Source organism: Eutrigla gurnardus, assembly GCF_963514095.1.
Source record: "Eutrigla gurnardus genome assembly, chromosome: 11".
Classification (NCBI taxonomy): domain Eukaryota; kingdom Metazoa; phylum Chordata; class Actinopteri; order Perciformes; family Triglidae; genus Eutrigla; species Eutrigla gurnardus.
In genome coordinates, this window is record NC_139925.1 from 23,201,821 (window position 1) to 23,447,634 (window position 245,814).

The window sequence follows — 245,814 nt, forward strand, 5'->3', positions numbered from 1 at the left end:
CCAACATAACAATAATGGTACTGAGTCATAAAAGTAAGTGTTAACAAATCATTCCCAAGTTTAAAGAACATGTGATTGTGCACGTGTGCATGTGCACATTTAATTGATTGTATCAGAGTGAAGCAGGTTTGTTTGCTCTGGTCAATATGTGTGTTTTTATGAAAGGATCATATATGGATATCTTTGTGTGTGTGTAAAATATATGTTGTGTGTGTGTTTGAGTCTGTGTGTCCACTCGCCACTGGACATTAGTGATAACTGTCTGCTTCGTGGAGAGGCTTCACTCATTAACTGTGGATCTTAATGGACCAAACAGAGTAAAAATAGACAGAGACAGAGGGCTGCAGCCTTTTAACACCAAGCACTGTGTGTGTGTGTGTGTGTGTGTGTGTGTGTGTGTGTGTGTGTGTGTGTGTGTGTGTGTGTGTGTGTGTGTGTGTGTGTGTGTGTGTTACTTCGTCATTGATAGACTCAAGTCCTTCAGCTGCAGAAATCTACAGATGTGATAAATCCAGAATCTCATACATCACTAATGTCATGTGTACAATGGAATATAAAAAGTTATTGTTATAGTTGTTAATTATGTTGTTACATATCAAACAAAAAAAATGTTTTAATGATATTCAGGTCATTCGTGGGTGGGTCGGTTAAAATAAAATCTACGGATATTAATCAAATATGACCTATTACCTATAAATATTTTCTAAAACAGAATGACTCTGATCAGGAGAAGGTGCCGTGCTGACCACTGATACCTGCATGACACCAGGACGGACACAGAGTCAGTGCAGGAAAGCAGGTTGGGTACTATTTTGTCTTGTCTATTCATTTTCATGTTTCCAGTCGTGCTCGGGTTGAATGACAACATCGGGCGAGTCCGGGTCACTCATGAAAGGGCCGGCGCATCACTGCTAGCAAGACACAAGTCGGCTGGTTTACCACAGCTGTAGGAACCCCAAATTGTTGTTTTGCTGCAATTTTGTCACAATAAATGGATAAAAAGGATGACATTGTTCAGTTTTGTCTGGACCCCTAAGCAGAGACAAAGGCAGGAGTGTGTGAGTTTCAAAAATACACCAGACATAAGAGCAGGCGAGCAGCGAGGGAATCTGCACTTATCTGCAATAAAAACACTAGTTAGTACAAAAACCACCAGCAAAAACTGGAAACACTGGTGAATCACTAACATCTACATAAAGCACTAGGAAACCGCTACCGAACGAGACAGACTTAACCTGCAGAGTTGTGGAGGGAAGTCCAGGCTGTCATTGTCAGTTTTGATTGTTGTCATTGTCTGCCACACCCCTGCCACGCCCCTGCCACGCCCATCTGCAGGAGGAAAAGAACAGAAAGGGAAAGAAAACAAACACTAAACCAGAAACGCAACAGTATCACAGGTGATTTGTAAAAAGACGACAAGAAAACAACTTAATAAGGGGCGAACTAACTAGTGAGATGACTTCTGTTGTGATTTGACACTATAAATAAAATTGAATAGTGTAACTAGGGGTCGACTCCTCTTGTCGCAAAAACAAGTCTGATTGTATAGAAGTCTATGAGAAAATCTTCCTGCTTCTCACTTGATTTATTATCTCAGTAAACATTGTAAACATGAGTTTATGGTCTCAATCTTTTCAAGTCTTCTACAATCCAGCATGATGTTCATTTAGTACATTATGGTCCATTTAGAGTCCAACAGACCAGAAAGCAGGTAATGCTTTAGGGGGCGGGGCTACATTGTGATTGACAGGTCTCTACCACACTACCAATGCAGTTTGCTACTAAGATGACTTCAACACACCCTGTCAATTATGAAGCTAACTTTGTTAGCAGCTTCACACCAGAATCCAGATAGACCCACATCTAGTAAGCTGCTGGTGTTGATCTGATCCACCTGTCGCTCCTCCACAGTCCAAATATGGTCACTTCCTTCACTGGTTGCAAAAATTCCATGACAGCGAAGGACAAAGTGCCAAACTCGAGGCCACGAAACCGTAGTCCACCAACTGGGTGAGGTCACAATGACACGGTAACCAGAACCCCCCTGGGTCCCCACCAAAGTGTGAAGTAGATCAGATGAGTGATTGTTGAGGACAGGCTTTATAGTTTCTAGAGTCATTGAGTGTTGAAATCTAGTTATAATTCTATTAATACTTCAGTTACAGTAAATAAAGTAATAGTAAAGTAAAAATGTGAAAGCTGCAGGGGCCCCCTACTTAATCGGCCCTGGAGGTTTGACCAGCCAGATTTATTGTTTTTAACTCGTCTGCAAGCAACTGCAGCTGAAAAGTGCAGGTTTCTGTGCTAAACGAACCTAATCTTATGGTTTAAAATTCCTTCAAACCGCTCATAAAGAACATTAAAATGGTTTTTTTGACTGTGGTTTGGTGGGAACACACGAACACACAGCTGGATGAAGGAGAATGTTCACTTTCTGTCATTTTACACCCTGGCAGCCAATAAACTAGCCTGCAGTGCTCCCACCACAGCAGCAGCACTGATCTGGTCCCTAGTGTACTGGAGAACATGGATTTAAGACAACAATCTTTATTAGAAAACGATTGACTCTTCTTCAGAGTCAAAGGGTAAATAACTTCCCCTAATTAGGAACTCATTTGGCAAACAGTTGCACGTAGACAGCAACCACAATAATAAAAAGAGACATACAGTATATATACCTATTTAAGACATTAACATCAGTCAACGTGGCCTTTCATTAAAAAAAAAGTCACCAGCCAGGTTTCCTCTTTCCCTCCGCAGCCTCAGACTGGATTCACTTCCTGCTTCATTTCCCTCCAGTGACAGTTTCGTTTCAGGGCTTTTACAGTTCAACTTTGGTGACATGCAGCCGATTGACACGGGGAAGTCACTGCGCATCAAGATCACCAACCTGAAAAACACAGACAGCTGACACAGTCCGGATGTTGTCCTGTCAAACAACAACCCCCTCCTCCTCTGCCCCTGGGCTGAAATGAGCTATTTGTGAAAAAGTGTGAACTTTAAAAGCAGATTAAAAACTAAGAATAGTGACGGTGGAAAACCAGACATGGATTCCAGAAAACACACCGAATAATGAAATGGAAAAAACCCAATATTTAATTATAGGTGACAGGACATCCTACAAAACACCTGTTTATTAACACACACACTCACTCACACGCGTGTTTGCTGCCGGCTCTAATGACTTTTACAATTAGCAGCAGTCCTGGTGTCTCGGTGCCGCCGCCGATCAATAAATCTGCCAGATAAATGACCCTGAGTCTCTGAGGGAGTGAAAGGCCAAAGCACGGATTAATCAGCGGCTCTGACGTTTTACAAAATAGTCCTTTAGTTCTGTGCTCGTGACATTTCCTTACATGTTACAGCCGCTGCTCTTCTCTTTGTTACATCAACACATGAAAATGGCTTCACATTGGTGTATGTTGTAAGAAAAGCACATTCATGGATTGCTGATAATGATATATTTGACAATTGAAGAAATGATATAAACCCCCTTTATTTGTTGGTAATCATGATGGGGTATTTTTGAGGGCGTAGGTGGAGGCAGAATCATTCTCTAAACATGGAGGTTAATGCTAGCTAGAAAGTTTTGTTGGCTTATTTTTTTATAATGGCTGGAAAAAAAATAAGAGATTGTCTTTATAGCTAGGTATAAATTATTTTACTTACAGCAGCCGGTTATCCAAAACAACAGTACATGTACAGTTAATCAACATATCAATACAAACTAGAGAAATATACACTTTTGCCCATAAAGTTGGAATATTAGACACACTCCTCTGTTTAGTCCTATTTAAATGAACCAAGTGCAATGTTTACATTATGTATCCCAATTACCCAGGTAAAATCCATTCATGCATAACATTTGCTTGGCGTTATAAAAATACCTTTTTCTTACATTTTCTTATTATTCCAACTTCATGAGCAACCCTGTATCTATAGAATTCACGATATAAATTATATTTTAAATGTGAGAGTGAATGGTTGTCTGTCTCTACATGTCAGCCCTGTGATAGACATGTAGAGACAGACAGGTAACCAGTCTATCACAGGGTTGACATGTAGAGACAGACAGGTAACCAGTCTATCACAGGGAGACATGTAGAGACAGACAGGTAACCAGTCTATCACAGGGCTGACATGTAGAGACAGACAGGTAACCGGTCTATCACAGGGCTGACATGTAAGAGACAGACAGGTAACCAGTCTATCACAGGGAGACATGTAGAGACAGACAGGTAACCAGTCTATCACAGGGCTGACATGTAGAGACAGACAGGTAACCAGTCTATCACAGGGAGACATGTAGAGACAGACAGGTAACCAGTCTATCACAGGGCTGACATGTAGAGACAGACAGGTAACCAGTCTATCACAGGGCTGACATGTAGAGACAGACAGGTAACCAGTCTATCACAGGGAGACATGTAGAGACAGACAGGTAACCAGTCTATCACAGGGAGACATGTAGAGACAGACAGGTAACCAGTCTATCACAGGGCTGACATGTAGAGACAGACAGGTAAGCAGTCTATCACAGGGCTGACATGTAGAGACAGACAGGTAACCAGTCTATCACAGGGAGACATGTAGAGACAGACAGGTAACCAGTCTATCACAGGGCAGACATGTAGAGACAGACAGGTAACCAGTCTATCACAGGGCTGACATGTAGAGACAGACAGGTAACCAGTCTATCACAGGGCTGACATGTAGAGACAGACAGGTAACCAGTCTATCACAGGGCTGACATGTAGAGACAGACAGGTAACCAGTCTATCACAGGGCTGACATGTAGAGACAGACAGGTAACCAGTCTATCACAGGGCTGACATGTAGAGACAGACAGGTAACCAGTCTATCACAGGGCTGACATGTAGAGACAGACAGGTAACCAGTCTATCACAGGGCTGACATGTAGAGACAGACAGGTAACCAGTCTATCACAGGGCTGACATGTAGAGACAGACAGGTAACCAGTCTATCACAGGGAGACATGTAGAGACAGACAGGTAACAAGTCTATCACAGGGCCGACATGTAGAGACAGACAGGTAACCAGTCTATCACAGGGCTGACATGTAGAGACAGACAGGTAACCAGTCTATCACAGGGCTGACATGTAGAGACAGACAGGTAACCAGTCTATCAAAGGGCTGACATGTAGAGACAGACAGGTAACCAGTCTATCACAGGGCTGACATGTAGAGACAGACAGGTAACCAGTCTATCACAGGGCTGACATGTAGAGACAGACAGGTAACCAGTCTATCACAGGGAGACATGTAGAGACAGACAGGTAACCAGTCTATCACAGGGCCGACATGTAGAGACAGACAGGTAACCAGTCTATCACAGGGCTGACATGCAGAGACAGACAGGAAACCAGTCTATCACAGGGCTGACATGTAGAGACAGACAGGTAACCAGTCTATCACAGGGCTGACATGTAGAGACAGACAGGTAACCAGTCTATCACAGGGAGACATGTAGAGACAGACAGGTAACCAGTCTATCACAGGGCCGACATGTAGAGACAGACAGGTAACCAGTCTATCACAGGGCCGACATGTAGAGACAGACAGGTAACCAGTCTATCACAGGGCTGACATGTAGAGACAGACAGGTAACCAGTCTATCACAGGGCTGACATGTAGAGACAGACAGGTAACCAGTCTATCACAGGTAGACATGTAGAGACAGACAGGTAACCAGTCTATCACAGGGCTGACATGTAGAGACAGACAGGTAACCAGTCTATCACAGGGCTGACATGTAGAGACAGACAGGTAACCAGTCTATCACAGGGCTGACATGTAGAGACAGACAGGTAACCAGTCTATCACAGGGCTGACAGGTAGAGACAGACAGGTAACCAGTCTATCACAGGGCTGACATGTAGAGACAGACAGGTAACCAGTCTATCACAGGGCTGACATGTAGAGACAGACAGGTAACCAGTCTATCACAGGGCTGACATGTAGAGACAGACAGGTAACCAGTCTATCACAGGGAGACATGTAGAGACAGACAGGTAACCAGTCTATCACAGGGCCGACATGTAGAGACAGACAGGTAACCAGTCTATCACAGGGCCGACATGTAGAGACAGACAGGTAACCAGTCTATCACAGGGCTGACATGTAGAGACAGACAGGTAACCAGTCTATCACAGGGAGACATGTAGAGACAGACAGGTAACCAGTCTATCACAGGGCCGACATGTAGAGACAGACAGGTAACCAGTCTATCACAGGGCCGACATGTAGAGACAGACAGGTAACCAGTCTATCACAGGGCTGACATGTAGAGACAGACAGGTAACCAGTCTATCACAGGGCTGACATGTAGAGACAGACAGGTAACCAGTCTATCACAGGTAGACATGTAGAGACAGACAGGTAACCAGTCTATCACAGGGCTGACATGTAGAGACAGACAGGTAACCAGTCTATCACAGGGCTGACATGTAGAGACAGACAGGTAACCAGTCTATCACAGGGCTGACATGTAGAGACAGACAGGTAACCAGTCTATCACAGGTAGACATGTAGAGACAGACAGGTAACCAGTCTATCACAGGGCCATCATGTAGAGACAGACAGGTAACCAGTCTATCACAGGGCTGACAGGTAGAGACAGACAGGTAACCAGTCTATCACAGGGCTGACATGTAGAGACAGACAGGTAACCAGTCTATCACAGGGCTGACATGTAGAGACAGACAGGTAACCAGTCTATCACAGGGCTGACATGTAGAGACAGACAGGTAACCAGTCTATCACAGGGAGACATGTAGAGACAGACAGGTAACCAGTCTATCACAGGGCCGACATGTAGAGACAGACAGGTAACCAGTCTATCACAGGGCTGACATGTAGAGACAGACAGGTAACCAGTCTATCACAGGGAGACATGTAGAGACAGACAGGTAACCAGTCTATCACAGGGCCGACATGTAGAGACAGACAGGTAACCAGTCTATCACAGGGCCGACATGTAGAGACAGACAGGTAACCAGTCTATCACAGGGCTGACATGTAGAGACAGACAGGTAACCAGTCTATCACAGGGCTGACATGTAGAGACAGACAGGTAACCAGTCTATCACAGGGCTGACATGTAGAGACAGACAGGTAACCAGTCTATCACAGGGCTGACATGTAGAGACAGACAGGTAACCAGTCTATCACAGGTAGACATGTAGAGACAGACAGGTAACCAGTCTATCACAGGGCCATCATGTAGAGACAGACAGGTAACCAGTCTATCACAGGGCTGACAGGTAGAGACAGACAGGTAACCAGTCTATCACAGGGCTGACATGTAGAGACAGACAGGTAACCAGTCTATCACAGGGCTGACATGTAGAGACAGACAGGTAACCAGTCTATCACAGGGCTGACATGTAGAGACAGACAGGTAACCAGTCTATCACAGGGAGACATGTAGAGACAGACAGGTAACCAGTCTATCACAGGGCCGACATGTAGAGACAGACAGGTAACCAGTCTATCACAGGGCTGACATGTAGAGACAGACAGGTAACCAGTCTATCACAGGGAGACATGTAGAGACAGACAGGTAACCAGTCTATCACAGGGCCGACATGTAGAGACAGACAGGTAACCAGTCTATCACAGGGCCGACATGTAGAGACAGACAGGTAACCAGTCTATCACAGGGCTGACATGTAGAGACAGACAGGTAACCAGTCTATCACAGGGCTGACATGTAGAGACAGACAGGTAACCAGTCTATCACAGGGCTGACATGTAGAGACAGACAGGTACCAGTCTATCCTGATCCATTGTGTGCTAACTAACCTTCTGCAGTCACAGGACGTCCGGCTGAACAGAGATGATTTCCCTACAAGAGCTGACACATGAATGAAAGCTGACTGATGTTTATATGCGTCATCAACACAAAACACACACATAAACACACACATACGTGCACACACACACACACACACACACACACACACACACACACACACACACACACACACACACACACACACACACACACAATGGGTCAGCCTGTTAATGTCAGAGGTAACTGTCTAATGTCAGTGATGCTATACGCAGCTTCCTAATTCTCCAAACAAGTAATGAGTGACTCAAGCAAACTTCTCTCTGGGTTATTTTTATCTTCGCAGCGCTGTTTGTCTTCCAGGTCAGATTCTCAGTGACGAAAAAGGATTTCATCATGTCAGAATCAAAGCAAACTGATATCAACCTGCGTAACATGCGGAGACACCGTTTTGTTTTAAAAATCACAAATTGCTGCCACTCACGAAGCAGTAAAACTCATGATAAAGGAAAATAAAAGCACACTGTGAGTGCTTATAAATATATATAATTATTATTATATATTATATGTATAATAATATTACAATAATAGAATGATATATCAACCATATTGTGAACAACCTGTAAGGGTTGAATTGAAGGCCTGACATCCTGCTAAATGTACTGTCAGGTGTTGCAGATATTAGTATCTGAACAGTTGGAGGATTCATAAAAGTAAAAAAGGTGAAGCAGCAGCAGCATTTCAGCAGCGTTCACCAAGTTACATTTAAGACTCAGTGATGAAATAATGAACTGTAAAATGTAATAACTGAAATGGAATGCATTTAACCTGAGAGAAAATATAATAACGTAATAAAATATCCTGACTGATATTGTAACAGTTTCACCCATTATTTAAAACCTTACAGGTGTGTCTCCCCCCATTAAACTGATGATGTAATAATATTGATGGGTAATGTAATGATATTAAAAAAAATCTTCAATAAAAGAAAACAATCAATAATTATGTTTGTGTCATGTGTGTGTGAGTGTGTGTGTGTGTGAGTGTGTGTGTGTTTGTGTGTGTGTGTGTGTGTGAAACTAAAAACACAACCTTTACCACCCTTTGCAGCTATAACAGCTTCAACTCTTCTGGAAGGCTTTCCACAAGGTTTAGGAGTGTGTTTGTGGGACTTTTTGACCATTCTGCCAGAAGTGTATTTGTGAGGTCACACACTGATGCTGGAGGGAAGGCCTGGCTCTCAGTCTCCACTCTAATTCCTCCCAAAAATGTTCTATCGGGTTGAGGTCAGGACTCTGTGCAGGCCAGTCAAGTTCATCCACACCAAACTCTCTCCTCCATGTCTTCATGGACCTTGCTTTGTGCACTGGTGTACAGTCATGTTGGAACAGGAAGGGTTCATCCCCAAACTGTTCCACAAAGTTGGGAGCATGGAATTGTCCAACATCTCTTGGTATGCTGAAGCATTCAGAGTTCCTTTCACTGGAACTAAGGGGCCAAGCCCAGCTCCTGAAAAACACCCCACACCATAATCCCCCTCTACCAAACTTTACACGTGGCACAATGCAGTCAGACAAGTACTGTTGTCCTGGCAACCGCCAAACCCAGACTCGTCCATCAGATGGAGAAGCGTGATTGGTCCCTCCAGAGAACGTCTCCACTGCTCTAGAGTCCAGTGGCGGCGTGCTTTACACCACTGCATCCGACGCTTTGCATTGCACTTGCTGATGTATGGCTTGGATGCAGCTGATCGCCATGGAAACCCATTCCATGAAGCTCTCTACGCTGTTCTTGAGCTAATCTGAAGGCCACATGAAGTTTGGAGGTCTGTAGTGATGACTCTGCAGAAAGTTGGTGACCTCTGTGCACTATGTGCCTCAGCATCCGCTGACCCCGCTCCGTCATTTTACGTGGTCTACCACTTCTTGGCTGAGTTGCTGTCGTTCCCAATCACTTCCACTTTGTTCTAATCCCACTGACAGTTGACTGGAATATTTAGGAGAGAGGACATTTCACAAGTCTATTAGTCAATGTATTTGTATGTAAAATAGAGAACATAATGGAAACGTCTTGGTTTGTTTATTCATCCTTCTATGTATACACAGCTCTGGAAAAATTAAGGGACCGCTCCAATAGTTTCTCATATCAGCATCTCTAGATGTATGGCAGATATTAAATTCCAGTTGAATTCTAACACAGGAACACCTCATTCTAGTTAATGAGGGACTGATTAGGTCATCACCCGAACCAGATCTCATTTTACAAGGAAAAGTATGAAAACATCATGGAGAAGAAGAAGTTTGCACCAGGAGTGGCATAAAGTCACCAGAGAGCAATGTGAGAGACTGGTGGAGAGATGCCAAGATGCATGAAAGCTGTGATTAAAAATCAGGGTTATTCCACCACATATTGATATTTGAACTCTTCACATTAGAATTGTGTTTCAAAATAATTATTTGCTTGTTTTCTTTGCATTATTCGAGGTCTAAAAACACTGGCTGTTTTTTGTTATTTAGACTAGTTATCATTTTCTGAAACTAAATGCTGTAAATGTCTGTTTTTATTTGGATTTTGGAAGATTGTTTGTCAGTAGTTTATAGACTAAAGCAACAATGTTAATTTTACTTGAACACATAAATAAATAGTAAAACCAGAGAAAGTGATACTTTTGCAGTGGTCTCTTCATTTTTCCAGAGCTCTATGTGACGGCAGGCTCAGTCTGAGGCTGAACTGAACACTGTTGTATCTGATGAGGTGGTGAGACACGGACGAGGAGGAAACGATGCTGCCCTCTGCTGAAAGAAATCCAGACATGCACTCTCCAAGAAACGGAAGGTTTGAGACCCATGTTTCCACATACAAGCTCCAAAAACGTTGTGTCCTCTTCATGAAGTAATGCTAATCACAGCTTTGTGCCTAACGAGAATAAAAGAGTGAAAATAAGCTCCTCACTGACGACAGTAAAACAAACCCGTTCATCAACACGGTGCATCAAGTGCCTTTACATCTGAACTCATACCGATATAGTCATAGCTTTCTTTTTACGGTCCTCACCAACACATTTCTCTTCATCAGGAGTGAAAATGTTCAATCACAGGGCTATTTAATCGTAGCGTGAAAAGTAAATTACGTAAGAATAACCAGATCAAGCTGAAGTATGCGACCGTTAAACTTCTCCAGTTGATTACTGACATAAAAGAACAGCCAAACCAAGAGGGCGACGGTCAAAAACCAAAATGTACTACACTTCATTTTATTTTGTAATTTCTGAAAATACACTGCATTTTAAGCTGCAGTGATACATCACTAGACCAGGTACTGTGATAGGATGCCACCTGTGCAACAAGTCCAGTCGTGAAATGTCCTCACTCCTAAATATTCCACAGTCAACTGTCAGTTGGATTAGAACAAAGTGGAAGAGATTGGGAACGACAGCAACTCAGCCAAGAAGTGGTAGACCTCGTAAAATGACGGAGGTCAGCGGATGCGGAGGCACAGAGGTCACCAACTTTCTGCAGAGTCATCACTACAGACCATTCATGGAATGGGTTTCCATGGCGATCAGGTGCATCCAACCCATACATCAGCAAGTGCAATGCAAAGTGTCGGATGCAGTGGTATCTTCATGTACTCACTTTGACCGATATATTTCTTCACTATTTCACTGGTCAAAGTGAAGTTGAGGCTGCAGAATAAACGTCCCGTCAAAGAAACACAGAGACACGGTTTAAGTTTTAGGAAATATCTATTTACAGGAAATACAAATACAGTAAATATAAACATTTAAAGACCATGAGGCTCAACATTTATTCCAAAAAAAGTTATAATACATTTACATCCATTTCATTTTAAAATATAATAAAATAGTACAATTTAAAGCGTATTGGCATCCTCTCTTTTTTTGGCGTTTGTTTGTCGCTCGCAGACGATAACAGTTTTAGCCAGAAGACACTCTCTGCTTGATCGTCCCAGCAGTGTCGGAACAAGTGCTTCAGGAAGCTTAGAGCAGGTTTTTCTCCACGGTGCACGCACAGAAGCTCTCGTAAAAATGTTCGCCGCTGTCAGAGCTTTGGGTGGAGGCTGCCCGTCCAGTTAAAACAGTCGGCCATTTAAAAACTCAGTAGCGCTCCATCACAAGCGCCGGATGCTCCGCTTGCTGCGAGCGCCTGGAATGATCGGTGTGGTCTTGTCGGTGGGGAGGTGGGTTCGGGGGTGCACCACCCTGCAGGGGGTGGAGCCATGGAAGGCCTCTTGGCAGTGGGTGCAGAAGTCGAAGCAACAACTGAGGCGCGTGCACTTGGCCCTGTGAACCTCGGGCGAATGAGTCGCTGGCGAGCCGCAGCGCCTGCACGGCCGCAGAGACTCGTGCTGCTTCAGACGGCTGGCGGCCTGGAAGGAACCAAACAACACAACACACGTTTGTTCAAGTCCAAATGTACGTTAATCCATTTTATGTAGCGCAAATCTGATCTCCTTGCAGTTTCATGTAGAAGCTGCAGTAGCACGATTCAGCGAGTGATGACTTTAATACTCACATTAATAGAAAACATTATTTTTCTAGTATTTAAAAAAAAAAAAAAAAAAAAGTTAAACAAAAACTATTGTCGTTTAATGATATCCTACAGTACAAACAAACTCTACACAGATACAACCACACATGTATATTCAAGATATAACAATGCAAAATATCTTATTGAAAATAGAAAAGAAGTCCATAGTACACTCCCATATAAAATAAACACTGGGTCAAAATTAAATTTGACACTATCATCAAGTCCCTGTGGCCTTTGTGACCTCTATCATGTTGCCTGTAGCTGTCCATTAGTTTCAATGTCACACAAGTGTGCATCCCTCCATAGAAGAAAGGGGAAGAACACAATCAAAAAGGAAATTGGATGCTGGTTGCAGGTTCGGATATGTACCCATGTGTCCTTCGTCTCGTCTTATACACCAACTTGAACATGTTTGCTCAAACGGAACACATTTGTTGACTATTTAAAAATTCTGTCGGCATTTTTTCACTTTTTTCACGCTTTAAAGACCTAATATGTAAATTAGTGATAAAGAGAATAATCAGTTATGCACAAACGCTCACCTGGATGTAGTCATTGAAGCGTGTACATTGGGGGTTGGACTTGTTGCTTTTCTGAGGGAGAGGAGTCCGTCTGGAGGAAGCAGAAGATGATGATGGAGTACTTGAGGTCGCCATGGTCTGCATGCAGGACAACACCACTCTGGACACAGGGTCTCTAGTCAGAAGACAAGCCCCCTGTCTCAGAGAGCTCTTTGACTCCTAAATAAGACAAAAATAAAAAGGAAACATTAGAACATTAATATGAGAAAAGTTGCCTGAATTAATTCTTTTTTTGAACAAAAGGGAAATTTAGATATTAAGGAGTTCAAGAGTTCCTCGTCTTAGAAATTGGAACACAAGTGGAAAGAAAAGCACGAGCCAAATCTGAAGTGAAATTAGGGAACGACTGCAAATGGAGGCATACCACAAATAATTTTATGACACAAATTAGATATATAATATTGGATTCAACAGAATCTTTATTATATATATATATATATATATATATATATATATATAAAATAGGTATATGACCGTGTAGTTGGGTAATCTATAGAAGTTCCGTGACCATGGAGAGGAAAGGTTCGTTTCTCACTGGATTTGTCATCTATGAAGGTTAAATAAAAAAATGAGCCGGGGTGCCCCTCACAAAAATGTGGGGACATTTTGGGAGAGCCCTATATCCAAAATGGCTGCTGTCAGCCAAGCTGGAAATTAACTTTTTAATGGTTTTGCCCACAGTGCTGCATAATACATGGTTTCTGAGACTATTTGGGTCAAGAAATTCATTAATGATGTAGATGTATTGATTTGACCTATTTTTGACCTTCAGATTTAAGATGGCTGCCACTTTTGGCTCTTTAAATGTACATTTTTCAAAATCGTCATAGAGCCTTAATATTAGGCTCAAATGAAAGGTCTGCTCATACGGAGTTCATTTCTGGACAGTAAAATTACAACATACACATACACTAGTGGTTTCAGTTCCACATTTGACATTTTCTATGCTGCATTTCTCACTGATGCCGTGTGTCTTGTAATCGTGTGTAAGTCCTGCAGTGAGGTTGCTGCTCTTTCACATGTTGCTAGCTGACTATCATGACTTGGCTTGTTGTGTCGGTTTACATAAAAGCCATCCACAACAACTGGCAACATCAGGGTCTGGAAGGGTTGTCCCATTTCAACCACTGTTGTAACTGTTCCGGTGGGCACCACAGAGGAAGGGTAGGGGTAGAAATAAGAAATGGGACTGCATGTTGGGTTTTTGTCTGTGAAGATGGAAATCGTTGCATGTTTGACTAGAATCCCAGTGATGGGCAGGGGCACCAATATGCCAATCCCTTACATAACTCAGCTTGTGTTTGTTCACAGTGAGTACACTTGTGCGTTCCTTACCCTGATCGCCTGCTCGGCTCGTTGACATCTGCTCAGAGCGGCTGTATCTTCACTGATGATACTCCTCCATGTCCTGCTCACCTTCTTGCAGCTAAGAAACACGAGGAATGTAGAAGAAAAGAATATTATCATTTCCCTTTAAACCTTTACTTCCATACACATAAAAAAAGGGTACACACAATATGTGAAAATGGTTTAAATCTTGCTTTAATCTGAACTAACAGCTATGTATATCAGCTTTGGGGATTTATTCCCGATGTCCTACTTGTTTTCCCTTGAAGATGTAAGTTAGTTTTATGTGTACAGCAGTTTGCCGTTAGGCTGCTAAAACACAAGTCGCCATCTTTAATACGCTTGAAAACAGGAACAAAGTTGCTGAGCGTTCATGTGAATCTGAAGCCTCCACTTGTAGTTTACCTGATGAGGTCCATGTCTCCCAGCAGGACCAGGATGTTGGTCAGGATAGTTTTCATGTTCCTGCACAGCAGACATGAAAACACGTCGACGTACTCGCAGCCCATCTGGCCTCCAATCACCCGATCCAACAGATGATCCTCTGCCACCTTAGTGACGATGCTCCAGTCGTACCTGAGACACACGTGATTCACTTATTTACTCAACATTTTATAGTCATGCATGACCGAGGTGCCAAATTTCACTATCATGCAGACAGATTGTGTTTTTATCCGAGCTAGACCACAGAATATCGAGTTAAAACAGATCCCCATTGTTTGCTGGAAGTGATGTAATGTAGCTTTTGTGCATTTCATATTTTCTTCAAACGTGTGGATTTAGAAAAGGGATTGATAATAAATAAAATCAGCTGATGAATGTTCAATTTGAGAGATAAATACTTGGTGGATGGTAGAATGAGTGTTTCATTCATTTTCCCTTTTACAATTTTGATATTTGTAAGATGTAGAAAGATGCTACGACACAATTCCTCTAAATGCAGACTGAGAACGGCTCCCTTCTTGTGTGTAACATTGTTGTGTAATGCCTTTGTGGTCAGCTATAAAGCCACAGCATGAGTTTGTATTCGTACCTCTTATTCTTCTGATAACTCTTGGCAAGCTCTTCACACACAGCCCGCTGGAACTTCAGTATCGGCAAGTTGGGGTCGCTGTGACGGTTGGATGGGGTGGATGAGAACGCTGCTGTCCTCCTCTTATGACGATCCACAGGCGTGGAAGATTCCACCAGAGACACCGGACGGTTCGAGTCCGTCCTCGCCGGACATTTGAAGGGGGAATTATTTGGTGATATTTGACGTGGAGCATCGGCAGGAGGCAGCCGTGTGTCGGTGGGTCTTTCCCGGAGGTGCTCGTCCTCTTCATGGTGATCATCATTCTGACTGTTTTGCAGAGACAGATAGCCACTGTCCTCAAACACTTCATCCAGAGTCCTGTCGTGGTCCCTGGCGGTGCTGTTTTCTTTGTTGTGGACTGCTCTGGTGTTGTTGTTGAAGGAGAACAACACTGTGGTCACTCCTGCGGGTGGACACTGAGGTTTGATGGGGGTGGGCTCCTTCACTGGGGAAGCTTTAAGGTGGAACACCCTGGACTCCGCAGAAGCAGAGTTTTTCTCCACTTTGTTGGCCATAGCAGCCTCGTAGCTAGGGCACTTCATGATGACTTTCTGATAGTTAAGCATACACACTGTGCAGTGTGTGGAATCCTGGATAAAAAGGAGACAAGTCAGGAGCTAGTCAGGATTTAAATAGTGGAAGTGGCCGTGAAGCCTGCATGGAGACAGTCACCGATAATGGAAGGTACTAGTACGTTCCCCGACACGACAGGAAGAAATACCACATGACCATAATGCTCATAAACTGTTAACATAAACGTTGCATATTAGTTGGGAGCTCTTCTGACGAATATTTTTCGAATAATTGATTTTTGGCGCGATGTAGCGAAATTTGGCGGAAACGTAGCAGTGACGTGGTGATAGCCAGCCTTCAGCTTGCGGTATTTTAATGCATGCATTAAGTTAGCGGGGTGCTTTATAAAACGACTGGGGTGCGATTATCTGTTTCACATTAAGAGCTAAATGCTCCATGTCAAATAACGTGACAATGCTGACGTGCATTTACGCGCGTACAGTGGGGTACGTGAAGTAGCTTGTACCGAAGAAGCTAGCCAACTCTTACGGAGTTAACTTTATATATAACGTAACTCAAACTATGCGGACTAAATATACTCTGGAATGCAGCCGTATTTGTTGGTGTTGATCAGTTAACAGATATGTTATCCCCCAAGCCTGTTGATCGACTAACTAACCCAGCTGGGTAGTAACGTTCCCCAGCTAGGTTAGCTAACATTGCTGGCAAAACATCGCAGACTAAAATTAGCATTTCTGACTCTAAAGGATATTTAGTGGAAGTGCTTACCTTGTGTTAGTTAAAATCGTTATCCAAAGCAGATTCTGGATTCCCTCCTTTTAGCCGCTGTGCTAACGTTGGGCTGACATCCGCTCTGTCCAAATGAAATGCTCCACAACTGAAACCCAGCCAGTAGCTAAATCTATTTGAAATCCGTGCGCAAAAGGCATAAACCAATCACAACTAAGCGGGGGTTTGTACCTTTAAACCACCGACCAATGGGAGCGGATATGTCAACACGTTTGCTGTAGTGATGTCAGCGCGCAGTTGACGTGGTCCCGCTGGTATTTCCTAACCGACGTGAAAGGCTGTGGAAAATCTACATAAACTTGTCATAGCTACAATACTGCAGTATCTGAAGCTAGCAAACCTCAGCCGAATGAAATAATATGCTTCACTAAAGTATAAGCAGGAATATTGAAGAGGTTTTGGACGGCAAACATTCAAACATCAAAGTAATATGTCTATAGTTTAATATAGCGAAGGCAGTTCATGGCAAATCGACACGATTGCTCTCACGTAATATACACTTGAACAGCGTTTATATACGGAAATACAATATACTTTATGGTACCTTTTAAAATAGTGCAAACTGGTTATTAGTTGAATGTTCTTTACAATTGTATATGTATATATATATATTAATAGTATTATTATTATTATTTATATAAGGACATCAAATTAATGTGATATGTCATTGGAAGGGGTCAATAGTAGTAATGAACCACAGAGAATTTATTAAAATAAAAATTTGAATTTTCAGCTCTCCTGGGCTTTCTTGTTTAACTTATCACTTTTTAAACTTTTGTTAGAGGGGAAAGAGCTGAAAGCTGGGCTTTTCACAGGACAGTTCGGTTCACACCCCTGCATGGAAAGTGTGAAGTGGCCCTTTCAATGAAACCAGACAGGGGGGAAGTTGCAGAATTTGGAGACAGTACTTGCTGTATTTCAACTTGAAGACCTGGAGAGCATCTTGTTTCCGAAGATTAAAAAGGGTCCAATTCCTCACCCAAGTCATAAACAACTTTTATTAGGGTGTTTCAATATATTGATATTCAATACAACCAAGTAAAATAGGGAGATAAGAAAATGTCACATGAATACGTGACCTGGCGTTAACATCTTTGCATCTTCTTCTTCTTCTTCTTCTTCTTCTTCTTCTTCTTCTTCTTCTTCTTCTGGGATTATTGGTGCTTAGCAAACAACGAACAGACGCATTACCGCCACCAATTGGTATGTGGAGTATGGATCAGGATCATTATTTTATAAAACAAATTACATCTAAAGAAAACGGGGTTATGTTTTCTCTATAATAGTAATAAGTCTAAGATATCAAAATAGTATTTGATAACTATTTCTTTCTTTCTTGTTTGAACGAGTCAAATAATGACGGATGGGAACCAGCGGGAGAACTCGTTCGCCTGCTGTAATTTTGTCTGCAGAAGAAGATGCTTATTCACTGCGCATGCGCCTCGCATTCAATATGTCTGCGCCCTTCAGTAAGGTGGGAATGGAACAATATTTTATGAAAAGCGTTGACAATCAGTTGCTAGACAGTCTGCAGACAATGTATGAGTGAAACTGGCTATCGGCACACCGGTGTTAACAGGATACATCTAGGAGAGGCATTCGGCCGTTTGTTGTTTGTTGTTAGATGGCATATTAGCTAACTTAGCTTCAAACCCCAGGGGGAGTTTTTTACTTTATTTTAGTCGACTGTTCCCTTCTGACTAGAGTGAACCATGTACCAAAGCCAAGTCACACCGGCGTCTGTTTATTCTGCCACACAGTCGAGCATTTAAACATATTCTTACACCATGGCTTACAGAAGAGCTGTCAGCCTTCTGCCCAGAGGAAATGAATGTGTCTTTAGTTTGTGGGGGCCTCGTTTTCAAAAATCACCAAATGTCATCAGGCAAGCAGTCACATTTCTTGCCGATACTCACCGTGGCAGAACCACCAGAACTCTTCACACCGGTACACCTTCAATGGTGGCCAAGCTCCTGTCGGTGGATGAGCTGTTTGCCAAGAGCTCTCTGCAGAAACACCTGAAGAAGATGGAGGCCGAGTACAGTGAGTGTTTGAGGGCAGCCAGCGGCAGCGTGACAGAGGAGCAGTGCAGTGAGGACGAACTGAGGGCCAAGAGGACCAAAGTGTCCCTGCTGGCCCCTCTTATCCAGACCATCAGAGAGCTGGAAACCAAAGAAAAAGAGATGGCTGAGACCGAGACGCTCCTGAAAGGTGAGACTTTATCACAAAGACGAGGTGGAGTCTGACTGAGAGTAATTGATGTAATATCTGCAATGCACTTTGGTCGACCATTGGTCGTGTAAAATGTGCTCTATAAATAAAGTTTGAGTTGAGTTGAGTACATATAATATAGATGAGAGATGCTGTTTCCCACGAAACTAAATGATTTCTGACGATAAAGAGATTTGTATCGTCACATCACACAACGGCATTTGTCTCTATGCTTTTTGTTTCTCCTTGCAGATGAAGATGCAGCCCTGCGAGAACTGGCGGAGCTGGAACGTGATGGATGTTTGCAAGATATTCAAGATCTTAGACAAAAGGTGGAACTGTAACTTTTCATTTTGTGCGACTGCACCATAAAGGAACAGAACACAAAGGAGGGTTTAAAATAATATCTTTATTTATATAGCACGTATCAAAACAGCTATTAAGTGTTTCACATAAAAACAAATATAAACACAGCAATAACAAAATAAAATAACTACAAGAACAACAGAGCGGAGTGTGATAAAGGTAAAAACTAATATTTTTAGCTGATAGAAGATCTGTGATATCTTGAGGTGTCAGACCATTAAGTGGCCTGGAAGTAATTAAAACAACTTTTCTTCAACATAATGGAAGTCAGTCTAAAGAGGCTGAAATCAGGCTGATGATGAAAAAAACAACATGTTTGTACAAGCTTATTAATGTGCTGTTGAAAGTCTTACAACAGGCTCGATAGAGTCAGACAGCTATCCAGTAGATGGCAGTATTTGAGTGTCACAATTATTGAATTGCCAATCACATTTTTATTGTTTATCTTTCTGTCTAATCAACCGGCTTCACCAATCAGATCCTGGATCTGTTGCTCCCTGAGGAGGAGGCCGATCTGAGCGACCTGGTCCTGGAGGTGACAGCTGGGGTCGGCGGTCAGGAGGCCATGCTGTTTACCACTGAGGTCTGGAGCGACTTCCTGTTCCTGATAGTCTTTATTTCATATTATATTTTTATAATTATACCTGGAGAAGAGAGTAGCAACATATTATATATCAGGATGTCAGTAGGACCTTCATGAAGAGAATGAATGAATCTTTGTCTGTATTTACATGCTTTCTCATCTGAAAAAGGTGGGTCTGTAAACATGAAGTTTAATGTTCAGTCTGCGTCTGAGCCCCCATAGTTTTTTTATTTTTTTATTTCTAACGTCCTCTTACCAGTCACTTTTATTGTTTTATTGTATGCAACAGTCTGTTTTATTGCCGTTTAGGAATCTTTTATGTCTTTAATTGTGATAAGGCAGATCATAACCCATCTGCCTTATCTGGAAAGCACTCACAGTCAACTCCTGTGTTTTTAAATGTGCAATATAAATAACCTGACTTCACTTGACTTGACGTGTCTGCTCTCCTGTGAAGGTGTTTGACATGTACCAGGGCTACGCTCAGCACAACAGCTGGTCCTTTGACGTCCTGGAGCACATGACCAGCGAAATAGGTCAGTCATTCTGTTTTTAAAAGTACAAATAAATGCATTTTAAAATCATCATAGATCATATCCCCGGTCATATTGTGCACCTATTTAACATTATATGCCGTTTTGTATGGCAGCACAGACGTCACACATGCAAAAAAACCTGTCCAAGTAAAACAAATCATCAAGGTTATTGGCTCCTCCCTCTCATCATTTGTATGACTGATGTTCTCCACTTAAAACCTTACTAAGGACTTTAAATATTCTGTAAATACCATCCTGTATAATGTGTGAATAGTGGCCTTTTTTTAACATTACAGCAAGACATCGAACAATTTAACAGCATTAACAAATACAAACATTAAGACAAGTATTGTATAGTCCACGACAACAGTTTATATTGAAGTGGGAGGTGCTCAGTGTTTCTGACATGTTTCTAACGTGTTTCTGGCGTGTTTCTGGCGTGTTTCTGGCATGTTTCTGACATGTTTCTGGCGTGTTTCTGACGTGTTTCTAACATGTTTCTGACATGTTTCTAACGTGTTTCTGGCGTGTTTCTGACATGTTTCTGGCGTGTTTCTGGCGTGTTTCTGGCATGTTTCTGACATGTTTCTGACATGTTTCTGGCGTGTTTCTGACGTGTTTCTAATGTGTTTCTGATGTATTTCTGGCGTGTTTCTGACATGTTTCTAACGTGTTTCTGACGTGTTTCTGACGTGTTTCTGACATGTTTCTGACATGTTTCTGACGTGTTTCTGAAGTGTTTCTGATGTGTTTCTGGCGTGTTTCTGACATGTTTCTAACGTGTTTCTGACGTGTTTCTGACATGTTTCTGACGTGTTTCTGACGTGTTTCTGGTGTGTTTCTGACGTGTTTCTGACATGTTTCTGACATGTTTCTGGCGTGTTTCTGGCGTGTTTCTGACATGTTTCTGACGTGTTTCTGAAGTGTTTCTGATGTGTTTCTGGCGTGTTTCTGACATGTTTCTAACGTGTTTCTGACGTGTTTCTGACATGTTTCTGACGTGTTTCTGACATGTTTCTGACGTGTTTCTGGTGTGTTTCTGACGTGTTTCTGACATGTTTCTGACATGTTTCTGACATGTTTCTGGCGTGTTTCTGGCGTGTTTCTGGCATGTTTCTGGCATGTTTCTGACATGTTTCTGACATGTTTCTGGCGTGTTTCTGACGTGTTTCTAATGTGTTTCTGATGTGTTTCTGGCGTGTTTCTGACATGTTTCTGACGTGTTTCTGACGTGTTTCTGACATGTTTCTGACGTGTTTCTGACATGTTTCTGACGTGTTTCTGGTGTGTTTCTGACGTGTTTCTGACATGTTTCTGACATGTTTCTGGCGTGTTTCTGGCGTGTTTCTGGCATGTTTCTGGCATGTTTCTGACATGTTTCTGACATGTTTCTGGCGTGTTTCTGACGTGTTTCTGACATGTTTCTGGCGTGTTTCTGACGTGTTTCTGACATGTTTCTGACATGTTTCTGACGTGTTTCTGAAGTGTTTCTGATGTGTTTCTGGCGTGTTTCTGACATGTTTCTAACATGTTTCTAACGTGTTTCTGACGTGTTTCTGACATGTTTCTGACATGTTTCTGACATGTTTCTGACATGTTTCTGACGTGTTTCTGGTGTGTTTCTGACGTGTTTCTGACATGTTTCTGACATGTTTCTGATGTGTTTCTGACATGTTTCTGACGTGTTTCTGACGTGTTTCTGACATGTTTCTGACGTGTTTCTGACGTGTTTCTGACGTGTTTCTGATGTGTTTCTGGTGTGTTTCTGACCGACCAGGTGGACTACGTCACGCCTCGGCCAGCATCAGCGGCCCTCAGAGCTACAAGAGGATGAAGTTTGAGACCGGAGTCCATCGAGTCCAGAGGGTTCCCAGGACTGAGAAACAGGGCAGAATGCACACCAGCACCATGACTGTGGCTGTTCTGGCCCAACCCACTGAGGTACATGAAGGGGGGATGTTCTCCTACAGGAATCATCACATTAATTACAAAAACAAACAACTGCAGGAGCATCTTGTTTCCCAAAAGGAAAACTTCACCCACATAGAGGTTATGATTTTAATATGGGACAGGATTTTTTTGTATTTACTAAAGAGAATATTGTAAGTCTTTGATAGTGTGTTATATGAGAGATGTGTCAATAAATAGTAATTTTAATTACATGGATAAGTAAGTTTAATAACTTCCTAAATAGTGATGATACAAAATGTATTATCATCATCATCATTGCCAATAAAATTAATAATACGTATGGAAAGGAGAAGAGAAATAAAACTAAATTATGTTAAAAATAACCTTGATCAAGTAACATACATAACTGACTAAATCAGTCAATTAATAATAATAAAAAAATAGCTATGTTCTTACCTGTAGAACTTTGATCATAGCACTGTTGTTCTTAAGGTATGTTTGCTGAACAGCTACTACTTCACTCAGACGAGGACCTAACACTTGTTTATATTTTTAGCTCTTACTTTATCGGCAATGATATGTTGTGGTTTCTTTGTTTCTTTCTTTTGACAAATGTACTTATTGTAAGTCGATTTAGACAAAAGCGTCTGCTAAATGACCTAAATGTAAATGTAATAACAGAGAATGAGTGATGAATTGAAGGAAGTGGGGGCCACGTTGAACGATAGCAAAACGATAAATAATGACTCTTTGTGTTTTCCTGTCAGATCTCTTTCACAATAAACTCGAAGGACCTGAAGATAGAAACTAAGAGAGCGAGCGGAGCTGGAGGTCAACATGTCAACACCACAGACAGTGCAGTCAGAATCGTCCATCTGCCGACAGGTAAAATAATATACATGAATAACTGTAAACTCCTTGAGTTGTAATAGATAGAAGATACTGTAAGCTATACGATACCTTTAATGTAGCTTGTTAAACAGTGACACACGAACGGACTGAAAGTGTTGTGTATATACAGTGTAGAGACATCTTTACATGTAAATACTGTACATAATCATGGATATCCATTCCATACACCAGACTTTCATTTATTTTTAATGTTATCCTAACTTTTACTTCTTTGCTTTATGTACTTTTAAGCAGATTGTAAGATGTGCCGAAAAAATGTATTCATATGTATTGTGGATGCAGTTTTGGCCAAATAAGGCTGATTATAACACTTAGCAGAAATCCACACGATAGTCGTTCGTTAAGGTTTTTAATGACATTTATAAATGTAGGAAGTATATACGAGAGGTTTTTTCACATAAACATAAAATGAAGATGGTTGATGTTTCTGTGTGAGATCAATGTTAGCTGAAGTCTGGTTTACTGATGTCTGTCTGCATAAGTCTGTCTTTCCCTCAAATTCTTCTTCTTCATCATGTTAACCACAGACCTTATTTCAGGCATCTAACCAAGAACACATTCAAAAGACACTTTGACTTAGAGACAACAGGAAGTGTAAAAATGCTGAATATGAAGAATAGGATATTTGAATTCTGAGTGTGTGTGTGTGTGTGTGTTCATTAGGTGTAGTTGCAGAGTGCCAGCAGGAACGGTCCCAGATAAAGAACAAGGAAAAAGCCATGAAGGCTCTGAGAGCAAAGCTGTACAGCATGAAGCTGGAGGAGGAGACCAGCAAACGCTACAACCAGCGTAAAATACAGGTGGGACGCAGTGAAATACAGTATATACAGTATAATGTCATCCATGTTATACTGCACAATCTACGGGTGGAGACATTCAAGTATAAACAAACCGCTGGGATACAGTGAGAGACACAGAATAAAGGCATCACATTATATTATATCACGCTCCCTCAATTCATTTAATTTGCACACAGGGCTAATGTATGTAGTATATAGTATATAGTATGTTATCCTATGTTTATATTGTATACTGTAGTTGTAGTTTGGTATATTCCTAGCATAATCTATTATATTATTTATATTGTGTATTCTACAGATAATTTGCCAAATTTGGGATCAATCAATCAATCTATTTATCGAGCTATCTACACATTCAAGCATAATATAAAATACCGGTGTGAAAAGTGATCCAGTCATCCAAGGTTCCAAAAGATTTTTTTGGACATATCCAGGACACTGAATTTCACTGTAAACTCTAAATTAAATTAATTATTAAAAAAGCTCCACACATTTGGATTTTTGCAGGTGATTTTTCATATTGTTAAGTGGAAAGAAAAAAAGAAAAAGGATTGCATGCAAAATAAAAGTAGAATGTACATTTTTAACAACCTTTTTAATGTTTTACATTCCATATTTTAAGACCTAAAAGAAAACCAAGGCCTAAACGTTTCTTCTTCTATCTCCTCCAGATGGGCACCAAAGGCAGATCAGAGAAAATTCGAACCTACAACTTCTCCCAGGACCGTATCACAGACCACCGTATCGGCATGACGCTGCACGACATCAAGAGCTTTCTGCTGGGAGAGGATCTGCTGGACGAGATGAACTCCTCGCTGCAGGAGTTCTCCGACCAGGAGACGCTCACTGAGCTGCTGGGAGAAAGCAACCAGGAGGGCTCATGAGTTTGGATCTGATGGGATGGAAGCGTCATGCTAAACACTGTAAAAGTGGGAATTCCTATTGTGGTTGAAATTCTGCAAGACAAACTGAGGGAAATGACCACGATGGATTATGTGGGTGACCAAGTCTTAATTCTTCTGACATGCAGGAGTGACGAGAACGACTATGGAGTGAATGTAACATATCGTTATTAGCTTACCCACCAATCAGCCAATTGGGCGTTTGCAGTGAGAAAGCTTATAAATAAGGTCATGGATAATATGCATGCTATCACAGCTTCAAGTCCTCGTTCACAGCTGCTCTATCTCGCTGCAAGACGGTCCTCTCTGATGGGGGAACTGCAGAAACAGACAGAACGTTTAACACAGATGTATTTCAAGTCATATGTAAATGTTGATTTTAATAGATAAATATATAAAGACCTCAAAAAATAAATAATTGAGACGCCCTTTAAACATCACATTTCATCTCCCCAATCAGCTGTGAACAGCCTCCACTCCTCTGGGAAGACTTTCCACAAGAACCTGGATCAGGTATTTGCTCCCATGCAGCCTGGAGAGCATTAGTGAGACACGATAACGTGATATTAGCCTACATGAGGATCTGCATTCCAATTCATCCCAAATGTGTTGGATGGGATTGAGTTCAGCTCTGTTCAGGACGGTCAAGTTCTTCGTATGGCTGCAACTAATGACTATTCTTATGATTATTATTGTTGAATCGTTTGTTTGATCTTTACATTTTCAGAAAATGGTTAAAAAAAAAGCCCAAGTTTACTTATTCAAATGTTTTGTTTGCCCAAACAACTGCCTACAACCTAAAGGTATTTCACTTAGACTAATGAGCAAATATTCACAAGTGAAAAGCTGGAACCAGTGAGTTATTACACAATACACATTTAGGGGTTTATTTCACCACTTTGTCCGTTTGTGTCTGTAGGTTTCTCCGATACTCACCAAAGTTACCATTAGAAAGTGCTACATTTGCATATTTAAACAGGCCATTTCAGAAAGCTTGTAATACAAAAAAAAAACGATTGTCTTAAATGTCAGTAATAAACTAGGGAAGTTTCATTCACTCATTTTTTTTAGAAGAGCTCCAAACAATTAAAACAGTCCCAAAACCAAACGTACACTGACGTTTGTCCACGTACTTATATTGCAGTTTCTCCTTTTCCAGGAGGAAAGCTGCTTTAATTGAAGAACTACATCACCCACAATGCTTAGAGCACCAAGCTGGATTAATAGAGTGTAGAAACCTCGTTCCACTCTGCTTGCCCACTCTCACCGTCCAGTCGACTCATATTCAGCCTGCCAGCTCCAGCGCTCCCGTTAGCTAGCTAATAAGAGCCTAGCAAGTCATCCTCACTGAGGAAATTATGCTTTGACACCTCAGCTGTATGTCGTTTTGCTGAATAATTCGTTTGGGAAAATGAATTTGCGATTTTTCCGCGTCAACTCGCCTCCTAGAAGACATAATTCCATCTGCTTTTTCACTTCGACCTCGGTAGCTGAGCGGGTTTAGCAAGTCGATTCCGTTTTGACAAGACTAGCTCATCTGTCCGCCGCTGCTGCTCCGTGAAGACGGGGGAGGAGGGCGGTTTGGACAAAGCCAGTCAGATGTTGGACGGTACAAATAGCATTGGAACTAAAACGTTTTTGGTTTTTTTTACACCTTGTTGTGAAATTGAATCATCAAGCTGATCGTCTGTCGTGAAGGTGCCAGGGATAAGGGGAGGAGTGAGGTCTATTTTTGGAGGGCGAGAGTTCGGATCTCGCTCCCGAGGAAGGAGTAGGGGGTGTGCGGGGGAGGAAGACCCGCAGAGAAGAAGGGACGTAGGGGGGAGAAAAGCCTGATGCCAGTGATGGCAAACGAGCCGATCATCCTAAATGTCTATGATATGGTAAGAAACGTGGGTGTTTTAATTTCTTCTTCGTTACTTTGAGTACTTCGGTTCAATAGTATATTGATTTGACCATGTCAACAATGGGACGCATCGCCAAACTCAATTATGAAAAGGGGCGATTTATATTCTCGCAGTTATTCAAAGATGGTTGTCAAATACATTTCCAAATAGTTATTAACCCACTCTTCAATTCGGCATACATTCACAACACCAAAATATGCTCATTTCGCCTTTGCTCCACCTTTTCCAGCAAAATACACAGTAGGACACCGCATAGAGATGCTGCACAACGTTTCCATGACATGAAGTGCTTTGGGAATGGGTTTTCACTATTTGTGTCATGCTTAAAGCGGTTTAAACCAGAGCTTTGTTGGTGTGTTCAGTGCAGTCCAGGCAGCACCAGGAAGACACCTGGAAAACAGTGCTTTCTAATGGGGCAGCAACTTTAACACAAACCCATCACACTGGTTCACTCATGTCACTTCATATTGGGTTTCAATCATCAGGACTGGAGCAAAACAGTCCTCGTTGGACTTGCTTTGCTGCTGCTGTGATAACAGCATAGCGACATTTACAGTTGCAGTGGAGTCACACTTTGTTTCTATGCATTTATCAGTCTGTGAACAAAACACTCTCACATTTTAGGATTTCACTTCACAAACAGGAAAGCGTGTGACTACAAGCCAAAGTGAAAGTAAACTGACTGAATTTCACCCAAAGTGCATTGCTACGTGTGTGGATCTGTTACAGTATGAACCAGTGGTTAAATAGGAGTCACTATGTTGTCACTGTGTAGTAGTGAGTCATATGGGTCCCTTTTGGTAGACAGATTTCATGTACAATGGGCATTGTCTTGTCTTGGGTAATAAAACTAGCGGAGGCATTGTTTTTGAGATAATAGCTTGGCGTAAATGTCCACCTGACGTTTGTCCTTTTTGTGGACCCGCAGGTGTTTGATCCTTTTAAATCCTTGTATACGTTTTAAAGGTCCAGATGATGTTGGATAGTTACTAAACTGGTCTCCTACAAAAAAATACAACTAAACTGCATTGTGAATTACGTTTCAAGGGAAATGTATTTTGACGTGGATTGCGTTTATTCTTCACAAATATCACAAATGAGTTTAAAATGAGTCTGTGGAAGTCCATGTAGAGAGGAGGTCTGGATGGTGGACAGGTCCAAAAACACAGGACTCTCCTCCTGCTCCTGTTTAACATGTATTTTGAATCTAATTTACTGCTGCTGTGTTGCCTTTTAGCTGATGGTCAATATGTCTTCACAGGCCTGAGGTCTGAAGGTTGAAGGCTGTTTTTAAATGCATTAACACTGAGAGCTACCAAGTGATTACACACTCCTTTGAGGGTCTGTACATAGTTGTTCATTTACAGTCATCATCTACAGTAGCATAACACACCGTGTGGAATCGGGGCTTTTAGAAGTGCACATTTATTCCCATAACTACACTACTTGTTCCATCCTTCCTCAGCCATTGATTCACGCTCTACTTTCCTTACTTCTTTTCTTCCGTCATCTCCCTCCTCCTCCCTAACTGCTCTTTCTTTCACATCCTCGTGTTTTCCACTTGACTTGTTGTCCACGTTAGTTTCTGAAGAGCTTTTATCTCGCTCTCGCTCTCGCTTCCTTCCATGTGAGCGGCTGCAGGGGCTGCGGCGCACTTTCACACGCAAAGCATTACAGAAGCTATTCATATCTAACACGTATGTACCTTGAATTTACAGTAACGGTCCCTCTGCTGCTTTCTGTTCCTTGATTCGTTGGTTTATTGAGGATCTCGGTGTGTGTGTGTGTGTGTGTGTGTGTGTGTGTGTGTGTGTGTGTGTGTGTGTGTGTGTGTGTGTGTGTGTGTGTGTGTGTGTGTTTTTGTGCATGCTACTGTGGGAACAAGATTCTAGTTGAACATAATGAGGCGATGGCATTCATTCATTCCTCTACTTCAACACTCACTCTGTCTAAAAATGGCATTAATCTTCTCTTTTAACTCTTTGTGTATTTCACAAATGGATATATTAGCTGATATTAGATGCATCATATTTGTTATCACTTTAGACTAATAAAATCCATTCAGAAGCTGGAACAAGAGAACATTTTGTATCATTTGTTAAATGCCCAAAAGGTTAATTTCAGTGATATCAGAATTGTTGCTGAATAACTTGTAAATTGACTAAGTGTTCCAGTCTAGTAAACAGACGTATTGTTCCCCAAGGAGGACATTTTCTCCCAGTACTGTACCATCTGATACATACATAGGCACACACAATAGAAAAACTGCACATAACTACTATATTGGCAAAAATAAGCTAACAAGCATTAGCAAGGTGCTACGTGCTACGTGCTACATGCTACAAAGAATGTGCTTTTGAAGCACAGCTGTGTGTTTCTGGATGACGCTGAACTCTCCACAGATTCTTAAGTCATCAGATGCTCCGAACAGGGCAGCTTATTCATCGTCTGACTGTTTGTCTCGGAGGAAGTCAGGAAGCTGCAGAGATGAGATAACAGCAGAGGTCAAGATTGTGGCGACACGCACCACAGAATCCCCACCACCATCTCAGATGTTCACGCCATGTGATGAACTGTGGCAATGTGTCGGGGGGCCGAGGGGCGCAGCATGGCAACCAGAGCATCTGTCATATATCTGACACTGAACATTAGCTCAACAGTCTGGTCACATGGCCAAGGCAGTGCATGTATGTGCACAATCAGTTTTGCTAGTTTTTTCCCCATTTACTGGAGCACTTCTGGCATATGACCATAGACTGTAGGGAGTGGACGTAGTCATGGTGACATCACCCGTTGGTTTGTGGACTACGGTTCGGAAGTCTCGAGTTTGCAACCAGGAAATGGAAGTGACCATATATTTGCAGTAGCACCGTGTCGATCACAAGGTAGACACACTGTAAAGCATACTCCCTTTTATGGTCTATTTGACTCTCAATGGACCCCAATTTACTAAATGAACATCATGGAGGAGAGCCAGAATGGAAGCTAAGCTAACCCAGCTATGACCTAAGGCTACCCCACTACCCAGCATGCTCCTGCCTGTCTGATGTTCAGGAACAGGAAAGTAAGATTGATGAAATAAGACTTTACCTGGCTCATCATTGAGTCATCCCAGATCAAGCTGATAGAGGACAGGACTCCGGTGGGACGAGAGGTGGACTCTGTGTTTACGTCAATGAGGTTTTGGTGCTCAAACAGAGTCAAAGTTGATAGACAATGTTTCCCTGATGTTAAATGCTTTATGTTATGATGTCAGCCAAGTTATGAGCCCTGATCATTGTTTCTGTTGCTGCTGTTTACTTTCCTTCCTGTTGCAAATTTCAAAAAAAGGCACTGAAATGTTGTCCCTAGTGAATGGACTCCAGCTGCATTTCATTGTGCACTCCTATGTAGCATAATGACAATAAATGATCCTGGAAAAAGAGAAATTCCCATTTGTATTTGAGGATCAATAGTCTCACGTGACTTTCGGGAATATCCGTGCAGACGCAAGCACAGACCTTTTCTTCTTCCATTATTCCCACTCTGTCCGGTCCTCCCCGCCGCCCTGCTCCCGTCTCTGCTAAGTGGATTTCCTGTCCAGCTCTGAGTGCTTTAGTACGCCACTCTAATGAGACGGCATTATCTGCACACCACCTGTCTGCCTGCCAGCCACCACCGTGGTCTACTGGCTCTGTGAGTGTGTTTTAGGGCATTAGTTTTAACAGGTTCACGTAGCCAGGTACTCAGGCTGCTGCCCCAAGAGCATCCGTTATGGATCCACTTCTTCTTTTGTGTCGTCTACTTCACAATTGTGTCAAGACGAGAGAAATAAGTTCATGAGTGCACGTTGTAGCAGGATTATTGTTCTCTGTGAACACTGATCCACTGCCAGTGTAGTGTCATGGACTAAAAGCTGGAAGCACTGCATGGCATCTGATGTCAAACACGAAGACAACAAGGAAACGCAGATGTCAAGCAGAAGCTCTCCAGTTGTTGTTGTTTTTTTTTTCTTTCTATTTTTCATTATTCTTGTCTAACATTTAGAGTTTTTTTCCGATACCAGTATCAGAAATGCCTCCGATACTTCCGAAAATGCTGGCATCGGATCGGCGAGTACTGGAGTCCAGGCACCGATCCGATACCACGTAATTGATTAGAAATAGGAATTTATTTACTGGTTAGCTCTATAGCTTTGACACAGTTCTTCTTCGCCTTGTTCTATTTAAAATTGAAATGCCTTTTTATTTTACAATATTTTGGCTGCACTTTTTTTAATAATTATTCCTATATTTATTTAGTTAAGTTGCTGTTGCACTACTGTTTTATACTGTTGTATTTAAAAATGAATGGCTTCCATTTGCTGTATTCATTCATGTTTCACAAAGGGTTTAACCTGAGCCAGGCCTTACCATAATGATAATCATATCACAGTCATACAGGCGTAGTATGATCTTTTTCTTCTTCTTCTTCTTCTCTTTTAAACACACTGGTATCGGTACTCTGTATCGGCCGATTCCCACAGCACGAGTATCGGAATCGGGAGGGAAAAATGGTATCGAACATCTCTGCTAACATTATTACATAGGATCCCATTAGATTTCGCATTCTGTTATTTGTTCTTTCACACAAGTTGTTTCTGTGTGTTTGTAATTCTTGGATGGCAGTAAGAAGAAAAGCCCTGTAGTTCTGAAATTGATCAAAAATATAACTGCTCAGCCTCTTAACCACTTGCCCTCACATGACCTCGCCTTGCAACGTCATTAGAAGACTGTGAGGGGGTTTGCTGCTTCTTCTGGCGAAACAAATTGGTATTTTGCTGTTGGAACGTCGGCTGCTCAATATAAACCCTGGGATCTATGAGTAAATGAGTTGCACAACATTTGAACTTAATCAATTTAACTTTTAGGCAGTCTGTGAAATGACCATTTTCATAAACCTTACACGAACAGACTCAGCTTAGAAATACATTTAATAGAGTAGACTGAACCACACAACCCACAGAAACATAAACATACCTTTCATCATAGCCAGAAACTGTACGAATAGAGCTCATTGTCGCATTTTCAAATTTCCAATGGTCTGTGAACAAGTCCTGTGTGACAAACACTAACTAACCATGCATGGCATTTCATCAAAATCACTGTATTCCATATGTCGAAGATATTCAACTTGTCTTCTTTATGATGTATGTGTTATGGACATGTTTGAATTCTCTGTACTTGCAGCCATGACTGTGCCATTTCCACTTGATAGAAATGTGACCGGAATGAAAATCACTGTGAAACTGTTTGAGGCTCAGAAGGTTAATCGCAGCCCAGCAAACACGTGCCAACATTTGGCTCACTATGTGTTTCTGGTTTGCTAGAGAGTCTCAAAGCAGTGAAGCGCACACTAAAACGAATGGTTGCTAATTACTCTGTCAAAGATTATAATCCCTACATAGCTCGTGGTGCGTGCACTCAGGCTGCCCTGTGCTGTGGCAGAGGCACGCTTTAACAAGCTTTGAAGTAACGAGGGCTCAGATAATAGTCTTTACTGCACCAGCGAGCGGGGGAGTAGCGTACTAAACTAGCAGATTAGCTCACTTAAAATGCCCCCCCCCCCCAAGACAGTGAGCTAGACAGCTCTTTCAAGTCAATGTGATATTTAAGTAAAATTCAACTTGTGTTTTTTATCGCGATCCACAATAAAATCGTCAGATCTCTAGACTTGAAGCAGTGAAGTAAACACCTTTTAAAGCGGCGTGCTATTAGCAGCCAATCGCCCTCACTCTCTGCTGATCAGCTGCTGTGAACGCAGATGAAACAAACAAACTCACTTCTTTCAAAGAGGAGATCAGCTGGTGTGAGGAATCATCTGTGCTGCCAGTGGCAATGTTAGAAATGAAATGTGACATGACTTTCACAGATAGTCCTCTTGAAAGGAACCAAACTCAATCCCCCGAGAGTGGACCAACAGAAAATTAATGTGACACTGTGTTACATTATATAATATTAATGTGAAAATATCTCCTTCAAACAACTGGATTTATTCAAGTTTCTGTCATGAGCACATTCCTCACTGAATCATAATCCAACTCAATGCAACCTTCATTAACGTTAGTTGTTAGCATTAAGCTCCTTTACCAATCAGGACTGCTCCCCACCGGCAGCTCCTGAAGAGTTCAACGTGGGTTTGCAGTTCACAATGTGGGTTGGCGTCTAGAAAGCGTTTCCATATTGCATATCTTTAAAGGGATAGTTCGGAATTTTGGACACCGGCTGAGTTGGACAATAGGTCTTATCCCTTTAATGAGTATCTGCCCATAAGGTCCGGCGGTTGATCAGACGGAGCATGGCTGACGGCAAGGTCTCGAGGCCTAAAATGCAATGAGAGAGAGCGAAGTGATTCTGGAGCGTGTTGTATGAATGAATGAAGTGCAATGTGGACTTGAAGTGAACCACATCAGACCACATCAGGAGATGTCTGATACGGGATGTTTCAGAGTTCTCTTGGAGTGTTTACATATAAACAGAAAAAGCTGACTAACTGTTCTGAATAGGTTTGGAGGGTGTGGAAACACCTTTAGTGAGACATCAGTTTCAATAAAATGATAAGTGGTGCTGATTTGGGATCGATGTTGGACAAAACAGTTTTTAAGTGAAGATGAAAAGGGACTTGCCATTAAAGCCATTCACTGGCTCCTGCAGCAACGTCGAGACATCAGTGACGACAGGAGGCGAGTCATCGTTAATCAAGCTTACATTCTGCCTAGCAACAGTGTGACCAATCACTGCGTAGCTGCAGGATGTCAGATAGACACACCAATGGAAAGATGTCATCAGTTCTGCTGCAGTTATTGATTGGGTGGGCCTTGTATGCGGCCTATTGTTGGTGTATCTCATTACCTCTCCAAATACCAGCGTTGGTGCAATGATGCAGTTGTTTCTACGTAAAGGTTAGGTCATACATGTCAGATTAATTCATGCTAATAGACAAATCATTTTCAGTTCATTGATGTAGTGGTCTGCTTTAGAGCTGAAACAGTCCATGAGTCAATTGAAGGGATTTCAACAGTTTTGTTTTGTTTTTTTGCTTAAAATGAAGCGTTATTTAGCGGTTCATAGGTGTCGGGCAATCAAAAGTCAATTTACCGGAAAGTTACTAGAAAATTGACGGATGAACCTTTTTAGAGGACTTTTTGTGAGGGAACAGTCTGGTATGTGAATATCACACAACCGTGACAAAATATATGCCATATGCATTCACAAAGACAAGAAAATGGCAAAGTTAAAAATCCCAAAAATGTATTATATAATAATATTAAAATGTTAATAACATAAATTGCCAAAGATTTTGCCAGACCTAAAAGCAGCAACAAAAAAAATAATATGCCATTTTTCAGGTCAAGATGGTTATTAGTGATCTTTTCCACTGTTTTTATTAGTCCAATATTAATGGTATAATAATTAGAAAAGCAGTCAATAAATAGTGGGCATCTTTCAATGAAAGCACCAAATATAATTTAGAGAGTTTCTGTTGGTGTTGATGCATTTTCAGAGGAATACTGTATATGTCTTTAAATGCAGCATGATAATAAGACTGTGTCCATTCAGACAGTGTTGAAGATATTGTATTCACTGTGTGTCTCTGACTCTTTCTGTCTTCAGTACTGGATCAATGAGTTCACCAGCACTCTGGGTATCGGAGTCTTTCACTCAGGGATCGAGATCTATGGAAGAGGTAAAGTTACCCAGAAATATGACACCACGTATATCAGTTGACTTCCTGTGGCTGCTTTTACCCTCAGACCTATGGCTGCATGTCTGGCTAAAACACATTTATCAGGCACACTTTTTACACTTTGTACTGATGTTTTTAATGTTGTGTGTGTTTAGAGTTTGCCTATGGCGGACACCCGTACCCATTCTCGGGGATCTTTGAGATTACACCCGGTGATGCAACCGAACTAGGCGACACATTTAAATTCAAGTAAGTATGAGATGTTTGATGTTCGTGTGCACAGTAGTGTTACATATATACTGATTACTACTGTGGTGACATAAGAGACAACATTAGCCTACCAGATGTCACTGCTGTAAAGTATCGGCGTGGTAGTATCAGAGCACCTTTATGACTACGAGTACAAGTACACAGCATCGGGCCGATACACGATGCTGGTATCGGTGTCGGTGCATCCCTAATTATAGGACTTGTAAATGTGTGATATTTCTCTCACATTAATGCTGTGTTGTTATTTTTTGTACTGCAGTTGAATTAAATTCTGTTGTGATGGCGAGACAGCAGAGCATTCAGTCAGTCCAATACGTTTTTGGATTCCCAGAATCCACCCAGAGTCTGTGTTTGTGTGCTGCTTTTTATTACTTCTGCTCTAGTTGATCTGCCCTGTGGCTTCAGACAGCATGCCCTGCACACACACACACACACACACACACAGGCACAGTCACACACACACACACACACACACAGTCACACGCACACACACACACACACACACACACACACACACACACACACACACACACACACACACACACACACAGGCACAGTCACACATGCTGTTGCCGTGCAGGCCACTAGACCACAAGTATGGATCATCTGGGACGAATGCCTACACATCACCCACTGTGGTGTCTCTATGCCAAATGCAAAGAGAGTGCTCCTCTGGTGCAAAACATTACATTAAGATATCCTTTGCTTTGAACTTAAGAGAAAAACCTGGTGACTTTAGGTGAGAAGTTGTGACGGTGAATCTATCTGGTAAATCAATTTGAAAGGAGCATTCCAGCATAATGTGTTTGGCCCATCTAACCCTAACGCATGCCTCCGCTCCGTTTCCCCTCTCGTCCTGTAGAGAAGCCATAGTCTTGGGCAGCACCGACTTCACAGAGGAGGATGTGGAGCGGATCGTGGAGGAGATGGGGAAGGAGTACAAAGGCAACGCCTACCACCTCATGCACAAGAACTGCAATCACTTCTCCTCAGCACTGTCAGAGGTACGTACACAGATGAAATGTTTGGACACTGTTTAACTGGCCTGTGTCCTCCGAGCAATATGTTGATATTCTGTATCATAGCAACCGAAGCTCTCAGGTGAAAAAACGCTGCAGTTTTCAACTGGGACAAAAAAAAACTTTGGACACACAGCTTTCCACAAAACTGTGTGTGATATTGCGATTTCTTGTTCGAATTAAGGTGTGTAAGTGTAGAAGAAAAGATGGTCCTCACTCCCCATGTGAATATACCTGTGTGTGCGTGTGTGTGTGTGTGTGTGTGTGTGTGTGTGTGTGTGTGTGTGTGTGTGTGGATGTACTTTCAATCAGCTTATCCTGGTGTGACTAATGAGCAGGGAGTCTTACAGTTAGCATCTAGCACCGAGATGGGGATTAAGAAACACTGACACAAGCCAAGACATGCAGAGCCAGCTGGCAAACATCCACAATACTACACACACATGTATAAGAGTTAAAACACATACACGGACACACAAAAATAAAACATCTTATCAATATTACACATAAAGTCAGACATTAACAAAAGAATATGAAGCAACAAACAGCTGATTTCATAGGGACAGCGTGATTCTCTTGTTTCCTGCCACCTCATTAATGGGAGTTAAAGGAAGACCGAGGAGAACGTCATTGGACACATTGATTTTTGTTGTCGCTTTGGAGATCAAGCACGGCAAGTAATTCTCCAGAGAGAGCATCCGATGTGACTCTGATGTCTGTCCTCTTTTAAAAGCACATTTTATCTCATTGTGTTGTTCATGTGAGACACAGACAGGGGTCGCCCACTACTCGCAGGTTGGACAATAAACCCCAAACTGCTGTGCACATGTAGAATTTAAGTTCGCCTTGAAAAAATACAAATACATTTCTTCGGAATTCTGAAGGTGTCAAATGTGACGGTAAGTTTACACGACTCTGTGTCTTGTGATCCGACTCTCCTGTCTTCATTTTCAGTCAGTGATTATTATACTACCATCACAAGCTAGCTGATCGACCAGGAACAGCTTGTCCTGTGACTGACCTGAATGCAACGCGACTTCTGCAGTTGCAGTTTATTTATTCTCGTCAGCCAAACATTATGGATTCCCTGTGTCTCTACTAGCAGAGGTACACTTACTCCTCCTAGTTGCGGGTGAGATCATCTGTGAAATTATCTGGAGGGCACGCCTCAGTGATTTGCATTTCAGAGAGCCTTCCTGTCACACTCTGAAGGAGGTGAGGGAGTTTCTGCAGTCTAAACAAATGCTTTCACACAAAACGCTTAATCAACAGACATTTTTGTGGTTCAAAGCAAATCCACGGTCCCCGTCTCCGCACGCATGTTAAAAAACGGCCCATCAGCATTTGACTGGGAATATCTCTTGGAAGCCACTCGTCCATAATGCTGCAAGAGCACTGAGCTAAGTGATGATAATTAGCTCTCACAGTGACAGTGTTGCTGCCTGTTCATGCATGTTAAAGCAACAAGGCGTGGCAGTCTCCAAAGGTCTGCCTAGAACCAGCCTCCTCATGTACCAGCTTGGTTGGTTATATGGAGTAACTGATGCCATAGAGGCACGTGGGACTCTGTGTGGTTGGACACGGGTCATGGCGTCTCTGGAATGTCTGTTTAAGAGGAAATGTGACACAGTTTCCAGGACATTTTTCATTTCGTTTGAATCACCAGAGAATGGCAGGATGCATTTACCAGTTCATTGTTTCATTTATTCCACAGCAGCTCAGCTGTACATGGAAAGACACTAATGCTGTGTTCACACCAAACACGCCTGCCGTCACTTCTGTGAGTTTGACCGCAGGATAATCTGTGTTCAAACACGTCACTCACTTTAGACGCCACTTACAGGAGGGCGGGCCTTACCTCCTTGTAGACGTCATTGTTTCATCAGCCCAGAAATGCCTGGAAACCAGAGCTGTCCTGCCTCGTTCATGCCCATTTCTCAGCGTGAAAAGTTTACTACGCATTTGAACACGGCAACAATCGCAACAAAGTCTTTCTCTTTCCTGTCCACAGATCCTGTGTGGGAGGGAGATCCCCCGCTGGGTCAACCGGCTGGCCTACTTCAGCTCCTGCGTGCCGTTCCTCCAAAGCTGCCTGCCCAAAGAATGGCTGACCCCGGCTGCCTTACAATCCAGCGTCAGCCAGGAGCTCCACGGAGCAGGAGAGCTGGAGGAGGCCGAGGACGCCGCCGCCACGGCCTCCCTGGCGTCCATGTCTCCCTGCTGTCCCTCGTCCTCCTCCAGCCCCTCCTCCCTGCCTCGTCATTCCCGCCACCATCCCCGCCGGTAGAAGCTGCAAGGTCTGCTGGGAGAATTGGGGGACTGGACTTGTGGTTACAGACACCGTCAGGTCACGGGATACCTACAGTCAGCCAGACTGCCCTCGAGCAAGGCACTGCTCGTGGTCCAGAGCAGCTGGGAGAAATAAGGCGGGATCATCTCTTAGCACAGCTTATGGGTTCCAACATCTCATCCAAATAATCTCTTTCATTATTTTACCTGCACTGCATTTACCAGCCGCATCCAGATGTCACCAGCAGTACGTTGGTGGATGGTGCTAATCCCAGTCATGTGGTATTGATAAGTGAGTGATTTGAGCAGATGTTCGGGCGTGTCCAAAACCACCCAACAAGCACATGTGATAGAGGATACTCGCACCTTTTGGGGGGTGATTGGAAGGATAAGAGAGAAATAAATCAAATCATTTAGCTTTTTTATAGAGTATAGAGTGGTAAATAGGGCTGGGCATCGGAGGAAAATGTTCACTACAGATAACACAATGATACTAGCGATGCATTATGTGAATAAAAAAACCTTGTAGCCTTTTCATTTGTAGACCAACTATGTTTCTATAAATGATTACTGCTCGTTTCTCTACTTTATGTAAAAAAGGTTATAATGTAAACTTTCAGTTTTCTTGAAATGACAGTTGATCGTGTAAACAGTCTCATTGTGAAATGCACGAGGTAAATGAATGAAACATTCATTCTACAACCCCACCAAATTCAGTTTTTTATCAGTTGATACTCCAAATATTTATGATCAGTTATGATGAGTTGCATGTTGGTCCTCATCAAGGATGAACATCCGCTATCTGGAGCCTTCCGAACAGAAACAGATTTTAAATACCCACTAGCTAATCGCTGGTTTTAACCCGGATCTGCGACTGGTAAATGTGTACACTGCAGCCACGTCATTGAGATGTATTTGGCTGATAACATTTTGGAGGCAGTTTGGAATCTGCACACTTTGCCTCAACATGCTGTTTGTGCATCAGGACGTCAGCATTTCTCTCACAGCAGGCTGGATGAAACGACAACCAGCTTCATAGACACAGATAAAGTGATCCAACACACCTGATGGATTCACTTCCAGGTGATTTTTTTTTCTTTCTTTGTCCCTTCGTTTTTGGTTGTTTTAAGGTCAAATCTGTATCAACAGTTGTCTGAAGCAGCTCCTGGTCATCATGGGATCATCATTTAAGCCAGGTGCTTGGATTAGAGAAGACTTGTTACCAGAAGGGTTTGAATCCAACAGTAAACCAGAGTGAATTGTTTCTCAGCAGCAACTGCCATGGTGCCTTTGAGCGAGGTACTTAACCCACAAGTGTTCCAGTGACCAACGGGAATAGACTGGTTGTACTGGGCTGCTCCCACTTGTCAGTGTGTTCATCCGTGGTAAAGAGAGTAATTCAAGACTGAAGTTGACATGAAGGCTGGTGATGTCTGCCCGTAACGGTGTCTCATCTATTCATCTATCATTACAGGTGTGTGGAAAGAAAGCGTGACTAAACCTTCTGGCCAACGTGCCTCTGGAACCAGTGTAGCATCCCAAACGCAGCACAGGCATTCTCACGTTTCTGTGGAGTTGAAGTTTAAACCATCAGACTATAACGACGTCTGGTGAATCAGTGTTATTGACTTGTTATTGACTGTGCTTTCCTACACTGTGACAGGAGTGTGTGGATGAAGCATTCATTGTTCAGTTGACTCATGTAAGGGCCGGCTAGTTAGCTGGCTAACCAGCTAGCTTGCCTGCTTACTCCTTGATTTCATACGGTTACTTTGTCACGTAGCTGGACTTCACTGTTCACTTTCACGATGGCCCTTTCAATAAGCTTATGCTAAAGAATTGCTAATGTGAATCGCTAGTGCTAATCACTAGCATGCTGACTATTGTTATGAAAATGTTGAGGTTAGTGCTACTGACCAAATACATTCGCTTCTCAAACGATTTGAGTTGACACGCAACACTGGGATATTTGTATGATAGCGGTTAGCATTAGCGATCCACAGGCTAACTGAAAGGGTCAGGGCTACTCCACACTAATCCACCTCTCTGTGGGGATCCGGCTCCATAGTGAACCAGCAGAGTTTCAGTGCAAGACTTTGCACTTAAATGTCAATAATTGAAACCAAATCAATCAACAACACCACTAAATACACAGATCCATTGTTTTTCGGCTGAAACAAGTGGTTTGAGGGTTTAGTCACTCTACACAATTATCTTTCTGACATCTGTTCCAGGTAGCGATGATGCACATTTGTGTTGATTCTGAACATCACAGAACTGTTTTATTTCAAGCGTTTCTACTTTGATTTTATGTGTGGAAAAACTCATGACGTTCTATCATCTTAAAAAATTATGATTTTACACGAAGAAGCTGCTTTTCCCAAACATTCTGAAAATCTGTATATGTTGTCAACAGCAACATAAATGCTGCATTGTGTGTGTGTGTGTGTGTGTGTGTGTGTGTGTGTGTGTGTGTGTGTGTGTGTGTGTGTGTGTGTGTGTGTGTGTGTGTGTGTGTGTGTGTGTGTGTGTGTGTGTGTGTGTGTGTGACGGCCCAAACAAGAGCAATGGATGTGTTGCGTCTCTCAGTCGATTTGATCTGTTTTGCTGGAAGTCTGGACTACACACACTAGTATTTCTATGATTCATGGACTCTGGCCTTTATGTTTGACAAACTCAGGACTCCAAAAGGCTTTGTAATATAATCCTTTTAACTTTTTTATCCCACGTTTTATGTTTGTGTTGTTGCTTTTTCTAATGCAGTAGTCACTCCGTGGAGCTTTTCAAGAAAAAGCCGCCACTGTGGCGGGGCACTTTTATACTCCTCTTTGATAAAAAAAAAAAACAAACAACAAAAACAAAAGAAGAGCTTTTGTTTACAACCTGGGTGTTTGGATGTTTTCCTGTCTGTGCATGAATGTGTGAGCGTGTGTTGTGTTATAAATGGTCGGTATCTACGATCTGCCAGCTGGGCCAAATGTCCAGACATACACCGATAACTCTGCAGGAGAGATCCACCTTAACAAATGTAGCAGTGTTTACAAGGTCAAACCATTGCTGCATCGTCTTCGTTGGATTTCTTTAAACCAAGTTTTGTCCTTAAGGTAAATTTAAGACATGTTCAGTTACATTACTTTGGTGCAGAGGCAGATAATTGTGCAGATCTCAACTACTGGTTAACAGTTTTAACAGAAGCAGTGTCCAAGCAACAATGCTGCCATTTCTCATGAAACCAGCACATTTGTAATTTGGAAAGGACTTACTTTAGTAAGTCTGAAACTTTACTTTGATGCACAGACACACACTTCCTGCTCACGTTAGCGCCCTCTGCTGGCTGCTATCCGTACTGTTACTTGTCTGTGGTTCTCCACACAGACACTGAAGTTTCCCTTAACCTTCACAGCTCCACACGATTATTTCTGTCCGTCTCATCAAACTAACTGTCCACCAGCTGGAGCAAATAGTTACTTTGTGTTCGTATCTCAAGTTTACCATGACTGAGGCCAAAGACAGCTATGACGTCTCTTTTTCTGTTAACCATTGAATTGTCATCACAGCGTCATGTCATTATATTCACTAAATGCGTGGGCTATGAATCTCGATTGGGAAACTTCAGCTATTCAAATCCCAGAAGAACTGACTTCACAGTGAACATTCACAACGCCTTCAGAGGAGTGGACCCCATTTGTACCTTGTTGTAAAGTTATTAAAGAAAATTATACAATCTGTGACTCTGTGTCATGTCTGTTTGGATAAATACATTCACTGTTGTCCTTTATTTTCCTTCTTCTGCACACTTTAAGCTGCAGTCACTGAAAACCGAAAATGGCGCGCACCCTACAACAGATCCAGACCCGGCCCCAATATTCCCTTTATAGATCACAGTCCAGCTGCCAATGAGAATGGCTGAAAGGAAACGTGACGTGGTGCTACTTTTTGAGTACAGCAAGATGCACTATTTGTGACAAGAAAGTGTCAACACAAGTAACCTCTTCAAACATTTACAGTTTTTCTCAATTGCATGGGCACAATTCTCAAGTGATGCTGAGTATTTAATACCTGGGTGTAAACTTCCAAACCACAGGACACTGATTGACAACAGATTTTAATTTCTCATTCTTTCAAACAAATTGCAAATGTTTAACGTATATATGCAAAAGAGTAAATACACTTATCTACAATTTGCACCCAATTCACAATTGAATATATCTTGCTGATCAAAATTGATTACGTTGATTCAGTAGTGTTCCCTTCAAAACCTATGAATTATTTAATCATGTAAGTCATCACATGCACAATAGTCCATTCAATTGTCGAAATCTGTCAAGAATTATATACCTTGAGTATAATCACCGGGCTCCACTAAATTGGTAAATCGTCTGTCAGGTGAAACTTGAACTTCACAAATGAATGCAGAGTTTCTCTCAACTGACACTAACCAACCACACATTATCTCAAGTTAGCTGACAGGCTATATTCATGAGTACGGCTGTTGCCAAACATATTTATAGAGCGCGACAACAGAATAACCACAATTACTGAACATGGAGGAACCTGGTCATGTAAATAACAGGGGCAACTGCCTGCTGGAGGTTAGGACTCGTGGTGGTGTCCTGTTTATTTCCCTGGTTTTGCAGGTCTGAATTTCCAAAGACACAGAATGTGGGAGGCTTCTGTGCCCCAGCTACACACATGCATACATTCACATTTTCATTGAACTATATTCGGATGGGAGACTAATGACCTGTAGGAAATTGTACCTGTTGCTTTGGAGGATGGTTTAAAGAGCAGAACACTGGATATTTTTAGCTGGGGCTGAGATTTAGAGGTAGACAAATCTTGCAACGCTGATTTTGGACACAGAATGTAATGGACACACTGTACAATAAATAAAGATGAAATGTAAACAATTAAAGGCACTGATGAAGTGGAAAGTGACCAGTGCTGTTCCTGATGGGGGGGGGGGGGGGGGGGGGGGTTGAGCTTCCTTACAACCTGGTGGATGAAGCTGTTTGCCAGTCTGTTAGCAAAGGCTTGGAGGCTCCTGTACCTCCTCCCAGATGGCAGGAGGCTGAAGAGGTTATGTGAGGGGTGGTTGGGGTCACCCACCACCAGCATCTCATGTAAAATGTGTGAGTATCCCCCCCCCCCCAAAAAAAAAAACTCAACAACTGCTCTGAATTGTGATATACATAGAAGAGCCAGCCTCCACAGACAGCAGTCAGAGATGGCCAAAAGGTGTCAAGTTCCTCCCTCTACTGGATGAACGTGGAGTTCAACTTTGCTTCGGTAAGGTTTTTTTTATAATCTGGGAGCACTTTCACTATGATGGAAAAATTCCTGTAATCCACAACTTTTATAAGGCGAAGCTGAACCACACAACAGAATGTTCAACGGATTGACATGGCAAGTCAAGTTGAGATGTATATAGATACACATGTGCACACGTTTTTAAAGTTTAATTGGATTGGTAAAGCCCCTTTCAAATTAGGCTTTTGCTGGCCAAGTCCATTGGCATCTTTTGGTGACTTCAACTATCAAACAGCAAAAGTGCTGACAGCAGGAGCCAGAAGGGCACCTCTTTCAGGATAGAACCATCAGGTGTGAGTGCACAGCAGCAGTTGAGAGACAGATGCACACTAAACACGAGGGTAGCCCCAGATATTTCAAAAGATCCTAGGAATGCACACAACTTTCTATCATGCTCAGGCAGACATTACCCATCTCCCTTTACATAGCAAATAGTTTGATATATTAATGCTCTTATACGTAGTATCGGAAGCCATTTCTGCTCAGGGTTATGAATTAACCCAAAGACAATTTAAAAAAAGATCCTTGATTCAATTTTGAAGTCTTGATGTAACGTGTTTGACTATTTTTAACCCATCTTTTGAGCAAAGCAACTTCCATTTGACTAGACCATTATCCAATCCACAGTAGAACAGTAACATGGCAAAAAGACCAAACTGAAGATTAGAAACAACTTTATTTCTTTTTTTGGAGACGTGTCCAGCCAGGCCAAGTCTGAAGATGAACAGGATCCTGAAAAGAACAAATTCAGAAAAATCTAAATGTTTTACAATAAATTCTCCAGAGTGTGCTAATTTTGTACCTTCAAGATGCTCAAAAGCCACCCTTGGCTGGTGCTTGGACAGATTGTTCAGGTCTGGCTTCTTCCTTGCTGGTAGCGTGAGCGGGATTTGTATGTGTAGACTGTCGGCGAGTTTTTGCCAGCTGTCCTCCCTGAATTTGGCAGATGAAATTGTTGCCTTTTACCTGTATGATATGTTTAACTTCTTCATATTTCTGTAAGGTAGACTAATCCATGTTTGTGATTGGTCAAATTCTGCAAACCTCACCTCTTTTATGTGCACGTGCTCATAGCTCGCAAGGGAAACCCTGGGTTGACTTACCGAGTTGATAACCAGCTTCGTGTGACCGCTTATCTCCGATTGCCTTTGTTAGGGTTACTTAAGCTGGATCTCTGAAAGATACCCTGGGTATGTTGAACTCGCTTCGTAGTACAGGCCCCTGGTCAGTGAACGAGGTGTTTATAAAACCAACAACATGGGGAGAAGTGGACGATGCACTTTTTGTAGTCCATTGTTGTTTCTCCACCGAAGACCCACATCAATCTCCGGTGTCAATCATCACATTCTAATGACCTAGCTAAGTGAATGGCTGCGGTCAAATAGTCTATTTTGCTTAGGAAGGTTCCTAACTGAAGAAGAGATCCAGAAGTAAACAAGTGGCCGCCATGATAAAAGCCGTTCGAATTCTCTAAATGCAAAGGAAAGGAGCTCCAATGCTTCCTTTCAGAGCTCCTTTAGCATAGGATGCAACGGACCTTCCTATACGAAAGGAAAGGAGATCACGTCAACCCACAATTCTTTGCGAGAGCAAAATTTAAAGTTCCGCACACCTCAGCCGTTCATAAAAACAAACAATATTAATAATAATAATAATAATGGATTGGATTTATATGGCGCTTTTCAAGACACTCAAAGCGCTCTGACAGGGTTCTGGGTTCCATTCATTCACACACAGTCATACCGGTGGTGGTAAACTACCATAGCAGCCACAGCTGCCCTGGGGCAGACTGACGGAAGCGTGGCTGCCATTCAGCGCCTACGGCCCCTCCGACCCCAACCTCAAACATACAGCAGTCATACACATTCACACGAGGCAAGCTGGGTGAAGTGTCTTGCCCAGGGACACAACGACCATGACACAGTGACAAGGGCGGGGATCGAACCGCCGACCCTCCGAACATTGGCCAACCCGCTCTACCAACTGAGCCACAGTCGCGCCATACCATGCATATATATATATATATATATATGGTATGGACATTTAAGACACTGAAAAATGCATTTGACACTACACATGCAACCATCTGTATATTCCATTATATTGAAGAATGTCTGGGCAAGTCTTCCCTATATTTTTGTGATAATATGCCACTTTATTGTACAATATTGCTATGCGTGTTGCATAAGGGAAAACTGGTGTCTTTACCTTCCGATATCGGCGGGGAAGGGTGGAAGCCAAGTTGTCAAACTTTTGTTGGTTCCAGCGCATGGCCATGACCGTCAGCATTCCTATGCGTCCTGCAAAAATAAAAAATATGAGATTGTCAACCTTCTTTCCAGTAGCAGTAGGAGAAGAAACTGCCCAGACTAAACTGCAGTCATGTGCCATTTGATTATTGTCCCATGAAAGGGAATAGGTAAATAGCACAGGATAGTGAAGTAGCATGAAACAGTGGTGCAGGACAGTAGGCAAATGGTACTCTGAGTATGGTATGGTACTGTATGCCCAACCAACAACAGTACAGTACATGTTTTTGATCACACTGCCCCTCCTTATTATCCTCACTTCTAATAAAATAGGATGATGTATTGTAATCAATCCATCAATTTGTGTTGAATATTCAGAGCTTTATATTTTCAGAGCCAGCATATATGCATGAGCTCAAAGTGGCTCACCATTGTCATCAGGATCAAAATTGACCTTACCCGCTTTTGACATGTGCTTTGTGGTAACAGCAATCCTCGAGAGGAAGGCGTTACACTGCTCCACCTCTTCCCCAAGAGTTGAACCAGCCCCCTCCTGATACGCTCCACTCCATTTTACCTTTAAAAAACAAAACCTAAGTGGCAACAATCTTATGCAGGTTTTCAGGGAAAGAAAATGTCATGGACAATCATTTTTTCTTACCTCACATTTGAAATTGTGAGCTTTTGCATGAAAAACAGAGAAATGGCCTCATGGTGAGGAGATGCTGAAGCTCAGGGCATTTCTCTGTCACTCTTCGGAGGTATGGCCAGTACTTACATGCCACATCCATAGCGAAAAATGTCACTAGCTTACAGGCCATTTGCTTTTGGAGGTACAGGGGGTAGGCAGAAATCTCACCCCTGAACATATTGAGACACGAAGGAGAACACCATGACGACATACAGCGAGTTCCAGGCCCTCCTCGTCTGTTTGTCCTGAGGATTTCTTAGATGTTTCATTACATTACATTTTTTCAGGGGAAACATAATACATATTGATCATGCATTATGCATCGTGTTAATATTGAGTGTGTTTCCGCAGTGCAGCGTGTGTGTGAAGGCCCTGGGAGATATGCTGACCCCCATGTACTTGCAGTGAAGTTCTCCAGACCGGAGCCTAACTGGGACAAGAAGACCCAACTCTTTTTTGAAACTATTTCTCTACTGAATATTATACATTGTGTATCATCAGGTATTAATGTTATGAAAAGATATTTCTGGTAGTAATTGCCACAGAGGCTTCTATGAAATACACGTGAAATATGTTTATTGTCACATACGGTTTATATGGTTAAACAAACACAAAGGACTGCCCCAGATTTAAAATGTTTTAATCAGCCTTCATTAAAAATGAGCACACACACACACACACACAACAGGACCCGGCTCAGTCAGTAGTGGGGCTACACATCAAACATAAGTCACCTGGAGGCACGTTATTGAAGCATCAACACATAAAAACAGCTTATTTTAAGCAGTAAACCCACAAACATCCAGAAAAATGGATCTGTGTCTTTGTTTCCCCTCCTTAATAGCGGCATTTAAACAAAGCAAACATGCATTATGAGTGAAGTACATGTGTTGTGAGTGAGGAGGAGGCGGAGGCGGCTGGGTGTGAATTATCTTCATCCCTGTGTGTTGTTCATATACAAAACAGCGTTGTGAGACATTTGTCTGTTATTGGACACGTCTAAAGAAATACTGTAGCAGGTGATCCAGGCCTGGAAGCTGCTGTTTCCCAGAGGATGCGTTGACGGTAGTGATGGGCAGATGAGGCTTCGTTACACTTTGAGGCTTTCCAGCCAAGCGGTTCACAAATAGGTTCATTTCTTGAGGCTTCATGTGCACACAAACCCCCCTGCTGGTCAAAAAGTGCTACAGGAGTCATTCATGCCATGAATGAGAATTACATTCACCTGTATGTAATGAATATAAGTATTGATCCAAATAAATACATTTTCTATCTGCATGTGCACTCGTAAATAAGTGTAATATTGTAAATAGTGTTTCAATACCGGTGTGTTATTTTCATTTATGTATGATGAGACAATAACAAACATGACATTGACAGGAGAGTATTTGTCTTGAAGTGCTATTGTGTTTTAACAAGGAAGACTGCTGTACTTATGGATGAAGATGATTTGAAGAGGATTGTGCTCTTGAACATTGGGGAGGGTGGTATATGTGCTTGTGCAACTGATATGGATATTTTTATTGGTTTTTATTCAAGAACAGTATTTGTTCTACTGGATTAAGGCGTTTCCTCTTCTTGGAAATATCTTCTCCTGCTTTGGAGAACACTCTCTCACAGGGAACAGATGAGGCTGGGGTGCACAAGTATCCAATTGCAAGCTTATACAGGTTAGGGTATATGCACTTCTAATGCTGAACCTCCACTGTGGCCTCAGCTGTCACGTCTGGATGCCATTACTGAAGCATCTAGATGACTCCACAGTGTTGTTCCTGAGAAACATAAACAGATAATGTAAGTGAGGGTCATGATGATTAATGTGAAATATATTTTCAAATCAAAAAACCCTGATGAATCCTCTAGTTGAAATAATGACCTGGTTCTCTCTTCATTAGCACTGACGGTACCTGCTGTAGAATGAGTCTTCTGGCTAAGAAAACAGACACTCCTCGATGCCTCACCTTGCGCAGCAAAAGTGAGTGTACACACACACACACATGCAAAATAGAAGACGAATCATAGTCCCTCTCCAGTTACATCAGGTAGGGGGCATTGATATAGGCTACTATGATACAGTTTGTTGTAGGGCTGGGCGATGATGGCAAAAGTCAAAATCACCATTAATTTAACTTTTAACCTTGATTAATGAACGTTAATGAATGTTTCTTTTGTTTTGTATTTTACACTGCCCTCACCCCTGGATATTTTGTGATATTTTCACACATGATTATCTTTTGGGAGTGAAAATAATGATGTTTTAAGGCATGATGCTGTGGTTGATGTCTAGTTAGGTTTAGGCACAAAAGCCACTTGAACTATGAAAAGATCATGGTTTGGGTTAAAATGATCACTGGAGACAAGTTTACAAATTCCTTGAAGATATGCAACCTTTACTGTCATGGCAACAGTAAACACACTGACTAATTGACATGAGCAAGACTATGTCCATTAGAGTTTCTAAATGTCGGTTTAGATTATTTTTCGATTAATTGCTCAACCCTAAATTCTTTGTCTTTGTCTCTGTCTTTGTCTGTCAGAACCTTTACTATGACACTTGAAATGTAGCTCAGGTTGCTTCCATTTATCTTGGTTATCTTTGAGATGTTTCTACACCTTGCTTGGAGTCCAGCTGTGGTAAATTCAATTGATTGGGCATGATTTGGAAAGGCACACACCTGTCTATATAAGGTCTCATAGCTGACAATGCACATCAGAGCAAAAACCAGCCGTGAGGTGGAAGGAACTTCCTGCACAGCTCAGAGACAGGATTGTGTCGAGGCAGAGATCCTGTGTGGAGATGGGAGAAACTTCCAGAAGGTCACCTAGGGCTACACGATATATCGTTTGAACATCGGCATACTGATGTGCACATGCGTGATAGTCACATTGCAGGACATGCGATATTAAGTTCCCCCCCCCTTCAAAGTTAATTTACGGTAAAACAGTTCAACTTTGGAGCGACATTTCACCCCTTTCCCAGTAAGCCAGCATGGGGAATTTGGTATCAACAGATTCATTGAAATCTTGAGCTTGATGAGGCCATGCTTAGTGAGACCTTCTGGATCTGGACCTCTGTCATCACCAGGCCGTCATACAGGTTCTTCAGGTGAGGGTTCTAGCTCGTCACCTCCTCCGATTAATACCAAAATTGGATATATGGTCGGAAAGGCCTTGAGGACAAAAAGTTATCCAAAGATGTTCCAAAGGTTTAGGGGCGTGGCCAGGGCAACGCCATGACTGCACTACTATTTTGAACCTTCACCAAAAGCATCAAAGCTGTTATAACTTCAGCATTTCTTCTCCGATCTGCTCCAAAATATTCAACCTTGAAAAGAGTCGCGTCCTGAACGCGTCTGCACTGCAATATTGACTCACAGTCAGAGCGCCACCTATGGCGACATGAAATGTGACTGATTTTATGCCCTTTCTCTGAGTAACAGCCCCCCAACCCCCCCCCCCCCCCCCCTCTTGGGTGCACATACATAAAATATTTTTTCCTAGATAGACCATGTGGAGATGTATAAAAAAAGCCTCGTGGACCCACCGCCTAAAGTCAACAGGAAGTGTAAAAAAATGATTTTAACCACCTGCTTATTTCACTAATTAGGGCCCAAGCACTGACACAGTCGGGCAGCAAAGGCCTCAGCATTAAAAAAAAACTCATCAAAATTGGTGTGCACATGCGGCCTGGTGAAAAATTTGACAATTTTGAGGTTACGTATTCGGCCACAAAAAAGTGGCTCACTAGCGGAGTCAACAGTAAGTGGGCAAGTTTCTGACCACTCATTCCGACACGTTCTCCTCACTACAGAGGGGACAGACACAGGGATGGGGGCCAAAAGGAGGGGAGCAGCAACCACTAGGGGGAGTCAGAGATCTATCAGTGAGACATGGAGAAGGCTGTCAGCTCTCATACCCCTTTTCCACCAACGCGAACCATAGTTCAAGAGCCGGGCCGGTGCCGTGCTGGTTCGCAGTTGGTTCAACTTGCGAACCGTCCGAGAACCTGTTTGCGTTTCCACCGGCTAGAGAGCCCAGAGAACCACGTCATTACGTCACTGTATACGTCTGAGGTTTCCCCGCAGCGCTAATTTCAAGCATAGCAGACATGTCTCTTCAGAAAAAGTGTTTATTTTGGTAAATAATACAATAACAATAAAATACTAAAATCACAACATTTTTTAAAGTGTAGAACAGTGTGTGATCAATAGATCAGAGTGTTTGATGTTTAGTCATCTGCAGGTTGGACCTCCTTTCAATATCGCCGATGTCCGACAGCTCTACAAACACAAACCAGAGAACAGCGGTTTAATCACAAACGTGTCCACGACGCTGTGAACACAGATGTTATGTTACATTGGTAGTTGGTAACGTTTAGTGAGCCAACGGCAGTCAGAAAGTGGCATGCTAACGTTGTTATTAGCAATATCACGCTAGCTGGCTAGCTAGCCGGTCAGCCTACATTACCCGAGGAAGCATAGCCACTAGTTGCTGCTGTTACGAACGTAATCACTAGCTTGGTAAACTAAACAGAAATGTGTCTTTGGTTTGCAACTAGGTGAAACAATTTAAAAGTGAAACTTACCGGGAACAGTAACGTTAGTAAAACTCCGCAGCGGCGTATTTTCCCCCGTTGCCTCGAGCGTTAACCCCGCCCCCAGCCCCTAACGTAAACCGGGCCCAGTTCCAGCCCAGCAAGGAGTTGGGGCCGCTCGGGAACCAGTTTTCCAGGCCGAGAGCCGGCTCTTTGTCTGTGGAAACAGGAAGAACTGGTTCGCGATTGGGCACCGGCTCCGAACCGGCCCTCAAAATGCCTCGGTGGAAAAGGGGTATCAGGGGAAGGACCCTCTGGTCGAATAGTCCAAAAATAGGGTTCTAACTCCTATTCCTAACTTCTAATCATAACTCCTAATCCTAACTCCTATTCCTAACTCTTATTCCTAACTCCTAATCCTAACTCCTATTCCCAACTCCTAATCCTAACTATTATTACTAACTCCTATTCCTTGACCTCTGGGGAAAAGGTCACAGGGTTAAGGAAAGGCGATAGGAGAACTCAAAAGGATTTAGGAAAAGATGGCCACGGTGTTCAGAGAATCCGACCGGACTTTCACTAAACTACGTCATTATAATGCTGCTGATGATTGACAGCTGATGATCCGGTGTTTGACGTGCGTCTCCGCTTGAGAAACTACAATAATGGACTACAAAAAGCACATCGTCCACTTCTCCCCATGTTGTTGGTTTTATAAACAGCTGGTTCACTGACCAGCTTCAGTCCAGCAGCTCCTCCTTCCTGTTTGACCGTTTGCTGTATTTGCATTTCATTTGTGGGTTTAGTTTAGTTTTTGTCAAGTTATATACCATTCAATTATTATCACTGTCCAAACACATTTAACAACACAACTCCAATTACTATTATCTCTGCATGAGAGTAATTGTTAAATTTGTAAATGAACATATCGTTTGTTTTCATGAACGGCCGAGGTGTGCGTCAAATAAATGTTGCTCTCGCAAAGAATTGTTGGTCGGCGTAATCTCCTTTCCTTTCGTATAGGAAGGTCCGTTGCATCCTATGCTAAAGGAGCTCTGAAAGGAAGCATCGGAGCTCCTTTCCTTTGCATTTAGAGAATTATATGGCACTTATCATGGCGGCCACTTGTTTACTTCCAGTTCACTTCTTCAGTTAGGAAACTTTTGTTGTTATTTTGTTTGATACAAAGTTCTTTATTGTTTCCATTATTTTCTGAATGTATTTTATTTTGAAAGCTGTTGTAATTCAAGTAGAAAAAAGTAACTTTTACCCTCGTCATGTAACAGTAATAATAGTTTTGATATAACAATGATTGGCCTATTTATTTCTCATATAAAAATGTCAGTATAGCAATGATTGGCCTTTTTAATTCTCATTTTCATTTGTAGGAACAAGATACGTTAGATAGGGAAGAGACGTGTTCTAAAAACATGTTAGAATGCACCAGAATGCAGGAAACTGCATCTACTTAATTACATATCAAATGCTGGCATGGCATCAGCTTCCACACAACATTGACATGTTATGGTTTGAACAACTGATTTCACCTCCTGATGTCGTTGGGTATTCTGGGCGTCCCTTGCTGACGCAATCATGCTAATCACAATTAACACTGCTTATAATATCACCCAAGAAGAGCATTCTAAGTTTATTTTTAAAGATGTATTATTTGATGTATTATTTGAGTTGAGATTTGAATTAAGTAAATAAATACATCTTCATTCCTGTATATTAAATGACCAGTGTATATGGGAACTGTAAAGAAAAGGTATAACATGTGTATTATTGCGGTGCCAAAGGGAGCAGCGAAAGTGTTTGCGTGCACCTAAATGAAAATGTTAGTCTGGAGCCCTGATGTACATATTGAATGGGTTGCCTTAATCATTATTAGGAAAATTTAGATAAATTAATTAGAAAGATTTTTTTTAGGAGCCGCCACTGGTCAAGGAGGATCCCGATCCGATGCCTGAACTGATTACCACGATAAACCTGTGGGGAAGTGTAAATGCAACATATTGTGCTTTAACGGGGGTAGTGAGATGTTTAAAAAAATAATCCAATAATTATTAAAAAAACAGATTTATAAAAGAACATCATGATTGGGGGTCAGTTACTAGTGTGTCAGTTCATATATATTAGAGCTTTAGGATGTTTTTGTTAGTTGTGTGTATGTGTGTGTGTGTGCGTGTGTGTGTAGATATTAACACATCCATACAGAATGTTATAATGTAATGTGGACAATTGCACACAGTTGCATACATATGTTCCACTATAATGTGATGTAGGTTTGGGAGCTGTAGGATCCATCCATCCATCCATTGTCTACTGCTTTATCCTGTATTCAGGGTCGCGGGGGGGCTGGAGCCGATCCCAGCTGTCATTGGGCGAAGGCAGGGTTCACCCTGGACAGGGGAGCTGTAGGATGAGTCATAATAATAAGCAGGACACCGCAGGGAGTCGAACCCCATCTCAGTAAACTGAAAGTACCATCACCAGTGTCTTTCGCTTTTTGTGGCCAAATGTGAGAAAAAGAAAAACCTGCATAACATTTTGGTTGTGATCAATGTGTGAGTCTGATTCCAACCACTGCATCATTGTTAAAAGAGCTTAAAAAGTGTATCAGTGGTCCACACCCGCTGCATCTTCTCACGAGTACAGTCATTCAACCAACAACAATATTGTTTTAGAAAATAAAATACAATATTTAATGAAACTTTAGGTAATTGGAAATCACAGTTTTAGAGAGGATCAGAGGCTGTGCGTAGAGGTAAGCCCACCAGATCTAACTGGTAGCGCTCCACCTCCCGCAAAGCTCCGGCTCCTTCCCCCACAGAGAGGTGACGTTCCACTTCCCCAGAGCCCGCTTCTGCTGCCCGGGTCTGGTCCGTCCAGGTCCCCGGCCTCCACTGCCACCCATATGGCAGCGCACCCGACCCCGCAGGTTCCTCCCCAGGTTCCTCCGGGCCGGGTCACTCCTCTTCAGTGGTGGACAGTAACGAGAGTAAATTTACTTAAGTACTGTGCTTAAGTACATATCCAGAGGATTTATACTTTACTTGAGTATTAGATTTCTTTGGTACTTATTAATCTTACTTGAATACATTTCCAAGACAAATACTTTTACTTTTACTCAAGTTAATTTCTAGAAAGGCTGAAAAGTACTCGTTACTTTCAGGTCTGCTCTTTTTTTTTTTTCTTCTTTTTTTTATTAAATACTATTGGACACAAGCTGTGTTTGTCAAAGAAGGAACCCTATCACAGTGCACGCTCTCTACTGGGATCTACGTAAAAGCGAAAATACGTAATCCCTCCCCATAAGGATACCGCCAAAGTAGCCACGCTCTCGACTGTGTTTGTCAACACAAAACCGTGACAACGGCTGAGTCTCAGACTGAGTGTGATAATGATCCGGAGGAACTTTCAGAAAATGTTAGAGCTATATTCGATGCAGCATCGAACATGGCTGTGACAGTGCAGTTTCCTTGGCAATATAACACTGTAAGATACATTATGTTAATCTAGTCATACTAGTTAAAGGTATATGTATTGTATTATATTTTACTTATCTTGTGTGACTGTATAGCGCATAGCAGTGGATGGTATTTACTGGTGGTGAAGGAAGACATGAACCCCCCAAAGACTTTTTTTTACACAAATATTTATTAAGTTGTTAAGCCTAGAACCATTCATTTTATTTGAAATTTACTCTTACTCTTACTTTTACTTAAAGTACATTTAAAAGCATGTACTTTTGGATACTTCAGTTCCTTTAAAAGCAAGTACTTTTTTACTCTTACTCGAGTACCATGTCGACTGAGCTACTTTTACTTGTAACGGAGTAAATTTTGACCAGTAGTATTTGTACTCTTACTCAAGTACTGGGCTCGAGTACTCTGTCCATCTCTGCTCCTCTTCTTCCTTGGGCTTTTGAACCATTCTTAGTCTGGCCCCTCGCCTGAGACCAATTTGCCATGGGAAACCCTAGCAGGAGCACAACGCTCCAGATAACACAGCCCTCAGGGTCATAGGGACACACAAACCTCTCCACCGCGGTAAGGTGATGGTTCCCGGAGAGGGGTTTTTTTTTGTGGGAAACCGGAGCTCCCGGAGGAAAACCCACATGGACAAGGGGGGAATATATCATATACACTCAACAAAAATATAAACGCAACACTTTTGTTTTTGCTCCCATTTTTCATGAGATGGACTTAAAGATCTAAAATTCATTCCAGATACACAATATTACCATTTCTCTCAAACATTGTTCACAAATCAGTCTAAATGTGTGATAGTGAGCACTTCTGCTTTGCTGAGATAATCCATCCCACCTCACAGGTGTGCCACATCAAGATGCTGATCTGACATCATGATTAGTGCACAGGTGTGCCTTAGACTGTCCACAATAAAAGGCCACCCTGAAATGTGCATTTTTTTGCTTTATTGGGGGTCTGGGGACTCAGAACCAGTCAGTATCTGGTGTGACCACCATTTGCCTCATGCAGTGCAACACATCTTCTTCGCATAGAGTTTATCAGATTGTCAATTGTGGCCTGTGGAATGTTGGTCCACTCCTCTTCAATGGCTGTGTGAAGTTGCTGGATATGAGTGGGAACTGGTACACGTTGTCGTATTCGCCGGTCAAGCACATCCCAAACATGCTCAATGGGTGACATGTCCGGTGAGTATGCTGGCCATGCAAGAACTGGGACATTTTCAGCTTCCAAGAATTGTGTACAGATCCTTGCAACATGGGGCCGTGCATTATCTTGCTGAAACATGAGGTGATGTTCATGGATGTATGGCACAACAATGGGCCTCAGGATCTCATCACGGTATCTCTGTGCATTCAAAATGCCATCAATAAAATGCACCTGTGTTCTTCGTCCATAACAGATGCCTGCCCATACCATAACCCCACCACCACCATGGGCCACTCGATCCACAACATTGACATCAGCAAAGCGCTCACCCACACAACGCCACACACGCTGTCTGCCATCTGCCCTGAACAATGTAAACCGAGATTCATCCGTGAAGAGAACACATTTACATTTACATTTAGGTCATTTAGCAGACGCTTTTGTCCAAAGCGACTTACAATAAGTACATTTGTCAAAAGAAGGAAACAAAGAAACCACGACGTATCATTGCCGATGCAGTAAGAGCTAAAAATAGAACAAGAACACCTCTCCAACGTGCCAGACGCCATCGAATGTGAGCATTTGCCCACTCAAGTCTGTTACGGCGACGAGCTGGAGTCAGGTCAAGACCCCGATGAGGACGACGAGCATGCAGTTGAGCTTCCCTGAGACGGTTTCTGACAGTTTGTGCAGAAATTGTTTGGTTATGCAAACCAATTGTTTCAGCAGCTGTCTGAGTGGCTGGTCTCAGACGATCTTGGAGGTGAACCTGCTGGATGTGGAGGTCCTGGGCTGGTGTGGTTACACGTGGTCTGCGGTTGTGAGGCCGGTTGGATGTACTGCCATATGAAACGCCTTTGGAGACGGCTTATGGTGGAGAAATGAACATTCAATGCACGAGCAACAGATCTGGTTGACATTCCTGCTGTCAGCATGCCAATTACACGCTCCCTCAATGCTTGTGGCATCTGTGGCATTTTGCTGTGAGACAAAACTGCACATTTCAGAGTGGCCTTTTATTGTGGGCAGTATAAGGTACACCTGTGCACTAATCATGATGTCAGATCAGCATCTTGATGTGGCACACCTGTGAGGTGGGATGGATTATCTCAGCAAAGCAGAAGTGCTCACTATCACACATTTAGACTGATTTGTGAACAATGTTTGAGAGAAATGGTAATATTGTGTATCTGGAATGAATTTTAGATCTTTAAGTCCATCTCATGAAAAATGGGAGCAAAAACGAAAGTGTTGCGTTTATATTTTTGTTGAGTGTAGATTTAGGGCCAAATTGGTTTGTTGTTGAGTGGTGGGGGGAAACCGGAGCTCCCGGAGGAAAACCCACACGACACAGTGCAATTCGCTGTGCCGCCCTTTTTTTAAATATTAATATATATCTGTAGGAATTATAATACAGCATGCATTATTTTCCAAATTATAAATTTTGGGCCAAATTTTGTGTGTGTGTGTGTGTGTGTGCTTTCATCAGCGTCTATGTCCCGTGAAGAGCTTTTTAAACCATGGCTTCTTCTTCTTCTTCTGGATCTGGCTCAGAGCCTCGTCCAGCTGGGACCTCAAGGAGCTTTCTGTGGTCTTCAACTCCTCTTCTTTTTCTTGGAGAGCCTGTCTGAGGCTCTCAGTGGCCAGAAGGAGAGATGACTTCTCCTCCTGATCACTCTTGAGCTGAGCCTGATAGGAATATTTGTCTTTCAGGTTCTGCTTCTCTAGGGAGGCTCTCTCCTGCCACCATGCCAGGCGGTCACTCTCCAAGTTTTTCTGAAGAGCAGCCACGAAGTTGTTGTGATCTTCGTCCTGCATCTTCAGCTGGGCCACATGGTTTTTCTGGGATTTTTCTAGCTGTTGGAGGAGCAATGACTTCTCCTGAAAGCGCAGACTCTGAGTTTCAAGCAGATCTTTGGATTTTTTCAGATCTGCTGCAATCCTGCTGGTCTTCACTTTCTGCTGCTCCAGCTGGGCTTGAAGGATCTTTGTAGCCTCCTCCTGTTGTGTTTTAAGAGAGGCTACGATCTTCAGCTGGGCGTGTTGTGTTTGAAGAGAGGCTACGATCTTCAGCTGGGCGTGGTGCTTGTCCTGTGCTTGTTTCAGCATTGCAGTGAGGGATGACTTCTCCTCCTGATCACTCTTGTGCTGCTGCTCGGCCTTTGCTATAGCAGCCACAATTGGTTTCTTCCTCTGCTCCTGCTTGTGGAGCTGAGCCTGATAGGAAGCTTTGTGTTTCACGTGTCTCTTCACCAAGGAGGCTCTCTCCTGCCACCATACCAGGCGGTCACTCGCCAACTGTTCTTCAAAGTTTTTGTGAAGGGTTGACTTCTCCTCCTGACACTGCAGCTGCAGCTCTTCTGACTTTTTCAGGGCCGCTGCAATCCTGCTGGTCTCTGCTGCCTGAACATCAATCTGGGCTGTGAGGGAGGATCTCTCCTCGATCGCCTGGAGACGTTCGGTCTTCAGCTCCTGCTCTGCTTTCTGCAGAGCATCCATGAGATTTTTGATGTTCTCCTCTGGGTCGCTGATGATTCCCTGACAGGAGTCTGTGACCAGCTTCGTGTCCTCGTCGGTGCTGGTTGTGTGTGGACTTTGAAGGGAAGCCTGGGGTTTCTCCAGGGCCTTCTTAGTCTCCTCAACCTGCTGTTGGAGAGCTGCCTCCACCTTGCTCAACTCTTGTTGTAACTTCTGGGTTTGAGCCCTCTCAATGGTCAGGAAGCTCTCCAGTTCCAACTCCACATTGGTTTTAGCAACTGCAGGGAGCTGCCGTTCAGCACTGAGCACTGCCTTCATCTTTTGCATCTCAGCATGCTGGGCCTTGTTGATGGAGATCTGCTTCCGCAGATCATTCTGAGCTGTTTCCAACCATGCACATGGAGGGAGGGCCGTTTGAGCCAGAGCTGTATTCAGCTTGGCTTTCAAGTCACTTATCTCCATTTGCATCTGTCTGTCATTGTTGTGATCTTTGTGCAGATCAAGGAAATGCTGCATCAGGTCTTCATCGACTTCAAGAAGAACTCTCCCTTCTATTTTGCTGGAGGTGAGTCTCGCTTTGTCGTCCAAAGATTGAAGGTCTGCCTTCAATGAACTGTGATACCAGTTCATTGGGGTGTCACATTCAATATCTTCCATCAGTGTGTTTTTCTGGTAGTTGCTCTGTGCACTTTCCATCGCTACAACTTTGTCTCTGAAGTACATTGGCTTCTGACTGTAAGTTGTATAAAGAACAACTTTGGGCATTTTTACTTGTAGACTTCCACTGGCTTTGATCTTGATGTCATCAAGACATCAAAGATCAAAGATTCCATGGTCTTTGATCTATGACATCACAAATTCTGTGCCTTTAAACCTTATCCAGGTGACATGTTCTGTGGTTGCTATTGGATACTGATTTGATTTGTTGTTTGTTAAATTACCTTATTTGGAGTGTTGATGCGCCTAAAATGTTAGCCTAGCCTAGCACCCAGCTACAATGTCAGCCTAGCCTAACACCCAGCTACAATGTTAGCCTAGCACCCAGCTACAATGTTAGCCTAGCCTAGCACCCAGCTACAATGTTAGCCTAGCCTTACACCCAGCTACAATGTTAGCCTAGCCTTACACCCAGCTACAATATTAGCCTAGCCTTACACCCAGCTACAATGTTAGCTTAGCCTAGTACCCAGCTACAATGTTAGCCTAGCCTTGCACTAGTCATCGAGGTTTTCAGTGATTTTAAAGGAACCAATAGTCTTAAAATTAATTCTGGGGAGTTTAATACAGATTGGACTGATGTGTGATGTGCTCCCTTCATCCAGAGCAGTCCCGGCGGCATGGGCAGGCATTGGCGGGCCGTGCCCCCTCACAGAGTCAGCCATGCCCGCCCTGGGCTGGAAGCTGTTTAAATTATTTGGGTTTTGTTTTTACCTCGGAGTGGCCAACGCTCTACTATTCCTATCTCGGTTGGTCGATCATACAATTCAACCAATCCAACCAACGAACCAAGGCAACTAGCTGGCCAATTACAGGTGTTGGGGGGGCGGGTCACTCAGTTAACAACAAGTTATTTAGCTGTGGTGTTCGGTATGGATGTCCGTATTTTTCCCCCAAAAATATGCGGACAAGAAGTGAGAACGCGAACGGGAGCGAGCAGGAAGTAGCGATATTTACTTCTACTGGAAACGTCAGCACCGAAGTCAACACTGGAGTAAAAATTCCTGCTAGGAGAGGTAGCTCCCTAGCTGCTGTAGCTACCTCTCCTAGTAGGCTATGAGTTCAGTGTTCAGATTGACATCAGTGCTTCTGTTTCCAGTAGAAGTGAAGCTGTATGGTGCTATCTGCATGCCACAACCCTTGTTGCTGGTCTTCTTGAATAAATGCTCGAGTTGCATAAATGGACACAGCACTACACTATTTTGTTTGTTTTTAAGATTTTGGGATGAACTGCCCCTTTTTAGTAAGAGGAAAATTACTTCTCCACACTGTAGCAGTGGTCACGAAGCCATTATTCTGCCTAAAGCAAATAAAATGTAGGTTAAAAAACTTTGCCCCCCTGAAAAAATGTAATGCCCCCCCTAAATTTTTTTCTGCATGGGTCTGATCCAGAGTGTGTGACGAGTTTTCTGCAGCAACTGTAGATGGCCTGCTGCGTTGTTTAGGTAGATACCTTCATAAGTATATTTGTTTTGTTAAGTACAAACCAACAGTAAATACACAGCAGAATACCCACGTCTATAAGGCTGCAGCTTATAGGAGTGAACCATGACTGTGAGAAAGTCCTGTCATGGTTCATTATTCAGTGACTGGAGGTTATTTTATCACGTTTTTGCTGAGAAAACATTTGTCGTGACTGTTTGTTTGGATTCACAGTTGAGTTGATTTCAAGCTGATTAAAGCAGTTTTTAGCAGGTCAGAGCACCTGTTCTCATTTTAGAAATGAGTTTCAGTAGTTTGTCCGTCTCTCTTCTCTCTGGCCACCGAATAGAGCCTCAACCATCCATCCATCGTCCACCGCTTTATGCTGTATTCAGGGTCACGGGGGGGCTGGAGCCGATCCCAGCTGACACTACAATTTTCAAGTACCTGAGTGGGGAGTTCTGATCAGACAGAATTGGAAAACCAATATTCTATGGCCTGAACACCGGTAGAACAGATTCAACGCAAAATGTAAACAGATAAACCGTTTCAGATCTGAAGGCATGTGATAAATGAAATGCATGATTAGAGTAGTATGACTAACATGTAACCGAAGGTACTAATATGAGTGTGTTATTTAAGCCATTTAGTTAGGCATGTATGCAGCAAAGCAAGGATATTTTCCTACAGAGACCAAACTCAAAATATACATAGGCTACCAAGTTCAAGGCACTTCAGCGTTGGCTTCACTCTTCAGACCTGGATGTTGCTGCCTGCAAACACATCATGAAGCTGCCTTCAAGATCTCGATGACACAGAGGAGGGGAGCGAGTTAACCTTGTTGTAAAGCAACAACTAGACACTGTGACGGAGTTACTGGGCCTTTCCTCCAGAGTAATGGAGAGACGCAGGTTCTGTGATGTCTGCTTGTTTATCTTCTGGACACGCTCTGTAAATATAGAACACCTCACAACTAAAGGGTAATCCAGTGCAACAGAATGACAAACTATTGATCACGGCAGGATGTGATCATTGTTGTGCTGAACACCTTGTATGTTGTACATTTTTAAAGGTTGATTGAGGCTCTAGTCGGCCCTGCGATGGACTGGCGTCCTGTCCAGGGTGAACCCTGCCTTCGCCCAATGTCAGCTGGGATCGGCTCCAGCCCCCTGTGACCCTGAATACAGGATAAGCGGTAGAAAATGTATGGATGGATGGATCCTACAGCTCCCAAACCTACATCACATTATAGTGGAACATATGTATGCAACAACTGTGTGCAATTGTCCACATAACAACATACCATTCTGTATGGATGTGTTAATATCTACACACACACACGCAACTAACAAAAACATCCTAAAACTCTAATATATATGAACTAACACACTAGTAACTGACCCCCAATCATGATGTTCTTTTACAAATCTGGTTTTGAAAGGCACTTTTTTTTTATATGATTATTGGATTGTTTTTTAAACATCTCACTACCCCCGTTAAAGCACAATATTTTGCATTTACACTTCCCCACAGGTTTATCGTGGTAATCAGTTCAGGCATGGATCCTCCTTGACCAGTGGCGGCTCCTATAAAAAAATTCTTTCTAATTAATTTATCTATTTATATATGTTTATTTATTAATTAATCATTACTGCATTAAACGGTGACACAAGTGACTACTTTCCTGACAGCTCTCTGAGGTGGATGTGAAGTTTGGAGCAGATCAGACAATGTATTAGTCAATATGACAGTGCAGACGTGTTCAGGGCGGGAAGTTTCAAGACTGTTGATCTGGTGTAAAGCAGACTGGAACTACATTAAACAGAGACAGAGGCTGCAGTCGAATAGTCTATTTTGCGTAGGAAGGTTCCTAACTGAAGAAGTGACCCGGAAGTTAACAAGTGGCCGCCATGATAAGAGCCGTTCGGATTCTCTAAATGCAAAGAAAAGGAGCTCCAATGCTTCCTTTCAGAGCTCCCTAGCAGAGGATGCAACGGACCTTCCTATGCGAAACCCACAATTCCTTGCGAGAGCAACATTTAAAGCGCCGCAGACCTCGGCTGTTCATAAAAAAACAAACTATACGTGCATTTGCATATTTAACAATTACTCTCATGCAGACGTATAGCAATTGGAGTTGTGTTGATAAATGTGTGTGGACAGTGATAATAATTTAATGGTATTTTTTTTATTTATTTCAATCATGTTACAAATGTTTGGAAAAAATGAAACTAAAACGACAAATGAAATGAAATTTAAATCCAGCAAACGGTCAAACAGGAAGGAGGAGCTGCTGAACCGAAGCCTAGGCCTGTACTACGAAGCCGGATTTGGGCTTTATGTTCGTGCATAAATATTTTTTCTGTTACAAGAAGGGAAAACATTTACAGGGAAACAATATGTGCATCCAGCGCCGTCGTATAGGGGGGAAAAGGTGATGACAATTCTAAGGGCCCACAGCCCGCTAGGGCCCACACACAGCCCCCAGTAGGTGGCAATGAATGGGTAGAGGGGCCCACACCGATATTCTTTCAGGGGGCCCAGAATTCCTAGCAACTGCCCTGTGTGCATCTATTATGTAGAGGTGTAAATGCTGAGATCGTGATACATATTGTGACAGAATGTGTCTCTCATGATTTGGTTTGCACGTGTGACAACAGTCCTCTCATAAACAGAGCAAAGGGTATCATGTATTTTCTTTCATATCACTTTCACTGCTGCTTTCACGCGTTTTTGATTATTGTTTTTAACTAGACACATTAAAAAAACAAATTAATACAAATAAAAAGACAGATAAATAGATTTTACAAAATCAGATAGTAAGCCAAACAGTCAGAGACACTTTGATTTTCATTTTAATTGAATCTGATCCAACATTTTATGTGATGTTTTATTTAATATATTTAAGGAACTTAAATTTTTCAAACATATTTTCACTTTATTATGTTTGATTTGTGTGTTTGTTTTCCAAAAAGTATTAATCTTTTTTTAATTTGATACAATATACAACACCAAGTTAGGGAATAAAGTAGGTTGAAATATCGGTACAAACAGCAAAGTGGAGGAGGAGAAAGACAACACTTTATGTTGAAAAACGAAACAAGCAAGCAACAAAAACAAGCCAACACGCGAGGAGAAAGGGGGACGTTTATGTCAGGCACAACAATTCCTATAGCTCCTGAAAGCACCACCACAGCCCAACCCCCGGCGAGCTGTGATTGGTGGACAGCTGTGTCGTCACAGGGGCGCTCAGAGAAGCAGGAAACGAGACGCGGTGAGGCAGCAGGCAGGCTCGAGACTTTAATTATACCCTCAGAGATCAAAGTTTCTACCTCCAGCATGTGAGTTCACTTCCTGTGCCCGTTAGACACGTGACTGACGGAGAGCCAGCCATAGATATGATCTAGATATGATCTACAGAGCCAACAGCTGATTGATGCTGTCAGTGTGAAGCAACAGGAACTCAGCACGTTCCTGAAAACAGCCGACGAAGAGCATATTAAGGGTCGTGAAGCGTCAGTATCTTCTGTACATTCTGTACTCTTCTGTCATCCTCAGTGCAACAGAATATTTCGGTTGTGTACAGACTAGTCACAAGAGACGTTTAAATCAAAGCTTTCACATTTGATTGGGCCATCAAAAAGTGGGCTGGCCTTTAACACAGCGTCATACGGAGCTACAGAGGACGCCACACACACCTCCATGGCTAAAAGTTACACAATTAAAAGGTCTACACATTTGGTGATGGATGGTCGTTGGTTGGTTGCTTGGATGGGTGGTGGTACTTCTTGATGTAAGCACACGTTTTGTTTTACAAGAAGATATTTGGATTTTTACAAAATACAAAGACATTTTTATGTAAATATGTTTGCATTGTTAAATTGGTGTACACTACGGCTGTGGGCGCGATCTAAAATGGTTGAAAAGGCATTTAATCTATCTCGACTTTAAACTCTTTACTTCCGTAATACTAGTGTCAACAAACTGGATTACAAGTTGCTCTTCAAAGAGTACTATCAGTTTCTGTGGCAACTTTCAGCGTCAAGGCAATTCCAAGTGCTCTACATTTAACATTTGAATACAAAATAGTCATTTAAGAGTCAAGAGAATAGAAAACATTTAGTTAACATTCAAGTTGAAAGTAAACAAATATGAAATAACTAAAGATAATTGGCTGGCTGGTGTGTGCACACAGAGATGGGGGCTCAGGCCTCGTCAGTAGAGGGCGTCCATGTCGTGGTGGTTGGCGGTGGATTCGGAGGCATCGCCGCGGCTCAGCAGCTGAAGTCTCGAGGACTCAACTTCACTCTGATCGACATGAGAGACGCTTTCCATCACAACCCGGCGGCGCTCAGAGCGTCGGTGCAGGCCGGTACAGTCTCACAGCTTTTCCTCTTCTTTTCCAAGTTAATGATTTTAGCGATCATTTTGTATGTATATTTTTTCTCTTTTTTGCGATCAGTTTGTTTTTGTTTTCTTATTATTAATTCTTCTCTTTTTTTAATCAACCTTTAGCTTCTTTTTTTCCGATAATTTAAAAAAATGTGTTTTATATGTTTGTTTTTAGTTTGACTTTTCACTTCGGATTATTTTTATTGAATTTGAATTGTAACTTTCATTTCTAAAATCATGTGTATGTGTGTGTGTGTGTGTGTGTGTCTGTGTCTGTGTGTGTGTGTGTCTGTGTCTGTGTGTGTATATATATATATATATATATATATATATATATATTATTGACCTTTGACCACCCCTTGTTGTCCTACAGGCTTTGCTCAGAGGACCTTCATCCCATACGATGAGACGTTTGGAGACAGTTTTGTTCAGGGACGAGTTGAGAGAGTCGACACCGATGGACAGACGGTCGTCCTGGAGGGAGGGAGGGTGAGGAGGGAGAGTTGGGGCAGGAGAGAGGGGAGGGGGGCAGGAGAGAGGGGGGGTAGAGGGGTGGGGATAATGAAGGGGAGGGGCAGTAGGATGGGGACGATGAAGGGGAGGGACGGTAGGGTGGGGACGATGAAGGGGAGGGGCGGTAGGGTGGGGACGATGAAGGGGAGGGACGGTAGGATGGGGACGATGAAGGGGAGGGGCTGTAGGGTGGAGACGATGAAGGGGAGGGGCGGTAGGGTGGGGACGATGAAGGGGAGGGGCGGTAGGGTGGGGACGATGAAGGGGAGGGGCTGTAGGGTGGAGACGATGAAGGGGAGGGACGGTAGGGTGGGGACGATGAAGGGGAGGGGCAGTAGGGTGGGGACGATGAAGGGGAGGGACAGTAGGGTGGGGACGATGAAGGGGAGGGGCAGTAGGGTGGGGACGATGAAGGGGAGGGGCAGTAGGGTGGGGACGATGAAGGGGAGGGGCAGCAGTGTGGGGACGATGAAGGGGAGGGGCAGTAGGGTGGGGACGATGAAGGGGAGGGGCAGTAGGGTGGGGACGATGAAGGGGAGGGGCAGTAGGGTGGGGACGATGAAGGGGAGGGGCAGTAGGGTGGGGACGATGAAGGGGAGGGACAGTAGGGTGGGGACGTTGAAGGGGAGGGGCAGAGGTAGGGTAGGGGAAGATTATTATGATGATAATAATAATCTGTACATAAACACAAGCAGGAGAAGATTCATTTACATCCAGTTAAGACACAAGTATTTAATACCTAAATGTAACGTAAGCCGTCTATCAAGTGAAACCTACAGTCCACTTGGTCGCTGTGTGCTGCAGGTGATCCAGTACTCCCACCTCATCCTGTGTACTGGGACTGATGGAGCGTTCCCCGGGAAGTTCAACACCGTGGCATCGATTCAGACCGCCATCAGAATGTACGACGACTTCGTCAAGGAGGTACGACGACAGGACGAACACAGAATACTGAGATGTCTGAGCTCGTTACCATCCACACACACTCTCTCTCTCTCTGTCTCTCTCTCTCTCTCTCTCTCTCTCTCTCTCTGTGTGTGTGTGTGTTCAGGTCCAGGCTGCAGCCTCGGTGTTGGTGGTTGGAGGAGGGTCGACAGGTGTGGAGATGGCTGCTGAGATCAAGACCGAGTATCCAGACAAGAAGGTACAGACTGATCCTCCCACAGTAAAAGTACTAATACACACTCTGAAAGTACTCCACGTCGACTACAAAGTCCGAAACCTTACTGAAGTAAACTATATAAATGTAGTTTAAAAGCTTCAAGTAAAAGTATTAATTCTGCAGGACAATATGTATTTAAGTACTGTACTAAAGTACACATTGGAGGTACTTTTACTTTTGTATGTTAATGTTGTCAGATGTAGTACATGTACAAAAGTACATTGCGCATATTGTACGTTTTACTGCACTATTGAAAGGAGGGAAGGGTGAGGTTGGATGGATGGAGGGCGCTGAAGGGAGTGAGATAGAGGACAGATGGAGAGGAGGGAGGATGGAGATGAGGACAGGAAGAAGGTGAGGGAGGGAGGGAGGGAGGGATGGGTGGAGTGGGAAGATGGAGGAGTGGGGGATGAGGATGGAGGAAGAGGAGGGAGGGTGAGGACGGAGAGTTGGTGGGGAAGATGGATGGAGGGAGGGAGGGAAGGAGGGGTGTGGGATCACCAATGTTTTCCTCTGTGATGTAGTGTCGGAGAAGTAGAAAGTACACAAATAGGTACTGCAGTTGAGTATATGTGCTTAGTTATATTCCAGCACTAGAACTACTTCTTCCTGTATGCTACGTCACTATGACCGTACTGCTAAATGTTCTACCGCTACTACTAGTACGGCATGTACTGCTGCCGTTTTATTCTCGTTGTACTTGTACCTTTGCCAACAGTGTGCTCCTGTACTTCCTGTGTGTACTGTTTGTAGTTTTAAAATGTGTCCTGGTGTTCAGGTGGTTCTGATCCACTCCAGGATCGCGTTGGCGGACTCTGAGCTGCTGCCCAGCGTCAGACAGCAGGCCAAGGAGGTTCTGCTGGAGAAAGGAGTGGAGCTGCTGCTGGGTACGAAGGCCTGATGTGGACCTGCAGGTGTTTGGTCCAGAGCAGGTCCTTTAAGTGTGTGTGTGTGTGTGTGTGTGTGTGTGTGTGTCAGGTCAGAAAGTGTCCAACCTGTCCAACCTGCAGCTGAATGTGACCCAGAAGAACACCGTGGTGACCACAGACCGAGGAGACCGTCTCACCACAGACCTGATCATCTGCTGCGCCGGACTGAAGGTCAACTCTGCAGCCTACGCCTCCAGCTTCTGTTAGTACTTATGTACTAATACCACACTGTACAAATACTGTCACAGTAAGGATGCTGATACCACACAGTAAAAATACTCTGCTAAAGTAAATGTACGCCACAGAGTGCAAATACTCTGTCAGAGTCAAAGTACTACTACCACCGCACAGTAAAAGTACTGACACCACACAAAGAAAAAAAGGAATGTTAGTAAAATGTATAGTAATTTGTCTGGGATGCAGTTTGACGTAGAGGTCACTAGAGGTCAGTGTGTGTTTATTGGTCTCAACATGACATCATCTCCTGTGAGGATGTTAATTAAATGTCAACACGTGAAGAGTCTTCAAGCAGCGGTTTGATGATCTGATGTGTCCCTGCTGACAGCCGGCTGTCTGGCTGACAACGGAGCTCTGAAGGTCAACGATCACCTGCAGGTCCAAGGTTTCTCCAACGTCTTCGCTGTTGGCGACTGCGCCGACGTCAAGGAGCCCAAGATGGCGTACCATGCCGGGCTGCACGCTGCCGTTGCCGTTAGCAACATCGCCAACAGTCTGAGTGGGAAGGAGCTGACGTCGTATCGCACAGGTACGCACACACCTGTCTGTGGTTTTAGATGCCTGTTTAGTTTGTGTTGCTGGTTGACTGACAGCGTCCCTGGTTGCCTGTCTGCATTGATGGTTGCTAGGTAACATCACCATGTTGCTGGCAATGGGCCGTGACGATGGCGTGGGTCAGTTTAACGGGCTGAAGTTGCCACGTTGCCTCGTCACTCTGGGGAAGAGTCGAGATCTGCTGCTGTGGAAGAGCTGGAGGGAGATGCAACAGCAGCAACCCTGACACACACACACACACACACACACACACACACCCCTCTGTTTGCTCCTTGTGAGTACCGTCATCAGTTACATAAACTTTAAAATGTTTTCAATAGTTATTAGAATTGTCATATACAGGTGAATACATGAACTCTGACCTCTGCATCCTCATGAACCAGTCGTCACCCTCCAGGTCTTAAACGTGAAGCCTGAAGTGCCTTCGTCCGATTGCTTGGAAGTCTCTCTTGATGTATTATATCAGTAAACGTTGTAAACATGAGTTTATGGTCTCAATCTCTAGTTTCAAGTCTTGTTCAATCCAGCATGATGTTCATTTAGTACATTATGGTCCATTTAGAGAGGCTTCTTGTGGACTTCCATGAGACGACCTTCAAAATAAATATGTACCGTTAACGGCGAGAGACAAAAGTTTGAATTGTACCATGAATTAAATGGTTGTCAATTTAAAATATAATTTAGCACATCAAGAAATTCTAATCGTCATAAAGGAGTGAGAATACGTTATGAGAAATACTTTAAATGTTGCTTCCATTAGAAGTTAGATTTACATGTTTGAATTTAAAGTATTACAAAGATGCCACATTCATTTGTCCTTTGATGTTTCACTGATCGTTTCATTTCAATAACTTGTTTTATACAAAGTTGTGTAGTTTTTAACACCGAACTGATGCAAAGTTACTGAATACTTGCCTTCACACACGTGGAGCCTCATCGAGTTATTGTTCATTAAACATGAATTACCTGCTTGTGCTAAATAAAGTTACAGCATGAAAAACATTGAACACATTTGGAAACAGCTTTATTTTATTTTTTCAAAACAATACAAATATTTTTTAGCTTCAGATCTTCATGTGATCTCATTCGTCAACGGCACAAATATAAAAGTGTTCATACGGAAAAGTATCATCTGTCAGCTTTCATTTGACTTGTTAAATAGTTTCTCCTGCTGAACGTCTACTTTTAAAATTCAAACTTTCACAATCACACAATAATAGTAAACAGTTTTAACTGGTTTGTGAGGAAGGCTTTTCTTAACAGCTTTTACTGTGAAGTAAACTGGTGCAAAATATAAAAATGTACAAAATCATAAATATTCAGCAAGTGATTTACATGATGCGAGTGATAAATACAGTTTAGTGGAAGTGAAACCATGCAAGTGATTTTTCCGGCCACCAATTGGCTGCCATCATACGTCAAATATCCATGAATCCACACCTGAAACAGTTTCCTGTTTACATGTAAACAAAGTGTAAACTGGCAGACGAGCGTTGAAGTCAAATCTCCTCAGGAAGCACCAAGTAGACGAACAACCAAACGGCTTCTCATCTCAAACCCGTGAAGCAGACGAGTAAAAAAGCCAGAGATTCACTGTAAAAGGTTAGGGATCCGTCAGGAGGTTTTAAACGTGACGTTTTATAGAACACCGACTCAAACACCTGCGAAGCGTTTCAGGAATGGAGGTGTGTCGAGGTGAAACCAGTTAAACCAGTAGGAGCAGCAGGGGAGTGGCTGGTTTCAGCTGCCTGCTGGTTGTGACGAAATACTTATTTCCAATAAAACACACTGACTTCTAGTAACTTTGTTAATGTTTATAAAATAAATTAACGTGCGAGGAATGAAAAATGTCAGTTTTTAACAAACTTTTGGTTGAAGAATGGTAAAATACTGAAATCAGGCATCACTTTGTTTCTTAAATCATTTCCTAATTATCAGATTTCCTGGATAAAGAAAAGTGAAAAGCTCAGATTCTTATTAGAGTTACTTTGTAGGTGGTTTTAACTTATAGACGCTAATAAATGTATTATTTTCTCTTTTAAAGATAACGTTTGACGCGTGTTGAATGTCACATTCCTTTGTGCTCTGAATAACGACACGTCTCCGTGTGCAGCTCTTCTGAGACTCTTACGTTTTATCAGTTTAATTTGTGGAACGGTAAAAGAAACTTGTAAAATAAAGTGCGAGTCAATTTGAAACGTGATGATGAAGCAGATCTACAGTTTTCTGCTGATTCTCGATGAGAAAAGCACTGATTTCAGTTTCCACAGCGGTTTTTAAATGTTAGCAGCTTCAGAACGACAAAGTCTCAACAAACTGGTCCAGTCGGTCACATCTCCCATAATGCCCCTGGTTTCTACTCAGCCTTGTTTGTCTTGGCGTCTCGGTGGCAGCGCAGATACGTGTGGTAGAAGAAGTTGGCGAAGAGCAGCAGGTAGCTGAGGTACATGAGTGCGGCCCAGGTGATGTTGTCGAGGCGGGACGGACATCCTCCGTGCGGCATCCAGGAGTACACCAGCCCGCTCACCGTCAGCCCCATCGCCATCTGCCCGATCTGAGCGCTGGTGATGAGCACAGCGAATGGCCGTGGCACACGCAGGCCGGCGGCACGCGCCGCGTAGTAGCTATACATGAGGGCGTGCACGCCGTAGTTCATGGTCATGAACCAGCCTCCGCCGGCCACCATGTCTTTGTAGGAGTACCAGGAGTACAGCAGCACGGTGATGTGGTGGTACCAGTGCAGGAAGAGCAGCTTCTGCTTCCTCAGAACCACGAACGCCGTGTCGCCTAGGAGACAAAAACAATTAATCAGTTTCCCATCACAGTAAACTGAATCTCAGTGACGGTAATATACCAAATAAATATATTTATGCCATCTTCCATAATTTCCAATAATAAAGTTAATAAAGTCCATCTCGAAACGAAGAGACGAATCCATGAGGTGTGGCGCAAAAATATAAATAAATAATAAAAATGGATTATGTGTTTAATGTGAGTTGAGCATCACAACACGAACTGTCACAAGTCCATTTATTAATTTTGTAAAATACACTTACTACCCTCACATTTACTGGCAGCGTATACCGCTCCTTCTGTTCTTACCTTTCACAATAAAAGCCCTAGACATATACACAGCATCACTGCTTATCAGGGGAACTTACATTTAATCTGAATTTAGATAAGAGGCAACGCAACTAAATTGCTTACAATATGCATTCATTACATAAAATTACACATGCATGCACGCAGTAAGTCGGACACAAATCAGAATTTGTGTTCAACTGGGAAAAAGTTTTATCAGCATCACAAATCATTGATAACTGATACAACCGTTGGAAATGAGGAATACTGACCGAGCTCTGGAGCTTTGCTCAGGACGAAGGCGTAGGCCCAGAACTTGGTGACTGGTCCGTTGTAGAAGCTCTGGTCACAGATGGACTGTCTGAAGCCGCTGCTGCTCAGGATGAAGAACATGTAGGAACCAGTACGGATCGCACCAATGATGCTGAGGGGCGAGGAGGAGGAGGCAGACGAATGAGGGATGAAGATGCATCAACCAAAGGACGGGGGGGTGAGGAGACATGGAGGATGAGAAGAGGATAGATTTTGATTTCATTTTTCAACCTGGTGGAACGACACTATCTACATTGACATCTTGTGATGCCTGACGTGTCCGTATCATCCTCCGAGATGGTCACATTTTTAATTTTAATTTATTGACTCTACTCTGTCCCCATGGTAACGAGTCAAAAAAAAAAAAAAAAAAATGTTGACAATATGTTATAGAAGATATTGGCGACACGAGGGAGGTCACAAAGTATTTTTGGTCCACCAGAAATATTGATTACATTTGTAACTCATCCAAACACTGAAGATCCTGATCGAAAACTACAAATTATTGATCCAATAAATGATAGCTTAACTCCTGAAACTGACTGGAGATCACTGAAAGATAATGTTAGAACTACACACGCACGATTAATCACTTACACTTTAAAAGTTACATTTTGAGAGTCTGAATAAAATGCTGCTGCCAATAAAGTCAGTTTGGTGTGTTTAAGGTGTGTTACCTGAAGAGAGCTAGGCTGAGCGACCAGAGAACGAGCGGCCTCCGCAGGTTCATTCTGGGCCGAGGCTTCATGTAGTGCTGACCTCCGAACACCAGGGCGGCGTACAGCGCACTGAACACAAAAGACTTACTCCTGCAGGATCAAAAAACAAACATTTAAAAGGTTATTAAAATGCAATGTTAAAAAAAACACAAAAAAAGGACACATTCAGGTCAGAATAGCAGGACTTTTAATGTTAAGTTATTGGTACGATTACTAAAAACCAACATCACCAACAACAAGCTAATCTTTAAGAGCAGTGAGCGTTTAACCGGATCATGTTTCCACACCTTGCTAATATGAAACTGCTAATGGTAAAAAGCTCATTTTAAAAGGCTAAGGTTAACAGATGAAGATAACGTGCCACATTTTAAATAATAATGCCAACATTTAATTGCTAATATCTTTAGGTTTAGACATTTTATTAATCTAAAATTGCATTAAAACAATTCATACATTTCAGAGACAACATTAAATCAAGGATATGATGTGTGGATTAATAAGTACAAAAAATAAAATTCTTAAACTTCATGCATATTTATTTTATGTTTTTATTTGACCTGATTTTTTTAGTCCCTATTCACTCTATTCCCAGTTACTGTCATGTTTTCAGTGACTTCTGTAGCAGGTGTACCTGCAGACATTCACGAGGCCTCCCCTGCTGTACCTGATCCCCATCAGCTGTTACATCTCATCCTCTCACTGATTTCTGTCTGATTTTAAACACATTTGATTTGAGTTTTGTTCTACATTTTTTACAACTATACAGAATACACAAAATATAATGTCTCTATAAACTAATTAGGAGTTATGGGAATTTTCCAGGTTTATTAAAGTAAAAAGAAAGTTTCCACTAGCCCACATATTTTAATATTTAGTCACCTGGGACGCTTTCAATAATAACCGGAATAACCGGATGTAAAAGGAGCACAGCAACATACCATATGGATTGTTACATCTGTGCCTCAGCTAGCTACTACAATAAACACTAGATTTCACGTTCGCAGTGAAGCTTCTTTGAGTATCGAGTAAACCGGTTCAGGTGAACGTATGTACCGAAACGGGTGCTGTATGGACGGCTGGGCGTCAGCCGAAACAAAGACAGGACCCGGATCATCCCGAAACCGCTTTCATACACATCTTCGACAGGATGTGCTTTTAACGACAGGAGACTCATTTAAAAAGTGGTGGTTATTCAAACGGAATTCGGAACGTAGCTTCTCCATCGCAGGGAGACCACAGTCCATCGGGATATTTCTACCGTTCATGACTGTTTGCGGGCGTTCAAACCCTCAGGGGAAGCAGCTGAGTCAGACAAAATGTCATTAAATCAAAGTTCAGAGTTAAATAGAAAAGGTTTGTTAGCTTACCAGTTAGCTTGCATCCACTCTATTGCTCCTCTCTCGTCAAACCGCCGCTCGAAGCTGTACTCTGACAGCGAGAGGCGAAAATCTGTCCCATTCATCTGCAACATCTTTATTATTTACTATTAGCTGAGATTTAATAGAATATCTAAACTCGAGCCCGTCGGCGTTCCCTCTATCTGTCCTCCTGAAGTCTGCCCTCTCACCTGTCTCACCTTCCTAATTAAAGCTTATTAGCAGGGGGCGGGGCTTCGAGGACACGCCTGCTTTTTATCTCTTTTTAGTAAGTAGGTAGGGAACATAATGTATACTGAATACTGAGTACTTGAGTAGTTCTGTAACTTCTACTCCACTACATATCAGGTATAAATATTTTATTTTTAAACTTTGTTTCATGTGATTTCTAACATTGTGACATAGACAGGAAAAAGTGAACATAATAGTAATAACTTACAATAATAATAATAATTATAACAGACAAAATACCATCCATCGTCGTTTACCGCTTATCCTGTATTCAGGGTCGTGGGGGGGAGAAGGCAGGGTACACCCTGGGACCCTCTCACTGTGAGGCGATACCCGCTACACCACCGTGCAGCCCCAGACAAAATACATTTAAAAATAAAAAGACAAGACATCAATATATATATATGTTAGTATAATAATACCACACTGTGGTTATGGAGTAAAGGTGTTGGGGCATCATTTGACATATTTTCTAAAATGTTCATATATTTTGTGTGTAAACAATCATAGTAAGGTAGAAAGTAAAGTACCGGTACTATTTAGTAAATGAGTACTTTTATTCAGTATTTGACAGTGCAGTATCTCAGCTCCGTGCTTGCCCCTGGGTGATGTTGGAAAATAAATGAACTCTGAAAATCATGAGTGTGTTCTAGTCCTCAATGTGTAAAATGTATTGAGATAACTTCTGTTGTGATATGACACGATGAATAAAATTTGAATTGAATTGAATTTGAACTGGTTTCCCCTTCCGGGTGGAGCTCAGCATCTCCTGAATGTCTGAGTGTTTCTGACTAAAGATGAAACCACGTTTCATGTCAATCTCTTTGTGTTCATCTTCATCCAAAGAAGAGGCTCTGATAACAATCATTGCGTTTAAATGAATCACCATCCACCTCCTCCATATTACAGGCTCTGCTCCCTCTTCAATGGCTTCATGTATTATAAAAGCGGAGCTGAGAAAAGTACTCAAATATTTTACTTCAGAAAAAGTACTAATAGCACAGTGCATTGAATATGTTACTTAACTAAAAGTACAAACGCATTGTAAAAGTACGTATTATGCAGACTTATATATATACTCATTATTGATGTATTGATCACTTTAATGTTTCAGCTGTAACGGTGGAGCTCATTTGAATGGCTTTATATACGTGCTGGGTAGTTATACTCTATAAAAATACATCATTTATTATTTGATTATACTTTGTTTTGATAATCTGAATCTGTAAAGTAACTGACTTTATTAAATAAATGTAGTAAAATAGTATATAAGTTGCAGGAAGTGGAAATATAAAATAAATAGTTATTACAAGTATGTCAACTACTTCCATTACTATTCATAGGTTTAAAGCAGTTTTATGTGTTATCTTTCTGAAATTGAATATTTTTGAGGCTTGAAAAGGTAAAAAAAATATTTCTCAATAAAAAATCAATAATTTTGTGTATAAGGATGCTTTTACATTTCTTATATCCTACCTGGAGGTCACCTCACCACCATGAGTCAGCTTGTAGACGTTCATGTTCATGCTAATAATTTGTTACACTGTGGTATTACTACTACTAATTCAGTACGTGGTCTGTCAGATAATGATGTTGTTGCCATCTGTTGGAGATCATATGAAATTGCATATACAGGTTTTGACATCTTCATTGAAGAGTTAGAAAAACTAAACATGAAATGCTCATTTGGGATCATTATTTAAGGGTCCAGTATGGAAGGTCATTGCATCAAAAATAATAAATAAGTTAAAATTATTTTGCTTGCAAGCAACTATTTCTCATAAATTTGACTGAAAATGTGTCACTCTTTTCGCCAGTATCTTATAAGCTATTATTGATTAATTCAAAGGTCAAATAGGCTATAAGTGTTTCTACCTTTCTGAGAATAGGTAATAGTGGAAAATAAAGTCCAATTATTTTGAGAAATCAATTATATATTTGTGAGAATGAAGATGTAATATAGAGAAACAAGTCATAAAACTGTGGAATGGTCATACATTTACAAGAAGAAATTGTAATATTATGAGATAAAGTTTATTTTACTGGAGCTGTCAAGAAGGATATGAATGTTTTTTTGGCCAAAATTCATTTCAAGATAATTTTATGAGAAAAATATAACGAGTTATTTTTTTTATTTAAAGGGCAGAAACCAATTATGATATAATCAATAATTTTATGACAAAAACATCAAAATGTGTCAAGATGCAATCGTAATTTGAGAACAGTACAATAGTCAAGAAGGAGTTGTTATATTTCGAGAATTCATTTATGAATAAATTAGGTAAGTAAGATTCTACTTTCTATTTGTATTTCATTAAAATTATTTGATTAAAATTAATCTATTAATCAATTCGTCAATTAACAAATAAGTGGACTGACAGAAAATACACGTTGATGATTGAAGTTACTTTTCTTGTAAAACTGGTGTTTTTTACTGTGTTGTATTCGTACTTTTGCTTTCACAGAGTATCTTAACACTGTGGTATGTGTACTTTTACTGTAACAGAATATTCTTGCTCTGTGGTTTTAGTACTTTCACTATATCTTACTGAGCGCAGTGAAATATGACGATTTCATTGTTGATTTTTCTCTTCTCGTTGGTCCGGTCTGACGTCGCCTTACGTCGACGCTACGTCACCTCAACGATGCGGAAGTTGAAGTCACCGTGGAGAACGTAAACTAATGTCAACCAACCGAAGCAGCCGCCTAAAAAACACAGAAAAAAGCACCAGAAGAAGAGAAAGAAGAATAAAAAAACTGAACCCTGAACACGGCGGACACTTCACCTCCTGCTGCACTTTCCCTTTTAGCGGCATGTCACGTTAACGTAACTTAGCTAGCCGTTACTCTCGGGTCAGTTAACCGTAACATCTGCCTTCTGTGTGACCGTCGGTTGGCTCGTAACCGACCCCGTTACCGTTAAATGGATCCACCGGGTGATTCAGAGTCCACGGCGGTGCTGCTGTGCTGTTGCACGGGTCGCTAGAAAGCTGCGAGCCCCGCTACATCACGTTCCCTCTTGAAGGTAAGTGCTAATCTCCTTTGAAAAATATGTAATTTTGGAACTTATTTTGATATTAACTCAATTATACAAATGCATCAATACAACTTAATGTGTTTACTGATTAGGTAGTATCTCCCCGTCATTTCGGCATACATATTGTACCAGCAAACAGCAGTTTATTTTCGTAAAATGTCCACTTTTACAACCATTCCTCTGTTTAACAATTACGGTCCATCCTGCTGAGCGCTGGCCAGCAGCAACGCGAGTCTCTTGGTAAAGTCGACATTTCAGAGAAGTCGGTGCTAGTTGGTCTATTATATACATGCCGTACTGTAAAGTATCTCCTTGTGATTTATAAAAGGCGTTGGCTTACATGTTATGTGGTGTTTACTTTGGATAATAACCAGGAGAGCGTTAAAGTGACACGTTTTTGAAAGGAGTTCAGGCTTGCTGTTCCCCAGAGCAGCCGCTGTTGGAGCTCGTTAAAGCAGCAGAACGGGGTCTTTTTGTCCAACGTACCCGCCCAATTACTCTTAGATAAAGTACCTATGAACACGGTTTATGTTTGCATTTCTCTTTCGTGCTTCAAACTGCTAAGATAATTCATGAAATTGTCTGAAGTGAACCGAGTCCTCTGTGTTCATCAGTCAGGATGAGGATCAGGCATGTGGAAGGTCGAGGTCCTCTAAAGTGACGAGCATCAAAATCGTTGTTGATTATTGACAATAAGCACTTGGAAAATAAATACAGAGATTAAGGCATTTTGGTTTAATGTGCTTGTATTCATGTCTTTTGTTCTATTGATAACAGGTAATGGCTGCAGTCAATTGTAACAGAAGGAAGGGTTGCAAGAACTAACACTTATTTTCAATATCAATAGATCTATTAATTCAGCTAAATATTTTATCAGTTGGCCTTTAACACAAAAATAATGACAAATGACCATCTTAGATTATTGGGGCAAAGTGATGTCCTCGAATTACTAATTTCTTTTCATATATTGTCTTATTTTAATTGATTTCATTGCATTTGGATGACCAGTTATACATTTAAGTAATTGTTTCCGCTTCTACAGTGTCAGAATTTGCATTTTTTTCTGTTTTGTAAATATTTTGTCATCTAACATCTTGTTGGCCCCAACAGATGGAGAGAGAAACTGTGATGAATATTTTCCACTTCCTTCTGATATTTTAGAGCCAAAAACCAAATAGATTATTCCAGAAAATAATTGAAAATTAAATTGATTGCTTTTTGAAACCTAATTTTAATACCTTATGAAAAATGAATATTGTAGAATATTGTTCACATATTTGACGAGTTTTAGAGAAAATATTTTCTGGCCATTTTTCACAATACTTTTTTAAATATATTTTTCTTTGTGAAAGATATTATTATTAATTCACTGTGTGTGTGTGTGTGTGTGTGTGTGTGTGTGGGTGTGGGGTGGGGGGCAACAACAATGGAGTTCTTTAGCACAGAGGAGGAAGATATACAGGATATACTGACACATTAAATCTGTCTCAAGAATGTGAATTTGAGGAAAATTAGTGGGGAAAATGTGAAGTATAATTTGCGTAAAAGTATACGCAACGTGACTGAGTGCACAATAGAAACTATAAATATGTGTTGAAACTGTCCTTTATGTCTTGTTTTATGACAAACATTGTTTAACAAAGTTCCAGATTTAAATTAGATTAGAAGCTTTAATTGAACCCGTCGTATGTTACTCTTTCTAAAGCATGGAACAGGAGGAGCGAAATTAATTATTGTGATGATCTGAATCAATTCTACGGTGTTTTTACTGACATGATACATCCCGTTCTCGTGGGACATGATGTGTGTTATAATCAGTCGATGAGGATGTGATTAAAATGACTCATCATTCATTCAGTATTGATTGTTGGTTTGGGTCTTAACATATTGTTGAATATTATTGTTATTATCATTATTAAGAGTAGAAGAAGAAGTAAAATGACATTGCAGAGTTCCTGTTGCTTTAAGTCGATCTGATCTTCTTCTCTCCTCTCAGACGTCGTCAGTCCTCGGCCTACGTGACTCCGCCTCCTGTAACAGAGGTACTGCAACACACACACACACACACCTTCTGCTTGCAGACTGATTGACATTTATTGCACAGCTGTAAATATTCCTGCAGAGCCGTGGTCTGTACACTGCATTTAATCTTGGGGATTATTTTATGGGTGCAGTTTGTCCTGCTGGTTAAATTGTTGTCATGAAACGAGAGAGAATGAGTAGAAACGATGTGTTCATGGTCCGTCTACAGTGCATTAAAGGCCTCAGCCTGCTTTAAAGGAACGGACCATTCAGAATTTGCTTTTGTGCATAACAGTAAAGATGGTAAGAGGAAAAAGTCAAGACTTACAAGAAGAAATACATTTATATGTATAATATATCTGTTTAAAGTTGAAAAGAGCTGCAGAGTGTTTAAAACAAAAAGGATCAAATGTGCAAATGTTCACAGTATCAAGAATATGTGCAATGTGCAAAAATAACAATCTAAAGAAGTTCATTATGAATGTGAAGCCATGATTGTTTGTTATGATTCCACGCCAACTCCCCTAAATTTCAGGAACCTCCCCAGGACACCTCCTCAGATTTTGCTGGAAAAATTCTTGAATGTAGATCTATATGTTTGTACCCACCATACAAAACATTAGCTTTCAATTCCTCATAGTTTCAGAAATACAGACCTTTGAATTTTGGCTCGACATTTTTTTTTTCTTTTCATAATTGATTGATCTAGGAAGCTAATAATTCAGATATTGACTAAATGGCATCCAAATACTACAATTATGGCATCAGTTAGCCTCTGGGATGCTTATTTATCACTCTATACGAAGCTGAAAATGGCTTTTTGGCCAAACCGAGCTAAAATAAGGTGAAACTATAGTCATCCTTTGGAACAGCAGAATGTTTTCCTCATAACATAGAAATGATAGGGTCATTATCTGTTCACATGTATATCTCTGCCAGGGTTACACAGTTAGGTGATGAAATATAAAATATTTAACATAAACCCTTTCCTCCGAGGGCTCTAAAATGGGCCATATTTGTCCCATGATTTGACCATGTGGCTAGGGGTTTGTCTCATGTCTAAAATACATCTACAGACCAAATTATTTTAACGAATGACCATGGCTTCATATTTAAATATTTGTTTAATGTACAAGAACATTTTTAAAAATATTCTTTTTTGTTATTCAGGGGCTTATTAATCTGAAATGGAACTAGCAAAGTGATATTGCAGATATGTGTCAACTGGCATATACAAATTCAGATTCTGATATGAGAATGCCTGAATGTTTTTCTGTCTGTAGGCAGCTTGGCCTAACCCCTTAAAGTTATGGTCTACATTCTGAAAATGGGAGCCTTCCGGATGCAATGGCTCCCACTGGTCAATTTCTATGCAGGCCTACGGCTGATAGACTGAATGGATTTTTTAAATTCCAAATTGTAGACCATAGCTTTAAGTGGTTATGTGACATTTTCTATTCATAAATGGTACATTGGGAACATTGTCACAAGACATGATGATGAAGATTATGTGTTTGTGCACAAGTTTAACAAGATAAACTGATACTGGTGAGAACTCGGGGGGGGGGGGTACACAGTAGAGTGTGGGTTAACTAACCACACACTCTACTGACCCACCGTTATCACAGACACCTGAACTAACCACACAGTCTGCTGTCTCGCTGTTATTACAGACACCTGAACTAACTACAGACAGACAGGTGCATGAGACCTACAATTGTATTCATGCATTATGACATTGCAGTTGGGGGTGGAGTCAACAGACCATTCTGTTTATTGTTTAATTAGTCATTGTCCTGTAAAGATGCTCCTCTTGATACTGTAGCCCCGACCACACACACACACACACACACACACACACACACACACACACACACACACACACACACACACACACACACACACACACACACACACACACACACACACGATAATAAGCTGTGCCATCTGTCAAAGCTGCTAATCATTGGCTGAAGGAAGAAGGTCTGCAGTCAACAGAGGATGTGATTGGCTGGCAGGCTGCCTCGAAGACCGCTCGGCTACATCAGCTGATTGATGGAGATGGGAAGTGGAGGAGGAGGAAGAGGAGGGGTGAGGAGGAAGAGGAGGAGTCGTCGTCCGGGGAGGAGGAGGAGGAGAAGCTGAGTCGAGTCAGTAAATCCACGATGAGCCGGCTATGCTGCAGACAACAAGTGTTCAGAGCGAGAGAGGAGGGCGAAGGAGGATAAAACCAGGTTACTCTGTAACAGAGAGAGAGAGTGACGGGGCGAGAGAGAGAGCCGCAAAAGGAGGTTACCACAGCAACTCAGAGGACATCGCTGCAGCAGCAGTGGTGGCGAGGACAGCAGGACACACAGGTAAGGTTACAGCTGACTGTGTGTGCGTGTGTGTGTGAAGACACATGTGTCTGCCTACGTGTGCTCTATAAGTGTGTGTGTGTTGGCGGATTGAGCAGTGCATGCTAGGAGGGGGAGGGGGGAGGGGGCAGGGGGGTGGAGGAGGAATCCTATTAGCAGAGTCCAGGAAAAGTAGGGCTAACTGTGTGCTTATCAGTCTAACACACACCCACACACACATACACACACACACACACACACACACACACACACACACACACACACACACACACACATACAGACACACTACCAGCAGAGTGACAGTAACTCAGGAATAATTCTCATCCTTCATCATATTTTCGTCCATCTTAGGATCTAAATAAAGTTTTGCTGAAAGTTGAAGTCAGTATGTCTTCAGGTGTGAGCCTCTGTTGGTTATAGTTCACTTACGTGGCTGTAAACTGTAAACAGTTCAGAGGTCAACGTCAGTAAAAGTAAAAGGCAGCCGACATCTTTGAGGTTGTAAAAGTCATGACATTTTTGCTGATTGATTTATTTGTAGAGCACAACTCCAACCACAGTTTCTCCAACATGAGGCTTTGGTGTTGTAGTTTATTTATTTGTGGGAATAGTACGACACAAAAAAAAAAAAAAATGAAAAGAAGTGAACAGTTGCATACCTCTGCAAAACATCACTCAGAAAGAAGATATACATTTCTAAATTGGGAACTTCTGATGGACATTTCTTCACTATTCTCTTATATTTTAAAGGTCTAAATACTGACTTAAATTAATAGTGATGAATTAAAAAGTAAACGGATGAATTTGTCATGAAAATAGTTGTTCCTTCCAGCTCTAGACTAAAGAGAGTTTTGTAAAGACACTCGCAGATTAAAATCACTGGATTTGTGAATGGAGTCTGGTGTTCGACAATGCAACACTACGTGAAGTGAATATTGTCTAACTAACTGTTTAAAGAAAGCAGCATGGCACAAATGGTTGTAACAGTTTAACCAAACGATAATCTACCTTTAATTTGTTTTATTTGGAGTTCCGAAGATGTTAAATACTTAATGATTCACAAGACAAAGTATGAAAAGTATTTGTGTACTGCTTTCTTCTAATCACCTTACGACCCCTCTGATCATTTGATTACGTCTTGTAGCCAGGTTGGAAACCACTGGTCGAATCAAAGTCATGCAAAACGAAAGTAAAATAAATGACAAAAAATGAGACAAGGAACAGTCCTGTGTAGAACACGGGCCATAAATCATCTGAAATTGGAAAAAACAAATAAATACAAATGAAGTTATATTTATTTACAGTGTAGCATATTTATTAACAAACCAATCATATTTATTAATAAAATAAGTTTTGATTATTAAACAAAGAAATTATATATATATATTTACAAAATACATAGTATTTATTTACAAAATAAGTTATATTTATGAACAAAATAAATGGTAATTACTAACAAAATAAATCGCATATATTGTCATAGAACCAGACCTCATACTTGTGGAGTTTGGTTCTACACTAAATGCATCATTCTCAATTCAGTGCATTCTGCGTGAACCAGACCGTGATGTTTCACAAACGGTTACAGCCCTATTAAAAGTACAGTATGTGTGGATGTCCTGATGTCCCGGCTGGATTGGACACGTAACCTCAACCTGCCTGATGATTCCTGTCAGCTGTTAATCAGCGCGTGGCGTTGGTACTCGTTGTTGTAAATAGATTGAAATACAAACCTGAGGTTGTCTTACAGCTGCTGGTTTTGAGTTTCCGAGCAGCAACTCTGTTCACTGTTCAACACGTTAGCACTTTATACCGATGAAAGAGTTTTGGTCTTAATATTGAATCATATTTATAATAAAACATGCTATTATATAACCCTTTTATCAAGTGCTTTACAAGACAATGAAACAAAAGCAACACATCAATACTGGTCAAATTAGACCATCATTTGAAGAAGAAGAAGAAGAAGAAGAAGAAGACTTAAATAAACATGCATCTCAAACCTGATGATGTCATACACTGTTTGCTCATGTAGTGACATCCCAGTGTTTCTCTAGTAATGGAAATTATTATTTCATGACACATCAAATGTAAATTAATAATATTACTGACGAATAATGCAATAATACAAAGTTACATAACGTTTGAAAATGGTGATTTCATGATCAGCTGTTATCGAGCTGCTGGTCATGTGACTTTAACACAGTTCAGCACACACGCGCACACACCGGATTACGGTAGACCAGGTTTGTTATTGTCCAGACAGAGAGCAGTTGGGGGTTCAGTGTATCGCCAAAGGGCACTTCAGCACATGTGGGGATCAAACCTGTGATCTTTTACTCTCTATTTCTCCAGCTGGAGAAGTTCTGCAGCTGTTTTGTTTCATCGATGAATCATCACAGTGATTCACTGACAGTTTATTTATGTAACACAATCAATGTGGCAGATAAAAATCCAACAAGGGTCATTTTTAAAATATATAAATGGATACTGTCTCTTATGCGAAAAACTGCAGGTGTAAAATCATCATAAAATGTAATTTTTTTGCGTATGAGATTGTATGAGAGTTCCAGTTTGAGTTTAAGCACTCGCTGGACGTTAAGTCATTAAATAGACTGTTCCAAAATAAATGAAGAGAACACTTAATCATCACAGTGTAACACCAAGTTAGTCAAACTTCAGTGAGCTCAATCCATCCATTTAAGAAGTGATTGTGAATCAGTTTCAGCTGCTTTGGTGTAAATGAAAGTGACAACAGGAGCAATGGAGGCAAAAGTAGGACAACCCCCAAAAGGGAACGTTCTGATGTGGAGTCCACAGACAGTTGCTCTCTCCTTCCTGACTGGTTCTTCTCTAGTTCTGGGTTCTGGTAATGTCCTTGTCACTACTCGTAGCATGAGGCGGGACCTGCAGCCCAATCAGGTTCACAGGTAGTCCAGCTCCTCCAGGACCCACATCCATATGTGAGGTCACAAGAAGGTTTGCTGCGTCTCCCAGCACAGTCTCGCTGTGGTGAAGGATATGCTGCCTGTAATATCATCCAGCACGACCGGTTTGGTGATAGGTCACTGATGGTCTGAGGAGGCTTATCCTTGGAGTGTCACACAGACCTTCATGTCATAGCCGACGTTCCCAGACTGCTGTTAGGTAGACCTTACACTGGTGCATTGGGTCCTGGGTTCCTCCTGGTGCAGGACCATGCACAAACTCATGTGGGCAGAGTGTGTGGGCAGTTCCTGGAAGACAAAGGCATTGATGCCATTGACTGGCCCTCACTTTCCCCTGACCTAAATCCAATTCAGCTCCTATGGGGATTTATGTATCGGTGCATCCGACGCTGCCAAGTACGTTCAATTCAATTCAAGGAAATCCCCCAGGAGATCATCTGCTGACTCGTCAGGAGCGGCCCAGGTGTTGTAGGGAGCTCATACATGCTGTACAAGATGTGATGTCTGATGAAAGTGTTCCTTTAATTTTGTTTTTAGCAGTGTAGTTTGAAGTCAAAGGAACTGAAGTGTCAGTTAAAGAGTAACTAACCCCCAGAGTTTTGGCTGAAGTGCCTTTATCTGGAAAATTCCAAAAATATGTGCAGGACACTCAGTCGCATCTATAGTCAGCTTGTTTCCATAAGAAATGTATTATTACAATAATACAATATTGATTAATTATCTGTTGATAGGAATGTGTTTTCCTACATTGACAAGAGTGTGTGTGAATGAAGCATTAAGTTGTATAATTATACAAATTTAGGGGCTGGTTAACTAGTTTAATGAGCTTGCTAATTACATGCTAGAGTTACAGAACATAAAAATCACCACATGAACTACTGGACTGTGTTTACATCACTTAGAGTAGAGTAGACTAGAGTAGAGGGATTTTATTTCAAACATGTCAAAATGAATACAGAAAGTGTCATACAGAAAACAAAATATTACACAACTGGAAGGCATCAAGATATATGAAAATATCTTTATATTTTATTTTGACATGTCCGAAAAGGAGTGCGAAACAGTATACACTTATTTAATCCCACCCATTCTCCATGATTCAAATCCTCAGTCATATGTATATTTTATTATTATTATTATTATTAAAAAACATGATAAGTAATATACCTGAGTGGAAAAAACAAACAGGAAATGAATAGAATAAATAACAATCAAAATAAGTAAACAACAATAAACACACTGACAGTTAGACCCCTTCCTGTACCCTGTGAGAATAATTTTCTTATTTTTCTTTTTTAACTGTAACTTGGCACTTTTAACATATAGCTGGTAGTTTTAACTTGCCTTTCCTGATGGCGTGCCAGTGGTTTTGCTAATCATGAGTGTTAAAAGAATTTTTCCGTAAACGAATAAATTCACCCAAGGAGGAGATCTGAGACATAAGTAAAGTAAGACGTCGACTTTACTTATGTCTCCGGAAATTCTTTTAACAATGAGCATGCTGCTTTTGTTATGATTTTGGATGGATAAGTGCTTGAAACATCTGTTATAGTGACAATATACAGTTCAAAATAAAGATGTGTCAATTTTAGTTAAATGCAAGGCTGGGATATGTGTATGATTGAGATGAGCATTAGTGCAAGCTATGTTTACACTAGTGGTTAGCCTTAGTGCTAGTTATGTGTATGCTAGTGAAGTAGAATTAGTTCATGTTATGTGTATGCTAGTGAAGTAGAATTAGTTCATGTTATGTGTATGCTAGTGAAGTAGAATTAGTTCATGTTATGTGTATGCTAGTGATCAGTTTAGTTTCAGTACTAGTTTCAGACTCCTCATGATCTAAACCACTGACGTCCATCAACAAACAATACAGAAACTAATTTCTACTCCTGGTTGACACATACAACATACAGCAAATACTAATAGAACCACAACCAGAATATAAAATCAAGAACATATTTTGGTGTAGTTTTATTGGGTCTCATCAAAGGAATATTCACAAACACAACAGAAAAAAATAAATAAAACTAATTAAATGAGGATTTTTGCTGAGTTCAGGTCACAGATGTATCCACTAATGCTGCCCCATTGTTCGTGAACCTTTTCAGCATCTTTTCACATGCAACTGTTTTCACTGTAGGTTTTTGTTGGTACAACCTTCAGTGAGATGGCTCACACCTGAACGCCCTCCAAGCTGCTGTACCTCATCTATTAATAGACAAATCAAACTTGCATGTGCCACTTGGTGCCTTCTGGCCCACATGTTCCTGCCTCCATGTTGAAGGACGGACAAAGATGTGGATGGACACATAATTACCACAACGTTTGACTTGATGGATAAAGACACAAGTGGAAGAACACAAGAACACCAGAATCTTCACATATGGGGTGGGATTCAGTTTGAATTCTCCAACCTTGCAGAACTCCGCTTGAGGGACGAATTGCATTCTTTCAAAATATATCTAAATATGTCATTTAGTGCTTTGAAGAATGCTGTTGAACACGTTACTTCCTCTGGCATTCAACCATTAAGGCCTCTAAAATCGCCTTAAAGATCACTAGAACCTCTTTAAAGGCCACCAGAACCTCCTAAAGGGCTCTAGATCTCCCTCAATGATAAATAAAAAAAAACTATTGAATGTTAATTTAGAACATCCTAAAAAAAAACTAGAAAATACTTGGTTACTATTAGAACATCTTAAAAAGTAAGAGTAATAAGTATCAAGCCCAGCAGTTCACGTGGTGCTTTTTGTTTTGTTATTGTAGAATGTTATAAAGGACTCCTAGAACCATCTCAGGCCTCGTACACACGAAGCAAAACAAACTTTTTTCTCCGTTTTGCCTTGGCATCGTTTCAAGAAAATCCGCGTCCAGACGAATCCACTGAAAACGACTCAAACGTAGTACATATTCCAGGCCTATATGTGGCGCTGTTTCTGCTACAAAAATGCAGAAGAAGAGACGGAGCGTGACCGGATGTTTGCCGTTGCTGTGGCTACGGCTAAATATCCATCCGACCACCCGATCAATAAACACCCATAAGATGACAATTTGGCCCGTATAAATGAAACAATTAGCATCAACAGCCGTCACCCTAAGGACCTTGACGAGGCGTTGTCACACGTTGGGATGGATTAATTAGACAAATAAATGCCTACATTCATGGGAAGTTAGCTAGCGGTTGTTTGTTAGCATCGTAATAAAGTAGCTTTTTCCCCGGAATATCACCCCCCTCTCTCGGCTCCGTTTTTTTTTCATACAGTGGCCCTGATACGCCGTCGTACAGACGAGCAGAATATCTGCTACGAGCACGGAGGCCGCCGTTATTGTTGTTGTTACCAGACGTCGCGGGGGAAGAAGTCAGGCTCGAGGGTCGAGGAGCGGGGCGATGACGTCAGCGTATTCGTTTTAAAAACGATCACGAAACGGAGGGGTGCCATTTTTTTCTTTTCCACCCCGAGAGCTGGTTTAAAAAAAGTGCGTTTTCAGGCCGCGAAAACGCCAGATCCATATGGACGGAAGGGCGAAACGCACAAGACTTGAAAATGTTTTCGTGTGGACAGGCCCTCAGTGATTCCCTACATCCTATAAAAGGACTCCAGAACACCTTTAACAACTCTTACAACACAACATCTTACAAGACCCTTAGAACCTCTTAAGTGACTACGAGAACATCTTAAATGGCTTCAATTTCCTAAAAGACCACTACGACACCTTAAAGGACTTACTTAACTTTAACTTCCCTAAAATTAACGGATTTCCCGATGTCTACCACACTTAAGTACTATTCATATGGCTGACAGTAGTGTTTTCTGCCTGTGATGAATAAAATATGAGGTAACATACGAAGACAATGATAACATTTGTTGGAACTTTGCAAGAGATAAGTCTACATTGTATTATCAATATACTGATTACACCAATAAGTAATCTGTATTGGTGATACCTTGAACAGTTTTAGCAGGAGGACTACAGCAAAAAATGGGCTGTTTAAACTCTATTTTAGAGCCATTTACTTTTAATCAGTAACTTATGAGCAACAGCAGTTTGCATGCAAAGCCCAGCACACCATGAACTGGTATGTGTTATTGGTATATAATATCCTACTGAGGGACCTTAGGAATTCGGAGGGGGTGGATTTGGGTAGGAAGAAAAAGAAAACTATTTTGTAATCCCACTTTACTTTGTCTTCTACTTTTTGTTTTGTATTCTTCCTGATGAAATGGGAAGGCTGTGTGTCATTAAAAGGTTGTTGTGAGGTCTTGAAGAGAGTTAAGTCAAAAGATATTATCTGCTGTCCAGTTGTTTATAAATGTGTGTGTGTGTGTGTGTGTGTGTGTGTGTGTGTGTGTGTGTGTGTGTGTGTGTGTGTGTGTGTGTGTGTGTGTGTGTGTGTGTGTGTGTGTGTGTGTGTGTGTGTGTGTATATATATATTTACCTATCTGTAATATTAACTTTGTCTCTACCTCTGCTTCTTGTTGCAGGTTAAAGAGAAGATGAGCAGATGGAGGACGAACCTGGTAGTCCAGTTCCACCTCTGACCCTCATAAAACAATTTGGCACTTTACTGGGTACCAGAAATCCGAGATACCCTTTGGACAAATAGTGAAGATCCAAGGAAAAAGGAGGATTTAGGTGGCTCAGGTGCTAACATGTCCCAGGCAGGTAAAGTTCTCCACCTCTACGTTGAGGTGAGGTCTGTTGCTGATGAGGAAGGGAAGGTGCCAGGGAGAAGAGATGATGGGACTGCTCACCCAATGCTTCTGTGCCCAGATGTCCTCCCTCACTCACAGAGAAGTTGCAGCCCCAACCACAGTCAGGATCATTCCCCAGTCTCTCAGCACCAAATTGCGGTTGGAAGCCATAGCTTATCCCCCTTAAAGTCTTCGTCCAGGCAATCCGTCAGCTTCCAACTTCAAAACCCAGATGCTACAGGGTCTCCCACAAAGTTCCAACGGCAGGATGTGTTGCATGACAGTTTAAGTCAATTCCTCCAAGTTCTTGCACCTGGAACAACTGGTCCAGACCAGCATGGCTCATTGGGACACACCCGTTCCTCTGACATGGATCATTACAGGGGAAGTGTCCTTATCTCTCCGTCTTCTACATCGTCTGGGACCATGACTGTACCCTCCACACCTACCAGCAACCCCAGGTCCTATGAGGTCCCAGGGCTGGGGGGTGAGGAGGGGAAAACATCTGTTGTGACTTTTGGCTACATAGAGAAAGCCAACGTTAACAGCATGGGGGGCCGCCGTACCTCTGTGTGCCAAAGTGAGTTGAGCAATCCTCTTAACAGAATTGAGGGGCAGCTGCTCCCTGGCCACCTCCAGAAGAGGCTGAGTGACCCAATGTGGTACAATGGGCAGCCAGGGCATAGTGACCCTTACACCAATCACACTTACACATCTCGGATTCAGTCCCCACAGTGTTCGCCTTACCTGCAGAGGGCTATCCCAGATGCAGTTGCCAGAGATGCCACCTACAGGGCCTTGGAGGAGTATGGATCCCCAGAACTACGGCGCAAATTTGATGGTCGCAGCCCCCAGCATTGCAGCCCAACCCTGCCACGGCACTTCCAGTCCCCACGCTGCCGGTCCTTGGGTGGGTCACCTGTCATGCCCCGAAGCACCCACACCCTGCCATTGAAGGCCCAGCTCCTGGAGCTGGACAGGGGGGTCTGCCGTAGTTCAGTGAATGGACTACCCAGAAGTCCTGCATCCGACCACCTGTGTGCCCATGCTGGGTACTGCTCTCACTCAGTGGTTCCAAACTCAACTTTTCGCTCTTATGACCCCCAGAGCCAGCAGAGGCCATGGGCTGGGGATGGGAGCCCCAGGTTGGACAGCAAATTTCATCCGCCGTTACCTGCTGGTAGACCCACAGACATCCAACATGAGATCCCAACTAGAATATTCCACACCAGCAATCATTCCAGGACTGGCTACCAAGCTAGTGGGAACATCCAACACAGTGTTAATAGTAGCTATAGTACAAATATCACCAAAACCAGTCAAAATGCCACAGACAGTACACACTCCAATAATAACTTATCCAGCAAGACTAACTACAAATCGTCACATTGCAGTAGCAGAACCAGTAACTCACTCAGTCCTACTAATGGCAGGAGAAGTATCTCTCCATCTTTAAATGCTGAAGTAGCTTGTAAGTTAGCTATGGAGGCTACCAAACTGTCCACCCTTTTTGCTGAAAGGCGGACTCCTTCTCCAGCGTCTTCTCAAGCTGAGTCACCGAGGTCAGAGAGTCCAAAGATAGGAGGGTCATTCCTGAGAGAATCCCAACCGTACGCCACTCTTCATGGGCGATGCTCCCCTGAGCCTCTTCAGGGCGACAACCAAAACCAAAGATGGAAAACAGACAAAGCAGTACCTCAAACCACACTTGGAGACATCTCACCTCTCTTATCCCAGAAAGGCCTGTCTTCGCCAGCATCTTCAGCCTCGCCTGCTAGGTTACACAGAGCAGCCACCTCTCAGTCACCAGTCTTGGACCCACGGCACCAACGGGGTTCATCACCCACTAAGGACGAATCTCCCCTGCATCGCTACCAGCTGCCCCAGTACACTGGAGACCACAAATTGCCTAGCATGGAGAGGAAGCAGTATGATCACCTCTTTAACAGATCACTTGAGGAGAGCCCTGAACTCTCTAGGAGACTTCACAACTGCCAAAACACAGAACCATCGCCTGTGAGCTGGACCTCCATGCACCAGCAGTGGTCAGAGGCTGGAACAGTCCAGAATGAGGAAGAACTCTGTGAAGACAAATACAGACAGTTAACCGCTAGAATTTACACTGCAAGCAAAGAGGAGTATCATAGGAAGGTCGGAAGAGACAAAGGAAGAAAGACGTCAATGCAGGAGTATCAGACGCCAGTTATAAGTGTGTCCAAAGACGAGAGGGGGGAGTTTCAGGAAAACAGCGGGGCTACTGGGATATCCTCTCAAAGTTCGAGTGGGGTAACAGGCAGCATGGGAGACTCCCAGATGGACAGAAACGACAGCCTGTCTCCCGAAACCTCGAGCCAGTCCAGCCACGATACGGCAGACACCGGCTCAGGGATACAGGTTGGCTGGGTGGGAGGGGGGTGAGGGTTTGGTTATTGTGTGACAACGTAATCATATAGATTATGTGTATATTTTGGATCTGTGTGGAGGGTGATGTTGTCTGTCTAGGCGTCTTCCAATCACGTCATTACTCATTGTCACATTTACCTCATTCACAATAAATATACAACAGAATATTCTTCCCCAACAGTGAATTAGTTTCTGTTGTCAGTGTATTATGGAGGGTTTCTTTCATCAGCCTCTTCTTGCAACAAACATAACAATCTTGTTAGCATTCAGCAACAGTGATTCTTGCTGTTCTGGGTTTATAACCTCACAGTTGAATGAACTTATTGGAAGTTGCTTTGGATAAAAGCCTCAGCGTAATGAAATGTATTATAATGTAATGTAACTACATCTGCCAAGAGGCGTTGGCTGTTCTGAGTCTGAGGCTAATGGCATAAAGTGTTGCACAGTATACTGGTACTAGAAAAGTATCGCAATACCCTGCCATTAAAATCGGTTAGATACCCTGTTTTATTTGTAGCGGTACTTTAAATATGACAGTGTTTGAGAGCCGTTCCTATGAGTTGCACGGATGTATGACAGCGAGGCAGTGATGTGCATGATCTGCAAGAGGACGGTTTTAACTTTGTAGCAGTTAACACAAACTCCAGGTACAGGATTTAGTTAGCATAGCTAACTGGAAGGATGGAGTCAACAAATTAAGTTAAAAGAATATTAAAGCAGGACAAACCACTCACCGGCTGCATAGTCCAGCACTGAGCTGGTGACTGTATCTGCAGAAAACAAGGAAAATCACAACATAGCTCTAATTACCGACAAATTTACTGATAAAATTGGACTTCCAATCTTTTCTGTATCTGTCCAAGCATCTCCTGTAATTCTATGAGATCAGTTCAGTCTCATTAATAATGACTGCACAGAGAAGGATTCACAAATTTATTTTGTGATTCATATATAAATTACTCTCACTCAATACACACACAAATGGATATTGGTATGTAAAAATGAAAAATAAATCCATAAACAAAAATAAGGTTCACAAACACATTTCTGATCCACACACAAATGTGTCTTGTTTTAAATAAATGTAATATAAATCCATAAATATATAAATTAAAAAAAGAATTGCAATTTTCATCAAAAATGTATTTGGATGTTGTTACATTTATATACAAACTGTTAAACTTGAATTTACAAGACACTTTTCATTTGTGAACTTGTTTGCATTTGTTAGTCCATTTTTTACTATACATGTGATATCTGGTTGCAAATATATGAAGTTAACTATAAAATAAATCACATACAATGAATTATAGGGGACATCAGATTACTGCACACATGTACATTTTTTAATTAAAAATTGTAACATTTGATATTTTAAATTAATAGAGAAAAAAACTTAAAGTTCCATGTTCTGTTATCAATTATTCATTACTTTTCGTGATATTTTTTTTTTTTGCGGTGGTATCGTTTCAGTATCAGGATCGAGGCATTTGAACAGGTTATCGTGTAGAAGTGACGATTTGATATTGTGACAACACTAATGGCATATATATTTTTATGCTAATAAACATTTGTTTCATTGGTTCCTCAGCTTTTTTTCCAATTTAAAATTGTAATCATAACATCACTGGTGCAAGTGACTTAACATAGTTTTTGACACTGTTTTGAAGTCTTTTTGAACGCTGTTTTGTACACCGTTGTCACTCTTCATTCCTATTGTCCTCTGGACCTGGAAGAGTTGAAAAGTTAAATCTCATGATGTTTTAATTCTTCTTACAAGTGAAGGTTCCATATACATAAAAACTACAACCAATACTACTGATACTGATCATTTGGTTTAGTTTGTTATAATTCAAACACAAAAAACAAGTGTGCACTTATAATTTGTATTTATAGCCTATTATCTGTGACAAACGCATCATTTCATCACACTACTGTCTTTCCTCCTCATACAGTCGGACAGCGGCTTGACGGCGACTCCATCCTCGCGATCACAGAAGATCGCCCAAGCCAAGTGGGAGTTCCTATTTGGAGGTCAGACAGAGGAGAGTTGCTGTAGTAAAGGTACCATTTTAATTTCTATTATCTGTTTATTGATGTTTACAAAATAAGATATAAAGTGAGTTTTATTTGTTTGCTTGTTGTTGCTGCTGCAGTGGTGTTGGTGCTGTTGTATCTTAGTAGGTTTATGAGGCTGTGTGATTATTGATTGTTCCATCTTTGTTTTTTCATACTTGAACATGCCATCAAGAGAGCCAACAGCGTTAATGCGTTAAAACAATTAAGCTGCTAATTCGACAAATTAATCATCCCGTTTTAACGCATTCATTTTGACAGCCCTAGTAGAGACGTAACATTTTAGAAACTTAAATCTCCTTTCAACCTCTCAGAATAATAAATGTCGCTATTACACGTTTAACCATAACTAGGTCAAAAGAGAATGAAGATAATCTGAAACGATTGCATTGCAATATGTCCCACAAACCCGATAGTTGTCGGACCCTGGTCAGAGTTTGCTGATGCTATGCGATGATTGGCCAGTCTGCGCTCAAAGGGCAGGACTAAGCGAAAGGAGCAGTTATTAATATTGGTACACTTCCATCCTGTTCCAACTGAAACTGATTTCAAACATCCTTGTACAGAGAAATTAAATTTAACAAAATCTATCAGTGTTTTATTTGCGGAACAGTTTAATTCCGTTTCACTGGGGATACAGCCGTATCAGCAGTACTCACAAAGTTCTCATCCGTGGTAAAAGGTTAAAAGGTCATTCTGTTTTTTCTTGTATTGTTTCTCCACTCAGGGAAGTAAACAAGCAGATTCAGGAGCTTCCAGTCTTCATCTAAGCCAATTAGCTGAAGCTTAACATCAGCTAGAACAGGTCTTACAGTATGCAACTCTACTCAAGTATTACTACACTACTACCAGTTCCTGCTCTTTATTTAGCATCTTTTCTCAGACTGATTAACTGAAGTCATTGATGTCTGCTGGCTGTGGAAATGTTTGGTTTTATCGTGTCCTAATATCTATGCCTTGATTCATTCTAGTACTGTATATTTAAGCTACATCTACTACATTTAATAGTTTTAATTGCTACATTTATAAATACAATCAACTGCATCATCTGCGTAGAAACGTGAGCCCACAAGACTGGAAGGGGTGTAACGGTACGCAAAATTCTCAGTTGGGTACGTACCTCGGTTTTTGGGTCACGGTTCAGTACGTTACAAGAGGGAAAATTCTAAATACCCATTTTTGTTCATTTATTTAGAACACTATAAACATTCAACAGTTGCTCATTGGTCATACTTTATTCTTATTCATACTGGCATATTGTCAATAAAAAATAAATACCTAAAATAAATCAGAGAAATGTGTGTAATGTGAATGTTACCCATCATTAGACCTGTTGATAATTCCTGAACTGAGTTTTAGCTTCTGCTTGTTTATACAGGACAGGATGCATAATGACCTCACACTTAAAACTTTGATCTATGCTTTAATTCTTTATTGTCTATGATCGCGTGGTCACGTATATGCAGCGATAAACACAATTAAATGGTAAATGGCCTCATTTATATAGCGCTTTTATCCAAAGCGCTTTACAGGAATGACTGACATTCACCCATTCATACACACATTCACACACCGACGGCGGAGTCAACCACGCAGGGCGACCGCCAGCACGTCAGGAGTGATTAGGGCTCGTCTTGCTCAGGGACACCAGGCACTCAGCTAGGAGGTGCCGGGGATCGAACTGGAAATCTTGCGGTTGCCAGTCAACCCGCTCTACCTCCTGAGCTAATCCCCCCCCAATTAAGCATTGTTCGTAACTTTGGTGTGAATGTGCAGTGGGAGGAGCCTGAACGCTGTGGGGAGAAGGACTCGCTGTCCAGTCTGATTTTGTTTGGTTCTGCTAATCGACACATTCAGGTGATGCTGTCGGAAACTAAATGTCTGAAGTGTACTCCGATGAACCTGATTTCAGTTTAACAGTGTCCATAGAGTTTATCCCAAATCATGATCCATTGAGATTTATTAACCCAGCTTAACTGCCTAACATGCTACAGCTGACAACAACTGTGCCCTGCAAACAATTTCCAGAAAAAACTTGCTCTCCAGCATTTGTTTCCGTGTGTGCGAGTAGTAAAAACAGACAGAGTACCGTTATAACCCTAGAGGCTAGATTTTGTTTGTAAAAATGTAAAACGGAACAAGTCTTACCGAGTGTAGAAACTTATGGTCCATCTTTTCAGGACTTCGGGTGTAAAATCAAGCAATCAGCAGGCTTCTTTTGTCGTACAGGTGCTCCGTCCACGACGCCTCCTGCCAGCGGCTCGCCAAGTCCTACATCTCCCTCCTCCCTCCATCTGAAACCAGCCAATCAGAGGAGGGGGCGGGGCAGCGAAGGTCCAAGGTTGTCGCAACACGAGGTGCGGCAAATTGAGGTGGAACTGTTGACACCTTACCTCCGAGGTTCAACCCCTAAGACAGGTATCATCCGCCAAACAATTAAATACTCCGAGACGGATCTGGACGCTGTGCCGCTGCGGTGCTACAGGGAGACAGACCTGGACGAGGTGAGCTGATTTCATCTGATCTGGTTCTTCCCTTCTAGTCTTAAAGTTCTTGTTCGATAAATATTGACCATTATTGTGTAGGTGATGCGGGCAGAGGCAGATGCAGCTGAAGAGGCGGACTCTGCCTTTGGGAGTAACCGCAGCGTTCTGGGAAACTCCAGCTTCAGCCCCGCCGATTCCTCCCCAAAACCCTGGACAGGTGGTGTGAAGGAGGAGGGTGAAGAGGAGGAGGAGGAGGAGGAGGAGGAGGAAGAGGAGGAAGGAGTGGTGAGCTGGGCCAGTGTCCGGATGCTGGGAGACCGACAGAGACAAAGAGCCACCAAGGAGGAGGATGAGGTGTTCAGTCTGCTGCTGAAGGGGTGAGAGGTCCAACTGTTACATTAAAGCCCAATCGAGACAACTGTACCCTCCAATTATAATGATGCTCTAATGGTGTGTTCACACCAAAAGCGAAAACAAAATGTTATCTGGCAAAATTGATACAAAATAAATGTAAACACGTCCTGAAGTTGCTGAATCAGACATGCAGGAAGCAAACAGTATCCTGTGTCTGTGGTCCCCCAGAGGTCTATGATAGTAGCTCATATTAGTCCAGAGACCAGACCAGACTATGTGGAGAAACCAGAGACTGTCAATAGTACAAACAACAAGGTCGCTGCTATATTTGTCTAGATGACCTTATTTGGAGTGTTGCTGGAGCAGCTACAATCTTAGCATCCTTTTTATCTGTTTATTGCAATTTAATCACAGCTAAATATTGGGTTCATCCAGCTGTAGTAAACCAGCTGACGTGTGTCTTGCTTGAATATAGCTTGGTGAAATCCACCGAGCACCTCTGGGTGATGCTATGAACAGGATGGGGTTTGTTTTCCCAGTGTATCTGGTACTTCACAACAATGTACAAAGCAGCAATAATGGTTATTTCAGTCATGATTGATGAAACGTTGTTGGTGTGTACATGGAGGTAAGCCCCACCCCCTGTCTCTTGCATAGCGTGCGAGTGATGCAAATAAACACAAATCATCCCACGGTCAAACTTTTGGTGTGAACACAGCTTTTGGTTTGGAACTGCATTTCTAAGAGATGTAAACAGGAAGTGTAGTGCTACCATGGAATTCTGTGAGTTCCGCTGTGACCTACTTTGTGTTTTACCAATATTTGTATGTAGGTTTGCAGTGTTCTCATGGATGTACAGACAACTATCACTGGCAGACAACTAATGAAACTGAGTTGTGAATCACGTTTGGGGGGGAAACATACGACCAAATATAACTTGACATAGCACAAAGTAGTTTCAAAGGTGTCTGTGGGAGTCCATGTAGGGAGGAGGTCTGAGTGGTGGACGGGTCAAAGGACACAGGGCTTTCCAGGTTAGAGTCCTGTCCAAGTAGTTTTGTTGCATTTGGTTGTAATTTTTGTCCAAACAGGGAAAAAAATGATTGTGGTACAGAAGAAAGATACAGATACGGGGAAGTTCTGCAGCATCTATTTCCTTTGATTTCTTACTGGCTTTATGGATGTTTCCTCTGGATATAATTATATTCCCAGAAAGAGTAAGTGTGTTCACATTTTACTGTGTTTATGATTTTTGATGTGGGGGGGTCAGATTTTAAGTGCCGATATTTTATCGATACACGGAAGGCAAGTATAAAACTTAAGTAACACAAACATATACTAATACTAATATGGAAATGGAATCAGCAGCTGTAAAATCACCAGCTGTTGCATTATAAAGGTGTAGCTTAGTGAAAGTGCAGTCAGATACTCGTCCTTTCACAACTCCTGATGAGTTCTCCTTCTCATCTTTCCTTGACCTCATGGCGTTTTTCCCCCGAGGTCAAGGAAAAGTGACTAGAAAGATTTTAAGTGTTTTTACTTTATCTACCACAGCCACTGACTCATTCACTCCTTCCTACTCACTATCCGTGGAGTTCTACGTAGAGGAGTATTTAGTGGACTTTATCGTAAGCTCATCGGTAAAATGAGAGGAAACACTACTCAGGACATTTTCTCTGTTTCGTTAATTACGTCACTACTGTCGCACAATTAAAATGTGTCAGAACAACAGTGGCTCGTTGACCATCCATGAAAAATATGATGACATAATGACATGGCATCTTCAACTGCTTATTCGGTGTCGGGTCACGGGGACATAATGCTTTTTAATGAATACATATTGTTAGTTCATTTGTTGTACTTAAACTTCCCCTGATAAGCAGTGATGCAGTCTCTAGGGCTTTTATTGTGAATGCGTTGTCAATTAATAAATACATTCAAAGTACTTTGTACAATACTTTTCAAGATGAATTGTGGGATGCTTTGAGTCCACTATATAGGGTATAATTATTCTCACTCTACATTGAGACAGCACCACAACATGGACACACTGCCTGTCGATCACACTGACTTTACTCATGACCACCAGGAAAAACTCAGCACCATCTACTGGACTGATGAATGTCATTTTATAAACCAAAAGGTTTAACTTGTATTTGCAATATTAATCATTTAGAATAAAATATCGATAGAAATTGTATCTTGTTTAGACACTTGAAGTAAGAAATATTTCATGTCCATAATCTGCTACCTCTGGATTTTAGAGCCCGCAAAAAAGACCTCCCTTTCATGATCCAAGTCTGTATCTTTAACAGTGCTGACCCACTTTAGTTTGTAGCACTTCCTATAGAGCTGCTGACCAGATTCAGTCCAGTCGTTCAGGACAAACCCTCTTTCAGGATTCTGGAGGACATGCTGGAAAAGGACATGGCGTACACGTGAGCCTGGTGGTTTTAAAGTTTGCCATTTGCTTTCTCTTTAGGCCGTTGACGGCGTCCGACTCACAAGGCGGCCTCAAGTCCCCGATCTCCATTGGCAGCCCCCGCCGACCCTCCGAGGGCAACCTTGACTCCTTCAGCCGCCACTTTGAAAGCATCATGGAGTCTCACCGGGCCAAAGGCACATCATACAGCAGCCTGGACAGCGTGGACCTTCTGACCTCTGGATCCACGTCTGTGTTCACCTTCGACCTGCCCACCCTCACCCCGGAGATCCAGGTAGGAGCTGAGAGCCGAAAACAATCACGTCTACGTTGAGTTTGACTGCAGGAGGTAATGGCAATGTGTTCGTGTGTTCAGAGTCAGATCTGCGAGAGCGCCAAGCAGATCATCGAGCTGAGCTTCGCCCCGCTGGCCCGTCCGGACCCATCCGCCCCCTCGGAGACATCTCGCTCCGAAATCACTCTCAGTGCCTCAGGGGCGGGGCTTCGTGGCGGCTCCAAAGACGACCACAGCCCTCCGGTTCGATCCAAGTCGGAAAAAGAGTCGTGGCGTCGCTCCATCCTCAAAGATGGCTTCCGCAAGGCGAGCTCAGCCCCCTCGCTCCACAGCAGCTCCCGGTGAGTCACAGCTGATGGTGCAGTTCCACACTGAGAACAGGAAGTCTCTGTTGTTTGTGTTTCTCTGGGAATCATTCATTACAACACACTCTTTATCTTTTCACATAATCAACTGACAGCAGGTTATTGTCCTGCTGTAGGAATATCTTTTAGTTTCTTTATTCAAATTCTAATTTCAATTCTACATACAGTGGTTTGAAGGATAAATGTGCTCTTGACTCCAGTTGAAACTTTCTTCTGTTGCTGTTGTCTTCATTGTTGTCATGGAATCAGGATGAAAAAGGAGAGATCATTCTGTTTTATTACAATACTCACATGTCACAGGAACATGGAACCACTTCGTGGTTGGTTGCTTGATCCGTAGTCATTGCCTGTCGTTATGAATCCCACTGCTTAGCTAGCATAGGCCACGCGTCTAAACACGACAAAAACTTAACTTAACGAGATTTTCTCAGGTCCTGTCTCCTGACTAATGACTAAAGGTCAATGTCTAACCCAAACCAATCACCAACCAGCTACACTTACCTTATCCCTCCTGTTCTTACTGGCTGTGAATTGATCCCATTCTGATTAGCTGCAGTACATATCTGCAAGCCGATGACTGTATGTGAAAATCAAGACTTTATTCAAAATATAATCTAGATAAAAAAAATTAAATAAAAAAACCCCAATGAAGCAGAAATTAAACCTGCTGTAGTAACACTGATCAGCCACACGGTGACACCAAAGACACATGAAGTGTCATTTAGTGTGTTTTAAGGATTGGATGACTCTTTGTTTGGTCCTTTCTTTAAGTTTTTGAGGTTTAGAAGAGATTTTGTCAAAATATTATTTTTTGGAAATCTGTTTATTAATTTTACAGCATAACAAAATCTAAATGTGTGACAGTTAAAACTGAGGAATGCATTATGAAGGTCCTCACAAGTATTGAAACACAGTGTGTGTGTGTGTGTGTGTGTGTGTGTGTGTGTGTGTGTGTGTGTGTGTGTGTGTGTGTGTGTGTGTGTGTGTGTGTGTGTGTGTGTGTGTGTGTGTGTGTGTGTGTGTGTGTGTGTGTGTGTGTGAGTGTGAGAGAGTGTGTGTGTGTTTATGTGTGTGTGTGTTTATGCGTGTGTGTGTTTATGTGGATTTGACTGGACCGTATGCGAGGCGGTGAGACAACACATGTGTTTAATTATAGAGTGTCTGACGTGTAGCTGAGCTGAAAATACACACACACTGTGTAGTTGGGTAAAGAGGGCGACACTGAGCAGTCTTGCTTTTTGTATTTATTCAAGCCATTTCTGAGGAGAACAAACCAAAGCTCTGTTTTTCAGGCTTCTAGCAGACAGAGTTTCGTGAAAACAACCTGTTTTCTTTATGAACATTATGACAGTTTCAAACTGAAAACAAAACATTGTGTTACTCATGAAGCTTAAGTGAGAAGGTTTTAGGTTTAATTTTGTGGAGGGCATCAGAGAAACATGAGGATGTGTTGAGTTTGTTTATTAAAGCAGGTAAAAACAAACGCCCTCTAACAAGATCCGTTAAAAATATAAATACCTGCTTCTCTCTGCTTCTCTCTGAAAACATTTTATTGATGATGATTAATGATCGGTTTTAAAGATTCAACTACCAGAATGAAGAAAACATTAAATAAGATGACATGTTGTTCAGCCTACACATGTTCCTGCAGTCAGACTCTTCGTCCGGTCTTTGTTGTGGTGTTGTCAGACCTGGTCCTTCCTGTCCTGCCACGGCCAAGCTGTGCAGCTAATTGAACAATGGACTCATTGATTAATAGACTCATTGGTTAATGTACTCATCGATTCATGGATTCATTGATAAATGGGATTATTGGATCAGGGACTGATTGATTAATCGACTGTTTTCAGCTGTACTTGTTACTGTTGGGTGTTAAATTTATTAGTAACTAAAAATATTGTACATTTATAATCTCAAATGTACCTCACATTCGTACTTGAGCCCTCCCAGACTTTCCTCTGTGGTCAGTATCATTTTGTCTGAGATGTTTTGGTGATCCGTTCTGGTTCCACATCTTCTCTGCTTCCAGCTCCACATGATCTACTTTCACTTTGAACCAAACCACAGCGGTCACATGACATGACTGACTCTGCACCAACACTAAATGGCTCTCAGATCAGCGACAGTTAGTTAATTTGAAACTGTGATGGAGGGTTTGCTTGAGCTGAACTCTGCTATTACAGAGTCTGTGTTTAACAATTAGTCAGCATCTTATTATTCCCTCCACGTCTTTCTGTCCGTTCACCTCAGGAAACCTTTGAAATGTCCCAGTAGTTTGAGCCTCAAGCGTTCAGAGAGAGGACGTTGAAGTCTGTGAATTATTTCAGTCAGATGTCTCTCGTGTTTGCATCGTGTTGGTGAAAGGAATTTGAATCAGTCTGTGTTTTAGCAGTAGCAGAAAATGAAAATACTAAAAATAGTAAAATTCAGTACTTGGCTAAATGTACCTTACTCATCTTAGTTATTATTCATGTTAGGTTAAAGGTTGGTAATTCTATTCAGAAACACTTTCTGTTATATTCCTTGAAATCCTCATAACATACATACCGATAGCCATCAATAAATGAAATGCTCTGACATAAAAACATAAAAAAATAAATAAAGCTGTGGCCATGGCAGGACTGTTAAAATCCCATCCAATCAAAAAAGTCCGGCAGGAGAAAATAATTGGCCTGTCTGTCAATACTTACTTCCTGACTGAACACAAAATAAATTTTTTATATGATTATTCCATTTACTCGAGGTGATGAATTATTCCAAACCTATATCAGCCATGTGAAAAAGTAATTGTCCCCCTAAACCTAATATCTGGTTGTGAACCCTTGACGGCCACAACTGCAATCAAATGTTTGCAATAACTGGCAATGAGCCTTTAACATCGCAGTGGAGGAATGTTGGCCCATTCTTCTTTGTAGAATTGTTTTGATTCAGCCACATTAGACAGTACTGCCCGTTTAAGGTCATGCCACAGCAGCGAGGTGGACTTGCTTGTGTGCTTTCAATCATTATTCTGCTGCATCACCCAACTGCACTTGAGCTTCAGGTCAGGAACTGATGGGCGGACATTTTCCTTCTGGTAGAGAGCAGAATTCATGGTTCCATCAATAATCAGTTGTCTGGGTCCTGAAGTAGAAAAGTAGCCCCAGACCATCACATTAAAACCACCATGTTTGACTGTTGGTGTGATGCTCTTATTGTGGAAGGGTAGCCCCTTTTAGACAAACGATTCAAAATATGCCACGAACCAGAGCGTTTAGATAGAACTTTGTTCACGGAGTAACGCAACGGTTTCTGCGTTTAGATAGGTGTTGCAAAACGAGTGAGACGTCCCACAGGGCGACCACTGTCTCGTCTGTGGACTTGTCGGCCGTGTGACGTATTCAATGAGTGTTGGAAATCGGATCAGCTCGATGCATCAAAACAACTATGAAAGGTGAACTTTTGCTCGTCTCGCATAGATTCTGTTCAACCGCAAGTGAAGCTGCTGTGCATCATAAACATGTCAATGCGTATAGCGGTGGCCTCGTACGAGCAACTACCGGCAGCCTCGTACGAGCAACTACCGGCATTTTATCTTCTTATCTACGCTTTGAACTCGTTAAATCCGCCGGCAGCTTGTCACCCTGTAACGTGTCTTCACTACGCCACATCTTTGCCACCTCGGGTGCTCGGAGCGTTTAGATTAACGACGTATCACCTTGTCTCGCCTCTGATGCGGCTCTGTGACGACCTCCGTTGCCGCCCCAGAGGCGCAATATTCTGTTACACCTTTCCGCCTTGGCGAGGGTTTAGACTGACGACGGGGCGCAGTAATGGTGGAATACTCCTGCTACGAGAAGGCAGTCTAAAAGGGGCTTGTGTTGGATTTCCACCAGATGTAACGGGACCCGTCTTCCAAAAAGTCCTACCTTTGACTCATCAGTCCATAGAATCTGATCCCAAAGGTCTTGGGGGTCAAGAGGTATTGTCGGTGTGTCCTTCTTACTGTGGAATCATGAACACTGAGCTTAACTGAAGCAAGTGAGACCTACCTCCTTTTAGATGTTATTCTGGGCTCTTTTGGGACCTCCTGGATGAGTTGTCGATGTGATCTTGGTGGAGTTTTGGTGGCCAGTCGGTCACCACTGTTCCATGTCCTCTTCATTCGTTAATAATCTCACTGTGGTTCACTGGACTCCCAGAGCCTTAGACATGGCTGTGTAACCCTTTCCAGACTGATAAATGGCAATTATTTTTTCCTCATATGTACTTTTGATCGCAGCATCATGTGCTACTTTTTGAGACCTTTTAGCTTCACATTGCCCGGCAGGTTCCATTGTGTTCCAAGTGTTCTTGTACAGCAACTGTTCTGGTAAGGGAAGTGTTCAGGTATGGCAACTGTTCTGGTACAGGAACTATTCTGTTATGGGAACTGTACCAGACTGTGATGCAGCCTGTCATGAGGATGCTGGCGTTCATGCCAAACTACCCCAGTCTTCTCAGGAAATGAAGTCGCTGGCGACCTTTTCTGTCACTAGGTCTGTGTGACGTGACCAGTAGAGGTCCTCTGTGATGTGACCCAAGCAGCTTGAAGCTGCTGACCTTTGATCTGCTTTCCACCAATATGGATAGAAAGTCCACCTTCCAGCTCTGCTTTTCAACCAAAACTCATGAACACATGCAGATATTTGAGGAATGAAGTGAAAACAGTGGATGTGCTGCTGGGTGGTTTCAGTGTTTCAGTCTGGAGGAGTTCAATGTTTTCCTTTGGCCTCCTTCCACTGGGTGTGGACACACACACAATTCAGATTCCATCATAAAATGTATTCATTTTCAAATCGAAGTGCATAAATGTTTCTGCTTCTTCTTCTTGTTCTTCTTTTTGTTCTTATTCTTATTCTTTTCATTCAGTGTAAAGAGTCTCCTCCCAACACCACAGACACACACACACACACACACACACACACACACACACACACACACACACACACAGACAGACACAGACACAGACACAGACACAGACACAGACACACACACACACACACAGTTTTATCAGCCTATAGAGGGAAATTCCAGATGGATTCATTCAGCCAGCGTTTCAGAGATGGGTTGGAGAGAAGGACCTCCCACTCCTCAGAAAACTGGTGACACTCCCTGAACACAAACTCTCCTCCTCCTCCTCCATCTCTTTGTGTGGATCTTTTTCATCTGCTGTCTGGGTGCTGTGACCTCTGACCTCTGACCTTATTATGCTTGGCTGCTTGTGATACTGGTTCAGGAATTGAAGCATGTCTGAATCCTTTTATTAATAAAACCACTACTATTAATGATAGAAGGAAACTATCAGGTTAAGTATAGGTACATTGGTAAGGCCTTTATTGAAAATTCAAGTTTAGTTGTAAACAGTCATTTTTTATTAAATAAGATTAAGTTTGATTTTAAATAGTTTCTGTATTATCATTCGTTTCCTTTTATTGTATAAAAATATTTGTGTAGTGATCATAAAAAAGCCAATTAACTCTCTCTTTTCCCTGCACATCAACAACACCTAAACATTTTAACTAAATTTATTTGAATAAAAATAATAGTAATAGACAGTATGTGTGGGGTATTTTATACCAAATGATGCAATGAAGTGTGCTTAATAAGAAAATGTACATGTATGTAAAATACAAGAAGAAACATTAAAAACAAAGCATTAAGAACAGGTTTGTTATTTAAAAAGACAAAGAAAGAAATTTAAAAATGAGATCAAGTTGTAAAGCCGGTTTGGAGCTTAACTTTGAATCCATTGTTTTGTAGTTTTTATTCATAAAATTAATTTGTGTTTTCATTGCAGTTATTTTTGCTTCTAAAACCGACGTTGTAGTTGTTGAATCAAAGTAAATGTTTGTAACGGGAGAACTGAGGCTTTTTGAGCTGCTAGAAAAGTGTTGGATACAAACTCCCAGGAAGGTCGATGGAGTGAAAGGAAGGTAAGAGGAGACAAAGAGAGGAAGAGGCGAAGGAGAGGAGGAGCAGGAGGAGGAGGAGGGGCGTCCCGGGTCAAACGGGGGAGGAAACGCATACCTCCTCCCCCCTTCAGTGGAGCAAAATAACCCAGCTGATGGACGAGAGTGGAGGGAGGAGAGGAGCCGACCGGGACGAGAAAGAAAGTTGTTGAGAGAAAAAGGCTGCGTTTTCAAAGAGATTTTCAAAGTGTAAGAAACTGAGAGGAGGAGGAAGGAGCTGACGGAGCCTCGAGGAGGAAAACTGAAGCAGACGGGGGAGGAGGAGGAGGACTAAAAACAGACGGATTATAGAGGAGCCGCTGCAGCTGGAGGAAAACACTCTGAATGAGACGGACTAAGAGCAGGAAACACACGGTCTCTCGCTTTATTATGACGTCATCAGATGGATGACGTCACTCCGTTTCTCGTCGATGTTGTGGATGTCGGTTGATTGGCAGGTGCTCTCTCTCTGTGTGACATCACAGGGTGACAGTGTGAGAGTGGGTGGGGGCACACCGATATGGCCAGCTACCTGCTGTGCTGGGGGGGCGGGGCTCTGGAGGACAGGTACCTGTACGCCCCGCCTTACCCGGCCGTGTACAGGTGAGTCTGCTGCTCAGGATCCCCAAGGACGCTACGGATGTGAGAGTTCCCATCTGTGCCTGCAACAAAAATGTTATTTTAATTTAATTTAGTGTAAATCTGCGTTTGTCTGAACACAAATTTGCAAAATTGGGTAAAAGATTTGGCCTAAAAGTAATTTTTTGTCATCATACTATATGTTGTCTTCAGGCAAAAGATTTGAATTATTTATATCATATTACATTATATGTGGGGGAAAAACAGTACTCCCATCATGTGCTCAAAGACTATATATGGCATGGTAAGAAATTGTGTAGGCTATATCAGAAGAAAAATGTGCATGCATTTGCTATGCATGAGAATGTGAGAGACACAGCAGATTTATGTTCCTCTTGTTGTTTTAGAGTATCTATCTATTTTCTAGTGGAATGGGATAGGAGGCGGTACATAAGGTTGGGATGAATTTTATTTGATAGTTGAAAAGATTAGCTCATGACCCTTTTCTAGCTCTGTGCACTAAAAGTTGCAGATTGCTTGATGCATGGATGCTGATGGGTCTTATTTTGTTTTCTCGGAAGAAAAAAATATTGGATTTTGATATAAAAATACTTAAAGAAATAGATTTTGGGCATATATAAATAGGTGAATAATGTGCCTCGGGATTTTAAACTTTATTTTGCATGCGAGCGATTAGCTTTAGCAATTAGCATTAGTGCTAGCAATTAGCATTCGCTAACATAAAGGGCCATCGTGAGCAGTAAGTTAAAAACAGTGGCCTCCAGCTCCATCGTGAAGTGATGTAGACCAAGCCCAGCAGTTCATGTGGTGTCCATCGGAGAAGAAGTAATTATATCTGGTTATTGTCTGGAATTATGACGTTTGCTGCAGTTTTCCCTGAGGAAGAAATCCTCTGATTTTCTTTGATTTCTGCTGCATGTTTCAGTCACTTTCCTTCAGTCGGACTTCAACAGAGGGAAACAAACAGCAGATTTTGTTGTAGTGATGCAACTCGGTGAAATGTGTTGAAGGATTTTATTTTGTGAATTATTTGCTTGTTCTTCTATCAGAGAGCGGAGACGGACTCGAAGGTGCTTTATCAGTACAAACAAGCTGATTGATTCAAAGAGGTTGGATGTGAGTCATCTGCCTCCACATTGTGTAAACCTGCTGAAGCACTCACTTCATCAGCTTATTTTATACACTTTAAATAATAATAAAATATATTACAACAGCATATTTATATTCAGAATTTATGATCAGAATATAAACATTTAAAACATGTTCTATAACACAATAATGAAGTTGTAAGTCTGATGTATTTGTCAACTCTCATAACTTCAATATATTATAATTTATTCTATGTTCAAGCAGCAGCCGCCACATTACGTTAATCAACTGCTACTACATATATAACTACTATTACTACATTATAGTGTGTTATCAACCGTTTATTACATTATGTACAGCTCATAAACGTTAAATCCTGAGTGTGCCCACCAGATCTGATCTTTACTGAAAGTCCATTAATATATGGACCTCACGTGACCCTCAGGTCTGGATCCTCCTGGTAGATCAGCTCCTGGTATCTTTGTGGTTTCGGTTCAGTTTCAGTGCTAAACAGCCTGAACTGGGCGATCTGACTCAGCAGTAACTGCTCTGCTTAGAGGCTCCACTTCAAACAGAATCCATTATGAACCTTCCTGTGTTCTTCACTGAGTCCAGACCTTTCTGATGAATTAAAGTCCCTGCAGGCGGAGGATCTGCTCTGGAGTTTTAGAGGAGGTTTGCTGTTTTAAGTTTTTCTACTAAGCATCTATTATAAATCAAGCACTCGTTCCACAGTGAAGCCTGAATTTAACAAGTTAGAGCTGAACTCTGTTTAACACCTTCTACTTTCTGACAAAACACACAGCACATATCAGAGAGGAGCATCGAAGTGAGATTTGGATATAGTTTCACTAGAGTTGAATGATAACTGGTAGATGGACAGATGGATGGATGGAAACTGCTGCTCACAATGCTTTTGAATGGGTCTTAAAAATAAAGCCAACATAGAAGTGGCAACATCTGCAGTTCATCCATTGGCCACTTGAGACTCTAAACGCAAGTCAATCCCCATAGACCTCCATGTTAAAATGTTACAGCAGAAATAAACATTTACAGCCAGGTAAAAGAAACGCTTTTGGTCATTGTTATTGCTAATATCCTTGTTCATGGCAGTCATGACAGCTAATTAATGACTGCTAAATTCATGACAGCTTGTTATATATATAAATCTATCCATCATCTACCGCTTATCCTGTATTCAGGGTCGCGGAGGGCTAGAGCCAATACTAGCTGTCATTGGAAGAAGGCAGGGTACACCCTGGACAGGTCGCCAGTCTATCACAGGGCCAACATGTAGAGACAGACAACCATTCACACTCACATTCACTTCTACGGACAATTTAGAGTCACCAATTAACCTATCCCCATCCTGCATGTCTTTGGACTGTGTGTGCCGGAGAACCCGGAGAGAACCCCTTATACGGGGAGAACTCCACACAGAAGGAACCCCCTACACCACCGTCGTCCCTGTTGTATAACTCCCCAGTTTAAATTATATAAGGACTTTAAGTTATGCATAAGGGCGGGGCTACTTTGAGTTTGCTCCCGCGGCGTTCATCTTTTCCAGTAGGCACATTTTGTTTTTAACATGTTTTTCCCTAGCCAAAGTTAGCATCCCAATAAATATCACAAAACATGAATTACGGATGGACCTTGCTAACCAAGCACTAGCATTAGCTGGCAACTTAGTGTTAGTTCTGGTAACTAAGTGTTTGTTATGCTAATGATGCCTGGCTCCGCCGGACCTTGTTCCTCTCCATATCTAGCCTACCATTCACATATGGTCAGTACTGGTTCCGAAACAAAAAAGATGGCAATGGTCCAAATCATAGAATCCTGGATGTTTGATTGATAAACTGCACAGAGAAGCTCTTTTAAGAAATTCATGATGAAACTATGTTTGTGTTTCTAAAGGTCTTCAGTAGGGCCACAGAAATTCAGACATTGTGTTGGTGTTTTGGGTGTTGTGGTTTCAGACTGGATGAATGAAAGCTGACTGACACACCCTGGAAAATAACAGTCTGTCTCATACTCTTTCCTCAGCGTTTCTCTATATTTGTTCCTAGTTGTTTTCTATATCCTGTTTTTCTCCTTTTATCTCTGACTCAGATTCTGCCTTTTCTCTTCTGTTTTCTCCCTGCCGGTCCATGACTCATTGTTTTAAGCCTTTTTTTTCTCCGTCGAGACAGCTGGTGGATCAAACCAATCTCAGCTCAGAGACGAGGACCTTCAGGGTGCTTTATTTTGTTGCTAGATGTTGTTTTGTTGCTTTAACTGAATTAGATAAGTTTGGAGAATCGGGTAGAGCCTCTGGTTTGTATTAAACATGAAATATTAAATTAGGCTTAATGAATATGTGACATCACTCGTAAAGAAGTCCAATATGATAAAACCATTTTCTGAGAAGAGCAATATATTTCCGCACATATTCAATGAGCCTTATTCTAAATTATGATATAGTATAAAGTTGTTTTTACTTGCAACATTAATGTGACAAGTGATAACTGAAATAGGCTACAAGTTTTTTTTCATTGTCCAGGAAGCGCTGGCTGACATGAGCTATGATAGCTCTAACTAGCCAACTTTAGCTGATGATAGTTGACGTTCGCAAAATTACCCGGATGTTGTTGTTTTTTCGTTTAAGTTATTTTTTGTCTTTATTCAGAGAGGATAGTGTGAGAGTGAAAGGGGGGAGAGAGAGGGGGATGACTTGCAGGAAGAGCCGCTTGTCGGATTCAAACCTGGGGATAGCTGATGTTAGTTAACGATAGCTGATGTTAGTTAACGTTTCCTATGATAGCTGATGTTAGTTAACGTTAACTATGATAGCTGATGTTAGTTAATGTTAACTATGATAGCTGATGTTAGTTAACGTTAACTATGATAGCTGATGTTAGTTAACGTTAACTATGATAGCTGATGTTAGTTAACGTTAACTATGATAGCTGATGTTAGTCAACATTACCTATGATAACGCTGATGTTAGTTAACGTTAACTATACTGGGCCGATTAATCGCATCGGTCAATGTCTGCAGACACATCTGTAGGCAGCCTTGCAGAGCTGTTGCGCAACACTCCGCTCGCCGCTGTTGCACAACACTCCGCTCTGCTCGGCGACGGCCCCGCTGAAGTGAGTCTGAAGTGAGGACCTACCCCAGTGGTGCCGGCAGCTCGCAGGGCCGGCGGCTCGTGGGTATATCGCAGATAGCTAACGTTAGCTATGAAAGCTGATGTTAGCTAACATTTGTCAACATTAGTTATGAAAGCTGGTATTAACTAATGTTATTTGTGATACTTCTGTATCTACAGTTTGCATGATTGCCTCTATAATAAGCTCCAACAGGAAATCACCCAACAATGATGATCTCCCAACTGTTCATTCAATGTCTGAAAACCGTCTGTCAAATACAATAATTAGCCAGCTTGAAGATCATTTCCCACTTCATTAATATTAATGATTGATCATTTATTTAATAAACTCTAAAATCTTGCAGTTTAGGTTCAACATTTATATTTCTCATAATACGTTTGTATATGAATTTGGCAGATGTTTAAACTTATCAACTAAATTCTAAAAATGGGAAACAATATTTTTCCTCAATGTTTTTTTAAATTGAGAAAAAGAAATAGATGCTTTTTGTTTGTTAATCTAATCTTTAATCTACTGTCCACCCAGAAGGCTATCATCTGTTAATTTATGCATTTTTTCTGAACCTGGTCTCAGCTGTTGATACAATTGGAAAGTGGATCAGAGATGGACCGGCCCCCGGTGGCTGCTGGGTAAAACTAGAGTTTCCTGGCATCCTGTTGAGTGACGAGGTTATTTCTGTCCTGGATGAATGGGTTGTGTTGGTGGAGGAAGGACTCGCCGACAGAAACATCCGGACTCATACACTCACATTCACACATGAGGAAATACTGCAGACACAGGCAATACGGACAAAATTGTTGTTATGGACAGTCAATTCCATGCTGTGAAGCCCCCTTAAAGACAATTGGACTGTTCTTTTAAAGTCAACATTGAATGAAAAATGTATTTTTAACCCTTTTAGATCATATCAGTCATATTCAACAAAAAATGCTAAATGTTTATCTTTTCACTCATCTTTTCAAGATGCTGTAACGTCCAGTTCACTCTGACGTCAAAGATACATTTTTGACATTTGTATAATGTACAACGGTGTATCTGGACCATGGTAGGGTAAAATGTATAATTTATGGAGCCAGGGGACAGAGATAATATTACAAGAAAATAGAAATGACAGGGAAATAAAAAGACAAATAAATAGATAATGAAAATAGTCATTAGTTGAGATTTCAGTTATTTCCTTCTCCTAAGACACAGAAGATGCAATAAACCAGTTTTAACAGGAAAACGAACCATGACAAGTAAAACCAAGAAGAACTCTTCGTTCATCCCTTATCTGTAACCAGCGGTGGAAAGTAACTAAGTACATTTACTCAAGTACTCTACTGCAGCACAATTTTTAGCTACTACATTATACTACTAATATATACTGTTAAAATAATGTGTCCATAAACGAATAAATTCACCCAAAGAGGAGATCAGAGACCGAAGTAAAGTCGACGTCTGTCTTTAATCTTGTACAAGAGGAGCAGTTACAATGCAACAACGTGTGAGGATGCTACAGAGAAAGTGCTCAAATCATTGTTGTGACTTGAGTCTTTTAAAGGCACAGGAGATAACGCGTCACTGACAGCTAATCTTCATGCAGAACAAGACATCATGACTACCAGGCCTCTGATAACATTTAGGTCAGCCATGGGGAGACTAAAGTAATAAACAGTTCAACACATAAAGCTGTAACCTGAACAAAGAAAAGTTTAAGACATGAGGTTATACAAAATTCTTATAACATATACTTCTCCTCCATTACATCTCAGAGTAAATATTGTACTTTTCACTGCGTTACATTTGTGTGACAGCTTTAGTTACTTTACAGAATGATACGATTAAACAAAATATAATCAACTAATACATGACGTATAGATGAGTATACCAGCAGTATATAAAGTAATTAAAATGAGCTCCACCTCCACCAGCTTCAACATATATGTGATCAAAACATTAATTCAATAGTATGATGAATATTTTTCTGCAGAATGAGTACTTTAACTTTTGTTACTTTAAGTATTGATGGTGATACTTTCCTAAGATTTTGAATGCAGGACCTTAGAGTATTTCTACATCATAGTATTAGTACTTTACCACTGTTAAGGATCTGAGGAGTTCTTCCAGCACGTATCTGTATTTGCTGTTTACCTGAAACACCTGACCGGGCTCATCCACTTAGAGGAAGTTGGCGTCCATAAAGGGAAGTAGACGTAGAGACAACGTCGTGGTTCAACCACTTCCCACTTTCATTCACAACTCTGACTTTGTTTCTTCCTGATGGTCGACTGTGAAGTCAGTTTGTTTGAAGCGATGCTGCGATGAAGAGCTGATGGAGAACGGTTCAACAACAGATGATAGGTGCGTTTTAATGAACGGTAATTGTCTCTGGCTCGGGTGAAGTGAGAGTAAATGAAAGGGTATTGATCTCTGAGGGGAGGCTGGTCGATGCCGCAGTTATAGATAGACTGGGGCTGTTCGAGAACCAACCACACTGTTGTAACATGTTGAATGAATGAAAAATATTGAATGTGTCCAGTTGGAATGATGAAACTGAAGTTGAGCGCTGTTTGACATGTTATTTGGATGGATATGATCATTTTCTCGGATTATTATTAGTTTATGAATATATCTTAGAGTGACTGAAGGTCGTGTTGTTGATAGGTTAGCAAGTCTCAGTATAAGTTTTCTGTCAGCTGAGTAACAGGAAATGTCATGCTGCTAACTTAAACACGGAGCTTCTTTGAGCTAAATGCTAACATGTTGAGTTCCCATCATGCATTGGGTGAAGGGTTAAGGGCTTGTACCAGATGTCTTTGTTTTTATTCAGAATTCTTGATCTTTTTACATGTATATTTTATTTTTCTATATCTGTATCATCAGAAAACATCATGCTGCATTTAGCCTCTAGCAGTTTCTGTTTGCACTGTAATCATGGAAACAGACGTGAGTTACCATGGAGACAGATGACAATCAGTGGATTACTGCTGACACTGAAGACTAAACTTGACATTTATGAGATTTGAAGTTTAAATGGAGGTCAGTTTGGTCATGTAGTGCCCAAAATGTCTTTCACATATACCCTTATTTCACATATAAGATAATATGTAGAGACATAAACTTGAAACGGACAAATGAGCAGCTTTAGCTTCTCTGTGACATAAAGTTCTTATTAAAAAGTTGTTAAATGATGAATAATAACTTAAAAACTAGCTGTATTCATCTGCTGTAGTTTAAAGGAGGAACTCTGAGAACAGGAACCAGAACTCTTCTTACTTCGGCTCTTCGGCAGAACAAAAAGGGACCTGAAAGTCCCGAAATAATGTGTATTTACGTGTGTTTGTGTGTGTGTGTGTTGTCAGGGAGCGTCCGGTGAACCGTCCCCCCGAGATACTGTACCCACAGGCCGACGTAGCGGAGCGTCTGGCGCTCGGGGGCAGCGATGAGGCATTGGCGAACGGCACGAAGGCCGACCTGCAGGCGGCCAAACGTCTCGCCAAGCGCCTCTACAACCTGGAAGGCTTCAGGAAGTCTGACGTGGCTCGACATCTGGGCAAGAAGTCAGTGTGTGTTTCTGTCCTCATTACATATTCAGTATGTTGACCATAAATGTATTAAACAATGATTGGTTATATTTTCCGTCCGCAGCAATGAGTTCAGTCAGATGGTCGCAGAGGAATATCTCAGTAACTTTGACTTCACAGGTCTCACCATCGATCAGGCTCTCAGGTCAGTTCTGATTTTTATTGATTAACTGAAGATGACTTGTATCTTCAGAAATGCACACAGACGTGGTACACATCATCTCAAAGCTTGGAACATTATACCATTTATTAAACAGATTTTGTGCTCAGTTTAACTATTTTTCAGCACTCTGGAATTGCCAAAAAATTCAAAACGTTTGGCATTTGGAGATTTCTTTGGGTGATTGGATAGTGAGCACTTCTGTTCTGGAAACTGTTCACAAACCATCTTATTGTTAATAAACCTATGAAAGCCAAGTCCTCTGAATGCACTAGACCTCTAGCTTGTGATCGTAAAGTTTCATGAGGCTGTGATTATCCTAGAGGTCACAAGGGCTCATTGTATACAGTGAAATGGTAACTATGGACACTAACATCATCACAATATAATACAGTCTATAAATAATAATAATATAATATCTACTAGGACTTACTTGATCCACAAGAGTCTCAGCTTTCCAGTCGTACTCATATTATGCAATTCAAGACTGTTTAGGTACCCCAGTATGCAGAAATATCCAAATACAATTTAGTAGGAGAAAATAATGATTTATACTGCATGAAAATGCGTTCAACCATAACACCCAGGGTGCTTTTCACTTCCAACCAGCCGATCACAGAGCTTCTTGTTGTTTCATTGATGCATTTTTTGTGTGTGCAGGACGTTTCTGACTCGGTTTGCTCTGATGGGAGAAACTCAGGAGAGAGAGAGAGTCCTGGCTCAGTTCTCCAGGAGATACAGACAGTGTAACCCTGAGAGTGTCTCCACTGAAGGTACCCATCTGTCTCACCGTCTTCTGTCTGTCCTCTGTCTAACTATCTCTCTAACCTGTCTCTCTGTCCCATGCCTCTAACCACTCTGTGTGTGTGTGTGTGTGTGTGTGTGTCTCTCTCTCTCTCTACTGCCCTCTCCTGTCTCGCTAACGTGTCTCTCTCTCTCGTCCCTCAGACAGCGTCCACACTCTGACCTGTGCTGTCATGTTGTTGAACACAGACCTTCATGGAAATGTGAGTCTGATTTAATATCAATACTTGGTTGAATGAAGCAGCTCCACTCTGTCCTCTTTATTATGGTTATTTTCATATTATATCAATAATAATCACATTCTACTCACCAGGTTTCAGAGTAATCAATAGCAGCTGATCAGCAGAACCAATAGGAGTAATTGTATGATGAGCACAGAGTAAATGACTTGTGCAATTTCTAACAATTTGTAATAAGTATAAAAAGGAGTTAATGAAATAAACATTTTATAGCAGTAATCAACTAAAACTAAGTTTTAGCCATTTCATGCTTCATTTGGGCCAAAACGATTTGAAATGTTTAATTCCCACAAATATTTGGTGTCTCTCTTATTGAAATATAACAATTTGACTCCAAGTTTTTGAACAGCAGTGTAAATACAAAACAACTGTTACACTGCATAAAACTGTTATGATGCATGAATATGAAAAAAAAGAAGAAAAGATTTAAATGAAAAATCTAAGACCAATCACATTGACCAAGTGTGCTATTTTTCGAACCTTTAAATGGACCTAAGAAGTGCCCCAAAGTACCCTGACAACTTCAAGTCCTTCTGCACATTAGTCCAGGAAGAAGAGGCTGCGTATGAAAAACAACCAACATCTGTGGAATACTGAGAAAGTCCAGGCCTTATTGATTTTGATTTTTACACATGTATGTACACCGATAATAAACAGCAGACATAGTAATCTAATAACGGTTTAAAAAAAACAAAATGTTTCTGGAATCAAATGTTTCCTTTGGTGGCGGGAGAAACAGTATGTGGATCAATAATAAGACCTAAACACTAATATGTTGTGACCATTTGAACTCCTTGAGCAGTTGAGAACTTAGGAGAACATACATTTGTATTGTTCTGAATTTAACACCAAGTTAGGTTGAATGAAATGGGACTCAACCACATCAAAGGCGGACTGCAGGAACTCAAGGGTTTGTGCTACTGTCGCGGTGTACAATAGATAACTCTATCATGTGCAGCAATTGATAAATGAGCACAGACATAATTGACATATATGGGGAACAGCAGTGGTCCCAATTTGGAGCTCTGGGGTACACCTTTTGATACAGGAAGAGGATGAGCGAGAAAGAGATGCTTTGTGATTCAGTAGTGTTGGTTCTGATTTTGATAGTTATTGATATCGGATATCCAGGGAACAGAAATGTATTCAATGCAAAAGGTTCACCAATAACATAAAAATATATGCAACATTCAAATATATTTATTTAATTGTGTAGGACTTCTACAGATGTCAGTCATAAAAGTCCAATTTTTCTAATACTAAAAATTAAAATTGTCTAAGTTTTTCAAGAGCTCTCTACAACATATCATGGGCTCTCTCAGCAGATGGCGTTTGCTCGGTTGTCATGGAGATCAGCTCAGTTTTTGGTGATAATTAGTCACAGTGTGAATTGTACACACAGAGTCACCGAGGTGATGATAACGTCTGCCAAATTGTTTAAGGAAGTGAGGACGGTTGCCGTGGCATCAAGCTGTCCAATCACATGCTGAGCAACAGTTCTGAGTCACAGCTGACTGTTTTCATATAATGAGAACTCTATTCAGCAGTTTGCATTGAATAATAAGCGTCTACTAATAAGTAAAAGTCCTGCATTAAAATTGTTGTTAAAATAAATGTGTTGATGGTGCAGTAATATGTTCCCAGTCGGTGTTCAACTACTATATATATGATGTATCTTGCATGAAGCTTGTTTGTTCGTGATGTTTAAAAAGCAGAAAATTAAGTAATTGTTATAGTTATTATATTAGCCTTGTAGTAGATATCAGTTTAAAAATTCAACTTTTGTCCTGACAACATAAGAGACAACATCACTTTTTTAAATAAGGCAGTGATGTATTGCACCTCACCTCCAGGCAACTTCCCAATCACTCACAGGAGGCAAGGAATTGAATATTTGCCACCTCTGCTGCTTTGATTTTGACCGTTCTGCTTTTATTCTGTCTCTGGTTCTTCCCCCAGTTTTATAGAAATACAATAATAAAACACAGTTGATTAATTATGTTTGTGTGCATGTGTAGAATGTGGGGAAGAGGATGTCCTGCAGTCAGTTCATCACCAACCTGGAGGGTCTCAACGATGGAAAAGACTTCCCCAAAGATCTGCTAAAGGTAGAATTCACACACACACACACACACACACACACACACACACACACACACACACACACACACACACGGATCTTTGGCTTGTGATTGCCAGAGAGCAGGAAAATATAAACGGAAGGTGTGTGTGTGTGTGTGTGTGTGTGTGTGTGTGTGTGTGTGTGTGTGTGTGTGTGTGTGTGTGTGTGTGTGTGTGTGTGTGTGTGTGTGTGTGTGTGTGTGTGTGTGTGTGTGTGTGTGTGTGTGTGCACGTGCGCGTGTCTCACTCTCTCTTTCTCCCACTCTTTTGTTTCCAACTCGGGTTCAGAGTAATCAACATGAATCTGCGTCACCTCTTCACCTCCTCCATCATCATCATCATCATCATCATCATTTCTAACTCTACTCTGTTAGTGTGTGTGTGTGTGCGTGTGTGTGTGTGTGTGCGTGTGTGTGCGTGCGTGTGTGAGATCGTGGTGTGTGGGCAGCAGCTCTGGCTCTGACTGAGAGAGAAAAACAGTAAATGCAGAATATTTATTCTTTATATATACTGGAAACATGAATTATTCTCAGTGAGAGTAAACAGTCTTTATATGTTCAGGGTTTCATTTAAAAAAAAAAAACAATCTTCTTCTTCTGTGAAAGAGATCCAGGAGATTTTGACCGAACAAGCAGCATTGTCATTAATAAATCACAGTATTATTTAGTGGAGGAACACAGGAGTCCGGGTTCAGTATAGTCAAGAAACAAATCCATTTCATTCCGTTTTCATTCATTATGAACAGACAGTAGTTCAAGTGTCAGAGACTAAATCCTCCTGCTGGGGGGGGGGGATTTAATCCACTGGCACTTTTGAGAAACTATTTACATTTAAACATTTCAAACACTTGCCATGTTCACACCATACGCAAAGTGAATTTTCATCTTGTTTATTCGCACCAGAGATGATGCGGGGCTTACCTCCATGTAGAAACGGAGAATGTTTCCTCCATCATGGCTGAAATAACCACTATTGCTGCTTTGTGCATGTTGAAGTCCCAGGTATGCCGGGAAACCAAGCGCTGTCCTGAGTTCATGACATGATCCAGAGGTGCTCTGGGGGCATTGAGGAGCCGGGCCCGCCCACTGAGATACCTGTGGCCCCCCTCACACCCTTAACAAGCACATTGAATTTTGCCCCTGAAGTCAAACTAGTTGAATGTAATCGATTATGGTTATTTTGGGATAATGTTGTTAAAAGGGTTTCAGAGAGTGGGTGACATTTTTTTAAGGGACGGAGCATCTATATCCAGCTCCAATTTCGGTGCTGTACCGATCACACCACGAGTTTGAAGCATGCCCGAGTCTGACCCACAATTGTGTCTTGTACAGTCATTTTGAGTAAAAAATTGATAATGAATAAATGAGCTGATTTGACTGGCCATACTTGAAGCCTTGATGACACGCACTTTTAATTATTCCTCTGCAGCCTTGCTGCGCTGGTAATAAAAAAAACAACCGCAGAAGGGTTTTGCTTATCAAAATGAATAAATCTTTTTTAATGAGATATTTGCTAACCACAAAACAATTCTGGAAGAAATTTGAATGACATGAATAAGTCTTGGTAGTGAAAGATCCTTCAACAAGTGGAAACCAACCTTGTTGTTTGGACACAGACAGTCTCTGGTTTCTCCACATAGTCTGGTCTGCTCTCTGGATTAATGTGAGCTACTATCTAGACCTCTGGGGGACCACAAACACAGGAGACAGCATTTCTTTCCTCCATTTCTGATTCAGGATAACAGGAGGAAAATCTCAACGCTGATAGGCTTTTGCAACACAGTGTGGCCCATGAATAGTACACCAAGTTAATATAATACAATCATTTTGTTTATCACTGTTTTTTTTTGGGGGGGGGGGGGGGGGGGCTTTTTTTCAGTCATCATTTCATGCTGTGGTAATATTACCGATCAGATCAACTGCTCCAGACGTCAAATGAGTGTGAGTGTGAAAGGGTGAGAGGGTGAGTGTAAAGTTCCCTTAGGGAGGCGGTCGGGCTGGATGGACTTAGATGTTGGGAAACCACGCCATTGTGCACGGTGTCGGTCAGAAAAGAGATGATGATGTTTTGGGAACGTTTGATGATGATGACATGATTATTTAAAGATCGTTTAGTGGCTAACTTTATGTGAGATTCAGAGGAGGACACAACACTATTGTGTTAAAGTCAAAGAAAAACTGGTGGCAAGATAATGGGGAACGTAGTCTGATTTCAGGTGAGAAACCTCCAGAGTAACCATCCATCCATCCATCCATCCATCCATCCATCCATCCATCCATTGTCTACCGCTTATCCTGTATTCAGGGTCGCGGGGGGGCTGGAGCTGATCCCAGCTGTCATTGGGCGAAGGCAGGGTACACCCTGGACAGGTCGCCAGGGTTGCAAAATTCTGGGAATTTTCAAAAGTGGAAACTTTCCATGGGAATTTATGGGAATAAACAGGAATAAACTGGGGATTTTTAAAATTGATGGTTGGCTCTTCAAAGGGGACTTAAATAAAGCTGAGGAAAGTTATTTTGTAGCATAATCTTGACTAAAACAAACAGATGCCATTCAAATACACTTGACAGGTAACCAGTCTATCACAGAGCCGACATGTAGAGACAGACAGGTAACCAGTCTATCACAGAGCCGACATGTAGAGACAGACAGGTAACCAGTCTATCACAGAGCCGACATGTAGAGACAGACAGGTAACCAGTCTATCACAGAGCCGACATGTAGAGACAGACAGGTAACCAGTCTGTCACAGGGCCGACATGTAGAGACAGACAGGTAACCAGTCTATCACAGGGCCGACATGTAGAGACAGACAGGTAACCAGTCTATCACAGGGCTGACATGTAGAGACAGACAGGTAACCAGTCTATCACAGGGCTGACATGTAGAGACAGACAGGTAACCAGTCTATCACAGGGCCGACATGTAGAGACAGACAGGTAACCAGTCTATCACAGGGAGACATGTAGAGACAGACAGGTAACCAGTCTGTCACAGGGCTGACATGTAGAGACAGACAGGTAACCAGTCTATCACAGGGCTGACATGTAGAGACAGACAGGTAACCAGTCTATCACAGGGCTGACATGTAGAGACAGACAGGTAACCAGTCTATAACAGGGCTGACATGTAGAGACAGACAGGTAACCAGTCTATCACAGGGCTGACATGTAGAGACAGACAGGTAACCAGTCTATCACAGAGCCGACATGTAGAGACAGACAGGTAACCAGTCTATCACAGAGCCGACATGTAGAGACAGACAGGTAACCAGTCTATCACAGAGCCGACATGTAGAGACAGACAGGTAACCAGTCTGTCACAGGGCTGACATGTAGAGACAGACAGGTAACCAGTCTATCACAGGGCTGACATGTAGAGACAGACAGGTAACCAGTCTATCACAGGGCTGACATGTAGAGACAGACAGGTAACCAGTCTATCACAGGGCTGACATGTAGAGACAGACAGGTAACCAGTCTATCACAGGGCTGACATGTAGAGACAGACAGGTAACCAGTCTATCACAGGGCCGACATGTAGAGACAGACAGGTAACCAGTCTATCACAGGGAGACATGTAGAGACAGACAGGTAACCAGTCTGTCACAGGGCTGACATGTAGAGACAGACAGGTAACCAGTCTATCACAGGGCTGACATGTAGAGACAGACAGGTAACCAGTCTATCACAGGGCTGACATGTAGAGACAGACAGGTAACCAGTCTATCACAGGGAGACATGTAGAGACAGACAGGTAACCAGTCTGTCACAGGGCTGACATGTAGAGACAGACAGGTAACCAGTCTATCACAGGGCTGACATGTAGAGACAGACAGGTAACCAGTCTATCACAGGGAGACATGTAGAGACAGACAGGTAACCAGTCTATCACAGGGAGACATGTAGAGACAGACAGGTAACCAGTCTATCACAGGGAGACATGTAGAGACAGACAGGTAACCAGTCTATCACAGGGAGACATGTAGAGACAGACAGGTAACCAGTCTATCACAGGGCTGACATGTAGAGACAGACAGGTAACCAGCCTATCACTGGGCTGACATGTAGAGACAGACAGGTAACCAGTCTATCACAGGTAGACATGTAGAGACAGACAGGTAACCAGTCTATCACAGGGAGACATGTAGAGACAGACAGGTCCATCCTGCATGTCTTTGGACTGTGGGAGGAAGCCGGAGAACCCGGAGAGAACCCACGCTTACACAGGAAGAACATGCAAACTCCACACAGAAGGAACCCGGGGCCGACCCGGGAATCGAACCCGGGAGACGACAGTGCTACCCACTACACCACCCTGCAGCCCATCCAGAGTAACCATACATTCAAATAAAATACAAATAAAACAGATATTAATTCATAATGAAGTATATAAACTAATTATATCATGTTAAAATATGTAAAATAGAAGTACACTTATTAAATGGAAAAAATCAAGTGTAAACTATGAAAAATGTCAAATGTCTATGTCTTTTCTTTTTAATCTCAAAATATCTAAATGATCTGGTGAAATAAAGCTGCATTAGTATATGTAATTATTCATTTACCTTTAATATATTATAATTCGGATATCACAGTCAGGTTTAGTAGCTGATTTTCCGTCTTTTTCTGCTGAACGCATCTTCGCTGCATTCATTTCAGCTCTTTGAAGCCTCTATGATTGACAGCTCCGAGGAGAGCAGGGAGGGAGGGCGGGCTGTAGCTCCCATCCCTGCACTCTCATTGGCTGCTGCTGCAGAGAGAAAATGCGCATTGAGAGAGTGAGGGGAAAAAGAGAGCGAGAGAGAGAGGAGGAGGAGGAGGGAGTGCGAGCGAGCAACACTCCTCAACAGTTCAGAGTCTCAGCAGAGAGAGGAGGAGGAGATGGTTTAGACAAAGAGGAGGAGGAGAGAGCTCACCTGACGGAGGGATTCTCCTGCAAGACGAAGACGACAACAAGAACAGGAGGAGAAGAAGAACTGTGAAGTTGGAGTACGAAGAGAAGATCTGTGGAGGAGGAGGAGGAGCGAGGAGGGATTCTCGCACCTTTTTTTGTCTTTCTTTCCCAGAGTGCAACAGGAGAACTTCTTTCTTTCAGCTCATCTGTATTTTTTCTCCACCTCCATCATTCCTCCATCATCAGTCGGTTGTTGAGTCTCAGGAGGAGGCTGACGTCAGTTTTGGGGGAGCTCTCTCTCTCTCTCTCTCTCTCTCTGTCTGCATGTGTGGGTGTGCTCGGTCGCCCCTTCCTTCCCGTTTTTCTGGTCTTCCTGGTGAATGTTATGGATGTGAGAGCGAGCTGCCGGTGCTGCTGCTGATGTGTTTCCTCCGTCACGCAGCTTTATTTGCAGTCCAGGGATTCTCCTCCGCCGCCGCCGTTTGCTGTTGATCAAGACGCTGCGTTCAACAACCAGTTTGAAAACTCACATTTTTGTCAACCTGCAGGAGAAGGAGTGGATCCCACTCGTGGTTTGGATGTTTTTTGATTGAATGTTTGGGCTGTTTTTTCCTGCAGTGTGAGCCGATGAATTACGCATCACTGTTTCTAAATGGTGACAGAGGGATTAAACACACACACACACACACAAACACACACACACACACAGTTGTGTGTTTGTGCTGATGTGATGCTTGTTTAATGAGACGTGAACAAAAAGTCGGACCTGACCTGACTCCAACAACAAATTTAATTTAGTTAAGTGTTTATTCAATATATCCAACATTCATTTCTTTTAATCATAACATGAATTGAATTTTGGATGTATTAACTTCAGACCTTGTATCTGAGTAATAATAACTCAAAATTATCATTTGCAGAATTATTTTAGATAAAATGCACTCATTTTCTCAACAAAATTATACATAAAGTTGTGTGAACACAAATTTGTCAACATAAACAGCACTTTGAAGCATCTTTATCGATAAATGTTGCAGCAGGTCGAGTCTCGGTTCTCGGTAAACGTTTGTTGGCAGTGTCTCCGTGTTTTTCTCATTTTGCCTCCAAACACCTGAGCGAGCCACCGGCTGTCGGCCAGCAGGATTATGAGCCGGATGAAACGCTGCTGTGTTTTTATGCATAATGAATAGAGCTGGATCCTTAATGCAGCAGGCTGAGCTCCCCTGAGCACACAATCAATTCAGGTTGAAACAGCCCAAGTTAGTCCGCTCGGAACCAGTTTCTATTTTGACATTATCGTCTGGTTTTGTGTCCAGTTTGGGAAAAATCTAAAATCCAAGTTGTCAAAGTGGAGCTGATGTAAACGGATCACATGAACATCAAGTTGGCACCTGGTCCAAGAGGGTTGTTAAATACCTGGTTTTCCTTTGTTTTGTTTTTTATTATTTGGAGGTCATCTAAAGGTCACCGTCTCTTCTACAAGCCATATCTGTATGGGTTTGACACATTTTTGAAATTTCTTTTCTCTTAAGACAAAAAAGGTTTGGCTCTTTTTGCTTTTTAAACCATCTTCTTCTTAGCCACAAAGACTCTTTTCAGTCAGTTCAGTCGGACTCAAATCAAATGCTCCTCCTCTGAACTCTAAAGTCACCACGATGATCGGCGTCAACAGTATCCACTCGTCAGGCCGCATGCGGTCGCGCTCGCTCTGCTCGGTCCGGAGTGGGAGGGACTCAAGGGACACCGACCCGTTCAGATATCCCAGAACCCCCCGCTCTCGCTCCCTCAAACCGCTGGCCTTCCCCGACCTGCTTGGGAAAACCCAGGATGGACAGCAGCATCGGCAGAGCCGCAAGAAGAAGGTAGAGCCTGGAAACACACACAGGAAGTCATACTGTATGCCTTCATTTTTATTTACATTTCACTTATGGGCCACTAGAGGGGGCAACAGATCATGATATAAATATTAAAAGAAGTTGTCAAAAGGCAACTCGGGTAAACTGAATTTGTATGAAAGTTTACAAGTGACTGTATATTTTAAAATTTCAAATGAAATTTCAGTATAAAGTTACGTCATGTCAACTTCAGGTGTTGATTTACATTAAAGGTCCATATTATGAAAAACCTGTTTTCTCTGGTCTCTACACCTATAAACTGGTCCTCCCTGAGCCTACCAACTCCCAGAATGAGGAAAACAAGCCACTCCTGCATGGTCTCTGCAGCCCCCCTACTGGTACAACAGCGCTCCTACAGGCTGTTCAGATACAGCTCCCGTCGTTATGTAACAAAGGGAGTCATTTGCATAGGCCAAACTCCTCTGATGATAGGAGATATCCGAGAGGGGGCGTTCATCACCGAGGTGAAGTTTGGTGTGTCCTGCAGTGAGACAGCAGTGAGATAGCGGTGTTTCACAATGTCGTCACTCAGAGCTAGACACGCAGATTGCTCTGTTGTTAGTTGTACAAATCAACATAAGTGCTTATATTCTGTCCCAGCTACAGAAGAACAGAAGAGACAGTGGTTGCGTTTAATTTTTATTTACAATGTACCGGCTACGGTTCGTGTTAGCTTGTATGTGTGTGCTTACCACTTCACATCGGACTGCTTCAGTAGCGAGGGTCAGTACAAAGGTGGCTTTGCCTCGACACTGACCCTCGTAAAAGGATCTGTCCCCACCATACAGGACCCAGCAACTTCACCTGAGACACATAGGTGAGCCATAGCGATACATCCACTGTAAACATTGGCGCATGCTGTCGCTAGCGTAAGCGGCATCCTGTCTCTCTCCGAGAAGGCGATGACAGACGGAGCTCATTAGCATTTAAAGGTGCAGACACAGAAACAGCCTGTTCTCAGCAGAGCTCACATGAGCAACTTTTAGACAGCTGAAATTCAGGACCACAGATGGGTTTGGGGCAATGCATATCGAATACAGGTTTGTTGGACCTCTGAAAGCTGTGTGAAACTGATGAAAATCAGTATAATAGGGGACCTTTAAAAACCCATGGACAAGTTAAATAATGACTAAATCAGTGAGTCAGAATTTATTTTGCTGAGTCCAACTTATTTCTTTCATTCTCTGCTGCTGGTTTTATCCAATTACTCCGAATTTTGTATTTCAATTTTACTTTTATTTTATTGTTTAATTGTAGTACATCTTTTGGTGTCTTTGATTGTGTATACCTGTATTGAGCCAGATCCTAACCCACTTTGGGTCTACGCCTGTTGTTTTTAAATGTGCTATATAACTAAACTGGCTGAAATGATAACAGTGGGTCCCATTGTGCTGTGAGAAGCCATATAATTAAAGCCCCAGTCGGCAACTCCAGCGGATCGAGGGCACTCAGATTTTGAATGTTTACAACTCTCACGCTCCTCCACCACGACCACTGAGCTCCTCCCCCACGACCACCGAGCTCCTTCCCCTTGACTTCGTGCCCTTTGAAATCCCTTAGATCACACCACCTTTGAAACGTGGGTCCGATGTTGACTCTGGTTTTATCACGGGCACCGTCGCAACCTTTCTTTTTTCCTTCTTTTCCATCGGTGTTTTCTTTTCCTTGGTTGTTTTGGACCTCCTCGTTTTGCTTTTTAACCGAGGTATTGGAGGATTGTTGCTACTTCCCTCTGCCTCCCCCCTGTGATAGTGGTACGACCCGAGGGGGAGTGGCTCTGTGTATGCATGAACACCGTCCTGCGTGCTGATTTGACAGGATGATCCGGGTGCTGTCGATTTTTTGCAAAACAAACAACAGGCTCTACGCGCACGGAGAGGTGCGCTTTTTTTTCCTAAAACCGGATGATTTTTGTTGTTCTATCGGAGTGTAGTGTCGGCTTCAGTGAATATGATCAAACAAATGTTGCCGACTGGGACTTTAAGTCAATAATGACCAAATGAAGGTACTTCTACAGAAAGTGAATGCCAAATGATCTGCCATATTTATTAGCATCAGTTGTGGATATAAAATAACAGAAAAAACGATGCATGATGATCAATCTCTTAACTATTGATGGCATGCTTAAATCAATGTGAATCAAATGCATTTTAAAAGACCATAACGCTTTGTTAATGAAGAAAATAATTATTAAATATTGTAAATGATAAAAGCAGTATTGTCCTTTAAATCCCATATAAAACAACTGAATAAATGCGATAGCCATTATTAATTATTCTTACATGAATGAGAAACCAGGTTTGAAGAATACATGTCTCCTTGAGAACGATGGTTGAAAGAGGCCCAGTGATCTTTTATGATTCTGACTGATGACAACGTTGTGTGTTTAAAGGAAAGTACATCTGACTGTGTGTGTTGTGTCTCTGCAGACTCTCTACAGCTCCATCAAGAACGAGAAGCTTCAATGGACCATGTAAGTTTGAACCGTCAACTGGTTTCTACTGGTTCATAATAGCAACATCTGAAGTGTGTGTCTGTGTGTGCGTGCATGTGTGTGTCCCTGCTGCCCCAACTCTTATTTAAGCCGTTGCTGCCATGGCAACCATTCTTTCCTCACTGTAATTACAGGTCAGCATCCCAACGCCCATGCTCCACTGTATATATATATATATATATATATATATATATATATATATATATATATATGTAAAAACTCTGGGTTCCTCTTATGCACCTATTTGATAAAGATTTGTTTTTATAGAAATATGTTCATGTTACAGTATAATTACAATGGTAGGAAGCATCAACAGTTCCATCTGTTTTTATTAGATGTTGTACTCTAAACATAAGGATACATCAAATGACACACATCAGTAATCTTTACTTTTCCATCTATTACATCATGCTGCTCTGATTAATTAAAATCACATGTAACATGATCGATCAGTAGATGACCTGCTGAGCTGACTCAGATCCTGATCCATCAGTTTCTAGATGACGGTTTAAAACGCCTCCTCATTATATGTTGCTTTTGCTTGTGTTAATAACCAAAATATTACAGAGAATTGATTATTTTGACAATAGCAAGGTGTTTGATTAAATTATTAAATTAATAAATAAAGTAATATACATTTGGGGAATGTAACGAAGACCATTTACTGAAATACTATACTTAATTACAATCTTAGGTACTTTGCACTTTACTTTACTTTTCTACTTCGCTGTATTTAACTGAGCTTTAGTTTGTTAATAAATTAATATTTTTTCACACAAAAACATATGAAGAGTTTATAAAATCAGATGTTTAGCTATAAATTAAATGGTAAAAAAGTACAGCTGAAACCATTAGTCAATTTAATCAATGAGTACATTAATCAGAAAATTAACAGAATGAAGGAATTTTACTGTAAGTTTATTTACAGTGTGGTTTTAATACAGTTACCGTAATAGAGTATTTTTATGTGGTATCAGTTCTTTTACTGCAATCATTCATCATTAATAATAACTGAATAATTAACAGTTTAATTAAACTCCTTACGTCTTCTGAAGAGATGAGGAGGAGTTGAGGAAGTCCATGTCGGAGCTGGCTGACGTCCGAACAGACTCCGCCTCTCACACCATGAAGCGACTGGGGAGCGGAGGCAATCCGCTGGTGTGCGTCGCCCAGCAGGCCGACGGCGAGCTCTACAAGAGTGGCTTCCTGGTTCGCAAAGTCCACGCCGACCCCGACGGAAAGAGAAGTACGTTTTCTTCTTCTCCTCCTTTTTCTTTGTCATCTTCTTCTGTTTATTCAGTCTCTAGTGTTTTTTGAGACTTAATGCAATCCTCTCTTGGAGGAGAATTCTTCATTAGATAAAAACACGTGAATTTTGTCTTTTTTTTGTAAGATTTTGAGTTTTGGTCTTAACAAAGCTCTGAAGTTATTGGAAATATTTGGTTCTCACGTCTTAGAAACAATCCTACTAATCGTTTAATAGTTATATTTATGTAGCCTGAATGTGTTTAAATGGCACTGTCTGGAAATACCTGCTTTAAACACAATGAATAGATTTGCAAATATGTTTTAATTGATTATTAAAAAGGTTTTAAACCACGAATAATGTTATTTGCAGAGCAGGTACAGGAGATACCAAAACACAAAGACAGGATGTGAGCAGTTTTTAAGATGGAGATTCAAGTTGCAACAATGAACAAACTGTTATAAATATCCAATAACAGAAATCCAAATCAGTTTATTTGGGATTTTAGATGATTAAGTCATATCTGCATGAGCTATTTGTCTCTTTTGGTAAATATACATCTGAGTGCACCAACATGATGTGTGGAGTTCCCCAAGGCTCAATCCTTGGTCCTCTTCTATGCTTCCACATTATGAAAAATAATAATATTAACTATAATTATACAGACCACACCCAAATTTACCTTGCTCTGTCACCAAACGACTATAGTCATATACATTATATTATAGCTGATTATCATCAATCATCGTCAAGTCATCAATTATGATGCTGGGGAAATGACATATTTTTGTTTATAGGATTTAATTGTGATTAGTCTCTATTTTATAGTATGGGTTGGATGAAATTGTGTGTTTTGTTGTCTCTTGTCTGCACTTGTGATGTATCTTATCCCATGATGCCTTTTTTCCCCAGCTCCACGGGGTAAGAGGGGGTGGAAGTCTTTCTACGCCATGCTGAAGGGTCTGGTGCTCTACCTGCAGAAGGTAAACATATGGACTACATTTCCCAGCAGCCCTGCTTTTCATACGTGCCTGTTATTTTTAACTCTGTGTGTTCCAGATTGAATATATATGAGAACAGGACAAACATTTGGGTCAAACAGAAATGATCTGTTTTCCTATTTTTAACCTCTTTTTTTGTGAAGTAATTTCCTTGTATTAAAATCTGACACCATTTCTGTTGTTGTAACCTTGTTTTTATACTTCAGACCAAACATGAGAATATACCATTTTAAGGGTTTAAATGAGTTTTAATGCAGTAAAGTTTAAGTAAGGTAAATATTACTTAATTGTTGTTATTACTCAAAATCCATAATGTATGTTACAAGAAGTTTGTTTGTTTGTTTGTGTATGAACTCTAAACAAATTATCTTTGCCTTATCTAATTTAAGAACCAAGCTTCTCTTGTTAAATCGACATTAGTTAGTATGTTACTATTACAAAAAGAGAATGATTTGTAGAAACGCAAAGACAAATATATACATATATACATTTATCATCAAAGATCATTGTCCTGAATGCTTTCTGGGACCTGTAGTTGATGTTGTGAATGTTAACCATGATTGGCTGACTGATGTCACACTGCTTTGCGATTGGCTGACAGGATGAGTACCGTGCAGAGCGAGAGCTGACGGAGGAAGACGTGAAGAATGCCGTGTCCATCCATCACTCTCTGGCCATGAGAGCAGCTGATTACAGCAAGAGACCCAACGTCTTCTACCTGAGGACAGCTGACTGGAGAGTCTTCCTGCTGCAGGCTCCGTAAGCACCTGTCCATCTGTCTGTCTGACTGTCTCTTTGTCTGTCTGCTTGTCTGTCTGTCTGCCTGCATGCCTGTCTGTTTGTCTGTCCATCTGTCTTATTGTCTGTGTGTCTGTCTGTCCTTCTGGCTGTTTGTCTGTCTGTCTTTCAGTCTGCCCCTGTCTCTCTCTCAGTCTGGGTGTCTTTCAGTCCTTCTAATCTGTCTGACTGTCTGTCTGACTGTCTGTCTTGCTGTCTCTTTCTCTATCTGACTCTCAGTCTCTTTGTCTGTCTATCCATCTGTCCTTATTTTTGTTGAACAGTTTGACTAGCCTTCATCCGTGTGACTTGATTCTGTGCTGATTCTCCAAAATCAGAAGAAGCAGCAGCCAGGTTGAGTGTTATGGTCTCTTCCTGTTTCCTGCAGCAATGCAGAACAGATGCAGTCGTGGATCACACGCATCAACGTCGTGGCTGCCATGTTCTCTGCTCCACCGTTCCCGGCGGCGATCGGTTCCCAGAAGAGATTCAGCCGTCCTCTTCTCCCAGGATCCAACACCAAACTGTCCCAGGTACAAACCTCAGCCCAGGTTTATTAGAGTGTTATTTAATATTCAGACATCCCAGTCCAGTTTTGAGTTTTAAATTCTGTGCTTGACAGGAAGAGCAGGTCAAATGTCATGAGAACCGGTTCAGGGCAGTTTCCTCTGAGCTGGCTGACCTCACGGCCTCCACACCGGACCGGAAGGTGAAAGGTCGCGAGTTGGAGGAGCAGAAACTCCGACAGGAGTACCTGGAGTTTGAGGTGTGTTTCACAAAAAATATACAGTACATGACACAAAAATGCTTCTACAGCTTAATTTAGACAGGACTGAGCTCCTCTTTAAGTAACTCATCGTTCATTGTAACCATTGTGACGTTACAGGATATAATGGTCTATATAAGAACTGTAACTATATCAGAAGTTTACATAGTCACCATGATGTCAACAATTGGTTTGTGGACTACAGTTTTAAAGCCACAAGACTGAGGTTTGGCTGTCGTAATTGTTATTTATTTGACCGTCAGCATCTTAGTTGTTGGCCACTGCCATCTTGTTTCTTGGACGTCGGCATTTGGGTTTTTGGCCGCTATCATCTTAGTTTTTGATTGTCACCATCCAGAAGTGACACGAGAGGGTGGAGCTAAGTTCAATTGTACACTGAATAAGACATTTTTAAGGAACAAAATGTTCAAATTAACTTGGACCAGCATAAAGCACCTGTAATTTGAGCTGTTATGTAAATTCCAGCTTTTATTTGAGAATGTCTGGTGTTTTCATTCATGATATACGTTTGCTTGTAGGAGTACTGTAATACCTGGCTTCCACCTTTCAAGGACAGTTATGTCTTGTAGTGTGGTTGTATATGGACTACTTCCCCTCTCAGAGGAGTTGCTTGTCTACTGCTGCCTCCATCGGTTAGTTTGCTTTTTGTTATTTGATATAGTGAGACTTTAAAGTGTTTGTTCAAATTCACTGAAGTCACACAAACAAACTAACCGATGGTGGCAGCGTGGACCAGCAACTCCTGCATTCTGAGAGGGAAAATCAATGTTTTTGTCAATGGAGTCTTGTGTCTGTGGCTTCAGCTCCCTGTCAGAAAGGGTTAGATGCAAACATTTCAATCATACATGCATTTAATTATGTTTTATATTCAGTGGCTGATCCTTTGGGTTGTTTCTTGAAGTTAAATGTGCAGTAAAAAGGTCTGAGTAGACCTGACAGTGTCTCTGCAGCTCCTTCTGTCTCCTTTCTGCTCGTCTTCATCGCAAACTGTCAGTGAATCCGTCAGTCTGGTGTCAACACAAACACACTGTCAGGAACATGGAGATCAGTCTTCCTGTTCCTGCTCATCACTTTAATCCCCCACCTGTTTTACATGAAGTTCATTTCTCTGCATAGTTAACTTTTATTTTAAACTTTCTTTTCATTTAATTCCTGTTCGTTTTTTCCGCCAGAAATATCAGTGGGTCTCATTCATGAAACGTTAGTAAATCTGTGAGTAGATTTGCACATAAATCACCTCTGTACTAAAAACCTCTGTTAGTAGCGGTGTGATTGATGATTGAAATATATTATTCTTATTCAACATGTAGCAGTTAAACACACTCACACATGCTCACGCTTCATGAATGAGAGCCAGTGAGTTCAGATTCTGTTATTTTCATTGCTTTAAGAGGTGAATATTATTTACAGTACTTTTCAAAACAAAAGATACAAAGTACTTCACAGTAAAAGCATTCAAAATATCAGGTACAGGAGCTACAGCTACAAAACCCAAGATCAAACCCAATACAAGAATATCGTTTGTTTGGATTTTCTTTTCATTTAAAGAATCTTAGGTTGTCTTAACTTGAAACGGCAGTAAAAGTGAGTTAGAAGGACAGGATCATCTCAAAGGTGTTTCAGTTGAATCAGTGACCGTGTTAACTGGTGAATTTCAGCTCGTAGTAACTTCAGAATGGTTGGCATGGATAAAAATCACAGAAGTATTTAACATAAATTGAAGGCTTTTGCCAGGACACCTACATGTTCTGTTGGTGTTTTCAATAGCTGCCGTCACTACGGGCAACCACTGAGGCATTCAGCTGAGGGTCACCTGGTAACACGGTCAATGGTTGAACCCAAACACCGGCGGTGGCGTCTATGAACATGTTGGCCACTACTAAGTTCTGAGTCTCCTGGTGTTTGACGTTCTATTCCATCATCTAGTGACTCTTAATGTCTCGCTGGTGTAACTTTACACAACAAATACATGTATTTATGTGGACACTAAATGATTCTACCCACTCAATATTAGAAAGTCTGTTTGTTTAGGTTGATTCACCATCTTTGGTGGTTAATGTTCTGACACATCGAGACGACATTTTTGTTTTCTTTTGGTTGACATGCCAACAAAACACAAAACCATAGATAAAAATGATTCTGATCTGAATGAGCTTTGTTGCATCGATGAGTTCAGTTTGCAATCCCTCTTCTGTTGTGTTTAAGTAGGAATAGTTGATAACGTTTTCACAGAGAGAAACTTTATGTTTAAACGTCTCGTCTCTGTCCTCTACAGAAAACCCGCTACGGTACGTACGCCATGCTGCTTCGGGCTAAACTGTCGAGCGGAGACGAAGACCTCTCTGCCTTTGAAGCGCGGCTGTTTGACGACGGCGGCCTGCAGAGGGCGCACTCCAGCCCTACGCTGCCTCTGGACACCGGCAACAAGGAGAAGACCCGCGGAGCCAAGACGTCAAAAAGTCTAAAGATCACGTCCTCTTCATCCTCCAAGACCAGCGGCGCCGCCAAAGAGGCAAGCAAGAAGAAGAACGGTGGTGGCGGTGGCGGTGGCGGTGGCGGTGGGACCAACCAGCAGCCGGAGCTGCAGAAACAGGAAGAAGCGCCGTAAGCCGGCGAAGATCAGGTTCACACAAAGTGTGTGGCTGGAGATGGACATGAAGCATCATGGGTAGTAGGCTGACATCCTCCTTTAAACCTTTTCTGTTAAACCTCAGTCACATTCTGATTGGCTGAGGTGATTTTCCTCCAGAGCCAAGCCGAGACGGAGGCCTGCGGGAGAGGAGACCTTCGTCAGGAAGGAGGACGAAGAACGGACGAGTGGAGAGCTGTTGTTGTTTTTTTTTTTGTGAACGAGTCAAAACATTCAGGAAACACAAATTTTTCATCCAAACATCATAGTTTCAAAAGGAAAAGCTTCATTTCCTGCCAAGTCATTTCAAAGACCTTCTGGAAGTAGTTTTTTTGTTAAATAACGGAGAAAAAAGCTCAACGAAACTTCTTTTTCTGTTTCACTCCAGGAGCCACAAACATTTTCTAGGTACTTCTTGTTTAGTTTTTTTTCCTCCCAGAGAGACAAACTGACCTCCTGCTGCTTCACCCAGCAACACATGGGGAGCCTGTTGCTATGGCGACCAGACATGACGGACAGAACGCGTGGGACTGTTGCCCTGGTGACTGATCAAAAGGGAGGATGGGGACTCTGGAGTCGGGACTCCCCCGGCCAAACAAACAAACAAACAAACAAACAGACTGAGGCTGAGATGATGCGTCACAGAACACAATACATCCTCCTCCGCTGTGTTTGTGTGTGTTAGTGTGTGTGTGTGTGTGTGTGCGTGTGTGTATGCGTGTGTGTTCGTTCACCAGAGGAAGAGCAGTATTGTGAGTACACACAGTAATATTGTGTTGTTGTGTACTTTCAGGAGGCTGATCAGTTTGTTTTATTTATGTAGTTTTTTTCTGCTGGAACAAACAGGAAGTTTATTAGTGACTACAAACTGCTGACTGAGCAACAATTACTAATAATCAATCTGTAGGCTGAGCGGACGGCTGGATATAATCTCATAATTATTGATGAATAGAGACATCACATTTCTGTGAATCAATATTGTTTACAAGTATTGTTATTATTATATGATTGTTACTTTAATTGTAGTAATGATCATCATTTGTTTTTGTTTTTTTAAACACCAGAGGAGGTACACTATAATAGAAACATTTACAATACACTCATATTGCTCTACATCCGATGTCCGCTATAACAGATACTAAAATGATCAATTATAATAATCTATCAATCATCTATAATCAGTGTATAATTTCTAGATAATGTGAAACCTTTTTTGTTGGTCTTTGTTTGTCATTTAAAAGATAAACGCAGAGACATTTCTTCAAGCCGCTGTTAATATAGAATGTTGTGTCGGAAACAAGTGTAGACGTCAACGTCACACAAAACCAGAAATCATGCTTAAAGGTCACAATACAAATAAAATATACATGTTAAGGATAAATATGAATCAAATTTAAAGGAACTTTTTGTTTCTTCGTCTCCAAGATTAAAAGAGACTGAAATAAAGGCAGTGATTTTAGCACTTTGTCACCAACATATGAATATAATAATTGTTGTGTTGTAAATGAAGGAAATATGAAGGTAATTAACTGTCAGACCTGCAGGTTCAAGCTCAGTAGTTTGCTCCTTAATGAACTTCCTCTCTTCGCTGAAAACGATGCTGGAAGCTGAATAATATCTGAATCCATCCTTTATCTTCACATTCCTCCTGTTTTCTTCTTCACTTAAACGTGTGTATCGTGTTCAAATGATCTCAGATCGTTTGTTGGATTGGAGACTTTAAATCGTATGGTTCAAGTAAAGTGGAGTGAAGTCCTCCACATGCAGATTCCTCTCGCTGCCACTAGGGGTCCCCAGAAAGTCATGCATTAGACTTTGTTTCCTGTTCTCGGCAACCACATTTATTTAAAGGACCAAAAGTAAAAGCGCTATAAAATAAATGATATTGTTGAATTATATATTTTTTTATCTTATCTGAATTTGAATAATCTGAATTTGTAAATTAACTTAAGTTATTAAATGCATGTAGTGCAGTAAAAAGTACAGTATCTGCATCGGAAATTCAAAATTGTAGACAATTGATGGACGATTCATAATTTACAAAATTCATATTGAATTCATAAAAATGAAGAAGGTAAAATTTGATCCGTTCTCACCACCTCAGTGTCAATAAATCTGCACCTTTGTCTTTGGTTTGCTACTTTGGTTTTTCAACAGAAAACAAATGTGCTGACAGAAAACGGTCACCAGGTGGCAGCAGAGAAGAAGTTTGTTGGTTGTTGCTTTTCTAGCTGACTTGTTACAGAAGTTGTAAATGTTTACTTCTGGAAATAACACCATGCTTTTCCTTCACCAATCATAAGATTACTGAAACATCTGTTTCTTTGCTGACAATTTTGCATAATAAAAAAAAAACCTGTTCAGGTTTGTGATCAGGACACAAACAATAATCTGTGTGTCCAGGAAACCTGAAGAAAACTTGAAGATTTCAGGCAGAAACGCAGAACGTTTTTTTTTTTAATTTTTGATTGTTTCCAGTCGACAATGAGAAGTCTTTCAGGGATCAGTGGAAACCTTCAAACACTGATGATCCTCCAGGAATTAGTCTGTACGGCTGGAAACACTCAGTTCTCAGAGAAAAGTGGATCATCATGTCTGACTAAAGATTCTTAAGGACTTCAGAAACCCAACATTTCAAAGGTACTGAGAGAATCAAGACTACGGAGCATCAACGGAGCATTTCAACTTTTTTATTTCATGTGATTTTGTTCTTGTTTTCTTGTGACTTCAATGAGAAATCCATTTCCTTGGAGCTCATTTTAATGTCCACCAAAGAGGACTGTGTTGTCTTGCTTGTGGTGTGAATCCCCAGTTACAGAACAGAGTCAGTTGAGGTGATTCAGACTCCATATCCCATCAGGCCTTGCAAATGCTTCAAGAGCCCCCAGAACAACGGACTACGAGGACGAGTGTCTGTCATCCCTTCCTTGATTTTTCACATCTTAATAAGACTTTTGTCTGTCTTGTCTTAAAGGTCTCATTTATATGCTCAGCTGTGATTGGACGGTTGGACTGTTGCATCGTCATGGCAGCTCGTTTGTAGAGAAAAGTAGAGTGACGATCAGCGTGTTCCTCCATTTAGTTTGAAGGTCTTCAATTTCGTCAGAGAACGAGAGGATGTTTGCATGAGTTTGAACCTTCCTCAACGTCTCCACGTTAGAGGCCGAGTCCCGCCCCCTCCTTTGGGTCCCATGGGATCTTATGTTGTTAAAAAAAATATTTACGGTTTTCAACGGAGAGAGACAAATTATGTTTTGATGCCATCAATTTCACATATGATGTTTGTCAATTTACAAGCTGATTTCTTGAGTCAGAGAAACAAGAGGATAATTTTTCAAGTCGAGAAAATTCAAATGGGATCAAAACAATTATTTGTCTCTGGCTGTAAAAGTAACATTATTTCTAAAATGAGGTCCATGGTGGACCACCTGAAGGACTGGGATTTAGTTATCAGGTTAAGTCAGTTATGACTGACTCTAATTAATACTTTGTCTCCATTGAGGTCTAGTGACTCAACCAGGTGTGACTGTCCTCTCTGATTGGACAGGTCTGAATGTCTTCTTGTCTCTGATGGGGACCAGGTCTGACTGTCCTCCTGTCTCTGATTGGGACCAGATCTGACTGTCCTCTCTGATTGGGACCAGGTCTGACTGTCCTCTTGTCTCTGATGGGGACCAGGTCTGACTGTCCTCCTGCCTCTGATTGGGACCAGGTCTGACTGTCCTCTTGTCTCTGATGGGGACCAGGTCTGACTATCCTCCTGTCTATGATTGGGACCAGGTCTGACTGTCCTCTTGTCTCTGATGGGGACCAGGTCTGACTGTCCCCCTGTCTCTGATTGGGACCAGGTCTGACTGTCCTCTTCTCTCTGATGGGGACCAGGTCTGACTGTCCTCCTGTCTCTGATTGGGACCAGGTCTTACTGTCCTCATGTCTCTGATGGGGACCAGGTCTGACTGTCCTCCCGTCTCTCTGATTGGGACCAGGTCTGACTGTCCTCTTGTCTCTGATTGGGACCAGGTCTGACTGTCCTCTCTGATTGGGACCAGGTCTGACTGTCCTCTTGTCTCTGATGGGGACCAGGTCTGACTGTCCTCCTGTCTCTGATGGGGACCAGGTCTGACTGTCCTCTTGTCTCTGATGGGGACCAGGTCTGACTGACCTCCTGTCTCTGATTGGGACCAGGTCTTACTGTCCTCATGTCTCTGATGGGGACCAGGTCTGACTGTCCTACCGTCTCTCTGATTGGGACCAGGTCTGACTGTCCTCTTCTCTCTGATTGGGACCAGGTCTGACTGTCCTCTTGTCTCTGATTGGGACCAGGTCTGACTGTCCTCTTGTCTCTAATTGGGACGAGGACAGTCAGACCTAGTCCCAATTAGACCTTGTCCCACTTTCATTGGTTGTTTATTTCTTAAACGTCCTTGAGTACCTTTGAAATCAGAACCAGACCTTCACACATGAAGTATTCGTTCCAAGAGGATGTCTGAAAAAGCTGTCCTTCTTTTCTTCGTCCTCCTTAGGACGTGGGACTCTCCTGGTCCAGGTTCATGGCTCCTATTTACTCCCTCAGATATAACACTTGTGTAATCCGGGTGTATTTGTCGCACTGTGCAATGTAAAGCAGCATAGGATGAATCTGTTTAAAAGTCATGGCCGCTTCCAGCTCTTCGTCTTTGTCCCAACCTTGTAAATAAATGTTGACATTGAGAAGCCATATTGTAGTTGGGCTGAACGTCTAGCTAGTGCTCGCCGCGTCTTCAGTTTAGATGGTTTGAGTGAAAGCAGATCGGTCCACCACTTTATTTATTCTACAAACTTTAGTTTCTGTGGACGTTTTTGTTTTTGTTTTTGTTTTTGTTTTTGCGGCTTCGCTGCGGTGTGAATGTTCGCCGCCGGCTCGCCGATGAATCGCTGTACATACTGTCCACTTCCTGTGAGGTTTTGGTCGTAGTGAAACACAAACACTGTGTTTGTATCATTTTGAAGGCTTAGAGGCTAAAATAAACACATTTTGAAAACAAACGGTGCAAGAGTCATTTTTATTCAAAGCTTCAGAAACTTTGTATTTAGAAGAGAAATCCCATGAATCAGCAGTGTTGTTTTATTAATAGTAAAAACAGATGACCTCTACTGGATTCTACTGACAATATCTGAGGAAAGAAGACAATTACTCCTTGTTCATGAAACATATTCATTGTTTCTGTGAGAACTTAAAACCACATTTATTTTTTCACATTTTTACATTAAAGAAACTTAAACTTAAATAAAAACGCACAAGGTAACTGACCTACTATCATTTTCAAACATAATATATTATAGTAATTGTTTGTTCGTTATTGACTTGACTTGAAAAAGAATTAACTGTCTTATCGCATAATATTGAAAATGTCATAATTTAGAATTTTTTAAGGTTAACATTTTTTATAATTTTGACCTGAAAGTTTTAAATAAGAATTTTCAATAATATTTAATATTTCAGATTTAGTTTTTCAAGAAAGACATTTAAGAACTGCAGAACTCAATACTCAAAATTGATTAGAAATAAAAACGCTTACAGAAAATGGTACAAAAGGTAGAAAACATGTTTAAAATATTGTCATTTGAATGTAATTTAATATTCTATTGAAAATGTCTCAAAATTATTATTTTTAATGTTTTACAATTTTATTTGACCATTTTGACCTTATCGCATAACTTTCACTTATAAATGTATACTCAAGCAATAACAACATAAATATAGTTTATGATTGCAGATTTTAATTCAATTATGATTTCACTGCCTTATTAATTCATTTTGGAAATGTCAAAAAAATATATATATATTTTTACCTTGTCTTAAATAAGAATTATAACAATATCAATTTGATTATTTCACAATTTTATCCATTCATTGTTGGATTTTTTTTTTTTTTTTAATTTGTCATTATAACTTGACAAAATTTCAATATTTACCCAATCATTTCATCTGAAATATTTTGTATTTGTCAATATGAGGAAGTACCTTATCATTAATTTAGTTAAAATTGTTTTAATAATCTTGACTTCTTATCATTTCAATGTAACTGACTTACTATCTCATAACTTGGACTCATATTGTTACTATTATTTCATAAATTTGAGAAGTAGGATATTAATGCTGTAAGATATTTACATAATGAATGTTGATGTCTATATTTTCTTAATTTGGACTGAAATATCTTTGTTTGTCACAATATGACTGAACACGTTTTGATTTTTGTCATTCATAACTTTTAAAATGTTTTTGTTCTTTGAATGAATGAGATCCAAGAGAACCGGGGAGACGTGCTGCGTTCCAGTCCGGACACAGAAATTGAAAATTCCTCGACTTTCCTACGAGATGAAGCAGATCGGCTCGAGGTAACAAACACAACACACGACACACACATTGTAGACACGTTCATCTCTCTTTCTATTCATTTCTTTAATCCACAATAAGATGTTCAACAGGTCATTGACCATCATAAGAAGAATTACCTGCAGCTGGCTAAAGTATTTAAAGACTTTCAAGGTAACATTCAAGGATTCCAAATTGTTCGTCAGACATCACATGACCCACAGAAATACTCGATTTAATAAAACAAAATGAGACGAAAATACTAAATATAAATACATTTCAAAAGAAAAAGAAAAAGGATAAAACATGATAAACACTTCATTTAAAACCTGCTGTTTGTTTCTGGTTCTTCTTGAAAGTGGCAACAGACGCGTAGTTTACTTTAGCTCATTCTGAAGTAAACCATAATACAATATAACGGCTGTAGAATAATGACACCATCAGCGTTTCATTTGGTTTCCACTCTGCTCGTCTGTCCGCCGGCTGGTTCCATTTCCTGGAAGAGGAAGGTCGTCTGTTGCCACTTTAAAAACATGAACTTATATCATTTTCAAACTCTTAAAGGCTTTAAAACATGAATGGCGGTTCGGTTCTATGACATTACATGTTGTGAATTTACAATCTTTGTGTCCGTTGGAACGCAGCCCTCGTCTCCTCTGCAGGTTAACAAACAGAGTCAACAGAAGCATCAGAGTCTCCGCTGTCAGTCCAATTAAAGTCCAGTCCCGCAGAGTCCTGGTCCCTGCAGAGTCCTGGTCCCTGCAGAGTCCTGGTCCCTGCAGGATGAGATGACTGCTGTGCTCAAGATGGGATTTTATTTCCTGTTCATCACTGATTGGCCACAGGCGGATCCTCTTCTTCCATTGGCTGGCTGCCGAAGCCGCTATCAACCGTGGCGTCTGATTGGACAGAAAAACATGAATGATGTGAGCTTGGCTGCAGTCTGAATCAGAACCTCTGGAGGATATCTGTCAATCATAACTTTATTTACAATAGTAGAACTTGATTTATTGTGACATAACTATAGAATAGCATCATTTTGTAGTAACATAACTTTATTCATGGTAACACAAGATGTATTTGTAGTAGTAAACCTTTTTTATAGTAACTTAACTTTATTAAAAAACATCACATTTATTAACACAACAAACTGAGAAAGTGCTGAGTTTTTACACAGGATTTCATTTATGAACATAGAAAGACATGAACATTTTTTGTAAAATACTGTGCCATACTCTTCAGCTTTGACTTGCATATTTCTTATCTCCTTCTTTGTCTATTTTTATCATTTATAAAGTGTGTGTGTGTGTGTGTGTGTGTGTGTGTGTGTGTGTGTGTGTGTGTGTGTGTGTGTGTGTGTGTGTGTGTGTGTGAGTGTGAGTGTACCTTTCGGAGATGCACAGCATACCTTGTTGTATATTGTGCAATGACAACAAAGGCCTTCTATTCTATTCTATTTATAATTAGTAAATGGACTTAATAAGATGTCAGACTTACAGCTGAGTGTGTGCTGAAATAAAAATGTGTGTGTGTGGAGTAAAGACATGAATGCAGAGAGAGAGAGCTGTGCTACCTGTGCTGTGTTTGTCGTCTTGTAGCTCGGTGTTTCTCAGCAGTCGGACTCCTTCTGTCAAACCCAGAGACTGAAGAGCTTCAACCAGACCTTCGACCGGACCTCCACCCAGCTGGACACACCAGAGACAGGTAAGGGACACTGTACCGTATTGAAAATGGACAGCTTTGGAGCTGCAGGTGCGGGTGGATGTGTTACCTGGTAGTGCTGAAGCAGGTGGTGGCAGGGCGTCGGACTGTCCAGGTACAGGGGAGTCAGCGTCATCATCCCCAGCTTCTCTGCCAGTTTCCTCCAGGGAACGTCTCCAACACTCAGCACCTCCACCAGCCGGGACAGCGTGTCCTCGTCCAGCCCCGACGCCTCCACCTCTGCAACGCCAACACAGGTATGTTTCAGCATCATAAAGGTCAACAGACGAGTTTGATTTGACTGCTTTACATTTTTCTAAATAACGAACCTTCACTGCTGCTCGGTTTCATCTTCTTACTGCTGTGACGACTCAACTTCGGACTCTGTCCACAGTTTAACAGGTTCCTCACCTGAGGACGGGAGGAGAGGGGGAGAAGAGGAGAAGATGGAACAGAGGACATGAGGAGACAAGTAGAGGAGGTGAGGAGAGGAGATGAGGAGGTGAGAAGACGAGAGGAGACGAGCCAAGGAGAGGAGGTGAGTATCATCTTTGTCTTTGGATTGTTTCTACATTATCGTTGTGTCCTGTGCTTTTAATTTGAAGGGATAGCTACCTTTTGGCACTTGGCGAGGTCCACAGGGGTGTGCCCTCCTGCAGGTCTCTTGCGAGGGTTGATTGGCTGTGAGGCGGCCTCCCCCTCTCTGACTGGCTCATCTTCATCCTGCTCTTCATCTGAAGAAGAGCTGAAGAAGAGCGGCTCATCGTTCTCCACGTTTTTATCAGCGCCTGAAGAAACAGACCTTCATTTAACCTCTCAGGTACATTTCTATCTTTATCCTTCCATCCGGATATAATAGTGTTAACGTATCAGTAATCAATGTTTGCTTGTTGAGGTTTGAACTTAAAGTGTGTTTCACCTGCAGCGATGAGCATTGAGCAGAGAGTCGGTGAGCCCAGACTGGCTGCCAGATGGAGCGGTGTGTTTCCTCCAAACGTGCTCGCGTTGACGTCCGCCTTCAACTGTAAACAGACAGCGTGAATAACACTGTGATTTCACTGATAGGTGTGCAGGTGTGTGTGTATGTGAGTGTGTGTGTCGTACCTCTGTGATGAGAGTACAGGCCACCTTGAAGAGGTTTTCCCTCACGGCCAGATGGAGCGCTGTTTTTCCACTCTTCTGCTCAGCTGCGTTGATTTTGGCTCCGCCCTCCACCAGGAGGCGGAGGCAACGCTCGCCATCCCTTCTCACGGCCAGGTGTAGAGGATGGAGACCTGAGACGGAGACAAATACATTTGTCCTTTATAGCGTCAAAACATACCATACAAAATATGAAAGAAATACTTCATAGATTTTATTATTGCTTTATTCACCATCAAAAGCTTGTCAATATCTTATTTCCTTTTCTAAATACTGACCAATGATCTTCAAAGCCACAGCACAGCTCATTCATTGATTCATGATAATTAATCATCATGAAACTTGCAGGATATGTCCACACGAGTGTCTCAAACATACTCAGAAAATCAAATCGACCACTAGAGGGTGCTATAGATGCTAAAAATGTGTATTGCATGACACAAATCAGTCTATAAATCAGAAATCGTTTGTCCAATAAATACAAAAATTGCAGGATATGCTTCATGACAGTTTTGAGCTTGCAGCTTTGATTTTAAGAAAAAGAGCTGGAATCATTACAAAAGGTATTGCAGTGATTGGTAAAAAGTTTGCATGGTAAATTGAAGCGTCGAGGTGACCGTTTTCCTACCGTGGTAGTCAGCGGTGTTGACCAGGTGGGCGTGGCGTTCTCCCAGGTGAGCCAGCAGGGGGCGGAGTGTGGTGGTGTCTCCGGCCAGCGATGCCAGGTGGAGGGGACTGCGGCCATCTTTGTCCAGCAAGCTGGGGTCAGCCCCCGCCCTCAGCAGCACCTCTACCACCTTCACCTGCCGGGTGATCACCGCCAGATGGAGAGGAGTCTGCAGAGACGGCAGCAGATAAAGGAGTTAGATGGTCGGTTTTATTAGGTTACTGGGATTTACAGTAGATACCTGTGTCAAGTGAACTAGGTGTTAGCTGCCTGTTAAAGGTAGCTTGACGTACTGAGGTTGGTATATCATTTGGATTAATAATTAAGGTAGTCAGAGGTTTGTGAACAGGCAAGGCAGGCAACTGCTTGGGGCCCCCGAGACTCGGCCCGAGGGCTGTTTTATGAATGTTTAAAAAATCAATTTGATGTTTAGTCAGAAGGGCCCCACTGAAAATTTTGCTTGGGGCCCCAACAGACTCTAGAATCGCCTCTGGGTAGATTACTATGTTGAGTTACTTGTTGGCTGGGAGTAAAACACCTGTCAATGCTGGTTAGATGTGTTGGGTCAAATGTAGTAAGCATTGTTGAGTGAGTTAGCAACAAGTTAGCAACCTGTCGGTGGTGAGTAGCTGTGTTAAGATGAGTTGGCAAGTAATGAGCCATCGATCAAACGTAGTTTACAATGTAGCGTGAGTTCCCAACAACTTAGCTAATTTATGGTGGTGTTTAGCTGTGTTAACGGTACGTGAGTGAGGAAGTAGTTAGCCATCTATTAAATGTAGTTTGATACAGTCATACTTTTCCATCACCTCTATTTTTAGCAATTACATTTTTGTTACTTTAAGCTACTTTAAGTTAGTTAGTAAGTTAGTTAAGGGTTAGCTACCTGTCGTAGGTAGTTATTTGTTGAAGTGTGTTGATAAGGAGTTAGCTATACCTGCCCCAAGTAACGTGAATTAGCAAGGAGTCAGATACGTCAGTTAAGATTCCTGTTAGAGTAGGTAGATTATCGTGTGGAGAGAGAAATTAGCCAAGTGCTAACTACCTCCAACAGATAATAGAAATGATAATTGTGTTGAAGTGAGATGACACAGAATTAACTACCTATCTGAAGTGGTTGCAGAGGAAGTTAGGCACCTGTTGTGGTTAGTTGTTCGTAGTTTGTTCACTAACTACCTGTCAGATATATTTGGCTTCATCTTGGTGTCATAGTTAAATTATTTAAGGTATTGAGTTACTAACTTGTTAAGGTACTTAGCTGCATTATGATAAATTAGCTGCAGTGATTGTGGTAGATTATTAAGATGAGACATGAGGTCGCTAGGATATATCTACCTGTGCCTGTTGGAGGCGATTACTTTGATTGAGATTAATGTATTGAATGAGTTAAAGTAGAGAGATGAAGTGGTTAGTTGTTGTGAAGATAAGATACCTGTCGGAGGTGGTTGGCTGTATTGAGGATGCTTTGCTGCTGGCTGCTGAGCAGTGTGTGGATCAGTTGCTGGATCACACCTGTCTGCTGATGGATGATGGCCAGGTGCAAAGGACTGTGGGAAAACAGAAACATAAAACCTTTAAGCAAATCTTTAAATGACAAAACTTGGAATCTAATTCAAAGATGTGTTTCTTTTTGATGTTGATCCTTCAGCTTGTGGTATCATCTTAGCCAGCTTGTAGGACAAAACGTTATGAGTTGAAGTAAAAAAACTCACGTGTCTCCGTTGCCGTCCTGGACGCCACAGAGGTGTCTCTGGATTGCCAGAAGGACCCGGACATCCCCGGTGCTGCAGTACTGTAGCAGGGCAGCAGCTGTTTGTCTGGCACTCTGAGAGGCTCTGCTGTGGAGGGCTGTGGCTGGAAACAAACAGAACAGGACTTTTTAAAAGAGAGTAGATCAAATATTAAATTGACACTGACAGAGATGAGCAGCATCACATCATCAGCAAAGACTCAGAACAGGACATCGTATCTTACCGAGGTGAAAAAGCTGCTGTTGTAGTGGTGAACTAGTCCGTCCTCCAGTCTGTCCTACTGGTTGTCCTCCCATCTCTCCGCCTGTTTGTTGCTGGGCAACCCCTGTCTGAGGGGTGGAGCCTGACATCTGAGTCCCTCCACCGAAGCCTGTGAAGCCTTCAGTGAAGAAAACGCCCCCACCTCCTGCTCCTCCTCCTGCTCCTCCTCCTGCTCCATTTATCTGCTGGTTGAACTGGAATCCTGCAGAAGGAACAAAGTCCACAATGAAGTTCTTCCAGTCTGGTTATGAAATGCGTGACAGAGCAGGATCCCAAGCAGCTAAAGTGTGATGCCAAGCAACTAAAGTGTGATGCCAAGCAGCTAAACAGAGATCCCAATCAGATAAAGGAAAATCATAAATGGCTAAGGAAAGATCCCAAACAGCTCGGGAAATGTTTTTAATTCCCTATTTTGAAGATTATTGTATTTAGTGTAAATTAAAATATTTGGAATTAAATCCCAACCTCCTCCTCCTCCTCCTCCTCCAAATCCCCCAGCTCCTCCACCTCTTCCTCCTCCTCTCCAGGGTTCATAGTGAGGCAGTGGCTTCTGCTTCTTCCTCAGCACCTCCTCTTTGTCTGAAAGACAGGACACGTGATTAGAAGAAAGGGAAGACTGAAAACTTTATTTTTTGTCATGAATCTCCTGCATAATGAACACGTGAGGACTGAATCCAGATAAGTGGGTGGGTGGTTGGATGGATGGATGGTTTATGGTCATAAACCATCCATCCATCCAACCACCCACCCACTTATCTGGGGCCGGGTCGCGGGTGCAGCAGGCTTAGCAGGTTAATCCAGACATCCCTCTCCCAGCAACTCTTCCCAGTGCCTCCTGAGGGACACCAAGGTGTTCCCAGGATAGATGATACATATAATCCCTCCAGCATAGTCTACCCATTGGCCTCTTCCCACTTGGACGAGCCTGGAAAACTTCTAAAGGGAGCTATCCAGATCAGCTCAGATACCCGAACCACCTCAACTGGCACCTTATGATGTGAAGGAGCAAGGCCGGTTCCCTCCAGACATCTGAGCTCCTTCCCCTATCTCTAAGGCTGAGCCCAGCCACTCTACGAAGGAAACTAATTATTTCGGTCACTCCACAAAGCTCATGATAAGAGGTGAGAGTTGGAATGTAGATGGACTGGTAAATAGAGAGGTTTACCTTCCGACTCAGCTCCCTCTTCACATCAACGGTCTGGTACAACGCATCCCTGCTGAGGGTGCACCAAACCACCTGTCCATCTATATCTCCACTTTATCCGAAGATGACACTGACGTATTTGAACTCCCTTGCTTGGGGCAGTGACTCAATCCAAACCCAGAGGGTCCAACCTAAGCTACATTTTTTGGGAAGAGAACTACACTTTTAAACTTGGTGGCACTGACTCCAATCCCCCAGTTTGGGCTGGTGACCATAAACCCCAAAATCTCACCACATAGAGCAAGTGCCTCTGTTACATCTGATATTTATGGCTGACCTTGGACCTGTGGTATGTAGGTGAACTGTTTGGGGTCGCTGCTGTCGCCTGCCTTTTTCCTCTTCAGCTGCAGGAAGACGGTGACAGGCCTCTCGATCTCTGCGCTGTGATAGGGCGGCGTTTTGAACACAATGGCATACTGAGGAGAGAGAGGATAAACACCTTGTTTGTCTGGATGAGATTTAACAACATTCTGTCTGAGGGTAGCATTAACTTAATAAGTCGGACCAGATAAGGCTCCCATGAATATCTAATTGATTTCTGAAGGTTATTGACGGTTTATTTTATTTCCATCTTTTAAATGTTTTCCTGTCCAGTATTTATCCTCTGGATGTGCAGGGTGTGAAAACCTTTTAGCATTCATTTTAACCTGGATCAAAGTAACATTCTGCTGCACAAACGTCTAGTTTTTTAAAAGTGATTGGTGTCTTCTAATTTCTCATTCCACAAAAGAACACAAAAATGCAGTTTTCCAATATTATTGTGTGTATGAGACTCTACCTGTTTGTGAACGTCGGTAGGCGAGAAGTCACCAAACGCCTCCCAGCCTCCCTCGTCATCCTCCTCGTAAAAACGGATCTCTATGTCATCTATAACACAATTAAATACAGCAAACAACTGTCATAATAAGTCTTCATCCACTACCAGCTTGGTTTTATACCAACAATAATTCTTTCATTGTCCTGACGTTTCAGGATGAAAACATTGTCCGTCTCCATCAGCAGAGAAACAAACAAGCCTTACAACGAGAAACAAAGTTGTCTGATTTATGTCAGTTCAAATCAAATGTTTTCACCTTTCTGGACTTTGTCACAGAGCAGAAAGATCTCATCTCCTCCGAGCACCGAGCCACACGTCTTATCCATCCGAGAGATTTTCAGGTTGGAGGCGTTCGGTGACTCTGCAGATAAAACATGGCTCATTATTGGAGTGTTGGACTGCCTCATTTACTTGTTTTTTGGTAGGGAGCTAAGTAGTCAGTCTTTAGTAAACATACTAATAGAAACACTCTCTTACAAGTAAAAGTGCAGCATTCAAACTTGAAGTAAAGTTGATTTCTGCTCATCATCTTCCATATGGTGACGTATAGCAGAGTAAAACAGGATAGAGAGGCGGGACATAACGTTGGGAGGAAGTTGATTTGATGGTTGCAACAATCAGCTCACAGCCTTCAGCTCTGTGCTACTAAAAGTACAGATGAATTGGTTGGTACTAGCTGATGTAAGCACACGTGATGTTTGTTTTCCAGGAAGAAAAAACTTTTGAGTTAAAAGTACAGATAAATTGACTTTTTGTAAAAAAAAATATATATATATATATTGTTAAAGAGTTGCAAAATATGGCAGGGTCTATTTCAGCTTAACATAAAAGCACAAAAGTATTTGCATCAAAATATACAGTACATTAGGAGCAAAAGTAGTACTCATCATGCAGAATAATATACATTATATTATTGTATAATTATTGATGCATTAATATGTTCACTTATCGATAACAATAATTATTATTTTTTTGAAAGGCGCCTTTGTAAACTCAAGGACACTTTACAGTTAAAACAAGCAAATACAAATATACATTAATGTTTGTAGTTTTTAAAGGAGTTCATTTTAATCAATAATAATTAACATTATCATCATTAAAACCTCACCCTGTATTTAATACTGAACTTAACTTCTTGTAGCCAACTTAAATAGTTTTTTATTATTTATTCATCTGCTGTTTATTATTTATTAATTGTCACTAAAAGTGTCTCAAAGCGACAGGGTGCATCTCCTCATGAGTCAAAAGTCAGATTCTGGGATGTTTGGACTCACTGCTGTCGTAGATGGGGTTGGAGACGACGGGTTTCAGCCCTCTGGTGAACCCTCCGTTGCTGTCCTGCAGGTAGGCAGTGAACTTTAACCTGACGATGTTCAGGTCCATCACCTTGCCCAGCTCTTTGGCCTCCTTCAGGATGGAGTTTTCCTCTGACTCTGAAGAAACACCGACTGCAGAGCGTCAGAAACCTCCTCATGCATCTCAAACAGTCCAGGGAGATACGTTTCTCATCTTTTATTGTATTGCCAGTGTCATTTTTAGGAGGGTTGAGGTGACATGTTTTGTTTCGGGTGTGTCTACCTTTGAGGTGATAGTGAGTCTACCTGTGAGGTGATAGTGAGTCTACCTGTGAGGTGATAGTGAGTCTACCAGTGAGGTGATAGTGAGACTACCTGTGAGGTGATAGTGAGACTACCTTTGAGGTGATAGTGAGTCTACCTGTGAGGTGATAGTGAGACTACCAGTAAGGTGATAGTGAGTCTACCTGTGAGGTGATAGTGAGATAGTGAGACTACCTGTGAGGTGATAGTGAGACTACCTGTGAGGTGATAGTGAGTCTACCTGTGAGATGATAGTGAGTCTACCAGTGAGGTGATAGTGAGACTACCTGTGAGGTGATAGTGAGACTACCTTTGAGGTGATAGTGAGTCTACCTGTGAGGTGATAGTGAGTCTACCTGTGAGGTGATAGTGAGTCTACCAGTGAGGTGATAGTGAGACTACCTGTGAGGTGATAGTGAGACTACCTTTGAGGTGAAGCTGAGTCTACCTGTGAGGTGATAGTGAGACTACCAGTGAGGTGATAGTGAGTCTACCTATGAGGTGAAGCTGAGTCTACCTGTGAGGTGATAGTGAGTCTACCAGTGAGGTGATAGTGAGACTACCTGTGAGGTGATAGTGAGACTACCTTTGAGGTGATAGTGAGTCTACCTGTAAGGGGATAGTGAGTCTACCTGTGAGGTGATAGTGAGACTACCAGTGAGGTGATAGTGAGTCTACCTGTGAGGTGATAGTGAGATAGTGAGATAGTGAGACTACCTGTGAGGTGATAGTGAGATAGTGAGATAGTGAGACTACCTGTGAGGTGATAGTGAGATAGTGAGACTACCTGTGAGGTGATAGTGAGACTACCTGTGAGGTGATAGTGAGTCTACCTGTGAGGTGATAGTGAGTCTACCAGTGAGGTGATAGTGAGACTACCAGTGAGGTGATAGTGAGTCTACCTGTGAAGTGATAGTGAGATAGTGAGACTACTTGTGAGGTGATAGTGAGACTACCTGTGAGGTGATAGTGAGTCTACCTGTGAGGTGATAGTGAGTCTACCTGTGAGGTGATAGTGAGACTACCAACGAGGTGATAGTGAGTCTACCTATGAGGTGATAGTGAGATAGTAAGACTACTTGTGAGGTGATAGTGAGACTACCTGTGAGGTGATAGTGAGTCTACCTGTGAGGTGATAGTGAATCTACCAGTGAGGTGATAGTGAGACTACCTTTGAGGTGATAGTGAGTCTACCTGTGAGGTGATAGTGAGTCTACCTGTGAGGTGATAGCTAGACTACCAGTGAGGTGATAGTGAGTCTACCTGTGAGGTGATAGTGAGATAGTGAGTCTACCTGTGAGGTGATAGTGAGTCTACCTGTGAGGTGATAGTGAGACTACCTGTGAGGTGATAGTGAGTCTACCTGTGAGGTTATAGTGAGACTACCTGTGAGGTGATAGTGAGTCTACCAGTGAGGTGATAGTGAGACTACCTGTGAGGTGATAGTGAGTCTACCTGTGAGGTGATAGTGAGTCTACCTGTGATGTGAGGTGATAGTGAGATAGTGAGACTACCTGTTGAGGTGATAGTGAGTCTACCTGTGAGGTGATAGTGAGTCTACCTGTGAGGTGATAGTGAGATAGTGAGTCTACCTGTGAGGTGATAGTGAGCTCCGTTCTGTCTCTTCCTCTCATCCCTCAGCCTCCGGCTCAGAACCTCCCCCACACCTTTCTTGGTCACATGGAGGATCCCCAGGTTACTGAATCTACAGAAAATTGCATCACAAGCCCACATCAGAAAATTTAACTTTTTTACATTTTAAATTCACAACATAAATATTTCATACATACTTTATGATATATTTCCTAGTATAATACGATGAAAGAGGTCATGTTGTTGTATGCCATACAAATGTGAAAAGGTCATAGAATAGCTAAGCTATCGCATCATAAATCATAAGTCTGGATGAGAAGTGATTGGCTACTGACGAGGCGGTGAGGTCGTTGGGGCCGACGTCGAGCGTACAGGTGCCGTTCTCGGTGCAGTGACGGCCCACCAGACTGTGAGCGTGGACACGAGGAGGATCCGTGTGGGACACCAGCTGGACCTCCACCCGGGCATGACCCACGTAGTTATTAATCTGAGACCCAGAACAGATACTTGAGACAGTACTCAGACACACGGTGGAAATACTCTATTACAAATAATAGTACTAGCACACACTGTAAAATGGCGCTGTTACAACTAAAAGTAGTAAAATAGGTGTACTAATACACAGCATAAAATACTTTGTTACAAGTAAAATTACTAATTAACACTGCACTATGTTACAATTAAAAGTAATAATACCACACTGTAAAAAAATACTCTTACAAGAAAAAATACTAATAGCAGGGAGTAAATAATAATATATATACCATATAGTAAAAATTCAGATAGAGGTAGAGTAAGAATACAAGTACCTCACATTGTACTTGTGGAAATGTATGTAGTTAAATTCCACCACTGTTCAAGTCATAAAGAAATGGACAGTTTTTGTTAACTTGGTTTCTAATACATAATAATTCCCATTTAATAAAAACTGGTTTGATTACAGAGCTGCTTTATGATTATTGTATCCTGGATGTCAATGTGAATTCCCACATTACTTAAACGCAGCATAAGAGTCATGAAGCAGCTCATGAAATATTTTAACACCTTTAACACCTAAATAATATGTGTTGTTGAAATGTTGTCAAAGCATTGTCAGAGTGTTACCAACCACGGTGTACCATTAATGCGGGACTTAAATAATTAATAACCACAACATCATATTGAAAACGACAATCCTGCAGGAACAACCGGCTTTAGTTTCAGGCAGTTATTGATCCATTTACACTCAGACAAGTTCAAAAGAAAAGTTGAAAACAGTTAGTTTATTATAAAAATGTTCCATAAAGTCACATTTACGATACAGACTACTAATGTTGATGTTTAAGACAGTGAGACATTTTTTACCCACTCATGTAAAAATACAAGATAATTAATCAAAACTACAAAGGACCATGTCAAAAATTTTACTAAATAAGTCAAAATTATGAGACTTCTAAGTCAATAACATGATATCAAGGTCAGGTTTTTTAGGTCAGTTTGAGATAATAAGTTATGAGATATAAAGTAGAGTAGAGGTTGCAGATATGTTGTGAGAGCGCTGTCAGAGTGTTACCCACCTTCACAGTCGGGTAGGTTCTCCGGTTCTTCTCGCTGGAGGCCCCCGGGAGCCCGCCGTGGGACGGACCCTCACACTCATAACGGAAACGAAAGCCTCTCTGGGGAACATTTGGGCAGTTTTACTTTGCAGCTCAGTCTTGACTTTTCTGTTGCGTTTACAGACATTGCTCAACCCTAAAACAGACAATTCTGAAGTTTTACACTATCTTGTCTGTTACGGTCATAGACACTTCTGTAAATCCTAAAACTTAAATTCCATAGATTTACAGTATACTGTCTGTAGCATTCAGGGACTGATTAAAACGGTAGATTTTTCTAAGAGTGTAGATTCTGGTTATTATATCACTTATCTGTTTTAGATTTGAATTATATGACTTTAAAAGTGCTTTAGAAATAGTGCATTATTCTAATTGTTGTTATTGTTATTACTTTTCGTCGCATGTTATTGGGATTTTTTTTTTTTTATCTATTTGAAATGTTTGTTTTGATAATTGCTGTATAAATGCATATTGTTGTTTTTATCTTCTATTATTTGGGTGTATTTTATTTTAATATAGAGCAAACAATGAAAATGGAAAGGAAAGGACGGGGACATTTGTGGAAATACAGCCTTTTATTAGCAAACCCATTAGACTGAGTCGCTGTAACAATCACACAGAACGGACTGATTTGAATACGACTCAGTGCCTCTGCAGTCACATGACATTTATCTGCAGAAATTCCCTGACTTCCTACAGCCTGTTTATCCTCATCTGCTCACATGGCACTGTATGACTGTTGGGAAAACCCTGGATGGTGACTTACAGTAACATGTGGAACCACCTGACAGTATGTGTGTGTGGTAATGTAGCAAATGTACCTAATTCCTAAAACAGTAACACCTGCAGACACTTGCAACACCTTGTCCCCAATTATATACCACATATTGATTCATACATTTACATTGCATTATACTACTTATATTACTGTATCACAGGACTGTTTTAATAATAATATTATACTTAATTTAATCTCGCATTTGTATGTATTTTAAAGCACACTTTAAAAATATGATTTATCAATTATATATACTTAATTGTATACTATTGTGTTTAAATTACTGCACATATATTATAAATTAGTTAGGTATATCAGTTTGTATACTTGTACTTTTTGGTATTATACTGTATAGTTGACATGTAAATATTTGAACAATTCATTTATATTGTCCGAAGTTTTGTAATGTGAATATTATATATTTGTTAATGTTGCCTCTTCATGTTTTCAATTTTATTTTCAAATTATTTGATTCAAACGATTGAATGATTTATGTATAACATGAATATCCTCTCAGGGATCAATAAAGTTTTATCTTTTACCTTGTGAAGTGCAGAAGAGTTTTTAAAAGTTTAGATCCAATTTGATCAAATAAAAAGGTTCTGGAGGTTAGTGGTGTAGAGTTGAAGAATGCATGTTGTAAATAGCAGGGGGCATAATTGATCCCTGTGGGACAATTTTATGAGAAAAAAATGTATAATGTTCTGACTTTTAACCTGAGTTTAACTCTGTTTCAATTAGTTGGTTACTACTGACTGGAATTAAAACGTAAGTCTCACCTGTTTGGGCTCCTCGATGATTTGAATATAAGGACCATGAGCTGAAACACAAATAAAAGTATATTAATGACTTACACAGAAACCTTAGGGATTACAATGACTGACTGTTTTGGAACTTCATCATCCACTTTCACTATTTAATCAACTACAGGCCCTAAAAGTAAAAGATGATGGTGCTTTCCCTATTATTACATTCTAGAAAGTCTAGTTTACAGATTTGTTTCTACTAACAAGAGAATATCAGAGAGCTCAGGCTTCCCAAGTGTGATGGGTACTGTTGTTTTTCAGTCTGAAATGTCTTGTTACTCATTTCTAGGTATGAATAAGGTAATAAGATTACGAGGTTGTCAGGTATTGTGTTTCCCCCATAGCTTGGGAGACGTCAACAACCAAGAACTGTCCCTGGTTTGAGTCTCTCTTTGTTAATACGCTCAAGAAATACCTGCCAAAGAGTTAGAGAGAGAAGGCAAAACAGGTTCCTGAAAGACCTGAGGGCTGGACAAAGGGTTCTGAGACATCTAAAACAGGTTCTAGAAAGACTCTGGAGCTTGAAAAAGGGTTCTGAGACATCTAAAACAGGTTCTAGAAAGTGAGAACAGGTTGTAGGTACTGATTAGGAGGTCTTATGTTTCAACATCTTAAACAGGAGGTTCTAGAATGTGTGGTGAAAGATTATGAAAAACGGAATTCCATAAAAAGGTACTTTTCAGTTAGCCTACTCACTTGGCTTCCTACAATATTTTTTCATGTACTTGTTAGGCTCCACATACTAACAGGAAGTTCTTGAAAGACTACAATTCTACAAAAACAGGTTTGAAAAGACTTACGGAAAAGCTTTTGCAAGAACTCATCCATTAAGAGATTCTGGAAATTGTGGTCCAAAATTTGATTTACTTAGTAGAGCATTAAATAAAGGTAGACGGGAAATTCCCATTCAAATCCATGTAGCAGGAAGGTCGGATGCCGTAGTGGGCCACTTCTGTATGAAGTAAACTAACTTACGTCAAGTGGTGGATTCACTGAGGTTTTACACTAACGATTACCAGTGGAGTAGTAACATTAAAAAGCATAGAGAGACAGACTACATGAGTCAAATTTAACAACATGCTTCATCCACACTCTAATCACACCGTAGGAAACAACATTGATTGCTTTAATACAAGTGTATTAAAGCAGTGGACTTAGTAAGCTAGCTTGCTAATTCTGTCTTCTGGCTGGTGAACAGTGCTTGGTCTAACGGTCAACGTTTTTAAAGGAAACTTTGCTAATGGTGATGATAAAATATAGAGGAGATTATTTGTTTTATCTAAATTATTCTGAAAACATTTTGGGGAGTTACTTTGGCAGTTTGGAGCCGTCATAAATTTGAGAAAATATTTGTATTGTTCACCTGTCTGCGTACCTGTCTCAGGTATGTAGGGTTCAGTCTTTATGTCCACTGGAGGGATGTAGTCGTACTGCATCAAATTCATCTGCAGCTGAAGAAGAGAAGAATATTTTAAACATCTTAAACTCCAACAGAACATTTGTCAGTTTGTAAACGCACCTTACAATAAATCCATCAATGAATCAACAAATCGATATCTACAGTATCTTTAGAGACAGATAGATGATATAGATAGATGCTTTATTCCTTCCCTTATAGGCTGTCCAGCAGACTCCAGCATGAAAGAGGACACTCGCCACCACCCATTGATAAAATGTGCAATATTTCACTGCATTCATCAAAGACCCTGAGCCTCCGGAGGAAAAAGAGGTGGCTCTTTACGGTAGAAAGCATCTTGATTTGTGGAGCAGTCCAGCCTGTTATCCAGGTGCACACCTAGTTATATACAGGACGGTCTAAATCGTAGACGGGGTGCCTCTCCAGTCACTGAAGGCCTTCATTAGGTCCCTGTTCTCCCCTTCCTGTCCATTTCCTAACACACACCACGATAGCCGTGTTATCAGAGTATTTCTGAATGTGGCATGACTCCAAGTTGTATCTGAAGTCAGAGGTGAACTGAACTGGAACGGACCCAGGACTGTACCCTGTGGAGCCTCAGTGCCGCTCACCACCCTCTCAGAGACACATTTCCCCAGGTTGCCGTATTGCAGTGATCCAGGAAGGGATGGAGGGATCCACCACCATCACCCTAAGAGCATGATCATCACATTCAAGAGAGTAGACACGGTGGAGCATGTAAAAGCAGCATCCTCCACTCCCACATACGGTTTCTATGGAAACCTTGAGGTTCATAGGTACGAAAGCGAAAATGTTGAAAATGCCAAAAATGTCGTCATTCAAGAGTTTGGGGGCTCAACATTTGTCGTGTGGTGAATTACTATCAATCATCGGGTATCAAAATGATTATCTGATTGATCAGTTTATTGAAAATGTTCATTATTTCTTTAGATTATTTTTCCTTTAAAAAAGATCTGTCGTGGATGTGACATTTTAATGAACTGAATCTCTTTTGGGCTTTGGTTCAAATTAAATGAACAATCTGAACACAGAAGTTAATAATTAAACTGAAAATGAAAATAAAACAACGCTAGTCACACGTCAACTTTGTTCTTTAATTAGCATTTGATTTTACATCTTTCGACATGACTGTATTCTTCTGTACGAATAATTGAAATAAACACATTTAAATATAAATGAAATACGTTTGAACAGAGGAATGATTTGCCTTCTAAGTATTGTTTTGTTTTTGTTCAGTTTTGTTTTATCTGCTGCCTGATTTTGTCTGTTTTTTTATGCTGCCAGGTCTCCTTTAAAAGAGAGAGCAGCGTTACAAACCTCTGACCTGCTTGAATCAAACAGAAATAAACATTTCATGTCTGTGATTGTCTGTCTGCCTTTGTTTTCAAACTCAATAACAGTTTGTGGTTGTGGAGAAAAGTCAGCAGTGATGTCACAGAAAGACAAAACACTTTTAAGTTCAGATTCAAAGCAGGAAACTCAAAGCTCCCACCCTGTTCTTGACATTGAAGTTACACGTGCAAATCAGTTTTACTCTGCATCATTGAAACATCGATTCCTGATTTTTTTTTAAACTGAAACTAAATTGAGCAATCATAAAATTTTGTGATACTCGTTCCCGTAACGGTCGACGTCATCGTTCAGTAAATGTCAGCGGATCACTCAGACAAGTTGTTAGTACACTTAAGTACTACAAAATACTGTTAGTTCAAATGACACCAACGAGTGAATGGATCAAGATAACAGCTTCCCAAATACGTCATCAACAACACATGTTCATGTGTAGTTTCAGTGTCACAAGCCGCTGTGGGAACTTAGAGTTTCATGAACACAAATCACAAAAGTATTTCTGTTTTCTCAGAGTTATTTATAGGTTTATAGGTTTTGCGTACTTTTAAGTATTGCACTTACTGTAAATACAGTTTCAACGTACTTCACTACTTATCTACTTCTTCTCCACATCTCAGAGGTAAATATTGTACTTTTTACTTTAATAAAATCAACTGATATACTACAAAGTTTTATTAAGTATATGATTAAGTACATCGTCATTAAAATGAGCTCCACCTTTACTTACATTAATGTGATGATATCAATAATAACATTACAATAATATCATTATCATATATAATATGATAATATAAACACCAACAAACAGCTGAAATAAATAAAGATTATTAAACAAATTAAGCCAAATTACATGTTGAACTAACTTCTTCTCACAAATGCTGATAAACAACCAAAATTGTTTTATATCAATAAAAAAAATACAACAACAACACAGTTGCCAGGCAACACAAACATTATTTATGGTGGACAAAGCCTGAAATGTTTGAACCCGTCATCCGTTTCATCCATCTCACTATGTATCAATACTTTCTCAGTGCTACAACATGAAGCCCATAAGCAGGACTTAACTACAATCAATGCACTGATCGACTGGAACAAATATTAATACAATCAAATGTCAGACCATAGTATGTTTAGTCCAACCAACAAAAGTACAAAGACTTTCTCTCACATGACAGAAAACAAGCCTGAATTCATTATCAACTATTGGATTTTTTAATCAATCATTTGAGCTCTATCATAAATATGAGGTCAGAAAATAGAAAATGCAGCATAAAGTGAGTGTGTTACACAAGTAACACAAAGAAATAGGAGGAAAAGAATTGCGAAATCAAATCAAAGAAATGTGACGAAATGTGCAGCGTGTCTCAAACCAGGATGAAAACACAAAGCTGGACCAAAAAACACGGAATAAAATAGACAAGAACAAAGATCTCTAATCACTAAGGTCCCTATTAGAACATTAGGTTTTCCACATAATGTGTGAATGTTTGAATGGAAAAGGACTCACATCGTTGTCGTAGACGTTGAACTGAGCTTCAGATATCCTGCAGCACAAACAAACAAACAGTTAGAGGCTTTAACTGTGAAGGAGTTGAAACAGGAAACAGGAAGCACTTTTTATATCCACTTGTCTGTCTCGTCTGAAGAATAAAAGTCCCGACGCCATAGACACGGTAAACAACAAACAAGCTGAACGTCTAGAGAAGAAAATCTGCAACACTTTCAGTTTCTCTCTCTTCTTCTTCTTCTACACTGCTTTTCTTTCACCCTCCCTCTTCTTCTTCTTCTCTGTCGGTCATCTCACCACACTTCCTCCCCCTCCCCTCCCCTCGGCCTGTTTTCAGTCACTTCCTGGAAGTGGCTGTGCTGAGGAAAACCCCCAGAATTCCAGATCTGAGGGGGGGGAGGCGGGGCTACTAGTGATGATGTCACTGCTGTTGTTGCTGCTGGTGATTATACAAGAAAAAAAGAAGAAAAGAAAGGTAGAAAAAGACGACAAACAAGAAGAAGAAAAAGTCAAAGAAGAAAAAGTCAAAAAAGAAAAAGAGGAAGGAGGGAACCAGGAATCTGTTGGGTTTTTTTTACATTGTATTTTGTACTCCTTTAGTATAATCACGCCATTGTGTCTTTTTATTTATTAATATATATTATTTTATATTTTTTATTTGTTAACTTCTTTTATTGACTAGTATTGGACAGGTGATCAAAGCACGGACAGAAATCATGAATTCTTTCGTAAAACATTAGGGTCAGATTGTTAAAATAGCTTTTCTATTTTTCTATTTCTAGTTATTTGGTTTGAACACCGGAGCAGGAAAACTAAAGCAGTGTTCCGTGTTTAGTAAAACATTTCCCCTGAAGCCGTTATAGGAGCCTCATCTGGAACAGTTTGTTCTGCCGGCCGGAATCGTCATGAAATGTGCTTCATTTCTACACATGAAGAATATTCCCCAGAGCCGAAACATCTGTACGACTATAAAACACACAAAAGTGCATGAAGCAGTTGTTCTGGTCATGTGACCACATCCAGACGTTTCGTAAAGAGGGAGGCCGTCTTGGTTTTAGCTGTTAAACAAACTCTTTTTTTCGTCTTTTGTTTACTTTGATGAAACTTGCATCTGTTCTTGAATTTTCTGTTTTGTATATATTTATATTTTGAATGTTTTTTTCCCTGTTATAACAAAGCATGACTTCATAACTTTATTTGACCCTTTATTGCAATTAAATTGTTTATTTTGGGTTGGAAGGTGGCGTGAGGTGAAAATTTGCTTGACATTTGGTGTGAAACGGACATCTCGGATTATTTCTGACATTTTATAGATTAAATGACAAAACAAATTAATTTGATGTAATAAAGGAAGGAGTTGAAGAATTACAGGACCGACAAACGTAGACCTGATGTCTCAAGTCCAGCGTCTCTTTACTTCCTCTCAGCTCGTCTCTGGCGGTTTTTAGTTCAACACTATGACTTCCTGTCAGCTCTGCAGCATCAGAGAAAAACAGCGGATTCTGACTCAAATATGATCTGAATTGTGTCGTTCCCTCCATATTAAGCAGGTGGGACGCCCCCCTGAGGATGGTGGCCAATCAGGTGGCAGCGCATCATTAACATAAACACACGGCAGGTAGAGTCCTAGGAGAGAAAACCCTAAAGGGGAAATTTATGTTCGGGGTATTTCTGTGGGACCTTTGACCTCTGCAGGAATCCACGGAGGTGATTTTCCTTTTCTCTGAAACAGCTCTGCCTCATGTTTCTAGCAACCTGATAAATCTGTGGGCGCATCCGACATTTAGATTTCCTTTGGTGAAGACATTTTCTAAATCATTGGCTGAAAAATGTGTTTTTTCGTATTATATACATCTAGGCTTTTGGTATGTGGGATGACTGTATTTTCTATAGATTTCATCCTATTTACATTTATATTTTATTTGAGGAATGTGACCAAAAACTAAAAACATAGTATGAAAGAGAAAACTATCAGAAACTTCAAGGAGCACAGTCAAGTGTTTGGTATCCGCAATGATCCTGCCTTTGGGTATTGATAAAAGTAGAATTTTTCATGTAATCTAAACATTCCCAAATTCCACCGTATTATTGTCTATTGTCCAGATTATTATTGTTACATCATCTTATTAAACGTAGTCTTTGGCCTCAAACTCCTCTGAACACCTGAGTGAAGGACCCGATGTTATGAGAGTAACTAAACTCAGGTTAGGCTGATAAGATGTCTGTAGAAGTTTTTAAATTACTGTTCATGATGACCCTTACATTACCTTGAGATAACTGTAATACGCTAATCGCTGATGCTAGTCACTAGCATGCTGGCTATTATTATGATTATGGTTAGTGATATAAAACTGCATCATAGTGACAAAATACAGTTTATACTTGTGGAAAACACTTGGAAATGTGAGGTTACATGCAAGACTGGGATATGTGTACCTTAGCGATTAGCATTAGCAGTTAGCATAATCTTTCCACTGAAAGGGTCAGGGGTCGTCTACTAAAGATATAAAGATATGTTGGTTTTCAGCTGGAAAAAGGTTCGGGTGGTTAATTAAAAGTATCTAAGTATTATCAGGACAATGAACTTTAAGTGTTTAAAGCAAAGGAAAAAAATGTCTCTTACAATGTCTCTTACGTTTTACTGCTGTAGTGGCTCACAATAAAAACAAATTATAAACTTATAAATGATCAATAATATTTATCAACTGTTGGGTGGTGAATCCTGACATTTAATGTTGATGTTTCAGTTCTACTGATGACTGTCAGCGCTGGATTGTAAGTAAGTACATTTAATAATAATACAAATAATAATAATAATAACAATAGTAATAATAATAATTATTATTCATTTGATTTATCGCCGCCTTTCTAAACACTCAAGGTCACCGTACAAAAGCAAAACATAATGAAACATTGTACAAGGAGTAATTTAATTAAATGGAGTAGGCTTGTCTGAAATGTACTCACGTATTGTACTAAAGCACAATTACGAGGTACTTGTACTTTACTTGAGTATGTATATTTCTACTCCTTTTACTGACGGACAGATGTAGTTACTTTAGAAACTGCACAGATCAGCCTGAATATCGAAGCATCTCTCCGAGTCTGCTGGTTTTTATGCAGTTTGGAGTCGCTGTCATGGAAACAGGAAGCACAACAACACTGTGTTCGTTTTCCCTCCAATCACACCAAGAGGCTTAAACCCAGGAGAGCTACTCACAGTGAAGTTAGTTGGAGGGGGAAACAACATTTATGTATGTTGCTTATGTATTAGTTTTAGTCTGAAATGTGTTTCCATTTTGATGAGGTTTTCTTTTACGGTTGCCTACTCTGTCGGTTATTACGTTAAATGTCTTATTTGTTAAATTAAAGCATATTTAGTTTACATTTCCAGACTAAAAAACACAGAACAGTGATTGATCCCCTGATAAGCATATTATTTACTTTTTGTTATTATTATTAATTTATTGACATTTCCGTCTGTTATTGAACATTAACTTTCTAATGATGAAATCAGTGAATATGTGCAGTGTGTAAAAACAGAAGAAAGCAAAGAAAGTCCAATGAGAGCGTGATGTCATGATGTTGTGACATGGAAAGTTTTCACATAAATATCTGAAAGAACTTTGACTAGCAAATCAAATATGATATCACACATGAACCGAAATTTTTTTTGTTTTCCCTGAATAATCTTTGAACACATGAAACGTACCTTAGTGCTCCCGCCATGACTCAGCGGAAACTCTGATGAAGGTGATGATGAAGACTCCCTGCAGGAGGACGAGGAAGCTGCTCTGTTCTTCCTTATTCCGAGGTTTTCCCTGCAGATGCCAAATGAGGAGAGTTAAATCACCACTCAGTGTGTGTGTGTGTGTGTGTGTGTGTTTAAGTGTGAGATGGAGTCATAACTAAATACATCAGTGGGAATTTCCACTCCTCCTCCTCCTCCTCCTCTGTGATAACTTGGGGACAATCCTGACTTCCAGACTGAACAAACAACAACTATTACTGTGCCAGCGTCTGCTGTGTGTTCACTGTGAACTGATAAGAAATTAGCATTATTATTCTATTTTCTTTAATCATTCAGGCATACTTTCTTTTGTTATCTTTTACATTTAATTCTGTGATTTATTTACTTTATGTCCCTTCTTAATAATTGCACATCGAAATTTATGTTGATATAATAAATAAGTCCAGTTTATATGTTCAGTGTGAAAAAAAGAAGAAATGGGGGACAAATATACAAGTAAATAAAATAGAAAATGATGATTTTGTCTATAAATAAACAAAATAAACCCGATCACTGTTTTCCTACAACTACATTCAGCGACGTATTCAGACCATCAGGGAACCAGCAAGAAACATATAGAAAAATATACAATATTAAACCTCCGAGCTGCTCAGTCATCGGTCACCAGCACCAGGCTTCATGCAAAAGAATGCAGGTAGATGCCACCGATATGCAAATAAACATATGACGTCATCAGGCGACAGCATTTCTTTTAGTCTTTTTTGTGAGATTCTGTCAGGATTCTGTAGCATCTTTCACATATGACTGCACCAATTTCAAGTGGGCGGGCTTTAAATGTAGCATGATAGGGAGCTACAGAGGACTGTGGCTCCACACACACACACCTCCGTATCGCTATAAGTCTCAGATTGATGTTTGGACATCATGATGTCATTGGTTGACACTAGCATAGGCTGACATCATATTTTGTTTTACCGTAAGAAAAGATGCGTTTACAGCAACATATTCACGCAACATATTTATTTTAAGTTGGGTTCACTTCAACTCCGTCCAAGTTAACAGGATCATGTTAGCCTGATAACAACACTGAAACCTGTCTTCACTTCGAGACATGACTTACAAATACGAAATAAAACAATGATTTTCTCCAACAAGGTTAAACATTTTGTTATTTGATATTTTAATACCAATATTAAACAATATAACTTAAATAATCAATTAATACTTAACTGAAATAAAAAGGTGGTAAATTAAGAAATCTTGCAGACAGCAGTCACTTCAGTAATGCCTGAGTTACATAATCTGATTCAACTGCATCCGTTTTGTTTTCACTCACCTTACTTATCTTATAAATACATTACAATAGTCTGCTGTTCTTCTATATTCAGAAACAACACTGATCATGTTTTAAACATCCCGACGATCAGCTGATCACACTTTAATACAAATGGAGCTCGGACGTTTTAATGCCTTGGTTTGATTTTAAAGGACAAACGCGTTAAAATGACCATAAAATCGCAGTTTAAACCAGTACATCGCGACAGTGAGATGAAACTGGACGCGACGTTTAGTGGCATTGACAGATTTCGGTTTGACGTTAATACAAAGTCATTAGGACGTAAGAATCTGCAGCTGGTCAAGTAATCGATCAGTTCGTGTTGCAATAAAGAGAAATAAAGAGATTAGAGGTGTTTTACCTTCAGCTGCTCCGTCTGTTTCCTAGAAAAACACTGAACTCCCAACAACTGGAGTCAAAGTCAAAACAGCAGCAACACATCGCAGACCACTTCCTGCTTCTGCTTTTCAAAATAAGCTGAGTTTGAACAACGTATTTATATGAATCACTTTTAGTCTGGTATTTGTAGATTTGTGCAGGTTTCTTTTTATTGTTGCTTTGAAGGGTCCGTTATTGCTTACAGATATTTCATACCATTAGCATTTTAATGCTATAGTCAGTATTTCTGACCAAGTATTCTTTTCTTCTTTTAGTCATCCATTTTTACTGATTTATTTACTTTTTTTGTTTTTAATATTTTTCTTTTTAATTATGGTACATGTAACTGTAAATTAGTACAAATCATATATGTAGTATGTAAAGTAGAAGAGGGGGAAACGCAGGGAAACAAATACACAAAGGCAGATTAGAGAGAGAGATTGAAGAAAATGTTGTAGAAAATTATTATTTTGTCTCGAAACAACCTTTCAAAGTGTTCCGCTGTGTTAGTTCACCAGTCGTTCAGTCAATTAACCGTTTTAAATTGAAAGTGCAGCTCTCTCTTACCGGAAGCTCCTCTGCGGTGTTGTCAGTCAGAGTGGAAAGCCCCGAAGTTCGAGGGGAATTCCTGTGCCACGTGGCAAATACAGCGCGCTGATTGGTAGAGAAGGAGCAGGGCCCCGCCTATCTTTAAATACATGAGTTATTATTTAATGTTATATTAGTATTCATCATTACGGATATTTATTCAATTTTGAGTACAATAAGATTATTATCAGCAACTGATGGTAAAATAATAATTAAAAAACATGACACATTGATACATTATTAATAATTGTGAAACTTTCAATCGTGAATTAATTATAAACACAAAACACCATCAGTATCTGAGTTACTTTGTGGTGAAATTGCTGCAGTTATTAGTTCAAAATGTTGTCCCACTTTCCATTAAGGTCAGTTAAAGTCAATTAAATAATCAGGATAAGTATGGAAGTTCAGTCATGCCAGGAAAAAAATATTTAAAGGGCGAAATTTTGGAGGACAAACAAATATTCATGATTAATATTATGAGACACTATGCCAAAATGTATTATGTCATCATTTTTAATTAGTACCTGAAATATTAACTTCATGAGAATCTTTGGGAAAAAAAAAAATCTGACTAAGTCATAGAATAATCCAATACTTTCGACTCAAACTTGTGACTTGTCACAATACTTGTGAATTTATTTTTTCAACAAACTGTTCCAGACCCAAGTAAAAGTAAATTAAAGGCAGGATTCAATAGGATTTAGATCTTAGTTTCTTCCAGCTCTGGTCAAAGGCGAAAAAACGAAAACAAGAAGCACTTTAACCGCACTGAAGAGGTTGATGCTAAACTGAGGATTCTCAACATCTGTAAGAAAACTGAAAACAAAAACACTCAACATGGGACTTTTTTGTGCTTGATTTATCCAATATCCAAAGGGTCCTTTAATCAGAGATGCCAAAGTAGGCTACAGACAATGGCTGTGATTGAATGAGGTAATAAAACTCAAGAGGATTTAGGAAAAGACGACCGCGGTGTTCAGAGAATCCGACCGGACTTTCACTAAGCTACGTCATTATAATGCTGCTGATGATTAACAGCTGATGGTCAACAGCGGTGATTGACGTGCGTCTGCGCTGGAGAAACTACAATAATGGACAACAAAAAGTGCATCGTCCACTTCTCCCCATGTTGGTTTTATAAACAGCTGGTTCACTGACCGGCTTTGAGCAGCTCCTCCTTCCTGTTTCACCGTTTGCTGTATTTACATTTCATTTGTGGTTTTAGTTATCATTCGTAAAATTGTTAAAATAAACTTGCGATGACTAGAAATGTGCGCACAGCAGAGTGTAACCAGGCCGGTATTTTTATAATAAAAATGCCGCCATGTGCATTCACTGCCCTCTCCCTCAGTTCCACTCGGATGGCTGTAATTAAGCCCACTATGCAGCACATGCACTTTTTACTGCAACTGCCATTTGACTAGACCATTATCCAATCCACAGTAGAACAGTAACATGGCAAAAAGACCAAACTGAAGATAAACAACTTTATTTTTTGGAAATGTGTGCAGCCAGGCCAAGTCCGAGATGAATAGGATCCTGAAAACAACAAATTTAGAAAAATCAAGTGTTACACAAAAAAAAAAAAATCTCCAGAGTGTGCTAATTTTGTACCTTCAAGATGCTCAAAAGCCACCCTTGGCTGGTGCGTTGACAGATTGTTCAGGTCTGCTCACAGCAACGGGTTGCAACTGGACCTCCCCGGGACTATAGCGGGTTTGGTAGAACTGGCTTCTTCCTTGCTGGTAGCGCGAGCGGGATTTGTATGTGTAGACTGGCTCCAGGTCAGACAGATCACTGAGGACAGGCTCAGGGCTTTCCTCCACAGCACCTTCATTATAAAACTGAGCACTACCACCACCACCACCACCATCTGTGGACCCAGAGTTGGTGTAATAGAGTCCAGCACCATCACCTGCATTACTATAGCCACCATACCATCTAGCATCATTTCCAGTGGATGATGGACTAGCATAGCCACCTGTTGGGGAATAGTATGCACCAAAGGGAACAGCAGCATTGGACACCCCGCCTTCAGAGGCTGTCACTTGGCCACCAGAGAAGCTACCACCCAATCCTACAGAGCCCAGGCCGTTGCCTACACCTGGGTTACCATATCCACTGTTGCCATACCCCACAGATGCTAGGCTACCATAAGCACCTGTTGGGGCATTGTACCCACCAACATTGGACACACCAACTTTAGTAGAGCCTGTCGTTTGGGAACCAGAGAAGCTACCACCCAAGCCTACAGAGCCCAGGTTAATGCCTGCACCTGTGTAACCATATCCACTGTTGCCATACCCAGTGGATGCTAGGCTGCTAGAGACACCGGTTGGGGAATAGTACCCACCAGCATTGGACATGCCAGCATTGTTATTAGATCCTGTAACTTGGGGACCAGAGAAGCTACCGCCCAATCCTACAGAGCCTGGCTTGTTGTTGGAGTTCTGAGCAGCAGGGAACTGCAACAGACTACCAGAGGTACTGGAAAGAGATGCACCACCGTCCAGCCTGTCAGCATTTGGGTAGCTAGAGCCAGAAGTCGACAGCCAGCCGACAAAGCCACCTGGTGCAGGATTGCTAATGCCTGGTGATCCATGGTCTAGGGAGATAGAACGTGTGTCAATTTCCATTTTGAATGTTAATTATGAGATAGTAAAATTTGATATAGCTACACTATTTGGACTACCAACATTACCTTTTGGTGCAGGGAGACAGGTTACACTGCTGATCAACAGGATTGAAATCCATGACACCCTACAATCACAATCAGAGTTTAGTTCAGCCAACTTAGATAGACAAGTCACAACAATGAAGCAGAAATATTTGATACCTTACCTCAACAACCCACAAAGCACAGCCATTGTGTTGACAGTCGACTCAGTGCTTCTGTGCTGTCTGAGCACTCCTTATATAGGATCCACCCAACCCTGCTAATTGATTACTGATTGGGAGCAGCTGCTGGTGAGGAAGGATGAGCCAATGCAGGTCCAACAAGACTAGGGAATTGAGCTTTATGCTATTTTAATGGCAATACAATGGACTGAGCAACTTGAAAACCAAAAGGTGTTGATTTGTAGTGACTATGTTTCAGCCATCACTAGTATTGGGGTGGGGACAGCGAAGAGCCGTCAGGACCTTATATATGAGATCCTGATGGCAATTAGAAGTGTGGTTATGAGAGGAGTGGTGAGTTCTCTGATGTGGGTCCCAGCTCATACAGGAGTCTCAAGAAATGAGAAAGTTGATAATTTAGCAAAAGCAGCTGTAAAGAAGGAAAATGTGGGGGTAAAATTAAATCTGTCTAAGGCTGAGGTGAAATGTCTTGTGTGGAGGGGGATCATGACTCAGTGGCAACAATTATGGGAGAGAGAGAGACAAAGGGGAGGCATTTATTCTCATTGAATAAAAGAGTGTCTGAGTCAGCTAAACCTTGTGGAAGGATGAGAAGGAAGGAAGAAGTCACTATTGCTAGAATTGGTCACACCTTATTGAACAGTACTCTTTTCATCATTGGGAAACATCAAAATGGACTATGTGATGAATGTCAAGAACCCGAGACAGTGCCTCACGCTCTTATCTATTGTAGGAAATACAGCATTGACAGGAAGGAATTAGCCTACTGGAGAAAATGAGAGTTGGGACTGGAAGATATGTTAGTTAAAGGCATATTAAACTTGGGATCAAGTGGGAGGGGAAAGTGTTATTTGTTAAAATATCTATCAGACACTGGTCTGAAGAAAATAATTTGAAAATATGATGGAATTAACCAGAAGGTGGCAACAATGCAACGAATTGGATGCCGGCTGCCATAAAAATCCACAAAAAAAGAAGAAGAGGAAGACAAAAGGGCTGCGTTTCAAAAACAGTTTAGCTGCGTTTCAATAACGGTTTGAGTCACCCTCGCTCACTTGCCCTCAGCCCTTGCTATGACATCACACGGAGGCCACTTGGAGGGCGGAGGAGTGAAAGAGGTAAATGGAACACACCTGCCCTCGTTCACTAACAGCCCAGACAATCATGGATCAACCACACGTTGTTGGAGTAGCGCTATACTGCCTATTCCAAATTACACAAAATATGCAGAGACTCATTTCATTGAGACAAGGACATATTCTGCGCTTGATGGCAATACTTCGGCTTATATACTTACACTTGTAAACGTTGGGCTCTGCCATAACTCTGCAACAGACAGTCTAATTGCACAATTTAAGAAAATGACTTAAATTTAATTCATTTTCTTCTTTCTACTTTCTTCTTCTTCCTTGGTGGTGAATAGACAGCAGACAATAGGCTTGTTCAGGATGGTCTTGGCTTAGCTTGCCTTGACTTACCACGCCGACGAGAGCTGCAGGTGTCTGAGGGGGCGGGCTCTAAAAGAGACCGTAGCCAACGCCGTCAAGTCGGACAACAATTGTATTATCATTCTATGTTTGTATTAACCAGACCTCACATATAATAGGCCTACTCACAACACAATGCACGGAACTTAAGATCAAGCCATGAGATCAATGCGACCAAAATAAAAAGTATCATTTCACCACAAGGTGGCCGCCGAGTGCGGACCTGAACACACGTCATTGAACTTTTAACCAATGAGAACCATTCCGCTGTAGCGGAGGTGTGGACAAGCCGGTTGCAGCCACCGTGGACCGCGCTGCCAAGCGATGCAAGAAGTGCCTCTTAAAAACTTGTTCCCGCGATGTTTTGGGTCACGTGATATGGTCGCGACCATGTGACGTCTTTGCAGTCGGCTGCTAAGTCGGACACAATTCATCGTTGTTCACTCGATCACTCAGCCCTCAAGGGTCGATCTCACGGAGTTCACTTCCGCTGTTCAGGGAAATGGAACAGCCCTTATGATGGCGGCGGGGATTCCCCCGAGGGCAAGTGCTTAGGGCAAGTGAGCGAGGGCGACTCAAACTGTTATTGAAACGCAGCTCTAGCCATCATGCATCGCTTTCAACCCACAATACAAAACGTTAGGTAGCACGCTGCAGGCGGCTACATCAAGTCGAATTCGCCTAGTGATGTTTGAGGTTCGTTATCGCCACCGCATGGACATATTTTTCGTGCACCACTGCAATGCATTGTGGGTGATATACAGCTCTAAAGTGACCATCGTTGTTCACTCGATCACTCAGCCCTCAAGGGTCGATCTCACGGAGTTCACTTCAGCTGTTCAGAGAAATGGAACAGCCCTTAAGATGGCGGCGGGGATTCCCCCGAGGGCAAGTGCTTAGGGCAAGTGAGCGAGGGCGACTCAAACCGTTATTGAAACGCAGCTAACCTGTTTTTGAAACGCAGCCTAGGGCTCCAGACTGTCTGTTGCAGAGTTATGGCAGAGCCTACCGTTTACAAGTGTAAGTATATAAGCCGAAGTATTGCCATCAAGCGCAGAATACGTCTTCGTCTCAATGAAATGAGTCTCCGCATATTTTGTGTAATTTGGAATAGGCAGTATAGCGCTAATCCAACAACGTGTGGTTGATCCATGATTGTCTGGGCTGGTAGTGAACGAGGGCAGGTGTGTTCCATTTACCTCTTTCACTCCTCCTCCGTCCACTTTCCCTCCGCCCTCCAAGTGGCCTCCGTGTGACGTCATAGCAAGGGCTGAGGGCAAGTGAGCGAGGGTGACTTAACTGTTTTTGAAACGCAGCCCAGGGGTGCAGTCGAATCCCCCTATTGACGTGCGTCTGCGCTGGAGAAACTACAATAATGGATGACAAAAAATGCATCGTCCACTTCTTCCCATGTTGTTAGTTTTATAAACAGCTGGTTCACTGACCGGCTTTGAGCAGCTCCTCCTTCCTGTTTGACCATTTGCTGTATTTGCATTTCATTTGTGGTTTTAGTTTCGTTTTTTGTTGAATTAGTAACATGATTTAAATAAATAAAAATATCATTAAATTATTATCACTGGCCACACACATTTATCAACACAATATCAATTACTATAAGTCTGCATGAAAGTAATTGTTAAATATGCAAATGCATTATCATTTGTTTTCATGAACGGCCGAGGTGTGCTGCACTTTAAATGTTGCTCTCGCAAGGAATTGTGGGTCGGCGTGATCTCCTTTCCTTTCGTATAGGAAGGTCCGTTACATCCTACGCTAGAGGAGCTCTGAAAGGAAGCATTGGAGCTCCTTTCCTTTGCATTTAGAGAATTAAATGGCACTTATCATGGCGGCCACTTGTTTACGTCCGGGTCACTTCTTCGGTTAGGAACCTTCCTAAGAGAAATAGACTATTCCACCGCAGCCATTCACTACTCAAGTAGAAGTACAGATACTTGTGTTCAAAGTGACTGATTCAACTACTTTACTCAAGTACAGGCTCTAAAATGTACTCAAAGTATATGGTAAAAAGTATCACTTTGAAAAACATTTCTACCATTAATTTTCATGTATATAGCCAATTTTATCCATCTTATTGTTTTGAGCAGCATTTTATATTATGAGAGGTTATTGTAGCACAGAGGACTCAGGTGATAGCTTTTGGGTCGCCACCTGTTTATTGTCCAAAACAATCATTAATAATAATAATCCTTTTTTTTTTTAAGTATATTTATGATTGGCCTTGTGGGTCGTATCAATCGGTCTCGCAGGCTGTGTTCGCCTGCTCTGGCATAGATCAACATCAACATAAGCAGCAAAGGTTTTTGTCTTCAATCATGTCACGACAGACGAGCAGCGAGCTAAACATGTCCGCTAGTAGAGGAATCTAACAGTTAAAGGTTCAGTTCAGATGTTTTTTGTTTTAACTCAGTGGTATTGCATCCTTTCTAAACTAGAGAAGATAATTACTCTGTAAGAACCATATCTAGAATAAAAATATATTATTTTTCCTTCAACTTTCTTACTAAAAAGGGAAGAAACTAAACGGTAGAGTTAAAATGATGTAAGTATGACCTGTTTGTCTGTTGATCCATTCAGATGCTCTGTGATTGTCATATTATTATGAGGTGATTCTCATAGTTAAACTGACACTTTTCTCTCATCATGCACAGTAGACTCACGTCTCTCTGCAGTAAAAAGGAAGAAAACACAAAAACTTCAGAATGAGCCTTTAATAAAGTAACTGTCATATTAAAGCCCTGAGACAAGTAAACGGCTTCATACAAAAACAAGATTAAATGTACATAAGAGGGACATGGAGATTCACTATGGGGCCAAAAGGATGTGGTTGCCTGACGACTCTACTGGTTTCATGATCGTTTCAATAAAGTTTCAACATTTAAGAAGTTAGAAGTTACAAAATCTAAGAACACACTGGATGAGTTAAACAGAAAAAACATCTATTTTGATCATCGACTAATTGTTATAAATTGAACGTTTTTGTAAATTGGACAGAAAACAAGACACTGTAAGTTGCAGCCGCTGTTAATTTTTTTTTTCCAGAATTCAAAGTGATGTCTTCAAATGTCCAAAACCCAAAGAGATTCAGTTTACGGTCATAAAAAAGGAAGTATGTATAGCTGGAAACATCTTCTTTCCCATTTTGCATTAAAAATGACTTAAAACAATTAGTAGATTATCATAATACTAGTAGATACATTTTCTGTCACCAGTCTCATCCAGTTATCCTGTATTAGTATTTCTGTTGGAATAAATAAAAAGCCTAAAATGATCCTATGACTCACAGATAAAATGTAAAGATTACTGTAAAAAAAAAGACCAGCAGCAGAAACACCATTTGTTTGTTTCCTGCCTTCCTTTATTATCTCCTCCGGTTGAATTAACCAACTAATCGTTTCAGGCTTTGATATGTTTATAAATTCTCTACATATTTGGATTGATATGTGTTTAAAAGCAGCATGGTGACGTTAAAGCTTTGATCCGGAAGACTTTGTGGTTTCATTTAATTTCTGGTAAGCAGATGTGATGACGAAGGAATGAACAACAAAACACTGCTGCTGTGCAAAAAACTGTAAACGCTGGACTCTGATTGTGTTGAAGAAAATCCTGCATATGTGATGGAAGAGAGACAGTGGGGTAACAGACCGGTAACAGACAGACAGGTAACAGTCAGACCGGTAACAGACAGATGGGTAACAGACAGATGGGTAACAGTCAGACGGGTATCAGACAGATGAGTAACAGACAGACGGGTATCAGACAGATGAGTAACAGACAGGTGTCTGGGGGTGACTCTATGTGAAGATGAGGCCGGCCTCGTTGTAAACCTGGAAGACCTTCTCGATGGCGTTGACGTAAGCCGCCGTCCGCAGATCCAGACCAAGATTGTACTTGTTGGCTGTTCGCATGATTTGCTGCGTGTGAGGAAGGAAGGAGGAAGAGAAAGAGACAAGGAAGGAAGAGAGAGGAGGTATAAGGAGGGAGGAGGAATAAGGAGAGGGGGGAGAGAGGAGGAAGGATGTACAGGAGTCAGGGAGGGACAAAAGAAACATTCATATTTGTTGTTTCTGTCTTTCATGTGACTTTTTGTCTCCAGACTTGACTTAATTTGACATTAATGTCTCTTTAATTCAGATTGTGTCTCTGCTGCCCCCAAGTGGACAAAAACATCACATAGTTTTATTTCGTTTTTTCTGTACGTATCCCTGCACTGTTGTATAATGGAGCTCTCCTCAGATTTGATGCGACATGAGAAGAATCCCTCATTGTTTCAGTGTTTAATCTGGTAAACAACAAGTTTAACAACAAGTTTAATTGGTGTCTGTGTATTAAAACTATTACATTTAGAAAGGGGGTCTGAGTACACAAATGTTTCAGAGTCAACGTTTGACTTTTAATGATGATTCATGTGACACGATCAACATTGTGTGTGTGTGTGTGTGTGTGTGTGTTACCCTGGCAGAGCGCTCCATGGTGTAGGCTAGACCTGAGTGAACAATGTCCTTCTCAGACGCTCCCTGCAACCAGAACACACGTTTAGAACACCACAGAAGAAGTAGTAGTAGTAGTGGTTAATGTGGTAGAAGTAGTAGTGGTCAATGTGGTGGTAGTAGTAGTGGTCAATGTGGTGGTAGTAGTAGTAGTAGTGGTTAATGTGGTAGTAGTAGTAGTGGTTAATGTGGTAGTAGTAGTAGTAGTAGTGGTTAATGTGGTAGTAGTAGTAGTGATTAATGTGGTAGTAGTAGTAGTGGTTAATGTGGTAGTAGTAGTAGTGATTAATGTGGTAGTAGTAGTAGTGATTAATGTGGTAGTAGTAGTAGTGATTAATGTGGTAGTAGTAGTAGTGGTTAATGTGGTAGTAGTAGTAGTGGTTAATGTGGTAGTAGTAGTAGTGATTAATGTGGTAGTAGTAGTAGTGATTAATGTGGTAGTAGTAGTAGTGATTAATGTGGTAGTAGTAGTAGTGGTTAATGTGGTAGTAGTAGTAGTGATTAATGTGGTAGTAGTAGTAGTGATTAATGTGGTAGTAGTAGTAGTGATTAATGTGGTAGTAGTAGTAGTGGTTAATGTGGTAGTAGTAGTAGTGATTAATGTGGTAGTAGTAGTAGTGGTTAATGTGGTAGTAGTAGTAGTGATTAATGTGGTAGTAGTAGTAGTGATTAATGTGGTGGTAGAAGTAGTGGTCAATGTGGTAGTAGTAGTAGCAGCAGTAGTAGTTAATGTGGTAGTAGTAGTAGTAGTAGTAGTAGTAGTAGTACTGCTTGTGCACTCACAGAGATCCTGTCCTGAAACTCAGAGGTGGGGATGACAGGAATGGCACCACCATGTTTGCCGAACTTCCTCTCTAAACTCTCCTGGACCGACACTGAGGAGAGAAAGTGAGGATGAGGAGGAGGAAGATGGAGGATGGGTCATGTCCTCAGTTCTGACGTCCACTGAACAACAGCAAGACTAACAAAGCTCCAGCAACAATTGGCTGACCGATTGATCGCAAGATGAAGGAAGTGAATGTCTGACGTACTGAGCAGGTGGTAGTTTGAGTCCCGCTCATATTTGAAGGTCAGTCGACCGTAACTGACGTGATTCAGATTCTTCAACCACTCAAAGTACGAAACGGTCACACCGCCGGCGTTCAGGTACATGTCCTGACAGAGTGGACAAGAGACGACAGGGAGAGGAGGCAAGGAGACAAGGAGAGAGGATACGAGAGGAAGAAACAAGGAGAAATAAAAGGAGAATTAAAGAAAAACGTTATTACAAATTAAACCTGAATAATGCAGAAGTCCCATTGACATTTTATCTCTTTTATGAACAGACAGAATCCACTGACCGGGATCACCATGACGTTTCTCTCCAGGAAGATGCGGTCGGCTTCAGGTGTGGTCGGACCGTTGGCTCCCTCAGCGATGATCTGAAAGTACGAGAGACACCAGGTCAGTTGACTGAGGCATGATGGGAAAACAGGACAGCCGACACAGTCAATGTGTTGACAGTTACCAGGTTATAGTCAGAAATCCATGAAAATGGAGCAAGATGATTTCTGAAAAGGCTGTTTTCAATGTGAATATCACCTGTATTTACAACATTTAGTGTTCTTCTTTAAAAATCTAATTATTTGGGAGAATTACAAATGAAGACCATTGCCATAATAGAATCATCTATTAATTATTGTATCAGTTAGTTTTGTGTCAAAAATAAATAAAAAATCCAAACTGATTCTTCAAACCGTATTTTTTATCTGGCTAACCCATTAACATACAAAACGATTCAGTTTCTAATCAGATTAAGCTGGAGAAATGACATGACTAATTGATTATAGATGGTGTGTGTATTACCTTGGCCTTAATCCTGTGTGCGTTGCTCTTGGTCAGTTGCTTCTCGCTGGCGGCGGGGATCAGGATGTCACAGTCGGCCTCCAGGATGCTTCCTTCATATGGTGTCGCGTTTGGGAAGCCCACAATGGTCCCGTTGTCCTGGAGACAGAAAATGTTGCTCGTTAGTTGGAACGATAGATTGATAGATTTATTTATTTAATAATGCCGTTACAGCATTTACCTCATATAAATCCGAAAAACAAGGTACTGTGTGTTGATGTTTGATTTAGAACAGCAATATTTCTTACTTACCAGTTTATAGTCTTATTTGTTACTTTATCATCAGTCCTCACCAGTTTATAGTCTTATTTGTTACTTTATCTCCAGTCCTCACCAGTTTGTAGTCTTATTTGTTACTTTATCATCAGTCCTCACCAGTTTATAGTCTTATTTGTTACTTTATCATCAGTCCTCACCAGTTTATAGTCTTATTTGTTACTTTATCATCAGTCCTCACCAGTTTATAGTCTTATTTGTTACTTTATCATCAGTCCTCACCAGTTTATAGTCTTATTTGTTACTTTATCATCAGTCCTCACCAGTTTATAGTCTTATTTGTTACTTTATCATCAGTCCTCACCAGTTTATAGTCTTATTTGTTACATTATCATCAGTCCTCACCAGTTTATAGTCTTATTTGTTACATTATCATCAGTCCTCACCAGTTTATAGTCTTATTTGTTACATTATCATCAGTCCTCACCAGTTTATAGTCTTATTTGTTACTTTATCATCAGTCCTCACCAGTTTGTAGTCTTATTTGTTACTTTATCATCAGTCCTCACCAGTTTATAGTCTTATTTGTTACATTATCATCAGTCCTCACCAGTTTATAGTCTTATTTGTTACATTATCATCAGTCCTCACCAGTTTATAGTCTTATTTGTTACTTTATCATCAGTCCTCACCAGTTTGTAGTCTTATTTGTTACTTTATCATCAGTCCTCACCAGTTTATAGTCTTATTTGTTACATTATCATCAGTCCTCACCAGTTTATAGTCTTATTTGTTACTTTATCATCAGTCCTCACCAGTTTGTAGTCTTATTTGTTACTTTATCATCAGTCCTCACCAGTTTGTAGTCTTATTTGTTACATTATCATCAGTCCTCACCAGTTTATAGTCTTATTTGTTACATTATCATCAGTCCTCACCAGTTTATAGTCTTATTTGTTACATTATCATCAGTCCTCACCAGTTTATAGTCTTATTTGTTACATTATCATCAGTCCTCACCAGTTTATAGTCTTATTTGTTACATTATCATCAGTCCTCACCAGTTTATAGTCTTATTTGTTACATTATCATCAGTCCTCACCAGTTTATAGTCTTATTTGTTACTTTATCATCAGTCCTCACCAGTTTGTAGTCTTATTTGTTACTTTATCATCAGTCCTCACCAGTTTGTAGTCTTATTTGTTACATTATCATCAGTCCTCACCAGTTTATAGTCTTATTTGTTACTTTATCATCAGTCCTCACCAGTTTGTAGTCCTATTTGTTACTTTATCATCAGTCCTCACCAGTTTATAGTCTTATTTGTTACTTTATCATCAGTCCTCACCAGTTTATAGTCTTATTTGTTACTTTATCATCAGTCCTCACCAGTTTGTAGTCCTATTTGTTACTTTATCATCAGTCCTCACCAGTTTATAGTCTTATTTGTTACTTTATCATCAGTCCTCACCAGTTTGTAGTCCTATTTGTTACTTTATATCATCAGTCCTCACCAGTTTATAGTCCTATTTGTTACTTTATCATCAGTCCTCACCAGTTTATAGTCTTATTTGTTACTTTATCATCAGTCCTCACCAGTTTATAGTCTTATTTGTTACTTTATCATCAGTCCTCACCAGTTTATAGTCTTATTTGTTACTTTATCATCAGTCCTCACCAGTTTATAGTCTTATTTGTTACTTTATCATCAGTCCTCACCAGTTTATAGTCTTATTTGTTACTTTATCATCAGTCCTCACCAGTTTGTAGTCCTATTTGTTACTTTATATCATCAGTCCTCACCAGTTTATAGTCCTATTTGTTACTTTATCATCAGTCCTCACCAGTTTATAGTCTTATTTGTTACTTTATCATCAGTCCTCACCAGTTTGTAGTCCTATTTGTTACTTTATCATCAGTCCTCACCAGTTTGTAGTCCTATTTGTTACTTTATCATCAGTCCTCACCAGGAAATAGTCTTATTTGTTACTTTATCATCAGTCCTCACCAGTTTATAGTCCTATTTGTTACTTTATCATCAGTCCTCACCAGTTTGTAGTCCTATTTGTTACTTTATCATCAGTCCTCACCAGTTTGTAGTCCTATTTGTTACTTTATCATCAGTCCTCACCAGTTTGTAGTCCTATTTGTTACTTTATCATCAGTCCTCACCAGTTTATAGTCCTATTTGTTACTTTATCATCAGTCCTCACCAGTTTGTAGTCCTATTTGTTACTTTATCATCAGTCCTCACCAGTTTATAGTCCTATTTGTTACTTTATCATCAGTCCTCACCAGTTTGTAGTCCTATTTGTTACTTTATCATCAGTCCTCACCAGTTTATAGTCCTATTTGTTACTTTATCATCAGTCCTCACCAGTTTGTAGTCCTATTTGTTACTTTATCATCTGTCCTCACCAGTTTGTAGTCCTATTTGTTACTTTATCATCAGTCCTCACCAGGAAATAGTCTTATTTGTTACTTTATCATCAGTCCTCACCAGTTTATAGTCCTATTTGTTACTTTATCATCAGTCCTCACCAGTTTGTAGTCCTATTTGTTACTTTATCATCAGTCCTCACCAGTTTATAGTCCTATTTGTTACTTTATCATCAGTCCTCACCAGTTTGTAGTCCTATTTGTTACTTTATCATCAGTCCTCACCAGTTTATAGTCCTATTTGTTACTTTATCATCAGTCCTCACCAGTTTGTAGTCCTATTTGTTACTTTATCATCAGTCCTCACCAGCTTGTAGTCCTCCAGCTCTTTGGGGTCGATGCCGTTGGGGTTCCAGATGTTTCCATCCATTTCTCCAATGCCGACGCACTTTGCCCCAAAACGATGAAGGTAACGCATTGTATGCAGACCCACGTTACCAAAACCCTGCAGACACATTAGAGGACACATTAATATCTCTGACATTTTTGTTGGACGGATTGTGATGAAATGTGGTTCAGACATTCATCAGGATGAATTGTAATAACGTCACCATCAATCCTACCCAACAAATGATTGTAGCGATTCACTTTCTGTTGATTTACTTGGTTGCAGGTCTGTTTATGACCAAATACTTGCAAAACTAACGACATTCTCAGCAGCCTCAGCTGTGTTTTGCATTTACTGCTAATTATCAAATGCTAGCATGCTAACACGCCAACACAGTTAAAATAGTCAACATCAGCATGTTAGCATGCCGGTGATAGCATTTAGCTTGAAGCCCTACTGTGCCAAAATACAGCCTCTGCTAGTGTAACTTTAAACACGCCCTGGAAGTTAAATCACTCCTACTTACCATGTCATGTTTCTGTCTGTGAATTGTTGGACTTTACAGTTCATGTTGCTCAAGAGCACTTTGTTAGAAGACACACAAGTGGAGTACTCCCATTTTCAAAACTCATACATGTTATTCCTATGGTCTAAGACAGTCCAAAAGCATGAATAAATGAATATGTGAAGTCGTCCGTAGACAGTATTGCTGTTATTTGTGGTACCAACGCTCTGGAAAAATACAAATTATGTTGCTTCTTTGCTATATAATAATATTCACATTCATGACAAGAACAACAAAACGCGGTCTTTCGACTGTCAACCAGAAAACCAATTGCCTTAAAGACATAATTCAAACCCTGATGTCTCTGTGTTGTGGACCACACTGGCTTTAATTTAACTGGAGGGAAGTTGCGGCCTCAGATGTCTCACTTAAGAGTCATTACTGAGGATTTTATTATGGGATCACATGAGGATTGCAGGCTAGAAAGAGTGGGGAGGAAGAACAGAGGGTTTTCTTCCAACTAGCTTCTTCCAACTAACTTCTTCCGACTAACACCCAGAATGAATGAGGAATAGCTCCTCAACCATCGGCTTATACACATTTGAACAAGCTAAGAAATATGAATCAATTGTGAGTAAACTTATAGCTGTAACCATCCAAAAGAACTGGAGGGGCAGTAAAGGAATAAATCCGATTTTTATCCTCGTCGTGTAAAAAAAGAATAATCAAAAAAACAATGTATGGATAATGATGCAACTGTATATCTTCCACTCCTGTTCATTAGGAGTCTTACTTCAAAAAGATGTTAAAAGACATATTATTAATATATCAAAATAGCAATGAACACAATATATATCGATCGATATTCATAAATGACTGAAGAGCTCCAAGACAACTGAACGGAAGAAGCCTTGGATGAGAGGCGAAACGCCTGCTAAGGTCTAAAAAGTCCAGTTTCCTAGGATAAAGCTTTCAATGAAGACAATATAAGATAAATAAATGGAGAATGCAAAGATTCTGTAGGTCTGCAAGACGAGAAGCCTACAACTTTGAAATGCTTGTTTTCTGAACAGTTCAGATTGAATTGTGCTAGGCTATGCTAACAGTGTAACACGTGGCGTTGCGCTGACTTTGTTAGCAATCGCGCAATGAGGAAAATAAAAAAATGCTGTGAACACAGACATTAGATGACTGGATGTTCTTTTTCCAATGGGTCATGTTGCTTAATGGACTTAATTATGAATTAATAATGAAAATAACTGTAGGTGCAGCCCTATCATACAGCATTTGCTACTTCAATAGCAGCCGAACATAAACGGTAGCAGGTTTGATACCTGGATGACGAAGGTCTTGTCCTGGAAGCCGGGACACATCCCCAGCTGGCTCATGTAGGCCGCCTCGTTGACGAAGTTCTCGATGCCATGGAAAACTCCTCGGCCAGTGGCGGAGATCCGACCGTGGATTCCTCCCTGGCTGATGGGCTTCCCGGTGACGCAGGCGTAAGCGTTAATGTCCTGAAGAGAACGGGGGAATACAAACAATTAAAAGCATGTTAGAAACGCTGTCACCAGCCTGCAAATCCACAATCCCAAACACACAAAAGCTGGGCCGCATTTCACGCTCAACCTCTTTCAAAGTCACAATATTAAGACAGAAAACACCAAGAACTACTCGCATGTAAAAAAGTTGATTGTTTCAGCTTCTCAGGTATTAATATTTTCTGACTTTTCTTCATCTTCTATGATATTTAACACAATATCTTTGGGTTTTCAAATTTTAGTTGGACAATTTTTCACCATTTTCTGATATTTTATGAACCAAACCAATGGATCAATCAATAAAATATGTCTAATAATTAATAAGAGAAATATGATGTGACTTGAACTCATGAAGTCATCTTCACTCTGATCTAAGCCACACTTCAATAAGACGTGATGAAGAAATTAACTAATCACAATTCGGTTCCATTCTTCCTGACGGACACAGATGCTGGAAATCAAAGTCTCTGTAGGTTAGCCAGGATCCAACCCAATCACTCAAAAACACCAATATTGGACAATAAAATACAGATTTTGGGTAATTGAAAAAAAAACCTTTAAATTCAGACACAGGACAATAAAAACGCTCATACGTTTGTGAGATGAAAAAAATAATTGGATATTCGACTATTAAATAAAAACCTCTGTAGAGCTTCTGATCGCACCTTTGATCGCACCTTTCCAAGGAGGCAGCGCCTGAATTAGGTCTACGTCCCAGGTACCAGTAGAGACCAAGGGAAGCCCGACTAACAGGGATTCCCCACAGATAAACCCAGGGAGTCAGAACCCAAACTACAGATCCCAGCAGGTTCAAGACAAGGCCGTTTACCTTGGACACTGGTCCACGAGACATTAAGATGAGGGGGTCTGACTGCCGACATCATCATCATCATCAACAGCAGCAGCGATTGAAGTGTGAAGCAAAAAGTCCAAAACACTTTCTTTCCTTTCTTTCATGAGTTCAGGAACCATGCTAAAGGGTTACTTCCTCATAAATCGCTTCACTGCCTGAGTTTGGTTTCCAATACAACAGCATCACATACTGGAAGAAAACTGCATCACAGCTGTTAAACTCAACTAAAATACTGTACATCAACTTTCTGGACTCATTAATGAGTTGTATAAAGATCAACCTCAGACAACCCCAGACTCAAGCTGAACCCTCACCTACTAGATCTCAGTGTTTTTAATAGTGAACCAGTGGACACCCTGGTTACCGTTTCAGTCCTTTGTTTCATTTCAACTATAGACTTTCTGTCTATCTATATAATAACAAACAAAATATATACATTAACCACATTGGCATAATCATTACAAGACTCTTTAAAAGCACGTCCAATGTAGAAAGAAATACAATGCTAATTAGTAAATATTGACGGTTAGAAAAGATAAAATAAAACCCATCGACATTGGACGATATCAATGTTGACATTGTACGATAAAACATTAACATTGTACGATAAACAGCCCTTGATTTTGGATGATAAATATGTTGATATTTGACAATTAAGAACCTTGACCTTGCACAATAACTCGTTGCCGGATAGTTCCGTTTCATTATATTATGGAAATCCAGATGTATTGGAGGTCATCCAAGATCCAGTCCTATCGCTTACAAAACATTGACGTTGGACAATAAAAAAAACATTGATATTGGACATTATAAAAGTACATTTGGAAAATACATGTTTTTGACATTGGGCAACGAAAATCACTATTTTCCTATCACTACAGACTCTCTTGTCTGGAGGTTTACTACCACTGATTACTTCCTGCATCTTTGTTGCATTTGTTTTCCACATTGTTGACTGAAAGATGTTTTTTTTACTTGTAACACTGGCAACCAAACAGGAAATGAAAGGGCAGAGGCGGACGATATAAACACCTGCACCCCTTCCTCCACTACCACAGCAACCACTCAGCTTAGCATACGTCTGAAGTTTGTTTACGCAGCAGAGATTTCAAGAGGTAGCGCCCAAATTACTGCAAAGTTTCACGTGTGAAACAGTTGTTTAAACCTCCGTCTGCTGGAAGCACCTTCAAATTAAGATACATTTGAACAAATGAGCTGCAGATGAGATGAGTTGCAGCTTTTTGTTTAACATTCTTTGCATGTTGTTTGATGACACATTCCTCGTCCTCATTCATGTGGGTTTAAACCCCGATCAACAGTGAGAGACTTACATAGTGTCCCATGGTGGTGGCGAAGGTGTCGGCAATCCATGACATCTCCCTCTCCCCTGTGCTCATGTCGGGAGCAGGAACATCGATACCAGGTCCTGCAGAACCACAACAAGTTCTTCAAAAACATCAACAACACATCTAACCGATTAGACACGTAAAACTTTTAAAAGGTCTAGAAATCTGAGTTTGTTTTTTTTGCACATATGACGAATAAAAACAGGGTGGAAAAATACTAATAACAATTAAACATCTGTAAAAAAAACAAAAAAACAAAAAACAGCCGACTTCAAAACAAGTTTGAAAGAAGTACATTTCAAAAGTAGCATTGCAGATATTTATAGGCAGTTGGTACATTTAATGGTGTAGTGTTAGACGGAGACAGTCAGCTTATTACAGATATGCCAAATCACTCAAACTGGCAATAAAATCTTAGATGGTAAAATAGGTGTAATGTGCTCTATTTCACTGCACTTTTTTTCAGATTCACCAAGTATTGGTCTCTTAATATATAAATTATTAGTTAACCCTTTTGGTAAGAATTGCTTCTTCAGTCCACATAGTTGTTTTGGCACGGCCATGGCCAAGAAGTTAAACATTATTGATGTGAGTTGAACTTATTGGAAATCATATTGTAGACATGTTGACAAACTGCATCATTTTGCAGTAGAAAAAATATATTATATATCACAGAAAATATGTTATTGCAATACTCAGCATATGTTTAAATTCACAAGAAAATCCTATTGTGCTTAAGTATGGTGATAATATCGTACCGTGGGGCCGCTGGTGATTCACACCCCTATCTGCCATCTTACTTTCCCTGAGATGTTACGTTACGTTGTCGGGGAGAGATTGCATGTTGACTCACCGATGAATCCTTTCTTGGCGAGCTCGATGGTGAACCTCCTGGTGATTTTCTCCAGCTCATTGTCCTAAAAACAAACACTTACTTCAATGGCATGTTCAAATGTTTCCTAACAACACATAATGTGTCCACATTAAATCATTTGTATAAAACAGATACAGCTTTAGAGTTATTTTAGAGTTAGCTTTAGGCTGTTCCCCCTGCTTCCATACTTTATACTAAGCAAAGCTAACCACGTCCTCCAGCTCTGTATTTAACACACGGACAGGAACATTTCACTATAAGGAAGAAAAAATAGATATTATGAAGCAAAACATATTTAGCATAGAATGTAATTTAACAGCCGTTTCATGATCATCTGGGTCAAAAAGAACAAGAAACCAGTATGGACAAAAAATAAAAATAATTATTTATCAAACACATTCATTTAAATCATATTTGCATCAGTAATCCCCAGCTGCATACAACAATAATTTCTAGCACTATATTGGACTCTGAGTGGGGCCACGTGGCATTAGGAGTCCCTTTACTTTTGATGCTTTAAGTAGATTTTGATGCCGATTCTTCTCTACTTTTATTTGACTGCTGTGTTGACACCAAACATGAAGCATATTATGACTCGGACCCGGAGAAAAGGAGGGCCTTACCTCCAATGTTTGGTAAACTACAGCAGTGTGAACCAAAACCATCAGATATAACTGTTATTTCATTAGAATTAATGGATAAAAAGGAGAGGATTAGTAAAACGCCTGAAGTCATGCTTTGTTAGGTCTGTCTGCAAGAAGACAAACAAACTACTTTTAAAATGCCTGTTTTCTGAATTGAGTCTGGATTGATGGGTGCTAGGCTATGCTAACATTGTAGCTGCCCTTGTTGTTTGTACTGTAGACGGTCTCTGGACTACTACTATCGTAGAGTTCTGGGGGACCACAGACACCGGAGACAACATTTGTTTCCTTCTGACTCAGCAAGGTCAGAGCATTTCAACACTGACAGGCTTTCATGAAACGGCAACAAGCATATTTTCACTGCAGTCGAATTTGCTTCATTCATGTCACCTAATTTGCATCTATTTGCGTCTTTGTATGAAGTTGGATTGGAGTGCTTTCTGCTTGGTATAAACACACCTTGAACATAGAAATGTTACTTGTAATATAGTATTTTCAAACTGTGGTATTCCTGCTTTTATTTGAGTAAAAGAGTTCAATACTTCTTTCAACTGTGCTGCGATAACACACAAACATTTTATAACTAATGTCACTCTCTGCATGACAAGAGGCACCAGGAAACTGGCTTTAAAGATTTAGAAACCCTGAACAACCGATGGAAACACAGCTAAACACAAAGAAATACAATTGATGTGACACCTGCCGTCCCTTTAAAATGAACGTGGAATTCCTTCACATTAAAGTTCAGAGGTCAGCAGCCTCAGAGGCTGAAGAGTGGTGTGTTGTTGTACAAACTCTTAACAGAAAAACAGCAGGGAGCAATCAGCATTGCCAAAGACCCCACTCACCCCTCAGATAGACTCTCTTTCTGCTACCATCTGGAAAAAGGTACTGCAGCAGAGAGGCCCTCACATCCAGACTGTGCAACAGCTTCTTCCACCAAGCCATCAGACTCCTCAACCATAACACAACTCACACACACAAAATGCACTCTCTCACTCACGCCCATAACAACAGTATGCTCTCAATAGTCAACAAAACGGTTGATGTAGGACAGGTGTGTCAAACTGATCCAGTAAAGGGCCGCTGTGGCTGCAGGTTTTCATTCCAACCAAGCAAGAACACACCTGATCCAACCAATCAAGGTGTGAAGGCAAATCAGGTAGGTGAATAAGTCGAGTCAGGTGTGTTCTTGGTTGGTTGGAATGAAAACCTGCAGCCACAGCGGCCCTTTACTGGATCACTGATTCACTGGACAACCACAGAGCACACACTGTTCCTGTACCTGTGTTAATATTATATAGATAGGTATTTCCCAGTGTGTAACCTGAGGCTGTGGTTGAACCAGGAAACACTGGCAATGTCTCATATATACTGGTGCTAGCAGGTCTGAACAAAGCCAGTATGAGAACTTGTTTATAGAGTTTGTCAGTGATCCCTCACAGAGTAGAGACTTTACTTCAGAGTCTTAGCCTGAAGTAAAGTCAGAGTAAGAGTAACTAAGCAGCTGGATTCAGACATTTAATGTGGGATAATTACTGGGGAAATCATCACAGTGGTTTTCAGGAAGCTGAAAAACAGCCTGCATCTTCCTTTTAATGTCATGTAAATAAAGGATTTACACAACAAACACAAAGCTCCACCTGAACAACACAAAATGCTTCATATTTTGGACTTACATTACATAATCAATTCAATTCCATTTTATTTAGTGTCACATCACAACAGGAGTAATCTCAGGACACCTAACACATTGACCAGGACTAGAACACACTCGTGATTTTCAGAGTTAATACAATTTCAATGTCTCAACATCACCCAGGAGAAAGCGTTACAGCGACAGTTTTAATTCTTCTTCTTTCCTGTAAAAAGTCTGCCCATCTTCTACTTTACATGTTGTTTTGCTTCCTGCATCATCACGTCACTAAACTGCCCTCTTTAAGATTTATCGTACTGGAGTGAAATGAGTGAATGCATGTCAGAGACGTTTAAACTTACTGAATACTTTCTCGGGTTGATCTTCACTCCAGCTTTGGCTCCACCAAACGGCACATCTGGAACAAATCACTATTACATTCATTAAAAGACCACAGGCACATTCCATATTCTTTTTTTACGTTGTTGTTGTGCACCAAAAGACAAATTCATTGTATGTGAAAATCTGGTAATAAACCTGATTCTGACTTGAAATACAGCATGTGTGTTTGTGGGCTTGTATTACCATCCTTGGGAGGACCAGTAACGTATATATCTTTGTAGTGAGGACATTTTGGTCAGCACTACGTCAAAGGACTGCTTGAAGGTTCAGACTTGATTTTTAAAAGTTCACGCACGTGTGTGTGTGCGCATGCGTGTGTGTGTGTGTGTGTGTGTGTGTGTGTGTGTGTGTGTGTGTGTGTGTGTGTGTGTGTGTGTGTACACGCTCACCGACTACAGCACATTTGTAGGTCATCAGGGAGGCCAGAGCTTTCACCTCGTCTACAGACACATCTGTACTGTAACGGATACCTGGAACACACAAACAGTAACACATCAATCATTTTGACATAAAGAAGGACTGGCTACACACCGGGTTGCTGTAGTACTCTGTCATCAGTGTTTCCCCTAGAATTTTTTTCAGGCCCGGTGGTACCCACCGAAAAAACCCTAAACAGACGAGACGTGTGGGATGGTGTATTGGTGCAGTTGGATAAAGTCAGGTGGCACAGCAAGCAGTCTGCAATTCTGCAATTATTATATTTGCATTCAACATTTTTGTTCAACCAGAGTGTATTCAAGATCACAAGGGGAGAGTGACTTATTAAGGTGCTGGTTGATGGAAATGATCAGGGTCCAGAAAAATATGGCTGGAAAATGATGAGCATCACATTAATAGCTACAGATACTGTAAAACACTACAACGACATATGAGTGCATATATTGTCTTATTTTATCAAGTAAAATATAAGTTATAGGTTTACTCAACAGCAGTTAACTCAAAGTTCCACATCTTATCAAAAACAGGGGGGGGCAAACGGGCTTTGGCCGGTTGTACATACGTCATCACGTCCTAATACTACACACACATGGCGTGATGTTGTTTTTAAGGAGCGCCGTCTCTGCTTATATTTCTCGACAACACTCGACCTGCATCAGCGCATGTGCGCACGAGCGGATCTGTGCGAGCAGGCAGCGCGAGGAAAGCGGATTTTGGACGGAGACACACAGCGGCATTTTTATTATGTAAAAATAAATAATAATGTAATGTAATAAAATAAATATTATGGACCCTATGGACCGGTTCCGCTCACACCACGAGTCTAAAGAGTGCAACAGCTTATCAAAATACAGTGTCAATGTTCCGTGTTTTCAAAGTGTAAAGCGACATCGTGGTGGTTTAACGAGGCGGAACGGCATCAGAACAACATCAAGCGCGTAAAGTACACGGAAGAAGAACGTAGCGGGAGCGCGCGGCGAGGATTGTTGCGGCCGCGCGTCTTGCGGAGCAAGTCTGCTGTGCTGCGCGGAGGCGCTCCTAATGTAAATGATTATTGATTTATGAATTAATTGATAGGTGGCTTATTTTTGGTATATTGATTTTTTTTTTTGGCCTGGCGGCAGGTCTCCTTGGCCTGGCGGGCCGCCAGGCCTGTACAATGGTAGGGGAAACACTGCTGTCATGATTATCTCTCAAGGAAACATCAAAGAGGCAGGGCTTCCATTTCACAAATCCACCTCACAATCATCCTTTCACTAACAAAGACCAAAATTGTTCTCCATCTGCGCTCCGATTGGTCAGAATGACGGCTGTGATGTTATGGCAAAAAAAAAATCAAACATGCTGGACTTTCTGTCTGATGTGGCGTCCGGTACCGTCTACTATGACAACCTACACAATATACAATTATCAACAGTGATTAAAACCACCGGGCTGCACAGTGTAGTGGGTAGCACTGTCACCTCACAGCAAGAGGGTCCCGGGTTCGATTCCCGGGTCGGCCAGGGTTCCTTCTGTGTGGAGTTTGCATGTTCTCCCCGTGTGAGCGTGGGTTCTCTCCGGGTCTATCGGGTTGAGGTCAGGACTCTGTGCAGGCCAGTCAAGTTCATCCACACCAAACTCTCTCATCCATGTCTTTATGGAGCTTGCTTTGTGCACTGGTGTACAGTCATGTTGGAACAGGAAGGAGCCCTCCCCAAACTGTTCCACAAAGTTGGGAGCATGGAATTGTCCAACATCTCTTGGTTTGCTGAAGCATTCAGAGTTCCTTTCACTGGAACTAAGGGGCCAAGCCCAGCTCCTGAAGAACAACCATAATCCCCCTCCACCAAACTTTACACGTGGCACAATGCAGTCAGACAAGTACCGTTGTCCTGGCAACCGCCAAACCAAGACTTGTCCATCAGATATCCAGATGAAGAAGCGTGATTGGTCCCTCCAGAGAACGTCTCCACTGCTCTAGAGTCCAGTGGCGGCGTGCTTTACACCACTGCATCCGACGCTTTGCATTGCACTTGCTGATGTATGGCTTGGATGCAGCTGATCACCATGGAAACCCATTCCATGAAGCTCTCTACGCTGTTCTTGAGCTAATCTGAAGGCCACATGAAGTTTGGAGGTCTGTAGCTACAGAAAGTTGGAGACCTCTGTGCACTAGACTCTTCTCTGTTCTGGTCCTCAGTGGTGGAACAAACTCCCGACCAATGTCAGGACAGCAGAGTCATTTGCCATCTTCCAAAAAAGGCTCAAGACTCAACTGTTCAGACTTCACCTCAACTCTGCATAGCATGACCCACTAACAACCCCCCCCCCCCCCCCAAAAAAAAAGCACTATGTTCTTACCTGTAGCACTTTGATCATAGCACGGTTGTTCTTAAGGTATGTTTGCTGAACAGCAACTACTTTACTCAGACGAGGACCTAACACTTGTTTATATTTTTTCGCTCTTACTTTATCAGCAATGATTTGTTTCTTTCTTTTGACAAATGTACTTATTGTAAGTCGCTTTGGACAAACGCGTCTGCTAAATGCCCTAAATGTAAATGTAAGCTCCTGAGAGCGACCCATTCTTTCACAAATGTTTGTAGAAACAGTCTGCATGCCGAGGTGCTTGCTTTTAAACACATGTGGCCATGGAAGTGATTGGAACACCTGATTTCAATTATTTGGATGGGTGAGTGAATACAGCTGAAGGTGTTATAATTTACCCAATACTCATTGGTATAGTAGAACTTGAATGTCCATGCTGTTGGCAGATGAGTACTGTGATTCAATAATTGACGACAACCGAATAACAATAAAATATGTTTCTAATTACATGTTTTATTGTTGTCCCAAGATTTATTGCCACCGGAGATGATAGGATTTTAATCAATGTGGCGTCTATGAGCAGCGGGAGATGTAGCAGTATAAACTCTCTCAGCCTGAAAAACATAATGGAGCACATCCTCCCTCCATCCATCCATCCCTCCATCCATCCATCCATCCATCCATCCATCCATCCCTCCATCCATCCATCCCTCCATCCATCCATCCATCCATCCATCCATCCATCCATCCATCCATCCATCCATCCATCCATCCGATGTGGGTCTTCGTTGGCTAAACTACAATGACTTCAAACAGCACATCTGTTGATGTCACATCAACCATTTCTCTCACGGTTATTACATTATCTTCTCTTTAATGTGGACAGCCAGCTCACTATTAACTTTCAATTTCCCAGTTTGGAATTTACATTAAAAAAAATAGTTTAATTTAATGATAAATTTAATTTAATGATAAATTAAACTATTCATTGTTTGCGTTATGGAGAAGGGGTTGGATCTATTTCACTCCTTTTTGGAGATTTAATATTTATTTATGTTGATTATGAATGTTGTTTATAAGAATAAATTTGCTGTATTACATTTCATTTCATTTGTTAGTATTAGTTTAGTTTTTTATATTTGTAACATGATTGAAATAAATAAATACAAATTAAATTAAATTTTACAACTATGATCAGATCAGAAGAGGAGGTTACGGAGGTTTTCTGGTCTCAACCTGCTGCCACCAACACTAAACTAAAACACTACAACAACAGCTGCAGAGTTCAGCAGGATCGACTACCTGCTGGACAATCACCTCCAGAGGTGAAGTGAAAAAAGAACAAACACAGTTAGCCATTACTGCTGCTGCTTTAAGCCTCAACCACACAGGAAGAATCCCAACATACCAGCTCATCCCTGCACACTGTGGTCCGTTCACATTTTTACATCGTTTTGCTGCTGCGCCATCACCACGGTAGCTGTTAGCTAGCAAGACAACAACAACTTGGGTCTGCACAATAAAGAGCTGCCCCTCAAGTCTACATGTGGCAGTGTCCTTGGCCAAGATACTGAACCCCGAATTGCCCCCGAAGGCTGTGCCATCAGCATGTGAATGTGTTAATTAGATCCCGATGCGCAGGTGGCAGCTTGTGTGAATGTGTGTGTGAATGGCTGAATGTTCACATGTAATTTAAAACAATTTTCATAAAAATAAGACCGGTCCTTATTTATGGTTCATCTCCTAAAAGCAAAATAAAACTGTGCCAAAATGTTTAACCACAAATTAAATTAACAGAGCGCTGCTTTCTCGGGTCACATTCCTGCTAACAAATGCAACCTGTTGATGCATTGTTTCACAATAGTATTCATTTTCAAGGTACAGTATAGGGCTGCACATTATTGGAACTTACATTCTAATATTTTTTTCAGCAATATAAAGAAATACAAAAAAAATGTTTTTAATACACATTTAGAGCTAAATTAAGAGGCTACTTGTAAATGTTGTGTAAAAAATGAATGGGGGGGGGGGGGGGGGGGGGGGGGGGTCAGGCCCCTCCCACTCTGGACAGTCTGCCCAGGTAGGTTGAGTTTCAGTTTCACTTTAAAAGTAGCAGTGAGTCATGTGGTCCATCTTTATATACATTACATGGGTCAGAGAGTTTGTGATTTCAATATGCATTTCTCCAGTTTTAAACTCTATTTAATGTAGAAATGTGTATCTAGACGACACATTTGACAAAGAACTTGGAGAAACAAGTTTTAAAAGTAAAGAAACAACTACCTTACTACTAACGTATTACTAGCAGACTGGTGTGCAATCTGTCTTCAAACAGGAGAAAGAGATGAGAACTGAGCAAATAAACCTGTTTCAGGACAAGCAGCGGAGCTTACCGTCAGCATTCCTGCTGGGGGAGGAGACCTCAGCACTGCAAAACACATCGCCTCAATCAACATGTACAGAGCTGCATTATTACACAACCCTGCACACGTTACATACCAACACTAGCATGCTGCTTTTATCCTCACACACATCCTCTGACTAGAACCACACCTGGACAAACCAATCATGTAACACTAAATACACTAAATTTAAAATTGCCTCACTTTCAATGAACAATGTCATGTTTTAATCTGATGCATTACCTTTACGGTTCCTCATCAATAGATTTTGATGATTATTAATGTCATTTGTAGGCAATAATGTCAAAACATGTTAAGTTTCAGCTTCTCAAATGTGGCAATTCTCTGCTTTTCCATGTCAGAACGTTTGGATTGTCCTCTGTTTTGAACAAAACGAGTCGAAAACTTGCTTGTCAAGAAGAAGGGACGGGTTGCCGTTAACGCCCATGCACCACAAATTACATCAAAGGAATTGTGGATACAAAAGGATGACTGTTGTCGTCTTGGCCAAAAATATGCACTTGAACACACCACAAAGACTACAGCCAAGATCCAACTGGCATATTCTGTGCCCATGTGAGAGGAAATAACGCTCTATAATAGCAGGCGGTGCTACTCTGTATTCGTCATTCAACAAAGAAAGCCGGAACACCTCAGACTGCAGATATAAAAGGTCATTAAGGCTTAGTCCCGCCCCTTCCTTTGGACCACCATGGGACCTCATTATCGAAAAAGTTTATGTAAGTCAACAGCAAGACAAATAATTTTTATCCCATTTAAATTGTGGCATACTGTATATATGATGTTTGTCAAGAAACTCTAATGTTTTTATACAACTGTATCAGAATTAAATACGTCATTTTAAAGACTTTCTACCAACAGTGTGGAAAGTGACGTCTCTTTGAAGCTAGGATGCCTGTGTGTTCAGGAACAGGATGTAACATTACTCACACTAACAGGTCTCACTCCTTTCTCTTCCCGGTTGATAAAAATAGTAAGGTAAACATTTAATTTTTGATGGAACGTAGCTCACTTAGCCAGCTGGCTAGCAAGACAAGACAACAGACGTGTTGGTGACGTACGTTGTGTGAGACGAGAGATGTAGTTTAGTCAGCGGTTTCACACTAAACTAAAACATTTAATTAAATTGACAAATATCATATATGTACGGTAATTCAAACAGGATAGAAAAAGGTCTCATGAGAAACACAGGAAGAGGCGGGACTTCACCTTGCTTGCCTTCCTCACTTCCGTTTCTCTACTCATGCACTGATTCGCTAAAGCCAAGCAGCCAATCAGAGTGATTTCATTCACAGGCTATGTTGCCAATTCAACATGCTGAATTGGCCATAAAGCCACAGAGGGCCAATGCTGCAGGACACAACACAAAACTTACAGACACTCATTGACAGCCCGAAACTGCCGTGTCCGAGCCTTTGAGGTCGAGATTAAATGAAAAAGATCATTTCACCCATCTAGATCATATCCGCTGTCACATTGTGCACCCATTATCAAGATATGCAAAGCAAATTACAAAAATTATGTTTGTATTTTTACATTAAAATTCACTCATACTTCTTTCTGTAAAACGAAATATGAAGAGTGCTTACAAGAGTTGGTACCAACCAGTACAGAAGATACACTGTATCTCTGCTCTCTTCAAAGACAAGACTCCATTGACAAAAACAGGCATTTTACCTCAGAACACATTAGATTTTGGTCGACTGCTGCTACCATTGGTTAGTCTGTCTGTGTGACTGTGTGACTTTGGGTGAATCAAACCCTTTAAAGACACCAAAGTCACTCAATAACACAAACTTGTTGACGGAGCAGCGGTGGACCAGCAACCCCCGTCCAGATGTTCTGAGAGGTTAAATTACTGTTTTTGCCAAAGTAGTCTGGTGGCCTTGAAGAGAGCATGCAAGTCTACTAACTATGGAGAAGTGCCTCACACATCCACACTACAAAACATCACAACTGTCCCTTCGAGATACAAAAACTCCTTTGCAAAGACACTAAATGTGGTAAATTTGACAATTTTTGGCGTTAAAAAATACTTAAAATACATTTTCAACAATTAAAATTGTTATTAATTGAGATCCACCAATTGATTAATCCTTAAGCTTCAACACTATACAATACACAACTTTTATATTGTACAGATAATTTGGGGGATATGGGTTCCGGGTGTGGGTCTCACCTCCCTTGCAGGGCGTCCGGTGCTGGCTGTGCTGAGCCCGGTAGCCCTCTATCACCTCCCACTCTCCGTTGTCTTTCTTCATAGGGAAGCTGACGCTCAGGACGTGGTTACACGGCTTGATGATTCTCAGGATCCCGCGGACCCGCTTCTTCTTCTGCTCGGGGCTCTCCCGGGTCTTCAGGCTCTCCACCAGCTTGTCCTCCACAATAGCGGCACCCCGGTCGAAGAAGCCCTCCACCATGGTGAAGAAGTTGGGGTCGTCGTCCGGGTCTACGGCCTGGCTGTAGCCTCGGAACCGCAGCAGGGACGCGGACGCCGGGAGAGCCGAGTCAGCAGCAGCAGCAGCAGCGGTGGAGCCACCCGAGGCCAGGACGCTGCCCGCTCCCCGGGTGAGTAGCTCTCCGAAATATCGGTACATTTTCAGGTTGTGAAGAAGTTTACCGACGCGTGAGCCGGAATTCAGTCGGAGAGTGTCGGGGAAAAGCGAGGAAGTGGAGTGGAGAATACTAAAACTTGTAGCGCAGGAGCTGCCCCTCCTTCATGCCGCCCCTTCCTGCTGCGTGACAGCGGGCGTGCACGTGCAGCTGTGTGCATTTAAACTGAGGAATTTCAAACGACACGAGAGACCAATTTCAACTGTAATAACCTCCCGGAAAAGTATCGTATGTTAGCCGAATCCAAACCGCTTAAACGCGTTCATACACGACTGAAAGACACAGAAAGTGAAGCGACTTGGACACTAATAGGAAGAAAGTGGATTTTACATCTCCGACATGCTGTTTTTTAACTTATTTGACATGTTTTAGCAATGGTATGGTTGTTTAAGCTAGCGTGAAGCTAGCTGGAATGGGTATAGATTAAAACTTCCTGTTGTAACATTCAAAATAAAAGCATATATTATATCTATCTATCTAAATGTTCAAAGTCTGGAGAGTTGTTATAGTGAGCCTCTTGGGGAGTTTACATACAATTACATACAATTTCTGTTATTTAGTTATTATCATATGCACAATAATCACAGAGAAGTGTTGTTGGTGTTTAGTGTGTAGGGTGTGTGTGCGTGAGGTATTAAATGTCTTATTTTCTAAACTTAGAGTCGGTCATTTAAAGAAACAGTTTGTCTGATACTCAGTGGCTCACACTATGTGTCTACTCACTGTTATAGACATAAAAGCAAATTCAGATACATACAGAAGCCTGTTTGTGCCAAAATATATCAGTCATATATCTGAAAAATATATGAAAGCCTTAAAGACTCAATTATATTGTGGCTCATAAGTAGAATATCAGTAAAATGTACAAAACATATCAGGGAAATTATCTGGGAAATATCCAAACAAATATTTATATAGTCCCCCAAATGATCTGTGAATTACACAAGAAATATCTGATGAAAAGAATGAATAATCAATAATCAAATATAAACCAGTCAGACAGTAAGTCAAAATTCAGATTTAAAATTCAATTTCATAAGATACTGATTCATAACTCTTTACTATATGTCAGTGGTGGAAAGTAACTAAATACATTAACTCAAGTACTGTACTTAAGTACAATCTGGAGGTACCATTTCCTGCTACTTACTTCACTACATCTCAGAGTAAATATGTAACCTTAACTGCAATATATTTATTTAAAAACATACTTACCTTACGTTACTTTGGAGATTTTAAATAATAAAATATAACCAACTAATAATTGATGATGTGTTATTATAGCTTAAACACCAGCAGTATATAATCATTAAAATGAGCTCCATCTTTACCAAGGGATCAACACATTAATGCATCAATAAATATCATATTATTCTGCATTATGAGTACTTTTACTTTTGTAACTTTATGTATAAGTTAATGCTGACACTTTTATACTTTTTGTTAAAGTTGAGTTGAAACATAATTTACAGAGTGTCTCTCTTTCTGTATTAAGTATTTGTAGTAAAACCGAATAGGAGGACATAATACTGGGAGGAATCTGATTTGATTGTTCAAACGATGAGCTCATGACCTTCTGATTGATTGATTGATGTCATAATATTATTGGTCAAAACAGACGGCGCTGATGGTGGAAGGGGATGAGAAAATAAAAATGATTTATACCAAAAGTCTACATCAAGTGAGTCAGACTAACAAGATCTCGGTGGCATCTTAACAGGAATTCACTCTGTTAGCTCTGAGCTTCCTGTTCATTTCTAACATGTTGAAAGTTACAAATATCTGAAAATGATGTTGAACGCAGTGTTTAGGTTGTGTTGCACTGAGAGTCAGTTGGATGGTAAACTGGAGTGTGTCTAGGTGGGGGGGCCTAGCGTCCAGTCACGTCCCACTCAGTCCTGCTGACTGATGGCAGCAGCTGGAGGACGTCAGCCACTGAAACTGTAGCTGAGCAGAAACACATGACAGCAGAGAGGTATACACAGATGTGACACATAGCAGGAGAACAAAGGTGTTGCACAGGGCAGGTTGGTGATCAGAGGTCAGAGGTCACAACCAGATGCAAGTAGAAAAATGCTCCACTGATTGGTGGATAAAAGCTGTAAATGCACGCTACTTTTAAGGACATGCACGTCAGTGTTTTAGTTCGTCTGTAGCCGCTTCTACACTGCCTTTTTTCCACCCCGCCGTCATTGTAAAAGATGACAGAGGCATCTGATTACGGTGGAATCGTCAGCTATATTGTTTTGTCATTAATAACATCATCCTGAGCTTCGGCCATTTAAAATGCAGCTAAACGCCAGAATTTTGCCTGAAGTTCTTCCTGGAATTTAAAAAATTGCCTTTTCAAGTAAAAAAAAAAGTCACGCATTCACATCTATCATGGGCTCATATTCCATCACCAGTGTATCATCACAATCACATCACAGACATTTTCTCTCTTTTCTTTGGACTTGAAATGAAACCATCAGAATATCATAGATTCTATTGAATCAGTGTTATTGATTGATTATCTGCTGATAGGAATGGGCTTTCCTGTGACGAGTGTGTGGATGAAGAGTGAAGTTGTTCAGTTTGACTCATTATTAGCTGGACACTGAAGTAACTGTGGTCATGTATCAGATTGACTGCAGGGACATGAGGTCACCGTTTACCTAGTTTGTCCACAGGGTGGTGCCAGAGCAAAGACCATGGAGTCGTTCAAATTAAAGGGTTCAAAACTTTAATCTTTGTTACTTTAATTAACATCATAAATGACTGTCATCTTTGATAATGTAGTTGTCTGGTTTGAAATGATCTATTTGTTAAAATGTTTATGTAACAAAAGAAGCATACGTATCATATATATACATACATACATACATACATACATACATACATACATACATACATACATACATACATACATATACATAGATAGATAGATATATCCCGCTCCAAAACCAGTTTGACCCCTGCGTGAATGTGTTCAGGATTTAACCTGTGTTGGTCACCCGCCCTCAGCATCCTGTCATCTGATTGGTGGAGCCGAGTTCAGTCAGCGCTCTGCCTGGTTATTGTTCCCAGCTGTGACCGTGAAACAAACACATGTTGGATGTTCTGCCTCCTCTCTGGGGCCGTTCCTGCTGAGTCATGGTTGTGTTTGTGTGATAAAATATCCAACAATGCAAGAGACCATCCAAACACCCGGATGTTTCTATGTAAATATCTAAAATCACCACTTTTACCTGTGGAGTCAGGTTGGAGTCTGGCTGCAGTCTGTCTGATCCAGGCTTCTTTCTGGTGGAAGCTTTGTGTCAATTTGTTGTCAGTTAGTCAATTGAGAGAAAATGGTGATGGTTGAAAAATATGGCAGTGTGGTATTAGTACTTTTGCCATAACAGAGTATTTTTACTGTGTAGTATTAGTACTTTTACTATAACATGACTGAAAATAAGTAGATGCCAAAAACATTGATGGAAAAAATATAAAAACAACAAATTAGAACAAGAATAAACTTATTTACATATAATCTGACCGTCTTTTTTGTGGTCAGTTCGTAATTTGACAAGTTGATTATAGTCAAAATGGAGTGTTACAGTGTTATTTATTATTCAGTGGATTATTTCAGTTCACATTAATAAAGATTGCTGTTAGTCCTGAACAGATGTTACATGTGAGTCTAAAAAACAGAATATAACAGAACAAAAAGACTTAAAGGAATACAAACAACCCTGCATCATCTCAAGTTTCAACCCAAATCCTTTTGTCCTGATTAAACTTCTGCTCCTCAGCAGACATGTGTGAGCGGCCGAAGGTCCACGTCTTCCTGGGGGCTCCCCCTCCCTCCTCTGGCCCAGTCTCGGTGTCTGGAGCTGGGCTGGAGGGGGAGGAGCGTCCCCCTGCCGACTGGAGACATCTGGAGCTCACCTGGCAGGATGGACACCTGAGGCCTGCAGCAGATGAGGCATTCAGGGACCCAACAGGAAGGACAGAGACAGTTAGTGAGTTTATCATATTAGTACATTTATGCATTTTCTTATGGTCTTTTGTGTATTTCAAGTCTTTTGTTGTAACTTATCTCAGAAATATACACTCAACAAAAATATAAACGCAACACTTTTGTTTTTGCTCCCATTTTTCATGAGATGGACTTAAAGATCTAAAATTCATTCCAGATACACAATATTACCATTTCTCTCAAACATTGTTCACAAATCAGTCTAAATGTGTGATAGTGAGCACTTCTGCTTTGCTGAGATAATCCATCCCACCTCACAGGTGTGCCACATCAAGATGCTGATCTGACATCATGATTAGTGCACAGGTGTGCCTTAGACTGTCCACAATAAAAGGCCACCCTGAAATGTGCATTTTTTTGCTTTATTGGGGGTCTGGGGACTCAGAACCAGTCAGTATCTGGTGTGACCACCATTTGCCTCATTTATCAGATTGTCAATTGTGGCCTGTGGAATGTTGGTCCACTCCTCTTCAATGGCTGTGCAAAGTTGCTGGATATTAGTGGGAACTGGTACACGCTGTCGTATACGCCGGTCAAGCACATCCCAAACATGCTCAATGGGTGACATGTCCGGTGAGTATGCTGGCCATGCAAGAACTGGGACATTTTCAGCTTCCAAGAATTGTGTACAGATCCTTGCAACATGGGGCCGTGCATTATCTTGCTGAAACATGAGGTGATGTTCATGGATGTATGGCACAACAATGGGCCTCAGGATCTCATCATGGTATCTCTGTGCATTCAAAATGCCATCAATAAAATGCACCTGTGTTCTTCGTACATAACAGATGCCTGCCCATACCATAACCCCACCACCACCATGGGCCACTCGATCCACAACATTGACATCAGCAAAGCGCTCACCCACACCACGCCACACACGCTGTCTGCCATCTGCCCTGAACAATGTAAACCGAGATTCATCCGTGAAGAGAACACCTCTCCAACGTGCCAGACGCCATCGAATGTGAGCATTTGCCCACTCAAGTCTGTTACGGCGACGAGCTGGAGTCAGGTCAAGACCCCGATGAGGACGACGAGCATGCAGTTGAGCTTCCCTGAGACGGTTTCTGACAGTTTGTGCAGAAATTGTTTGGTTATGCAAACCAATTGTTTCAGCAGCTGTCTGAGTGGCTGGTCTCAGACGATCTTGGAGGTGAACCTGCTGGATGTGGAGGTCCTGGGCTGGTGTGGTTACACGTGGTCTGCGGTTGTGAGGCCGGTTGGATGTACTGCCATATTCTCTGAAACGCCTTTGGAGACGGCTTATGGTGGAAAAATGAACATTCAATGCACGAGCAACAGATCTGGTTGACATTCCTGCTGTCAGCATGCCAATTGCACGCTCCCTCAATGCTTGTGGCATCTGTGGCATTTTGCTGTGAGACAAAACTGCACATTTCAGAGTGGCCTTTTATTGTGGGCAGTATAAGGCACACCTGTGCACTAATCATGATGTCAGATCAGCATCTTGATGTGGCACACCTGTGAGGTGGGATGGATTATCTCAGCAAAGCAGAAGTGCTCACTATCACACATTTAGACAGATTTGTGAACAATGTTTGAGAGAAATGGTAATATTGTGTATCTGGAATGAATTTTAGATCTTTAAGTCCATCTCATGAAAAATGGGAGCAAAAACAAAAGTGTTGCGTTTATATTTTTGTTGAGTGTATATCCACCTGAAAACACTCCTGTCCATTGCTGTTAGTTGTACATTTTTTGATATTATTTTTTTGCAAAAATTATTATTTATTCACACCTAATGAATTTGTCTTTTAGCTATCAAAAGTAATATTTGTTAAATTGTTAAAATACCATACAGTTATCTTTTCATTGATTCTGTATAAAAACCACAAAGTTGAACAAAAAAGTATACTGAACATCTTTGGGTTTTGGTCTGATGGTCAGAGAAAACAAGACATCTTAAGAGGAATAGTTTATACGTTATATTAATTTTCTCAGAAACAAACTAGATATAACGTGTGTATTTTCTTAAATGTAATAGAAAAAAGATTCTTATTTTGCTAATTTTTCAGAAGTGGCTGGAAATCCTCCGGTGGAGGAACGAGCTGGCCAAGAGCACATGAAAGCTGATTGTTCCACTGGGAGTTTACGAATCCAGGACTATGAACCAAACACTTTGGATGTCTCATCCTCAAAAGCTGATAGGACCACAGAAGCCTCACAAGGACAGGAAGTGACGAGATCTGGCGGCAGATTTACCCCTGATCAGGAAGATCACAGACCTGCAGACCCGAGGCGAGATGAAGACTTAAATCCCGGACAGGAAGATCAGTGTTTGGCTTCAGTTCATGAGTATCTGGACAGCTGTTTCCCTGCAGCTCAACCAGAACCTGAACATTCGTCGCCAGCCGTCCCTCTGTCCGCCCAGACTCAGTACCTCACTACCTGGACTATGAGCCAGGCATTAATCCTGAGAGGCCAGCGTGGAGTCCAATTAGCAGCCAGCCCGGAGAAAACCCTTCCTCTTCAAACCCCACCTAAACACACTCAAACGCCTCCATCCGTCTCCTCCAGCACCCCAGAGCTTTTTAGCCCCGTCCCGCCGTCACCTGGAGCCTCTGCCGAGCTCTTCAGCCAACCCTGCCTGACCCCAAGGGCCGAGGAAGGGGGCGTCGTGGTCGAGGCCACCATAGATGGGGTACTCTGCTCCCAGGAGGCTGAGCAACAGGAGTCCACGACCCCCCAAGACTCCTCTTCTAAACCCCCTGATTTCAAGAAAGCTCGAATCTCAGAAAACCTTAAGATTGAAGCATCTGTGGCACTGGCGGGTAGCAACATATCCCCTGCCACCACGGCCACCACGGCCACCGGTGGGCTCAGAGGTCACACCACACTTCTGATCCGGTGTGATAAACCGGGGGTTCTGCACTCGATTCTGGTGGCGGTGGTTCACCCCTGTCACCTGAAGGAGGTCAAGGTGTGTTCAGATAAAAACATTGTTTTATTATGTGAGAAGAAAACAAACTTTTTACAGTGTCATTTTGCTCAGAAAGATCATCCGCATTATTTTTGTTTTTGCTGATAAACACTCACCATCCATCCAATAGTTGTTGACATGTTCCACTCAAATCAACAAATATTAACCTGCTTGCAGTGCTACAGGTAAAGTAAGGTGATCACCAAAGTCGTAATGATTCATCCTCTGGGGAACATGAATGTCTTATTGAGTTATTACGGCCTGGCCCAAAGTGGAAGAACGAATGCAGCTAATGTGGCTGAAGATTTTAATAAAAATTGAAAAGTAAAAGGTGTACAAGAAGTGCACGCTTCATTTAATGTATAGAACTAACGTAAAGTGTCTGATTTGTTTGGTTGAAGGTGAAGTCCGGGCGGGCGGCAGGAACCTCCGTTCCTCTGGCGTCCATCGTGGTAACGGACCAATCAGCTGTTGAGATGAAGGTGGTGCTGTGGCGGCGGGCAGCGTTCTGGGCTTTGACCGTCAATCCTGGAGACGTTCTGCTCATCACAGGTACAGAAATACAGCTTTGTGGCTGATGATTTTGGAACTGTGGCGATTTCTGTTACTTTCTGTAAACCAACACTTCATGCTGTGATTGGTCAGCTGAGTGGAGCTGGCTTAAACTTCTCTTTTTTCATTCTGTCCACCTTTCTGTGACTTTTCTTGTGAACAACACTATGAATGTCTTGCTGTCTCTGTGTGGTTTTTGATAAACTATCTGTTACATGAACCCTCCTCTCTGGATCAGATTTCATAGTTTCGTAACCTGAAACAACACGAACCAAGCACTTTGCATTGTTTAAAGTAAAAGCTTTTTGTCTGAACTTGAACTTATTCCAAGCAGGCGGTAGAGATGGAGTCATTGTATTTGAGAAGCACTGTTTTTATCAGCATATTGTCACTGCATCACCAAGCCAAGTGAATGTTACTGTGCTTTATTGTGAGACATGGCGGTGGCCTTACTCCTACTCCTCGTGTCGGATCAGGACTGCAGGTAAATGAAGACAAGTGGAGAGGCGAGACGGTGCTGCAGTCAACCTTCAGCAGCAAACTGCTCAACCTGGGGCAGATCACTGCCTCCAGCTCACCGCCAGGTACGACTACACCCAACCGGCAGCCAATCAGCCTCCTTCCTCCTGGTCTCTGGTGCACTCATCTCTCTCTCTCTCTCTCTCTCTCTCTCTCTCTCTCTCTCTCCAGCTCCTCAGCATGTTAACCGTCGCTCTCTCAGCTCTCTGTGTGACTTTCTTCGGGAGCGCCGCCCCCTGCTGGTGTCTTTGAACTTCCGCCCGCCTCAGGACCTGAACCGCCTCCCCTACGCCACCCTGCGATCACTGAGGGTCAACACTCTGGTCCACGCTCTACTGCGTGTCACTCACACACACATCAGCAGAGGTGAGTAGGTCACAGGTCCTGAAACTCACATTTCTTTATGAATTCAGACCAACAGTGGTCTTAGGATGGGTCCCTGTGGCTCACCATGGGTTTTATGCATATTGGGATTTGGGCAATTGTGAAGGTGATATTTATGTAATGGATGGTTGTTAGCATGGCGGAGTGAGGCGGAGTCTCGCTGCAGGTCGGCTGTTCAGCTGCAGGCCATTCTGACTGTGGAGCAGCCAGATGGCCGACAGGGGACGCTGCTGCTGTGGGGAGCAGCTGTGGACTGGCTGCCTCGCTTCAACAGAGACAACAGAGGTAACCAGAGACACACAACAGTTGTTATATATGTGTGACGACACCAGCTCACCCAAATAAAAAACATAATCAATACTACATCTCCTTCAGCAGCTGTCTGGGACTTTCACATCCTTCTGGTGAGGGAAGGTTTGACCTTTTTTGACCTCCCAGAGCTGCACTCCACCCCCTGGAGCTCTGTCCGGCCAGTTGACCCTGCCAGCCGCCGGGCTCAGGACTTCCTTCAACGACGACCCGTCCGAACAGGAAACAGCAGCAGCGTGGAGCTGGACATCGACACGCTGCTGTCTCAGAAATACAGTGGTGAGTCTGAGAGCATCCTTGAGTGCAGATTAACTTCAACATTAACTAAAACAGCCAGAAATATCATATGATGCAATTTCCCAGAGCTGCAATCAACCCTAGTACTCCAGTTGTTCTAACGGATGGTCTGGTTAGACTGTTTAGTCTGCACCAAATTTAATTTCACTCGTATAATAACTTTTTTACATTTCATTCTCTGGGCACTATGAATAAATCCTGAGAAACACAACAAGTAAATTAAGGCTGAATATGTAAAAATGTTCCAAACATGACAACGAGAAGGATTTTGCTGTCTCCTCCACCAGGTGACGTGGAGCTCAGAGTCCAGGTCACCTCCTTCCACTTTCAGGACACCCCACTTTCCCAATCTGCACCTCATCCAGTCCTGGACGACTCCACACCGCTGGATGGGATCCTGGCGGCGCTGAGCGGTGACATCACCTACACCGGCTGCGGTCGCTGCTCCGCCGAACTGGATACTGACGCCAACGGCATCTACTGCCCCTGTTACCCCTGCCTGCCCCATACTGCCGTACGCTGCTACTACAGGTACTACTGACATCATCATGGTATTTCCTTGTTATGTACACTTTTACAAATATATAATACAGTCAAATAGTAATTGAATTAATATATAAATATACATTTTATGACTTTGCATGCAGTCCATTAATGGTCCTTTTATGTTAAAGTTTATTGTGTTGTGAATAACTACTGTATTTATTTGTATGAGAAGAACTTTGTACTAATAATGAATAATAAATACAATGTGAATAAAATAACTTAAACGACGATGCTTATTTTGATATTGACATTTTAGGAATTCCAGATCAGAAAAACATGAATGACTTAGATTTAATGTTTTCTTGTTTTAATCACTGTATTAGATTTGTTTGAGCGACAGAAGCATCCAATCATGTGCTTTGATCTTTGCTGGGGGCGGGGCTACACCTGGGTTTACCTTTCAATAAGAGCTTTAATTGGAGAGATTAATGTGTGTGTGTGCGGATGTATGTGTGTGTGTGTGTGTGTGTGTGTGTGTGTGTATATGTGTGTGTTCGTTCCAGGCCTAGTGTGTTGACAGTGGGTGGGCGGGGCAGCCGTCGGGTCCGTGTCAATGTCCCCGCTGTGGTGCTGCAGAAGATTCTCGAGGCTCCACCTGATAAACTCCACAGGAGCTCAGGTGAGACACAACGTGACTTCCTGTCAATCGTAATTCAAGTGTTCAGTGAAGCTTTATTGGCTCAGGGGGTTGAGACATCGTAGAATTCACAAACTTTGTTTTATCCATCAGCTCCGGGCTCAGTGGTGAAGTACATCCAGGTAGCAGCAGAGAGGATCCAAAACATCCTGTCCCTTCCAAGGAAAACCTACGTCATCACTGTCCGGAGCCACTTCCTGTGCGACGAAAACAGCATCCCTATAAGTCAGGACTTCACACTGCTGGACCTACAGTTGCCCAGCTGACGGACTGCGGATGACAATGTGACTACGGAGCACCATATCATAGGAAAACAAAGGTTTTGCGGGCAACACATTTCTAGCAGTGTGTCTTGGTGTGATCGGCCCCTCGGGGTCCAGAGTGGGGGAGCTGTTCAGCAGGATCAGGAACAGCGTCTTCATCTGCTCTAATGTGAGCTGTTAACGTTAGTATGCCTGGCTAACTAGCTTCTATCTATAGATGGGCAACGTCCAACTACAAGGGGGGTTTGATTGGCTAACTATTAGTTTGATCAGCTAGCTAACCCGGGTTCAGGCCACAGCCCTGACGTCTTCCAGTTACTGTAGTTACCATCACAGGCCACACGAGGATGGTCTAAACAAACAAGTATATGGAGCCTTGCGTAGATAAAGATAAGATATTCAACTTTTTTTGCAAGGAAATAAAAATACAACAAAATGGCTTGCTTTCAAAATAAAATTAAAGAAATATTGAATGATCTATGAATAATGGTGTACAATAAAGGTTGTATAATATTTGATATTATGTCTATCAGTGTTACAGCTCTGTGTTTTCCATAACCAGATATTTGCTTCTATCTGACGTTTTATGTCAATCACCCCATATTTATGGATGTAAGCAGTAGAATAATAAAATGTTAACCAAAGGTTCCATAATCATCCATCACCCACCTGTAGAGACAGACAGGTAACCAGTCTATCACAGGGCTGACATGTAGAGACAGACAGGTAACCAGTCTATCACAGGGCTGACATGTAGAGACAGACAGGTAACCAGTCTATCACAGGGAGACATGTAGAGACAGACAGGTAACCAGTCTATCACAGGGAGACATGTAGAGACAGACAGGTAACCAGTCTATCACAGGGCTGACATGTAGACAGACAGGTAACCAGTCTATCACAGGGCTGACATGTAGAGACAGACAGGTAACCAGTCTATAACAGGGCTGACATGTAGAGACAGACAGGTAACCAGTCTATCACAGGGCTGACATGTAGAGACAGACAGGTAACCAGTCTATCACAGGGCTGACATGTAGAGACAGACAGGTAACCAGTCTATCACAGGGCTGACATGTAGAGACAGACAGGTAACCAGTCTATCACAGGGCTGACATGTAGAGACAGACAGGTAACCAGTCTATCACAGGGAGACATGTAGAGACAGACAGGTAACCAGTCTATAACAGGGCTGACATGTAGAGACAGACAGGTAACCAGTCTATCACAGGTAGACATGTAGAGACAGACAGGTAACCAGTCTATCACAGGGCCGACATGTAGAGACAGACGGGTAACCAGTCTATCACAGGGAGACATGTAGAGACAGACAGGTAACCAGTCTATCACAGGGCCGACATGTAGAGACAGACGGGTAACCAGTCTATCACAGGGAGACATGTAGAGACAGACAGGTAACCAGTCTATCACAGGGCCGACATGTAGAGACAGACAGGTAACCAGTCTATCACAGGGAGACATGTAGAGACAGACAGGTAACCAGTCTATCACAGGGCTGACATGTAGAGACAGACAGGTAACCAGTCTATCACAGGGCTGACATGTAGAGACAGACAGGTAACCAGTCTATCACAGGGCCGACATGTAGAGACAGACAGGTAACCAGTCTATCACAGGACTGACATGTAGAGACAGACAGGTAACCAGTCTATCACAGGGAGACATGTAGAGACAGACAGGTAACCAGTCTATCACAGGGAGACATGTAGAGACAGACGGGTAACCAGTCTATCACAGGGAGACATGTAGAGACAGACAGGTAACCAGTCTATCACAGGGCTGACATGTAGAGACAGACAGGTAACCAGTCTATCACAGGGCTGACATGTAGAGACAGACAGGTAACCAGTCTATCACAGGGAGACATGTAGAGACAGACAGGTAACCAGTCTATCACAGGGCTGACATGTAGAGACAGACAGGTAACCAGTCTATCACAGGGCCGACATGTAGAGACAGACAGGTAACCAGTCTATCACAGGACTGACATGTAGAGACAGACAGGTAACCAGTCTATCACAGGGAGACATGTAGAGACAGACAGGTAACCAGTCTATCACAGGGAGACATGTAGAGACAGACGGGTAACCAGTCTATCACAGGGAGACATGTAGAGACAGACAGGTAACCAGTCTATCACAGGGCTGACATGTAGAGACAGACAGGTAACCAGTCTATCACAGGGCTGACATGTAGAGACAGACAGGTAACCAGTCTATCACAGGGAGACATGTAGAGACAGACGGGTAACCAGTCTATCACAGGGAGACATGTAGAGACAGACAGGTAAACTCCGTGTGGAGAGTAAATTGGTTGAAATGCAATCTAGGAACCCACAAGCTGCCGTCTGATGATGATTTAGCGTTTTAGTAGCTTTTTCAGTTATTTATCTGCACTGAAACACGGAACAAATAGATGTCGTCTCTCTCCTCCAACCCACGTCTTGCGTCTCAAAATCCTAATCGGGCTGTAACCAATGACCGACACACTGAACAGGAAGTCTTGGCCCAGATATTCGTTATCTAGATGTCCGCTGTACAGAAGAAGAAACCATTGATCCCAGAGGCTAAGTCGGTGTCAGACCACTAGGGGGTCAGAGATTGAGATTATCCTGTTTTAAATCCAGCAGTTATTAAGACAGACATCAGATTTAGATCCACAAACAAATGTAATATATTTTAACAGAAGATATTTTGCACTGCATACAGAATGAATGGACTTCCATAGTAAGCCAGCTGAGAGATAACAGGACTACATTCTCTATTTCACTGCATCCTCTGACTTAGTGAAGCAAATATACATTCCCATACAACTAAACGACACTCTCAATTATTATTTTTTTCCAGCCCAAATGGCAGCAGTTTTAAACAGTTTAAAACACATGCAATAATGTGAGGAAAATATTGATTTCTTTTCAGTCTTTGGATAAATATTTTCAGCAGAACCAGATTTTTCTTCTCTCCGAGGTCAGGATGTCGTTTTATTTCCCTTTAGATGTTTCTGCGGCCACATCCATCAGATCATCGAACAAATCTGAAAGCAAACACAAAACAATCATTACCGGTGTCTCACTGCAGTTTCTGAAACTAAATGCCGTCTACTGTCCATATTTTCACGTGTTGCTCAGCATGAAAACAAGGTCAATGTGAAGTTAATTAGGATCCTTTTTTGTGGTCAAAATGTAAACGCATCCATGTGACTGTGCAACATCCAGAGCTAGTGAAGTTGTATTAAATACAACAACACAGGACTTTAGCAGAATATCATCCTGAATGACAGGAACAAAGACAGTGGAGGCACGAATTTAACTTTTAATTTAATTCCATTCATTTGAAAGTTTTGCTGACTAACGAGGAAAATAATTGGAAAATTTGAGTCCATAGATTTCAATTTGGTGACTATTTCACGAACGGCCATGACAATATGTGTATGTGTGTGTGTGTGTGTGTGTGTGTGTGTGTGTGTGTGTGTGTGTGTGTGTGTGTGTACTAATATTCACATAAAAAGTCTTCAGTCAGGTTTTATTTTCACCATTTTCTGGAATTGTGTTTGCATTAGATTTGTATTGACTAGTTGGTGCACTTGGTTTTATTTTGATAACTGACTAATCAGGTCGCTGTGAACATTACGTACCTCCATCATTTACTGCTACAGTTTGTCCTTTAATTCCTCCCCCTTCTTGCCCTCCTCCCACACTTCCTTCCTCGCTTCCTCCAGCAGCATTGACTCCCTCCAGTTCACTGAAGAGACCTGAAAACCCAGATTTCTTCTCTTTCTTCTTATCGTCGTCGTCGTCGTCGTTGTCTCTGTCAAAGATCTTGGAGAAGAAGCCTTCCTTGTCATTGTCCTTCTCCCTCTCCCTCAGTTTCTTCATCTTGGCCTCGTCGTTGTCTCTGTCAAAGATCTTGGAGAAGATTCCTCCACCCTTGTCGTCCTTGTCCTCGTCTTTGTCCTCCATGCCGAGAGCGTTCCTCACTGCGTCCTCCACCATGTCTCCTGCAGAACGGACATCATCAGCTTCAGCAAAATGACGCATGTTTGATTTAAGCTACCTGGAGCACCAGAGGGGTGGGGTTTATCTCAGAGGGCAAAGATGAGAAAATATTTGAAAGTCAATTTAAGTTGTTTGCCTGAAGTTCCAGCTGATAAAAATGATGTGGATTATTTGCTCATAATTACTTTGAATGGCAGCTGGAGCCAGGGCTGGTAACATCAGTGGAGGTAAACTGTGATCAGATGGACCGTGGTGGAACCTGATCCAGACTGCACCGATGCTGTGGTCTTGTTTGACTCTTACCCCCAGGGCGGCTGACTATTGATTAAAGTAATTGACTAAAATCGGCATCTCTTACTAACTTACTAGTCTGGCTATGCTTTCTGGTCCAGCAGAGTCCGCTGAGATCCTGACCGATGCAGACTGCTAACTGGCCTGATGCTGGAAACTACTCCTGCTTTCTGGTCTACGTGGTTGGGATGGATCCATCTCGGCGTGGCTGTGCCTGCTGCCATGGACTACTACTGTTGATACTATTGCTTCTGTTAATACTACTACCACTGTTAATGCTACTACTATACTACTACCAACACCAAATGCAGTTGGAACCCAAGGGCAAGGCAGCTTTATTTGTATAGCACCTTTCAACAACAGGGCAATTCAAAGTGTTTTACATAAAACATTAAAAGCATTGGAGAGAAAAAAGGCCTGGCCTGGTCTGCACGAGATTTCTGCCTAAAGGCCCATTAAGGCAGTTTTTTCTCACACATAGCACACATGTGTGACCATTAGACTGTACCAAGGACATCACTGAGTGCTCTCTCATGCCTTCAGTCACTACATCCAATTATGTTATTAAAAGTAATGCTGAAGAAGATTCCAGAATTAATAAATCTATTTTATTTAATCAAAATAAAACAACATAAAACATATCGGCAGGCCTAAAAAAAATAATCAACCAACTGTGTCCTCGTACAGAAAACAAAAGGGTCAGAGCAGGTCTGTTTAGAAAAACAAAACAAACTATCAATCAATGGCACCTCTCTGGGAACCACAAATGTAATTATGTTATCGTAGTTTTCCTCCTCTTTGTTCCTCTTCTCTCTGTTTCTCTACATTTGTCACTTCATTCTCTGTTCCTCCTCTCTTCTTTTCTCCACTGTCTGGTGGACACTTTCTTTATTTCCTCTTACTATCCTCTCTCTTTCTGCTCCCTCTCTTTAACCTCCTGTCCCTCCTCTCTCACCCCTGCCTGTCTGACCACTGCCTGTCTGACCACTGCCTGTCTCACAACTGCCTGTCTGACCACTGCCTGTAAAATACATGTACAATGAGTTGTATTGGAGAATCCCCTTGTAAACTTCCTGCCAGAGTGCTTGTTCTTTATTCCCTACGAAGTGATGACATGCACAGACATCATCCTCATCTTGGGGACTTTATACCCGAGATTGCGTTGGAAGAGAAAAATAATAAATTAAGATTTTTCCTCAAGCTGTTTGAAACTAGTCACTGTCACAGTAAATGACCTGAGCTGGAAGGATTAACTGTAGTAATACCACAGTGGAAGTAAACTTCATTAATCAAGATATCCTTAAAGTAAAAGTTCAAACAACACCACAGTGTAAAATGTTACTTAAGTAAAAGTAAGATAGTATCAGCATTAACTGCTAGTTAAATCTATAAAATAACATATATTCATCATCACGTATTAGATTATGTTTTATATTATTGTTATTATCTGTAATCTGTAAAGTAATTATTAAATGAGTGCAGTAAAAAGTACAATATTTACTCTGAGGTGTGGTGGAGAAGTAGAAACGAACAGAACAGAAAAACCTCAAAGTATCAAGTAAGTACCTCTAAATTGTACTTAAGTGCAGCAGTACATATACTTAGTTACTTTAACAATTAAAATCTTTTTATACATCTGTATAACCAGATAGAACCAAAGCAGAAATGTGTAAAAATGTGTTTTATATCTCATATCTTTGGTTGTTTAGTGAACTGATTCTTATGAAGATAACTTTAAATAGAGCCTTTTCCCAGTTGAGTCTGGTGTGTATAATATTTACTCTCAGATGTAGTTAAGGGGAAAGTAGCAGAAAATAGAGATACTCAAGTAAAGTTCAAGTACCTCTGATTTGTAAGGTACAAGTACCTCTGGTTTGTACTTCAGCTGATTAGATCTATATTACCATAACAAGAATATCTTTATTTCAAGATGTGTGTGGATGTCCTCCCCTCTCAGTCTCATTATTCTGTAACAAGCTAAATTGTTTATATAGTAATTATAATGATATACTTTTACAAGCAGGAAGCCGACATCATGACCAAGATTTAAAAAAAAAAGAAGTGACCTGAACACCGGAAGACTTTTCACTAAAAGATGGAACTGAAACACAACAAACAAATGGAAGGACAGTTAAACCGTAAAGTCACTTTCAACGTCTCTAAATGAAAATATATTTTTATCCAGAGGATTTGTTTATTTGTTATCTTAGTTTGGACATTTTAGAGACACTGGGTTTCCACCTGACAACAGCCACGCAAATGAGAACCATGCAAACACGTCTTTGTCCTCCCCCCTTTTCTCTACTCACCCATTTTCTCTGCGATCCATGAAGAAGCCATGTCTGTCTGTCTCTCTGCCTGTCTCTCTGTCTGTCTCTCCGTCTGTCTCTCTGTCTGTCTGTGGTATCACAGTCTTCAGTGTGTCCCCTGGCAGGTGCATGTGAGATTGAAGCCTCGTCTCTTTTGGTTGACGTCCCTCTCAGGTGTCCCTCCCTGTTGGTGCGTCGGACAGGAACAACCGGTTCCACCTGCTCTGCTTTCACACACACACACACACACACACGCACACACACACACACACACGCACGCGCACACACACGCACACGCACGCACACACGCACACACACACACACACACACACACACACACACACACACACACACACACACACACACTGTGTATATATACACACACGCTAAAATCAGGCCCATCCTGTCTCAAAAAGATGCAGAAAAACTAGTCCATGCATTTGTTACCTCAACGTTCATTATCATTATATATCATATATATATTATATATCATTTAAATCCTTCTCAGGCACCATCTTGAAGAGCTCATTGTCCTACCAGAGCACTACACTCTCAGAATAAAGGGTTATTTGTCTCTAAAGTAGAATGGGTGCCATAGCTTTCACCCATCATGCTCCTCTTCTCTGGAACCATCTTCTGGTTCTGGTTCAGGAGGCAGACACCGTTCCCACATTTAAGAGTAGGCTTAAAAGGTTCCTGTTTGACAACACGTATAGTTAGGGCTGACTCAGGTTGGCCCTGGACCGGTTTTTAGTTATGCTGCTAAAGGCCTTTATAATCACACTCTCACTCTCTCTCTCTCCCCCTCCCTTTCTCTTTATGTGTTCGCCAGAGTCCTTGTGTTATCTCGTCTCACAGGTTTCCCATCTTCAAATTTTTACAACACAATCTGCAGAATTAAAATACTTTGCACTTAAATGTCAAGATGTGTACCTGAAACCATCGACAACACTGTTAAATACCCAGATGCACTTGTTTTAAAGAGTATCTCTACACTGTGGTATTAGTACTTTCTCTCTGAGCTGCAGGGCAGGTTGGTCGTGTTTCATGAGACAAAGAGAAAAATGTTCATCTCATGATCTGTACACCCCTTTCAGTAAAACAAAGTATGACTCATCAGTTATGAAATGTAACCTACTGTGCATACGTGTATATTCAAAGTACTTAACTTCATTCCATTTATCTGACAGCTTCAGTATCTTTACAAATTACACATTCACACACAAAACACATGACATGACATGCATCTGGTGTTTGTCTGGAACATTTTAAACAAAAACGCCATTTTACAAAAGTTTGTATTGTTTTAAATCACGTGTTTGCTTTGCAAGAGATGAAAGATATTTAGTATTTTGTATGCTTTTGGTTTTTGAGTTTGTCAAAGCACAATGTCTGTTGACAGCAAAGTGTATTATTCTTTAAATGTACACTTTATAACCTCTTAATTTATCAAACCAAGTGTTGATCAGATAATTTACTGAATTAAAAGTGCAAATAACGCACTGTAGAAATACTCTGCTTCAGTAAAAGTACTAATACCATACAGTAAACATACACTGGTACAGTAAAGTACTAATACCACATTAAAAAACTACCACAATAAAAGTACTGTTACATTTAGTGAAAGAAGATCAAATACGACAAAAACATGATAAATTGTTAGCTTGATTAGCATTATTCATCATCACACCAACAGGATAGGCCTACATGTTATTTTAATACATTAAATTCATAATAACTGTTTCATTAAATGAATTACACAAAATACTGGTTGTCCAAGAGATTTATTTATTTTAACATATAATTACCCACTTTATTCATGTTTTCATATCGTCTACAAGGCTTAACAGATTTCCTCAGTACAGCTCATCTTCATTATATTCTCATGGTATAAAACCAGTAAAGAAAACAAAAACATGAGCATTAACAACTGGTGGAACCGTCCTTCACCCGGCAGAAGACACGCATACACTGAGCTTTTTCAAACTTTTCCTCAATCCAAGTCAGGATGGGACAGGTGGTGTCAGGTTTTCTGTGAATGCAACAATGTAAAACTCACGAAAAACAAATCATTTGTAAATATTGAAACCATTAGTTTTCCACCAGTTGGGCTGGAGTCGCTTCAGGTGGAGGTTTGATGACTGAAACTAAATGTTTCAGGGTGTGGTCTGCAGGGTGTCTACTAAAATAAGTTTGTGAGGGCACCCATCACATCCGGCCCTGCGAGAAAAGACACACAAGAGAATATTAACAATGGACTGGACAAAAAACAAGATGCCGACTGTAAAAATACTGTTCATTAACATACATTCTGTTAAGTTTTTTTCCCACCATGTTGGATTCTCCAGCTCTCTGTCTCCTCAAAGATCAGCGTGTCTTGTGATTTGCAGATTAACCATTCCACTGCATTTTAAAATGCTGGTGTGACCAGAATTTAAAGGTGCAGCATGTAGGATCTGCTGACATCTAGTTTTGAGACTATAACCAACTGGATCTATTCATGACGTCAGCGTATAGGAGAACTACCATGGCCGATGCTAAAAAAATCTAAATCTATATTAATTAATTAATTCTATAGCACTGTCTGAACCCTGTATTGATCTTGGCAGTCCCAGTGAACAAAAGAGTGCCAGAGTCCCTTTCCTCGCATTTTACTGCAGTGGGGTCTGACTAAATCATAATGTCTTCCTTTCACAAGTAAAGGATAAATATAGATTACATTTATAATTGTTATTTGTTGCATGATAATTCCTGGATTTTTAAAGCCCAGCTCTATTTTTCACTTCTCTACCCTGATAGACCCTCGACATCTTTTCAAGTCACTATTGACAAAATTCACGATTCGCAGGCGTTCCCACATAAAGATCCTATTTTGTCGCATCCCTATTCATGAACAGTAAAAGGTTTTTCACAGTAACTTCAGTAAGTAATTCCATCCATTCTGCCAATATATCCCCCTAAATGTTCCACATTATACTTTTAAGTCAGTTTGAAGGACTCACCTTTATCGTCATCTTTCTTTCCTCCAACCATTGAGAGGGCATCTCCAATACCAAATCCTTTATCTTCATCTTTCTTTCCTCCAACCATTGAGAGGGCATCTCCAATACCAAATCCTTTATCTTCATCTTTCTTTCCACCATCTCCTCCTTTCTCCTCATCCTTATCTCCTCCCCCCATCGCCTGACTGATCATGCTCTTGACGCCTTCCTCTGCAGAACAAACAAAGGTTAAGTATGTCAGCACTCATTTTAAAAACCTCCTGCTCCCGTCATTGACTTTAATTTCTATGTCAGTTTTGTCCTTCAGCTGCATTTGATCAGCTCAGTGTTACATGTGAAAATTGAGCTCCATAGCTGCATCCAAAGGTGGACTGGCCATCTGGCGTACGACCACTATCCCCAGTCAGCAGGTGAATTTTTACTTTAGTTTCTTGGTTTAATCCTTTTTCTTGATGGGCTGTTTTTGTGACTGCTCGCGTTCCCAACTCGATTCCAGAAATAGACTCTGTTGTGTAGTGGTTTGAGACAATACTAGTGTGCATGATTGAGGAGGCCACACAGCTTGCGGATGGTTTCCAACCGAATGGACGAGAGCCGGTTTGACAAAAATGCCAGGGCTGATTTTTTTATGCCGGTCCACCCCTGGGTGCGTCCGCTCCCTTCCAGGTGAGCAACGACAACACTTTACTCGCCCTCCTACGTGTTGGCATCATAACAACGAACAACACCGTCATTTTCTTTTGTAGTAGTTAAGCCCCAACTGACAACAGTTCAATGTCTATTCTTCTCCTATTTCTATGATCCAAACTGTTAGCTGTTAGTAAACACACCTTCCAAAACTAAAAGCAGTGTGTGTACAGGTAGCTCTGTTGGGTCAAAACATCCGTTCTGTTACTCCACAAATCATTATGACTGAGATGTGCTCTGCTGTGTTTTCACTAGCAGCCCCAATTGGACATGTAAGCCAAAGGGAGGTGCTGCTATTCTCTTTGGCTACTGGCTGTCTCTCGTTATATTTAAAAGTATTTCCAATAAAACCAGCGGTTGCATGATATTCAAGCTGCCTGCAGGACCAGATGAGTGTAGGGTTGCAAATATTTGCAGTTGAATTAATAAAGTAAAATCACCTGAAGCTCTAATCACCTCCCTGAAAACACACGCAGTGTTTTATTTAATACTGTGTCGGTCTGAAATCATTGACAAGAAATATTTTTCTTTACATGTGAAACATTAGTAGTCTTTTTAAGTTTGGATGGAGACGGATTTATACGGAATTTAAACATCAAGATAGAGTTATTCCATGTCAACAATCACCAAACGTAACTTATCACCCAACAGCAGCTAAGCTCATTATAAACACTGGAGTTCACATTAGAAACAAACAAATACCTTTTTAAATCATTTGAAATTAGAAAACTAGAGACTAAGACTGAAACTAATATTGTTTATGAGCCTGTTCCCTTGCTTTAAGATATGTGATATTTACAGAGGGAAGTATTCTGCACAGAAGAATTCAGCACATACTTTATACTGAATGAGTGCTTTCTGTTTCAAGCCTGTTGCCGTCCAGTCATGATTAAACAAAGTCAAACCGCGTCCATCATTAAAACATGATCGAATCTCAGAAATATTTATTTATTCTAAATGACACTCACCCACTTTTTGCCCGACCATTTTAGAGACCATATCCTCCATGAGTTCTGTCAATTTACGCTGCCTGCGTAGGAAAGTTGGCTTTTACTGCGTGCGTGATGAGTGTGTTTATGGATGGAGGAGGGTTGGTCTTATAGACAGGTGTCCAGGGATCCCTGCAGGTGACGTCTCTGGTCTCGCCCTGTTGAGGAATCAGGTGTGGCTGCACGGTCGACCTGTCTCACAGGTCTGAGACGTCAGATATTTATAGTCTACATGTGAACACAGGCAGTGTACAGGTAAAGCACCGACTGCAGGTAAAAACACATCATTAGAATAAGGGCAGGTGTGTTTGTATTTAATAGGGCGATTCATTCATGTGTCCTTTAGAAACAAGAACTACCAGTATTCCTCCACCAACCGGTCATGTTTACATCCGTATCTGTCCGAAATGTCTTCATTTTATCCATATTATCAACTATGGTTGAAAATGTCATTATTAGCATATGAGTTATGGCCAAACTGTAAACTGTATGAAAGAAGTATCATCTTGAAGTTTTTGCAACCAGTGAACAGAAGTGACCATATGGATGTGTGGAGGAGTGACGGGTGGCTCTGATGAACACCTGAAGAGGTAACATAGTTAAAGTGACAGCTAAGTGTTAGAGTCATCTTAGTAGCTAACTGCATTGGTAGCTTGGTAGCAACACCGTGGTAGCTACCTGTCAATCACAAGGTAACCCCGCCCTAAAGGATACCTTGCTTTATGGTCTATTTGACACTAAATGGACCATAATTTACTAAATGAACATCATGCTGTGTTGAAGAAGGCTTGGTACTAAAGATTGAGACCATAGAGTTACATACAACCAGACTTGTTTTTGCAACAAGTGAAGTCGCCCCTTGATGGCCAGTAGCGACAATGCAAGTTTAAGGCAGCATTTTTTTAATCAGCTCCTAATGACCTTTGACTTTTGACCGCCAAAATCAAATTAGTTCATCCTTGATTTCAAATGTATGCTTGTGCCAAATTACCAAGTATAAAGTTTGAATAGATTTCAGTTTATTAAAGGAGTCATCACCTGGAAATCGCAATTTCTCTTGTTAAAACATGCATATCTGTGTTTGACCTCAGTTGAAACTTGCCTGAAAGGCTGGAGTTTGAAAGTGGCGCCGTTTTTTCGCTTCTGCTCTTTTTCCGAACAGGAATAGCACACAAGGGTGTGCATTCCTAAAGCACGAGATTTTGATTCTGCGCCTTCGGTGACGTCACCGTGGCGGCTACTTGCATAAGCCCACCCCTCTTTCACCACCCAACCCCGCCCCGTCCGCTACCTGAAATCGCCGAAGCGCCGCCATTATGTTTTGGAGTCTGCATGCAGGCAAGCCCCCCCGGCTCTGTCCTTCCTGCGGCGAATCAACGCGCGCCTCATTACATATTATACAATGCACATCCGGACCAGTCAAAACCTCGCGCGTAATCTCGCGTGATAAAATCGCGGTACGAAAAAGGGTCAGAACAAGCTCAATGTTTGATTAAAATTTTTTTTTTTTTTTCTAATAAGTTTTACGAATTGATCCAAAGCGATCCAAGGGGGGCTGGATACGTATAAAACCAGGTGATGACTCCTTTAACTAATGACAGGTAAACATTTAATGCGGACATTCGCATTTAATTTAATACATTTCAGCCAATCTTTTCATGAACTTGTATGTTTCCTTGTTTTGTTCCTCCAGGTTACTGAGACTTCTCAGCCTTTTGTTTTCCTTTATTCAAGTTATTTCTGATCGTCATCTAAAGGTCATGTTGCTTGTCATTGATGTGGTTGGAGTTGTATCTGTTTTGGAGGAGAATCAGGTTTCTTGCTGCAGGGCAGGTGTCACACCCAGCAGAAACCCATGTTCAAGTTGTTTTTCTCCATGCCAACGCTCTTTGTCCTGACATGACACATGGCACGCAGACTGGTGATTGAAGTGCAAACACCTGGGAGATGTTTAATTAAAAAAAAAGAAAAGTTGATAGCTGTAGCTGTTCTGAAGCTTTTACCCATACCACATGTTCTTCCTCAGCAGGCAGAGTTTACCAAGGGAAACTTGACTTTCATACCACAGTTTAAAAGGTTTTGAGCAGTTAATGAACAAAACAAAACAAAAAACACTCCAAAACGACATAGTTAGGTTTAGTAAAAAAAAACAAAAAAACATCATGATTTAGCTTCAAATGACTAGGAAATTAAAGCCATATTTACACATAGCTCTACAATGTACACACCAGATCGTTTACATGAACCCGGATAAACAGGCCATTGAGTGCCATCATAACCATGCCAAAACTATAGGCGCCAGTGTAACGAGAAGGACAAAGCCATGCAGGCCAATCAGAATCCACAGAATCAACAACAACACGGAATGACATGAGTGACTTCCTGTTCCTTTCAAAGGGGTAAACATGGCACGAGGTTCATTTGTGTGGAATGGCTCCCCCAGTAACTCCAATATTTTTGTTCTAAGAGTTTACAAATGGGTTCTGTGTACAACCGAGGTAGCACCAAGGTTAGTTCTATTCAAGGCCTTTTGAAGTTTGTATCTACTTGAAAAGTGTTTTTGTTTCGCCTATTTGTTGAACAGCAGTACTGGAGAAGCAGCTTACTTGCACTACTTTTGTCAATTTAGTTATTCCTCTTGACGTTTTCTTGAAAGATGCTTTATTTATTGATTGACAATTTGCACTACAGAGGCAGCTTATTTGCACTACCATGCTTGTCCTGCCTTAGTGAGAAACAGGCAATTTGTTTGTTTAGCATCAGATCTGTTCAGAAGTAAATTGTCTGCAAAATGAAGATGTGTGTCTGTGATTAATCAAAAGTGTTTTTAGGTCTGTGATGAACATAAAGGCATTTTATTGTGAACTATGACAATGTGAACCAAACAGAACAAAGACACCTTTTGTGGATAGACTCGTTTGAAACAACACAGTCTCACCGCAGTTTGAGGAAACAGTCCACCATTTAGTCAGGGAAAACATCATGGTTTGGCCTTAAATAACTACGTGCAGTTAGGTTGAGGGGACAAACCAACGTTAGGTTTAGGAAACGAGGCAGCTTTTTGAAAAGTTGCAGTGAAAGTTGCGATGTTTTGGGGCTTTATTTATTCAATAGAATTGTAGGAGAAAGTGAATTGCCAAAAATAGTGAACAAGGATGTAAACAAGCAATGGCATCTGTAGCCAGTATTTTCAGAAACGTTTATTGTTTGTGATGCCTTAACTACATGTTAGTTTCCTACACATTAGCTAACAACGCATTAGCTAACTACACATTCACTGGGGGATTGACTTCCTGGAACTAGGATGTAAACTAGCAATGGCATCTGAAGCCAGTATTTGACTCTCAGAAAAGTTGATTGTTTGTGATGCCTTAACTACATGTTAGTTTCCTTCATGTTAGCTAACTACGCCTTTGCTAACTACATGTTAGCCAACCACATGTAGCTAAGGGATTGACCTCCCGGTACAAGAATCTAAACAAGCAATGGCGACTGAAGTCGTGTGTTTGATCGTAAAAGACAGAAAAGTCAACTGTGATCTTTCCTGTTCCACGGCTGTATAACAGCAACAAAGGGGATAACGCAACAGTAGGCATCAGTAAAATAAAAAAGAGAACAAGTCTAATTAATGAAGTAAATAGTAAATATACTAATAATAATATTAATGTTGCTTTGAAAAGTGATAAAAACGAATTAGCTTTAATTAAACCTTAATTATACTGGCTGACTCGAAACACAATGTTCAGCGTTACTAATGACCACACATCTGTCACTCACTTCGTTACTTGGAAACACCCATCTGTTTTCCCACGCAGCTGAACAAAAAAAAAAAAATACTTCAGCTACACTCGGAGAAACAGGTTTGTATTTTGTTGTGTGGCAGGTTTTCTTCAGCCACTACTCGTGGAAGAACTCGTCTGTCCTGGAGATCCCACAGTGTGTAAATGATGATTACTGTCATTTCTACAAAAATCTTACAAAATGATGGACATATTAGCAGCCAAAATAACAAAAAATAACTGTGATATTATTGTTAACAACATAACGCATCATACTTGTATTGTAAACTACTTTACAAACCAAACAATCAATCGATTAATGGAGAAAATGATTAAGAGCGTTAAAAGTTCAAAATGAGCTCCAGTTCAACAATTTGCTTTTATATTAATGCTGAGTCATAATAATAATCTGATCAAATTATTCTATCAATCAGATAAAATAATATAATCCTTTATTAGTCCTACATTGAAATTTACAATACAACAGTCACAGTTTAATACTTTTGGGACACAGAGGTATATTAGTACTTTTACTGCAGTAAAGGATCTGCATACTTTTGTGTTAACTATTTAGTCTAGTGCGCCACCTACTGGCTGCATGACTTGCATCAGAAAACTGTGGCTAAGCAGTTTTTAGGATCAAATCTCATACTGGTCTTCTTTCTTCAAGTCAAAAGTTCTGTATGTTGTAAACAATACAAATACTGTAAATAAAAATAAATACTGAATGTAAACATAGACTGGATGATTACTGTATATGCACATGTAAAGATGACTATAAACATACAAACAAATATAAACAACTCATTCTAATGCCTTGATATACTGCTGGTATTGTATTTAAATCTGTTATAATACATCCTCATGTAGGCTATTAGTTGGTTGTATTTTGTTTTGATTATCAGATAAATCATGTGTAGGAACATTTTTAAATTCATTATTAGGTTTTTTTCCCTCTAATGATTCCCTAACCCTAAACCATTTTAGGCCGCTCTGCAGGGCTTTGTCCCTTTCACTGTGAGGAGAAAGAAAAAGTGCATGTGGCAATTCCGAGAGACTTGGCCGCTCATTCATGATAGATAGTGTGTTACCACTGTCAAAGGAGACCTTGTGTAATGCTCACATATTGGTTTGGGGTATAAATCCTTACTTAGTCAATAAATACCCCTCTATCATTAAGTCGTTGTCCGTGTATATGTCTTCTGAGCAGAATATGCAGAGATCCCTATTTCAAGGATTTACGGTTCATTGATCTGTCTGACGTTTTTTCCATGATTGGATCGGCGCACATTTCGGACACATATTTCACAGAGTTTGGGAAAGTAGGCCCTGCACACTGTAAAATAAGAGAACAAATGTCAATTGATTGGGAAAAAAATTAAAGGATACTCATTTGGCCTGCTAAAGCCCTCCATTAGCACCAGGTGAAATTAAGGATGGATTTTCGCACAGAAGACAGATTTGATTACTATTTGATACATTCTATTCTATTCTATTCTATTCTATTCTATAACTTCAAGTGTCTGTTTCTTAATTAACTTAACCCACTCTTTGGTTAGACTATCATCTCTACGAGTCCATCACATCCAAACAGGCCAAAGTATATGTGTTTCAGAAGGAACTGTGTGTCCAATTTCTGTGGCACAGATATGACAAAGTAGCCAACATTACGCATGTATTGCAAAGAGTACGACCAAAGCTCGGCTGTGAACGCTGCCTTTGCTGTCGGAGCATAGTTATTCCGAATCAAAAGGTAAAAAAACACAAGAAATGCAACGTGTACGGTGACAGGTGCGTGGTCGTCCCTGCAGTCCCCCTGCCTGCAGTGCCAGGCAGCCACAAACCGAAGCAGGTAGGACTCAGAAATGATGATAAAAAAATAACTATTATCACCAAAGAATAACAGTTTAAGTTTATTTTTACTTTATTAAGGTTGTTGTGATTTCTTTTTTGTGTTGAGATTTATTTTTGATTATAGTCATTTACATAATGGGCCCTAGTTTCGTAGACCAGGCGCAGTCAGCTGTCAGCGCAGCTGCGCCGCGCCGCGCCGACGGGGTGTGTCCGCCTGGACTTTGCAAGTTTCCTGCACCGCGCAGGCTCGCGCAGGCACACCTCCCGTCTCGCCCACCGGCGCAAGTGGGAAAGAGGGAGGAGAAGAAGGCGTGAGTGGGAGACGAGGAGGAGACGAGGCGTGGACTGGGATTAATACAGCCGATTCAGATCTTCACCAATCAAATGAGCTCCTCTCCTCTCCTTTAATGCGTTAGGGGAGGTTCAGTGCAAGTTCCGTCACTTGACAACCCGATGACAGAAGCAGCGCCGCTGCTCCCACCACGCGCATCACGCGCTGTGCGCGCGTATCATAATAATAACAATGCCGATATTATAAAAAACAGGGGAGAGAGAGGGAGATGTTTTGGTCCGAGAGGCTGAGTTTCCGTTACGCGTGCCATCCGCCTTTGATCTGACGTCAGATGTGACGGGACAATCTATATAGATATAAATTCACGTGTTGATTCAATCAGTTGCATTAAATAGTGTTTGTTGTGATTATTTATTGCATTTAAATGTGCCTGGAACTGTGGAAACCTGCCTGTGAGGTCTCGGTGACGTGTGCGCACTGCGCGCCGGTCCGCCAAACTTCCGATCCGCCAGCTGTGATTCGCATTGAATGAATGGACTTCATTTACGCCTTGCGCCGAAAGTAGACCAGGTCGGAGCTGGCGAGCTTTCAGCGCAGTCTCGGCGAGGCTTTTTGCCACGAAACTTCCGCTACGCCAAGCTGAATCTGTGACGCCTCCCCCTGCTGCGCCGCCACACCCATCTTGGCGCAGGTGATCCACCAAACTGCCAAACTGACGGTGCGCAAGGCTGCGCGGGTCGAAACTTGCACTGCGCCACCCTACGCCGCCCTGCGCTGGTCTACGAAACTAGGGCCCAATGTGTTAAGAAATGACAAGGGTATATGGAAACTGTAAAGAAATGTATCCATGGTCTATTGGGTGAACCTTAATAATGTGCTGGTGCACCTAAATGAAAATGTTAGGCACACCAGTGCAATCAATGTAAAATGTTAGTCTGGAGCGGTCCTGCCATTTACTCGGTTTCATCAAGTCTTAGGCTATATAGGCTATATCTTGATGGACTGGCACTAGGATCGTTGGAGATGAGCCAGACCTGCGCAGAATCGATCTCCAGCGATCGCTGCACAGTGCATGCCGGGGAGTTTTGTGTCCGACTTGAGCCCGACTTGCTCTGTCGCCATGAACACGTAGGCAACGATAGTCTCACGAGATCAAGGCGGCTGCATTTTTTAGAGCCAGGCGCCGCAGTTGCTAGGCTCGTTAGAATCAAGATGAACTGTGCTCGCCTGGAAAGTAGAATAAAAAAAAGTAAAAAGTATAAAATAATGCCAAATATAAGTAATGTATGAACATAATGTATGTATATAAAACACTACATGGTATATTAGTGTATCTGCTGTTGAGGTAGTATCAAAGAATCTAGTGCACATAAGTAAAGATTGACATTTACTGTAATAAATGTGTATCTGAGTTTTTTTCCTGCCTCTTAAAACACTTTCTGATAAGGGCTATATAAATAACCTCTTTTCTTGTTGTTATTATGATTATTATGAATATTATTAACCACATGAGATTCGTTTGATAACAGCCCACGATCTAGCGTTGAATATGAGACTCACACAGGAAATAAGCATTTATACTAAATGTGCTGTTTGTTGTCAAAACTAAGAGCCAATCAGCTCTTAGATGAGGCGAGAGCCAGGCATTTCCCATCATGCCCGGGGTCTTGCAGTTTGTTAAGAGCAACTGCGGCGCCTGGCTCTAAAAACTGCGGCAGCCTTGATCTCGTGAGATTACCATTGTCCAGGTCGGACACAAAACTAACCTGCATGCATTGTGCAGTGATCACTGGCGATCGATTCTGCGTAGGCCTGGGGCCTGTACTACGAAGCAGGATTTGGGCTTAGCGAGGTAACGTCGGCGTTAACCCTGGGTTTTCCGTCCTACGACGCTGGTCCACTACTTACCGGGGTAGATCACCATGGTAACTTACGCTGCAGAGCTAACCTGCTCCAGAGCACGTTATGTTCCTGATAAGAGATCAATGTGGAGAAAAACACCGCCTACTTACCAATCAGCTCTCTTGGTGCGCGGATAAGAAAGAAAAAAAGAAGCTTGGTGATTCTTGAGAGGGTCTCGTAGGAGAACTATAGAGTGTACAGAGACCGGCAAAACCCTTTAGTCTGTCCCTGACAATGTTTTATATGAGAGATAGAGATTCTCATCAGAGGGAATGAATTATATGTGTCAGCGTACAGCCTACTTACCACTTTGAATTATGTTTTTATATTTATTTGATTTGCTCCCAAGTCCGTTTTACACCGCCGGGATTGCAGCTGAAACAATTAGGCTGATATTGTCATAAACCACGTTATAAGAATACATCTAAGCAACACATTCATTAGTTTAAAGTTATATGTTTGGCCTTTTATTGCGGGAGGACATCGTGAGAGTTAAAGGGACGAGAGAGAGCAACAACATGATTTAAAAGACTGCCGCAGGGTGGATTCGAACCGGGACCGCTGCAAGAGCCTCAATACATGGGGGAGTAACTCTACCACTGAGCTATCAGCACAGTTTCCATGTTACTTTAATCAGTCAGATCTACTAGTGTCCTTATGATGGGGCAGTCATATTATACTACTACTAATACTATTAATACGACTTACGCATTGACACAGTCGGCGAGTTTTTGCCGGCTGTCCTTCCTGCATTTGGCAGATGAAACTGTTGCCTTTTACCTGTATTATATGTTTAACTTCGTATTTCTGTAAGTTTTCTGTAAGATTATGGTTTGCTCCTCGTACGTGAAATATGCCGCTCCGCTGCCGTAGACTGATCCATGTTTGTGATTGGTCAAATGCTGCAAACGCCGCCTCTTTTATGTGCACGCGCTCATAGCTCAACAGGGAAACCCTGGGTTGACTAAACGGGTTGATAACCAGCTTCGTGTGACCGCTTATCTCCGATTGCCTTTGTTAGGGTTACTTAAGCTGGATATCTGAAAGACACCATGCTGCATAGTACAGGCCCCTGACTGATCTCGAATGAGCCTAGTTGGTCATCCCTCCTCCCCAGCAGCTGCTCCCAATCAGTAATCAATTAGCAGGGTTGGGAGGATCCTATATAAGGAGTGCTCAGACAGCACAGAAGCAAAGCACTGAGTTGACTGTAAACACAATGGCTGTGCTTTGTGGATTGTTGCGGTAAGGTATCAAATATTTCCGCTTCATTGTTGTGACTTGTCTATCCCAATTGGCTGAACTAAACTCTGATTGTGATTGTAGGGTGTCATGGATTTCATTCCTGTTGATCAGCAGTGTAACCTGTCTCCCTGCACCAAAAGGTACTGTTAGTAGTCCAAATAGTGGAGCTATATCAAATTTACTATCCCATGATTAACATTCAAAATGGAAATTGACCCATGTTCCATCTCCCCAGACCATGGCTCACCAGGCATTAGCAATCCTGCACCAGGTGGCTTTGGGGGCTGGCTGTTGACTTCTGGCTCTAGCTACCCAAATGCAGACAAGCTGGACGGTGGTGCATCTCTTTCCAGTACCTCTGGTAGTCTGTTGCAGTTCCCTGCTGCTCAGAACTCCAACAACAAGCCAGGCTCTGTAGGATTGGGTGGTAGCCTCTCTGGTCTCCAAGCTACTGGCTCTATTAACAAGGGTGATGTGTCTGATGCTGGTGGGTCCCAAGGAGAGTACTATGCCCCAACAGCTGCTTATGGCAGCCTAGCATCTGCTGGCTATGGCAACAGTGGCTATAGTAACACAGGTGTAGGCAGTGGACTGGGCTCTGTAGGCTTGGGTGGTAGCTTCTCTGGTCCCCAAGGGACAGGCTCTATTAACAAAGGTGGCATGCCCAATGCTGGCACGTCCAGTGCTGGTGTGTCCAATGCTGGTGGGTACTATGCCCCAACAGGTGCTTATGGCAGCCTAGCATCCACTGGGTATGGCAACAGCGGATATGGTAGCACAGGTGTAGGCACTGGACTGGGCTCTGTAGGCTTGGGCGGTAGCTTCTCTGGTCCCCAAGTTACAGGATCTAACAATGCTGGTGGGTCCAAAGGAGGGCACAATGCCCCAACAGGTGCATATGGCAGCTTGGCATCCACTGGGTATGGCAACAGTGGATATGGTAGCACAGGTGTAGGCACTGGACTGGGCTCTGTAGGCTTGGGTGGTAGCTTCTCTGGTCCCCAAACAGGCTCTACTAAAGGCGGCGTGTCGAATGCTGGCACGTCCAGTGCTGGTGTGTCCAATGCTGGTGGGTACTATGCCCCAACAGGTGCTTATGGCAGCCTAGCATCTGTGGGGTATGGCAACAGTGGATATGGTAACCCAGGTGTAGGCAACGGCCTGGGCTCTGTAGGATTGGGTGGTAGCTTCTCTGGTGGCCAAGTGACAGGCTCTGAAGGTGGGGTGTCCAATGCTGCTGTTCCCTTTGGTGCATACTATTCCCCAACAGGTGGCCATGCCAGTCTGGCATCCACTGGGAATGATGCTAGATGGTACGGTGGCTATAGTAATGCAGGTGACGGTGCTGGACTCTATTACACCAACTCTGGCTCCACAGATGGTGATGGTGGCAGTACTCAGTTTTATCATGAAGGTGCTGTGGAGGAAAGCCCTGAGCCTGTCCTCAGTGATCTGTCTGACCTGGAGCCAGTCTACACGTACAAATCCCGCTCGCGCTACCAGCAAGGAAGAAGCCAGTTCTACCAAACCCGCTATAGTCCCGGGGAGGTCCAGTTGCAACCCGTTCCAGTTGCTGTGAGCAGACCTGAACAATCTGTCAAAGCACCAGCCAAGGGTGGCTTTTGAGCATCTTGAAGGTACAAAATTAGCACATTATGGAGCATTTTGTTGTAATGCATCTTTGATTTTTCTGAATTTGTTCTTTTAAGGATCCTGTTCATCTTCAGACTTGGCCTGGCTGGACACATCTCCAAAAAAAGAAATAAAGTTGTTTCTTATCTTCAGTTTGGTCTTTTTTTGCCATGTTACTGTTCTACTGTGGATTGGATAATGGTCTTGTCAAATTGGCAGTGGCTTTGTTCAAAATGTAGTCAAATGGGTTTCCTCAAGACTTCAAAATTGATTCAAGGATTTTTAATTTTTTTTTTAATAAATTGTCTTTAGGTTAATTCATAACCCTGAGCTGAACTGGCTTGCGATACTCAAAGGTGTATTGTGTATATTGGCTGTTAAGGTAGATGGGTAATGTCCGCCTGAGCATGAAATAAAGTTGTTCTGCATAATCCTAGGTTGTTTTGAAATATCTGGGGCTACCCTCAAGTTTAGTGTGCCTCTGTCTAGTGCTTAACCGCCAATGTGCACTCACTGGTGCTATCCTGAAAGAGGTGCCTTTCTGGTTCCCGCTGTTGGCACTTTTGCTGTTGACGTCGACAAACGATGCCAATGGACTTGGTCAGCAAAAGCCTAATTTGAAAGGGGCTTTGCCAACCCTTCAAACTGACTTGATGATTGGTACAAGTGCTTGTAAAATGTAACAGCTAACCATATAAACATTTCCTGATCTGCCTACTTCACTGTAATTGTGTTTCCCACCACCAAAACGGATTTTTTTTCTTTTAAACTGTGTTGCACTGCTGATAAGGCATCCAGGGTGCAACAGTCCCAAAATCAATACTTTCAATGGTCCCACCAACCAGTGGGTCATGTCATGGTGACTACTATTACAACCATGTTCTTATCTGTGTAACCCTGTTTCCACCCATCCATGCACTATTCCCAGTATGTTTGTCTGTGCATTTAATGCAAATAGGAGTATGCCCCGACGAGTACATTGGTGGGTCGAACTGCCTGCAACTGCCGATTGGTGTCTGCCTGATGATGGGCCGTCCTTAGGACAGAGGATAGAGGCGACCTGGGCGATGGAGTGAACCTTCCAAATTCTCCAACTGACACCAGCGTGCATATCAAGCAAAGGGTGACATCTAGTAACATTAAGCTGTGTTCTACTGCAGGAGGAAGTAGGGGTGGGCTGCCAGTTCTTTTTGTATACTCCTGTGTTGGTTTTAGGGAGGGAAGTTGCTGTATTTTTGGTATCTGAAAGGCAAGGCTTATTTATTTTTGGGGTTTCTTAGTGAAGTTATGTTTGTTTGGTTGGCCTTGGCCCATGCTGAACAATTACCATAAAATTGACCAGTTGTATGACCATCACAAATTGTGTCAAATAATATTAATTGTATCCACGGAGAGTCTGTCCGTGGCTGCTTGGGGATTTAGGAAGGGCTGAGACTTCATGTCATGCCCCCACTAGACAGGGTGTAAAATGAACCGACCCAAGGTGGCCAGCGCAGACCGACCACCAGCGGCCAGCAGATTTTGGACAGAGAGCAGAGCGGCATTTATATCTGCTGTGCCGGAAGTGGGGTACCATCACTGATCTGTAATAGGTCTGTAGCGTCAGTGGGTCCCACCCCGTATAAGCGGGTTAAAACATGAAAAACTAGTGTTGTAGTCTCACCCCCTCTAACCAAAGCAGCCTCCGATGATGCAAAATGACATTTGCATCATCGGAGGCTCTTTTTCAGAATAGAAATCCGGAGATCTCCCATCTCTGGGGAAAATGAGGAAATGATGCACGACCATTCAAAATTACTACAGGGTTTCTAACAAGGCTTAATGCAAATGGGTGACGTATTCCTTTAAATTGCCTGATGGCGCGCAGAAGGTGGAATTGCGGCATGTGTTGTGTGAAGGGTTGGTGGAAAGGGGTATATTACCTGCATCAGCTCTGCCTACAGGTGACACGGAGGTTACGGACGCACTATCGCTTTTATTGTGTTTCATTGCAATTGCTGTGTATTAAAGTGATATGAGGGAGAAGGTATTAAACCCTAGGTTTCAGCAGGCCTCAAGGCTCGGAAAATCTAAACAAGGAAATGTGTCATATCAACAGAAGAATGCTTGCTCATATGCTTAACTAGCTTTTTCCTGAATGTCTGTCACAACAAGAGTGAGAAGAGAAAGAACTGCAGGCCTGTAAGTCATACTGACAGCAGGCACTATCAATGGTGTCAGTATGTCAGGAGATGAGGACCACGAGACGTGGACACGTCAGGTCACTCCCGCCATCAGAAGAAGCCACACCTGCTGCTTGATATTCAGGTAGTACTTTTGTGGAGGCTGGGCAGTTAACTCCCCTGTTGGTCTGTCGAGTTGAAGCGAGTGTGCTCTGCTTTGCAAAGTATATTTGGACTTGTATATTTTCGCTATCCAGTTCTTAATAAATACTTTATTTTATAGCTATCAGAAATTGGCTATTTTGTTGACAGAGATCCTTCTCTTATAAGTGGGCATCTAGAACCCGACAGTATCAAGGAGCTGGAGACCCACAATAAAGAGCTCGAGTTACAGACTATGCATCTCTGTGTGAGAGCCCTTGAGCTAGAAAGAGCATCCCCTGCCACTTCCACACTGGTATCTCACCAAAACATTGCCTCTTTTTCCACTGGGTTATATAAGAGTAAACACATAGTAGTCATTTTGTAAATCTGAGGTAGATTCTTATCTTGGCGCTTTTGAACGCATAGAAGTTGCCCTTAATTGGCCCAAGGAGTTCTGGTCTTGCAATGCAAACTGGTACGGAAAGCTCAAGAAGTGTGTGCCAGTCTGTCGATAGAGCAGAGCTTGGACTATGTGACCATTAAAAAAACAATTCTCCAGGCATATGAGTTGGCCCCCGAGGCATATAGACAGGTGCCATCCAGATGTACATTGAGTTTGCGTGAGAAAAGACTAATTTGTTTGATAAGTGGTGTCAAGCCTGTGAGATAAAAACCGGGTTTATTAGAGGAGTTTAAAAGATGTCTTCTGGACTGCATAGTTGTGTACTTGAACAACAAAAAGTATTGTTGTTAAGTTAGGCAGCTGTTCTGGCTGATGAGATTATTTGAACTCATAAAAATTTATTTTCTGAGCCAAAATCTCGGGCCAATTTAGTGATTGATTGGAGAATAAAAATCCCTGCGTAAAAACGCTCTATCAGCGACCAGTGAGAGCCGCGCGTGTTTTGAATTTCATGAATCGGGCCATTTAATATAAATATTTAAAATGCGCACATATTCTAAAAGAAAATACGTTTCCCTGGAAGCAAGGATGCAGTATAGCTATATGAGAATGTGATTTTGTAGGAGATAGTGTGATAAATCTGACATCAGATAGGGCAATATTATCACACAAACAGTGCTGCCTGGGGGCCTGTACTACGAAGCAGGATTTGGGCTTAGCGAGGTAACGTCGGCGTTAACCCTGGGTTTTCCGTCCTACGACGCTGGTCCACTACTTACCGGGGTAGATCACCATGGTAACTTACGCTGCAGAGCTAACCTGCTCCGGAGCACGTTATGTTCCTGATAAGAGATCAATGTGGAGAAAAACACAGCCTACTTACCAATCAGCTCTCTTGGTGCGCGGCTAAGAAAGAAAAAAAGAAGCTTGGTGATTCTTGAGAGGGTCTCGTAGGAGAACTATAGAGTGTACAGAGACCGGCAAAACCCTTTAGTCTGTCCCTGACAATGTTTTATATGAGAGATAGAGATTCTCATCAGAGGGAATGAATTATATGTGTCAGCGTACAGCCTACTTACCACTTTGAATTATGTTTTTATATTTATTTGATTTGCTCCCAAGTCCGTTTTACACCGTCGGGATTGCAGCTGAAAGAATGAGGCTGATATTGTCATAAACCACGTTATAAGAATACATCTAAGCAACACATTCATTATTTTAAAGTTATATGTTTGGCCTTTTATTGCGGGAGGACATCGTGAGAGTTAAAGGGACGAGAGAGAGCAACAACATGATTTAAAAGACTGCCGCAGGGTGGATTCGAACCGGGACCGCTGCAAGAGCCTCAGTACATGGGGGAGTAACTCTACCACTGAGCTATCAGCACAGTTTCCATGTTACTTTAATCAGTCAGATCTACTAGTGTCCTTATGATGGGGCAGTCATATTATACTACTACTAATACTATTAATACGACTTACGCATTCACACAGTCGGCGAGTTTTTGCCGGCTGTCCTTCCTGCATTTGGCAGATGAAACTGTTGCCTTTTACCTGTATTATATGTTTAACTTCGTATTTCTGTAAGTTTTCTGTAAGATTATGGTTTGCTCCTCGTACGTGAAATATGCCGCTCCGCTGCTGTAGACTGATCCATGTTTGTGATTGGTCAAATGCTGCAAACGTCGCCTCTTTTATGTGCACGCGCTCATAGCTCAACAGGGAAACCCTGGGTTGACTAAACGGGTTGATAACCAGCTTCGTGTGACCGCTTATCTCCGATTGCCTTTGTTAGGGTTACTTAAGCTGGATCTCTGAAAGATACCATGGGTATGTTGAACTCGCTGCATAGTACAGGCCCCTGACTGATCTTGAATGAGCCTAGTTGGTCATCCCTCCTCCCCAGCAGCTGCTCCCAATCAGTAATCAATTAGCAGGGTTGGGAGGATCCTATATAAGGAGTGCTCAGACAGCACAGAAGCAAAGCACTGAGTTGACTGTAAACACAATGGCTGTGCTGTGTGGGTTGTTGAGGTAAGGTATCAAATATTTCTGCTTCATTGTTGTGACTTGTCTATCCCAATTGGCTGAACTAAACTCTGATTGTGATTGTAGGGTGTCATGGATTTCATTCCTGTTGATCAGCAGTGTAACCTGTCTCCCTGCACCAAAAGGTAATGTTAGTAGTCCAAATAGTCTAGCTATATCAAATTTACTATCCCATGATTAAGATTCAAAATGGGAATTGACACATGTTCCATCTCCCCAGACCATGGCTCACCAGGCATTAGCAATCCTGCACCAGGTGGCTTTGGGGGCTGGCTGTTGACTTCTGGCTCTAGCTACCCAAATGCAGACAAGCTGGACGGTGGTGCATCTCTTTCCAGTACCTCTGGTAGTCTGTTGCAGTTCCCTGCTGCTCAGAACTCCAACAACAAGCCAGGCTCTGTAGGATTGGGTGGTAGCCTCTCTGGTCTCCAAGCTACTGGCTCTATTAACAAGGGTGATGTGTCTGATGCTGGTGGGTCCCAAGGAGAGTACTATGCCCCAACAGCTGCTTATGGCAGCCTAGCATCTGCTGGATATGGCAACAGTGGCTATAGTAACACAGGTGTAGGCAGTGGACTGGGCTCTGTAGGCTTGGGTGGTAGCTTCTCTGGTCCCCAAGGGACAGGCTCTATTAACAAAGGTGGCGTGTCCAATGCTGGCACGTCCAGTGCTGGTGGGTACTATGCCCCAACAGGTGCTTATGGCAGCCTAGCATCCACTGGGTATGGCAACAGCGGATATGGTAACACAGGTGTAGGCACTGGTCTGGGCTCTGTAGGATTGGGCGGTAGCTTCTCTGGTCCCCAAGTTACAGGATCTAACAATGCTGGTGGGTCCAAAGGAGGGCACAATGCCCCAACAGGTGCATATGGCAGCCTGGCATCCACTGGGTATGGCAACAGTGAATATGGTAGCACAGGTGTAGGCACTGGACTGGGCTCTGTAGGCTTGGGTGGTAGCTTCTCTGGTCCCCAAGGGACAGGCTCTATTAACAAAGGTGGCGTGTCCAATGCTGGCACGTCCAGTGCTGGTGGGTACTATGCCCCAACAGGTGCTTATGGCAGCCTAGCATCCACTGGGTATGGCAACAGCGGATATGGTAACACAGGTGTAGGCACTGGTCTGGGCTCTGTAGGATTGGGCGGTAGCTTCTCTGGTCCCCAAGTTACAGGATCTAACAATGCTGGTGGGTCCAAAGGAGGGCACAATGCCCCAACAGGTGCATATGGCAGCCTGGCATCCACTGGGTATGGCAACAGTGGATATGGTAGCACAGGTGTAGGCACTGGACTGGGCTCTGTAGGCTTGGGTGGTAGCTTCTCTGGTCCCCAAACAGGCTCTACTAAAGGCGGCGTGTCGAATGCTGGCACGTCCAGTGCTGGTGTGTCCAATGCTGGTGGGTACTATGCCCCAACAGGTGCTTATGGCAGCCTAGCATCTGTGGGGTATGGCAACAGTGGATATGGTAACCCAGGTGTAGGCAACGGCCTGGGCTCTGTAGGATTGGGTGGTAGCTTCTCTGGTGGCCAAGTGACAGGCTCTGAAGGTGGGGTGTCCAATGCTGCTGTTCCCTTTGGTGCATACTATTCCCCAACAGGTGGCCATGCCAGTCTGGCATCCACTGGGAATGATGCTAGATGGTATGGTGGCTATAGTAATGCAGGTGACGGTGCTGGACTCTATTACACCAACTCTGGCTCCACAGATGGTGATGGTGGCAGTACTCAGTTTTATCATGAAGGTGCTGTGGAGGAAAGCCCTGAGCCTGTCCTCAGTGATCTGTCTGACCTGGAGCCAGTCTACACGTACAAATCCCGCTCGCGCTACCAGCAAGGAAGAAGCCAGTTCTACCAAACCCGCTATAGTCCCGGGGAGGTCCAGTTGCAACCCGTTCCAGTTGCTGTGAGCAGACCTGAACAATCTGTCAAAGCACCAGCCAAGGGTGGCTTTTGAGCATCTTGAAGGTACAAAATTAGCACATTATGGAGCATTTTGTTGTAATGCATCTTTGATTTTTCTGAATTTGTTCTTTTAAGGATCCTGTTCATCTTCAGACTTGGCCTGGCTGGACACATCTCCAAAAAAAGAAATAAAGTTGTTTCTTATCTTCAGTTTGGTCTTTTTTTGCCATGTTACTGTTCTACTGTGGATTGGATAATGGTCTTGTCAAATTGGCAGTGGCTTTGTTCAAAATGTAGTCAAATGGGTTTCCTCAAGACTTCAAAATTGATTCAAGGATTTTTAATTTTTTTTTTTATAAATTGTCTTTTAGGTTAATTCATAACCCTGAGCTGAACTGGCTTGCGATACTCAAAGGTGTATTGTGTATATTGGCTGTTAAGGTAGATGGGTAATGTCCGCCTGAGCATGAAATAAAGTTGTTCTGCATAATCCTAGGTTGTTTTGAAATATCTGGGGCTACCCTCAAGTTTAGTGTGCCTCTGTCTAGTGCTTAACCGCCACTGTGCACTCACTGGTGCTATCCTGAAAGAGGTGCCTTTCTGGTTCCCGCTGTTGGCACTTTTGCTGTTGACGTCGACAAACGATGCCAATGGACTTGGTCAGCAAAAGCCTAATTTGAAAGGGGCTTTGCCAACCCTTCAAACTGACTTGATGATTGGTACAAGTGCTTGTAAAATGTAACAGCTAACCATATAAACATTTCCTGATCTGCCTACTTCACTGTAATTGTGTTTCCCACCACCAAAACGGATTTTTTTTCTTTTAAACTGTGTTGCACTGCTGATAAGGCATCCAGGGTGCAACAGTCCCAAAATCAATACTTTCAATGGTCCCACCAACCAGTGGGTCATGTCATGGTGACTACTATTACAACCATGTTCTTATCTGTGTAACCCTGTTTCCACCCATCCATGCACTATTCCCAGTATGTTTGTCTGTGCATTTAATGCAAATAGGAGTATGCCCCGACGAGTACATTGGTGGGTCGAACTGCCTGCAACTGCCGATTGGTGTCTGCCTGATGATGGGCCGTCCTTAGGACAGAGGATAGAGGCGACCTGGGCGATGGAGTGAACCTTCCAAATTCTCCAACTGACACCAGCGTGCATATCAAGCAAAGGGTGACATCTAGTAACATTAAGCTGTGTTCTACTGCAGGAGGAAGTAGGGGTGGGCTGCCAGTTCTTTTTGTATACTCCTGTGTTGGTTTTAGGGAGGGAAGTTGCTGTATTTTTGGTATCTGAAAGGCAAGGCTTATTTATTTTTGGGGTTTCTTAGTGAAGTTATGTTTGTTTGGTTGGCCTTGGCCCATGCTGAACAATTACCATAAAATTGACCAGTTGTATGACCATCACAAATTGTGTCAAATAATATTAATTGTATCCACGGAGAGTCTGTCCGTGGCTGCTTGGGGATTTAGGAAGGGCTGAGACTTCATGTCATGCCCCCACTAGACAGGGTGTAAAATGAACCGACCCAAGGTGGCCAGCGCAGACCGACCACCAGCGGCCAGCAGATTTTGGACAGAGAGCAGAGCGGCATTTATATCTGCTGTGCCGGAAGTGGGGTACCATCACTGATCTGTAATAGGTCTGTAGCGTCAGTGGGTCCCACCCCGTATAAGCGGGTTAAAACATGAAAAACTAGTGTTGTAGTCTCACCCCCTCTAACCAAAGCAGCCTCCGATGATGCAAAATGACATTTGCATCATCGGAGGCTCTTTTTCAGAATAGAAATCCGGAGATCTCCCATCTCTGGGGAAAATGAGGAAATGATGCACGACCATTCAAAATTACTACAGGGTTTCTAACAAGGCTTAATGCAAATGGGTGACGTATTCCTTTAAATTGCCTGATGGCGCGCAGAAGGTGGAATTGCGGCATGTGTTGTGTGAAGGGTTGGTGGAAAGGGGTATATTACCTGCATCAGCTCTGCCTACAGGTGACACGGAGGTTACGGACGCACTATCGCTTTTATTGTGTTTCATTGCAATTGCTGTGTATTAAAGTGATATGAGGGAGAAGGTATTAAACCCTAGGTTTCAGCAGGCCTCAAGGCTCGGAAAATCTAAACAAGGAAATGTGTCATATCAACAGAAGAATGCTTGCTCATATGCTTAACTAGCTTTTTCCTGAATGTCTGTCACAACAAGAGTGAGAAGAGAAAGAACTGCAGGCCTGTAAGTCATACTGACAGCAGGCACTATCAATGGTGTCAGTATGTCAGGAGATGAGGACCACGAGACGTGGACACGTCAGGTCACTCCCGCCATCAGAAGAAGCCACACCTGCTGCTTGATATTCAGGTAGTACTTTTGTGGAGGCTGGGCAGTTAACTCCCCTGTTGGTCTGTCGAGTTGAAGCGAGTGTGCTCTGCTTTGCAAAGTATATTTGGACTTGTATATTTTCGCTATCCAGTTCTTAATAAATACTTTATTTTATAGCTATCAGAAATTGGCTATTTTGTTGACAGAGATCCTTCTCTTATAAGTGGGCATCTAGAACCCGACAGTATCAAGGAGCTGGAGACCCACAATAAAGAGCTCGAGTTACAGACTATGCATCTCTGTGTGAGAGCCCTTGAGCTAGAAAGAGCATCCCCTGCCACTTCCACACTGGTATCTCACCAAAACATTGCCTCTTTTTCCACTGGGTTATATAAGAGTAAACACATAGTAGTCATTTTGTAAATCTGAGGTAGATTCTTATCTTGGCGCTTTTGAACGCATAGAAGTTGCCCTTAATTGGCCCAAGGAGTTCTGGTCTTGCAATGCAAACTGGTACGGAAAGCTCAAGAAGTGTGTGCCAGTCTGTCGATAGAGCAGAGCTTGGACTATGTGACCATTAAAAAAACAATTCTCCAGGCATATGAGTTGGCCCCCGAGGCATATAGACAGGTGCCATCCAGATGTACATTGAGTTTGCGTGAGAAAAGACTAATTTGTTTGATAAGTGGTGTCAAGCCTGTGAGATAAAAACCGGGTTTATTAGAGGAGTTTAAAAGATGTCTTCTGGACTGCATAGTTGTGTACTTGAACAACAAAAAGTATTGTTGTTAAGTTAGGCAGCTGTTCTGGCTGATGAGATTATTTGAACTCATAAAAATTTATTTTCTGAGCCAAAATCTCGGGCCAATTTAGTGATTGATTGGAGAATAAAAATCCCTGCGTAAAAACGCTCTATCAGCGACCAGTGAGAGCCGCGCGTGTTTTGAATTTCATGAATCGGGCCATTTAATATAAATATTTAAAATGCGCACATATTCTAAAAGAAAATACGTTTCCCTGGAAGCAAGGATGCAGTATAGCTATATGAGAATGTGATTTTGTAGGAGATAGTGTGATAAATCTGACATCAGATAGGGCAATATTATCACACAAACAGTGCTGCCTGGGGGCCTGTACTACGAAGCAGGATTTGGGCTTAGCGAGGTAACGTCGGCGTTAACCCTGGGTTTTCCGTCCTACGACGCTGGTCCACTACTTACCGGGGTAGATCACCATGGTAACTTACGCTGCAGAGCTAACCTGCTCCGGAGCACGTTATGTTCCTGATAAGAGATCAATGTGGAGAAAAACACAGCCTACTTACCAATCAGCTCTCTTGGTGCGCGGCTAAGAAAGAAAAAAAGAAGCTTGGTGATTCTTGAGAGGGTCTCGTAGGAGAACTATAGAGTGTACAGAGACCGGCAAAACCCTTTAGTCTGTCCCTGACAATGTTTTATATGAGAGATAGAGATTCTCATCAGAGGGAATGAATTATATGTGTCAGCGTACAGCCTACTTACCACTTTGAATTATGTTTTTATATTTATTTGATTTGCTCCCAAGTCCGTTTTACACCGTCGGGATTGCAGCTGAAAGAATGAGGCTGATATTGTCATAAACCACGTTATAAGAATACATCTAAGCAACACATTCATTATTTTAAAGTTATATGTTTGGCCTTTTATTGCGGGAGGACATCGTGAGAGTTAAAGGGACGAGAGAGAGCAACAACATGATTTAAAAGACTGCCGCAGGGTGGATTCGAACCGGGACCGCTGCAAGAGCCTCAGTACATGGGGGAGTAACTCTACCACTGAGCTATCAGCACAGTTTCCATGTTACTTTAATCAGTCAGATCTACTAGTGTCCTTATGATGGGGCAGTCATATTATACTACTACTAATACTATTAATACGACTTACGCATTCACACAGTCGGCGAGTTTTTGCCGGCTGTCCTTCCTGCATTTGGCAGATGAAACTGTTGCCTTTTACCTGTATTATATGTTTAACTTCGTATTTCTGTAAGTTTTCTGTAAGATTATGGTTTGCTCCTCGTACGTGAAATATGCCGCTCCGCTGCCGTAGACTGATCCATGTTTGTGATTGGTCAAATGCTGCAAACGCCGCCTCTTTTATGTGCACGCGCTCATAGCTCAACAGGGAAACCCTGGGTTGACTAAACGGGTTGATAACCAGCTTCGTGTGACCGCTTATCTCCGATTGCCTTTGTTAGGGTTACTTAAGCTGGATATCTGAAAGACACCATGCTGCATAGTACAGGCCCCTGACTGATCTCGAATGAGCCTAGTTGGTCATCCCTCCTCCCCAGCAGCTGCTCCCAATCAGTAATCAATTAGCAGGGTTGGGAGGATCCTATATAAGGAGTGCTCAGACAGCACAGAAGCAAAGCACTGAGTTGACTGTAAACACAATGGCTGTGCTTTGTGGATTGTTGCGGTAAGGTATCAAATATTTCCGCTTCATTGTTGTGACTTGTCTATCCCAATTGGCTGAACTAAACTCTGATTGTGATTGTAGGGTGTCATGGATTTCATTCCTGTTGATCAGCAGTGTAACCTGTCTCCCTGCACCAAAAGGTACTGTTAGTAGTCCAAATAGTGGAGCTATATCAAATTTACTATCCCATGATTAACATTCAAAATGGAAATTGACCCATGTTCCATCTCCCCAGACCATGGCTCACCAGGCATTAGCAATCCTGCACCAGGTGGCTTTGGGGGCTGGCTGTTGACTTCTGGCTCTAGCTACCCAAATGCAGACAAGCTGGACGGTGGTGCATCTCTTTCCAGTACCTCTGGTAGTCTGTTGCAGTTCCCTGCTGCTCAGAACTCCAACAACAAGCCAGGCTCTGTAGGATTGGGTGGTAGCCTCTCTGGTCTCCAAGCTACTGGCTCTATTAACAAGGGTGATGTGTCTGATGCTGGTGGGTCCCAAGGAGAGTACTATGCCCCAACAGCTGCTTATGGCAGCCTAGCATCTGCTGGCTATGGCAACAGTGGCTATAGTAACACAGGTGTAGGCAGTGGACTGGGCTCTGTAGGCTTGGGTGGTAGCTTCTCTGGTCCCCAAGGGACAGGCTCTATTAACAAAGGTGGCATGCCCAATGCTGGCACGTCCAGTGCTGGTGTGTCCAATGCTGGTGGGTACTATGCCCCAACAGGTGCTTATGGCAGCCTAGCATCCACTGGGTATGGCAACAGCGGATATGGTAGCACAGGTGTAGGCACTGGACTGGGCTCTGTAGGCTTGGGCGGTAGCTTCTCTGGTCCCCAAGTTACAGGATCTAACAATGCTGGTGGGTCCAAAGGAGGGCACAATGCCCCAACAGGTGCATATGGCAGCTTGGCATCCACTGGGTATGGCAACAGTGGATATGGTAGCACAGGTGTAGGCACTGGACTGGGCTCTGTAGGCTTGGGTGGTAGCTTCTCTGGTCCCCAAACAGGCTCTACTAAAGGCGGCGTGTCGAATGCTGGCACGTCCAGTGCTGGTGTGTCCAATGCTGGTGGGTACTATGCCCCAACAGGTGCTTATGGCAGCCTAGCATCTGTGGGGTATGGCAACAGTGGATATGGTAACCCAGGTGTAGGCAACGGCCTGGGCTCTGTAGGATTGGGTGGTAGCTTCTCTGGTGGCCAAGTGACAGGCTCTGAAGGTGGGGTGTCCAATGCTGCTGTTCCCTTTGGTGCATACTATTCCCCAACAGGTGGCCATGCCAGTCTGGCATCCACTGGGAATGATGCTAGATGGTACGGTGGCTATAGTAATGCAGGTGACGGTGCTGGACTCTATTACACCAACTCTGGCTCCACAGATGGTGATGGTGGCAGTACTCAGTTTTATCATGAAGGTGCTGTGGAGGAAAGCCCTGAGCCTGTCCTCAGTGATCTGTCTGACCTGGAGCCAGTCTACACGTACAAATCCCGCTCGCGCTACCAGCAAGGAAGAAGCCAGTTCTACCAAACCCGCTATAGTCCCGGGGAGGTCCAGTTGCAACCCGTTCCAGTTGCTGTGAGCAGACCTGAACAATCTGTCAAAGCACCAGCCAAGGGTGGCTTTTGAGCATCTTGAAGGTACAAAATTAGCACATTATGGAGCATTTTGTTGTAATGCATCTTTGATTTTTCTGAATTTGTTCTTTTAAGGATCCTGTTCATCTTCAGACTTGGCCTGGCTGGACACATCTCCAAAAAAAGAAATAAAGTTGTTTCTTATCTTCAGTTTGGTCTTTTTTTGCCATGTTACTGTTCTACTGTGGATTGGATAATGGTCTTGTCAAATTGGCAGTGGCTTTGTTCAAAATGTAGTCAAATGGGTTTCCTCAAGACTTCAAAATTGATTCAAGGATTTTTAATTTTTTTTTTTATAAATTGTCTTTAGGTTAATTCATAACCCTGAGCTGAACTGGCTTGCGATACTCAAAGGTGTATTGTGTATATTGGCTGTTAAGGTAGATGGGTAATGTCCGCCTGAGCATGAAATAAAGTTGTTCTGCATAATCCTAGGTTGTTTTGAAATATCTGGGGCTACCCTCAAGTTTAGTGTGCCTCTGTCTAGTGCTTAACCGCCACTGTGCACTCACTGGTGCTATCCTGAAAGAGGTGCCTTTCTGGTTCCCGCTGTTGGCACTTTTGCTGTTGACGTCGACAAACGATGCCAATGGACTTGGTCAGCAAAAGCCTAATTTGAAAGGGGCTTTGCCAACCCTTCAAACTGACTTGATGATTGGTACAAGTGCTTGTAAAATGTAACAGCTAACCATATAAACATTTCCTGATCTGCCTACTTCACTGTAATTGTGTTTCCCACCACCAAAACGGATTTTTTTTCTTTTAAACTGTGTTGCACTGCTGATAAGGCATCCAGGGTGCAACAGTCCCAAAATCAATACTTTCAATGGTCCCACCAACCAGTGGGTCATGTCATGGTGACTACTATTACAACCATGTTCTTATCTGTGTAACCCTGTTTCCACCCATCCATGCACTATTCCCAGTATGTTTGTCTGTGCATTTAATGCAAATAGGAGTATGCCCCGACGAGTACATTGGTGGGTCGAACTGCCTGCAACTGCCGATTGGTGTCTGCCTGATGATGGGCCGTCCTTAGGACAGAGGATAGAGGCGACCTGGGCGATGGAGTGAACCTTCCAAATTCTCCAACTGACACCAGCGTGCATATCAAGCAAAGGGTGACATCTAGTAACATTAAGCTGTGTTCTACTGCAGGAGGAAGTAGGGGTGGGCTGCCAGTTCTTTTTGTATACTCCTGTGTTGGTTTTAGGGAGGGAAGTTGCTGTATTTTTGGTATCTGAAAGGCAAGGCTTATTTATTTTTGGGGTTTCTTAGTGAAGTTATGTTTGTTTGGTTGGCCTTGGCCCATGCTGAACAATTACCATAAAATTGACCAGTTGTATGACCATCACAAATTGTGTCAAATAATATTAATTGTATCCACGGAGAGTCTGTCCGTGGCTGCTTGGGGATTTAGGAAGGGCTGAGACTTCATGTCATGCCCCCACTAGACAGGGTGTAAAATGAACCGACCCAAGGTGGCCAGCGCAGACCGACCACCAGCGGCCAGCAGATTTTGGACAGAGAGCAGAGCGGCATTTATATCTGCTGTGCCGGAAGTGGGGTACCATCACTGATCTGTAATAGGTCTGTAGCGTCAGTGGGTCCCACCCCGTATAAGCGGGTTAAAACATGAAAAACTAGTGTTGTAGTCTCACCCCCTCTAACCAAAGCAGCCTCCGATGATGCAAAATGACATTTGCATCATCGGAGGCTCTTTTTCAGAATAGAAATCCGGAGATCTCCCATCTCTGGGGAAAATGAGGAAATGATGCACGACCATTCAAAATTACTACAGGGTTTCTAACAAGGCTTAATGCAAATGGGTGACGTATTCCTTTAAATTGCCTGATGGCGCGCAGAAGGTGGAATTGCGGCATGTGTTGTGTGAAGGGTTGGTGGAAAGGGGTATATTACCTGCATCAGCTCTGCCTACAGGTGACACGGAGGTTACGGACGCACTATCGCTTTTATTGTGTTTCATTGCAATTGCTGTGTATTAAAGTGATATGAGGGAGAAGGTATTAAACCCTAGGTTTCAGCAGGCCTCAAGGCTCGGAAAATCTAAACAAGGAAATGTGTCATATCAACAGAAGAATGCTTGCTCATATGCTTAACTAGCTTTTTCCTGAATGTCTGTCACAACAAGAGTGAGAAGAGAAAGAACTGCAGGCCTGTAAGTCATACTGACAGCAGGCACTATCAATGGTGTCAGTATGTCAGGAGATGAGGACCACGAGACGTGGACACGTCAGGTCACTCCCGCCATCAGAAGAAGCCACACCTGCTGCTTGATATTCAGGTAGTACTTTTGTGGAGGCTGGGCAGTTAACTCCCCTGTTGGTCTGTCGAGTTGAAGCGAGTGTGCTCTGCTTTGCAAAGTATATTTGGACTTGTATATTTTCGCTATCCAGTTCTTAATAAATACTTTATTTTATAGCTATCAGAAATTGGCTATTTTGTTGACAGAGATCCTTCTCTTATAAGTGGGCATCTAGAACCCGACAGTATCAAGGAGCTGGAGACCCACAATAAAGAGCTCGAGTTACAGACTATGCATCTCTGTGTGAGAGCCCTTGAGCTAGAAAGAGCATCCCCTGCCACTTCCACACTGGTATCTCACCAAAACATTGCCTCTTTTTCCACTGGGTTATATAAGAGTAAACACATAGTAGTCATTTTGTAAATCTGAGGTAGATTCTTATCTTGGCGCTTTTGAACGCATAGAAGTTGCCCTTAATTGGCCCAAGGAGTTCTGGTCTTGCAATGCAAACTGGTACGGAAAGCTCAAGAAGTGTGTGCCAGTCTGTCGATAGAGCAGAGCTTGGACTATGTGACCATTAAAAAAACAATTCTCCAGGCATATGAGTTGGCCCCCGAGGCATATAGACAGGTGCCATCCAGATGTACATTGAGTTTGCGTGAGAAAAGACTAATTTGTTTGATAAGTGGTGTCAAGCCTGTGAGATAAAAACCGGGTTTATTAGAGGAGTTTAAAAGATGTCTTCTGGACTGCATAGTTGTGTACTTGAACAACAAAAAGTATTGTTGTTAAGTTAGGCAGCTGTTCTGGCTGATGAGATTATTTGAACTCATAAAAATTTATTTTCTGAGCCAAAATCTCGGGCCAATTTAGTGATTGATTGGAGAATAAAAATCCCTGCGTAAAAACGCTCTATCAGCGACCAGTGAGAGCCGCGCGTGTTTTGAATTTCATGAATCGGGCCATTTAATATAAATATTTAAAATGCGCACATATTCTAAAAGAAAATACGTTTCCCTGGAAGCAAGGATGCAGTATAGCTATATGAGAATGTGATTTTGTAGGAGATAGTGTGATAAATCTGACATCAGATAGGGCAATATTATCACACAAACAGTGCTGCCTGGGGGCCTGTACTACGAAGCAGGATTTGGGCTTAGCGAGGTAACGTCGGCGTTAACCCTGGGTTTTCCGTCCTACGACGCTGGTCCACTACTTACCGGGGTAGATCACCATGGTAACTTACGCTGCAGAGCTAACCTGCTCCGGAGCACGTTATGTTCCTGATAAGAGATCAATGTGGAGAAAAACACAGCCTACTTACCAATCAGCTCTCTTGGTGCGCGGCTAAGAAAGAAAAAAAGAAGCTTGGTGATTCTTGAGAGGGTCTCGTAGGAGAACTATAGAGTGTACAGAGACCGGCAAAACCCTTTAGTCTGTCCCTGACAATGTTTTATATGAGAGATAGAGATTCTCATCAGAGGGAATGAATTATATGTGTCAGCGTACAGCCTACTTACCACTTTGAATTATGTTTTTATATTTATTTGATTTGCTCCCAAGTCCGTTTTACACCGTCGGGATTGCAGCTGAAAGAATGAGGCTGATATTGTCATAAACCACGTTATAAGAATACATCTAAGCAACACATTCATTATTTTAAAGTTATATGTTTGGCCTTTTATTGCGGGAGGACATCGTGAGAGTTAAAGGGACGAGAGAGAGCAACAACATGATTTAAAAGACTGCCGCAGGGTGGATTCGAACCGGGACCGCTGCAAGAGCCTCAGTACATGGGGGAGTAACTCTACCACTGAGCTATCAGCACAGTTTCCATGTTACTTTAATCAGTCAGATCTACTAGTGTCCTTATGATGGGGCAGTCATATTATACTACTACTAATACTATTAATACGACTTACGCATTCACACAGTCGGCGAGTTTTTGCCGGCTGTCCTTCCTGCATTTGGCAGATGAAACTGTTGCCTTTTACCTGTATTATATGTTTAACTTCGTATTTCTGTAAGTTTTCTGTAAGATTATGGTTTGCTCCTCGTACGTGAAATATGCCGCTCCGCTGCTGTAGACTGATCCATGTTTGTGATTGGTCAAATGCTGCAAACGTCGCCTCTTTTATGTGCACGCGCTCATAGCTCAACAGGGAAACCCTGGGTTGACTAAACGGGTTGATAACCAGCTTCGTGTGACCGCTTATCTCCGATTGCCTTTGTTAGGGTTACTTAAGCTGGATCTCTGAAAGATACCATGGGTATGTTGAACTCGCTGCATAGTACAGGCCCCTGACTGATCTTGAATGAGCCTAGTTGGTCATCCCTCCTCCCCAGCAGCTGCTCCCAATCAGTAATCAATTAGCAGGGTTGGGAGGATCCTATATAAGGAGTGCTCAGACAGCACAGAAGCAAAGCACTGAGTTGACTGTAAACACAATGGCTGTGCTGTGTGGGTTGTTGAGGTAAGGTATCAAATATTTCTGCTTCATTGTTGTGACTTGTCTATCCCAATTGGCTGAACTAAACTCTGATTGTGATTGTAGGGTGTCATGGATTTCATTCCTGTTGATCAGCAGTGTAACCTGTCTCCCTGCACCAAAAGGTAATGTTAGTAGTCCAAATAGTCTAGCTATATCAAATTTACTATCCCATGATTAAGATTCAAAATGGGAATTGACACATGTTCCATCTCCCCAGACCATGGCTCACCAGGCATTAGCAATCCTGCACCAGGTGGCTTTGGGGGCTGGCTGTTGACTTCTGGCTCTAGCTACCCAAATGCAGACAAGCTGGACGGTGGTGCATCTCTTTCCAGTACCTCTGGTAGTCTGTTGCAGTTCCCTGCTGCTCAGAACTCCAACAACAAGCCAGGCTCTGTAGGATTGGGTGGTAGCCTCTCTGGTCTCCAAGCTACTGGCTCTATTAACAAGGGTGATGTGTCTGATGCTGGTGGGTCCCAAGGAGAGTACTATGCCCCAACAGCTGCTTATGGCAGCCTAGCATCTGCTGGATATGGCAACAGTGGCTATAGTAACACAGGTGTAGGCAGTGGACTGGGCTCTGTAGGCTTGGGTGGTAGCTTCTCTGGTCCCCAAGGGACAGGCTCTATTAACAAAGGTGGCGTGTCCAATGCTGGCACGTCCAGTGCTGGTGGGTACTATGCCCCAACAGGTGCTTATGGCAGCCTAGCATCCACTGGGTATGGCAACAGCGGATATGGTAACACAGGTGTAGGCACTGGTCTGGGCTCTGTAGGATTGGGCGGTAGCTTCTCTGGTCCCCAAGTTACAGGATCTAACAATGCTGGTGGGTCCAAAGGAGGGCACAATGCCCCAACAGGTGCATATGGCAGCCTGGCATCCACTGGGTATGGCAACAGTGAATATGGTAGCACAGGTGTAGGCACTGGACTGGGCTCTGTAGGCTTGGGTGGTAGCTTCTCTGGTCCCCAAGGGACAGGCTCTATTAACAAAGGTGGCGTGTCCAATGCTGGCACGTCCAGTGCTGGTGGGTACTATGCCCCAACAGGTGCTTATGGCAGCCTAGCATCCACTGGGTATGGCAACAGCGGATATGGTAACACAGGTGTAGGCACTGGTCTGGGCTCTGTAGGATTGGGCGGTAGCTTCTCTGGTCCCCAAGTTACAGGATCTAACAATGCTGGTGGGTCCAAAGGAGGGCACAATGCCCCAACAGGTGCATATGGCAGCCTGGCATCCACTGGGTATGGCAACAGTGGATATGGTAGCACAGGTGTAGGCACTGGACTGGGCTCTGTAGGCTTGGGTGGTAGCTTCTCTGGTCCCCAAACAGGCTCTACTAAAGGCGGCGTGTCGAATGCTGGCACGTCCAGTGCTGGTGTGTCCAATGCTGGTGGGTACTATGCCCCAACAGGTGCTTATGGCAGCCTAGCATCTGTGGGGTATGGCAACAGTGGATATGGTAACCCAGGTGTAGGCAACGGCCTGGGCTCTGTAGGATTGGGTGGTAGCTTCTCTGGTGGCCAAGTGACAGGCTCTGAAGGTGGGGTGTCCAATGCTGCTGTTCCCTTTGGTGCATACTATTCCCCAACAGGTGGCCATGCCAGTCTGGCATCCACTGGGAATGATGCTAGATGGTATGGTGGCTATAGTAATGCAGGTGACGGTGCTGGACTCTATTACACCAACTCTGGCTCCACAGATGGTGATGGTGGCAGTACTCAGTTTTATCATGAAGGTGCTGTGGAGGAAAGCCCTGAGCCTGTCCTCAGTGATCTGTCTGACCTGGAGCCAGTCTACACGTACAAATCCCGCTCGCGCTACCAGCAAAGAAGAAGCCAGTTCTACCAAACCCGCTATAGTCCCGGGGAGGTCCAGTTGCAACCCGTTCCAGTTGCTGTGAGCAGACCTGAACAATCTGTCAAAGCACCAGCCAAGGGTGGCTTTTGAGCATCTTGAAGGTACAAAGTTAGCACATTATGGAGCATTTTGTTGTAACGCATCTTTGATTTTTCTGAATTTGTTCTTTTAAGGATCCTGTTCATCTTCAGACTTGGCCTGGCTGGACACATCTCCAAAAAAAGAAATAAAGTTGTTTCTTATCTTCAGTTTGGTCTTTTTTTGCCATGTTACTGTTCTACTGTGGATTGGATAATGGTCTTGTCAAATTGGCAGTGGCTTTGTTCAAAATGTAGTCAAATGGGTTTCCTCAAGACTTCAAAATTGATTCAAGGATTTTAAATTTTTTTTTTTATAAATTGTCTTTAGGTTAATTCATAACCCTGAGCTGAACTGGCTTGCGATACTCAAAGGTGTATTGTGTATATTGGCTGTTAAGGTAGATGGGTAATGTCCGCCTGAGCATGAAATAAAGTTGTTCTGCATAATCCTAGGTTGTTTTGAAATATCTGGGGCTACCCTCAAGTTTAGTGTGCCTCTGTCTAGTGCTCAACCGCCACTGTGCACTCACTGGTGCTATCCTGAAAGAGGTGCCTTTCTGGTTCCCGCTGTCGGCACTTTTCCTGATCTGCCTACTTCACTGTAATTGTGTTTCCCACCACCAAAACAGATTTTTTTTCTTTTAAACTGTGTTGCACTGCTGATAAGGCATCCAAGGTGCAACAGTCCCAAAATCAATACTTTCAATGGTCCCACCAACCAGTGGGTGATGTCATGGTGACTACTATTACAACCTTGTTCTTATCTGTGTAATCCTGTTTCCACCCATCCATGCACTATTCCCAGTATGTTTGTCTGTGCATTTAATGCAAATAGGAGTATGCCCCGACGAGTACATTGGTGGGTCGAACTGCCTGCAACTGCAGATTGGTGTCTGCCTGATGATGGGCCGTCCTTAGGACAGAGGATAGAGGCGACCTGGGCGATGGAGTGAACCTTCCAAATTCTCCAACTGACACCAGCGTGCATATCAAGCAAAGGGTGACATCTAGTAACATTAAGCTGTATTCTACTGCAGGAGGAAGTAGGGGTGGGCTGCCAGTTCTTTTTGTATACTCCCGTGTGGTTTTAGGGAGGGAAGTTGCTGTATTTCTGGTATCTGAAAGGCAA

General features: G+C 41.8%; 10 protein-coding genes and 1 long non-coding RNA gene across 24 annotated transcripts; 5 read left to right on the forward strand and 6 right to left on the reverse strand.

Annotated features, from left to right (window-relative positions):
* Positions 1-11,546: 11,546 nt before the first annotated feature.
* Positions 11,547-16,775, reverse strand: fbxo5 (F-box protein 5). The gene is made up of 6 exons (XM_084020950.1): positions 16,673-16,775; positions 15,329-15,960; positions 14,701-14,871; positions 14,284-14,374; positions 12,910-13,107; positions 11,547-12,203 (listed from the first exon to the last, which is right to left on the reverse strand). Exons 2-6 carry the CDS (start codon positions 15,934-15,936, stop codon positions 11,946-11,948), a joined length of 1,326 nt encoding a protein of 441 aa, XP_083877076.1. The 5' UTR covers positions 15,937-15,960; positions 16,673-16,775; the 3' UTR covers positions 11,547-11,945.
* A 1,388-nt stretch (positions 16,776-18,163) lies between these two features.
* mtrf1l (mitochondrial translational release factor 1-like) lies at positions 18,164-25,953 on the forward strand. The gene is made up of 8 exons (XM_084021032.1): positions 18,164-18,904; positions 19,157-19,236; positions 19,749-19,853; positions 20,311-20,389; positions 22,167-22,330; positions 23,068-23,185; positions 23,876-24,012; positions 24,684-25,953. Exons 1-8 carry the CDS (start codon positions 18,481-18,483, stop codon positions 24,894-24,896), a joined length of 1,320 nt encoding a protein of 439 aa, XP_083877158.1. The 5' UTR covers positions 18,164-18,480; the 3' UTR covers positions 24,897-25,953.
* A 227-nt stretch (positions 25,954-26,180) lies between these two features.
* On the forward strand, positions 26,181-41,814 carry desi2 (desumoylating isopeptidase 2). Its single transcript, XM_084021721.1, has 5 exons — positions 26,181-26,797; positions 34,453-34,525; positions 34,681-34,774; positions 35,658-35,799; positions 37,826-41,814. The coding sequence occupies exons 1-5, from the start codon at positions 26,750-26,752 to the stop codon at positions 38,099-38,101; spliced, it is 633 nt and encodes a 210-aa protein (XP_083877847.1). The 5' UTR covers positions 26,181-26,749; the 3' UTR covers positions 38,102-41,814.
* Positions 41,815-63,379: 21,565 nt separating this feature from the next.
* Positions 63,380-68,939, forward strand: aifm2 (AIF family member 2). 4 transcript variants are annotated; one of them, XM_084021175.1, is made up of 10 exons: positions 63,380-63,485; positions 64,340-64,516; positions 64,910-65,025; positions 65,854-65,973; positions 66,101-66,193; positions 66,990-67,098; positions 67,190-67,342; positions 67,706-67,906; positions 68,007-68,206; positions 68,330-68,939. In XM_084021175.1, the coding sequence occupies exons 2-9, from the start codon at positions 64,342-64,344 to the stop codon at positions 68,156-68,158; spliced, it is 1,119 nt and encodes a 372-aa protein (XP_083877301.1). In that variant the 5' UTR covers positions 63,380-63,485; positions 64,340-64,341; the 3' UTR covers positions 68,159-68,206; positions 68,330-68,939. The 4 variants fall into 4 exon arrangements, with proteins under 4 accessions (XP_083877301.1, XP_083877300.1, XP_083877298.1 ...); XM_084021174.1 differs by having other exon boundaries at positions 68,007-68,205; positions 68,308-68,939; XM_084021172.1 differs by having other exon boundaries at positions 68,007-68,939.
* On the reverse strand, positions 68,940-73,587 carry LOC311020912 (very long chain fatty acid elongase 6-like). Its single transcript, XM_084021179.1, has 4 exons — positions 73,412-73,587; positions 72,003-72,134; positions 71,286-71,437; positions 68,940-70,719 (listed from the first exon to the last, which is right to left on the reverse strand). The coding sequence occupies exons 1-4, from the start codon at positions 73,513-73,515 to the stop codon at positions 70,289-70,291; spliced, it is 819 nt and encodes a 272-aa protein (XP_083877305.1). The 5' UTR covers positions 73,516-73,587; the 3' UTR covers positions 68,940-70,288.
* Positions 73,588-80,942: 7,355 nt separating this feature from the next.
* On the forward strand, positions 80,943-136,874 carry psda (pleckstrin and Sec7 domain containing a). 7 transcript variants are annotated; one of them, XR_014598002.1, is made up of 21 exons: positions 80,943-81,067; positions 88,500-91,103; positions 93,068-93,176; positions 95,418-95,692; positions 95,774-96,051; positions 98,511-98,745; positions 98,827-99,086; positions 113,265-113,462; positions 113,551-113,631; positions 114,307-114,419; positions 114,595-114,653; positions 116,708-116,797; positions 126,031-126,074; positions 127,151-127,341; positions 128,254-128,324; positions 128,944-129,101; positions 129,508-129,652; positions 129,742-129,885; positions 132,182-136,055; positions 136,556-136,720; positions 136,825-136,874. XR_014598002.1 is itself a non-coding variant. In XM_084021849.1 (19 exons), exons 2-19 carry the CDS (start codon positions 88,668-88,670, stop codon positions 132,512-132,514), a joined length of 5,220 nt encoding a protein of 1,739 aa, XP_083877975.1. In that variant the 5' UTR covers positions 80,943-81,067; positions 88,500-88,667; the 3' UTR covers positions 132,515-136,144. The 7 variants fall into 7 exon arrangements, 1 of the variants encoding a protein (XP_083877975.1); XR_014598003.1 differs by having other exon boundaries at positions 136,791-136,872; XR_014598004.1 differs by having other exon boundaries at positions 136,556-136,652; positions 136,791-136,857.
* A 1,754-nt stretch (positions 136,875-138,628) lies between these two features.
* On the reverse strand, positions 138,629-162,632 carry nfkb2 (nuclear factor of kappa light polypeptide gene enhancer in B-cells 2 (p49/p100)). 2 transcript variants are annotated; one of them, XM_084020621.1, is made up of 24 exons: positions 162,551-162,632; positions 160,815-160,923; positions 157,103-157,139; positions 154,168-154,255; positions 152,778-152,818; positions 151,182-151,280; positions 149,961-150,112; positions 149,625-149,737; positions 147,709-147,882; positions 146,691-146,795; positions 146,396-146,484; positions 145,895-146,033; positions 144,883-144,992; positions 144,376-144,613; positions 144,114-144,255; positions 143,834-143,948; positions 142,363-142,570; positions 141,699-141,868; positions 141,514-141,616; positions 141,210-141,382; positions 140,924-141,005; positions 140,665-140,834; positions 140,467-140,578; positions 138,629-139,792 (listed from the first exon to the last, which is right to left on the reverse strand). In XM_084020621.1, exons 2-24 carry the CDS (start codon positions 160,829-160,831, stop codon positions 139,722-139,724), a joined length of 2,748 nt encoding a protein of 915 aa, XP_083876747.1. In that variant the 5' UTR covers positions 160,832-160,923; positions 162,551-162,632; the 3' UTR covers positions 138,629-139,721. The 2 variants fall into 2 exon arrangements, with proteins under 2 accessions (XP_083876747.1, XP_083876748.1); XM_084020622.1 differs by having other exon boundaries at positions 138,633-139,792; positions 144,880-144,992; positions 147,709-147,867; positions 154,180-154,255.
* Positions 162,633-170,218: 7,586 nt separating this feature from the next.
* LOC311021358 (glutamate dehydrogenase, mitochondrial-like) lies at positions 170,219-192,547 on the reverse strand. Its single transcript, XM_084021856.1, has 13 exons — positions 192,028-192,547; positions 185,067-185,147; positions 184,638-184,693; positions 181,975-182,038; positions 181,107-181,201; positions 178,719-178,898; positions 176,859-176,996; positions 173,858-173,995; positions 173,353-173,433; positions 173,044-173,167; positions 172,796-172,887; positions 171,977-172,039; positions 170,219-171,436 (listed from the first exon to the last, which is right to left on the reverse strand). Exons 1-13 carry the CDS (start codon positions 192,443-192,445, stop codon positions 171,317-171,319), a joined length of 1,650 nt encoding a protein of 549 aa, XP_083877982.1. The 5' UTR covers positions 192,446-192,547; the 3' UTR covers positions 170,219-171,316.
* shld2 (shieldin complex subunit 2) lies at positions 192,283-203,430 on the forward strand. Of its 4 annotated transcripts, none has more exons than XM_084021851.1 (11): positions 192,283-192,416; positions 196,238-196,444; positions 198,501-199,405; positions 199,807-199,957; positions 200,434-200,541; positions 200,648-200,842; positions 200,996-201,145; positions 201,236-201,448; positions 201,754-201,997; positions 202,516-202,631; positions 202,743-203,430. In XM_084021851.1, the coding sequence occupies exons 2-11, from the start codon at positions 196,240-196,242 to the stop codon at positions 202,913-202,915; spliced, it is 2,460 nt and encodes an 819-aa protein (XP_083877977.1). In that variant the 5' UTR covers positions 192,283-192,416; positions 196,238-196,239; the 3' UTR covers positions 202,916-203,430. The 4 variants fall into 4 exon arrangements, with proteins under 4 accessions (XP_083877977.1, XP_083877976.1, XP_083877978.1 ...); XM_084021850.1 differs by having other exon boundaries at positions 192,292-192,416; positions 196,235-196,444; XM_084021852.1 differs by having other exon boundaries at positions 192,292-192,416; positions 196,235-196,444; positions 201,239-201,448.
* Positions 203,431-205,582: 2,152 nt separating this feature from the next.
* Positions 205,583-209,811, reverse strand: LOC311021359 (uncharacterized protein). Its single transcript, XM_084021857.1, has 3 exons — positions 209,528-209,811; positions 206,567-206,929; positions 205,583-205,966 (listed from the first exon to the last, which is right to left on the reverse strand). The coding sequence occupies exons 1-3, from the start codon at positions 209,556-209,558 to the stop codon at positions 205,914-205,916; spliced, it is 447 nt and encodes a 148-aa protein (XP_083877983.1). The 5' UTR covers positions 209,559-209,811; the 3' UTR covers positions 205,583-205,913.
* Positions 209,812-211,295: 1,484 nt separating this feature from the next.
* On the reverse strand, positions 211,296-214,339 carry LOC311021360. The gene is made up of 3 exons (XR_014598009.1): positions 214,185-214,339; positions 212,530-212,739; positions 211,296-211,747 (listed from the first exon to the last, which is right to left on the reverse strand). It is a non-coding gene; the product is annotated as an uncharacterized lncRNA (long non-coding RNA).
* Between the last annotated feature and the right edge of the window lie 31,475 nt (positions 214,340-245,814).

Coding starts and splice junctions, on each gene's coding strand:
- psda (XM_084021849.1), top strand. CDS start 88,668: ATGTCCCAGGCAGGTAAAGTTCTCCACCTCTACGTTGAGGTGAGGTCT. Junction 98,746..98,826: donor CCCTCACCCCGGAGATCCAG/GTAGGAGCTGAG, acceptor TCGTGTGTTCAG/AGTCAGATCTGCGAGAGCGC. Junction 129,653..129,741: donor CCAACACCAAACTGTCCCAG/GTACAAACCTCA, acceptor TGTGCTTGACAG/GAAGAGCAGGTCAAATGTCA.
- LOC311021359 (XM_084021857.1), bottom strand. CDS start 209,558: ATGGCTTCTTCATGGATCGCAGAGAAAATGG. Junction 206,930..209,527: donor ATGGATCGCAGAGAAAATGG/GTGAGTAGAGAA, acceptor TCCGTTCTGCAG/GAGACATGGTGGAGGACGCA. Junction 205,967..206,566: donor TGTAGCAGTAAATGATGGAG/GTACGTAATGTT, acceptor GTTTGCTTTCAG/ATTTGTTCGATGATCTGATG.
- mtrf1l (XM_084021032.1), top strand. CDS start 18,481: ATGGCTTACAGAAGAGCTGTCAGCCTTCTGCCCAGAGGAAATGAATGT. Junction 22,331..23,067: donor TTCTGGCCCAACCCACTGAG/GTACATGAAGGG, acceptor TTTTCCTGTCAG/ATCTCTTTCACAATAAACTC. Junction 24,013..24,683: donor ACAACCAGCGTAAAATACAG/GTGGGACGCAGT, acceptor TATCTCCTCCAG/ATGGGCACCAAAGGCAGATC.
- desi2 (XM_084021721.1), top strand. CDS start 26,750: ATGCCAGTGATGGCAAACGAGCCGATCATCCTAAATGTCTATGATATG. Junction 34,526..34,680: donor GATCGAGATCTATGGAAGAG/GTAAAGTTACCC, acceptor GTGTGTGTTTAG/AGTTTGCCTATGGCGGACAC. Junction 34,775..35,657: donor GGCGACACATTTAAATTCAA/GTAAGTATGAGA, acceptor CTCGTCCTGTAG/AGAAGCCATAGTCTTGGGCA.
- nfkb2 (XM_084020621.1), bottom strand. Junction 146,034..146,395: donor CTACCGACGTTCACAAACAG/GTAGAGTCTCAT, acceptor CTCTCTCCTCAG/TATGCCATTGTGTTCAAAAC. Junction 141,006..141,209: donor ACCTCGCCAAGTGCCAAAAG/GTAGCTATCCCT, acceptor TCCCGTCCTCAG/GTGAGGAACCTGTTAAACTG.
- shld2 (XM_084021851.1), top strand. CDS start 196,240: ATGTGTGAGCGGCCGAAGGTCCACGTCTTCCTGGGGGCTCCCCCTCCC. Junction 199,958..200,433: donor AGACGTTCTGCTCATCACAG/GTACAGAAATAC, acceptor GTGTCGGATCAG/GACTGCAGGTAAATGAAGAC. Junction 200,542..200,647: donor TGCCTCCAGCTCACCGCCAG/GTACGACTACAC, acceptor CTCTCTCTCCAG/CTCCTCAGCATGTTAACCGT.
- fbxo5 (XM_084020950.1), bottom strand. CDS start 15,936: ATGCTTAACTATCAGAAAGTCATCATGAAGTGCCCTAGCTACGAGGCT. Junction 14,872..15,328: donor AGTTATCAGAAGAATAAGAG/GTACGAATACAA, acceptor CGTGTGTCTCAG/GTACGACTGGAGCATCGTCA. Junction 12,204..12,909: donor GCTTCAATGACTACATCCAG/GTGAGCGTTTGT, acceptor GGTTCCTTCCAG/GCCGCCAGCCGTCTGAAGCA.
- LOC311020912 (XM_084021179.1), bottom strand. CDS start 73,515: ATGTTGCAGATGAATGGGACAGATTTTCGCCTCTCGCTGTCAGAGTAC. Junction 72,135..73,411: donor GAGTGGATGCAAGCTAACTG/GTAAGCTAACAA, acceptor TTGATCCTGCAG/GAGTAAGTCTTTTGTGTTCA. Junction 71,438..72,002: donor CTCAGCCTAGCTCTCTTCAG/GTAACACACCTT, acceptor CTCGCCCCTCAG/CATCATTGGTGCGATCCGTA.
- LOC311021358 (XM_084021856.1), bottom strand. CDS start 192,445: ATGTACCGATATTTCGGAGAGCTACTCACCCGGGGAGCGGGCAGCGTC. Junction 182,039..184,637: donor TCAACCCGAGAAAGTATTCA/GTAAGTTTAAAC, acceptor GTTTGTTTTTAG/GACAATGAGCTGGAGAAAAT. Junction 171,437..171,976: donor CCATGGAGCGCTCTGCCAGG/GTAACACACACA, acceptor CCTCACACGCAG/CAAATCATGCGAACAGCCAA.
- aifm2 (XM_084021172.1), top strand. CDS start 64,342: ATGGGGGCTCAGGCCTCGTCAGTAGAGGGCGTCCATGTCGTGGTGGTT. Junction 65,026..65,853: donor TCGTCCTGGAGGGAGGGAGG/GTGAGGAGGGAG, acceptor TGTGTGCTGCAG/GTGATCCAGTACTCCCACCT. Junction 67,343..67,705: donor AGCCTACGCCTCCAGCTTCT/GTTAGTACTTAT, acceptor CCCTGCTGACAG/CCGGCTGTCTGGCTGACAAC.